Source organism: Nipponia nippon, unplaced genomic scaffold (assembly GCF_047370975.1).
Source record: "Nipponia nippon isolate SJK-2023a ecotype South Korea unplaced genomic scaffold, ASM4737097v1 scaffold_8, whole genome shotgun sequence".
Classification (NCBI taxonomy): domain Eukaryota; kingdom Metazoa; phylum Chordata; class Aves; order Pelecaniformes; family Threskiornithidae; genus Nipponia; species Nipponia nippon.
In genome coordinates, this window is record NW_028262402.1 from 9,841,014 (window position 1) to 10,129,371 (window position 288,358).

The window sequence follows — 288,358 nt, forward strand, 5'->3', positions numbered from 1 at the left end:
AATGAATCTATTATTTATGTTACATGAATGCCCAAAAAGAGTAACGTAAACTATAGCACCCAAAAAGCCCCTGAATCCCCCAACAAATAAAGGTCAGTCTAACAACTGCTTTCACAACACACATTCATACAAAGAACAGAGAGGTAAGAATAACATAATAGTAATGAGATTTCTTGCACAGGTTTTCATTTTAAATAATAAGATACAGAATGTGTGACAAGTTTACAAATTTCATCAGGAAACTAAACCCATGTTTCTTTTGATCCTTAAAATATAGCATCTTCTGCATTTGAGGGTTTAAGCCTCAGAACCTGACACAGGTAAAATGGGTGTCAAAAAAGCTTTACTAAGCTAAAAGCTAAGACAATGTTCTGGCTCTATATATGCAGAGCTAGTGAGCAGACACTGGTAATTAACTGCCCCAGAGAGTCAGAGACCACCACTAACTCCACAGCCGGGGCTTGCAGCAAGCATATATAATCCATGTGGGCTTGGCATGTTGCCACCATGAAGAGGCCCCTTGAATATTTTCCTCTTTTCATTTCATTAACGTTTAACAATAGATACACATGGACAGATTGCAGGATAAGAAAAATAGTGCAAACAAAAAACCACATTTTAAAAATTGGAATAATGATAGTGAATCTATTGAAATGCTTGCAGTTGAAGAAAACTGAAAAGTCTTTATTATTGTAATAACTTCACTATTACCAAAGGAAATAAGTATGTTATTTGGGGTTGTTTATTTAGATACATTGTCCAGTTTCTTAAATTATACCAGTTTTGCATTCTTCCAATTCCAATAAATAACCCAAAATAATTTATTGAAATTGAGTTGTAAGAGCATCTACTAGATGTCATGACCAGAATGATCATGATAGATACACATAAAATAATATAGATTTATAACAGTGAAGATGTACTCATAGAAATTGAAGAAAGAATGATGTTTTTCCTGCCAAGAGCACTAACTGCTGAATCCTTTAGTGTCTGTGAAGTCACCACCAGAACACTGGCAAATATAGAAATAGTTTTGTAGAGATTATAGTAGAAATTCATTCTTTTTAAACTTAAACAGGAAATGGGGCAACAGAGGCCAATGTGGTTAGAGGATATAAGAAGTTAGTATAAGCAATATGCAGAAGGCTTTTAAGTAACACAAACAATCTGGAAAGGAAAAACATGGGGAGTCATAAAAAAGTTAAAAGAGAGAAGACCAGAAGGAAGCAGTAAGTGTAGAATTACAGGGGATATTTCAATCACCTATAAAGATTTCTTTGAATAAAGCATATATGCAGTGGGCAGAAGGAAAGTAAAATAGGCAGGAAAGTAAAGAATTGACTGGTAAAATAGCTATGGAAAATCCAGCAGAAGAGACAAAGAAATGGCAGATTTTTAATGTCATCTTGTTTCACAAATAAGAAGATAAAGCAATTAGATGTATTTAAAATTAGGATTGCTTGATCAGTACAGTCAGTGAATTGGCAAAAGTGGATACCAAGGAAAACATTTTACAACTTTAAAACCTAAACAACAGAATTTTTATTATTGAAAAAAAATCTTCTCAAACCCCTGAATTAGATATTAGTGGACTTCTCTTTAGTCAGTGTTTATGGTATCCAAAACACTACCTGCCTCTGAAGATTGCGCCAGAAAGGATGGTAGACAGTTCCTGGCAAATCCTCTCACACTGGAGGAGCAGTAGGAACCATTCTCAGTACAGAGCAAGTCATTTTGCTGATCCTGCAAAATCAGGGAATGAAAGTATATATTTCTGGTTCTCATTTATTGGCCAATTTTTTGTTAAATACTTGCATATATACAAAGAGCCTACCTAAAGCAGAATATAACAAAAATCTTTTCGTCATGTGATCTGGCAATACTAGACTTACTAAATGTGCTATGCCATGCATGAGGACTTCTGGCAAAGCTAAACTTGCAGGCAGCTTGTGCTGTGTGACTTTCTCTTCCCCAGATTAAGTAATCTGTTAAAACAATTTGCATAATTTAATTTTGTGCCTGCAGAGTATACTCCAGAAATGTTATACACTCCAGCAGTTAATGAAGCTTTCTTAGGGAGACTACTTCAATTCTGGATACATTCCTCTTCAGAAACTATGCCGTTTACAAGTTTGTGTTTTCCAGATTTAATCTTCCCATGTTTTCAGTTCTCAAGTTTTTTTCAGTATGACTATCCCAGTATATTCTGACCACTCTCCTAATATGATTGAAATAATTGTTTACTCCTAAATGGTTTACTGTCAAATCCCAGAAGCTGAAAGTTGATTTTTTGTTTGTTTGTTTGTTTAACGACTCCCATGACCAGTGATACCGATGTACGTACCTTTCACATGTACCTTTCAGACCATATGCACGTGAGAGATATTATAATGTGCTTTGGAAAAACTCAGTGAATTCTAGACATTTTTATGGAAGCCAAACAGGTGTATGTTTACCTGCCAAACATCATTGTAGCTGACTGAGTTTTGGATTATGAAAGGAGGAAGCTGGTTATCATGTCATGTGTAATTATATGCAGAGCACCAAGCTTTTCAATTTCAACATTTTCTTACTATGACTAAAGACAAACTGTTACTTCATATCTGCACGTTGCCTTCTGTTAGACTTACAGGGGAAACTCTCTCTCCTTTCTTTCCCTGTAAACATCCTCCAGGAAGGCAAATAAAAGCTTTGATATGCAAGAATTGCAATCCTTTCAACTGTACTTGAACTTTTTCCAAACAAATAACCTTATAGACATTTCTTGTCTAAGTCTAGTAAACTCTGAGATACATTACATTATCTCCAGTAGAGACATTCACTTTAAGTCTGTCATCTTCTGATTTAAAAAGGACAATTAATTCCGTATAGTTTCATGGGCTGAGTCACATTTTACTTAAAAGATCCTTTTTGGAGTAACTACTAAATAAGTACAATTTTAATGTTTTCACAATCTGGATCTTCTGATAAAATGAAAAAAAAATCTAAAGTAATCTGATTGATAAGGAATTTGTATCTTCTTAAATCCCTCAAACACATCATTTTAAGTGGTGATCAATTGATATGCAGAGCAGAAGAATTATGTTTAACTGTGAGAAACATCTTTTTTTGCTTCTCACAGAGTGATTTAAAAGACTTTTGTATGAGGAGTAGAAGGCACAGATAATTCTCAAAATGCTTCAAAACTTTTTTTTTTCTCTGTTGTATTCCTGTGCTTGATCCCAAGGCTTAGCCAAGGTTGGTTTACATACATTTTGAAAAGCATAGCAATGGAGTTGTGTCCTGTCATGAAAAAGGGGCTTCATGTTCAGTGAATGTCCTAGAAACAAAGGCTCCCAGGATGCAGCTGAAGCTCACAGGGCAGGGACCAGCAGTGCAGCTCTGTGCCCTGGCCTAGAATTCTGCATTGTGCACTCCTTTCTCCTTTGCAGCCTAGCAGGGACATTAATAACATGGTGAGTGGAGTAGGTTATGAGCACTCACATGGTCTAATGTGCAGATGCTGTAAATCTCTGACTCCATTTTTGTGTAGGGTTCACAGAACTGGAGCCTTACTCAAAATCTGACTTGAAATGTTTAAAAGGAAAAATTAGCTTCCTGGCCCCAAGCCTGGCTCTGGTGCAGTGGCCTGTACTATAAGCTACTGCAAAGCAGGTGTCTGGAGTGTACATTTGCAGCATATTGACTTTTGCAAGGTTAAACATGATGTGTGAAGGGATGGATCTGAACTTATTAGATTACAACTGTTTAGATGCCTGCTTGATATAGCAGTTGATAATAAAGTGCATTTCCTGTGACGTGGATTCCTGTGACTTCTGCCAGGGATTAAATGAAACAAATTAGTTCCATCAAATATTATATACTAAAGTAACCACTGTAATTCTGTTGCTAACTGATACATTTATAAGTACAGCTGGCTTTCTATGCCTGTGATTCCCTGGTTTCTTGTGTTCAGATCTGTTAGGTCTGGGATGAATACCCACTGTGCTATTGTAAACACAACATTTGCACAGAAATACTTAAATTAGGGTAGAATATACTCAGAATACTTTAGAAATAGGGATTCTGACCAATCTGTCTTTGTGCTGAAAGATTTCTTTCTTGTGTCTTGGAGTGCAAGAACTTTGATAATGCCACTACATGTTTTCACCCACAGGATATAGCACAGTGTGTTCCCAGTCTTGACTCATATCTGTGTAGTTAAACTGGAACTATTGGTCACTAGCAGCTGAGATATTATGTCTTTGCTTTTCTTTGAATATCTTCATAGCCATGTGAAGACAAATGGCACGTCTGACCTGAGGGAAACTATCACAATGTCTTTCATCATCTCTTTATTAGCCTTCTCTCATGGAAGATTTGACTATCCCTAAAATCATGTATTTTAGGGCAAGTCAGGGGACTCCTCTGCCCTAGATGGTCAGTTACTAACCATTTGGCAGTGGCTTCATATAATCTCAGGAAAATAGTCATAGCATGTTTTTTTTCCAAAATGTGAACCAGTGTTGTTCCTGTCAAAAATATTATTTTCAACTAAGACAGCATTTTCCACCAGAAAAAAAACATTCACAGGAGATCTTCTGATGTTTTCTGGGAGACAGTGCCTGATGCTTTCTCTAATAGAGTATTGTAGTTTATGTAAAACCTTCATCAGCCTATTGGTTGGGATAACCTCTTTACCCTGTAACTGTTCGTTAGTTTTATCCAATCCTTCAAAGAAACATTTGTATGCTACTTGGTGCTGCTTACAGTAACTCAATCATAGAACTGAAATACATCATCAAAGTGATGAAAACAGGTGCTGGATATGATTCATAACCCTGATAAATCTTTTTTTAAACATTGCAGAGCCGTAATATTTCATATTTCCATAGCACTTTCCATGCTGTGGGTTGTGAAGGCTAAAATTTCCCATCCAGGAAGGCAGAAAACACAAACTAAATGAAGAATCAGAGGTGAAGTTTTCTTTAAAGCAGTTTCCTTTTAGTTTGGAGAAGACTGGTTACTTCTTTGCATATGTGTATGTAAAAAAAAAAAAAAAATCACCGGATGATAGCCTAATTACCATTTTTATCACTTTTAAATGTAAGTTTTCACTAGTCTTGTGGCAGTGGAGTCCAGATCATTATGTGTGGAAAGGTACAATTTCCTGTAAAATATTGCTTGATTTGAAAAGTGCCTAGAAAGCAGGTTTTTTGTATTCTTACATAAGACAACAAAATCTGGTTTACTTTTACAGCTTTTTTCTGCTTTCTGTTAATATGTGGAAAGAAGTCAATCATCCATGGAAGCTTAGAAAAAATGTTTTGAATTTCACTCTGTCCCAAACAGATTTAGCTCTCCCCAGTGTCTCCAGAAGGTTTTATTCTGGGTAGCTGTAGCTGTCTATCCAAAATGTCTTTCTTCCTAATCTACCCTCTCCATTTTTTCCCTTGTTCTCTCTGGAAACAAAATAGTTAACAAAAAGTATACACAAGCAAGAAGTAGCCTACTACCACGTCTGCTATAAGGTATTCATTCCTCTGCAGAATGTTTATTTGACCTAAAATTAATTTAGTGCTTTGTCTATTATTTTACTAATATGCTAAGTTGTTTTTTAGCTCAACACAGATGATCATAATGAATTGAGCTTGTTCTGTTCCCACGCTCAGTCAGAAGTGACTTGCAACTTATCATCCATTTCAGCAACAGGTGCCGAAGCACTCTTTCAGAGGAGCGGAGCTTCCTGGCTAAAAGCCAATGGTATATTCAAGTATTCTACAAGGGGAAAAAAAATGAAAAAAAAAAAAAAAAAAGACTTCAGAGCCCATTTTGAAAAGCTATAAAAAACCAGTACCATGACCTATCTCTGTAATTTCAATGTTTTGATACTTTTTTTTTCCAAAAAACCCCCCACTCCAAATACTATAAACAAAAGTCCCCCACTGACCTTTTCCTTTTTAAATGACTATTATTCTGCATTAAGATACATTTCCTAGTATATTTCAATGTATTTTTCAACAAGTCTAATAGCATTTAATAATAAAAGAACAGGATGTCTGATTACTGGGTCGACATGTTATTGCATAGTAACTTTAAAATATTCTTTTGCATTTGAGGTGGATAGAATCTATCCACATCTTTAAGTATTTCCATGTGACATCTCTGTCAAAATTAGAAAAGATTTTCTTTATTGATGTTAGTTTATTATTCAGCTAGGCAGACATCTGAAGTGTTAGTACCACATCATTTTTTCCACCTCTTTTTAACAACCCTGAATCTCAAAGACAGCATGTTACAGAAGGAGAAAGGACCAACATCTTTCAGATCAGTGAAGCCTCCTCTGTTTCATAGACCTGGCATTTGTTACACTGCTGAAGCTTACCTAGCTTATGGGCAAAGCCAGCATGCTAATATACTGTCTCTTAGATCAGCATCAACTAAAAAGTATCAGACTTTGGAAAGATCAAAATTTTCCCAGCCTAGTCAATATGTGCATATGATTCTGGGGCAATAGAATAGCCAGTTTATTCTCCAGCTGTACAAACAATCCTTATTACTTCAATTATTCACTAATTCTACCAGACTACTTGCTGACTAATCATTAGTGTCCTGCCAAAGGTTCACAAATTTGAAATGCACATTGAGCTGAGTATAAATATTTTCTCAGAAAAGTTCATTTTTTTTAAACTACACTGGTTGTTTTAAATAACACTGCTTGGAACACTTGCAGCAACATGAGTAGATGTGTTAAGAAAAATAATGATGGCAGACAGATTATACAACCTGCTGACACATAAACAACCTTATTTTTCTTCCTCATTCTATAAATTCCCTGCTACTCAGGCTCAAGAATAAATGACCACTGGTTTCCATTCGACATCATCTCTTCCCTAACAGATTGCTGCTGTTTGCCTTTTTCATACCCAGCAATTGAACAGGAGTTGTGTGTTTTCTACTCCAAAGCAGAAAAGGAGAAACAAATACTTCATTTGGAGTCACATAGATTCCTTAAAGACAAAAAATAGTCATTCTCTTGAAAGCACAGCTGCTTTTGAGAATTCAAACTTTATCCTGAAAATTGGTGGTGGTGGGTGGTTTGGGTTTTTTTGTTTGGTTTTTTTTTTTTTTTTTACATTGTAAGTATTTTTCTCCTGAGCCTCTTCCTTTTGGAGTAGATTTAATCTCACCAGTGCTCCCCATCACTTAAATTCTAATATAATTCCTTCTCACTCCAGAGGCTATAAAAATCAAGGTAACCTTCTAGCTTCAGAAAGACTTTTTTAATGGAATTTAAACTAAAAGGGAGAAGAAAGGAAGGAACAGTACAACAGTCTCTCCTCAGCACAGAAGTGTTTAATTCTAAAGACTGTGCTGATGGGAAAAAAGCCATACTACAGACTTCGTAACTGTAATTTCTGTTTGAGCAAAGACATATGTAACTAAGACAGAGACAAGAGCTCTCTATTTCACTCCATCTGTGATTCAAACTTACTGCTGATTCTGAGGACTATGCAAAAAACCTTCACATTTTTTTAGTCATTATCTATGGCAGTCAGGATCATAAAAGCTTTGGTTTCTGATAAAAAAGGAGGGGAGGGAGACTGATGCTCATGTAGGCTATTCTTTCCCTAATTTAATTTTTTTCTGTTTCCTTTCAAGTGTGTGGATTTTACTAATGACAATGATATATGTGGCTCCAGATTGTTGACTTTTGTATATTATTTTGTATTTTCACACTCAGGGAAAAATCAAATCAAAATATGGATTAAAATAATAATTTGTGTGATACAGAAAACGTGCAAAACCTAAAGTTAGGGGGTAAAATTAAGCTACATAAAGCCCCAAAACATTAAATTCCCCACCATTGAGGCATAAGGGAAGCAACTTGTATTTGAATGGGAATTTTCTGTCAATTTCTAGCCTGTCCCAAGAAAGCTTTCACTCTTTCTTCTTTTTCCATTTACAGGGGAAGGAGGGAAAACGTGTCTGGTAGGGAAGCATGGAGAATTTTATTCTTAGTGATAAGCAAATCTTTGCTTTCTTCCAGCTCTTAATCTGCCTACCTGACTAATTGGTGTGACACTGAAGAGGTCTTAAGACAAACAGATTTTGAACCTACTTCGAAGATACTAAAATTGGAAGGGGAAAAGGGGATGGAATCTGCTTTTAATTTCTGGTACTAAAGGAAGAGTTCAAGAAAATGACAAAGAAATTCATGGCTTTGAATTCTCTTGAGTTGCAGGGTATTTCTTTACAATGAAACTTCCAATGAGAAGAAATTTCCACTTTTTATTCATCTTTAGCATTGAAGTATTTATTGAGATTCTAAAAGATACTTACATTCTAACTTTCATTTCCTACAATGTTAATTAGTTTTCTTAACATATATGAGTATCTCCTGAGACATCAATTTGTTTTTAAATATCTAAATATCTTTTAAAACTGGCCAGTAATACGTGTTACTGTGTATTGTTCATTGATGTGTAAAATGCTTTGAGGTACATTCATAATTTGGACGCCTGTTCATCAGTGTCATTAAACTTCCATACTATGCTCAAAGTATTAGATTTCTGAAGAACACAAAGCACTGTGAAAACGAACACAAAAAATGTGATGCCGCTGAAGTGACAGCATGTTTGAAGGGATCAATGTTAACAGAAGCCAGTAACAATGGTCTGGGAAGGTGGGAGCTGCAACTGCTAAAAAATTATCTAGTGAAAGGTATCCCTCAGTCTGTGTAAAAGCAAGGAAAATATGAATGTATTTTTCTTGTTTGTACGTTGAGTCAAAAAATATTCATATTCTAGAGTTACTTTAAGAGAGGAGGGAGAGCTATAATGGAAGGTATAAATCTAAATGGATCTGTCTGAAGAAGCTGGCCTCTGTGGTGTGGCCAGATCAATGCTGATACTATGGAAAGTTACCTGAAACAGGAGCATATGAGATGAAGAATTTGAATAAAGGTTAGTGAGCTTGTGTGGAAAGAAAATTATGTCTGGCAAGCTTTTAAAATTCTTCACTAGGGGAGCTGTTGTCTAGTGAGGGATCTGAGTGCAGAGAGTCTGCAGGTCAGAGCCTGGATTCAAACAGGGCTGAAAGGAGAAATCTGCTCTGGGAACATCAGCAGAAGTCACAGTAAATTACTTTCATTCGAATTCCAGAAACTTTTCCTGAGCATCACTACGGAGGTTGTTATGGCATGATGTTTCCACCGACCTTCCTTCCATAATGTGTTAGAAGGACTTCTGAGGAACACTGTTGGCAACTAAAGCTCCAAGTGGAAAATCCTGTGGAGGAAAAGCCAAGGCAGTGGTTGTATGTTTTCCCTTTGTTCTGTGTGGTGCCACCGTGAGATATGTAGCATAGCTTAAACCAGATTTAGTAATTACGATTTACTGAGGACAAAATACTTTGCAGAAAACAAATTTGCAATTCTCCCCTTAAGAAAACATATATGTGTGTTCACACACAGGGATGTGTGACTGGAGTTGAGGGTGTTTTTTTTTCTGGAACTGTTAAACTCCTTCCGAATTTTAAAACACTTGCTCTCTTCCTTCTACTCCCAGTCCTTTCACTCCTTCTCTGACTTTTGTGGTCGCAATAATGCCATTATGCTAGTTTCCAGTGAGTATGACAAACTGTTCTAATTAAGTCATTTAAAACAACAGTTTTACTGCAAACATATGTGAAACCAAATGTGTTCTTAAATTAATTTTCTGCTGCTCTTTTGTGCAAATTAGATGGCTTCAACCATTGTAAGTGTGATTTAGGAAAGCTGGAGTTGTTGGAACCCACTGTTTTGTGACAAGAGGATGCATTCCTTGTTTACTGAAATATATGTGCTGGTAATATGTGTTTACAAGGAACATATTCAGTTTGTTGAAGTTTAATTCAACTAACATAAATATTTTACATGATACTGCTTAAAATATTTTAATCTAAGGAAGTGGATAACCTGTGACTTCCAAATGTAAAAGACTTTGCCTTGTTAATTAAAGAATTGAAAAGATTTATTCAATTGGCATCTATGGCATGACACAGATATTTAGGTATTACTGTAAAGACCTACTAATGCTTTCAGTATCATTTTTTTTATGTGTTTTAACTTTAACTGTTTAAATCTGCTTAGTAAGTGTTTCATTTCTGTAAGTACAGTGTTTGGTGATATAGCTGTCTGAAATCAAGATTCTAGACATAAAAAGCAAAGTTTTATCTAAACAAAAGCTTGTTTAAGTGGAAGTGGAAGCTCAGGAGTAGGTCTGCAAAAATGATTTAACCTCAGCATGGCAGAAATTAATGGAAGGCTCCTAACTCTTTTGTAGAAATGGTTGGTTTGAGTTCAGTGGTCAAACTTCCTATTCAATATTTAGGGACAGGTAAGCATTTGTGAGGCTGGTCCTCAACAGTTCATTTGCTAAATAATACTTTTCCCTAGAAATTCAGCAATTTGCGCCAGGCTACACTTCTCTCAAATAGGAAATCAAAATCTGAACTCTTTTGGAAGTAAGGCATACATGCGAGATGCTTATCGCACTTTCATTCACCCAGAGATATGAGGAGCCTCTTTCATTAAAACTGTCACTCTGCCTGAGGATACTTAAACCCAATCTGTGCTTCTGGGGCAGGTGTTGGAAGCCAGGTCTTTCAATTTCTTGAGTGAATGATCCTTGTGCTGGGTCTTAACAGAGTTTACAGCAGTTATGTTCTCAAATCCCTAGCTGAAATGGGTCTAATTTTGTATGGTATAAACAGAACAGGCAGAGTTCCTTGTCTAAAATCAGTACAATAATGAATGGAGGACATTAGTGACAGGAAAGAGGGAGCAACCTTATTTGCTATGTATTCTTACTTTAAAGTGATCCACAGCCCTATCACTTGCAGCTCCAGAAATGGCAGTACTTGCTTTCCCAAAGCTACTCTATCAGAGCTCATAAAAGAGTCTTTTTCCCTCCCCTCCTCAGCCTTCACATCAGAGCCTGTGGCATCCTCTCCTTCAAGCCCTGAAGTGCCAAAGTACCCTGACAGATCTCCAATGGAGGCCCCCAGGGCTTACCTGCAACCTTCCAGCTGTTGTTTGCAGAAACACAGAATGAGGATCCAGACAAAGATATGTCTAAAAAGAGAAATACATCATCTGAAGAAGAACTGTATGTTCTTGCACTTGTTTAAAATAAGAATGTCTTTAGAAAGGTTGAGAACCACTAGTAATTCAAGTGTATCTTCACTTCTGTCTTTTTGTAATACACGTCACTTTACTCAATGCACATAAGCTATACATAACGTGTTTGCAAAATAACCTTTAATTTACCTGTTAACTCACTTTTCTTAGTTTTTGTGTCTTTAAATCCTGGGTATGGCTTAAATATACTTGATTTAACATTTGCGTGTAACTTAACGGTGAGGACAATTAACTGTGTAAAAGGTGAGACCTGTGTTCAGGTCCTGGCTGGTTAAGAATAATATTTCTAAGATTAGAAATGAGTGGTGCAGGCTTCTCTGCAAATAAATGCTTTTATCATCATGCATGTGTGATTCTCAGTCCTGGATTTTCTCTCTAGATAACAAATATAATTATTCTAAGTGTTCACACAGTTTTAACAGAAAAGACTGAAAGCACAGTATGATTTCCAAAAGTTTCAAAGATCAGTGGTATGCATGTCCACCTGCACAATGGTACATACAATATGTTGTGCCATCCCTGTGTGGACGGGCACAAACCGCAGTTGGAAGAACTGCTTTGGCATCAGCAGCTTATGTACAGCTGTTTTCTCTCCTGGAGACTACGGGTCTCTCCCTCCACCCAGTGATGCAACTCACATCTTGTGACTGTTGTGCCTTGCCGGGGCATTGTTGGGCTTGCCCAAAACATCAACCAAATTAGGTACCGTAACACTGTGACTGATAGATCTCTTACAGAAGAATAGGCCAACAAAGTTAAGAGGATGGTACAAGGTCTGCAGTTCTGACAACAAGAGAGCAAGGGAGATTCAATTAATACCTGCTATTAATGCTTGCTTGTAAGAGAGTAGTAGTATGTGAACATCCATACTAAACTACAGGTACAATCTAACTGACAATATTACAATCATTAATAGCACACAACAATAAATTATTATGGGAAAGGATTCAAGAAACCTGAAACGAGATGGTAGATGAGAACAAGCTACCGGAAGCAAAACTTTTTCTCTGATTTGCAGCTTGTCTACAGCTCTTATCCATGAAAGGAGGAGACCAAGAATGGGCAGCCCTAGTTTTTCTATCTATACAAACCTGTTACTGAGAATCTTTACTGTGTGCATGGGTATACAAAAAGGAAGTAAATGCTTGTATCAGGTTGACTGAGAAGTGTTAAATATATTGCATGTGCAGTGCATAACTGATTCCTCATGTGCAGTACACTTGACCTGTATCCTTAAGGCATAAGTTTTATGGTCTGTTGGTCCCACAAATTTATCCATGAGAGATTTTGTGGCTTGAAATAGAAGAAAGCTTGAGGATCAAGCCACTGACATCCTTGATTAAGGAATTCTCCACAAAGATGAAGATTCAAGTCTCCTCAGACTTCAATATCATATCAGAAATTTCTGGGTATGCCCAACAGTGGAGTGTCTAATTAACTTTAACATTAGAAAGTCAGGCAAATGTGCAACAGCGACTCTTCTCTGAAGACCTTTTGATAATCTAGCAGCAGAACTGAAACTTGATCTGTGCATGACAGCCAACAGCTTATGTGATATATTTTAATATCTTAATGGGGTTTCACCTCTATGGACTTTAAGGCAACTTTGCTCCATCAAGGCAGATTCCAAAGACGCTCCTGATCTCTTCTCATCTGAGTACCCTTTGATATGGGTAGTGAGCAGAGCACACAGGTCAGAAAACTATTCTGGGAATGGTTGCTTGTCCTCATCTTCCATCTTTCTTGCTTGCAGCAGAACAGACCTGTCCAATGATGCTGCTAAACATATGTCTAACTCCTGAGCAAAATATGTAGAAACAAAAGTTTGAGTGTTGTGACATCAACTCCAAGGTACATGACCTGTGGAAGGGAGACCAGAAGTCACTGTGTTGCAGGGGGTCTCTTCTGTGTTTTACAGAGAAAAAGCACATAACCATGCTCCCAGAAGAATGGCTTATGTGTAGCACAAAAGGAAATACTAAGGACAGGGCTGTATCCCATGACAATAATCAACAGAAGCTCCCATCTGCTGGAGAACCACTTGAGAAGGTATGGCATTGTGTCCGTCTTTCCAATGCAGGACTACTATGATTTAGAACTTTGCTAGACATGGTGAGTTGTTGCACATTTTGGCTACAAGTGATCAGAGAATCCACTCAAAATGTTGAAGACCATAAAATCTTCCTGACTAAATTCAGATATACACCTTTTGCCACATATGGAAATGTCCTAAGGAATCAGAGAAGGAAGGTGTGACATTAAGCAGAAAAAACCTCAAGATTCATAAGGTCATAGGAAGGAGATAGTAGTATGATTTTAGAGCCTGAAGAGTAGGGCAATGACCTGCTCCTCATTGTCCAAGGACTGCTCTGTATATTATTCAATATTTGATAGAATACATTCATAGATTGCCATAATTTTGATTTAAAATATATGCTTTTATTCAGTAAAGCTGTTAAAGATTACAGCTTAGCCATTGTGGTTGTATGAATTCAATTTTTAGTGTAGATTAAAGTTTATACCTGTGATCAATCTTTTTTTTTTTTTCTTGATGTTTTATGTCATCTCCACTGAAGATAATGTGCAAAAAGTCTCAAAAAATGATTACAATATGGATGCACACAACCTCAATATTTATTATTTTCCTTAGGGAATGAAAATTCCATCTGAATGAGAATCAAGTCAAAAGGAACAAAACCAGATAAATAAAATAATTTTGGGAGACAGTAATACTGTGACTGTGTCTGATGCAAGAAAACTTTATACACTTACTGAGTAGACCTTTTCAGGTCTTGACTGTGGCAGGAGTATATTACATGCCAGCTGGAATAAAACATGAGTACTTTGGACATCTTCCAAAGAATTACATGCCAGGATATTGAAAGTTCCAAGTATCCCATCTTGCCACACAACTAAGCCAACACTCTTTCCCCTCAAGTCACTATTTTGTATCTAAGGGAAACAGAAGTGTAAGAATGGAAGTGAGTTTGATCTTAGCCAAAAGTGAATGAGTGATGTCTATTTGTTTAGGTCCTCATATGGTTCCTATCACTTAGTATTAAGAGTGTCAACCAAATATTTAAGAATACTAATTGGATTGACAGACTTTCTTCTCACTTTAGAGATGACTCCTGTCAACTTTTGAACCTATTAGAGTGTGTCAATAGTATCTGAAATGTTTGAAAAATTACACAAATACAGACTATCTGTTTAGTTTCATACAGCTCCATTTCTTATTGTAAAGTTTTAAGAATAATTTTTAAAATATGCTTCCTCCTTGCATGAATTTAAAAATAGCCAGGTCTCTAAAAGACAAATTCACCAAATGCTAGATTGTTCACCCACTAATAGGGAATGTGAGTTGGGTGAGACCATCATGAGTCAGGTTAGTATTACCCAACTGAGGATGTGTTGTTGCAAAACAAATTTTGACCTTTTGCATAGCTTGCAAATTTTAAATCCAACATTTCAGGCATTTCAACCACTGAAGCTAAGGGAAAAGAGATTAACAAGGATGTAAATACTCACTTCTACTCATTTCCACACTCAGACGTTTTGTCAGGCACCACCCAAACATGAGTTTGTTGACTCTCAAAGATCTGTACTTGCAAAAAGTAGGAATCTAAATATCTGTTCTTAAGGATGCTCAGCAGCCTCACTCCAGAAGGTGGAATCAGTATCATTAGGTTCCTACTTCCTGCTCAAGCCCTGCCTTCCAGTACAGCATGCCTCCTGGGGCTGGCACAGATGTAGCAATAGAGGACTATGTCCCTTCTCCTCTCTGGTGGCCTAAGACAGCCTTAGTGCTAGAACTGATCCTCTTTGTCTGTCTCAGTGGATCCAGTACGCTGAATTTTTGAGCTGTCTTGAAACTTTAGAAGTATCAGTGTCCAGTTTGTAAACATCAGTTAAATAAGCATTCAGAGCTTGTGTGAGTTTGATCCTATAAATCAGAATTTCTTGCTAGGAGTTCAAAATCTGGGCTCTAATCCCTCCTCTGGTGTCTAATTGCCACAGGAACATGGAGTAGCCCAACAGTTAAAACAGTTATGATAGTAAATATTTTAACAAGTACTAAGTAAAAGCAACAGTAAATATAAGAACTTAAAAGTCTGAATCTCATGGCTTATCATGTGTATCTTTTGCAAGATAAAAAGTAAACAGAAACTGAGTAACCGAGCCTTCTAATGCCTGATTTGGCAGTGCTGCAGAAAAACAAAGCTGAGTCACCTTACTCCAAATGATACTTAAGAGAGCCATGGCAGTTAATTCTGCACAGACCCTTTTTTGGTCCATGATTTGAGATTCTTGCTTTTGTATGTGTATGTGTATGAAGTCCTGTCAAAGGCAATGCCAAATCAAAGAGATGATTTTTTTTATATTCACCTCTGATTACTGTACAGCTTATACTCATCTTTTACTCCTTAGCTTGGTGAGTGCAAAGACTTAGAATCTGTGGCATGCAAAAAACATTTCAGCTGTAATAAACTGCTGCACCACAGGAACAGACCTTAAGTAATCAGAAAGTTTACTAGCTTCAAAAGGCATCACATAATAGCCGAGGTTTGATAAAAATTTCAACACTTTAGAATAAATGATCACTGGAGAGGATACTGGAAATGGGGGATGCATTTTTCCCCATTTCTTCAATAAACATCCACAATAATGACATCCTTCCTGTTGCAGAAAACAGAATTGAATGTCAAAAATCTTAAACAAGGCAAAAGTTACAAGTTCCGTTTCTCACTCTACTGTTTGAAATTATATAGATGAATTAACTCCCTTACGCAACCCGCACAACAGTAAAGTGACTTCTGTTTTGACTTGGGGGTGCTCTGTGAGAACAGAGTACTATCTAAGTACACCCCTTCTGTAAATCTGGAGAAAGGATGCTTCATCTGATAGACCTTGAGACCTCAGGTCACCCTTTGGCTCCTATACAAACAGAATTGAGCATATAAACCCAATCTTTTTAAAGGAATCTCTCTTTTGTACTTAGATTACTTGCTTTGTGCAGTAGCAAATGATTAAGAAACTACTAACTGTCTGGATCCCAAAATCATAAATGCAAGTAATCTGTCCAGCAATTTCTGTAAAACTTAGATTTACATGTGAATTTAAGAGAAGGCATAATTGCATGGAAATTTAGGAATGGGATTATAGATTCCAGTGTCTGTCACAGCAGAAAACAACTCCCTTGAACTTCACAGAGGAAGAAGAGATGGTCTCAGTAGTAGGCTAAGGCAGGCCAAACTAGCTGTAAACTGGGTAAACTGTTGGCTTGATCATCCATTTTATCAGATTACACAGGTTTAGGATTGTATTTGCTTTCAGTGCCTCTAGTTTAAGCAGCTTTCAAATCAGAAGGTCAGTGCTGTAAAATATTTATGGAAGCTTTAATCAACACTTCAGTCCAAACAATTTGCAAAATTGAGTGGAGTTTTAAGAAGTTTCTAGAATCCTTTGTAGTTCTTCCTTTGTTCTTTGTTTGTTTGTTTGATTGTTTTTTTAATTCAAATACTTACAAGGTTGTTGATGTCACAAATTTACAAAGGTAAATTATACTAAATGGGGCTTATTGGGTTTGTCAGGCACACTACTGATGCATTATTTTTCAAGTGCAGAAAAAAGAATGGAAATTATCAGAGACACACAAATGAACATGTTTATATTAAGCCTTCTGATCTTTACCATTTTATCTCTAGATGAAATCTGAGTTGGTGTAAGAAACTTCAAAATGGTGCTAATGACACAAATAAGGTATCTTCAAATGTTAAGTGCCTGAATAATAACAAAAGCTAAAGAAAATTCAGATTGTTCTTCGTTTACTAATCTCTGGATAACAGAGCAGCCTAGGATTGCTGTTCCTATACAAAATAGTTTATTTTAAAGCAAGGGACCAAAAAATAGGATTTTCCCCACGTTTCAGATGGTAAATGATACATGGGAATTTCTGTTCATTCGTTGTGCTAACACTTTAAAATTCTTTTCAGAGTACAGTTATTCTATGTAAGATCTTCTAAAGCATGTATATTCAATGCTAATTAAATTTAGCATTTTTCAATGCTAAAAAAATTCAATATAGGAGATTTATATGGCAATTTACTAAATATGGTACTTGACACCTGTGCCAAAATTAATTTAGGTATAGTTATTGGCTAGATAGAAATATTCAGCAATATAGTTTTAGAGTGGCTGTATGGATTGAGACCTCAGGAACAGAAGCGTATGTGTATTGAGTAAGACATAAGGTCCTTTTAGCCCAGTAAGCTGTGTCTGGTATTGAATTACTCCAGAAACAAATGACAGTAGCACAAAAACATAGCACATCCCAAAGAAACTAAGATACAGAGCCTTCTTGTGATCTGACTTTCTTTAGACAGAAGTTATATCTTTCTGCTAAAAGATAGGATTGGACATACAGAAGAGGTGTCACAAAACAATTTTACAGATGTTTAGACCAAACTCTCACTTTTTAAAGGAGGCTTGTAAACTGTAGGTCAGGCCTTCAGGTAATATAAGGCAAGCATGTTACTGACAACTTTAATTATGTTTTTTTTTCTGAAAGTAGAACTGGCCTGGTTTTCTCTCTACATGTTACCTACTAATCAAGTGTTTAATGGCTTGGCTTGTCAAGCAGCCAGCCTGTATTTGAATGGTAAAATTCAGTCTGATCTGGATTCTCTTCCTAAGTTTTTGCAACATTATATCCCGCTTAAAAAAAAAAAAAATAAAAAAGAGTAAGGTAGAACTGCCTTTTGCTGTCACCTAAGTGCTACTAATTTTTCCTGATGCTCGCCAAAGAGATCAGAAAGTATTCCACTGTTTTGAAAGAAAACAGATATTGAAGGTAAAGAAAAAGTTAAAGTTCTGTCACTGTGTTGGTTTTGTACCTTTCAGCTGGGATTACAATCCAGAGTGAATAGGCTCTAGAGCTCCTTTTTCTGAACCAGTAGCTAAAAATGGACCGGTGGTAATTACCAAGGAAGCAAATGGCACGCACTTGATTCTGAAGATTTCTGTTAGTAATAGTTCTTACCTAGGGAGAAGGGGACTTGTGAGTTTTCCCAGCACAGCTGCAGAGAATTGCAGATTCTCCGGAACAAATTCAAAGCTGAGGTAAGCAAGAACAGCCACTTTGTTTGAATGACTGGTGGATGAGACATTTGAATATCCACTGAAAATATTACTTCCTTGAAAATACCTGGCATCACTTCTCAAAGAAGCATTAGATAAAATGTACATACTGGTGTGCTTCACTGTGCAACTGACATTTTAAAGACAGGTCATAGGTCCTGAGAAACTGCTAGAAATGATGTGACTGATTCCAAGTAAATTGACTGTGGAAATTTACAAGGAGATTGTTTCATAGAAAATATTGTTTACCATAAAAAAGTATAGTGGAAAAGCATTAATGTACAAATTAATAAAAGACGACATTAACATTATATAATAATTAGTGAACACTGAATAATGGAAAGATCACATATTTTCAGTTACCACTATTTGAATTTAGGAGTGGAATATGGGAATATTTTTCTATAGTTTGGAAGATTCTGACTGGTGCCCCTGGGTGCTTGGGTCCGTAATGTTATGCGCTCAGTTCAGCGAGGCATGGACAGAACCAGCATGTTCTCACACCACCACTTGGAGAACAGTCAGTACCTCAAAGGACTACTTGGCACTCACACAATCCAGTCATATGATCGTCAGTGAGTAATGGATCCTTCCCATTTATGTTTCTGGCTTCTTTCTCTTAGTTTGTACCATGGCTTTTAGCATAATTCGAATCTGGGGAGTAGGGGAGGAAGTGGCACAGATTCATTGTCTGTCAATAGATAATTCATCAGTCTAAAATGAAAGCCTTGAATGTGTGAATGTTCACCTTTGCTTTATGGTGCATGACACAGAAAAAATAGTTTTTTAATTACAATAGCTGGAGTGGGCTTTGAAATAGAGGTTATATAAATCCACTGTAGGCCTGCAAGTTAAAGAATTGCAATTTTTACCTTTGTATTCTTGCTGCTGTACTCTAGTCCTTTTCCATATTTGGGTTACTCATTTAATCTGGCATTTCTCTTGCTCGGACTATTCTGATTCTGAGGTGCTTTAGGAAAGAATCCAGCCAGTGCTTTTCTTGTGTGCTCCAGATGTTTGCAATAACATACTACTGAAGTGAATGCCAGAGGTAAAGGGATATTCCTCCACAGGAAATACTTTGCATCTGACAGCAGCCAAGAGCTCTTCAGGGAAAAAAAGGCACCATTTTGTTAGATGACAGTTAACCAGTAAACAAAAAAGTAATCTCGGAAAAATTAGATTAAGTATATAACTTCCAGTAACTGAGTTTGAAAAACAAGCATACGAAATGACTAATATAAACTATTGCTTTAGGATTACTGCAGAAACATATTCAGCCACCATTCTCCTTTCAGTCTTCCCACTTGTTTGCTTTTCAATTTTGAAGAGAAAAAAAGAAAATTCTACTCCTTGCAAGCAATTATGCAGAAGGTATTCAACAGAGAAAAAAAAATATATTTTATCTCCCATTATTCCTATAGTTTAAAAACATTTTGATGGATATTTGCAAGAGAGATGCAATAATCACAGTATAATCACGTTTTTCCTTCCCTGACCCATTTCCTTTCTATTTTTTTTCATATATAGTATTCTATTGATTTGCATTAAGACAGCCATTTCTTTTAATTCTCTCCACCAAAAGAGTGGACATTGAACTGAGTGTTTACTGTGAGAGCAAATACATTTCTGCATCTTTCAAGGATGTGTATGCATATAGTTCATTTTTCTAATTCTCCCACATTAAATTAATAGATTTTTTTTTTTTTTGCTTGCCTATCCAGTGGGTCACTGTTGAGTCAAAGCATTGCACAGAGAATTATTTACACAATGTTAGAAGCCTTGCTGTAATATGAATGGACAAAGTTCATATAAGTTGGGCAAAGTTCATAATACATCACCTCTGGGTACTTGTATTCTGACTGAATCTGGTTTTATTATCCTGTCTTACTAAATCCATATGCTGTACTCTGTTGAATTTTACACTGAAAACAGAATCTTTGTTGAATTAAAATAAGTCACAGATATAACTGACACTCATATTTTTGGTAAGATACTCCATTTCTTTATCTAGGTGCTGAGGGACTAGTTTGCAGAAAATAAATAATTTAATTTCTTTCTCTTGTGTACTTTTCAGAGCTTTTGACATTTTTTGAGAAATATCATTAGTTAAAATTTGACAGAAAAAAAGGCCACTGCAATTTAGTGCCTGGGGAATACCCCAGACAGAGGATAGTTCACTTGCTATGGTTGTTTTACAGCTCACCAAGGAACCCTGACAGAACACAAGTGGTTCAAAGAGGACTTAGTTTCAGCAAGTTTATCTTCCAGCTGGGTAGTATTTCTTATTTCCCTGTGAAGCGGTAATAAATCTTGGGAGCTGGCATTCCAATACAGAGACATTAACAGATTTTCCTTTGAACTGTGTTAACTAATGTGACACTCCATCCCGAGCAGATTGATGGAATTGAACATGAGTTATGCATGGGAGACAATTTATTAATATTTAAATATATAAATTCTTGCATATATTTTTTAAGTTAGGCCAAAATAACTAAGTAATTTCTTTCCACAACATCACTCAACAAAGGATTTGCCAGATTAAGAAAAGTAACTTTTATTGCCACCCTGATTATACACATTACAAACATCTTGCAATGAAAATGGATTTGGATTCCATAAATCTCTGCTCTACTTTTACCTCCAAAGGAGAATAATATAGTCTAAGCTGTGTATTCAGTTTCTTAAAAGCTTAGCTCCATGCTTAGTTCTTCTCTACAAATAATCAGCCCTGTACCATGTTTACCAATATGTAAATCCTTATGAGAACTATGTGTGGATTGTGCACTTGACTGAAAGCATGATATGACTGATTTCATACTATACATACGGTCTGCCTGATTTTAAATCAATATCAAGGAGAAAAAGGTTGAAGAAATAAGACAAGAACTTGGTGTAAAGGGTGACTTTGCCTTAATCCTGACTTCCATTATGTTTGCTAGTTACTGTTTGGAAACAAGCCCTCTTAATTCGGAAGTATGTAGGTTTTGTGTGATCCTGAGTTTCTTTTTAAGGGAATAACTTGTTTTTTAAAAAGTGAAATAGCATCATGGGTCTTAATTATACAACACTTCAGAAAGTGCTTTTAATATTTTCCTTTAACTGAAGAGTCTTTCAGCCTCTGTCCAAATGAACTACCTCTCTGTAGTTTGGAGCGTAAGCAGCCAGTGTGACTTCCTCAGCATAACTGTTAAAGAACTGCTTAAGAATTAAGAAAAGGACACCATATTCAGTTAAATATGGGATCATTTTGGAAAGAGATTGTCCCACTGTTTTTTTTAGGACAGAAAAAAGATGAAAACCTGTGTTTAACAAGTACCTGGAATATAAGTTAGTGGCATTGTACTATAGCTTAACTCACCTTTTTTGATTTAACTTATGATTAATTTTGAAGATTTCAATGAATATTTTAATTAGCATGTGTCCAATATGCAAGCCTGCAGCAATTGAATTAAGCTTTCTTCCACAATTTCATTTGGGATGAAAAAGACAGGTTTGGTGTTTCAGTGCTTCCCTATCTTGTATGTGGAATATTTCCTTTAGGGACAAATTCAAAAGAGGGATAGAAAATAAATTAAGGTTTTATTTTATCATTCCCAAAATTAGTTAGCTCAGCTAGGTATCTTTTTGCTTTGTAAATTCTTTAATTTTGTTTGGAAAGTTTGAAAATGTTTAAAGTAAATCAGAACATTCAGATTAAAAATGTTTTGTTTGACCTAGAAGACTTTGTTCAACCTTTACCTTTGATAAATAGCACAAATCCCAAACAAAATGCCTTCAACAGGCAACAGCAAATTAATATTTAATTAATCTATCTGAAATACTAATGAATTGGGGAAAATGGGATGTAGTTCTACATACATAATTTGTAAAGGGCTCATTTGGTTTTTATTCTCATACAAGAATAAGTATGTAAGTTTTTACGGTGCTGTATCAGCCCCTCCCAAGTAGGTAAGCATTTGGAGCTTTTTTTTGAATTTTTTTTTTTTAGTAGGAGAGAAGTGACTAAATTTAAAAGTAATTACATTTCTGTATTTCTCATATGACTGGTCTGGCTGATTCTCATGAAAAATTATCTCTGTGATTCATGTACGTTTTATGATTACTCATGATTTCCTGCATAGTTTCCAACTCTCTTTGTGACTCCACACAAAAAATAAATAGCATAAATAAAACAGCATGATAAAATCTCTACTTTGTGTGTGTGTTCAGTTCATTCTATTTCTAACACTGGGCTGAGACAGAGGGTATTTTTTTCCAAAAGGAAAAGTGCCATCTACTGAATCACCAAGACAAAATTTTGCAGCATCTTGAGAGATTTTCCTGAGAAACGTCCTCTCCAATTACTGATGAGTCCAAGCCTTACTCAACTTGGGAGCTTTAATGAGATCACAGCTGACAATGGTATAGTTGAATGCCACATTACTTCACTATGTATTCATTTAATATGTGTTTTGTTTTTGTTTGGGTGCTTTTTTCTGGATTAAAAAGTGTCAGTGGAAGATCAGTGAACTGCACTTTGAAGGTCTTCAGCTTTTAATTCCAAAATACATTTCTCCCCCAAGATGTCTAGGGAGACTTCTTGTGCATCCTCTGCATCTCCTTAACGGCCTACAGAGGTCAGACTTCCAGTAAGGAGTTACTCCTCTTTTCCCTGATTAGCCACTTCAGGTTTGGTGAAGGTACAGACAGAAAGACTTCAAAAAGAATAAACTGATAACACCCTGATAAGTTACATTTACTTGCAGAGACAGAAGCAAAAGAAATGGAACAACTAGTAGATAACTTTGCTATGGGACACTACTTATTAGTTAACTGAGACATGGTTTAGCAAGGTATAGCACATTTTTTAAAGGCATAAAATTGCTTTCAACACAAATAGGACAATGAACTTTACTCAGGACTTAGAAAAGCTGTCAGTTTTTTCAGGGCTAAGCAGTAGATACTCGGAGGAATACAAAATATCAACCACTATATAATCCTGCACAGCTCTTAGAAGAATGCCACTGCAAAAGTGGAGGGATGGGTGAAGTGGACATGATTTATATCTTCAAAAGTTTGGGAAGTCTCCAAACGTGGTCACAGAATTAAGGAAATTTGATAATCACAGGATTATGAGTAAAGTCTTGTCATAACTTAAAACTTACTGATAAGATAGAACAGGAATCAATTTTCCCATCTTAAAGTAAAAATGTTTAGCAGTGAGAAGTGTCAAGACTTTATACAGAGACAATAATAAGGTAAGTAATTGTGTAGGAAAAATATGTCTAATCATGAATCCTCAATTAGGCTAGACAAAATTCAGAGGGTCTGTAGCAGATCTGGTATTAATTTTGTGACAATGTTTATGATTTCTAAAGAAACGTAGTAGAAACCATCCTTTACCTATTTAAGCCATGTTAGGTATAGGTATGTACAGTGTACCATTACAGAGTATCCTTAACTTGTGTCAGAAAATAGACTTTTTTCTCTAATTATACGCTGGATATGTGCTGGATTCTATATGGATAATTTCACTGATAGCTTTTCATAAATGTTTTCTTTTTTTCTGTTCATACAACACCTTTGAGGAATAGAGGAATAGTATTCAAACATATTAATTAAAACTTACTCAATAACTTGTGGGCTGCTTTTTTCCTAATTTAGTGGAGACTGCAGTTTGGTAATTCAGACTGTATTACTTAGCTAGCTTCAAAAATCATATGATATTGTTGCTCATACAGAAACAGCTGAGCAAAAATAACCAGCAGAAATGCTTTTAAAAGTCAGAGTTGGAAGAGCATTTGCTTTGGTGATATGAAAAAAATCTACCATGAGACTTGAGGAAAGCCAAGAGGAAAGACACGGGCTCTTCTTGAACATGGCCTCCTTGGAATTGTTTAAAAGGTCTGTGAGGCACTCAGGGAAAAAAAAAAAATCCAATATATGCCCACTAACAAATTATTTCGGCCAAACACCACAGGTTTTATAATGGTAAAAAGTGGAAAGATAATTACACCTAACCCAAGACAGTAAGAGGTGCTGTCAGCCCCTGTCTATCCATATCCCAGTCTCACACCCTTCCCAGAGACAAACCGTTCATCACCAAGCGAGATTTTTACCATGTGCAGACACACTGCTCTGGGCAAGGTTTCTGCTTTTCCTCTCCTGCTTTAGCTAGGTTAAAACATCTCAGGCTGCCAAAACTCTCAGAAGCATTTACAGCATCAAAGTCAGTTGCAACCATGCAGGGCGATCCTCGAAGTGGGGCTTGGCAGCATGCCCTCTATTCATAGCTAGTAGGAGGTAGAAATACCTAAAACAATTCCTTTTACCTGAACATGCCACCTTTTGCAGTAGGACGAAAAACCACCAGAGGTGAGTGATATCTAACAATCTCTTCCTTTTGCCCGACAGATTGATCTCTGAATAATGCTAAGGAAAGAATGTGTTCAAAAGCAGCACTGGCCTCTACTTCAGAGAAAGAGCCAGGTAGCATATTCATAAAAGCTATTCTGGCTTATGCGCATTTTTATTTCTAACTGCTGAGATGCACAACCTTTACTGCCCGGCTAGAATAGTGTATACTGATCACTGTGTGTTTGCAGGGCAGTATATAGGGGTGGGCAGAGACCCAGAAGTGCTTTACCGATTTGGTGGCATTTACAAAACACTGCACTTCCTATAGTCTCCTTACAACAGCAAAGTCCAAAACGAGCACGCTGCACCCCAGAGAAGCCAGAACGGTTACTTTACAGTGCAGAGGTGTTAGAGTGTCACCTCCCAATTATGACTTTTTTCACCAGAAACAGGCAGTATTGTTGTCTCCGACAAGAATTTTGCAATGAGCCAGCCACTGAATGTGTTTCTTTTTGGGGGGAGCTGTTTTGGCGGGTAAACATTTTTCTCCGGCAGAGCTCGCGCAACCAGCCCCCGCTCCCAGGGACCACCGGGGGGGGGCTCCGGGACGATCCAGCCCCGCGCACTCGGCCCCGCCGGCTACCGGGCAGAGCCAAGGCGGCTAGCGCGCCTCTTCCGGAGGGGCCGCCCTGCCTCCCCCGCCGCCCGGGGAGCGCGGGCGGGGGCGATGCTGCGGGCGGGGGGCTCTCCTCCCCCGGCCCCTCTCCCCGGCCGGAGCCGGAGCTGGAGCCGCAGCCGGAGCCGGAGCGGGCGGTGGCGCGGGCGGGGCGAGGCGCAGGCGCGGCGCACGGCGGGCTGCAGCCGGGCCCCCGCGCCGCTCCCGGGAGCCGATGGCAGCTGCACAGCGCGGCCGCCCGGCGGAGCGCGGCGCGGCTCGGCGCCCCCGGCGCGGGATGCGCGGGCGGGCAGGCGGCGGCGGCGGCGGCGGCAGCGGCTGCGGCAGCTCCGGGAGCCGGAGGGACGGGGCCGGGCGGCCGGCGGCCGCCGCGCTCGCCTGACCTGCGTGCCCCCCTGGCCGCACCGGGCTGCCCCGAAGGATGTCCGCCCAGTCCAAGGGGACCGCATCCTCCTCCTCGTCGCCGTCCGAGGGGCCGCCGGCAGCCTCCAAAGCTAAGGTGAAGGAGCAGATCAAGATCATCGTGGAGGATTTGGAATTAGTCCTGGGGGACCTGAAAGACGTGGCCAAGGAACTTAAAGAGGTGAGAAGCGGAGGGTTGCGCGGGCGCACCCCCAGTCTGCCCCGCGGCGGGGCGAGCATCCCTCGCCCCGGGGCCCTGCTGCCCCCGGGGCTCCGCTGCCGCCCCCAGGCTCCTTCCACCACTTCTTCACCGCAGATCGAGCAACTGGTGTCCGCGCTGGGCACGGAGCGGCCCCCGGCCGTTCTCCGGGACGGGCGGCTGTGCCTTGCCGCAGCACCCGGCGGTCCGGAACAGGACGGGGCGGCGCGGCTGGAGCCCCGTGTCCCGGGTGCAGTGGGCCCCCGGCGCCAGTCATGCTCCCCGCGGCTGCGAGGCGGCTCTTCCCTGGGACTTCCCACCTCGGTGCACCCCTTCGAGCTTTTATTCCAGGGAGGCCGGGAGTGCCTCTCCTGCGGGGACCCAGCTGGGCGAGGAGGGTGTTCGGGGGAGCTGCGGGACCTGCAGCCCTGCCCGATCCCGGGATACGCGGGCCGGCATCCCGACGATGGGAGAGGCGCCAGGAGCGGCTCCACTCCCGCTCCAGCGGGTTTAACTTTTCGGCTGCACGGTGCAGCCCCATGGCAGCAGCCTGGCTCGGATCTCCGGGCCGATGAGGCCTGAGGGGTCCCGGACCCCCCGCTCCCGCCGCCCTGGGCGAAGGGAGTCGCTGCCCAGCTCGGCAGTACCGGCGTGGCAAAGTCTGCCTCTGCAGGCTGCTTTACCGGGAGCTGAGCGCCCTGTTTATCTTGCCTATCTGGCAAGATCGCCTTTGCAATCTTCCTTTTGCCTGTGGCAAGTGTCATCTCCCCTAGGTTAATCTGCAAGTGGAGTGCGATTACCGCGGGCATGTTCATAAGCAGGGAAATGCTGTAGCTGAAGGAAGACAATTTGGCTGTCCTTTTGGAGATTTCCATGTTGTCTTGATTTTGCTACACAACTGGTCGACAGATGGTTGGATTATGCACCGAAATTCAAGTCCAGAATCTCTGTGCATTGCTTTATAATCCTGTATTTGACATTTATAACAGGCTGTGTTTTTTTGCTATCAAATATTAGTTTTCTATTTTAACAACATTGTCAACAAGTTTCATTCAACAGAATTTTGCCATCTGAGGCAGTCTGAAATTCACCCAGTGCTTTGTATAATGTTGAAAGATGTATAAACACACGGCTCACTAATCACAGCTGTTAGACTTCTTTCTCACCCACAATTCCAGATTTCTCCTTCTTTTTTGAAAATATATCTATAATTTCTCTTTTACTTAATGTGCTGCTGTCTGTGCTTTGTAATTTTTTGAGGTATTCTGAAGTGGAAATAAACACTGTTTGTGGGGCAGTTCTTACAACGTTTTGAAGACTGATAGAGGAAACTGGCTTCTGTTGCTGCAGAAGGACCTGGAGAGGATGTACTGTGATCTGTCCCATGAATGTAAATCATTCTCTGCATATAATCAGTCCTAGCTTTCCGCTAGTAAGCAAACAAGATCACTGTAGGTGGAGGTCGTATGTCATCATTTACTGTGGCATGTTTTATCTAAGCAAACTTGTCTGTTCTGGTTGACTGCATCTGTGAAAGAGAACTGGATTTAACTCTGCTTGGTGGAGAAATGGCTTGTGTGGAACTCCTTTTCCCAAGTAGAGTGAAATGTAAAAGGGAAGTTGTAGAGAAATGGTAATGTAACTCTCTTAGGTACTATGTACCTGTTGAAGGGTGGAAGTATTGCCAAGAGCATCTATTTTGAGAAAATAAAACTATTTTTATAAACAGGGTAGTTAAACCTTGTTCGTAACAACACATGAGTTTTTGGATAAGGCTTTTCTCTAAATATGTCTTACAAAGATGATAGGTGCGATAGTCTGACAAACAAGGGTTGCATATGCAATTATCTGCTTGCTTGCAATATTATCATTATGAGTATAAATACACTTTTTATGACATTAATTTTGAAAAGTCCACAGAAGTTTGCCATCTGAGTACCTCCAGCTGTCTGCCTTGTGTAGTATGGACTAAATCTGTACAAGATTGTACAGAGGCATCTTGATGCATCTGCAATGTATACCTTTTTATGTGAAAGTGAGCTAATTGATGATATTATAAGCTAATAATCAGTCTCTTTCATAGGTTGTTTGTAGGTGTTAGAAGGCATTGACAGATCTTTCCTTAAAGCTTATAGGAACTTGGTCTACAGTCAGTTTTGGAGTATTATACACAGAAGTATAACTGTGCTTCATTTGTGGTTCCTTGCTGTAGGACCAGGCAAAGTGATAAACTAAAGGATGTTAAGTTTGCACTTTCCATTTTCACTACAAATTGTGTTCTTCTGCAAATGTTTTGGCTACCATATTTTTTCACTGGGTTTTTGCTGCAGTCCAACTGTTGTGCTAGAAGCCTTTCTGTTCATTCCTTTTTTTTTTTTTTTTTAATTAGGAATATAGTATTCTGAAAGTAGCCTTTCCTTCTTTTTATTACTGTTAGGTTAGAAAAGACTTCAATTCTGCTGTAGTGGTAGGGTATGAGGGCTTTTTTTGTGCAGTTACAGTAATATTTAGTTGTGATATTGAAAATACGGCATTTGTAGAACCCCCTTTTTTTTTTTCCTATTTATGTCTACCTATTTGTTACCCTTAAATATAAATTATTGAATTATTTATTAGTTTATACTTAATGTAGCACTTTAGGTATTGGGGTAGACTGGATGTCCTCTCCTAGCGTCTTTCAGTCTTCTTTTGTAAGAGTTTATATTCAAAGTACTGTCAAATTGAAAGATAGCTTCATTGCTTCAAAGTGAACTGTTCCATAACAGTAGGGAGTATGGCTGTACAAGACTTCTATGTCTTGTTACATTTAGCTTGTTACAGTTTACTTACATTAGTGTATTTGCATCTGCCTTTTGTTCCAAAGCTTTTTCTAATTGATGCATTGGCATTTTTTGTTTTTAAAAGGGGGGAAGGAAGGAGTGGACAGAGTGTTAAATCCAGATGCACAAACCATGAAGCTTATAAATTTTCTGTAAAAACGCATGAGTAAATCATGTGGATTAAAACAAGTACATGTTAGGAGTTACTGTGTCTCAGAAGTGGAACATCTGTCTCTTTCCCTCCCCTTATTTATTGGTCTGATTTGCTTAGGCTAAGGTAACCACGAAAGACTAAGGATGAGAGGGGGGGTGACTGGGAGACATGTTAGGATGGAGTGGTGCTAAGGCCAGAGTCTGAGCTCATGTATGGCTAGGTCTCTCTAGGGTGCAGTTAACCAAGGAGAGACTTGGCCCCTTTTGTCTCCTTGCTAAAATGAAGCATAGGGTGGGTGTGTACCAACAGTGGCATGTGTTTTTGTGCTGGAAGAAATTAATGGATTTAAAATGAATTGAATGGCTGTTATTTGATGAATATTCCAAAGAAAAATCAAAGGGGTGCCAGAGGATTGAGTAACACTGACTATTCCTTTAGTCCAGGCTATTTCAAAATTAAGTTGGTGAAGACTTAAACATTGATTCTCCTCCAGAGGATTGGATAAAAGACCTTTTTCTCTGGAGTCTGTCTAGAACGATGGCTATTATTAAGTTTTGCTTTGCAGATGATATTTATCTGTCTGGTACCTAAATAATGACGTGATGAACACTACTGGAAACCAGAAGACATGTGCTAATTAAACTATTTTGAATGTAAAATGCATGATGTAGCTCTAATGCTCTGATGACTTCAGAAGGGATTGTAGGGGGTGTGCATGCACACCTGTGGACAGCAGGGCACAGAGATCTGTATCGTCTTAATACTGATATTATAATTTTTAAGACTTCTCTGCTTTCACATGTTACGGTAATGTTGCACATTTCTGTAGCCTTGCACTTGTTTACATTACGGAAATACTTAACTAAATCATTTGATAAATACTTTTTGTAGTAATAAGAATTCATCATGCAGAGCAAATTCCTGGAAGTTATGTGAAACATTTGCATAGCTTTTAATTGGCTAAATACGCTTCAACCTTTTATCGAAAGGAAGCAGCTGTGTAGCTATTGCCAATGTTTAGAATAATCCAAAATGGAGGTGCAGGAGAAACAGAAGTCCTCATAGGCATTGCATATGCATCAGTAAATTTCCAGTCTTTCCGAGTCTACCTCCTCTGCTTTAAATCCTCAAAAAATGTCTTGCTGACAGAACAAGTGAATAATCCTCCCTCATCTAACTGACGTGTTTATTTTCCATAAAGATGTGTTCTATAAAATTTGGGCATGACTTACCAAGTGATATTTTCTAAGTGATGATGGAACTAGCAGATGCCAACCCCCCTCCCCCCAAGCACCATGACAAAGTTTGTTATGGGGTACATGACCTGATTCCATAACCAGGCCAGTCATCGTTCTTTTAAGTGGAGGGTGGTCATATATTCTATGGTCTTCATTTCTGGATCAGGCCTGCAGGAGTGCATTACAATTTCGACACCAATGTTTTCCATTCTGTTTTTCTTTTTGTGTTCAGTTAACGATCCAGATGGCAAGAAGGGACTTCAGGTTCTTGCCTATTAATCCAGAAACTAGGAAGCTGCAGTTTGTATCCACCAAGAGGATTACAGCAGCAACAATCAATCATGTATCAGTATCTCTGATGTGCAGGCAGCAATACAAGCACCAATACAAAAAATGTTTTGTGTTCATATTGGTGCATGAAGGCGAAGGGGGGGAGGTATTACAGCATAAGTATAAAAGAGATTATATAGAAACTTAAGAGTAGGTAGAACAATAGCAAAACATGTTAATCCCTTCCTTCTTCTCCTGCTGATCCCTGCCTTGTCTTTGTTTTGGGTTCTCTCCAGATGTCAAGGACCTGCCGTTCCTTTTGCTAGGTAGTGGCAGTTGAAGGAAGAGGTTTTTGAGCATACTTGTTCCTACCATTGGAAATCCAATAAATGCAGATGCCCTTCTTACCTATGGATTCTGGATGCTGGCCTTCTTAACAGTGTTGCTTTCGGAGTCTTGCTTCAGTGGATACACTCTGTCTATGTAGATCTCGACAGTGCGATGTGAGAGGGACTGAAGCTTTCTTGTGATTTTTATTTCTGTAGTCCAGTTGTGGTCCAGGTCAGGCACCAGGACCAAGGTGTTGTATGACTAGTGTCATTGCCCATTCCAAAACCTGCTAATTTCTTCCGCAGCAGACTTTTTTTCTGATTTCTTATTGCAGTACTTAGTGATAAATGCAATCATGAACTGTACCTGGATGTTTATTGTAAGTGCAGAGTATGAGTCATTATGTAAGAGAAGCACTGCACAGCAACTTTATTGTGATCTGCCCAGGGGTCCAAACAGGGCCATAAACAGTCATTGCAGGTAAATGAATCATAATTTTCCTTTCCTTTTATTTCTTGGGATCTATGAAGCATTTATACAGTTATGCACAACAAAAAAGTGCAAATGTATTAAGATAAAATTCTTATGCTGGTAGTGTCAATAAAGCTAATAGAGCTAAAAGGTAACTGTGAACCTTAAAAAAACCCCATGTTTTAAGAACATTTTAAATGCTGATATATGACAAGGTAAGGTTGCTCCACATCTGATTTGCAACCAAAGCTACCAAGAGTTAGTAATTGTATTGTGTAACACAATGAAAAGAATAACTAGTGTACATGTAGAGCATTGCTTGTTAATATCGAGAGGCTTGACAGAGGGAAGCACACTGTCAATTTATGCTAGCTATTTTGTTTTTATAAACACTCATGTCAGCTACTTCATTCCTTTTATGCAATACTAAGCTCCCGATAGTAATGTGTGTTGTGCAACCATGAGCTAAATAGAGCATATATAAATACAGTTTTGAAGTAAAAACAGTACCACAGTGAAAATACGTATCTTTGTGCTAAAGTTTGAACTTCACACAGTCTGTGCACTACTGACTGTGATACAGAAAACAAAAGTACTGAAGCACAAACTTCAGTCTGTTGCAGTCAGATTTTGCCATTGACTTCAGTAGGAACAAAAGTAAGTTTAAAGGTGACAGAAGTTAGTTTTGGGCTGCTTCATTTTTATTAAAGCTTCAGAATTGAGAGGAATAATTTGCTGCCAAGTGTATATGTGGATGTGTCATACAAAAACAATGATTTGGTTGAGCACTGTGATTGAAATTTTGCAGATTTTTGCCAGTTTCCTCTGGAAATGAAACAATGCTTCTGTTCCCATTACTCGCATTGGACGAAGTTCTGGAATAGCCTTACCACTTCCAGTCAATAACTTCCAGCCAAATTGCTACTCACAGTCGATCTGGACACAACTAATTAATACTCCTCTTGGGGGAGATGCGAGGGAGGTGCAAATGTTGTCCCTGAGTTTAAAGAGTACTTTCCCATAGTGCCTATTTCACAGTACCTTTATGAAGAGCATCACTATGCTCTTCTAGTTTTCATTTCTTTTAGAGCTGCAAAGTATTGGTGGCTCATAGTCTTCACTGCATATTATACCTGTTCTTTGAAAGGCAGGTGAACTGAATGGTCAGTGACCTCACAGGTAGCTCATGTATATCCTGCTCGGGTGTCCCCATTTTTTTTCTTTAGTAGAGGTTATTGCTGTGAGGCAGACAGAGTGAAGGGGTCTATTTTGCATATGTACTGCTATGCTTGCCACATAACCTGTGGCTGGCATTTAGCCATGCAGGTTAACACTAGCTTAGTTACTTATACATAACTAGGGCTTTGTTTCATTCTGCTAGTAGTCAGGCTTTTTGTTTTGGTTTGGTGTTTTGGCTGTTTTATTGTTTGTGGTTTGTTTTTTTTTCTTTTAGTAGGTACAGTAAATAGCAGCTATTGTACATTGTTTTCTTAAGGTAAAGGTCTTGAGGTAGCATTTCACTCAAATGTCAATGTAGGATGTATGTTATGTGTTTTACTGAATCTTTAATATGTTAGCCATGAATGTATGATAAGGGCTACTTATGCTTCCTTCTCTCACAGCTCATGTCCAGCTCTGTACATCATTGACTCTGGTCATTCTTGCTGCAGCTACCTGCAATGATTCAAAATGCCCTTTCTTGTTGTACTCAGGGGAAGAAGAAAAGCAGAGCCTGCTTTCACCATGGAAGGGTTGAGAAAATCCTCTAGCAGATATCTCACTACAGCTTCCCTGTAGTGAGTGTGTGTTGAATGACTGGGATGGGAGGGCTTGGAGGCTGAGCTGCTAGCATTCTGGTTTCATTTAAAATTACTGTACTACGACTGATGGGACTAGTGAGGAGCAATTGCCTCCAAACAGGAGTAGTACTGTCATTTGTTGCTTTTGCAAAAATTTTAGTATGTTCATATGTCTTTAAAGGTTAACAAACTCATCCGTTGTTTCACGCAGCATGTGCCACATTGCATTATGAAGACTGAGAGCAGTGATGTTGAATCGTTTCCAGATTTCATTGTAGATTATTTCTTAGTAATCTGAAAAATCCTGCAATTTTAAAACACCTTTCAGTTTTTTCTCCTTAAATCTTTTTTGATAAATCTGCAGTAATTATTCTAGTCTTTCACCCATCATGGTATTATGTTCTTCTCTTTATTGTGGTCTGTTTACAGTTCTTTCAGTGAACAGCTTCAAGGTAGAAGCAGAGTAAGACATCCTTACTTGCAGTGTAATCATTTGTTTTGTAAGTAAGAGAGGAAGATAATTTAATACTTCTGAAAATAGTGTGAGAAGTTTATTATTTGTTTAAAGTGAGACCATCTGCATGGGGCTTCAGCACTTTGATGGGGAACCAAAAACTAGATTTGAGCTTTCCATTCAACTGCAGAAGGTGAGTTAAGTGCTTAAAATATTAAAAATTCTGGTGTCTAATAACATTTTTTACTTTACTGGAAATGGCACTGTGTTAAAACAGGTAACTTATGTGGCCTGAAAGATGCAGATTTAAAAAACAAACAAACAAACTGAAAACATTAACAAATGAACAGTTGGGTTTTGCTTCTCCATTATAATTTATTGATTTATACCCATGTAACTGTGTCCTTTCTGTATAAAATTAATGTGAAAATGTGAAAAATCAAGGTCAGTGTGTTTTTTCTTTACTGCGGTGTAAAAAAAACCAAGTTTAATGCTGTCTTTGCATGCGTTGTCATTGAGATTCTTTTTTTTTTTTGTGATATGCCTTCTGCTTTTTCTTGCCTTTTTGTTAAAACTGGGCAAAAAGACTTTTTCAGTGTTAGTTCTCTGAATTCTTGTAAGGGCATATGCTAGTGAGAGAGTAATTGTCCAGCTAAATTAACTACTGAAAGTTCAGTAGTTATGGGACAAATAATTGGAATAAATAATATTTATTTTTAAATGCAGAATCACAGACTGGTTGAGGTTGAAAGGAACACCTGGAAATTGTCCAACACATTCAAGAGCAGATTTCTTAGGATCTTGTTCTTGAATATCTTCAAGGATGGTGACTCCACAACCTTTTTGGACTACCTATCCCAATGTTAAATCACCCTTGCAGTAAAAATGTTTTGTCTTGTGTTTAAGTAGACTTTCCTGTATTCCAGTTTATGGCCATTGCCTGTTGTCCTCTCATTTAGCACCACTGACGAGTCTGACTTTGTCTTCTTACTCCTTCCAATCAAGTGTTTATACACATTGGGGTAACATTCCCCTGAGCCTTCTCTTCTTCAGGCTAAACAATCCCAGTTCTCAGCTGCTCCTCATATAACAGGTGCTCCAACCCCTTAGTCATCTTCCCAACCTTTTGCTGGACTAGCTCCAGTATGTTCATGTCTTGTCTTGTACTGGGGAGCCCAGAACTGCACACAATACTCTGGATGTGTTGTCGTATTTTCTGCTTTTTCATTAAAGTTGCAGTAATAAATGGTTATGGACTTCTCACTGCCTGTGATCTGAATCTGGATTTTTCTTACTTTCAGACAGAAGAATAAATAACAGATTTGCAGTATAACTCCCACTATGAATATAACAGGCGCATACACCAAGGGTTTCGAGCTGGTGTTAGCAAATGAGTGCAGCCACTGGAGCATGTACATGACATTAGACAGTGATGATGGGAAGGGAGGGCTGCAGCTTCTTCTGCTTTTACAGGAATGCCACTCCTCCATAACATCTCTCCATGAAACTATGATATATCCTTTTTCCCACCTCCAAATGAAATTGACAAACCCAATGTAATTACTCAAATTAACTTTGTGAACCATTCAGATTAATTTTGCCCTTCTGCTCCAGCCTCTGCAGATGTCAATTTTCACTTTGATTTCTCGTCTTCTGTTGCATCATATTAATCCCTCAATTTCTACGAAGCTTTTTGTTTTCTTTTCTTAGCAATTTTCGGCTTTTCCCTCATAACAGTTTCTGGTGCTTCTGCAACTTTATCTACGTCACTGTTAATGGCTCTCAAAACAACATCTGGCTTGTTAAACACAAGAGTGCTTGTCTCTTCATTTTTGAATGTTGACTCAGGAAAGTCAACATCAATGTTTTAAGATTGGTCTTAAGAATTTCAGGTGAATCTGGCATTCATCTTACTAACACAATTGTTCTCCTCATGCGTCTTTCGCAGGCTAATAGGAGAGTCTTCTGTGTAGGATCTGGAAGCATTGTTACTATTTTTTTCTACTTCAATTTCCAGTCTGGTATAGCAACTGAAAGCTGTGTTGTTTGGATTCCAGAGTTATCTGGATTGTTATTACAAGCAAAAGCTTTTCATTTAAAGTCCATGATAGGTTAAGTTAATATTGTTTTCCAGCTTTCCAGTTCAGCATCCAGAATATTTAAAATTCACTTGATCTTTTCTGAAAATACTACAGTGCTACTCTCTCAAATTATTTTCAGTTATTGACTAGAGTTTACTTTATTCTCTAGGTGTTTTTACTGATGATTGCAGAGACCATTTGAATGGGATAAATTTATGACAGCAGGTGGTGTCTGCTAGTGCTGCTGAATTTTATCTGTGATAACTGGAGTGGTACAGTCTAGGCTTATTTGACTTCCATTGCTTATAGGTAATTTTATGGGACAGTTTTAAGGTTCAGTAAAGCTGTGGCATTTGGATAAAGAAATGTCCTGTGTATGCATACAGTGTCTGGTAGTTTGCATAATTTATTGAGACTAGGAAACTGTACAAGCATATGTACCTCTGCTGAAGTAATAACTTTGGTTTCTTGAAATCAAAGTACAGATGGTAAAGTTAATCTATAAGGCTTCCAGAAAACTAGTGTTTGACAAAACTGGGAGGTTTATGTTGAGGCAAAATGAGGAGGTTGTGTTTGTTAGTTTTTGTTGTTACCTGCTGACAGGTGTTTTGCATGTGCTTGTTTTTCAGATGGTGGTTATTTGATTCTGTCTATTAAAAAAAAATCATGGAATTTGAATGGTTGGATTGTAAGCACTTTAAATCATGTGCAAACACTTTAGTTAATTATTTTCATTAGCTGTCTTAAATCTTAGCAAGCAGAGCCTTTGCCGATGTGATACAGTGTAACCACCAAGGTATTTGACTAAGGTGAGGCTTTAAATTAACTTTATGACTATCATGGAAAATATAGTGTGCTACAAAGATATATGTGACAATATAGCTGCACACAAAAACCCCAACCGCCAAGCCAGTATATTGCAACAGATAATAATCTTTAAAGTAGGGATGGATGGATGGATGAGTTGCACAAAAAAAAGTCATAATACTTCCAGTGCTGAGGATGCTGAACTAGAAAAAAACTCTTGTCCTGCTGCACAGGAGTGAGAACTTTTTATTTAGTACAGACATTACATAATCTGTTTCTTTCTTCAAATTAAAACGGCAAGAACAAGACAGAAAAAAATGATACATTGAAAATATTCAGGTTTGTCTTTGAGGAAGGTTTGAAGGATATAGTGAAACTGAGGACACTGTCATGCAATTAGAACAGTGGCTTGAATGGCTTTTTTCCCCCGATTTCTAAGGTGGTGTACACTGAATAAACTTAATTTGACTTTGATACATCTGTGCCATCTTATATTAACTGCCCTGTTGTCCTTAAGTGGTGCCAGTCATTCTGGAGATTTAATATGTGTGTGTGTGTGTGTGTGTGTGTGTGGGTGGGTGGGTGGGTGTGTGTGTGGGGGGGTGTGTGTGTGTGGGTGTGTGTGGGTGTGGGTGTGTGTGGGTGTGTGTGTGGGTGTGGGTGTGTGTGTGTGTGTGGGTGTGTGGGTGTGTGTGTGTGTGTGTGAGAAGCTGGTGTCTGATTCACATGATTCATGTCCTTCATTTTAGGAGAAATTAGAACCCCAGTACTTGTATAGGCAGTAACGTGTATGTATTGCAACGACGAGGTTCCAATTGTTTTATCTAAGGCTTAAGTTCATTGCATACCAAAGAATTACAGTCTAAGATTGATTAAAGCTAGCCATACATAGGAATTTTACGTTAAAATGTCTTTTAAAAATCACTAAAAATGACTTCTAAAATCTTAAAAGGACTTCTAAAATCTTCTATTCACTAGTGAATCTTTTCTGAGTGTTTGTTGCAAGATTGTAAGTATTACAGGTAGCAACCTAGTAGAAAACCTGGCTGTATCTTAATGAATGACTGCTGTATACTGTTTCTAGTAGATGAATGCTTGGCTAGCATCGTGAATCTCTACTTCAAATTTCTTACAAATTAAAAAAAAAATCAGCTCTATTAAGTTTATTCAGTATACACTACCTTAGAAACAGGAGCCATTTTTATAATACTTTCAACAGAATATTAACTGTACCTAGTGAGCTATTTCCTCCGTGATTTGGTAGTCTGCTGCAAACTTACATCTGCCTTAGAATATAAATTATTTCTGAAATTGAATGTTTAACAGATATTAGTCAACCAAGGGCATAAAGTAACATACTAAAAGAAAAAGTTAATAAATAACCCTCTGAATGAATTCTTTCTTTGGGAAAAATGTAAACAACCTTGACTTGTGCTTTGTATTACGGATGCAGCTGTAGTTAATCTATTATGAAAAGAAGGAAGGATCTATATTTCTGTAGATCTTGTGGATTATTTGCTAAATGTGAAGCATGCTTCTGTTTAGTTTTCACCACTTCTGACAGTGACATCTCATGATATAGCATTAATGTCCTGGTATTATGTGACAGCTTTTCAAATGATTTTTGTGTCTTTTATAGCTATCTTTTGAAAGAGTGGCAAGGCTCAGAGAGAATTTAGAACATTATTGAGTCTTAATTTTCTAAACATCAAGTTCTTGTTTTATAACAGCTTCTTTTGTACAGGCAGAGTACTTCTCCCATGTTCATCTATTATTTCTCAGCTTAATTTATTAATCAAGAATGAGGCATCATTGTTATCACCATGAATTACAGATATGATATATCTTCCTTCTATGCATGGTTTCTTGTACATAATGAAAAAAGTTGTCTGTTACTTAAGTGCTAATATACTGCAATTAAATCTTGATCAAGTGGATTTTATGGTAATTAAATGTCTATTTTGAACAGAATAAATTGTTCCCTTGTTTTTTGTACAGTAACTACAGTCTTGAAACACTTCAGTACAATTTTTCATTGAAGAACTTTGTGTTCGATTTTGGGAGCCTGTATGGCTAGAGGACAAGACATCAGCATCTTGCTTTCTTCTAACATAGAGCAGTAGCAAGTGTATGTGTCTTTAAGGTTTTCTTCCAATGAAGGAGATGGTCTTGGAGTCTTCATGTGCTTCCTACTGCAGAGTACCATGTAATACAGATATAGGAAGCACAATACAATGTTTTTGTGAATGTAAACTGTTTAATCTAGGCAAAAAGCCCCAACAGGCAAACAAACAATAACAACAAAATTTTGTTAAAATTTTAGTAATGGTACAGATTAGGAGGAGGTTTATCACAAAGTTTCTTCCCTTAGTAGTACCCTTGCCTTTGATTTCCTTCTGCTTCTGATTTTTGTATGGCATTTATTTGAGATGCAAAGTATATGAATGATAAATTAACTTACACAGAGCACTGTGGTGTTGTGGCTAGACTACTTGCAGAACTTGTTTCCTGTGACATAGACATGTGCTTTACATAATTTTCTCTGTTCATGCATGTATGTCCTCTAGTGGAAGTGGTTGCAGATAATACACAAGGCATCCTCCCTTTTTTTAGGAAGAACATCCTGTTTCTAGCTCTGTAGAAAGAGATTTCTCTGAAGGAATGATTTTCTTTAAGGACGTCAGAGGGGAAAAAATTACCTTAATGTTTTCTGAATCACATCTGAGAAATAATGAAACTATAAAAGCTCTGTAGAGACTTGCAAGCTAAGTAGAAGTATTTGCAGGATGAGATAGTGTGGCCCTCTGCAGTGTGTACATTATCAGGAAGGAAATCTTGAAAGTGAATAGTCTACTTTCCTAAATGAGAAGGCAAATGTTGCATTAAAATCAGCAAGAATTTAAGTTTCCTTTTTAGAAAGGTTCTGTGTTGTTAGTCTCCAAAGAATACATTCTGGACACAGTGTTATCATCTTGATTTGCAGACTGCTCTTGGGCCTCTGCTGCTCATCCTTGCCTTGTGTAACAAGATTGGTAATTTTCAGAACAGGTCTGAAGCAAATCATAACTATAAAAAGTAGGAATAAGAATTATTTGTGAAATTTTTTAACTCTTGGTAAAACCTGAGGATGTCACAGGTGCTGGAACTGTTGTCGTAGAATGAAGAACTTGGAGAAAATGAAGGACGAAAGAAAGGAAGAAAAAGGAGGGATGCTGATGGTGAAGGAAGGCAGATGGTGGAAAAAAAAGCTTTGTCTGACAGTTTTTCCAGTTAGAAAAGAAAGATGAAATTGGAGTAAAAGCCACTGAAGCCATAAACTCAGCTTATTATATTATCTGAAATGTCATGACTTTTCTGTGAGGTGGTCTATGTTTTATTTAAGAATAGATGACTGGAAAGAGCAAACTATGTCTCTGAATCCAGGACCCTTCTATTGGAGGCAGATCACATGTTTTTTTGTAAGTTTATCTAGCTCCATTGAAAATATATCCATTTCTTTTGTTGTTCTTTTCTTCCTACTGTTCCCATTGGAATATAACTTTATAACAATTGATGTAACAACTCGGAATCTTTTAATTTTTTTTTTTTTTAATTTTTTTTTTTTTCAACACCCAGGGTTTTTTTGCTAGTGTTGCCACTCAGCTTGGGTAGCTCTTGAATATTTCTTCCTCTACCTGTACTTGTTAGTTGGTACATTAGTAAATAAAGTCTTAATCCTTTTATTAATTTGATAGGCTCTCTCCATTTGATGAAACAGAGAACTGCTCTATCTATTTTGATTGAGTTAATCTTTGTAGAAATGTGTACAGTACTGTAGGTGAGGTCTAGCCAGAGCTTTGCACAGTGTTGCTTGTCTTTACTGGAACTGTCTCTTTTGCTACATCCTGAAGTTGCGTTTCCATTCTGGTGTCAGACTGGCATCTGACAGCCATGTGGTGATCATCTTGTACACAGAGAATCTTTTCCACGTGGGTCTATGAATTAGTGAATTTCCAGTCTGTAGCACAAAGCTATTCAGTTTATCCTCATGGTTATTACCTTGCATATTGCACAATGGGAATTTTATTCCATTTTTAAGCATCTATGAGATTGTCTTCGTCCCCTGCGTATTGTCTCCTAGCTCTGCTGGATCAGCAGATTTCCTCAGAGCATTTACAATATTTGTGACAGGGTAAGTAATAAAATTGTTGTATGACATCAGCTAAAGTCTCATTAAGGAGTTTCATTGCTGTTTCCTCCTGTCCCTAATCTACTGCTTTTTGCATATCTAGAAAACTAGTTAACTAGAAAGTAATCAGCAATCCACCTGGAGGTGGCTCTTCAAACAGTGTGTACTTAAGTTGTGGAACATGTTGCTACTATACATTATGAAGAATACTATTTTTCGGGCGTTGAAGATGACAGTGGACAAAATTAATGAGAGGGAGCTCTCTAAAGGCACAGAAAAGCCTAGAAGCAGACTAAATGTATAGAATGAAGCATATGTCTCAGGAAAACCCTGGGCCTCATGTGGTTGTAGCATGGGAGATTGCTTAAACTACTCATTATGCTCTTCAACATCTGGTTTTCATCACTGTTGGAGACAAGATGATAGGCTAAACAGAGGTTTGATCTCATCCAATATGGCCATTTTTATGTAGTTTGATTATCATAGTTTAACGAATTTTATTTACTGTCTTTATTTCTTTCTCACAGGCATGCCCAAAGTTAAGGGGTTTCATTTTAGGTTTATCAGCCTGTAGATGACATCCTTCCATTTAAATATAAATGTAGTATAATACTTTTTCTCCATCACCTGGTATCTTATTTGACTGTCAAGATTAAAAAATGTTGCTACTGGCTCTGGAGATAACTGTGTTGGCATTGATAGAGCAGCACAGCTGAGCTCGTCCCATGCTGCTCATCTCGGTACATTGAGTTTTTGGGCTTTCATTTCTGTCTCTGATGCTTGGAGTTTAATTTCCATTGTCCATCTTGCTGCTGGTTAGGCATAGCTGATATTCAATGTAGGAATAAAAGCCAAGTAGTTCAACCAGCACTCTTGAAAGCTAATACAAATTAAAATTTGAGGGCCACCTCTTTTTAAAGTATACTGGCAACCATATAGCTTACTTTTCTTCAGCAAATCTGAAGAATCTTTCACTACTTAATATCAGTTGCAAAGGCTAAATCAGGTTGTTAATTATCTCTTTAACAATATATTCCTCATTACTCTACAATCTTTATTTTCATGAAGTCTTGGTGGACTATTTATTTCTGTGTGCTCTTTGAGGTGGTTTCTCACCAAACTAGTTCCGGAAGTGAAAGGCTATGATACTTCTGGTTGGTTTTGTACTTTTACTTGAATAAATTGCAGTCCTTCTCTGTGTCCAGATTAATGAGCTTCTCAGTTAATCTTGTTAATCAGTCCCTTGTATTTTGTCAACATCTATCTTTTTTAAATTCAAGACTTATTTCTGTTCTTTTTTTTTTTTTAATTTTAAACTAAATGTCTTAATCTACTGTCATTTTATGCAGGGTTATTTCTATGGTTGCTCTTTCTACAGGGCCTGAAAGGTCTGAAATGGTATAATCTCTTACTGAAGCAGTGACTAGTTGAGAAGGATGTGTCTGGTTTCACCTCAGGAATACTTGTGTATTAGCATTAATGATAGCAACATTGCTTTTGTTATAGGACATACTTGAGTTAGGAGGAGATGGGAAGTGCAAATGACAGTGAATGAGTAGTTTACTGGACAATGAAGTAGATTCTGCAGGCTTAGTTGGTCTAATAGGTTCAAAGACTAATAGTTACCAAACATTTTTATGAAACAATGGTTACACCACTGTAGTGTTACTAAATTATTGTTACGATAATTTAAATGACAGAAGTTGAGCCTGCGAAGAGATGAGCTGAAAAAGGCAAGACACAAAGTGAAGGAAACTGATGTTGGCCTTCAGAATCTGAGTAATGTCTGTGTGGTCTGGCAGGGAAATCTGAAATGTCAGGAATACAGCTTCAGGAGGGATTTTCACTGAAATTTATCCTTGCTATTCTTTATCCTTGCTTGCACTTTTCCACAGTGGTAGTCTCTTATTGTTATTTATAGACTTATGCATGTTTCTATTGCTTTTGGGATTTTTGTTGTTAATATTTTGTTCTTTGGATGTTAGAACATCATAGTATTTTTGTGTTGTGCTTGATTACGAAAGCATGTGGTGTGGTTCTGATTTTTCTCTGCCTGTTTTCTCAGGCCATGATTATTTTTCAAAAGCATATTTCAAAATAGCTTTTCCTCTTCTCCACTATTATTATGTGTTACAGGAAATGAAGGCTATTTACATCGCTTAAATTCTGTTCTTCTTCTAAGACAAAGTGATACTTCTAAGTAACTACCATTAGGTGTCCTGGTTTGGTTTGTCTTGTGGCAGCCCCTTAATTCTTTTAGCAAGGGAGTGAACGTTCTCAATGTTTCCTGTCTTCCTTGAGGGTTAGGTTTTATCTGTTGCGAAACCATGGCCAAAGAATAACACCCTGTTGGAACTGGAGTGTCCTCTCTTAGCATATTTTTTTCCCTCCCCTCTCTCCAGTCAGTAGACTTCTGGTAAGGTTTTTCAGGCTCTGGAAAATGTTATATCAAGATACCCAGTTTAAAGCAAGAGTAATAGCAGCTGCAGACAGCAATTTAAGTGGTGTTCTTTTATGAGGGAGTGACATTAAGCATTTGTCTTTGCATGTTGTTATAAACCCACTCTATCAGTGAGGTAAAATAATGTCTGAAGGACAAATTTGCTATAGGTTGCTGTATATTAATGTCAAACGAGTACTGTCCAAAATGGCTGGGTACATTTTCAAGGGCATGAAATGCCATTCTGAAGCGTTTACTTGGTTTTCTTCATTTAATTTCACTTTCTTTTGCTTTGCAAACATAATGTTACAGATAGTGTAACACATCACTAGATTGCCAGGTGCTTCCCATTATAAAATACTATGTTCAGTTATTCGTAACTTTTTTGTTAAGGCTAAATAGTTCAGATGGAAATTTTCAATGCTGAGTTCTGCATCATGCTGGTATTATTTTTTAAACTTTTAGACTAAGTGGTTGTTCAATAAGCATGGGAAAATGTCATTGTTTTGATCATCCTTGCCATCTTCATGCTTGAAAGCTTTTTTTCCCCCTTCCTTTCTCTACTCTAGCAAAGGAGTCTAGCCTTTGCTAGAGTATAGGTTTTTTTTTCACTGAAGCCAGTATGACCTGACCAGGGGATGTAAATGCCCCCTCTGAGCTGCTGTAACAAGTCTGAGTCCAGGACTCCAACTTGTAAGTGAGGAGGATTTATTTTCTTTTCCTTCTCCCCTGAGTAAACCATGCCACTCTGCTGAGCTAACTTGGTGGAGAGATGCATACCTGAAATGAAAGGAGAAGGTTGAACAGCAAGTTAAGGGTAAACTAGGGTGAGGATGCTGCGATGCACATAAACTGCATGTACAATTTACCTTTGCATAAGGAAAGGTTGGCAGAGGGGAATGGGAAGATGACTGTAAATGAAAAACCAGTATAATAAGGCTGTGACCAGAAATGTGCATGTTTGAGGACTCTGGGAAGAAGATGTCAAGTTTAAGAGTTTTGAGCAGAATCTGTGTAATGAAGTCCCTTTTCTTCAGAATGCTGAGTGAAAAGGCTCCCAGGATCTCAGACACTCTCCCACCTTCATCTCTAAATGTGTGAAACCTTCTAGTAAAAAGTCCATTGCTCTCTCAGATCCTTCATATCATGCCTGTCAGTTATCTTGTTTCTTTGTGTACCAGGGGTCTTATAATGATCTACGTGACTCAGCTGTCAGTATAGTACCAAATGATGGACTTGATCTTTTCCCCTCTTTTGGTTTGCTTTCAAACTGGGAGATGCAACATAAACTTAGGGTGTGTATTGTTAAAATGGTTTCTTTATTGGTTTTGATGCATTTTTCAGTTGCGTTCTCGTAACTGTTTTATGTGAGGCTCTGCCTTACTTAGAGTATTTTGTGATGGTTCATGCTTGCTATGTAATTAGCTGAGTGATACTATGTTGTTATAATTATTTGGTGTGGTAGCCCATGCCTTATACATAGCATGATGTTCAGAGCTTTTCTGAATGGAGAATTGATTTCCTATTGGGCTTTTCTGTGATAAGTGTCATTATGGTCCTAGAAAGTCTCATAAATGTTTAATGAATTTATTTTCATAATACGTTTATGAGGTGAGGGGGTATTATCTCCAATTCACAGATACAAGGCTGAAGGGTACCACATGCAAAACCATTTGCAGTGTATTAAGCACTTTATAGCTCCACTGACTTCAGCTGTAATAGGTGTATCTTGGACAAATCAGGTGTGAGTATTTCAGGCAAGAAAATAAGCAATACACATCTGCAAGGCAGGTACAGTTTTGATGGCAGTGATTTCCTATGGTATCACCCAGCTGTGTGGCAGAGGCAGGGGTAGAATCAGGGTATTTTTGAAACTCATTTATTGAATTAGCTGCTGGATCATCTCTCCCTGCCCCACGCCTGTTTTTTTTTTTTTAAAGTCTTTGTTGCTTTTGTACCTTCCAACACAGCAGTCCAGGGCTCTTTTACCAAATGAGTAAAGTCTGGCCTGGTCTCAGGCCAGCTTGACTTTTTCCATTCAGTCAGGTGGGACTTATGTTGAAAGTACTGTGCAATCCAAGTCTGGACCATAACGTATATGTGCTAGGGCCTCCAACTAAAATTGTGGGGGCAATTTTGACCCAGTGACCCTAATTTTTAAGCTTTAGACTTTGGTAGAAATGACACTAAAGGGATGCGAAGTTTAAGTGGTCTAGGAAAACTGAATCATATATATTGAAATGAACATCTAAAAACGAATCCTTGACTGAAATGAGGCCACTAAAAATTGTAAGTTCTGAGATGGTTTATACAAAATGAAGCAACAGCTAGCTGAAATTACCTAACTGAATTATGAAGAAGTATTATAGTGTGTATATCCAGCTTAAGTGCTGTCACAATCTGTATGCATTGAAGGAGAAAATACTACCAAAAAGCTGTGTGTGTTTTTGGGAAGAGATTTCAGCCTTGTATTTTCATTATTCTGTGTTCTCAGAATCTGTTTTGCAGAACCTTTTGCAGAAGGATCTTCTAGTGCTCATGTGTCCTGGTTTCAGCTAGGACAGAGTGTATATATCAAAAGACAGGAAAAGTGGTGGTGATGAATGGGAATGTGTTGGAAAGGGCATACCTGGACATTACGTAGATGGAATGGAATAAGGGGTGGATACTGTCATGGTTTTGTCTGGCATAGAGTCAATTTTCTTCCTAGTAGCTGGTATAGTGCTGTTTTGGATTTAGGGTGAGAATGTTGATAACACACTGATGTTTTGGTTGTTACTAAGTAGTGCTTACAGTGGTCAAGGATTTTTCAGCTTCCTGTGCTCTGCCAGGTGAACAAGAAGCTGGGAGGGGGCACAGCCAGGGGGGCTGACCCAGACTGGCCTAAGGGCTATTCCATACCACATGACGTCATGCTTGGTATATAAACTGGAGGGAGTTTGCCAGGGGCAGCAATCACTGCTCAGGGACAGGCTGGGCATCAGTGAGTGGGTGGTGAGCAATTGCATTGTGCATCGCTCGTTTTGTATATTCTATTATTATTATTGTTATTGTTATTGTTTCCTCTTCCTCTGCTGTTCTATTAAACTGTCTTTATCTCAGCCCATGTTTTTTACTTTTTTCCCCAAATTCTCTCCCCCATCCCATGGTGGTGGGGGGAAGGGTGAGCAAGTGGCTGTGTGGTGCTTAGTTGCCAACTGGGGTTAAATCACAACATCATGTAATGCTCACTGATCACAAAGGCATCAGGTATAAGTAGCTAGCTATTTAAAAAGTATTTCAGGATCTGTGGAGTCTAATCAGTCTATGGAAATATTTTTACTTATGATTGATTAAAGTAACTGTAAACATTAATTTTAAATTATCTGAATTGCATAGTGTTATTAAATCAACATTTTGTACTACTGATATGAGAGCTTGTTTTCTCTTCTACCGTCTAAATTTATATAAATGTCCTGGTTTAAATTTCAGTCCTGTTTTATCTCATTGCTCAAAGATAATCTAAATTATTTGTGTTAAAAAATTAGTCACGCTCTTGAAGAAATGTGCACTCTTTTTACTATGTTAGCTTGATCAATAATCACCTTTAAGGATACTGTGACACTCAAAGAGAATCTTTTATTCCCCAATTGTGGATGATCTTGGTCACTTTCAGAAGAAAGTATTTAAAAAAAAAAAAAAGAAAGAAAAAAAGAAAGAGGAATTTGCTTGTTCTTCATTATAATATGTACCATGATAACAGACTGGTTACATTTTTTCACTGGAATTTTAATTAAGCAAAGCCATCAATGAACTAGGGTAGATGCTTTTTAAAATTGTAAATTGGAATCCATAAAAAACTAAGTATATTGCAAAAAGGAAATTCTTCCCATAGGTGAACTATGTAATACACTCTACTTTGTTTCCACAGCACATTTAACTTTCTTGTAGTGTATTGTTTATGTAGTAAAAGGACATTGAAAATGAAGATATGAATCTTTCACAGTACTCACTCTTTCTGTCTCTGGCGTTCCCTTATTTCTTTCACTGGATATTGTCAGCATTTTGTTTCTTATTATCAAGGCAATACAGCTTCCGGCATAATACGCTATTAGGGAAGACACTGTTTAGCTACTGCTCCAAAATGTTTTTCATTCCTGAATTGTGTTGCACCAAAAACCCGAAGTCAGTGATGTATTTCACATATGTTGAAAGGCTCATCACAGCTTGGAGAGATTGGAAAGGGGAATTTTTTGATATTTTTGTTATATTTAGAGGTGAAAGATCACTAGGTTACATGTAGCTAAAATTATATGTAAGTCAGCAGTTGAAACTGAAAAAAGTTGATCTTGGTCTTTTGTTAATTTTTATATAGCTTACCTGTTCTTAGGTTAGGGTTTTTAAGAAAAATAGAGTTTAGCACAGTTTTGATTTGAGTGTACTCTGGTCTGTTCTTTACGTACACCCATGCACAAGTACAGTCTCTGTCTTACCTGTTTTTTTAACGTGGTTTCTTTCACCTTTTCTAGTCACCTCTCTAGATGATCATTGAGCCGGTGTCAAGGTCTGGCATGTTCACAGCCCATTTGTCAGCTTTCTTGCTCAACTGTTGCTGTCTTTCCATTGAATGTGCATCTGTTCAGATGCTAGAAAGACCATCTTAGCAGTTTCAATAGCTGAATGAAAATTAGTTTTAAATTCAGTGTGAATTGGGGTTTGTTGTTGCAGCAAATATCCAAAACAAGCCTTGGTTCAGGCTTTAAACTTGAGCTGCAGTAAATTCTTTTTGAAAACCATTTTAACATCTGAAATTGATTTAATGTTTGAAATGAAAGCCTGAAGTTAATTATTTTTCCTTGGTTGACCTAGTTGTAGGTTTTATTACAAGTACAGTGCACCCAGAAATACTTCCTGACAAAGGATTTTGAAAATAAAATGCTGTGTAACATTATAGCCTAAACTCAGCTCCACATCTGTGCACTTGGTTTGACTATATTTCCCTGACCTCACCAGGGTGTTGTAAAAATAACTGCACTGAAGATTGTAAAATGCCTATATATTATGGTAATAGGGGCCATGTAAGTACCTAAGATAGATGAATAGACAGATAGCATTAGTGCATTAGATGGTTCCTTGAGAACACTAACCAGATTAAGTGCCAGTGTTCTCCTATGTAGCAATGTTAATTGCCAATTTTTGGCAGTTGCACAGGCACTAATTACTTTTTAATAGAACCAATGGAAGAAAATTTTCCACTAAGCTTTTATGGGTAATTATTGCAATTTTTTTTCCTTCCAGGAGCTTGAAAGTTTGCTCTTACAGCATCCATCAGATCTGTTTTCCAGATAAATGGTAGCATTACAGCACGTGCAAGATTGTATTCTGTAGCTTTATACCATCCGTGTCTGCTTTTTAAATGATATCATTTAGAACCTACTCTCTCACTGAACAGAGAGTTTATACAAATAACACATTAACACATTGCTTTGTCTTGTTCAAATGCATCGTGTTTCTACACAGTACGTTACATAACAGACACATCTGTAGGGACTGTCCACTGTACTCAGAGCTTTTGAAATGAAGCCTCATGACCATGCTGAATAAATATACAGGAGGGCTAGGATTTACTGCACTAAATTTACCAGTGTCTGTTTCTAAAAGTTTCCAGGGTTTACTCTTTCTGTGGTTCATTCTCTCATTATGTATTCATGTTGTGCTCAAAATAAAAAGAAAAAATTGCTCTACGAACGGTCTCAGAAAGACAAGATCCATGTAAGATGATAAACTTTAAATCATGTTAAAAGATGAGTGTGTCATTGCAGTTGGACTGAAAAGGTATTGGCATCATCTTACATCAGCCTTCTGTCAAGGGTTTGTTACAGTTCATTGGGATTTTAATGTAACACTCATCTTTCATAATGCTTCATAAACCAATATGCCATGTCTTCTCTGTGGTAATGAGTTAGGCTGAACACTAATGTTTTTGGCTGCAAACCCCACTGTGGGTTCAGTATTCCCCATTGACTACAGGGTAAAATATGAGGTCTTCAACTGTAAGAGATTCCTTGAAGGACAAGACCTACAGATTTAAAAGGGAATGAGGGTTTGTGTTGATCAAATGCTGGTAGTTTATCAGAAGGTCCTTAAGATAATAGGTATATGTAAAAACAAGAGTGTTTTGGTGGTCTGTGGGCAGGTAGGGACAGTGTGCCCCAAATCATCCCCTCTATGGGGACTGATGCAGAGTACACGTAGGTGTGTGTTGGCCCTACATTCACTCTTGTCCTGCCTTTGGTTCTAAATAAGATAAGCTTTGATAAACCTGGTCCTGTTTGAAAGATTACCAGAATTTGGACAAGACTTTTTTGTAGTTTTTTTCTTGAAGTGTTTACTGGAATAATTAGCTTAACACTGGCATAAAAAAGGGGGGAGTAAATGTTTATATTTGAAGTGTTATTCCTAAGGATTTTATTCTTAATGTTGTGTTATATGTAATAATTTCCACCTATACACCTAAATTTATGAATTACATCATGATATGAAATGATGACTACAGAGTAAGAAACCTGTGTTTTAATTTAAAAAATAAGTTAAACATTAGCAACTGCTAAACCTGGTTGAAACAGTGTTTGCTTAGAGACCCATTAAAAAGATCTTTTAAGTGTTTGTGTGTGTATAAGGATAATGTGTTTATAATGTAGTGTATGCTCATTCTCTTCTCTAGAGCCATTCACCTGATTTGCATTAATTGCTCCCCACTGCTTCTTTCTCCCTTTCTTTATGCTTGTCAATTAAAAAAAAAAAAAAAAATCACTCTTCCCCCCTCCCAAAATCACCTTTCCATTCCAAGCCATCCCTGCCCACTGTCCTTGCAACGTGATGATGGAATAGTCAGTATCACAAACCTTGCTTACAGTACTTCATATGGCATTCATTCACACATTTCAAGGGTTTTAAAACTGCAGCGCCTTATGGTTTTAATCATGATGAAAAATCTTGTTGTTCTCCTGAAACTTAAATGAATAAAACTGGAAGTTACAAGGTTTGTTGCACTTTCTGAACTCTTTTCCAGAATGATGATATTTTAATCAGCTTGTATTGAAGCATTTTATTTGTTTTGTAAGTAAGTTAGTAATTTATACAGGCACAGACAAATGAATAGATGAGAAGGGGCAGAAGCAGCACTGGGAGAAGAGGCTTCCAGGGAAAGGAGAATGCTCTTAGCAGTTGGAATAGATGGAGGATGGCAGAAACATCACCTGTGTGAAGTTACCCTCAGCGTTGGGTGTAACTAAGTTAAGTAGTTCCCTCATGTCCTAGTGGTAGAAACTACTACAGACATTTCAAGCACATGATGTGAATAACCTATGCAAGACTATTGGCAAGATGATTAAATCTAAAAAATGACATTTTTCAAGACTGGATAAACATGAAACATGGAGCAGGAAACAACCAACACCTATCTAAACAGGTAGGTGCAAGAAATCTGAGTAACATTGAGGACAAGGAATGATGCACCTTGTAAGTCACTCTACATCTTATAATGACTTAATGCAGAACTCCCATTAACATCTGGCTTTTAGGCTAAATGGCTAGCACAGGAAGCAATAATGGGATTGTCCTCAATGGCTGTCTTTTATCATAACTCGTAGTTTACTAATGGAATATTGCAGAATGCTGATACGTGTAGAAGTTCATTCATCAGAACAAAATCCTGACTGTGTGATCATTGTCTGCAGTTGGATGTAGTCCAAGGCACTCCCTTCACTTCCAGGCTCTCAAATCATGGACCTCATTAAATGTTAGACCCATCCTTCTGTACGTTATCAGATCTGCTGATGTCACTGTTGTGCCAGTTCTCCTGCAGAGTGTGTGGGGAGCAGGAATACACCAGGAAATTTGCTATATACACTTCCTTATTTGAGACTTTAGATGTTGATCTGCCAATAGTACACAAAGGATTTTGTGACAGGTGTTTGGAAAGTAGGATTCTCTTCTACGGTAAGAAACACTGTACGTGCAAAAGGGTCTTAATTCTCTACCATAGCCCTCACTGTTTCAGAAATGAGTTTGTCATTTATTTGAAGCTGGGTTCAAAGGCACTTCATTCTTAATTCAAATGAAGATATGAAACGGCTTATGGTTCTTAGCAGGAATGATTTCTTACAGTGGTAAAATACTGCAGTTTGTCACATATGGAATTTTAAGCGTATAGGTAAAATCAAAGTAGAGGACAGTGGATATGTTTCTGTAATTGACACAGTTTCCTAAACCTAAGTCTGTAAAAGCTGACTAGACTCCATCAGCATAGGAAAGTCTACACAGGTGGTGTTAAGTCTAAGGAAAGTCTAATGATGGTGCTAGAATTGGCTGGGTTTTTACTCATAGAGGGTCAACATCCTCCTTTTCTTTATTAGTGTAAATCTATTAGGTATAAATCTGCTTTATATTTTTTTAATTATAATTTCAAGTAATTTGGAGAGAAAACAATTAAAAGTGTAAAATCGTTTTACAGTCACAAGTCGTCTTTGATGGTTCAAAATCTGTATTTCTCTGTTTCATTTTGATGATAACCAGAAGTTTTGTAAAGGGGTATTTACTTGTGGACTGTTCTTTAAAAGATCCTTAATTAGATTTAATCTTCCTAATTTTATCTCATTAGGTGCTGAATAAGTTTGTCTCTAATGACTATTTAACTGGCTGTATGATTTAGGTTGTATTCTTACTCTTTTTTGGGTTTTGCCTGAAATAAGAGAATTGCAATGGCTTTAGACGTTCCTGATGTTTATAATGCCAATTCAATTTTAAAGAAATACTAAAATTACTTGAGCCTATGCTTTATAAAATATTTTCCGTTTGAAAGCAAAATAATTTATTCTATAAACCTTAACGTGCTAAGAAAGCTATTAAAATGTTTTTTTGTCGGGTTTCTTTCAGATGTAATTGTTATGATGAGAGCAAACCTACTTGGCAGCAAAAGAAAACAAGCTTTGGTGGATTGACCTTGGGTGGCTGCCAGACCCACCTAACTGCTCTATCACTCCCCGCTTCTCACCAGGACAGGGGAGAAAATAAGATGAAAAAGCTCGTGGGTCAAGATGAGGACAGGGAGATCACTGAACAATTACCGTCACGGGCAAAACAGACTTGACTTGGGGAAATGAATTTAATTTGTTTCCAGTTAAAAACAGAGTAAGATGGTGAGAAACAAAGGCAAAACCTAAAACACCTTCCCCTCACCTCTCCTTTCTTCCCAAGCTCAACTTCACTCCTGACTGTTCTACCTCATCCCCCTGAGTGGTGCAGGGGGATGGGGAATGGGGGTTGCAATCAATTCCTAATGCTTCGTCTCTGCTGCTCCTTCCTCCTCATGTTCTTCCCCTGCTCCAGCATAGGGTCCCTCCCATGGGCTGCAGTTCTTCGCAAACTGCTCCAGCTTGGGCCCTCGCCATGGGATGCAGTCCTTCAGAAACAGACTGCTTCAGCATGAGTCCCCCATGCATCACAGGTCCTGCCAGAAAACCTGTTCTTGGGTGGGCTCCTCTCCACAGGCTGCAGCTGCTGCCAGGAGCCTGCTCTGGCATGGACTCTCCATGAGCTGCAACTTCCTTTGGTCACATCCACCTGCTCCAGCATGAGGTCCTCCAGAAGCTGCAGAGCAGATATCTGCTCTGGTGTGGTCTCCATGGGCTGTAAGGGGACAATGTGCATCACCATGGTCTTCTCCAGGGGCTGCAGGGGAATCTCTGCTCTGGTGCCTGGAGCACCTCCTCCCCCACCTTCTTCACTGACCTTGGTGTCTGCAGGACTGTTTTTTTTCACACTCTTCTCTCCCAGCTGCTGTTGCACAGCATTTTTTACCCTTTTTGGAATATGTTCTCATAGAGTTGCCACCATCTTGTCTGCTGGGCTCAGCCATGCCCTGCGGTGGATCCATTGGAGCTGGCTGGAACAGCTGTGTCTGACACAGGGCAGCTCTGGCCTTTCCTCACAAAGGCCATTCTGCAGCCCCACTGCGACCACCTGGGCACCTGCACCCAACACAGAAGTCTTGTTCCAGGAAGTAAATGGAGTGTGCAACAGAAATGGAATGCACCTTTGATTAATAGGTGACTTTTTTAAATAGGAAACCTAGATGCTGAAGGCAAGATGTGGTGCAAAGTCCTTGTCATACCTCAGGAAACTTGTAACTCTATTCTAGACTTTAAGTTGCACTGATGACTTGGGAATAGGTAAAGCTGTATTTTCTTCTGTAACGATTCCCTCTTTATATGCAAAAAAAAAAAAAAAATTGGAATCATGTCTTATCAGTGGGATGTTTATTTGTTTGCATTATTATAGTGTATTTTGGACCTAATTCAAGGCCATAGGATCTTTCATTTGCTTTTGGTTTCTAATGGAAAGCTTGCTAGGTGAGTAGCTGAATAGGGCAAGTTTGATGTGTGATCAGCCTGCTAGGCTGGTACCTGGCAGGTTCCTTTTTGATGTGATTCAAGTTTTTTTTCCCTGCCCCCCTCAACTGTATTAGTCTTACAGCAAACTTGATCATTTTTCCACAAATAGTTTCCTTCTTGAAATTTGATATAGTGATAAATGGTTTGTTGATTAAAATGTTAATAACACTTTAACTTTTTTTTTTTTTTTTTAAATTCACAGTGCATTAGGCATCTTAAGTGTTATGCCAGTTTCAAGTCCAAGAGGGGATTTGCTTTTAGGTTGCCATAGGTAAGGGGTAGGTTTGGGTGAATGCTTTGTCTCAGCTTCAGAGGGACACTTCAAGTTTCCTTGCAGGAGCAATTTGGGTTTCTGACACTCAGTAAGAGCACTGAATTGTCAATGCATTGTGATGGCATTTACCCTGGGAGCTAAGAGACTTCGTTAGGGCATGAAGCTTATTCTAACTTTCCTGAAATGTAATCCAGTCTCCAGAGATAGAAGATTGTGGTTATTAGTAGAAAACTACTATTTTAACAGGTCTGATGATAGTAATCTGTTAAAATGAACATCCTGAACAATATCATATTCAAAGTCTTTATAAGAAAAGAGCTGACAGCTTACAATAAAGGAAGGAGAAGCAATATTAAATCAGTCATGCCACACTTGTTTCCAAGAATGTGATTTTTAAATTATTTTTGTGACCGAAAGTGAATTTGATTGATAATTGACGGATTTTAAAGACCCCTAATATCACCATTGTAAGGGACAAGTACCTGGGGCAGCAGAGGTGGGGAGAACCTGCAGCTAAGGCAAAGTCAAAAAAGTCCAATGCAGAAATTTCAGAAATAGACAAGAAATGGCAATTATAAACCTTTGTGTGTGACTCTCTGAGTCATTTCACTTGAGAAATATACACAAAGTATTTTATGTTGAAGAAATATGCTGGTTTTCTATTCATGGTATGTGTTTATCTTGTGAGCAGGTGGATGCTACAGCATGTCCTTGGGGGAAGTGCAGATCTGAAGTATTGAAGTATTGCAGGGACCGGGTGGGATGAGGAGAATAAAATGAAATAGACTTGGCCTTTTTAAGTTCTGTATGTGAAATATTGTAGTTCAGGAGGAAAAAGGAAAACTGAAAACAGCAGGTGAGAGAGTCTGTACACAGCTGTCTAATTTTGCTTCAGGGACAACCATAGCCTGCCACCAGGCTTCCTAGGTTTTGTGCAAGTATTTACAGTGCTGCTTAGAACAAAATACCTCAGGCTGGAAAGTGGAATAGACTCAGTAACTGGGTGGTGAAGGGAAAGAAATCCACAGGTTGCTTCCACAAGTACTTTGTGATTCAAAATGATTTATCTTATTCAATTATTTATCAAGACCATATTGTACCAGATACTGTAGAAGAATATCCCTAGTGGCTTGTGGTCTAAGGATAAGACAAAAATCAATGGGTGTATATTAACTGGAAGCACAGGAAAACAGTATTAATCAATACAATCGGTTAAGCTATGGCTTTCCACATATTTTGTAGGAGGAGACAGAAGGAAGATAATGTTTTTTTTCAGAAATATTCACCCTACCTCTGTGCGATATCATTGGAGAAAGCTCAGAAATTCTCATCTGAAAATGTAATGCTGTGGGTTAATCATGGATACTCTGCTATTGCTGTTCCTGCTGCAAAGCCGAGTGAGAGCATATGGTGGAGGATGGGGAAGAGAAAACAAAACAGGTAATGCTTGCAAAGGTGTTCCAGTAGAGAGGAACCTCTTTCAAAAGACTTGTTAGGTTAGTCATCTTTGCAACAACATTCTGGATAGTTCTGGATGAGGCAAGTTTATCTTTGTCAAGGCCTGGGAACAGGATTCTTCAATAATCTGTACAGTTGCTGGTGGTTACCCCCTCCCTCAGCAGTTGCTGATGTTTTTCATAAGACTTCTACCATCAGAGCATAACAATATTTTTTGGCCTGTAATGATTATGAAAACTGTTCAGCAGGGTGTATGAGTAAGAGTGCCCGGCACAATACACGGATGTTATAGATCATGGAATAACTGCCTTCTTGCACAGCTGCCCTTTCTGCATCAGTAATCACTCTGTCTTGAGGAATGGAAGTCTGTATTTGTTAGTGGCAGCAGAACCTTTCTCTTGAGAACAAGTGATTGCAACACAGCAAGAACTGCATGCTAGAAGTGGTATTGATGGCTCACCTGCTCCCAGTTAATTGCAGCCTTCTCTGGTGAAGCCAGAAATTCTAGTGAGCCGATGACATCACTGTGTCTTTCTTTTTTCCCCCACTATTTACCCACCACAAGAGTATAAACTACAGAAACTTGTTATAAATAGTTACTCCTCTCTCAAAGCCAGCCCTGCTCTGTTTTTGCAAAGCAGTGCCATGCCCAAACATGCCAGCTCCCTTTCAGCGTTGCTGGATTGTCAGATTCCCCCAGTTTACAAGCTCCTACTGCAATACCATATTTTGTGATTCCTGTTTGTCTGGTTTTCTTAAAATCTCCAAACCCCAAACCCTCTGTCAAATGCTGGCATTTCTGCCACCCCCTTCATGGTGGGTGAATTCTGAGGATTTCAAGATTTTGAGCTGTCGTCATTCCAGTAGTGCTTTTGCTGCGAAGACCTAAAGGGTTTAAAGAGCTGGGAGTAAATATATTCAAATGCACTGTTGGAAAAATCTGGTTTTTAAGCTATTGTTGTGAGTTTTGGGGGCCTGATTTCTGTGTTTGTTTGGTGGGGTTTTTTCAGCTCCTTATTCAGAGGTAAAGATATGTTAGGGCAACTAGCACAATTTTACACTGATCTTAGCAGTTCCTCTTCTAGTGTAGTGCCACACTCCAGGTTTTATGGCCACTGATCTCAGAAGCCCCCCTGCCTTGCCAATAAACAATTCCAATAGGCTGTGAAGAGTTTTCCTGGAGGAAGAGGAACTGAACATCTTCCGTCAGTATTGTTTTAAGAGTTTCAAAGCAGTGCCATTTGGATGAAGTTGTCAGAGTGGACCCGATCAGATGGGGCAAGATGAGAACATGCAGCTGTGATCATGTCATGTGCCGTGGTGTATTGGGTTTGTGTGGCAAGGTTTTGGTAGTGGGAGGGCTACAGGGGTGGCTTCTGTGAGAAGCTGCTAGATGCTTCTGCCATGTCCAATGCAGCCAATGCCAGCTGGCTCCAAGATGGACCCCCTGCTGGCCAAGGCTGAGCCCATCAGCAGTAGTGGTAGCGCCTCTGGGATAACATATTTAAGAAGGGGGAAAAACCGGTGCAACAGCAACTGCAACTGGAGAGAGGAGTGAGAATACGTGAGAGGAACAACTCTGCAGACACCAAAGTCAGTGAAGAAGGAGGGGGACGAGGTGCTCCAGGCACTGGAGCAGAGATTCCCTTGCAGACCCTGGTGAAGACCATGGTGAGGCAGGCTGTCCCCCTGCAGCCCATGGAGGTCCACAGTGGAGAAGATACCCACCTGCAGCCTGTGGAGGATCCCATGCTGGAGCAGGTGGATGCCCAAAGGAGGCTGTGACCCTGTGGGAAGCCCGTGCTGGAGCAGACTGTTCCTGAAGGACTGCACCCTGTGGAAGGGACACATGCTGGAGCAGTTTGTGAAGAACTGCAGCCCGTGGGAAGGACTCATGTCGGAGAAGTTCATGGAGGACTGTGTCCTGTGGGAGGCACCCCACGCTGGAGCAAGGGAAGAGCATGAGGAGTCCTCCCCCTGAGGAGGAAGGAGCGGCAGAAACCACGTGTGATGAACTGACTGCAACCCCCATTCCCTGTCCCCCTGCACTGCTGCAGGGAAGAAGTTAGAGAAAATCAGGAGTAAAGTCAAGCCCGAGAAGGGAGGGGTGGGTGGAAGGTATTTTTAAGATTTGGTTTTATTTCTGATTGTCCTACTCTGATTTGATTGGTAATAAATTAAACTGATTTCCCCAAGTCGAGTCTCTTTTGCCTATGATGGTAATTGGTGAGTGATCTCTCCCTCTCCTTATCTCCATCCACGAGCCTTTCATTATATTTTCACTCCCCTGTCCAACTGAGGAGGGAAGTGGTAGAGAGGCTTTGGTGGGCACCTGGCATCCAGCCAGGGTCAACCCACCACACATGGGAATGAGTATTGCATCATCTAAGCTTTCTGGAGGTGAAAGCAATCTTAATTCTCCTGCTTTCTTCCTTTCCGGGTGTGTATCAGGTTGTACAAAGTATCTATTTCAGGAAGACTATATTTTACTGATCCTAATTTTATAAAACTCTTCTAACACATCATGGCTGTCTTGCCTATATGAAGGCTGTTATTGTTTGATTATAGTTCTCCAAGTTCGAAAGTACCTTGTATATTAATTGCACTCATGGGTGTTTTTGAGGACCCTTTTACTAGCTAAGCTCTGAAAGCTCTACTTTGTGGCTGCAGTGGGATATTACTTTTAGTCAGCTAGCGGGAGGGATATTTTAAAGTATGTGATGTACACAACTGTACGTCTTCTGGGTTCACTTCTGCGTAGCGCAGATCTGTTGCTCAAATCTATTGCTTTTGCCTTTTGCAGATCGGTTTTGAGGCATCTCCTCCTTTTTATCTGAAGACTTTAAAAAAACGAAACCAAACCAAACAAACCAGACTGAAATTTCCTTCTTCGACAAGCATCAGAAATGAATTATACTCAGCTCCAGTGAATAACCAGAATTAACATAGGAATTAAATTGGCCATTAATGCTGTAGCTTGTTTTTTTCTAGACCATGCAGGCATGATTTTTTCCTGTGAAATTTCCTTTAAATTCTTTACTGCTGTAAGTATGGCTTTGAGGTGAAAAGTGTTTTTCAGCATTTTAGTGTATTTACTGCATGACTGATGCAGCCTGATATGACTTATCACGACATGACTTGTCATCTGAAAAAAGCTGAGAAAACAAAAGTGAGTTCCTGGAAGCTAATGCCAAGAAAACCAGTGTTAAGGGCAGAGCAAGAAAAATGCATGCTTTTAAGAATGGCTTCACTCTTCTCCTCTTATTCCCTTTCCACTTAAAGAAAAAAAGCTGGCTAATAGAAACTTGGCAAGTAGTAAACTTTTAAATAAGATCCTGGATTTGGAGGTTGTTTTCTAGTGATCAGTCAAAGGAAAAAAAAAAGAAAAAAGAGGATATTGCTTTCGCTCTTTTTGGAAGGAGGGGCAATAATCTCTTAATAGGGGAGGAAGGCTAATAATTAGCAAAATAACTGTGACAGTTGCAGACTTCAAATGTTGTTGTAGTCTTAGTGGTCACTTACAGTAATTCGAAGGTTGGAAGCATTCATTTGCAATAGCCTAGCCTGTCAAGACTGTTATTAGCATTCAAGTTTTACTTTCTTTTATAATTCATTTTCTAAGTTTCTGTTCATAAACTTTTTGGAAGTCAAAAATAAAGCACAAATCAGAATATGTTCTCTATAGTCAAACAGAAGTATTTGATCATTTTATACATATTTAAGCATGTAAATACACTGAGGAGCATAATTAGTTTACTGAGGTTGTACTGCTAAGCTCTTGTATGGCAAGATGAGAAGACAGTGATAAAAGGATTGCTAACTAGTTTCTATAATGAGTTGAATACTGTATTTAACTTGGTGAGTTTATCTGAATGCTAATTATACTGGAAACAAATTTTGAGCATTTTTGAAGTTATTTCAGGGCCTCAAAGTGTTTAACAAGAGAAACTTTAATGCAGTCACAACCTATAACATCTGTTTTCTTGTTTCAAAACATAGCTGTACCCTAGTCCTTAGTACTCAATATCATTTTTGCTGGCTTTCTGCTTTTAACGTCACAATCAAAAGCAGGAACTAAGGTAGGATACTAGTACAAGGGACCACTAATGGTAGACTGATACATAACAGCATGACTTCAAAGTGAGTGCTATATTGTTTTAGCAAGCTACTTTCAGTTCAGGATGGAAGAGAGAGTATGAGGAGAGACACAATGAGTCTCCAAGTCTACCAGCATAAAAAAAGCAAACTACTGGAAAGGAGCTCTAAAGATATGTAGCGTGAATTTGCTGACCAACACTATTATATGTCTAGCATATGATCTCATTTTGTGGATCATACAGTGTGAATATATATAATTTCTCTTCCTTCCAAGAGCAATTGGCACAGGGGACAAATGAGAAGGGGTTTTAGTCCAGATGACCTCTAGAGGCTCCTTCTAGCCTCAACCATTCTGTCATTCTGTGATTTCATTAACATTTGTTGTCATTGGATCCTAAGAGAAGTCAATATTTGAAATGAAATTTTGTTTGTTTTTTTGTTTTTTTAAAAATTCATGTGGTGAACTTTAACAGCATTAATTTAAAAAGAGAAATTATTTTTATTACATATAACTCACCAGCATTTTCTAATTATATATTTAACTGTAAAGTGTATAATTGTATATTTCTTAGTTGCCATTCAATAACAAAGGAAGAACAGCAGGAAACTTAAGACATATCTTAGCAAAAGAGTTCCTATGTTAGAAATATTTTTCAGTTCAATTTCCTTTCTGTGCTGTAATTTAAATGTGTTATTTACTAGTTAGGGGAATTAAAAGAAATTGCCTTAGTATTATTTTATAATCTTTTCTCAAATAATTCAAAGTGAGTTAATATCCTAAGAGGCATGTGACTCATTGGGAAAAATTAAGAGTCACCTCTTTCAATGGATGTGATTCTTGTTCTGTTATCATATCTTTTGTTTGTGAAAGCTGCCAGCCGCCTACCATTTTTTAAGGAGTTCTAGTGTATATTCGCTAATAATCGCCTTGAAGATTCAAATAGATTCAGAGTTATTAAGGATAAATCTCAGACTGATGTTACAGACGGGTCCTTTGACTTACATACTGCAAGTGCTGAATGTCAGCTCTAGAAATCTTATTGAACTGTATAAATAAAACAGGATGCACTTGGGCTAATGTTTAGCCAATCTTCTGTAAATGACATGGAAAATGTACCTAACTGAAATTTAGGTATAAGGTGCTATTGTCAATAACTTTTGAATTGGGAGGATGAAACAAATTGCATACCGATATCATGTGAGTGAATTTTTTCATTGCTTATTAGAAGCCTGAAGAGGAGTCTCCCAGTGTGGATGTATCAGAGCATGCTAAAAAAATCCCACTGATTTGTTTGTATTTCCAGTATTATAGTAAAGTTTTGGGTTGTTTTGCAGCTGGAAGATATGTTTTATTTTGGCTGTGTTGCTGCTTGTTTGGTAGTTGGCATCTCAGAAAGTTCAGGCAGTTACTCTTCACTCTTATGAATATGTTCCTTTCTGAGCTCTCTATGACTTCTCAGCATGGTTGCAGCCAGCTTAATTTGGTTCTGTGAAATAAGCATCAGCAACATGTCAAGCCAGTGACTCCTGAAGAAAAATACCTTTAAGAACCCTATTACAAAACATAAACCTATAAAAATGTGTCACCTAGAAATACTTATTTTTCAAGTATTTTGAAGTGTGATTGTTCTTTTTCAGATTGTAGTTTGGCTCTGTGCAGAATATATGTGTGGAAAATGGCTTTTTTTTTTTTTTTTTTCCCAAAGGTTTTCTTTAGCTTGAGGCGGGGATAGAAAAAGAAAGGGAAAATGGAAGAACATGACTAAAATGCAAACACAGCTTTGAAAACAACTTTAGTGGTTTTACTGGTACAAGTGTTTTTGCAGAGGTAAGCCTCCCTTTCCTTGTCCAGAGTTAATACATGTTGACACATGGCTGGCATCTCTTGTTTCCTCACTTACTCTTCCTCCCATCTTCCTTGCAAGTGGAGAAGAAACATTTGTTCAGGAAAGACTTTTCAGCTTGCTGGAGTGGTTTGACAATTTTAATATTGTACTAAGTAGTGTTTGAGAGCTTAGTTTAGGCACCATCTGCAAGTATATAATTTGTTTTCAGACAATGTAGATAAATACTCATAGAAGCTACCTATCTTACTCATTTAAACTACCATCTTAGGCTTATCACTTCCTTATTTCCATCCCTGTTTTCTTTCACATTTGTATATCAATTGGGCAAATTGGGAGATGTAAGATCTCTTGGGAGCACTTAACCAATTTCTTGAATGCAAGTTGTTTTTTTTTTTTGAACATGACTGACAATGCTGAGTAACATTAGTTTTTTCTTTATGGGATTGGGGAATCCACCTCAGGTATGTTCAGATGGTTGAGTCCTATCAGTTGCAAGTTCCTGTAACAAGATTATGGGAACCTATTGGTGATCACTGAGTTTCCTTTTTCTGTTAAAATGTAATTTTTTTTTTTTTTTCTGTGCTAAATTTCATTTAAAGACACTAAAAAATGGAAGTATGAAAACCTCTCTACTTCTTCGTTACTCAGAAAAAGCTAAATTATTGTGACAGTTAAAAGCATTTATCTTGAGGCACAGATCCTTATGCAAATGTCCTTAGCACTCCAGGAGCAAGATTTCCAAACACGCAATATACAAGGTGAGTAATTAGGCCTAAAGAAACAGAGTGTTATTTGAGAGGAAGAGAAAAAGGAGTCAGTTTGGAATACTTTATGTAATCCCCAAAGACAAAGCTGCTGTCTTCCAGAGAGCATTGAATATGAGTCCTGGCTATGTTTTCCTGCTCTCCTTGTGGGACTTGCTGAGGTAGGCAGTGGCACAGTGTATTTCTTTTGCATCGCATGTCTGTTATCTAAGCTTAACTGATGAACAACATGACCTGATGTTCATAAAAATGGTATTGAGTTTTTCCAGGAATTAAGTTGTCCCATCCATGGAGAACTGCCTGTCCACTATTGGAGAAGATGATGCTGTGTCAGGCTGGTGTTCCTGAGGCTGTCCTCTGCCTCTTAGCTGCCTGGCTTGGCAGTGCCCTTCAACAGCCCTAGTGGAGTTCGTTCATTTGGAAAGGGTGCGATGACATACCCAATCGGTAGGGAGTTGCATAGGGGACTTCGTATGTGGAATTACTGCCTTGCAAATCAGAGAAAAGAGCAGACAGACCTTGCACAACATATGTCCCGGTGGGTTCCCAGGTCTCCTGGGTTGCCTGCACTTTTCTCAACACAATTGAAAGCATTATGGTTTTGCATCTTCACAGTGTAAGTGGTTTTGGCAGAAATATTCCAAACATTACAAAACGTGCACGTAAGTAGGTTCTGCTTAGCCTTCAGTTTGCTCCCTGGGCCAGCCAGAGCACTTTGTTTGAGAGACAAAGTTTTTGTTTACCCAAAACTGCTGCTCTTCATAGAGTTCCTGGTTTGCTTGGAAGTCCTGGCAACCACTTCCTGCGCAGCTCTAATGAAGAGTTATAAACTAAGGAGTAGTGTGTTGCATTATCATTCATGGAGTGCTGTTTTGTTGTTTTTTTTTTTTTTTTGGTTCTGTTAGCAAATGAATTAGAATGAAAATGACAAGGATTCCAGATGATATCACTGATTCTTTAATTCATATGTTACAGAGTATGTGTGAGCAGGATGGTGGTGAAGGAAATGTGCTTACACATATATTTCTCTTTCAGAAATATGACTAGAGGCAGGTTAGCAGATACAAACTGAAACACATCTGTGTGCTATCCATATGTGCTCTGCTATTTAATTTCTTTGCCAAGTATTGCAGATGTTCAGTGCTTGTTTTAGAAGGTTAGAAAGTAAAACGATAGCAGCAATAATTAAAAAGGATTTATTTTCTGAACATTATTTTTATTTCTTCATTTCTTTTCCTTGACTTTATGTCAGGGATGCTGAATACTTTCAGTTTCCTATTAAGCAAAAGGGAAGCATCTTCCAGATCGTCCGTACTTCTCAAAGCTAGGTATGTGTGATCTGCCTTCCTTTTTTTTAATATATATGGTGGTGGTAGTTTCTGAGATACAAATGTTATTATTTGTTCTTAGGTTAATAAGCATTTTAGGGCTAGTGTCCTGGCCTATTTGACCAAAGGTATTGAGAAAAAAAAAGTTTTTTTAATGCCTGAATGCCTGGAGACTGGTTTTGTTTTGGGTTTTTTTTAAGGTTTGGGAAATTTGAGATGGCTTTCAGTGAGTTGCCTTTACATCATTGTCATTCTCATCATATTTTAGCAAAACCTGTTTGTTCTTTAAAAAAAAAAAACATAAACAAAATAAACTTGTTCATCTCACTTCAGAGAATGACCTTTACCTTAATTAGGCTTTAAAAGGTATAAAACTAGGAAACCTAGATAAAGTAACCTTTAACTCCCTCCCTTCCCTTTTCTCTTCTTTGACCATGAAAAATAAAAAGACTAATTTAACTTAAACTTTTAATTTTTAGGGCTTCACCTGTGCACTGAATACCTAACCTGTTCAAGTATGGGTCAATACAGTCTAAAATTCACAGATATTTAGAGTTCAGAAGTGTTCTGAAGTCTATATGGTCTGTGAGAAAATACTTCTTTCTGTAGAGTTCATGCTAGAGGGAAGAACTAGGGGGCTCCATTGGTCCAAAAGGCTGTCTGTGGGCCTGGGTGGTGGGAACGGCTTAATGTAGGGACTAATTTCCCACTCGTCCATTGGCTGCATGTTGAAGGTGAAACAAGAAGCATCTCAACAGAGGGCCTTCCTGAATCGAAAAGGCATTTTTAATTCCTGACTGTAGTGGGTTGACCTTAGCTGGCTGTTAGGTGCCCACCAAGTGGCTCTATCACTCCACCTTCTCAACAGGACAGGGGGAGAAAATACAACAAAAAATTTGTGGATCGAGATAAGGACAGGGGGATCACTCAGCAATTACTATCATGGGCAAAACAGGCTCGACTTTGGGAAAAAATTAATTTAATTTGTTGCCAGTTAATAACAGAATATGATAGCAAGTAATAAAACCAAAACTAAAACCACCTTCCACCTGCCCCTTCTTCCCAGGGTCAACTTCACGCCTGACTCTTCTACCTCCTGCCTGCGATCAGCACAGGGGGATGCAGAATGGGAGTTGGGGTCAGTTCATAACACATTGTCTCTGCTGCTTCTTTGTCCTCATGCTCTTCCTCTTCTCCAATGCAGTGTCCCTCCCATGGGATACAGTCCTTCACAAACTTTTCCAGTGTTGGGTCCTTCCCACGGGATGCAGTTCTTCAAGAACTGCTCCAGCATGGGTTCTTTCCATGGGGTGCAGTCCTTCAGGAATAGATTGCTCCACCGCAGGTCCCCCATGGTGTTGCAGGTCCTTCCAGAATACCTGCTTCTGTGTGGGCTCTCCATGGGGTCACAGTTTCCTTCAGGGCGCATCCACCTGCTCTAGCTTGGTGTCCTCCACTGGTTGCAGTGTGGATATCTGCTCTGGTGTGGTCCTCCATGGGCTGCAGAGGGACAACCTGCTTCACCATGGTCTTCTTGCACTACAGTAGAATCTCTGCTCTGGCGGCTGGAACACCTCCTCCCCCTCCTTCTTCACCAACCTTGGTGTCTGCAGGGCTGTTTCTCTCACATTTTCTTACTCTTCCCTCCCAGCTGCTGTTGTTCTATGTTTTTTACCCCTTCTTAAATATGTTATCACAGAGGTGCTACTAACCTCACTGATGGGCTCAGCTTTGGCCAGTTGTGCATCTGTCTTGGAGCTGACTGGAACTGGCTGTGTCCAACATGGGGACAGCTTCTGGTGTCTTCTCACAGAAGCCACCCTTACAGGTGCCCCGTTACCAAAACCTGGCCATGTAAACCCAATACACTGATAAAAGGCATCACAAAAGTAATGAAGCTTCGTTTTTGGTAGCAAGTCAGTTGTTTAGAGCATCCTTTACACTGTGACTCAGGAGGGAAATAGACATTTTGGTTCATGGTATGAGGGTAAAATTGTGCTTTGGAAAATACTATTATACATGCCAATCAGATACTAAAATTTTCCTTTGTCATTCTTTGTGTCTTATTTTAAAAGTTTATTCTAAAATTACTATTGTGTTAAAAAACCTCCATGATTTCAATTTTCTGTCTTACAAATGAAATAAATGAGGTGAAATTTGGTAGATTTTAGTCATTTGGCAGGGAGGACACTAGGGCTGTCAAATCTGGGAGCTTATTAAATCATTATTTGTAACAGTTTCAACACTGGGTAATATTTTGGTGGAGAAAAACTCTTCTGCAGACTAGTAAACTGTCAGCATATATGTGAATTCAAATTTAAAGCCATGACAATCCATGTGAATTCTAATACAGAAGAGGCTCTGTGAGAGGTTGATAGGTCTTCTTTCCACAACTTGTTCGTGGAGTGGATCTGCTGTATGCTAGTACATCATTGTACGGGTATGCCCAGGAATGGTCTGTGCACTCACCGTAAGTAAAGCAGTCATTTTGTCGTTTAGCAGAACTAATGAGATTTTTGGTGAGTGACCCCTTTTTCTCTTGTCATACAAAAATGCTAATATGGATAGTTTCCAGCAATTTTCAGATTTCAATTGCATCTAGCAACAACAAACTAGCTTAATACATAGCAAACCTACATCTGTGTTAAACAATGAAAAGTTAGTGCAAGTATAGGTAGGAAAGGTTACAGTGGATTTTTAAGGGAGGAGGAGACTAAAATGTTCTGAGAGAAAAGAGGAAACTATTTTGCTGTTTTATAGCACTGCACATTCTAGAGGATCCCACAAAGTCTTTCATGGAAAGCTTTTTGTGGGAAACCCTGGGACTTCTCTGTGGTGACAGTGTCATTCATTCTGCACCACCCATTGTAAGCAATGCAATATTTCCCCTTCATTTTTCTCTATTTCAGGATGGACAGTCAGGAGGGAGGAGGTTAGTATTCAAACTCCAGGTTATTAAAAGATATTTTTAGTAAGTGACAGCATTTTCTTTGATTTTTTTACTAACCTGCATATCCTTATTAGAAGGTAACCATAACTAGCATTCACTGTTGAAGCCTGCTTACCTCATGCTCTGCTTTACTTCTTCAGCCAGTGTTTTTCTCTCCTAGCTCTAAAACAGATATAAACTTCATAATTGTACTTTTTTTTTTTTTTTTTTTCCAATAGGAGATGACATCTGTAAATAAGTAAAGTACAACTTCTTTCTTCTGGAAAGGTAGTGTGGTTTCAGTTTAGTGGTTTGGTAGTATAAATGGGCAAACCAAAGTGCCATTTGCAAAATATTTTAAATTCTTTCTGTTTGGGGTTGATTTGACACCCATAATACAGATCCAACTTTGCAGATAGATTCCAGTACTTACCACCTCTATTACTCAGCAGACATATTTGTGAATTAATTTCATTACTATTTCTTACTTTTTATGTCTTGTTTGGCGTATTACATTCTTTAGAAAAATCTGTAAACAAAAACATTTTGTTGGAGTATTTGTGTGAAAAGATGCAGTATCAAGTCTTTTTAATGAAGTATTCAGTTCCATTTGTTTTTTATAAGGCAAGACAGTGGGAAGCTTGGCAAACAAGCATAACTTAATTTGCTTTCCAAGATGTGAATGCCTCTTGAAGTGAAAAGGCCCACTCTGTTGCAAATCTAAAATTAGATTACATATAATATATTCAAAGCTGACAAAATAAAATTGCTCCATGATGAGTGTTGTTTTGTTGATATGAAACTTATTTTTAAATCTTTTTATGTGGGCTTTTTTGTTTAAGCTAGGATTGAATATTTCAGACCTCAGAGTCCTATTTTCTGATGGATTTATATATCCTTTTATCTTAAAATGAAATAAAAGGGAAGGGAAGTGAGGAAGTGACTGGAAAACTTGATGCACATTCCAATATGTGCAAATTGCTGGATTCTTGACACAGCTTCCACAGCTTTAACCCATGAGGATATTCAAACCCAGCAATGGATGAAAGAAATTATGGAGAGAGAGTAGAGCTTCCTGCCTAAACTGGACTTTTCTGCGATGAATCTGCTCCGTGTCAAACTACATGGAAAATTTTTACGGGTACTTGTATTTTATTTTTCTCCCTCCTTTATTTCAGGTTGGCTCATGTGTCACTAGAGACTCAGAAAAGCTGAGTCTCTTAGGACATGTTAACTGTGATGCAGGTGCCACAGGAACAAGGTCAAACCAAGTCCAGGCTGAAGCAGGTATAGTTACGTGATGCTGCACTACTTAGCATGCCTTGTTGGCTTGCTTCTGAGCCTTCTGGGAATTTTCCAAACAAGATGTAGCAGCTCTGTGGGATGGATCTCTTTAACACCACTGAGTTAAGCAAAATGTTGCAGTCTTTGGTACAAGATAACCATATCTTGCATTCTCTGTACTGCACTGAAGCATAGTTTGCTGAGTCTGAAAGCACTCAACCCACTGAGTTTGGTAGGAGTTGAGAAAACGCTGCATCCGGTGGAAGTGCACCTTAATTCAGGCATGGCTGTATGATGCTTGCTCTAGGCTCACTCTGTGGCAACAGCAAATGAAATACAAACGTGCCATGTGGGCAATTTCACACCTGCCTGTACCATCTTTTTAGACATCTCTTCGACATTGTATTTCCTTCCTGTTCATTCATCTTCCTGAGAGTTAGTTTGCTGTTTCATAAAGATCCACATTGTGAGCATTATTCCACTTAGCAGTGGTAGAAGACAAAGAAATGAAAAATTAACCCTCACTTATTCTTTGTCTTCAGCAGATACTGGTTTTGCTCATGACCTTCCTGTTTACAATCTGATTTCCTTTAACCCTTACATCACTTATCTTAGTTTAAATCTGCCTTTGACAACTTGTCTTTCCCCAGATGGTTCCCTTTACACCTTTTTGCTGTGCCGAGGCAGATATCTGAATGGATTACCCATGTCACAGCTTGAGCCTGAGATTGATTTAGGGACAGAAAGTGGGTCATGTCAGGCTAGCCTGAAAAATATAGTAAGGGTTTAGATGACCTGCTTTACCCAGCATTTTGTTTCGATTGTGATTTACTAAAATAATTCTTAAAATAGATGCTTCTCAATTTCACCTTTTCTCTAAATGATACCTTTGCCAAGACAAGTATCAATTTAGATGAATATTAATGTATATCCCCCTCAATTTATTAAGGAGGTGAATCAGATATCTTTTCACATCTTAGAGTGATTCTCTTACTTTAAGGGCTTGTGTTCAATATGTGTATTGAAAGGTGGACTTTCAGTGGAAAAAAGTTCTTGTACACTTGCAAATGTATCTATTTGTATCTGGGACAGCAGTGGTGGCACACACAGTAGCACAGCTGGTAGACTTACATCTGTAGCTTGCAGAGCAGACATTCCTCATTTACCGGTAACAGAGTTCCTAAATTCTATCATTAGTTACTTTTCCATATTTTATCATTAGTTACTTTTCCATATTTATTCTAAATATAACAAAATATGGATTGCACTTATTACCCCAAAATAATCATAAACCAAGCCTCAGTGAACAGAATTGCCCATGTAATGTGTATGGAATATATAGTTTGTGTAATTACTCCATATATGTAGACGTGGTATTGACTTATAAATCAATTAGTACAGATTTGCAAGACTTTGTCTCAGATATGTTATACAAACAAAACAATTAGATAAATGCTTGGCCTGTGTTAGTCATTGATAAATTTTATATTTGTATAAAATCATCTACATAAAATTTATTCACGTAAAATCTTTATATCATGTTACATAATTATATGTGCACACATATGCATAAAGCACTAAGTTCTGCCTGATGTAATTGTATTTATTTCCATAGCTTGTTAGTTTTCTTGGTTTTGTCAGAAAGAAACTTGTGCAAATAATTTATTAGTAATTATATTCAGACACAAAACTAAGTTGACTGTGCACTACTTAAGCACCTAAAACCTACCAGGAAAAGGAGAGTATATTTATGCACCTTATGGGCTGTATACACAGGGTGTGAGGTTCAAAATACTAACACAAAATAACTATTAGAATGCATTGCCTGACTATAAAGCTTTGGCTTCTGAGAGTTGGATCAGTCAGGGAATTTCTGTCATGCAGGTTCATGCAAATGTCTCAGAAGAGTGAATAAAGTGCTTGCTCTGTCACTTGCTTTGCACTTCTTTGAAAAAAACTAGTTAACAAGAATGACAGAATTTTTTAAATATTGATTTCAGTTTAGGTGAAAGGCAGGAGGTCGCTGTCAACTTGTCTGTGCTTAAACTGGATATAAAAGAAGGTATTTGAAACTCAAATGTTTTGAGAATTAACAGCATATCAGGCTAGTTCCCTTATTTTTCTGCTCCGCAAAGTATAATATAAGTTGTATTTATATTTGATAATAGGGAGTTGTGACCTTTAGAAAATCTGACTCCAAGAAGGATGAAAGCTGGTATTAAAAGTGGAAGATTTGCTGCAAATACAGGAAGAAACGCATACACTTTGAAATCTGATGTTTACATGTCTGTTGTGGAGCAGATAATCTTGAGTGCCATCTCGCAACATATACAGGACAACCAGGGGATCAGGCCCACTCAGCATGGGTTGTCCTGCTTGACTAACCTGATCTTCTATGACAAGGTGACCCACTTAGTGGATGAGGAAAAGGCTGTGGCTGTTGTCTACTTGGACTTTAGTAAAGCCTTTGACACTGTTTCCCACAGTGTTCTTCTGCAGAAACTGGCTGCTCATGTCTTGGATGGGCATGTGCTTTGCTGGGTAAAAAACTTGCTGGTGGCTGGGCCCAAAGAGTTGTGGTGAATGGAGTCAAATCCAGTTGGCAGCCGGTCACAAGTGGTATTCCCCAGGGCTCAGTACTGGGGACAGTCCTGTTTAATATCTTTATCAATGATCTTGACGAGGGGATCGAGTGCACCCTCAGTAAGTTTGCAGATGACACCAAGTTGGGCAGGAGTGTTGATCTGCTGGAGGGTAGGAAGGCTCTACAGAGGGATCTGGACAGGCTGGATCGTTGGGCCGGGGCCAATTGTATGAAGTTCAACAAGGTTAAGTGCTGGGTCTTGCACTTGGGTCACGACAACCCCATGCAACACTACAAGTGGGGGAAGAGTGGCTGGAAAGCTGCCTGGCAGAAAAGGACCTGGGCGTGCTGGTCGACAGCCAACTGAATATGAGGCAGCAATGTGCCCAGGTGGCCAAGAAGGCCAATAGCATCCTGGGTTGTATCAGAAATATTGTGGCCAGCAGGACTAGAGAAGTCGCTGTCCCTTTGTACTTGGCACAGGTGAGGCTGCACCTCGAGTGCTGTGTTCAGTTTTGGGCCCCTCACTACAAGAAGGACATTGAGGTGCTGGAGTGTGTCCAAAGAAGGTCCATGAAGCTGGTGAAGAGTCTAGAGCACAAGTCTTATGAAGAGCAGCTGAGGGAACTGGGGTTGTTTAGTCTGGAGAAGAGGAGGCTGAGGGGAGACCTTATCGTTCTCTACAACTACCTGAAAGGAGGTTATGGTGAGGTGGGGGTCAGTCTCTTCTCCCAAGTAACAAGCAATAGGACAATAAGAAATGGCCTCAAGTTGCACCATGGGAGGTTTAGATTGGATAATAGGAAAAATTTCTTCACCAAAAGGGTAATCAGGCACGGGAACAGGCTGCCCAGGGAAGTGGTTGAGTCCCCATCCCTGGAGGTATTTAAAAGATGGGTAGATGTGGTGCTTAGGGACATGGTTAAGTGTTGGACTTGGCAGTGATAGGTTAATGGTTGGACTAGGTGATCTTCAAGGTCTTTTCCAACCTAAAAGATTCCACAATTGTATAAAAAAAGCAAAATGTTATGCTGATGTTTATATGATAATTAATTAACATCATGCCAGGGGTAATCGTAATTTAAATTACTTGTATGTCTCCTTTCTAACTGCTGTATTCTGTTCTTTTTAATACTTGATGACTTTCATCTAGCCAACAGCCTTTCTGAAGATATTTTTGGTGCAATACTTGATGAAAATAGATCAGTCTTTTTTGTAGAATTCCCTTTAGATTTGTATATTTTTTTCCTTTTCTGTACATCTACAAGGGCTTTCTATGAATTATCTCAAGACCAAGTCAATAGCATTGCAAGACTTTTTTTTTCTTTTATTTTTGAGCAAGTTGTGACATACTATATGTAATCTGAAGTGTATGTAAGTAGACCTGATTTGAGGAGAGCAATGGCATACAGTCAAGTCTTTCTTGGCATTAGCACATTGTTGTATTGAAAATGGAGTGCAGTGCAGAGATTTCTGAGGCAGTGGAAACTTCCATTAGTTATAAAAATCAGTTGAGTACCACAGGACAAATTTGAGCCTAGACAAATCTCTTCATGTAATCATAAAATGCATCTGATTTTTTTTTTTTTAATTTAAAATGGTGGGCTCATGCTTTCACAGGTGGCGTACTATTTGGAATGGTACTTCAGTGCCACAGTGATAAGCCCCCGGGCAGCCTGTGCCACCACTTACCTGTCCTCCTGGGGAAAGTTTTTCTTGCAGCCAGTCCTAGCCTGTTGTGTCCCTATTCCTGCTGGTTGTCTTATGTGGCCTATATTGTAAATGAAAAACATAGTCTGGCAGCAATAGTGAAAATCCAGTATTTATATTACCAAAACCAGGCTATTATTAACTGGACCTAATGCATTAAATGTATTGAACAAAGGCATTTCTTTCTGCATTGACATCCACTTTTACGCATGCATCATTCTCTGTGATGATACTGATGATATAATTGCAATACTTACAGGGTCACTGTTTCCTGCAGTGAAAACATCACAGCTTGATCTGAGCATTAACTACATGTAGCAACAGGAGTTGACAATGCAAGTAGGATTCTTAGATGTGTTAAAAGGAGGTTTGAAACTAAAAAATGTGAAAGTGGTACGTTAGAAATTATTCATTTGGGACACTGTGTCCAATTTTAGGCTGCTTTTCAAAAGGAAAAAAATAACAGACTTAATAGGATCAGGTAATATAGATTAGAATGGCTAGTGCATAGTGAGATTTACTGCATATGAAAGTCGAGATTACAAATAAATGAAAAAAAAATCAGGATTTGGGTAAAGGATTCAAACTGTAAATACCTATGAAAATGAATGGCTCCTTTTTCTTCTGTTCTATAAAGAAGTGAAATTATTATGTAATGGAATTATTTATCTGTGCTCTTGGTGTGTAACAGCCTCTGCAGCAGTGGGTCACTGAGAAGTGCTTTACAGATGGGTATTTTATTTTCAGTATTAACCCTAGTTAACTAGTTGCTGAAGTTTAAAACATCTAGGTTTATCATTTTCTATGATTCATGTCATCAGCTGAAGACACTGAGGTACTCCGAAAAGCTGAGGTGCTCTAAAGACAGGATTTTCCTCTTCTATGTGTTTGAAGTTCTTCAAAACTTGTGTCTGAGAGCAGAGTATCAGGTGAAATACTATGATCGAGTGTGGCAAGTGCAATGCACTGTAGAAAGGTAGTGTTATAAATATTAAATCTTTTTTGTATGTTTCAACAGTGAAAGCACAAATGTAGGTTTTAACTGTTATGCCAATGTTGAGCTAAGCGTCTCATGTTGGCCACTTGCTAGACTTGTCAGGGAATCTACTTCTGGGCTCCTGCATGTTTTTAAAACCTGTGAAGTCTGTGAAGCAGCTCTGGGTACTACCTCTCCCTGCTGCAGCCTCTGGCTCTGCCCAAGTGCCTCTGCCGCTCCCCTGCACACCTGTCTGGGTGCCTCTGGCAGGGTCATGGGATAACCTATGGGGAGGGAGCTTGGGAGGTGCTGGGTGCAAGGTGCTGCCCTTGCAGCAAGGATCAGCCATGGGGTCAGACCAGTGAGGGAGGGAGCTTGCACAGCCTCCGGGCAGCCTGTGCTACTGCTTACTTGTCCTCCTGGGGAAAGGTTTCTTTACAGCCAGTCCCAGCCTCTCGTGTCCCGTGCCCTCCTGGCACGCCCCACTGAGAAGAACCTGGCTCCCTGACAGCCCCTCATAGGCACTGGGGGCTGCTGTTAGGGGCCCCTGGATCTGACCCTTCTCCAGGCTGAACCAGCCCTGGTCTTCCAGCCTCTCCTCACAGGGTGACTGCTCCAGCTGTGACCATGTCGATGGCCCTCTCCTGAGCTTACTGTGGTTTATTGTCATTTTTCTCATGGTGGGTGGCCCAAAACTGGGCACAGTAGCTAGATGTGGTCTAATGAATGCTGAGTAGAGGCAGGGAAATCCCATCTTCTGACTTACTGGCCATCCTTCTGTTCATACATCTGAAGATGTGGCTAGCCTTCACTGTCCACTGATTCAAGCTTCATATCCAAGCCATTGCTGAAGAATAATAGTCTTTCCTAGAGATGCCCTGAATATTTACATTTCAAATGCTCAAAGCACTGGATTGAAGCAGTTGTACATCATTTACCAGCACAGCATTATCTCTGGCTGATAAGAAAAATTACCATAGTGAAAATCACATATCCTTTTGGATACAACTCCCTTATTCAAAATCACTGTTTCCATAAGAGAATCTGAAGTCTACTGGAGTTTTGGGAAGGTGTCACTAGAAAGCATCCCCACAGCCTGAGTTATTGAAAGTATCAACAGAAAATAAAGAACTCATATTTGGCAGTCTTACAACTTTCCAGCTGATTACCTGGGCAGCATCCACGGCATGTGAGGTAAACTTTTTGTGTACCTGTTCTGACTCCTGACAAACCAGTGCTTCTCTACCAGGAGCTAACCTCTCATCTAGAGTAAACTGTCATTCACTAGTAGTGAAAGGATAGTAACTGTTCACTACTAGGCGAAGGTATGCCTTTTGTTGAGATCTCAGATGTTGAGAACTGCATATCACCTTTTTTATCATGACAGTATTTATCACTTATGTGCTTTTATATAAAAGAAAATGCCTTTTCCCTGATACTATGAAAATGTGAATGAATTGGACTAGTTATTGAATTTGGCTTCTTACAGAATTTGTTATCTAGTCAAACAGCTAGCCTTAAAAAACAAACAAGCAAACAAACAAACAAAAAAAAACTCAACCCCAAAACTGAGAAATCTGTGGATTAGGGGCATTTTTGGGCTGATGTAAAAAATTTCTTGTTCTAGAAAACGTCAGTTAAATAGTGTGGAAATCAGTCATTTGTGCAACTTTTCTTCAACTTTTTGCTTTTGTGATTATTCAAGCCCCTCTGCTTACTGTAGCTGCGTTGTTTGTTTGTTTGTTTGTTTGTTTTTAAAGCAGAAAGTGATTTCTACTTTCAGTGCTCTGATTTACAGCTGGTTAATCAGAAAGGTGTAGTACCAGCATCAGAGAGCTTAGTGACAAAAAAAGAGTAGAAAAAACATGCAGAGTTGCTGTAGCAGAGATCTGATAGGGAGCCAGACCTGCTGATGGGCCAAACCCACTTTTTTTTTAACTCTCTGTCTAATGCCAAGAATCACTGAATAAAATATCTCAGTAAACTATGAAAACCCAGAGGAGCCAGTTAAGAAGTTACTATTTCTGTGCTTCTAAAAGCTAGCAATAAAAGTGCTAAGATCGCCTTTGCTGTGTTTGTTGTTCATCTAAATCCTTAAGATGTTTTGTTTGTTGTGGTGTTTTTTCTGAATATTAAGATCTTTCCTCCAAATATTAAATTCTATAGATTTAAATTGTTGAGGTGTTTATTCTGATGGAAGCTGGCTACCTTTTCTCTAGTTCTAGGAGGATAATAACACTCATTATTTACATTAGATTTTTTTATGTTCAAAGTTTTGTAGAGTCGTTAATTAAAGAAATAACAGAACCCTTGGTGGAGTTGGATTCAAATGATAAATTAAATGCAAAACTTAAAAATAAAAAATTGGAATGTAGTATTAGAGTATTGGCAGATTCTAATGGTTTCATTTTTCTTCTGTTGAATACAGGCTTTACAGCCATGACAGATTCACTAGTTTTGATTTAGTTTCTACAGGTAAAAATGAAATTTTGAACAATTTAGCATGCAGAGGATATTTCTAAATTTAGGCTGCCAGAACAACCATTGGAAACAACCTTTTGTTATTTCTTTTATTGACATTAAGATCAAAGTGGTGCACTATTCTGAATTTTACTGTAATTCACATTAAAGACACACAAATGTGTATTTTAATATAATTTTATATGTAACACAGTAGCCTGTCTCATCTTGTGTTAGCATTCCCAGATACTGTAGAAAATGGGATATTATTTAAATGCAGATTAGTGTGTCTGGTCTGCTTGACATTTGTTCAAAGGCAACGCACAACTGAGTTACATGTTTATAAACTAGTTTCAGTATTTCCATGTTCCATTTTCATATTCAATTCTATTTCAGTATTTCCATATTTTTAACTCAATTATGAAGTTTAAACCAGGAAGTGAAGTGTTGGGGTTTTTTTTTATGTAGTAAAAGATACATAATTCTTTTCTGTAAACTGGAGAAGGCTGCTCTTGAATAATTTTCAGGTAATTTTCATGTTTGTGACTGCTTTAAGTAAAACAAACAAACATATTGTATCTTAAAATTATTTAATATATGTATTTATAGCAAGAGGTGTTCATATGGATCATTTATACTCAGTTTAGAGGGGGACAGTGATGCATAAAGTGTGTTCATATCACATTGCAGTATTAGCATTTATGAAAATGTTTCATTTACAAAACAGAACATAATGGGTATTTTGAAGCTCTGATGTTTTTCCTGTGTTGGTAATCCTGATTAAAGCAATATAAGTAGGAATTGACACAAGCTGGTGTAGTCTGTTATGCCAGTAATCCATGGTTTAAGGGTCCCTAAGATCTTATGCACATTGGCATGAAGGAACTTAGTAGTTGAACCATCATGTTAGTGGTCTGCAGATAGATTTTATTTTGTCAGTTTCTGCTGAGCATATGTTATGTGTCCATGGGGGAAAAAGTTTTATAGGATGATTGAAAAATTTTTGTCTATAAGCAAAGCCTCTCTAAGTAACTGAAAAAAAACCACATAAATAATCTGTTAGGTATTTTGCAACCACTAAAAAAGTTATATGATCTGTTAAGAAATGTATTTTATTTTCCAATAAATAAAGCTTTTATATTGATTAATAGACTAATAAAAATAATTGGCAAACACCTATTAAGATTATCTCAAACTGTTGCAGCACCTAAGCACAGCAAAATGAGGCGAGGGCTGTGTGAAAGTTTATCTTAATTTATGTTAGAAATTGTAATCCCTGTAACTTTAGAGAAGCTAGGTGTTGAAGGCAAATGGTTTAAATGTAAACCATAGCACTTACTGCTGTAATGAGCAGATTGCACTTTTAAGTTAGATAATGTATCAACATATATGTAACCGATTATAGCTGCTGTTTGGAAAAAAAAAATCTAAGTGCTGCCATTTGTGCTCATCATCTCTTGCAGATAAAAAATTCAAAAGATATTTAAAATACTGATGGCACTAAGTGATGCAGTTGGAGACAGTTGCTGAGTTATTTGAAAATGTCAGGCTTGCATTAGCATACATAGCTTTTTTAAGGCAATGTTGTGACAATTTCAATCTTAAGACTTCAGTTCTTTGGGCAGTTTAAAAAAACACTTGGAAAAAAAATCAGATGGATTGATTAAATCTCTGTTTATGGACTTATCTTTATCACATACTTTGAGCAAAGTTTTGTGATCCTTATAAAACAAGGAACTTCATGACTGAAATCTGAAGAGCATCTGTCACAGACAGCAAAGCCTGAGAAATATTTTGGTATAGTAGACACAAAAATTTAGAGAAGATGTAGTGGGAGGTTTTGACTAAACCTCTGTAATATATATTCACTAGTTATGGGAAAGTAGGAAGCTGTTTGATATAAATGATGAGTTGGAGGTAGGCATTTCAGTGTTTTATATGCCACCATCTGAAGCCATAAAAGGCAAAACTGTGGTTTGCATGTTTTATGGGCATCTGCTGATTCTGGGGTTTTACATGACTTTCTAGTACCTGAGCATCTCAATAGCTTCAGTGGCTGAAAAAAAAAAATCTGTGAATTTTCAGATGTGGTGTCAGTGTTTTCTGTAGCTGGTCGAGCATGAATTTTGCTGTGGATTGGCACCTAGATCAGCGTCTGGATCAACATGTACATATGTATTTAAATAGTGTAATTCAGGAATACTTCTGGTTTTTGAGGTCATGATGAGCATGTTGGCTGTGTTTCAATTCCCCAGCGGAGTGGGAGCAGGGTGCACATTGCTCTCGGAGCGATTACCCCTGGGAAGGACCCCTATACATGTGGGACAGCCTGCTCTGGCTGTTAAGCGTATGTGGTAGGGAAGGAAAAAGAATCAGCATCTTCCAATTCCTTCATGAGTATCTGAACTGACAGAATATTGTTACACTTCCAAATATTTCTCATGAAAATCCCTGACTGCTGTTAAGATGATTTGTGTTGCTGAACACAATAATAAATTAATAAATTAAATTGCTACTTACGTCACCCCTCTATTGGTAAGAAAGTACTTACTGGTTTACTTATTTCCACAGCAACTTCTGTTGTATGAAATACGTACATGTATTTTGGTGTGGGAGAAATAAAGCTAAGGTGACTAATCTGAAGCTCAGTGAAGTCATTAGGCTTCTTGGGTTTTTGGTGACCTAGGCAAGACGACTCTTGCGAAGACAGGATTTAGCTAGATTTCACGTCTCAGTTCTGCTCTTAGCTGTTTCCTTCCCATGAAATAGACAAACTCCTCTAAATGGTGCAAATTCTGCTTTGAAGGGCAGACAGGCTTATTCATTTTTCCCCTCTATCGGGCTCCCAGCAATGAATAACAGCACTAGGTATTTGAGTGCAAGAGCTGAGAAATACATCCCTAGAAGCCAGCAATTCAAATATCTTGTTCAACTGAGAGTGTAGTGAAGTTATAACAAAGTTCCTGTGTCCACATAATATACAAGGGACTGGGAAAGCAGATATAAAAGTCTACAGTAATTTAATTCAACCTCTTTTTCCCTGATCAAGAACTTCATCATTTCACCATAGAGAATTTGGTTTTGGATAGGATAACTGACCCATTGCCCAGGAGAAGATGTAGAGCAACATAAATTCCTTTGAGAACCTTTTCAGCTTCCACATGCTTAGCTGACAGAGCCCTAGTATGAACAGATGCTCTAACAGATGTCATACTTCTCAGAAACAAGAAAGTTGATGATTTAAGGGTTTCTTGACTAGCAAATATCACTGGCAGGAGATGTAGAGCGTGTAATGCAATACTGTGTTAGCTGATTGCTGTTTATACTCATCTAGATTGCACTTTCAGATTGGTCATTGCCAGCAAATAGGTGATGGACATAATTAAAAGGAGGTTAACAGAAATGAAATACATGAACACTAAACACAGACTTATTCGTTTCCTGATTTCAAGAGTCTTGCTGTATGTGGGATATAAAACATCTCCAAAACAAAAACAAAATTAGGCCCAGGATATGGACTCTGAAATTCATACCTGCAGCCAGGCGTAGAGGTACTACGCTTCTTCCAAAAGCTTAGCATTCTCAGTGTGCAACCTAGGTAGTCATAGATCCTAATCTTAGCCTGCAGATGTGAATCTCGGTAGTGGTGAATGCCCTTCTCCTCTTAGGCTCCTCTTAGTATTATTTGTGATGCAGAGGCAATGGGAAAGGTGACCTGTTCTTTTTCATGTTACAACAGAGTATGGCCTTACGGACACACAGCATTACAGGCAAGGAGGAAACATAGTTTGTGGGAGGCAGGTTTTAAATAACTGATTTTCTTGCACTCGAGTTTGCAGAACTGGACTGAAGGCCAATAAGCAACTCTCCATCCTAATGAAACTTCAGAAGAGGGTGAAACTCACAAAGTAGGGTTGCCACTGAAGTTAGGGTCTGACTCCTTTTGACCAAATTGAAACCTATCTCAAGCATGATCAGTCTAAAATAAGCATTTTTTTTTTTTCCTAAAATGAGAAAGTAGATGTTTCTGCTTCATAACTTAAATAGATTGCAGGACTTAAAGAACCCATGTTATATGATAACTGTATCTGTCCTGGTGACTCACTTGGAGATCCTGCACAGCATAGACCATGGGGCTACCAGGCAGTCCTGCTCTGTTTTAACCAGTGGGGAAAGCTATTATTTTCTGTTCTCTCAGCTGGTGGACAAGAAACTGGAAAATGGACTGTCAGCACATGACAGCTAACATTGTAATGGGCTTTTGTTTAATTAAGAGTTTGTGGGGAGTTTGCTGCGATGGGGTAGGGTCTCAGGCTATTGTTTCACTCTGCAAACTTGCTGATAATGACAGTCAGTTCATCTGCTCTAGCAGATGTGGACAAAGGACAGATAGATCTTTGCAACTTCAGGGAGGCCTGACTGAAAGTCAGTGTAAGTGGTATGTATGTGAGACCATAGTGCCTGAAGGGAAAAATTCCTATTGAGAGATGCCTAAAAGGAACAGAAGTGGTGGATTTTATTTTGTATTTATTGAGGACAAATACACCAGCACAGTGAAACTATCACTCTGATTTACTGAAGAAAGTGCATTTTTCTTTGAGAAATAGCTAACTTTGTTGATAGCATTTAGGACTAATGATGTACATGTTCTAAAGCAAACAAACAAATAAAACCTCTTGATTTGTTTTTGCAAACTTGAATTCGTCGTAAAATGTGTAAAATTGTTATTTTAAAATAGTTAAAGCATAAACTGCTCTTTGACAAAAAGAACCAAGTGAGAGTGGAGAACCTTTTTTATTAGAATAAGTGAATGAGTATTTTGTACATGTCAGTGAACAAATGCAGTGAACATTTAAATAAATGTCACCATGTTGTATCTTTGCACCTTTAACTGATTTCTATGAGTTTAATATAGATTTTTTTTAATTGCTGCTTTCTCAAGGCAATTCTCAGTTTTAGTACAAGTACAGAGAGCATTAAAGTAGAACCAATACATTTATTTAATTCTACCAGTCTATTACTTGTGTTCCTAAGAGCCTGCAAATCAAAGGATTTTTTTTAAGAAATATTGTGGAATAAAAGAGTGACTTTACATATTTTCTGGTTGAAAATAATTTGGGATTTTAAAAATGATACACTGACATCACAACCAGGCCATGTGCTTGCTATATTTTAAGAACTGTAATTCATTTGGGAGACAACTGATAGGAATCCAGCTGCAGTGACTAGGCATTCATTGCTAACAATTGAGGTAATTTCTTCATGTTTTTCTTCTACAGGTACAGATACATCTATGTAAAAGTTTAAGTGTTTTTCAAAAAGAAATTGTGCATTGTATTTTACTAAGGAATTATGGATGTTGAACTAAGGTTAGCAATTAGAATGTCTAGTCTGATTCTTCAGCTAGTTAGAGACTCAAAGATAGATACATCTTCTAATCTTCATTGGAAAGATACAGTAATTTGGTCTGTTTGAGATCATTTCAGATCTGTTTCAGATAATTTCAGATCTGTTTCAGATCATTCCTAGGAAAAATTCATGTTGAAATTATAGTAAATTACAAGACATTTGTATGATGGTGATCGCATTTTTCAAAGAAACCTAACGAGAAACTGAGTGAGGATTTGGTATCACGTGACAACTTTAATATGGAATTGGAAAAGCGTATGTGGGAGAAATCTGTCAATGTGGGTAAGTTCCTATGCTCCCTGCAGGTATGAAATGCAGTTTTCTGTTAAAATTGTGAACTGCCCTTTCTATATAGCAGAACAAGGTGTTCTGTATAACAGGATTGAAAAGATCTTACAAAATTATGGGAGTCTTCACTCATTCAGAGTCTCTTCCCCATACAGGAGTGAAATATGAATAAAACCGGTATGTGAGTTGCTGCCCAAACCCAGGCCAATCCTGTATCCCTAGCAGAGAATCAGCTGAACTGCAGCTCCATCAGGTGATCACAGGCAGCAGGCATGGGTTTGAGAAGAACTGGGGCAAAACACAGTTCTATGAACAGACGCCAGAACAGGACACCGACAAAGGGCAGACAGAAATAATCATGACATGGAGGAGATGATATTAGTGTAAATCATAAATTGGATCAGCAAGTATGAAATATATTTTCTTGGGCTATTTTTTACATTTTTGCTAGGGTATCCTATTTAGTTTTGATTTTATCCTTAGAGATGTCACTTTTTCCAGCGAATGGCCAATATCTATAGGTAAATCAGGTCTGTGCTGGAAATTCAGGCCATCTGTTTCATATATGGAATTTTAACTTTATGACAAGTGAAACAAATGTGTTTCCATCATTTGTTTAACACTATTCACAAATTTCTCCCATGTTTTCGTACCTGTTTTCTCTGAGACACTCTCTCTTGGAAACCTTAATTTTCTTTATAATGCAAGGTCATTGAAATGGATATTTCTTTTTGCATTTGCTGAAAAGTCTAAATTTAATATAAACAACATTATTTTATCCTTCCTCTCCCTCCCTCCCCCCCAATCCTGGAAACCAAGCTAGCAACTTTCACAAAGTTAACGAAGGGAGGAAATTTCTAATCTTTATCAACTGCTGGAGTGTGATAATAGGCACGCCTTGTGGAATAAGTGATCTTATCCATGTTTCACAGTAATTTTCAAAAACCAGGGGTTTTTTGTATCCCTTCTTGCCAGCTTCCAGTCTGTGTGTTCGGGTGCAGAATACTTAAGAATATAAATGATGACAAATAAATACTAAAGGGAAAGGAGAATGTCAGTGTCAAGGCATTTGCTGGTGCTTCATTAAAGCACTTCCTAGTTCTAAAAGTGGAACATCTAGGAAAAAATGCATATAGTGCATGCCTGCATCTGAGGCGTGGCTTTAGCTGGAACAATATAGTTGCCCAGGTTAGTTACCTATACCAGCAGACATATTTACTCTTTCTGATAGGCTGGCTAAAGGAGATTGAAACAGCTGAAGGAAGCTTGGCTGAGAAAGGAAGAAAGCTGAGGAGAAAAGCTGCTTGCTCAAGCTGGGAGAGGAGGGGTTTGGCCCTTTATTTTTAGCACAGGAAGGAAAACTGCTGTCTGTCACTGCCTCACTTCAACCCGATTGAGCAAATTGTCCCTGATCAGTAAACCCTTAAACAGCTATGGGCATCCGAGTGGTCTGTATTGAATAAGATTTAAAGATGAGGAATCAAAAGTGTTTCATATCTTGGTCAAATTAACACCAATAGTCAAAACGAGTCAAATTCTATTCCAGTAAAGCTTACACGGAAAACATTATTTAGAACTTAGGCTTCTGTTTTCATAGACAGAAGATACTTAATATTTGGAAGATGGAAGATGCTTACTATTTGATTTCTACCTTTAAAAAGAAATAATTTGAGATTCTGAATTTGACATAAGGGAAAAGGGGAGAGATTTATGTGCACTAACCCATATTTCTCTCTGTATGCATGATGTCATGATTCACTTTTATTGTTATTTGGTGCTTTTGATTAACCTTTTGATTGACCTGGTTCTGTTCAAAGAGCATTGGTATTATCTGTCATTTGACTGATGACAGAAGGGAAAAAATGGCTTCACAGACTATGGTTTGAAAAGGCAGCTCAGTTACTTTTGACAATGAATTTGATATTGGCCATAAACGTCTCAATTTTTCTTTAGAAAATTGACTGATCTCTTTTCTACTTGATGGTATGCCCATCTAAACACATACCACTGTTCACAATTTTAAATAAAAATCTAAAGTTTTTTTTACATTTTGTTGTCTCTCAAGATGTTCTGCCTATGCATGTGAGCATTCATTTTCGCAGATGTGGCATAGATGCAATTTCAATGAGTAAGGATATAGCCACTAAAGATGTCACAGATGCAGAGACCTGCGCACACCATGGGTGCTGTATGAGGTCTGGAAACAATTTATTTGTGTTCATCTCATGGTTGCTGAAGTGTAAGCCTGGATCTCAGCTTTTGTGATGTGTGAAGAAGTAGGGCTTTTATGTGTGCAAGGAGCCTCAGGATCTCTGTGCTCTGTGCTGCTACACAGTGTAGATAGGAAGCAGCTGCAGCAGAAGAAACCACAGACCTGAGTGCTTAAGCTCCTTGTGTAATAATTCAAGAGATTTAGGTACATTTAACTAGGGATTGCAACAATCAACAGACAGGGCAGGGCAGCTGAACTGGTCAGGAGAAAATGCTTTTGAGCTGCGTGTGTTTTAATTTTGCCTCTGATCATAGGTTGGATGTCCAACTCCTTAGTGCAAGTGCTTCCTTTCATAAACAGCAGAGGCATCACTGTTATAGAAAATGTCAGGAAGTGTATGGGAGGTGGCATCTAAAAATAACAGTGATAATTGCTTTCTGCTGGTGGGAGGTTTTATTTTGGAAGACAGTGAAAGGAGGAAAGAATGGAAAGGCTGCAGCCAAGAGAAACTGCAGCAGGCTTTAGCCGCCATTTGGTGTTACCTCTCAGTAACTGCAGATATTTTCAATGCTGACTGCTTACGTTCATACTTGATGTAAAACTTCTTAGCACAGATAGCTGACCAGCCTCTGATGAGATGTTTGTGCCATTCTTTGTTTAAATCACCACTCTCCCTTGGCCATTGAGCTAGAGGCTAGATAGTGCTAGTTGGTGGGGAAGCAGCTTGCTGTCAGGTGCTGAGCAGCACTCAGTGCAAAAACCCCAAATGGTACTGGGGAATCAGGGCAGGTTTATTGGAAGTGTTGAGCGGGGAGAGCAGGTGGAAAACTGGTAGATCAGGAGATATGTGTCCCATTTTAGTCTGCAAGATTGCAGGACAAATGGTTCAGACTGATCTGCACTACTCCAGTGCTAGGAATAGAAGAGATTACCGCTATCTACCTATCCATCTACCTAGCCTATTGCATCTTTTATGCATTAGTGCCTGAAAGAATAAAACTGGAGAAAGCTTGAGAATTTTGGCTCAAGTGGTGATATGTGACAGTAATATATAATACTCCAGTGAGTTGCATGTCTGTTGATGTTTAAGGATCATTGAAACAGCAAAGCATTTCTTTTTGTATTGTTAAAGATAAATATCTGTTAATGTGCTTCTTTTTCTTAGTGGTTATTCTTAGTACCTGTAAGATGTTGCAAGTCTGCGTATTTATCAATATCGAGCTGTAGTTACCAAAACTAGGTGTGCTCAAGTTTGTGAGATACACTTGTTACAACATTTGCAGTACACACACATACCCACAAATTCTAAAATGCATAGCACAAGTAGTAAGAGGCAAAACTGTAGGCTTTTTGATTTTTTTTAAAGAACTTTTTGCTACTCTAAGCTGATTTTCTCAGATCCATTCTGCCCAAGAAATTAAATAATTTAGCTTTCCAATCCTGAAATCATAAGGGAAATTAAGAGATGATCCTTTCCACTTTCTATGCTCTAAGGCTGGATCAAAATCATGCCTTCTATGAATATCTCAAATGATGCAGATCACACAAAATTCCCAATTGATCTGGTACAGTGTTCCGTTGTCCTTACTGTTACAAAAGTTTTCTTAATGTAGTCCTCTTGCTGCACTTTAAGCTGATTACTTTTTCTCTACTTCTTTGATGTGTAGAGCACTTATTCACTCCAGTTTTCTTTGTAGGGACATCTTGCAGCAACTTTGGAAAACTGTTCTTGAATGGTCTGATCCCTTTTTCTGTTTTTCAGTGTACTGCACTGGGAGTATGCAAGACTGGTAGGAAAGAGAGTTGTAGAAAAGAAAAAAGAAAAGTATGCAGCAGAAAAGCATAAAGAAGATGGTGAGATAGAGATTACAATTTTACTGGGTTTAGTGACTGATGATTCATCATAAATGATTGGTAGTTGGGATGACATCTAGATTAATACTGACTGGAAATTGTTATCTAGTGCTTTAGTGAAACAGCCTAATGATTTTTTTTCGATTTATTGTGGACAGGTGGCTGTCCATTTGGTCCTTTTTTGGTACACATTTGTTCCCATTTTGGCAACTTTAATGAAGATAAAGAATTGCAGATTAAGACTAAATTGGCCTCTCCATAGGTAAGGATTGAAATACATTGGCAGTGAAATTTCTAGGGCACATCTTCTGTCTGTGTCAGACTTGTATTGGGCAGAAATACAATATGGTTTCTGGATCTGTCAGTCATGCACCTTGCAGAGTTAATGAAATGCAAGAGACATTCTTCTGAATTAGGTCCTGTTCTGACAGTCATCCCACCTTTGAAATTTTACTGCTGTGGCAAAAGTGCAGTATTTCTTTTCTAAGATGGAATAGTAAATTTTTCCTTCCTTTTTGCTATGTTAGACTACTGTTAGCTGTAGATGTTCTTACGTTTTTTAACATAATATGTAGTATGCAGACAGCCACACCAGAAGGGTGAATCTCCAGTACATGCTTCATTTTGACCTCTCCCAACTTGTGCTTGTTTTATTTTTCACTGATTCTAAAAAGCGTTTTCTTTAGCAGATTTATATAGCAAAATGATGGGAACTGACTGCAGTCTATGAAAGGATCAAGTCTCTTTTTATTGTTAAGTTTCCATGTGTTTTTCCCATCTTGTTAATTAAAAAAGGTCACAAATCAAGAAAAGACACAAATGAAGAATAGTGCTCCACATAAAACACAATTATTTGAAACAACATGCAGTTATTGATTGCATGGGATTTAGAAAAAGTAATCATATAGGTATTTTTAAAACTGTTTAAGCATGGTTTTAGTTTTTAAGTTTGATAGCTGTGCCTCTGTTCTGGGAACAACTCTTGTTCTCTCTAACAATCTCAGAAGTTACAGGGATTTGCGTTTTAAGGATGTCAGTCTTTCCTGGCTTTGAAAATGTGATATTCTGCTAATGTCATTGTGGAGGTTGTGTATACAGACATGCAAGGAAACGGTGTTCTGTTTGTGAGATGCTGACATAGAATGTGCTTTTCCATCCATTCACTTACTTTATTAAAACAAAATTATAGCTGATGCAAATGCCTAAGTAAAATTAGTTTCTTATCTACAAAATCTTGGGGTACCTCCTTTCCTGTCCTGGATTTGGGACAGGGACGGAGAGAAGTAGCAGCACCTAAAGCGTTATGCCCTGCTTCCTGCACAATTAGTAAGCACAACATCAGCATCAAGAACAGAAAGCTGAGTTTTAGATGTGGCCTCTGAAGCTCACTTTGATTTCTGGAAGGAGGAACCCACAACACAGGCCTGCTTCTGGTACATATTAATCAGTTCTGGCATCAGACCCCTTGTTTCTCTGGGTGCACGGGAGCGTTGGACAAACCATGGTGATTGCGCTCTGTGTGAGGCTACTCAGTGGCAAAAATTCTTCACTATGTCTGCTAAACTGTTGTCTCAACTGAGCATAATATGACTCAGGCAGTGGTTTTGACACTGTGGGAGTATGCCAGCTACAGAGCAGCTCATGGCACTCCCATGCTCGAAGGGAGGCTCCTGTCCTCTTCTGTTTCAAATTAAAACAAAGGCAGCCAAATGAAAAATAGGTTTCATTTTACTGTTTCATTTTGCGCAGCACGCTTCCGTCTTTTCATTGCGAACTCTTTCAGCTGTCCTGCTGTGATCCTGTACATCCTGTGACCCTCTAAATAAGCTCTTTCTACCCATCTGCCCTGCTTCACATCTGGGGCTCCATCTCTTACAGTCTCTGAATTTAGCCAAGAGTCTCCTGGATTGTTTTGAAATTATTTTTTTTCAGCAAATCTTCTAAAGCCCTCTGCATATAGACACTGTAAATCTGCACTTAACCAGGTCAGATAAGATAAAATGTTAATATTTCTCTTGGCTTGAAATCTGCAACAGGATTCAAGTGTCTGTGAGGTGATGTCAGGAAACAAGAATTTCCGAGGATTAATACAGAAATTGTCTTAACTCTTTAATCTGTCTGCCAGAGTAGGGTAATCTCAGAAAAAGACAGAATATCACAGTATCCTAGGGAACTATTTTAGTTAGTATGACTTATTAGGTATCAGAAATAGTGAATATACGGTGGAGAAAAATCTTTCTCTGATACAGTATGGCTATATGTCAAAATTTCTTTTATTATTTAATACTGTAATATCTTTAAGCATTGATGAAAGCTTACTGCACCTAAAAGTTGGTTAGGATGTGAGGTAGCTGAGGTTACTGTTTCTGTAAATATCTGAAGATTGCCAGATGCATCTTCTGTATCTTATTGTGGAAATAGAAATGAAAAAAAAAAAATACATATTTCTCATAGATAAAGAGGCACCATATTCCTACATAAATTTTCTAGTAGCGCTGTACTATATTCAGTCTTGGTTTTGGTCCAATGACACCTTCTGTGAAATTTAAATATTTATCCTTTTGCTAAATCTTGTGTCCACTTCAATGTATTATAATTGCTGAAGGCAATTTTTTTTGTGGGGGTTGGGTGCTTGTGGGGGGTGTCCTGTGAAGGTGGAGCTTCATTACATCAGGAACTCTTGACAATTGGCTTTTTATAGGCATTTGTAACCTGGCTAGCATTAGAAACTGGGAAAGAATTTTTTAAAAAGCTGAATCCATTGAGTTGCTGTAGCTTTGATGGTCTTTTGCATTGTTAGTGGAGACACTTATTGCAACCTCTTTCTGAGATGTTGGGGATTTTGGAGAGGTTTGGCGTTTTTTGGTTGTGGGTTGCTTGCTTGTTTGTTTTTGTAAAAAACTGCTTTCATGACTGGTATATGATTTACTGTGGATCCAAGATCCTTTCTTTGGATTTATCTGGTTCTTCGCCATCTTGTATTTGTCCAGCTGATTATATTCTTATCTAGAGGCAGCACATAGTTGGCTTGCATCCTATCTATTTCAGATCACATCTCAAGCTTGTGATTTGAATTCTAATCCTCTCTTACAAAATAACCAAGTTGCCAGTGTCTGCAGATTTAAAAAGGATACTCTCTCTAAGTTGCTAGTAAAAATGGTGAATGGCAGCAGACCTAAGCCACATGACTGAACAGTCTCATTTGGTCAATTTTTCCAGTTTCAAAATGGCCCATTGGCAGGTGCTATTTTGGTACTGTGTTCCAGTGAGTTTTGCTGGTGATGTAGTGGGATCCCTGTACAAGATGGTTTGGGGTCTGCAAATACCTGCAGACAAGCTTCCCCTTCGCAGCGTGGTTTGGGAGCGGTGGCAGGGTGCAAGGATCATTTTCCCAGGTCTGTCTGGTATTCAGGCTTATCCTATACTTCAGCTTGTGGGCAGCAGGGGTGAGTGGGAAGGATTTTGTAAGGCACGAGGATTGTGGCTGTATTTCTCTATGGAGAAACTTTCATGTCTTATAACTCTTACTTTGGGCTCCAGCCTCTGAAATGGGAGGCCTGCATTGAAGACCTAGAAAAATGGGGAGACGAGCATAGGCATAACTCAGGGACTTACAGGATCCGTATCAAATGGGTATTCATGCCCTTGATGCATTGTGCAGGAAAAGATCATACACAGATTCTGTACCACTTGGTGTATTTGCAACACATGTGGCAGAGTTATGCGATAGACATTATCTAGATTTTTCTTTTTCTGAGATATCCTAGTATCCCTCTTCCTTGGTTAATGAAAAGTTTATTTTTGAGTTCCTTTATTAGTCTAGTCCCAAATTGGCACATGGGGGGGGGGGGGGGGCGGGCAAAATTAACTGTATCTGTTGCAGATTGTGTTTTCCTAACTAGCTGAGGAGGATGACACATGAGGAAAAAGCCAAGAGTTATTGCCTCCTTGTGTCTTTCACATCCGTTATACCTGGTTCCCTGTCACAGAAGCAAATTAGATTTGTTTTGACATGATTTGTTCTTGACAAGCCAGTGTTGGCTGTTACTCATCTCCCTGTTGTTTTGTCTGTGTTTACAAGTAGTTGGTTTGACTGTTTCTTCCAGCAGTTTTTTAGGAATTGAAGTTTTTTCAGTAATTCCTTGGATTGCTGTTCTGTGCATTTTTAAAGGTAGGTATTCTTTTGTCCCCTTCTAGTCATCTTGGATCACAAGTTTTCAAAACAATTATTAAAGGGCTATATCATTAGTGCAGGCAATTCCTTAAATGTTCTAGAGTGATTTTTCATCAGGCTCAGGTAACTCAAAAACTTACAGTTCCGCTAAGTAGGCTTCAGAGTCTCTAGCTAGTCTAAATGGGATTCTTACTCTTTGTTTAATTCCACTTATTAAGAAAGAAGTATGTTAGCCTTCTCAGGGTCACATGTTTCTACTTTATTTTTGCTATTGACTAATAGATATACTATTTCCTTGTTCTTCTACATGTTAGTGTTCTCCAGGAATTATTTTTTCATTCTATTTACTGTATCCTATGTGGCAGTTGTGGATTTTTTTAAGTTTTTTTTTTTTAGTCTTTGACCTCTGTGATTTTACCCATACACCTCTATTGCTATAGCTTTCATACTTATTCATGATCATTTGATCTGTTGTTCACATTTTAATAGGGTTTTTTTGAGTTTCAGCTGAATAAAGGAATCATGTTCTAGTCCATTTGATTTCCCTTTATAATTTATTTCCTTGCATTGGGATAGATTGTACCTTTTATATTGTTTAAGAAATTAAGAATATTTTTTTCCTTAATCCATTCTTCCCATGGGATCTTGCTTATCAATTCTTTGAGTTTATAGAAGTTTGTTTGCTGAAGGTAATTGTCTTTATGCTTAACTCCACCCCCACCAAAAAAAAAAAAAAAAAAAAAAAAAAAGGTCTGAAAGGCCTGTGGAGGCCATTCAGTCTAACCTCCTGCTCTAAACAGACCTAGTTTCAAAGTTTTGTCAGATGTCTCAGATGAGATTAGTTCTTTTCCTAAGAATAACATGTTCCCTCTTGTGTGGGCTTCCATTTATGTTTTGACCAGATCCTCCCTTTTATTCAGAGTTAAATCTATCAAAGCAATTCTAACTTTTAGCTTCAGTCTTTTGTATCAAAAATTTCCAGGAAGATGCTGGATGCACTGCCATATTCTTTTTGAAAAGATGTCATTAAATGATTAAAACCAAGTCCCACAGTCCAGACAGTCCTATCTGTGGCTCAAGAAAAGCCTTTTCTGTGACAACTCCCCACTTCCTGGGCTGACTGCAAATCACTGCTGGATGGTGCTCTTTTTCTTCATAGAATCATATCGTAGAATGGTTTGGGTTGGAAGGGACCTTAAAGATCATCTAGTTCCAACCCCCCTGCCATGGGCAGAGACACCTTCCACTAGACCAGGTTGCTCAAAGCCCCATCCAGCCTGGCCTTGAACACTTCTCTGGGCAAGCTGTTCCAGTGCATCACCACCCTCATAGTAAAGAACTTCTTCCTTATATCTAATCTAAATCTACCCTCTTTCAGTTTAAAGCCATTACCCCTTGTCCTATCACTATGCTCCCTTGTAAAAAGTCCCTCTGCAGCTTTCTTGTAGGCCCCTTTTAGGTACTGGAAGGCTGCTGTAAGGTCTGCCCGGACCTTCAACAAGCCCAGCTCTCTCAGCCTGTCCTCATAGGAGAGGTGCTCTAGCCCTGTGATAATCTTTGTGTCCCTCCTCTGGACTCGCTCCAACAGGTCCATATTCTTCTTATGTTGGGGCCCCAGACTTGAACGCAGTACTCCAGGTAGGATCTCACGAGAGCAGAGTAGAGAGGGAGATTCACCTCCCTCCACCTGCTGGTCGTGCTTCTTTTGATGCAGCCCAGGATACAGTTGGCTTTCTGGCCTGCAAGCATACATTGCCGGGTCATGTTGAGCTTCTCATCAACCAACACCCCCACATCCTTCTCTTCAGGGCTGCTCTCAATCCTTTCTCTGCCCAGCATGTATTTCTGCTTGGGATTGCCCTGACCCATGTGCAGGACCTTGCTCTTGGCCTTGTTGAACTTCATGAGGTTCACGTGGGCTCCCCTCTGCAGCCTGCCAAGCTCCCTCTGGATGGCATTCCTTCCCTTCAGCATGTTGACAGCACCACACAGCTTGGTGTCATCAGCAAACTTGCTGAGGGTGCACTCAATCCCACTGTCCATGTTGCTGACAAAGATGTTAAACAGCGCCAGTCCCCATACCAAGCCCTGAGGATCACCACTTGTCATTGGTCTGCACTTGGACATCGAGCCATTGACTGCAATTCTTTGAGTGCAACTATCCAGCCAATTCCTTATCCACTGAGTGGTCCATCCATCAAATCCATGTCTCTCCAATGTAGAGACAGGCATGTCGTGCGGGACTGTGTCAAATGCGTTGCACAACTCCAGGTAGATAACGTCAGTTGCTCATCCCTTAACCACTAATGCTGTATCCCTGTTGTAGAAGGCCACCAAATTTGCCAGGCATGATTTGCCCTTAGTGAAGCCATGTTGGCTGTCACCAATCACCTCCTTATTTCCCATGTGCCTTAGCATAGTTTCCAGGGGGATTTGCTCCATGACCTTGCCAGGCACAGAGAGGAAACTGATGGACCTGTAGTTCCCCCGGTCTTCCTTTTTTCCCTTTTGTAAAAAAGGGTGTTATGTTTCCCCTTTTCCAGTCACTGGGAACTTCAATGGACTGCTACGACTTCTCGAACATGATGGATAGTGGTTTAGCCACTTCATCCACCAGTTCCCTCAGGACCTGCGAAACATCTTATCAGGTCCCATGGACTTGTGCACCTTCAGGTTCCTTAGATCATCTCGAATCTAATCTTCTCCTACAGTGGGTGGTTCTTCATTCTCCCAGTCCCTGCCTTTGCCTTCTGTGACTTGGGTGGTGTGGCTTGAGCACTTGCTGGTGAACAGGCAAAAAAGTCATTGAGTACCTCAGCCTTTTCCATATCCCGGATAACCAGGTCTTATGTTTCCTTCCAGAGAGGGGTCTTCCTTTTATCACCGATGTACCTATAGAAGCTTTTCTTGTTGCCTTTGACATCCCTGGCCAGATTTAATTCTATCAGGACTTTAGCTTTCCTAACCTGATCCCTGGCTGCTTGGACAATTTCTCTGTATTCCTCCCAGGCTACCTGACCTTGCTTCCACCCTGTGTAGGCTTCCTTTTTGAGTCTGAGTTTGTCCAGGAGCTCCTTGTTCATCCATGCAGGCCTCGTCGCGTTTTTGCCTGACTTCTTTTCTGTCCAGAGATTTGACTAGTGTCAGATGATGCCTTATTGCTTTTCCTTCTCGTTTCCTGTTTTTCCTTCTTGAACATGCTCTATCCTTCTGTATCAATTTTAGACATGCTAATAATCTCGTCTGTTACTGTCATGCTACCTAAATTACCCAGGTAACAAGTTTCTAGCATGCTATAAAACGCTACCCTGACCATACTGTAAGCTTCAACCAACTCAGCAGATCGAACATACTCACCTACAGTGATCTGGGAATTCACGTACTCCTGCTAGGAAATATAGTTCTTCATTCTTCCATGTTCCTTGGCTTCCTATTTACTTCCACTTGTTTGCTACTAACAGCATGTTTGCAGTGGCAGCCTTGCAGAAGGGGAACAAAAGAAAATCCAGCAAAGTGCAGTAGACAGCTGTATGTTGCCGTATTATTTAGTTCTAGTCAGGAAAGATTAAGTTATAATTCATGAGAGGCAAGACACTGGGGTCAGACTTTTCTCAGCAGAAATAAATTGTGTGTTATATATGGTTGTCTGCCATTTTTGGCAGTAACTACTACTTACCGAGCCAGCTGTTATATTCTTTATTTTGTCACTTCAGTTCATGCTGAGAATTTTTTGAAGGTGAAATTGCTAATGTTTTGTGTCAAGGATGAAAAAAAAAACCCAAACCAAACCAGAATAAGAAATTACAGGCCAGGCATCAAACACCTGAGAGTCCTTACACCCATAGAGAAGTCATGAATGCAACTGCATGATTACATGTATATTCAGATGCACAAGTCTGGTGTTTCATGGCTAATTGATCTTTTAAAGTAAGGATCCAGTTGGTTGTTATAATACTTAGTTTATATGCAACTGTTTCACCCTCGAGTTGAAAATATGACCATATAAATAGACTGTAGATTTTCCAGATGGAAAATAATTTTCTGTACAACCAGTATCCTTGTATCCAAACTGATACATAATGCTGCAGAAGTTATTTTAACACAAAGTGGAAGCTGGCACCAGTGTGTTTAGTGACTTGATGTTTATGGTGGTACCTGAGTAAGAGCTGTCTGATAACCTCTGCTGTAGCAGTTTGCATTCTTAGCCTGCGGACTGTTAGGATCAGACCAAAAAGCCTACAATTAAGCTGAAGAGTTTCTAGGCTCTCAGCCAGGTAGTTAAGAGGTCTGGCTCCAGTATTTCAGCTTCATGCCTTTACTCTGTCTCGTGATTGAACCGTTGCACTAAAATAGCTTGATATTCTTACAAAAATTCATAAATTAGTTTCCAAGAAACTAGAAGAAACTGTAGTTTTTCTGAGATGGACAGAAAACTTTTTCACAATTTTAATTTCAGAAAAAGGGAAAATTCCAAATTGCATTCAGCTCTGAAACCAAGCACTATTATTGACAACAAATCTTGCACATTAATTAATGAGTTCTGTTTATCATATAAAACAATGAGCATGCCTGCCTTCCTATAAAAAAAAGATGAGCAGATTTAGCTAGGCAGACAGTTGAGTTTTGAACATTGTTTTCATCCTCTTTTTTATATTCTCCAAACTTCCTTTGAAGAGATTAATCTGATTCTTATGTTGTACTTATCTAGAGTACAGTTAACTTGTCATGTATTAAATAACTAATATTCTGGGTATTTTTCCTCCAAAATCATAGTTTTCCATATAAAGGTGAGATGTGAAAGTTAAAATAATTTCAGATTAATGATTTTCTAAAGACCAGCTAACTGACAAGCTGTGGCTGTACCGATTGCTTTTAAATCTCTGTTCTTTTGCTGTAGGTTTCATTGTATTACCCTAAAAAAAAGTAACCATAATTGAAAGAAGGCATGAGGGGTAATAATGCTTAATGTAAATTTCCTTAAGAAATTGTGGAAGATTGAATTAATCTCATGAGTGTTTGAAGCAGATTGTACTGCTTTTGCTAGACAAGAAGGCAAGAAATGTAGCTCTTCAACGTAAAAAAAAAAAAGTCGGACAAGTAGCTTCTCCTTAGAAAGTTATATATGCTTTCTGTGACCCTCTGTTCATTCAGGTATGTACCATTTTTGAAGTGGGGGATGTTTCTTTGCATCTGCAGCACACACACTCTTCTGAGGGAAGCTAAACCAGTCTTTTTCAAGTGATATTTTCAGTATAACTGTTATCATTCTTATTTGGAAAATACTATGTTCTAAAGTGATTTTGGATGTTATGATTAAGCTGCTTGTTGCATAGAAATTAAGTAGCTCTTTTTACAAGAGGGTCTGTGTCTGTATGAAATATCATAAAACATTATTCTTTATTAGTAATACATTTAGATGCTTATCCAATGTACAGTACTTGCATTTTTTCCAGCTGATACGGGAGACTGATGTGTTGGCTCATGTGAGAAGCATGTGTGTTAAGCAGATGACACAATGAGAGAGGAACTGCAGTTACAGTGTGTCTGTGTCTGGAAAAATACATCGTTTGTCCACTGAGTGCAGCAAAGCTTCCAGGACAGTGAAGTTTCTTGCTTTTTCTGTGACATTATTCTCCAGATGAAGCTGAAGCTCACTGCTCAGGCCAGGCAATGGTTTCTGTTGTGTGAGGTGTTAGAGCGTAACAGGAAGGTTAGGAGAACTTGGAAATGCCCAAGATGTGGGAGGTGCAGCAGGGAACTGGATGGTCCGGTAGCATGTGAGACTACCACATCTGTGGCATCTGTTTACTGCATTTATGATACAAAGGAAAGATGTTTTAGCTGGAAGTGGCAGTTTGAATAACTTGAAGGCATATAGCTTAGACTGATTTCTGATAGAATCTGCAAGCAGTGGGAAAACACACAGTGGGACAAGACTTCATTCTGTCCCACAGCTTGTATTTGCAGCCTCACCAGTTTCATAGGACAGCAAAGCTTCATGGCATCACCAAAAAAAAAAAGAGTCATGCAAAAGTACGTTGACAAGTTGTTTCTTCATGGTTTAAAATGCGACATCATCTAAATTCTCCTGGTTTTATTCAAGTAAGTGTCTAAAATGCTTCTTGGCTTGCACTAGTTTTAGTTTGGGCTCTGCAAGCAGCATCGCCGTACCAGCACAGAGTAGTCAGAGTAGTGCAGGTGCAAAACCCACCCAAGTTTTATGTAACCGATTTATTAACCATGGAGATGGTTTGCAAAGGCTGAGCTGCGTGTTACCATGGAGACCTTGTTGGCAACTTTACTTTAAGCTGGATTGTGTACATCCATGTGAACTGCAGTTGCAGCAGTAACTGCAGGGAAGAATACCCTGAAGGAGAGATGATGGGATTTTTCATTTTCCTTAATCTTAAGTGCAGTTTTGTCCAGGTGTTAATGAACAGTGATAAAAATGTTTAGCTTCAGTACTCCCTGATGCTGGGGGGGAGTGTATTTTGTAACAGTGTTTGTGTCCCAATAAATTCTGGGGTTTCTCATGAACAGGTCGTTCTGCTCACAGTGACAAGCTGCTGCTGCTGCCTCACCTCTGTGTCTCTGTATTGCAACATGCTTTCTTGCACATGGCGGTCTACTACAGCTGTGCTGATGAAGAAGAATATTTGTTGCACCCTTTTTTAGCCCGCTGCCCAGTTTCATATGCCTGATTTCAAGACTGGCAGCAGTCAAACTGGTTTATGTTCACAGGCGTTATTCCTAGCTGCAGGAGCCTGCCCAAGAACCTCTCTGAATTATAGCCTAAGAAGTACATAAGGAAGAAAGTGACCTATTTTGACCCTCCAGAGAATACTCCCAGCCTTTTCACTAGGTCTGTTCTTTGCTTCTTAAAGAGAAAGTTGACTTAGACTGCCTGTTGTAGTATACGGAAGGTAAGTTTGCTTGCTTTGCACGTAGGTAGGTACTGTCTGCAAACTCTTGACCACCTTTTAGAGGCATTTGAAATGCACAGATATAAACCAATGTTCAAAAAATGCAGTTGCTGCCAGATTTGTATGGTGAGCGAGGGAGACCCTACTTCAACAGTTACTGTTTTTCTGTGTGTCCAAACAACTTTAGACCCATAAGTTGGTGGGGTGTGTGTCCTCAGGTATATTATATCCATCATCTAGTCTACTGATGGGACTGAATTGCTGGTTGTTCATGGGACTACTCATTTTGTATGGCTGTATAGGGTTTGGCTGGGTAGTAGCCATTCTGGGTGAGTCCCTTGTTTGTTAGAGATTCTTACTATGTCTTATACAGTAATAAAAGGGTACGTCTTGCTATTTTTTCTGGCAAGGATTTGTTCTGCCATCTTTTAGTTGTATTTTGAATAGGAGAATATCCCAGTCCCCCATGCTTTTTTGCATAATCTTTTCCATTCTGAAGGATCACACTTAGGTTTAGATTGTAACTGCAGGGTAGTTCTTAGCTGGCAAAGGGCCTCTTCCTTAGTTGTGCAGCTGTCAGATGATTAGCGAAAACCTTTTTACAAAATATAGCCTTAAACTTGGCATTGACAAGCTAGCATTTAGTATTGTGATTGACAGCCTCAAAATTAATTTTCAGCCAGTCCCTCTTTTGTTCCCCACACAATGCAACAATTTGGGGAGAGTTTTAGCAAGACTGGATAAGAGCAATAGTGTGTCTGCTCTAGCCTTTGCAATGGAGAACCTGAATTGTGGTTAAATTTTATGTGATAACTTACCAGTCCAGCTGACAGTTTTATTTAAAGCCTAACAAATTTACATCTTTCAAAAACAGTATGAAGTTCTACCCCAGTTTAAAGATTTTGGAACCAGATATCAAGAGAATGACTTCACACAAACTCTTCAAAAACAGTTGTCTTTGCACTTAGCTCATTCAAAATGAACAAAACTGAGTATGCAGTGCAGCAGGAGAAATAAACTTTGAGGTCTGTAGCAGGCCAGCGCACTTGACATATATTCTTCTTAACAATGCTGTTAAAATTCTTATAGATAGCTTTCCTCCTTTCTGCCCCTTTCCTTGGTGTTAAGCTCAGCTTTTGTCACCACAGGGTGGGTGGTCCCTAAGGTAATTGGCTTCAGTTTTGGGTGGGTAGTGATGGTATAAGCAAGATGTCAGGATGCTTCTCATATGCCAGGAGGGGTATGGTGTTGATAGTGCAGGTTTCTTCTTCCTCTTTGCCGAGGGAAGCATGATGTTGCTGGTATCTTCTTCCTGCCTCTGAAGTATGCGGGGGGCTTCCACCACACTTTACACCAGGCTCATTTTCATTCATCTGCAACTTCACTTTACTTCGGAATTTGATGTATGTGGTGGGTTTTCTGTATGTTGGGTAGTTGTTCCTTTTGCTGTCCCTAAAGAAAAATATATGCTTATAGCCATAGGATCTCCATTGTCATCCTCTACCCCCTCTTATCATATAGTGCCCATATCCCTCTGCACTTCCCCTTCATCCTATGTACCCGCTTTTGAGGCTGCTGTTGTCGCACCATGCTTTTTTTCTTCCACACATGACATCATTATGGCAGGGTCATAAGTATTTAATTCTGTACAGTCTAACTGCTTGTTACTACTAGCGGTATAAAAAAATACGGTGATACCATGTGATTATGCAAAGATAATGAAAACTAAATCAAAATAGACAGTAGGCATCTAGGCTTTTACAGCTAAACCAGCTAAAACAAATCTTTACTCAAGCCAAGACATACTCAGACAAAGCCTGACAAGTCCCAAGGGCTTTCAGAGTCAGTATGAAATCTATTACTAGCAATGGTGATACTGTAGTCACAAGGCTACAGAGCAACAATATAAAGCATATGCAATGCATATTTCATATGATGAGTAATTTGTTGTATAACAGTCTTAAAGAATTCTCAGCAGCGAGGAGATCTTTTAAAGTAGTATGAAAGCCAACTGTGAAGCAATTGATAAACATGATAGAGGTAGGGTAACAAGTGCTCAAAAACTCTCTCTGCCATTTTCCAGCTTGCAACCCAACTTCAAAGGCAATAGACAGAGGAGATATGCATCATCAAAGTTATGTTTTTATTAAACAGGAAGCATCCCCCCCATTTGATATAAAAAGAAGTAGATCTAAAAAATCTTATTAATATCACCTCTAAAGCTGGGCATCAAGACAAAAGCAGAGTAAAGAACAAAAAACTGAACACAGAGAGACTAGAAGTGCTTGAAGGTAGGACAGGAGAGCATGGGGAGCAGGTCACTAGCTTTCAGCTAGCTTTAGGACAAGATTCGGAAAAAGCTGGTAGTTATGCAGACAAAATCATAGATCTGGTGACCAGTCCATGTCTGCTGGACCTTAGATATGGAGAAAGTGGGGAGTCTTAATGCTACAAAAATGTAGGTGAAGATTGCATTTACATATTATTTTGTCACGCTGTTTCCATTCTTATAATTGAAGCTTAACCTTAGAACTTTGTGGAATTTCTGTGTTTTTACTCGTTAGTTTGTCTGAAACTGCAAATGGGTCCGAGTGGGATCATTATGGGCACTCTTCTTTAGAGAAAATGGATCCAGAGCAGAAGTGTTTCCTGCCGTGTTGAAAAGTTTAATATGTGATCAGTGTTTCTAGGATTTTGAGAAGAGTTATGTCCTGCAATAAGAGCCTTTTGTACTGTGTGCAGATGGCACAGAGAAAGCCCTGCAGTCGTAAGCAAACCGTCAAGTGTCATACTCATATTAGCCCTACATTTTCTAATCCTAAGTAGCCCTGTCTTTTTAATACCCTAGAGGGACTGAAATTATTGATGATGGGTTTATGTGTGTGTCTCCATTCTTGGTGACTTTCAGCATCTTAATCTTCCTTAGGGTTTTTTTTGTAACTTATTTTCAGCTGCAGTCTTTTCACAAGTGTGTTAAACCAAAATTAAATTACTACGTCTCTAGTGGAAGTAATCTTAAGTGTGTCACGTGTAACTATAGGCTTAATTGCTCTTTATGTACTGAAATATATAGATGCTGTTATGACTCTGTGGGGAAGGAGAACCAGAGGCCTTGGAAAGAAGAGATTAGAGGTGGCATAGGAATGAGCAGGAAGTTCCTGTTGAGTAGTTGGGAAGTCTTGTATGCTTCTTATGCTAAGTTAATTTGGTATAAAATAGCAAAAACATCTTTGTTGTAAGGATCCCTGAACTTCAGAGTAGATAATGGTATCACAGGAACAAAAGCAGTGCTTCACAGAATATGGTTTCCCATTTTTATATGCATGTGTACTCTTGAAATTGTAACTTTCTCAAGCAATAGATTTCATCAGTTTTCTTGATGCTGATTACAAACTCTCAGGATGTTGGGGTTTTTTTTGTACCTATCCTTCATAACCAGGGTTTCTACACATGTGATGAAACTTAGATCTTATTTCACCATCCACAACACACAGAAGTTCTGAATTGTTTTCCTCCTACTGTAACTCCTGCCCTATGTTTGATTCCCTCCTTTTTTTCATTGAGACGACCAGAATTTTCTTTCTCAAATGAATAAAGCCACTTAAAGATAGTCCTAGAGCAGATAAGGCATATTGTTAAAGTTGTCATTCTCTGAAAGCCTTCCAGTGGAACCATGCTTTCAGTAAAATAGGGCATGTCTGGATTGGGAGGAGCTCTGTTATTATAGGACAACTTTGCATTCAATAGTACATTAAACCTGTATTTACAGTGTAACAGTGGATCAACTAACAGATATTATGGGAAAGAGCTTATCACCATGAGTTAGGGGATGAAGGGAACCATGTGTTTCTTCTTTATGTACAGATGAGAATCAGCTAACCATACTGCTCTAAAGGAGTCACATTTTAGCCTAAGTGTAAATAGGGCAGATGTCCTTATACAAGACAGTTGGTACCACTTTAAAATAAAACTCACACCTCTCATATCTGAAAAATTCTAATGCAGAACCCTGAGTTTTGATGTGTCTGTATTCTTTAGGTTAGCTGATGTCCTGTGAATTGGCTTTTAGTTTGTTTCCCCAGACAAGTTAGACAATTATACACCAACGCAGTTATGAAACTGTCTTCTTTTGTCCAAATATATGGATTCTTTTGTGGGGACACAGGACATTTAGTATAGGTTTGAAAAATGTAATATAGAAAGCAAATTACATTAGTGAAATGCAGTAATATTGTTCTCCATTGGTGTTCTGCTGGTGGAGGGAAGCCTAAAGTCTCTCGACTCCTTCCTGTACCAATGGGATGAATTGTGAACGTCTTGCAGGTGATTCATCATGAGTTTCTACAGACTGAACTGCTTTGTTCTGATTTCTCCGTGCTTTTGAGACATCAGTGTTAAGGATTTTGCTGTTTTGACTCATGGTTTTCTTCAATCAAAACAGGAAACAGAATCAGAACACAACATTTATTTTAAAAGGGTTTATTTTATATATAAACACTTTCTTAAAATATTAATATGGGGACAATGATGGAGAATGTTAAAAAAAAGCAGAATAATACTGAAGCTAATATTTTCTGCATGATTAGATAAATAATTTTTAGGTTTTTGAGATGCTGGCTAGAAATATGCAATTTGTTTCATGGATTGCAGACAGTAATAGCATTTAATGGTTCCTTGTCTAAGTTCAGATCCTAAAAAGCCTTACTAGTCTTGCTATAAGACCAAATACTGCCTCTGAATTAAAGACTGGTAGCTGTTAGCTTTCCTAAGGAATTCCTGTGTATTCTGTTATCATTTTTCTGTCATTGTTAATTATCCAAAGTTTAAGATAAATGTGACAGAACTTGGTTATAAAGCTTTGGAAATCAGATATTAAATAAAAAATAGCTATTTAAATGCTGTGAGATCTGAGAATATGTGTAACAGTTTTCCTAAAGATCTTTAAATGTAATTTGAGCTTAAGTACCATTGTCTACAGACTGTTCTGAGTGTTAGGGTTAACTGAGAGTTCTCCAAATTAGGGATTGCTCGGTTAGAGGTTTAAGAGAATTCAGTGGAAATACCAGATCCCTCAATATCACTGAAATAAATTTGAAGAGTCTATCCTGCAGGTTTTATATGTTCATGACATAAGTCTTTTTTCTTGACTGTCTCAATATCAGTAAATTGGGAATGATACAAAATGATTAATCAGTGGTGCCAAAACATGAAGATGCTAAGGCAGTCATAAACTTTTTGCCCCCAAATCAGCAACTACCAAGGGAAGCTATGAAAGGCTAAAATGGGATAATATTCTAGTTGCCATGAAAAGCCAAAGAGTTTTGGAAGGCTAATTACCTTGAAAACTCTGCATTTTACATTTTGACTTATATCAGCTGAAAATTAAGCATGTGATTTTCAGGACAGAAGATACGGAATCAGCAAATCACATTGGCATGGGGGAACCTGACCTTTTATGAGAGGCTCTGACTAAAGAATGAAAGGATAGAGCGTATTTCTAGTGGAAAGCATAAGGGAAGAAGTATATTTCAACTGAAAATTCAAATTTTGTATCCTACCCCATTCAGAGTCATTTTATATTGCAGTATTTGCTTGAGTTTTATATGTAAAAATTCTTATTTTGAACACAGAAATTTTTCTTGCTGACCTGCTGCATTCTGCTTGTTACTGAAGTTACCCAATTTTGTGCTGTGTCCCAGCATCCTGTGAACATGTATTAATAGAATCTGTCTGAAAACCATATGCTGTGTTTCAAACTATCTTTTTTTCTGGGAATATAAATAAGGCCTAGAGACCTTATAAAATGTGTCTGACAATCACGAAAAAGAAATTCAGACTAAATCTCATGCGACATATTGAAGCTGGTCTGTTCAAAACCGTGTATTATTTGAACCATGAACACTAATACTTTTTCTTTTTTAACCATAAATATTAAATGTATTAAAGTGAAAGACGTGCGGGTAGTGAAATAAGAAACAGAAGTATCCCTTTTATTTTTTTGGAAAAATCACAAAGCTCACAAATGGAGGAGCTGTCAGTGACTTGCATGCATTCATACTTGAAATGTAAGGAAAATAATTTTCCACTGACTTTTTTTTGGGGGGGGTATGTCAACAATGCTAATAGTTTAAGATTGTAACTGATCAACAACAAAAGTTTAAAAATTTTCAACAATTGCTGCACCTAGCAAGCTTTGGTTTCTTGAAATAACAGATTTATTTCTGTCCTCAAGAACTTTTTTTAAGTGCAAAACCAAGAACAAATCAGTATTGCCATGCTGTTAGAAGTGCTTTGTCTATGACAGTACAAAATTGTACTTTGCAATTCTGATAATAAGTACCAACTTCTCAAAGACATTTTACTGTAAATTATAGAACATGAACCAGTGTTTGAGCAAGATATTTCATACGTTATTGATGTGAACTGTAGTTTAGTTTCAGAAAATCTCCAGAATGTACTGAAGCCAGAAAATCATACTATTGTAAAAACAAACACACAAAACCCAAGAAACACTTTTGAAAAATGAAACATAATCAAATAATATTTCTAAAAAATCATGAACAGAGTACCAGTGTACTGATGTGTCATTGCTATCCAGGAATTTCTCTTTGTGAAATCCTTTTGTGGCTCTGCTGCCCTTAGATTACTGCTTTGGGTTGTTGTCGCTATGCAGCAAAAGTTCATTCTTTGCTCTTGAGATTATTTGTTGTGTAGGTGAACCTCACTGTATGTCTTTGCAAGCTGCACTATTTCTTAAAACATCACCTGTACTCCACCTGTTGTTACGATATTGTGATGTGCTCAAAGGTACTGAGCACGTGACAATTAAAGAATTGTTGCTTAGTTGTACAACATTTGAATCATATATCCCAAACGCTGGCAAAACACGTTACAAACAATATCTAGTAAAACCATGAAAGCTGCTGAGCATTTGAAACGATTTTTGGCTTCATAATACGTCTAAAGGTCTTCTGTTTGGTCAGCAGTGCTCTCAGAGGTCTCTGCTCCCGAAAGCAATTCGAAGCCATAGGAATTCTGCACTCGCAATCACATCTCTCGTACCCGAGGGAGGCTAAAGCTGACTGCCTCTGTAAATCACATTGGTTCTCCTGCATTTGGTGTTTACTGTTGTTCTTTTTTTCCTTGACAAATGCTGCTTTGATAAATTCAGTTTGGCAGGCATGCTTGAGGAAGAGTCTTTCTATTTATCACTCCTTTATATACATGATTTATTTTTCTCAAAATCAACCTCTGATGTCATTCCCAGTCTCCTCTCTCACTCTATCAAGTTACTCCTGGTAATATACATCAGTTGTAACTTTTTTAAACTTAATGCTGGGTTCCAATCATAGCCAGCTATCTGAAGGGAAGCTGGTTTTTCAACAGTATCAAAGAGTACTGTTGAAGCTAGATGTGGTTAGTAGTGCTGCAGTGTGTGTCAGAGCACATCTGGGCTTCTTATGTCCAGCTTCAGGTTCCCCAATATGAGAAAGACATTGACAAGCTGAACAGAGCCCAGATGGCTTTCCAGGTGATTGCATGGGGTGTGAGGAGGGACTGGGGGAACTGTGCTTCTTTGTCCTGCATAGGAGAAAGCTAAGGGTGGGCAGGGGGTGCCTAGTGAGTGTCTTCCACTACCTAATGGGAGTTTTTGAAGAACGGAGCCAGACTCTTCTCAGACATGCATAACAAAAGGATCAGGGGCAACAGGCAAATTGCAAGAAGAGGAGTTCTGATCAAGTGTTAGGAAAAGAAATATTCAAGCAAAGATGGTGAGACACTAAAGCAGGGACCCAGAAGGCAGGGGATACTTACAGATTTTTAAACACTCATTTATTAGAATGAAAAACACATAAGGAATATTGTAATCAACCTCAAACAATTAGTAACTTTAAATTAAAATTTAGTTTGCTTAGAATTTATTTTTAACTGATCCTTGATGAGGATCTTTAACAAAGGTAGTTGGACAACTTCTAATAAAATTTTGCAGTACCTATAGTAGTATACTTAGGGACTAAAACTGCTTATAGGTTCTGTGATTGGTAGGCCCTTTGCATTTTTTCATGAGGAAATAGTCTTGGTGAGGCTTTTTAATTCAGCCTGTGGAATCCATGTTCCTTCGTTAACAAGTTAACGGTTTTTTTTTATTAAACTGGACTAGTAACTCTGAAACAGAATGGATTTTTTTCTATGGCTGTTGATTTTCAGTTAGAGTTATTAAGGTAGACTTCAAAAAAAACTGTGTCATAGGAATTGAGTTGAATGCTTTCTGATAAGGACAAAATTACACCATACTCAAAGGAAGAGAGTAAGTCTGAAAGATGTTTTTATATTATCTACTAATAAGGATATTGGTCATGTGTTAAAAACTTGTGGATATATTCCAGGCATGCGGGAGTTCCCGTGCTGTTGAAATAAAATGGTAAAGAATTAAATTTCAATATTGAAAGAATGTGATCATTTTGAGGAGTAGCATTAGAAGCACACAGTTAAAGAAGATGCTTTAATCATTTTAAAATGTGAGTCTACAATTACACTCCCAGACTCACAGAGATTTTTTCTCTTTAATCCTGAACACATATATGGACTTTCAATCCACAGGACTGAGAGATAATTTATGTTGTTTGTATTAATGGTTAATTATACTTAGAGGCTACATTACGTTTCTGTGCCAGACCACAGAAAACAAATAAGTAAAATTAAAAAAAGACACATCAAGTCTCATCTCCAGTTGCTGCGTATAGTGTCTTGTCATTAAGCTAAATGAAACACCATTGATATTAGAGAAAATTTGGGATTTTTTGTTTTTGTTTTTACTTCATTCATCAGGTGGAAAGGAATGTTGGAGTCAGATTTAGACCCTTTCTGGCATTTCTGGACCCCACTATGGGCTGATTGATTGTCTCTTGGATTCTGCATAGTGGTCTTAAATGAAACTAGAGGTTTTTTTGTAATGAAGATGAACCTAGCAATCATTTAAAAAATAAAGAAACAAAGTCAGAAATTGGGTTAGGTCCACAAAATGTATAGTCCAATATCAAAAACTTTCTAGGCAATGCAAGCCTGCAAAACAAAAAAGCTCCTTCCAGTCCATCAGAATGAGTTTTGTCAGTTTGGGTTGGTTAAAGAATGATTAGGTTTGTGACTGACTTTAGGTGCTGAGTTCTTCAGCACTCCAAAGATGCCTTTCAGATTAACTTGAAACACCTTTTGAATCTAGAGCGTGTGATATGTAGTGGAAGAAGGTGGGTTCTTGTTACGGTAATCTGGCAATGAGTGCATTTTTATCCAAAATTGTAACCCAAATTTTATCCAATTTGATGCATTCTAAATTGATATGTAACAGCTGTGCTGGGTAAGGCTATATGCAGCTCAAGAACCTGCCTCAAATGGCAGCCACAGCGAATGTCTAGAAAAGTGACATTTTAATAAAAATAGGTGAGATTCATCCATTTTTGTTATGAGATTAAAGATCTTTAAGGTATTGTCTAGTTGTACAACATGCTGTCAGTGTGTTCCTCTCAATTGCTCAGAGAGGAAGCCACTGCCATAATATCATATTTGTCTGATTTGTTTCTGTAGCAAGACTCAGCCAGCCATGCCTTAAACTCACCAGCCTTTCTGCTGGTAACTCTGTCTCTTCTCACGACAGTATGAATGAAACCTAGGCTTGTCCCCTGCTGTCTTTACTGAGCTCTCCTCCTGTGAGTATCAGAGCTGGTTAGGATCACGTGTGAAATCGCACACTGGATCTAGGTCACTTCCACCCTACTGCAATGTATGTAAAGGAAGGATGTATATATAATGCCATGGGACATGTTGCTTCTAGCAATATTGTAGCACAATACCATCAATCAAAACTTACATGGAAACCCTTACATTTACCAGCATTGTTTCTTGAACATTTACTGTTCATAATAATATTAAAACTTGATTTAGAAGACTAAAGCATTTAACAGAATTATTTTTTAACAATCTTCCATTCTTACAGCTGAAACACTTAGAATGTCATCATTTGCCACATTACTGTTCAACAAGGCAGCATCTCCTGCCATGTTGATGTGAATCCTTTGCAATAACAGTTAAGCAAAACAAAACAAAAACCCACAGCAAGACCCACTGTCTTGTACTGGGAGCCCAGCACTGGGCCCTAAATTCCAGATGTATATCTCACCAGTGCTGAGTATAGGGGAAGGATCACCTCCCAGGAGGCTGCTGGCTTTCTTTGCTGTAAGGGCACACTACTTGGTCACGGTCATGGTCAGCTTGGTGTCCACCAAGACCCCCAAGTCCTTTTCTGCAAAGCTGCTTTCCAGCCTCTTAGCCACCTGGCACCAGAAGTCATGAGCTTCCAACCCCCTTCCTCATGGGACTCCCACCTGGATAATCTTGGACTTTACCTGCTCCTCCTTTGGTACCTCTGGAGGTTCAGGCCTGTGAAGCCACAGGGGCTTGGAGGAGATACATTCCATCTCTTTCTTGTCACCTCTGATGCTGTCCAGGCTGCTGACTTCCTCTGTGACACAGCTGGTCCACCAGGGCCTACCTCCTGAAGGCGCTCTGAAGATAAAACTTCCCTGTTGTCTTCGCCTCCTAGGAGGCTGGAACCGATAACGGTATTTCAGTTTGAAGAAAGGTGAAGGATGTCTCTAAGACCCTGCAACTGAAATTTCAAGTGTTCTTCCATCTGCTTACACTTGCTTTTTGGCTGCATGTTTAACCTTGTGTTTTGTCATGAGCAATAATTGTGAATGCATCCATGCAAAATTTGACTTCTCTGTGATTTCGGGACTTTCCCCATTTGTCAGTCTGTGAACTTGCTTAAATGCATTGGTTCTTCGTTTTCTATCTTTGACTGAAATGTCACAGATTTCACAAAAAGCTGCTAAGTTTTAGTCATCTTCTGTGCAACTAGAAGCATTGTTGGTCACAATGTTGGCTACTGTGCAGGCCAAGGAGGGTTTTGAATTTAAAGACTCCTTTCTCAGAAGGGTAACTTAAGTAACAGGTTGCTGGATGAGAGGAAATGTCAGTTATTCCGCAACAGTATGGAAGCCCAGTGGCTATGAGCTGAGGAGAGATCTACTATGGCTTAAAAATAAGCTTCCCCATTCATGCAAAATTAAACATCAGCAAATAGTAAATAATCTGAATTTATATTGCAGCCTGTTTTCCTGTGGCATCTGGCTGAAATTAGGTTCTACTCTTCTAAATCCATTTGTCAGGGTAGCCTGCAGCTATAAGGAGAAATTAAAGTTCTTTAATGTTATTTGATGAGAAGTTCATGCTTTTAATTCCAGAAACTGCAATAGGTGACCTCTCTGTAGAGGTCAAATAATACATAATGCCAAATAATAAATCATATCAAGGATGATAATTGCTATCAGCTCCCATTTATAAATATATGTGCTCGCTAACTTCACTAGAAATTTTAAAATTAGAAATGCCTTTTCAGTAAACAGATTCATGGGGCATTTTATTTCCATGCATGAGAAATTAATTGGGTAATTTTACAATGGCATATAAAGATGGTTGGTTCTAATGTAAGCTAAGAATTCTTGGGTTTTGTAGTTCAGTTGTAGTGTTTAATATACTCAAAATTCCAACTACCTGTTTTTGCACTCCTGTTTAGTCTGATAGCCCTTTACAGGGATATCCACATTCCTGAATGCACAGCCAGCTTCTGAGAAGAGGCTGAACTCCTGAGAGGCTCTTTAGCCTACTTTTCAATCAGTATTATGTTGGAAACCTGAGTTCAAGTACATTCTTTTTAAAAGATTTATCAAAAAAATAAATAAATCTTGCCTTCTTACACAATGATATAAGGAAAGCAATGCTTCAGGCAAACTAGGACAATAGGGAAAGACCAGCTCTTTCTTGGGAGGTTTCAGCCATGCAGACATCACATTTGTTATTTTACAATCAACATGATGTGAATAAGGATGCTTATAAATTCAGTCAGTCCATCTAAGCAACAATTGTACTGTTTGAAGTTATCTGGTCTGTCTGTTTGAATGCTTTATATTATAGAACATGTCACGTTTTTCCTACTACAGAGCACAATGGTCAAAATACCAGTCTCCAAGTGTATTAAATGCTGTGTTTCTTTTCATCAAGCTATTGCAGTATTTGCTTTCAGGCATAGTTTGGGTATCACAAATACTCATTGTATGTTTCCCAAATGTGAAGGAAAGTACATGTTAAAGAAACACTAAAATGCAGTATTTTAAAGTTTCTTCTTCCATATGAGAGGCAGAGGGACTTCATAGTTAAAATCTAAATGTTTTTTATTTGATTACCTTGTAATCGGAATAATCTTTAGGGATAATTCCTGTACATTGGGGCCAAGGCACCCTGTTCTTCCTTGCATGGAGAAGTTTCCCAGAACACAGTATTACTCAATTATGGCATTTAAAATGGAGATGAATGATTTTTTTCTTAGAAGCTAGTTTGCAAATTGTTTACTAATTCGGAACAAGTTAGGCAAGAAAAGGCATGGTACACAATTGTAAAAAGAATCTTTAGGCTTAGCAGATGCAAATTCAGGGTAAAAGGAAATGACAATCAAGATCACTAATTTTCTTTTTTTCCTCTTGCCAAAGGTACATAGATAAAGTTTCAGGAGGAACACTTTTTTTTCCCTTCTGCTGCATAAAGGGGAAGTGGAAGAAGCACATAAATTGTGTTTATAGAACTGCTGTTCTGTGGAAAGGGTAGTTTGAAACTTGCCACCTGTAAGATGACATCTAGGAAATTATCGAGCTCTCAGCAAATGTAGAAGTCACCTGGGGGAGAAAATTAAATGTACTTGATGCTTACAGTGTCTTTATCTCCTCATGTCATCAACTCATGTTCCATCAAGTTTTATAAAATAGCAGTTTCAAGTAGTGTTTCAAAAGTCTCACCACATGATCCCAGGTCACATTATGATTTCTGTAAATTGTTCCTTAGTCCTTGTATCCTCAACCTGTAAGACCCCCAGCATTTAAAAATGCCTACAATGAAAAATATAGATGAGTAAACTGGGGTGGATGCTCCCTTGATCTTACCTAGGCACCTGATCATTACTATTCAGCTTTGCAATTTTTACTTTTTCATTTAGATGCATTAGGAAATAGCCAATTAGAGCACTGACATCCTTTCTGTCACAAAATCTAATAAGGAAAGAGTTATGATAAATTTTTCCTGTTCTCTGAAACTGTTCTGTAAGTTCCAGTGTGGCAAGTGTGGTGTTAAATCCAGTAAATCCAGTCTGGTTCATAAGTTTGAGATGGCAGAAGATGCCGCTGACTTGTCAGCCTTCTCTTGCACAGCTGAAACTGGCTCTGGTTTGTAGTTACCCTTGGTTAAATGGGAAGCCACATAGATTTCTGCAAATATCTTACACAATATATATGTAAGAACGTATTTTCAGTAACACTTCTGGAGCTTGATGTGCATGGCTTTTGCATGTGAGTTAAAATCCCAAGATATTTACTCAAGGTTATGCATGCTGTATTTCAGTGTATATTTTTAGATACAGGAAATACCTGATCACAAAGGGTGAACATTCAAAGAAGTGATTTTGTATATGATGCCTTCCTGTGTTTTCTTTTTAAAATCATTCCTAGTACAATATTGCCTTTCAATATTTCTAAGTAAATTTTTTTCCTCATTTCAACTGTTAACACCCTGACATTGGTTTCAAGCAAAGCTAAAAGGCCTCTTCCTTATTGCTTTACACACATGAGCTCCATCAAAAATACTATTATTACTAGGGGAATAGTGCCAGTTGATTGTTTCTTGGAATTGAATCCGCAAGGGAACTGGCACACTGCTTTTGCCCACCCTCGCAAAAGCAGTGGTTGTTAATGCACTTGGAGGTATTGTTTTAGTTTCTTTATGGAAGAAGAAAATGTAATTTTGTATTGCTTTGAAAGAAACAAGTAAACAGCTGATACTTTAAGATTAACATGATGGGATGGGTTTGTCTAATTATGAGATATCCACAGAGATGAGAGTTTTCAGTGGTGGAGGGTTCTATGTTTGTGTTGCCTTGGAGTAAAGGATAACATTGCATAAAATAATCTCTGGATTGTTGTTGTCTGAAGTCTGTTTGAATTTCAGGCAAAAGGTATATTATGCAGAGTTAAAGGGTCTCAAATTGGACTTCATTTGTCTTCATTGTCTTCATTCAACCAGGACATTTTATTTTTAAATATTTCCCTTCATTAAGTAAGAGCTGTCTGAGTGCAATGGGCACAGTGCCTTGGATTTAGATTTCCAGTGTTCAATTGCCCTGAGACCCATTTTTGTATTTAAAGTCTTCCCCGAGAGACATGAAAAATTAGAAACCTGAAAGGAAAGTGCATAGAGATTTAAGTAAATTAGCAAATACCTTCTGAAAGCAGCATGTACAAAAGTATGTATATCTTAAATTTTGGTATTCAGTATTTAACAACTTGCTTGATTTTTAAGTAAAACACTTCTCTCACTATTTTATTCTTTCCATTTCCTCCTTTCCATTAAAGAAAAAAAAAGCAAGAAAAGTAGTATGTTTTGTGCTAGAAAGGCACTTATTCTGAAGGCAGCCAATTCAAAGTGTGTGAAAAATAAAAACATATGTTCACCTCTCAGTGTTAACCCAGGATAATTGTATTCCCTTCAGACATGACTTAATTTATATGAGTGAACATTACAATAAATAAAGTAAATGTACTATAAGTACTGCTTTTCTTGTGTCTGAACGGCATTTTTTTTAGTATCTTTATATTAAGGTGTTTTTCTGAATGTGCTGGTATTGCAGATGAACTGAAATGGCACATAACTTCATCATGATGAGCTGCTTGTACCTCATCATATCTGAATAAAAGTAGAATATCAGTTGGTAGTTTTTATTTTCATGCAAATATATTTGATTCTTCAATTTTAACATCTGAAATGTATAGCCAAATCTGTTCTTCTGTTTATCCTGATGGATGTCTGTCTCTAGGCTGCATGTGCTCAAGGAGAGTTGCTGATAGAGGCTGCTGGACACATCAGTTAACTCAGTGAGTGTCCTAACATCGTCTTACCTTGACAATGCAGTTTATTTTTTCTTTCTATGGAAAATGCCAAAAAGATGTAATCTCGAAAAGACACTCATCTGTAATTCATCCTAGTTATCTGCAGCTATGTTCCTGCTCATGTTTCATTAATCCCTCCTGTTGCATGTTTTTACATTTTTTTGTATAGGAGGACAGTGTGGCTCTCCCACGCTTAGATCAAGCTTTGGCTTATGTGTCCTTAATTATATGTCCCTAATTACTTCAAATACCCAGCTTTATTCAGTAACTCATGGTTCTTCCTTTTTGGGGGAAGGGGACAGGGGATGGTGCATGGTTGGAAGTAAACAGGAAAACCTAGGAGTTTCCTTAAATCATAATACTATATGTGTCTTTTTTTTCCCTAAAAACTATTTACTGGAGGGGAACATGTAATCTATTGAAAACATTCAAGTTCTAGTTCAACTTTCTTAAAGGATTTTCTGAACTGAAGAAGAGTGCAGGAAGTATAAAAGAATGACTGATTTTAGCTAAGATAAGAATTCCAGTTATGCTGTGTCTTGAAATTGCATCTTGATAGTTTCATTTAATGCTCCTTATGTTCTGCATTATGAGAGTGAGTGACTAATCTTTACCTTGGTAGTGTTGAATAGGAAAAAGATTAGTCACTCGTACTAAGGTGTTGGTGAATAGCAGTTTATGATTTGATTATATCTTCCTTCAGCTGTTGCTTCTCCCATCTAAAAAATCTTAGTCTATTTAGGGTTTTTCTTTTTTTTTCTCTGCAAAAGCTATTTCATTGCCTTCATTGCCCTTCTAGCTACCTTTTCTAGTTCCACTGTGTCATCTTTGGGATGAGGGACCAGAACTGAGCACATCAGTCCAAATACAGTATGTTTTGGATTGATTCACTGGCCTCCTGCTGCCAGTAACTAAATTCTTGATGCAGCTACATTTCTTTACTTTGTTAGCTCACTTGGTTTGGGGATTTGCTCATCCTGTTCTGGGAGCCTTGCCACTGCATTTCTAACATCTCCTCTTCAGTGACAGAGGAGGGAGAAGAAAGGAAAGGAGAAAAGGGGTAAATGTGCGCATTTCAGCTTCGTGCAGTTGTACTAAAACATTCAGGGAGTTTAATGTTCTCTGTACCATGCACGGTTAGAGTTTATTTGGAAAACAGCTACTGTGATAGTGAGCTTATTAATCTCAAAAAAAAAGAAGTGGTAGGGGGTGTTCCTTTGATTCTAATTTTTAAATCTTACTCAAGGAAAAAATAGAAGCAGAGTGGTTCCTTTTATCACATAACAACTGTTGAAATTTTAGTTATCTTTTTCTTTACCTGTTCTGGGAAGATTCCAGGCATTGTTGAATTTTCCTAGGGGTAAAAAAAAATTAAAAAAAGAAAAAAAAAAAAGAGACAATTTATAAGGGAAGATTCGACCCTCAGCAGGTTTCTTCCAGGAAGACCTGCCACACTATGCTGAGCAGTTTTGTGTGGAGGTCTGTCTTAGTGTAAACCTTAGGTATTTTCTAACAAACTGGTGTTGCAGCCTGTCATTCTAGCTGGAAAGTGTCAATAAAAAGCACCAAGAGTAAATATAAGATTAGTCTAAGTTGTCTTTCTTATGGTAGGCAATAATCTATCATTGATTCTGAGCAACGAAGGTTTTATTCTGGGTTTGCAAGATGAATGTTTATAGGAAAATTTATCTACTGATATTCTTAGTATTTCTAGAGATGAGCTCATAGGAATTTCTTTGCATAAACTTTCATGAGTAAATAGGTCATTTATAATCACAAGCATTTATGAATGAATAAATGCCTGTTTGTGAATTCAGTGTACTGATCTAAACATGGAATTGCAGTAATTTATGATGTTACCATAAAAGTAGTCATATAATAATCAACACTGAACTCTGACCTCAGCCTATGGAAATAAAGCTTATTAAGTCATTTGTGATGTTCCTGCATAAAATTTTACTGCATAAGATCTTGTTAATGCTTTGTCAAGCTTATTTTTTAAATGCCCCATTCTGCTGTGCTTTTTATAAGCATTCTCCTTAGCTGACCTCGCTGCATACACTTTTAATGTTTTCTGTATGATGAGATGCACAGAGAGAAACACAGAAAACTTTCTAATTTTTTTAGCTCTTCTCCAGAGCAGGGGACTTTCATGCCTGTTTTCTTGTTTCATGGGCTGTGACTGTCCACATGACTCTCATCTCTTTGTTGTCCCAAAAAGCAGAGTTCTTTTACCTGGTGTGCAAAAAGCCGAATAACACAGAGTTGAGGTATTTGTTTATTTCATGTCTGTGCAGAGATAGGTACTAGGTGGTAACTCCACAAAGCTAGCACACCTTGGTTATCATGCAGTGACATTTTATACATTCTGAGTAGCTGTTATCAGTGTTTTTACCATTCCGCTTATTCATCCTTGCTTCTATTGGTTCTCACAAGCCTCGTCTCTGCTTAAAAGTACAGTGTGTTTTAAATTTACAGAGCATGCTCAGTGGGTAGGGGTCTTTGCTTGGGCTGGGGGCTTTATTGCTGGAGGTGTGGTTTTTACTATGTTAATTAGGATAGTTTGGTCATGGCTCAAGTGATTCTCACTTAGGCTTTATCAGCGGCCTTGTTTTCTCATGCTTATCTTGGTATTTCCTTGCTTGACTGTTTTATGGTGTCCTCCTCTTTCTTCTTTCAGGCCAGGTCTTGTTAATTGTTTACAGAGGCTGATTAACTTCTTCTGCCTTAACATGTTTAGTCTTATTTCTCGAATATCTCCATCATCTTCACAGTACCTGATTCCTCCCACCTCAGTCCCTCCCTTTCTGGTAAAATTTGAAAGGGACAATGGGGGTTTTTGCTTTCTGGTGGTTATTTAGGTTTATGGTGGTGTCTGCCTTGGCATATGCTTGGGGAACCTCTGCAGCTGGTACAGGTAGCATGTGTGAAAGCCTGGGTGTCTTCCCCAGAGCAGCTGCTGCTCCAACAACTTCAATATCCCCTCACCACTTTGTTCTCTCCAAATCTGCTGATTCTTTCTTTGGGCTCGTTCAGCTGCCTGAGTCCTTACAGATGAGATCTGGGAATCAGACCTGGGGTGCCTTATATAAGGGGATTCTTAAATCTATTTGGTGCTTTAATAATTTAAAGACTTTTTAGAAGCTGTTAATTTCTAAAAACAATTTAGGCGATCTCAAATGATTTAATATGCTGCCTCATTGAGCACATTATATGTGTACTATACACTGAAAAAAGTGTGCATCGTCAAAAGAGGGGGTTTTATTTTATTTTTCATTAATGATGTAAAATAATTTCTGGGAGATAATATGTTCCCCACCACTACCACCAACTAAATTTTTCCTTATGTTTCATTCTTTGTTAGTTGTCATAGTTATATGCATTTTATGATTCTATAGGCTATTATTTTGCAAGTAGTTGCATGAAATTAACAGAATACTAGATGTGTTTGTATGTCTGTGTGAATGTCCATAATAAACTATATATACATATATATGTAAAATATGCATATAAATTGAAAAATAAGCCTGTTTTAAGATAAAGTGCATTTGTCATGCACGGGAGAAATATGGTACAGGTTAATGTTTTTGAGGTGAGGCAGTGCATTCAGTAAGGATGAAATATTCTAAATGGCATGTTCCCACTTTTGTTGAATTTGGAAGCAGTTAAAATTACTGGGATTTGACCATATCCCTGGACATGCACAGCCAGTCAGCACTTCCTCAGCCATGGGGCCTTTTTGGTGAAACAGGCTTTGAGCCCTGTACCAGCACCCTGATGCTCCTGTGAATTGCCTGGATAACCACTTTCATTTTCAGTCACCTCACAAATGCCATTTGACCAAAAAGTTAACTTAAGTTCGGCTATATCTCCTTCTCAAAGGAAATAGTAATCACTGTTCTGAGTACTCTTTAGTCTTATTCACGTAAATCTTCTCTGATGCATAAGAAGCTTTGCAGAGAAATAAACGCATATCATAGTATTTTCCAATATAGTACTAGGCCATCATTTCTAGGAGTAGAACTACAATATTCTGTTGATCATTTTTCTCTCATTCTCTAAGAAAAGTACCTAGCCAAACACTTACATTGACAAAAGAAATATTTTCACTGGTGTGTGAACTTGCATAATTCTCTGACTTCTTTATGGAGAGTTACTCACTCCTTGAAGGTGAATAAAAATAATCCAAGTAATGTGTTATATAAAACCTTTTATATAGCCCAGCCGACTTTCTAGAGCCATCTTTTCTAACTAGAGAAAATCTTCCTAAAATGTATTCACTAGTTTGCTTTCTGTAACATAGTATCACTCCCAACACACCATATTCTCATTAAACTTAGTATAAACTTAAAAAACAAAGGTATGCAGCAGTAGGAAGAATTACAAGCAATTACAAGGAACAAGAGACATTTTGTCGGGGTTTTTTTGTGAAGTTCATGTAGTCAGTCAATAAATTAATATCTTATCAGAAATAGTACTTGTGCAAATATATCTGATGAAGAGAAATCAGAAACCGTATTGAATTTGAGCCTAGTAAACCAAGATAATGGAAATACAATTAGTCTCCAGGAAAGTAAGAAAAGTTATTTTGTACCTTAAACACAATAAACTGTAATTATTCAAAGTCTTTGATGACTATTCATCAAGCCTATTTACCTATATTTTGATACAATGGGATTTTTAGGGCATTCAAAAAAATCAAGTTAGAAGACATTATTTTTCACTGCTGACCACATTTTTCAAGTTTTTCTTGCCCTTAAATAGACAGTTCTGTCATTAGAGGTGGCCAAATTCTTTTCTACACGTTAAGATTCAGAAGTTAGTAAAAACCATGTTCACAAAATCCTCTCTCAGAACAACTCCTCAGCTTGAGCTATGGGGTTGTGAGAGGCAAAGTAACTTCTTACTGTTCTGTCGCCAAACCTGATAGACCAATGATGCAAGAGAAGCTGCAGTGTTGTTCCTCAGTAGGGTATCGGTTGATAAGGTATATCAGTTCCACCTTCTGGGTATCTCAGGAGAACTAATGGAAAACGCAGGATGGTTGCCAGAGCTGGGGTTTCCAGGGTTGGGGGCAAAAGTCTGCAAACATTATGTTACTCTTGCTGATCCAGCATGAACCCTGGAGACTGGAGATTTTGCCTACTTACATTTCAGTTCATGCAAATGACTTTTTGATATCTGAAGTTCTTCCAAAGCTACAGTAAAGTATCCTGCCTTCTTTATGCCTTCCTGATGGCAGCAGAGACTTTTCTAGTGCAGCCACAGCACAGACCAACAGAGTAGACTTTTCTGCAGGCACAGCTGCGCACCCTGTGCAGCAGAGACCACAAGGCAACAAGAGCTCCCATTCGTTGGCACAGAGCTGCTTGATCCATGCCTTTATAGACAGAACAGGTCAGGGAGGAGGAGACTTGTCCTCAAGATCTAACTAATGTGGTTAGGCTGGCAAAACTTCATAGCACGTAGCTGGTCTGAAACGTGATGCCTAACGTTACACCGTTGGCCACAGGGTGGGCAGCACAGGGAGAGTGCTTGGGCATGGCTGTTGCACAAGTCGTGGTGCCACCTGACAGATGTAAGTAGTGCTGGTACAGGAGCAGTGAATAAGGTAAGGTGGAGGTTTGGGTCTGTGAGGGCTGCATAGTATGTTTCACAGCCACTTTGCATTGAGGTGGTGAACAGTTTTTTCTATTTCTAACAAACAGTAATGGATTCCTAAAATCCTCAGGACAGTTTTTGTTAAGTTATTAAAGATTTACATGTCTTGTAGAAGTTTTGCTCTTCAAAGTCTTCCTTCCGTCATCTTGTTGGTAATGTACTGGCAAAAGTGAGAAAGACGTTATATGGGTATATTGTTAACTGGCTGATTTGTATAGTATCATTACCTTTGTATGGCTGTAATCACTGTATGACAGTTTTCTCCCTTCAATCATTCTGTGTATTTCAGTGTTTCTAGGTATCAGACATCCAAGAGAAGCAGGCATGTTACACTCTCATGCAAACATGCGTTCTTGCATATTCTTCTTACTGTCTGTTAGAAAGCAAGACTATTATCTATCATTCAGTGCTACACTCGCTACTTTGAAGGTTATAACTTGTGTAGCTTTGAAGCATGGAGCAGTATTAGGACAGTCAGCATATTTGTCCTTAGAGTTAGGTACTACTAATGATTGCTAAGCACTGAGGAATCTGAAGTGTTCTTACACATTTACTTGATATGTGGATGTTGCACATGCATGGTACTATTGAATATGAAAATTTGAATGGCTAGTTTAATATTACCAGTGCAATTACTTTGGTACCTCACAGTGGTGCAATCTGGAATACTGATGTCTTGGCAACTGTAGCAATTAGCAAATTTCCATGTTCAGATTTTATGAACATGAACATAGCTTGTGCCAGCGTCCAGAACGCGAGCTCAATGGAAAAATAATTAATTTTCTTTTATTGCTGCATATTAATGAAGTTATTTTTATTCAGTTTAGCTATAGCTGCTTTAAAAGTTGACCAATGTAAATGTCAGTTACGCTTTGAACTAACATGGTTTTATTTTTGCTTTGGCTTCAATGTTAAATATTTTGTCCTGGATCCATGACTACAGGAAAGTTGTTTGGCAAAAGATAACAATGAAAGATCTGAAGAGCAAATAGGTGTCTGAAATGTCAGATACTGAGATCATGAAAACTGTGTTTAATTTTGTTCACGTTTCATCAAAACAAGGTGGAGGATTAAAAATAGTGTGATAGAAGTGGACAGTGTAATGGACAGTTGCAAAATCTGCAAATGATAGATTTCAAAAGATTTGACAAGGCAATGTAAGTCAACAGAAAATAGAATTTAATTTTATTTTCATTGAATGTTGCTTCTTTGATCAAAATATTTCATAAGTCATGGATTGAAGACAGCTATGTCATCATTTTTCATAATGAAAAGAAATTATTTCTCCCCTGACTTCTGAGATCACAAGAACTAATTTTCACCTCTTTTTTGATAGAATGCACAAAATGAAAAGATGGAGCATAGTGTCTGGTTTTAGTAAAGAATGTGGATGAGCCAATCTGTGTTTTTTCCTCTTTCTTTTTCAAAGTTTTCATTTTATTGCAGCCTGCCTTAAATATGTATTCTTCAGAAGATTAATTCCCACAGCCTGGATTTATTTATTTATTTGTTCCTGAATTCTCTTATCTAAACTCTGCCCTTAGAGAGAAGGATTAAAGACAACTCTACTGCCGTTAGTAGCAATGGAAAGAACTGTATTATTGGGTTTTTTTTCCAATTAGGATTCACCCTGTACTACATCCCAGCGAGAAAAAACACAGATTCTTATGCTCTGCAGTTCTCTCTTCCACTCCATCAGTAAAAACTGTCAGCATGAATGAACATGTTCTGTATCTCCACAACATCTTGGCTTATGGATTCCCCTTGTTATTGCCTCCTTTATATCATCATGATGTTTTCTTTATTCTCTTTCTCTTTTTTTAGATAACAGTGCTACCATTTCAGATTATACTTGTTGGTTGTGAGGAACCTAATTTTATCTGTGGAATCAGAATCTGATGTCAGTGAATAGAACCACATTGATTTGATTAAGAAGGAAACTAAGTCCTTATTTCATTATCTGTAATGGGGGTGTGCATTTTTACAAAAATCATACTATAGTCACAATGCTTCATTCAAGGACTCAGTCTTTTAGCTGTCAGGACTCTATTCTGCCTATTAACTCCATTTATCCTAATAATTCTAGGAAGCCTATAAACTGCAACTAGATACTCTAAACATAACTGTGCTTTGTCCTTGCTAAGCTGAAAGACCTGAGTATTGGCTGCCTCGCTAGAGAAGGAACATCCTTACTGCTTACCTCAATCACTTTTATTATTAAAAAAAAAAAGAAGAAAAAACCTTAAAACTCTGTCTTATGCTCACTGCTTATTTGATGCTACCATACCTACCTAGCTCTGCAGGCTGTCCTTTTTAAGTCTCAGACTGATGCATACATTAGTGTCATGTCATTAGGTGTCCCTGAAGTAGTGAGTCCATCAGTAGGACACTTTCCATTTTTTTTCCCATCACTTTCATCTCAGGCATGTAAAGTTAATTTTTTCCAGTTTGCATAGTGAAACTGGCCTACTTAAAGGTCTAAGTGAAAAATCCCACAGCTAATGCTTCTTGGCGCCCAGTTTTCAATTGCTTTTTTATATTTATTTTTAATACAAACAGAAAATGTTTTGCTCGTTTTGGAAGTAGCTCTCCAGCATTTTTCTTTTATGGTACATTAAACTATCTTGGTTCTGGAATTTGTATTTTTGTATGTCAGAGGTGCTAGAAATTTTGAATTCTTTATATACCTGTGCATAAGGCAGCCCACACAATGCAAGCTTATGAATAAACTGAGCAATATTTATGCTTCCTTTACTTCTTTAACTTTCTGCTGTGACTGCTTGTATATATGGATGCAACATATGTATATTTTTTTATAATATTCAATGTAATATCCACTTTGAAATGAATGCATGTTTGTGCAGCATATCATTGTTTCTGCTAGTCACTGAGACACCATACTGGTGTTTATTTTTGTTCATTGGAAAAAATGCTCAGTACAAATTCTGATAGTCCTTTGTGCGAAAAAGTAGTATATTCTATAATGACTTAAAAACAGCTAATTAAGTTAGAGCTGCATCATCTGTGTGCTGTGTAACCAATGACTGCATGGGTCTCAGTGGATCTTGGAACTCAGTGCCAGAAGCTGAATGATGTCTGAGAAGAGATGTGCATGCTTGGATGGGTAAGGTTGTGTTGGTTAGCATGTAAGGAAAAGCTTACTTGATGGAGAATTTGTGAACAATTTTATGTCAACAGATATTTATGTTTTTATTACTCCTAGTTTATTAACGGTTACAGATACCAGATATCATTCACAGTTTTCTGAGATCTAGGAACAAGCAGGGCCAGAGAATTCATAGTGTATAATTTAGGTAACCTCACAGATGAACAATGAAGTGGGTATAGAAACATGATAGTTTCAGAAAGTCTGAGTGATTTTGACACAAATTCTGTATCCTTTTATTAACTTGCTGTATAACTTGCTTGTACTGCATGGAAGCTTGGAGCACCAAGCCAGACAATAATGAAGCAGAAGTAGCCTGGGAGATCAATAGAAAATATGAAAAGTGTGGTGATGGGGACTTCTATTGTCTGATACATATTGTTGTCCTCTTCCCTCAAAGCATGGTGATTTTGAAATGGAAAGCTGAAGCCTGAAATTCTTCTGAAACTTGATCAGAAAATTTTATCTTTCAATACCAAAGATAATATGGCTCAGCTACTAAGAAAGGTCACTCTGCTGCTTTGCTGTTACTTCATTTAGCTTCTTCTCACCCTATGTCTGTCTTTTGTAACAGGTTTTATAGGTTCTGTTCCTGTGTGAACTTCAACTCTTAACTCATGCATGAGAGTATTTAGTCTTTCATTTAATGATTATATTTACTTTCGTTTTTAAAAAAAAAATGGTATTGCCTTCTATTTGGAATTTGGGTTCTGGGACAAGTGTTTTAAATCAATTCTTAATAAATTAGGCAGATTTGAGTAGTATGTGAATGGGAGCAAGGTCTATGACCTCAAGTGCTATGAGTGTACTGATCAGTGTCTGTGAGAACATGGCTTTGTGGTCAGGGATGGTTTGATGTGTTCAGAATTGCCATGGGGACACTTAGTCTTATGTAGCCTAATATGTCATATACTTACACCTTGCTCTTGAAAATACGTAATTTCCACAACTACTTAAAATAGCTGTATCTAAAACATAATTTCCACAATATATAGTTAGATGAAGTGAATTTTGAGTGTTTTTTTTCAATAAATGCTCTAGTGCATATGTTGCAAGGAAATGTTAATGAAAGGCATATTTGAATTTTGAGCCACATGCACTTGAAACTTGACTATAAGTGTTTTATTTATCCTGCTGGAGAGAGAACCTATAAGCCAACAAATTTAGCCAACAACGTTCTGCTCTGAAATAGTGTTGAAGAATAATAGTAAACAAGTAGCATGTATTTTGTGGGGAGGGTTGCACACAAGAAAAATGTAACTCTTGTTTCAGAGTGTACAGTGTAAATGGATGAGAGCTAAAGAGTAAGGAGGAAAATGGTGCCACATAAAGATGGAGCTTCTTTCTTGAGGTAACACAACAGTTATGTCAATAGCAAGAGCTCGGAATTGGAAACCACTGGGCATTCATCTATTTCCTGTCATCTCTTTTAAGATAATCTGTAGATTACGTATTATTTGAATAGGTAACAACTACATTCAAAGCAATTGAGATTTTATTTTTCTGTCACAAACAAAGGAAGAGGTTAAATATATGCTATGAATTAGTTCTTCTGCTGCAATACCTGTGATTTGATAGGCGTGTGTCCAATGACTTAATGACGTTGGTTTTTTGCGGTATCATTATGTTGTTTTTACACTTCCTGATCTGGAGGAGGTGGAAATTTTTGGCCTTAAAAATACTTAAGGAGGTAAAATCAAAAGCAGCAAAACTACCTGCTGTACTCATGGGGAGAGGAATCTTCAGTGGACACCTTTTTTTGTAATGGTTTTATCAATGCAAAAAGGCCACTATCGTAACTATTAGGCTAAAAATGTAATTCAGTAAACCTAGTGAAAAAAACCAAGATCACCAGGTTAACCAGATATATTATAAATATTTGATAGCAGGTGTAAAATATGCGTATAACATTGCATATATACATTTAACAATACTTGTATAATAATGCATATAGGAGAAGAGAGAAGGGGAAAACTTAAACACTTAACAATGTTTGTGATGTTTTGCAGAGCTGCTTTTGTCTTAACTGTTCTGACATTAAGAATAGTAGAAATAACTGTGATCCTTGTTTGTATGTTGAAGTTGTGGTTTTTTATCTCCTGACACTTTCTCTAGTACTTTCTGTCAAGAAGGTAGCTGGGGTGTGTCACAATCACGGTATACAGAAATAAATGGTGAAAGTAGACACAGATATTGAATAGTAGTATTTAGTATGTAGTACTAATGTCATATTCATAAAGTATTAACTAGTAGTAATTTAAGTGTACAAAATTATAGTCTCTAAAAGATAATTTAAGTTAAATTTAAATGTTATTTAATGTTCAGTTTTTCTTACCCCTGAATTCTCATCTTTAATATGTTTTATCTAACCCAAAAGAAACATCTTAAGTCCTACCAGGAAGATACAACCTATCTAGCTGTGAATAGAGAGTTCTGTCTTTTTGAGCTGCCTAACGTGTCAGATCTTATGCTTTTAACTTAAATAAATATAATTGTTTTTACTAAAACTGATAACCTCTCTTAAGCCTTTTAAAAAACTAAATGCAAGTCCATAGGGTTTTCAATAATTTTCATTTAAAACTTTAAAATAATTTGCAGCACTTTTCATTTAGGCATTTCAGGATTGCTTTATTTTTCAAGTACAGATGATATTTTTCACAGAGTTTGCAGCACTTTCTTGTATTAGAGGTATATACTCTTTACCTTAGTATACAGTCCTGTTTTATGGGTCTGAACCCCAAGTATCTACATTTGCAGCTTACATTTACTTTGCTAAAAAGGCAAATCTTGGCTCTAAAATTCTAGGTCTCAGTATTAAAATATGAATTATAGCTATAAAGCTTACTTATATAATTTTCTTTTCACTAATAGCCCAGAATATAAAATGATTATTTGTTTGGTGCTATCTGATTATGTTGTATACAGCAATAGCAGATGAGGTTTATGGTAAAATATCAGTGCATACACCAAAGCTCTGTTGTATGTAACGTCTTCTTCTCTCATCAGCTGTGTTCTGTTGGATAGTAGGACTGCATTTTTATTTGAAATAAAGCAAATCAAGATGACCTCCATAAGATAGCAACAGAAGCAGGCACTTGATCTGTCTTCCTAGTGCTTCTCTGTGCATCCTGCCAGCAGCACTGGAAAAATTCCACTCTTTACATCTAAAGACCACTTCAACATAATAGGTACAAAACATTTCATTCCTGCTGCCACAAGTACTGCAATTATCAGAAAGGGATTGGGAATTATAAGGACTGGATGTGAGGACTCTTCAAAGTGGATTAGTAATGTGGGTGGCAATCAAAGAAATTATTTAGTACTTGAGGGATTGAGTAATTAACCTGAGCAGAAATTGTGTTGCTTGCATATTATAGATTTTTTAAAAAAAAAGAGAGAGAGAGAGGAAAAAGTATTCATGTCTTGTAAATTCCAGAAGACAATGTGAAAGGAAGGTCCAGCAAACAGAAAACTGCTTTTTTTCTCTTCTCTCCATGAGGTTTGGATCAGATTCTCCTCCTATTGTCGTAGTTACTGTGGTGATAATTATGAATATACATAACTTTAAAATAAATATTCCATAGCTTTTTTATCAACATGCTAACTCAACTGAAAATGCTTTGCAGGGAAGCCAAAAACCAGAACACAGCTTCAAAGGCTAAGTATCAACAATCCGTTTCAAGGAGTGAATCATTTTGACTTTATCTTTGGTTGGAAATTTGCAGTAGGTGTGCTGAATCTTGACTGTAGTTTGCTACCCTGCATGACCAGGGAAGGGGGCTGCTCCTCTGCCCTGCAAACCACTGTGTTTTGCAAATCTGTTTGGAAATGGTTTTCTACTCTCTTCATCAATGTAGTCAACTACTGCAGTTTCCTGCTGTAATGCAACTATTCATTTACTGAGGGAAACAGACCTCTTGAATTTCTCCTTCAGCCTTTAATTAATACTTCTGATAAGTCATGCCTCTCTCTTACATTAAAAATAGCAAAAGTAACTACAGCCAAGGGAGACCCATGCCACAGATGCAGATGCACCTGAACTGAATACACAGGAGAGGGACTGGACCGCAAGCAATAAAAATACCGTGTCATGGTACTGAGTACACCACCATGTACCATGTGAGATGGCCAAATTCTCTTTTAATAGTTCTGTAGTGTTGGGAGTGAAAGTACGTTACAGGCATAACAAGCCCAGCTTCTTTGCACATTATGCAAAAGCAAAGAAAAACTTCTGTTTTCTTACATTACAACCTACCTGATGTGTAACCCAAAATAGAATTGGAACAGCAGGTAATGGAGCCAAAAACATGACCTAATGGTCTTATAAGGACAAAAATTTATTAGTCATTGCTTGAAAAAACGTCCACGGTATTGTGTTTTGGCACACTCTGAAACAATTACCTCCTTCAAAAGCGCTGGAAATGCCTGAGTTACAGATTTCCTGATTTTTTCTGTTGCAGCAATTAATATTATAAATACTACATTTGAAAACAGAAGGCTTCCTAAATCTTAAAGACATCTTAAAGATATGAAATAAGCATTTTTAAGGCTCACCAGATAGATTGTGTATCTCACTGCAGCCACTGGCTATAAACTCTGCTCCTTCACCTCTGGTCCCATGCATCTTTAATTTATGGTATTTGTTTTTTCTTTTTTTTTGTCTGGAAGGCAGATAGAAAGCTTTCTTCAAGCTCTGAAATAAGTGATTTTGATTAAATTCAGCTTTAACTATAAAATAAGCAACCATCTATGTAAACGTGTAACATCAGATTATGTTATTTACTTTGAATTTTTTTAAGCTGTCTTGGCAAGGTTCATATTATGCTAATGTGAAAATGTAATTATTGCTAAATCATTTAATTATATTATTTATAAAAAAAAAAATCCTTAGCTACAGTTTGCTCTTATTCACTGGTTCAAATACATATAAAGCTGTACTAATGACTTGAAGAGATCAGATTTAGATATCTGCCTAAGGGAACAAAAGTTTTGACTAGATTATATTGTTGTTAGTTTTCTTCAGATAATTAGCATATTGAATCAAAAATGTGGTTCAGGCCAAAGCCATGGAGAGCTGAGACTCAATAAACTTTTATAGTATTTTGACATGTATAAGGTATATAGAATCAAGAATGAGACAAAACTCCTTATTTTTATATTTCCATTGTGCACATGTAGCATTTTATTTAAGGGAATCTGAAAAAAATGTTATCCGTAAGTATTAAGATAGAATATTGTGTGACTTTTAATTAAATTCCTTAAATACGTTGTGATGCAGTGTGAGCAGAAGTCATTTAACTTGGAGCAACTAATAATTAAAAGGCAACCAAGTATTCATTTCAAACCCTCATGGTTCATAGCAATTACTTTCTCTAGTAGCAGGGTTTGGCTGATTCATTACTATTATTTATTAGTGGTATAAGCTCACCATGGGCTATCTCCTGTTATTTATTCTGCCTTGTACATCCAGATGGAAAAAGTCAAATTGAGTCCCAAGAAGCTTTCAGTAGGGTCAATATTACAACATCCTTTTCGTTCTCTCATTCTTGGGACAATGCCTACACCACACTTCCAGATGTCGCCAGCAGCTCACTGGGAGAGCAAGGGGGAGAAGGCAGCTTGCCCATTTTAAGACCTCTCAGCTGAAAAAGTTATACAACTTTTTAACAATAATCATCATTATCAATAATGTTATTTTTATCCAGGCAGATATTTCAACTTACTGTATAAACAGAAGCTTGCTTTTCCAGCAAAACCATGTCAACAGAAAGAGTATTGCAAGTGTATCTGAAGAAAAAAAGCTTACTGCTTTAGTATTTTTTCACTGTAAAATCAGATTATGCTGTCGTTTAATCTAAAATTTGCTTTGAACTTTGAATTTGTTCAAACTTTTAATTACAATGAAACTTAATGGATTGTGCAATTTCGGGTCATGTTTTGAAGCCAAAAGGAATGGTTAGAAATGTATTTGCTAAGCTAAATACTCCAGTTCTGTTCAGCTCTATTGAAACTGTATTTTAATAAGTGTCCAAAAGGCTTGGAATTAGTGCTTCCAGATTAATGTAAATTCATTGCACATTTCATTTGGGCTTAAATGTGGCTTTGGAGCTCTAACAGAAATGGTGCTGAAATATTAAAATATGGAGGTCATCCAGACTCAGAGTAGTGTTTCACTAATAAAATCCTTTCAGGCAAAAAATCCACCAGCTGAACATGTGGTCTCCAAAAAGATATATTGTCCATTCTTGGGGAACGTCTTTTGATTTTAGAACAAAAGGGTGTTAAACATTTGTTTCTGGAGTCTCTTTTAAACTGTCAGAGGAAAAGGAAGGATGCTGATTAATACTCTGCCTAGTGAGGTGGTTTATTTAAAATCAGTGCTTAAGACTGGAGTTAACACAAAAGAATTGCAATAGTTGTCTACCAACTTCTCAGAAAATTCTTTTGGGTGTGCTAAATATTTTAAATTCTTTTTCAGAGCTGTAATGTTACGATGGCTTTTTTTTCACAATGACTGTTTTTAATGTATCTGAAGAGTGTACCTAGGAAACTATTTATGTGATCAATGGCACATTTTTTTCTAATCTTACAGAGGAACTTTCAGTCTCCATGGTGAGCATTAATAGCTTGGGGATGCACATACTTTAAGGAACTTCTGTAATTCTGTACACATTAATAGTTAAGAGCTTAGGCAAATATTCAGCATTCATTTAAATTAATATGATATCTGATTAGGCAAATCACTGTATTTGTCGTCATGATGAACCAATGTTTATAGCAAAGGTTGTTATGTAGGGACTAAAATCTGTAGCATTTTATGGTACTGCATTTTCAGCTGTTTTACAACATTTCTATTCAGAAAACACTAGAAATAATGAGAATGCACAGACTAACCATTCCTTTGTTTTTATCAACATGCAGCCATTTTCAATTTTGTTAGCTGTTTTGAGAGAGAAAAGCAGTAGTAAGCCATAGCTTCTAAAATGTTGATTTAGAAAAATACATTTGATTCAGAAAACACACCAAAGTCTCACAGCTCTGGTATTCTCTGGCCTCTTTATATTAAACAAAAGAGGTCCACAGTCAGATAGTATTACTGAAACATGTACACAAGGGTTCCACATTAATCCTCATGATTTTTTTACAGGGAAGTCTTTTTATTTGTATTTACAGATGCGTTTAAGCATCGAATGCTGATTAGCAATTTTGTCTTTTAAATTTCCTGATTTGTGCCAATGAATTAAAAAATTACATATGCAGAAATAGTTGATCAAATGCATATTTACCATGTCCAACTTCATCATTTTCAATGTTTTTTCTTTTCTTATCTAATAGCATAAAAACAGGTCTGCAGTCTTTGTGTTTCCAAAAATGTAACTTATAATTCCACAAATTTAGGAGAAAATGTATGAAAACCAAATAAAGTAGTTGTACACTCTCATTATGATAGTCTTACATTAGGCATTTTGAGAGTTAGAATGAAGAGTAGATTTCAGTGTCCCCAAAAAGAAAATGAGCATTGTTCCATTACTTGCATGAGCTTAAATAGTCACAGAGGGTATATCTACTGTGAAACCTAAACTCGAAGAGTACAAAAATTAAAAGAAGTATAATTGACATCAGTATAACAATAAAGGAAAAATTGCTGATTTCCCGTTAAGTTGCAGTTTTCTTTGTCAGTCACATGAAATTAAACTTTCTTTATATTTTATTATGTAGTCTTCATTCATTTCTTCAGTAATTAAAAGCCCTTTTTTCTAGTTGTGAGCCTTTTGTTGATGTTCAGAACAAGCTGTGCCAGATTCACTTGCTGCTCTTGGAATCTGTTCTTGAACAACTCTCAGTTAACACTGCGGCCCATAGAGATGTGCATGGTAGTGGTTATTTCAAATATGTGGATTGATTTGCTATGCTTACACAGTTTTGGTGACTGCATCATTATGGGCAAGAGAGGGGAACAAAGGAAAGGCATGACTGATATAACTCAGGGTGAGACTTCGTTTTTGGAGTTGAGTCAGAGTTGCAGTTTGTCTTTCAGTCTGGGTAATGAGCTATGTGTGAAATCCTTGCACTCCCTTACCAGAGTTAAGACAACTGTCATCTCTCCGTGTCTCTAGATGTGGCATAAAACCAGATTTAATCCCCGTTACTTTTGCGAAATTAATTACTTTCCTATATTGCCAAATATAAGATGATGTATCTCACTGGAAGTGTGAAATTCTGTTACCATTCATAAGGAATGCTGACTTATTTCAGATAATGTTTTAGAACAGCTATTTTTTTGTTACAAATATTCTTTGAACTTGCTTTCTAGAAAGAGATTTTGTTTGTTTGTTTGTTTTTTACTTTATTTTCTCAGAGTTTCTTTTTGTCATAATTTTATCAGGGTTCTTTTGTGTGTGACAGGAACTATAATTGTACTATTCTTCATGCCATGAATACTTGCCACGTAACTGCCTTTGTCTTTCCCTCTGATCTTGCAAGCAGCACCTAGCAGACTTTGTCCAAAAGGGTACACAGAGGAATTACCATGGCTATGTTAAGTTCTTAAAGGGGAACACAGAGAGCAGCCTACTGCTTTTTATATTTCTTTTTTTATTCCTTCAAGGAAAAGAAGCCTTTTTCTTCTAAGATTTTGCAGATGGGCTTCCCACTTTGCTGTCCCTGAAATGCTAAATCAGGATGATGATATTGAGATTTCATGCCCTTGTCAGATTCCTGTGTCCAGAATATTCTTAAATTTCCATTTATACATTTATGTCCAGCTTAACTTGGTGTTCAGCCTGCTTCCAAATGTCAGAGTACAGTTTAGTAAAGTGATGTATTTCTGAATTAATTTATATACAGAGGGTAAGGTTGAATCAATGCCCGTATAATGTACTTCAAAGGGTGATACTAATTTGCGGAACTTACTAACCTATTCTTTAGCAAAAACTTTCAGTGGCAACAACAACTGCATGTGGGTTTTTTTTCTGTTATTTGTTGAGGTGGGATGTGTGTAAGTTTGCTTAGGATGGTGTTGAACTTTTAGATACCTTAACACTGACAGGTCTCACAGTAACCTTGCCCTTTGCTGGTGCTGCAGAGTGGGTGATGGAGCTGTCTGAGATGCTACTGTAAGAGTCGTCTCCTGAAAGCTGAACTTTGAATCTGCCTGGAAGTGTGTATTAACTCAAATATCAGACTCATCCCTGGTGCTATGCTAGAATATCATAGCATAAACAGACATGATTATTTATTAATACAGCTTCAGGTATGACAATGCTCCTGGATTCACTGTAAAACTTTTAGTATAACTTCTTACTGGTGGCAGAAGGACTGTTGGGTGTAGCCAGCTATTTGAGTCTTTGTTTCCTTTTCTAAGGTTATTACTCTTTGTTCTACAGACATTTATCATGTATTTGATTATAAAAAAAAAAAAAAAAAAAAACAACAGCCAAATTCCAAGACTGAGAGGGCTTGCAGAGCTGTGGTTTTACAAAACAGCTACAGCTTAAGTATTATGCAAGTCCATGAAGCACTTTTTGTCTATAAAAGCTTCTGTGTTTTTTCTCAAGCAGAAAGAGGAGTAGGTGGTACAACCGTAGAACAAAGGTGGGAAACTGCAGGATATTGTGGATGCTAAAAGCTTATACGAGTTCAAGCAGAAACAGGCATGTTCATGGCAGATAAATACGTCAAAATCTACTTAATGCAAAATCTGTTAAGAGGTCCTTGAGTTAGAAATTGTTTGAGACTGGGATAAGATTCTACAGAAATATTTCTGTGTTGTAATTTTTCCCAATATTGTACTAAGTAGGCCACTTGTCTCTCCTAGTACAGCTCTTCTTTTCATTTCTTTTTGTAATTTTTTGGCTTACGCAACTTTATAAACATGTTTCTAGTCTAAATTTGGTTCCATTTCTCCTTGACCTGGAAGCTGTATTCACTGGCGATGGGGAGGAGCAGTGTAGAGAAGTTAGCTGTGGCAAATGCAAAAGGTATGACCATGGATGACTGATGCGGGAATATAAGCACCTGAGAACAGGGTCTTATTCTGATGTTGTGCACCTTAAACTGTAGAGGGAAATACTGTCTCTCTCACTGTTAATAGGGACCTCACTTTCATTTGTTTTTACCTCTGTGGTGGTTCAGGATTTACAGGCAAAGACTTGGTGGGGAAAAAGCTTCATTTGTGTCCTTAGTTATATTGAACATTCATTTTTGTCAACAAAGGACTAGTAACTCTACAAGAAACGATGAGCTAAGATGACAGAAAGGTAAATGGTTTGACAGCTTGTCTTAAAGATTCCTGTAGTAACTATAGCAAGCAAACAATTTCTTGTACGATTAGAGATGCAATCATAAGATATTAGAACTACTGACATAGCATGTTTGCCAGTTCCTTGCTTGAAGGCAAGAGTAGCCTCTTTGTGATACAGCTGATTGCTGTTTTGTTGTTAATTACATGTTTCTTCTTCTGGCTTGTCACGTAGTTAATTTTTGCATGTACAGAGCAAAATTTATCCATGTCAAACTTTGCAAGTTTATGGAATTTCTTCAAAAATAATGAAATTAAGACGTTTTGATTACACTTATTTGTAATTAAAGAATGCCACCTAATTTTGTTCCTTTCCCCAGTAATTTTTTTAGTTCAAAGTCAGAAAGCAAAAACTTATGCTAGTCTCACGACCTGACTTGATTTCGGTTGATTTAAAATCAAGATCAGTATCTGTCTGTAACTATTCATTTTCTAGAAAACTTCCAGCAAACCGTTAAATCAAATCTCATAGCTGCACACTGCTGTGGTGTAGTACTAGACAGTAATATATGGATTGTAACTATTCCATCTCAGAACTAATATCACAGCTAAGTATCATTTCCATTTTGCTTATGCAGCTTTTTTGAGAGGTACTACCCTGTACAGAAGCAAGTCATTTTAAAAAAGAACTCTTACTCATAAATCCACATGAAACTTTGAAGAACATGTGAAACAGTGAAAATGGCATCTTAGGAAAAATTGTAATTTTGAAGTTCTCTGAACTTAAAAGTTTATGAAACTTAGGGAGTATATTACTTTTCTTTCTGAAAAGCAGTTTTCTTCTTTATTCAAGAGTTGAAAAAAAGCACAGTTGTCTGTGGTGGACTGAGTGCAGCTAGTGGTTTATATATTCATTGAACATCAGTACCTTACTGCCTTGTTTTCTGCTTCCTTTAAACAGGAGGAAAAACAAACCTGGTGAAACATTTATTGTAAGGATATAATAAAACTCTCAATAGATTACATATGCATCTGTGGATGTGTGTCGTATAATCACACAAAGAGAAGCACTGCAAAAAGTGTTTGTGACTAATTGTAGATACTCTTTCAGAGAAGTTTAGGGATACAATTAAGAATTAAAAGAAACTGTTACTTTCTGTGTCATGTTTTAGTCTTATTATTGCCAAGTTAGATTCTTATAATGAGATCCTGGCATCCAGTAAGAAATACAGAGTTTTGAGTATTGGTCTAGCTAAGTTAGGATATTTATCCACAGAAGTGCCTTAGCAGAGGAGGTAAAAACCAGACAAAACTTACAAGTACAACTCAAACAATGGAAATATTAGGCCAGCGCAGGCTGCTTTTGATAATAACAAGACATTTTCTTGGACAAGATTCTCAGTTACTTTAAACAGACTGCAGTTTGACCTCAATGGAAAAGCAATACTTCATGCTAGCTCTACATTTTTAAGCAATTTAACATAAGAGTTTGATAACATTGAGGGATGGGGTTAATTGTAGGATATCTTTGCATTGCAAATTGTTTGCAACTTCAATGTCTTCCTTTGTTTTTCCAATTTTTTTTCTTTTTTATTGGGGGTGGTTAGTATTTATGTCCTTTTGACCTCCTTACTTTGATAGTACCGATTCATTCTCCATACACTGGTGGCTGCAGCACAGAATTTCAGAGTCTAAATGCACATTAGTAAGGGTTTTTTTCAGTAGTACATAACTTAATCTTACCTCTGTCTACAACAAGGAGCTTTACATTTTCTCTTGTATGGTTAATATGTTAATATTCATTATTAATATTAATAGTTCTATTATATGTTTAATATGCTGTACGCACCCAGAGGGAGACAACAGCGGGGAAAGTTGTCCCCAAATAGTAATCTTTAGTCTCAGTTCACTTATAGTTCTATCTTAAAAATGTCACACAAACCATATTCATGTTTAATCTTAGTGAAATGGGAATAAAAACTCATGTACTGTTACTATAGACGTTACATATTGTATAAATTTAAAAGTTAGGTGTATGAACTTTTGCATGCAGTCTTTCTCACAAATGCTCCTAGAACTTTAGCCATTAACTCAAATGTTTTGTCAGCTCCTTGTGAGATGTACTCTTGCATGGCTGCCTTTTCTTTCCTAGCTTTCTTTACACTATTCTTTTGCTCTTAGGAATAATGTTTACAACATTCATGCACTGATTCACTTTGGCTTCGTCAACTTCTATGCTGTGTTGCTCAAGTGTATCCAGAGTGCAATCACTGTTTTATTTTGCTCTCCCATCTTAAAATCTAGTGATCTTGCCTCATTGCCTACTCTTAGTAATCACTACCTGACAAGTTGTCAGCATGAAGCAATCCTCGGTTGTTTCATATTTGTTTTCGTCCTTCCCAGTTGCTGTTTGTCAGCTCCTGCACAGGTACTTTATTTCATTTGTGTCCTCTCTGGAGTGTGGAGTTTTCATTTCCACACATCCTCTTTGATGAGCTTCTATCCATTTTTTTTTTTTTATTCATTTGTACTTCTTTGGTGGATATTATTCATAGCATTTATTTAGCAGAAAATTAACATTAAAATTATCTAACAAAATTAAGAACAAATTTCAGATGTAACCACAGATCTGTCATTTCTCTTTTGACTTCATGTTATTCTCATTCTTTAGTTTTCTGTGTCTAATCCAAACCTGAAAGCTCTTGAAGCAGAGAGAAATGTGTTATTTTGCTTGTCTGTAAAATGTCTCAAGCATCTATGGCATTCTCTAAAGATTTGGATTTTGGTGGTATGAGGAGAGTATCCCTGATTACTTCCTACCATCTTTTCAATTATATATTTCTACACTCTTTTAATACTCAAGTTATTAGTTTAGATATCCTGAGAAAACCTTTTGAAATAGATGTTTAAAAAGAAAAATGTTTAAAAGATGTATTTAAAAGTATTAAAAGTTACTACATTGACAAGCAAGAACTCAACAGCAGTAGTTTTCATTTGCTTTAGCAAAAACCTATGATCTTCCTCCAGTCATACAACACTGATTTTTCCTTGAAACTGTTCTTGTAGTTAGGTACTCAACAAGGAGGCAGCTTGCAAGGTGACTTAGTCAGCCCCTCTGGGTTAAGTGGTTTAGGAGCACTTGTGCATTTGAGCGCTTGACTGTTTCCTAATGTGAATGTTCATAATTAACATTTTTTCCCCAAATCTACTGAAAGACTTGAGTGTCTACATAAAAATTTAAAAGAACAAGAAAAAGCAAAATAATTGTGAATCATAACTCTAATTCTACTTTTGATTATTATTTTTTTTTAATATGGTAAATTGCTGTTAGCTAGTGTTGGTTTTTAAACATACCCCTGCTATTTTGAGTTTAGGTAGAGACATTCAATTCACATCAATTGATTGCTGGTTCTAAATGATGATTATAAATTCTTATGTACATGTTTTACAGATGCTGTTGTTGATCTTCTGTCTAGTTTGAGCATTGCTGGAAAGAAAGGCTTGAGTGTCTACATAAAAAATTAAAAGGACAAGAAAATGCAAAATAATTTTCAATCAGTTAACTGGAGGTGAAGGATAAACATAATAACTATATTAAATTTGCTTTATCCAAACAATTGTTTTTTCTGATCATTGTGTGGAAAAGATACCCAGTTGTTGTCAAAATAAAAAAAAAAAAGGCAAAACAAAAAAACCAAACCCTGTCCAAAAGCTCCACACATATTTCTAGGGATAAAGTGATGCTATAAGCAGAGATTTGACTTACTGAACAATTTAGATTTCAGGATAAAATATTTTAGGTCTGTACATGTGTTAACAGACTTTGATTAATTTCTTGGGCTCAGCTATAGAAATCCAACTCTGTCCCCTCTGGGCACATAATATTGCTGTCCAGTAACAACCCAGAAAAGGGGTAGGAATGAGCTGATGTCCTGGTTCCATTCAAGAGTGTCACACCAGATACTACAGAGCTTAAAGCCTCAGGATATTGCTGGCAAGGGAGAAGTGGGCATCTCTGCAGAGCACAAATCCGGTAAATAGCTAAGGATCTCCTCAGGCAATAAAAGGATGTCTCCCCCATTCTTGTATATGTGAATCAAATCCTGTTTTATTCCATAACTGAAAAATGGACAGATTCTGCACAACTAGAGCAGCTTTTTTGTGTCTAAATATTCTCTCTCTTACTTCCATAGGAAGTGCGTTGTGAAATGGAGGGTATTTTTTCAACCCACTTTTTCTCTTTTTTTAACTATATCAGTTTCACTGTGTTAGTCACTGGTTCTCTGTTACTTGTTCATCTTCTTTGAATTTTTCCTTCTGGGACAAAAAAAAAGCAGAACAAAATAGCAGTAAACAGAATCACAACTTGTGTTGGGAATGAATCTGGACAGATAAACTGTGTTGTTATGTCAGCGCCATTTCCTGCTGGTTTTATGTTTTACAAATTGATAGTTGACAAAAGAAATTCCTATGTGTACTACACATTTGCCCAGAGGGCAAGAGGGAAACTGTAGTCATTTAAATTCAAGCTCAGTTCATAACAGACGTTCCTGTTACTCTTGAGAAAATTTTTGCCCTGTCAGAATGGCTGTTTGAATGGATGCACATTTTCTCATCACCAGGGTCTGCCATTTTATGACACACATGTGCTGCGTAATTACAGCTATATCCTCACAGCACCAGTGGAATATCACCTTTAATGTGTCCATCTCAAAATAATAAACACTAAGTTTTGTTTCTCCAGAATTATATTGCATGGAGTACGTTTGTTTTGTACAGTGTGGAACAGAGATGATCTTTGTTGCACACGAGGCCTAAAGCAAAGAAGCCATCATTTGTGATTGATTCCGCAGAAAAAAAAATACATAAAATGATTAGAATTTTGTGTATGTCTTAAAATGTAAAGGATAAAGATCAGTTTTTAAATGTGTGTTTACTTCCTGTGATGTTACCTGTAGGTTATTACTACAGTTGTTCAACTAGGTACTGAGTGAAATGTAGTTTTCAGGAAGGGCTTTTCATTGTCATATGACAAATTTTCATTACCTAGTAAAGGTACCATCAGTTGCATGTCCTATTAAAAATTGAGTAGAAAAAGTCTGGAAGACTAGAAGAGATCTAACATTGTAGAAACTACAAACAGAAATATGGGAGGTAGAGAAAACCTTGGAATAAAGTGCATGAATTAATAAATGGTTGTAACTTTGGAAACCAAGCTACTTTTCCTCTTTTCTTGCAGCAAATGCTATTTCAGGATTGCTTCAGAGGATCTCAGATCTTAAGGAAAATATTCATAAAGGGAGATAATGCAGTCTAATACAAGAGGGAAGTTGCTTCTCAGTACCTTATTTATGTTAAAAAATTGGCAAGAAAGAGTGTACCAAACTTATGATTGTGGGTGTATAATATCACTTATACAGAGATGCATATTTAAATCTAGACTATGTGAAAGGTCAGAGCGAAAAGATACTTTGCAGAAGATTTGGATTCAAAAGCTGTCATGTAGAACCTAAAGTTAAATAATTCAGTCTCCTCCATCAGTGGAAGGCAAAGCATAATATTGAAGGATTATAGTTCACTTACTTACAATGATATTGCCAAGTAAACCCTAGAGGAAAAGAAGCAGAATCTCATTCCAGAGTGTTTCAAATTATATTTCTTTTGTATTCAGGTGATGAGGTAGGAAACTGGCCATCCTTATTATAATTATAATTATATTATTATTGTTGTTGTTATTATTAATTATTATTATTATTTTGTTATGTTGGCAAGAAAAAAGAAATAATGGTCAAAAAAATTTGGATGCTTCAGTTCTGGGAAGGACAAAACTGATAGCGGACAGTGCTTTTGTTTTTCTACGCCTTCACTGGGGCAAGCTTTTCTCATTGTTTTCACTCTGGCTGTTGTGCAGGTGGTTGACCAGATTGACACGCTGACATCCGACCTGCAGCTGGAGGATGAGATGACAGACAGTTCCAAAACGGACACGCTCAACAGCAGCTCCAGCAGCACAACAGCTTCCAGCTTGGAGAAAGTCAAGGTGCGGGGCAGCACACCACTCATCAAGCCGCCTGCACACCCCTCAGCTATCCTCACCGTGCTGCGGAAGCCAAACCCACCCCCACCTCCACCGCGACTGACACCCGTCAAGTGCGACGAGCCTCCAAGGCTGCCTCCTTCGGCCAATCCTGTCAAGACTAATGGGACCCTGCTGCGAAACGGGGGCTTGCCAGTTGGGCCCAACCGCATCCCAAACGGAGATATATGCTGTATACCAAACAGTAATTTGGAGAAAGTTGCAATGCAGCCTCTGATGCACAGACCTGAGAAAGAGCGGTGTCCCCAGCCAGGAGCAAGGGAACGGGTACGATTTAGTGAAAAAGTGCAGTACCATGGCTGTTGCCCCGACTGTGATGGTCGGTATAACATTAAAAACAGGGAGGTCCACTTGCACAGTGAGCCTGCCCGTGTTGTGGGAAAGCTGCCGCAGCAGTGCCCTCCTCTGCCGCCTCCACCACCTCCGCTGCCTCCATTTCCTCTGGAAAATGGAGGGCTGGGGATAAGTCCCAGTAACAGCTTTCCTCCTCCGAGATCCGTGACTGTGCCTCCACAGACTGCACCAAAACCCCAGAAGACCATCCTGAGGAAATCAACCACTACGACAGTGTGATGTATGCCACTTGAAATAACTCTTTGTTTTTTTCCTATATATAAACATAAATAGGTAATGAGCACTTTCTACTTGAGCAATAAAAAGACCCAATGTATTACTCCCTGTGTCCAGTGAAGTGGCATAAAAATCACATGGTAAGTACAAAGAGGAATGCCTGTTGATCTTACTTGCACTCACCAAAAATATCATTATGGCAAAGGATGCTGAAAAATATTCATGTTTTAGCTCATAGGTTGTAAAGTCTATTGCAGTTTCATATCTGTAGCGTGATTTAAAAGACAGTGAAAAGAAATTTCAGTTTGAAAATAATGGAGTGGTGATTCGTGATAGATTTCGGTCTGTCTGACATAAGGGAATAACCATTGCTCCTGGGTTTTGGGAAACTTGCTGCTTCTAGCAAGTACATTTTAAAATGTCATTTGACAAAGCAAAGTGGAGTACCAGATAACAGCTTTTGACTGAATTCTAACAAATGCATTTTTCCCTGCCTGACTGCTTCAGTGAAGGCATGGTGTGTGGAGCAGTGCAATAGGAGATAATCACTGGACTTCCAGGCAGCTTGATCTTTGGTGGGGAAGTAAAGAAATAATTGAAAGGTATGTTGACATGGTTTTGGAAAACTGAATTATCTCACATTTTGTTTCTCACTTACTCAATGTGCTGCAGCCAAGGTGAAGTACAGAGTTTTCAGATGAGTAGGGATAGTCCCGTTCAGTTCCCCTCTATTTCCACTGCTCCATCTGCCAAATGGTAGTAACATTTTAACTCAACATGTGATGGCAGTAGATTAAAACAGCAAAGTGCAGTGCTGCATTTTTCACAAAGCTTTTGTCTGGTGCAAATCTCTTTTTGAAGGCAAAGAAAATGTTGCCTAAGGCCTTCAGGGATATCCACTTAATTCATGTAAAGAGCTTTGAAGTTGAAAAGCTCTGTGCAATTACGAAGCATTAACATGCAAAACAAGATATTTTACATGTTATCACATTTTGTTGGTGAACCCAATTAATATTCTTACTAGTTGAAAAAAGTCCTCAGTGTTTTTAATTATTTTATGAAAGAACAGTCTTTTATTCTCACAAAGAATTATTGTGACCTAGAGTTAAAAAACATCTGATCAGTAAAGAAAATCTGATAATATGTCTGTTATTTACAAAAGTTGTGCCAAATTAATCTCAAATAGCCAAACAGTAGTTGCTCTATAAAAGCAGTATACTTTTTTCAGCTGAAATGTAAAACACATTCTATGGAAAAACAGAAAAAACTAGACAAAACAGATTTTTAATTTAAATTTCCATTTCCATGCAGTAATAGGTATTAAACTGAAAACCAATCTTCAAGCAGTTTCCCTGTATACGCATTATAGTGCATTTATAGTATTTAAACCAAAATAATAAGAATAATGATAACAAAAATTCTAATAGATAACTACCCTTTGAAAATCTCTGCAATAAACAATGATTGTATTTTGTGCAAATACACATTTAGTGTCTAAAGCTTCGTGTTGTCTTCCCTGCATAAAAGTGGCAAAGGAAGGAAATAATCTTAAATGTTTAATCACGCTTTCCCCAAATGCTCCCCACGTGCTTTTCATGATGCACTTTACATTTTATATTTTTTGACTATACTCAATTTCACGAGTGCTGTTGCCAAGTGAAGTCCTAGTGCTTGCAGCAGGAGGCAGTAACTCGTTCTGCATGCATGCAAGATCTTTGCTGCCCAAATGAAGTTTCTGGCAAGTGGATTCTGCTCACGCCCTGGGACTCCACAGCGCCTCCCTTGCTTACACTGAAAATTACATTTGAAATCGCTGGAACAATATGTGGACATTTCCACATTGCGTATCTACAGGTTTTTCTTTTAAAAAGAAAACTTTTGCTGTCTGTTTGACTTTATCACTACTGTGGAGATCACATACCAACTGTTATAATCTAGTTGGGTTTTTTTTTCCTTCTTAAAAGAACTACTGTGTACAAGAAATTATAGGATAATGCAAATCAAACATTGAATGTTTTATATAAAGTATTTCTGTTTCATCTTAAATTAGAGAAACTAACACTGAATAATTTTAGGGGGGAGGGTCTGCTGCACATGTCTTACCTCACTTGGCTCAATTTTTCCAGTATAAACTCATCTGTGATAGCAGAGCATAGTATTTCTCCTCTGAATTCTGTTCCTGGGCTTGTCAGAGTCTCACGAACATGTTAGCACCTCCGAAGTAGATGCTGTATTCTATGGATGTGCATTGGTATACATGTAAATTTAAGTTTTGTTGCAGTGTTAAGTTTACAGTTGTCAGCTCTGGAAAGTTTAAGTGGTATCTCCCTTTCAGCATTTCACGTTCCGTTTTGGTATCCAACATCTTCCATCTTGCATTTTGTCCTGTCTTTTAGAGGTGCTTTTTTGTCTCTTTCCCTATGACTCCTGAGTACTCTTTCACAAACTACTGCCCTTCTTTGTGCATTCTTCTTTGTGCATTTTCGGGGGGGGGGGGGGGGGGGGGAGGAGGGGGGTGCTGTGCTATGAAAACAAGAGATGCAGCTTTTCAAATGCAATGCTGGTTTTGGCCAGAAATGCAGTTTCCAAATGTGAAGGAAATACATTGTTTTTCTGCAAAGTTTGCCAACCCAGGCTTTGTTTAATGCAGTAAAATGTTCCAAGGTCTGTTTTAAATCATGCTATGAACGTTGAATCAATTCTTCTGTTTTAATGAGAATGTCTCTGGCCTGTGCCCTATTGTAAGGTATTTTTATCAGTATAACAATTTCACATTATTAACATGACAGAATAGAATTCAGGTTAAAACAGGTAAGCTTGCAAAGCATGGGATACAATTAACTTTAAGCTTTGCAGCACTGTCTGGAAACTTCTAATAAAAATGGCATTAGAAAAAATGCAGTGCTATATTCAGCCAGCAGTGGTTTTCACATTTATATTAGGAATGTAATCTCTTTGAAGCACTTTTGAACACCTATAATGTAATGTGTTTCACACCTTACTAAGGAAAACACAATAAACTAACCAGAACCAGACAGGAATTTCCTGTCTTTGAAACATAAATTTAGTATCTTTGAGATTATATTTAGTGTTTTGCAAAGATGTTAATACCTGGAAAGCTGAAAGACCAATAACTATACTCAGAGCTTTAATTCAACATTTGCCATCATTTCAGACTGCTTCTCAGTTTTTGTTCCCCAAAGGTATTTTGAAGTCTGAATTATCCAGATCCAGATTTTTCAAATGCAAATAGAAGGAGAAGGTGGTTTCTATCAACTGAATGAAGGGGACAAGCTTGGGAAATGGAAATAAGCAATGAAAATTGCTTAACTTGTAATAATGGCACTGATTAATAAAAGCTAGCATGTAGATGCTTTGTAAGAAAGGAACACTAGGAGAGTGAAATCCAATACAATCCTTTTTAACGACATAAGGTAAGAATCTTCAAAAAGTCTATGGGTCTTTTTATCACCCAGTAAAAGTGACTGTTCTTCCTTCTCTCTTGTTTTCTGGAGTTGTTATACCTTTCGTCACATCATCCATTGTTCATAAAAACAAGAAAAGATTCAAAATTTTCATCCTCCTTTTTTATTATTAAATCAATATTTTATTTAAAATGTTACGTGAAGTAAGTGAAGTAGACTACAGCTCTTGTTAACTTCCTTCATATAACTTGATTATTGGTTTTGAAGCAAACAGAGTGCAGTGTGAATTCTTTAATTACTGAAGCAGTTTGTGCATGCTCTCTGGACCTGCTCAGATCTCTTTCATTCCATGTTCTAATTATGGCTTTCCTTTCAGTGATACCATGAACAGTAATGTTACATGTGGAGATAAAATCATGCTATGGTTCCTGTGTCACTCATCTGATTTACTCTTAAAGTAGGCATGAGTATTGGGTACATAATTTTACAGAGGCAGCATTTCTCCTTCCCAGTTTGTATATATGCTGTGATCCGTGCTTTTTCAGAGAGGGGGGGTGTAGAAGCAAAATACTTATCCACTATTCAAACTAATAATAACAATGAAAACCTCAGAGCTCTAGTAAGGTCTTGTAAGTGAGATATGTGCAAAGGCATGCTGTAGAAGAAATGTCTATGGTAAACCATGGTAAGCACAATGTTTAGAATACTTAATCTGAAAAATACTTGGCACCTATTGAATAACCACATTGTATTTTGTAGGGCAATGTGTGATATATAGCATGCAATAGTTACATGCTGCAGCCTAGCATTTCTGAATCTATTCGCACTGACCACGCAGTTCATAACTGAAGCAGCAGTGGCAGTGCTGGTGTTACCAGCTCAGCGTGCTGCAGTGCAGTGCATACAAACTGCAGTTCAGCCTCATCTTTGCTAGCAGTTACATGGTAATGGTTTTTAAATGGGAAAACCTAGCAGGGGTTTTTGCTCACTGGCCTGTTTTGTGGCGGAGAAGAGCCCAAGAGAGCAAGTTTCTCCCTCAGTCATAATTTTGACAAGGTATCTGTAGTAGTCCATCTTTTGATAACTCTGGGGAGCACGTGCAAGTTAACTTTCATTCCTGATATTAAACGATTTGACATCTGGCTACCTCATGTTGGTCAAAGAGCTCTCTTGTTAGCTGAAACTGGAGCTGCTGGGATAAATGGACTTGATCAGGTATCCTGCTGCAAGAGAACAGCCCGTGATCTTGTCAACCTGTGCAAGTCTGTTACTGTTCTGTTTTTTCACCTTTGTTCATGCATGGCAAAGTCCCCATGTTACTACGTTGTTGGACAGTTTTGTTAAGAAATTGCACTATGCACTGTATTCATCAACTGGGCTGCATTATTTCAGTGGTGTAAGCAGGTGGGACCATGGCTGTGTTTAGGTTGCCCAGTCTTTTGAGATGCTGAATCTTTGGAAATTTTGAGGCAGAGTTTTCTGACTGTTGAGATAATCAGTCTCCTGTCAGGTTATAAAAATAAGGTGAGAATCTTTCATGCAGGTATGACCAAGAGGGACTAGAACCTTTCATATTTTGCAGGACTGGTTTTGCTACTGCAGGACTATGTATCTTTTGTGGTGTGAAAATGTTTTTTATAGATAGATGAGGAAAAATGTCAGGTCTCATCCAGTAGAAGAAGTAGAACATAAATTGCACCTGATAGCCAGCCAACAGGGGTGCTTCAAACAGTAAGACCAGGACCATTCCACTGCCTTGTTTGGGGAAGATAAAGAGTGGAGTTCCAGAAATTCCTGTATCTTCTCCTCAAGAGAAGATTTTTTTGCTTTTATCCTGAAAAATTTGATGTATATACTGAGACTCTTTAAGGAGCTCAGCACAGTCTGCTTCACTGTTGGTTGTAAATTATGTTCACAATAAGAAATTATATTTTTATAAGAGTTTTCTGATCTCAGATCTGTCCCTTTCTGTTGTTTGCCTGATCTTTTGACTGACTTCTTTTGCAATCTTGCAAGCAATAATGGAAAAAATAATTTACATAAGAAGGGAAAAGTAATAGGTAAATTACGAAAAAACCAAACTTTGAACGAATATGTTTAAGTATATTCATTAACAGTGCTTGCGTGATGATGACTACATCAATCTCAGAGTTTGTGTTTTCTTTAAGTGACGTTATTATCATTACTTTAAACTTAATCTTGAATCACTTTAAGCATAAGAGAGCAAGAAAAAATCCAGTGAGTGGCAGAATTTTTCATAGAAGTGTTTATTTCCTTTCCAGTTCAATGTTGACTTGGCTAAATAAAAGTCATTAATGCATGTCAGTCTCCTTCTTGGATAAATTAGCATGTGAAAAACAGAACATGATGATAATATATTTTGTATCAATCTCTAATGCCTACAGAATATTTTGTTTTTCATTTTTTGCAAATACAGTGATGATTGTGTACTGGAGCTACAAATTACATTATCTTCTGTCACCGAGGAGTAACTGACATACTGTAATTTTAATGGGTGACTGTTTTCCTTCAGTTTCACAATTTCAAAATGATTACATGGTTCAACTTTGTAACATTAATTTTGGGCTTCAGACCCATGTGAGACAAAACATTGTATTTAGCAGTCATTAAGATGAACTACAGCCAACACCAGTGGAAGCTGACTTTTGAAACAAAGCCAGTGTACTTTCCTCACACCCACTGCAAAAGGTTTGGTTCCAGAATCTTTCTGGTACTACATAAAAAGCTGTTTGTATGTCTGTATGTTCCAGTTTCTTCCTTGTTTATAAAAAACGTTCTACAGTGACATCTACTTTGGTAAATGTTAGATTTGCAAATATTTGATATTAGGAAATACTGTTTAATTGAATATAATACAAAGCAAAAGAAAAACCTCACTGATTCTCACAATATCATATATTTACTCTTATGAGTAAACTATATAGCAGTTATTTCTCAATAGTGTATAAGAAGGCATGTATGAAGAAAGGCACTTATCCTACTACGTAGCAATTTTTACAGATGAAAATGCATTTCTTTTTCATTGGACAGCAATACATCTCTCTGTATTGATGAAATGTATGAAGGAAATGGACTGGAGACAACTGCTAAGTTTATCCATATCTGTGTGGACCAGCTTCCTCATAGTGTGTTGTTAAATCAGTCCAGTTGAATCAGTACCAAAAAATGAACAGATAAAGGGATTTTTGTTTTGCTTGCTTTCCTTCTTTTATTTTGGGTTATAAGACAGCATGGGCCTTTCTGTATCTGTAAGAAACAGAGGCTTATTTTTTTATTTATTTAAAGCATGGGACATGCATATGCTTGTGAAATGAGTCTAGCACAGTGGGAGAAGTGGGTATAGTGCAGGAAGAATCAGAAATAATAGAGCCAGGCTATTCTGTCCATGCTGGAAACAGCAAATTTCACCTGTGTTTGAAAGCTGCCTCCATTTTATCCAGAAGTTTTAAAGTACAGAGGTTTTGAAGAATGTTCATAAATAAATCTGCTGATACCTTAACTTACCTAGACAGGAAAGTATCTGAAATGCTTCTCTCTTTTTAGGTCACTGACTAAATAAAGGAATAAAATTCACTTTCGCTGTTTAGGATATAACTGAAAAATAAGGGTGATATCCTCATCAAAAGTGAATTCTTGTGCTAGAATTGAAGACAGAGAAATAATACAGAAAGCTAACTGGTGTTCAGTAGGACTTTTATAATTGGCCGTCAAGGGGACTTTTATTATTAGCTGTCAAGTGAATGTAGAACCTATTAATGAATGCATAGAAAACATGAGATTTAATAATATACAGTAAATAAAGAAAAATGTGGTTAAGTGCTTTAAATCCTGTCCAGTGGGACAGGAAAATGATAACTTTAAAAGGAGATTCTAATAAGTTATTAAGACTTTAATAGCTCTGGGACTTGTCCTTTAGATACAGCGTGAAAGAAAGTAAGATGCATAGCTGAACTGCCCAGGAGGAGCACTGGGAGGCAATGACAAACTTCTTCCTGGAGGGACTGTGTTCCTAGCACTGCAGCATTTCTAGATCTGATGCTAAATCAGAACTCAGAAACCCTTGCATAGCCAGACACGTCTGCGGGTCAGTGTAGCAAGAAGGCAGTGCTTCAGCGCACTACAGAAAATACAAACCACACAATTTGCTCAGCCTAGGGTTTAATTTTTCCAGAATTACATAGTATTTGGGTAGGTTGAAAGTTTGGCTTTTTGTACCCTTCATTGTCCTTCCCTACTCCTCCCTTTCTTTCTCCACAAATGCACAGTAGCATAAGAATGGAATAAAGTTTGCCTCTAAGTGTTTAGCTTTATTTAATGTGGCTCAATATTATTAAAATTTATTAGATGTGACAATAAAAATGCTTATAAAGGATATCCAGATACTCCCAGCTCACTTTTAACTGGAAAAATGCCAATCATCAACAGTCAGTGCTAGGAATTGAACAAGAGAGAAAACAATTTACCTTCTCTGCCTTAGCATGCATTGACTGATACCGGACAGCCAGTTTGACTCCCCATGCTGCCACTGAGTTTACTTTTAAGCAGGTGGTTGAAACTAAGGTGTCTGTGGTTGTCAGAGACTAAAGGTGGTGTATTTCACAGATTGAAGGGCTCTTTGATGTGTCTGTCACAGATGAAAATACTCACAGAATTATGGTCAGTGCTTTTCATCCTAAATAATCAGAATAAAGATTCTGACACCACCCTTCATGCTTGAATATTGAAGAAGAGAATAGAGTGGTCATTTTTTATCATCTTTTTAAGCAACATCGAAAGCTTTCCATCAGAAACCTATGTAGTTTCTTGTCAGAACTGGCCTGGCCTTCTAGACTAGATTTGAGCCTGAAGACTAAAAGGCTAAGGTTCCCTGGGGCTCTCAACTTCCTACCAAAGTATTGGTAGCTCAGGAGGTCTGTTTTTGTAGATCATAGTAGTAAATCTATCAAAAGACTGAAATAAAACACTTCTTTCCTGAAACAATTTTAATGGTATATTTGTTTCCATGAATTTTTTAATAACTCTTTATTGTTCTGAAGTGAAATAAAACTTCTATCAAAATGCTATAATTCCTGACTAATACAAATACTCCTAGCTTGTGTCCAGTAAAGTCTTTAAGGCAGCATACGTCATAGATGAGAAAATCTTACAGAATGACTGCTGCAAATGTAAGAACTGTCTTGTGTGTTTGTTTAGTGGAGCATAAGATTGCTTGCTGCTCTCATATCAGCCCTTATTTCCCCAATGGGTGTTAACAGGACATTGTGTACAAATTTGGAATTACAATTTTCTTTTTGTATTGGAAATCAAACCCTTATTTTTTTTCATCTGTTTCAAAAGAGCTGTAATATTCAATATGTGGCTCGTGCCAAGCAGTAAAATGTAGGAAAGCAAGCTTTACATGCTCCAAATGTCCAAATACATGATTAACAAATATCTCCTAAAATATATGTACTGATAGGGCTTAAACATGCTTAGAACTTCCCTTGAATGGAAACTAGGAGTCAGGTATTTAAAATATCCTAACTCTGCTATTGTAAAATGCAAGGAAAAAAATACTGAGTTTCTTTCATTCAGCAAGGTTTCCACTTGTCAAAGTTTTAACCTCTAGGTGTGCAATACTCCTGATAGAAATGGGTAATGACAGTCTCTGCCTCTAGAGAATTTACTAGTCTAGATTCAGAAAATATCTGATGCCATCAAGCTAATTTTATACTAGCTGACTTAGGAACAAGAAAGTATTAAAACTGGATGGACTGTATACAGTGCAGTCCTCCAACAGAATACATTTTTAGTTTAGAGTGACCTACAGGAATAAAAGGATACCAAAGAGATAAATTACAGACTTCTCACATTTAGCTATGTATACAAGGATTTTAAAGCTCAGTTTTCATTGGTATTGAGGCAAAATCTAGTTGTTGGGAGGACAAACAGATTAATGAATGATGCTGAATAGGTGTCAAAAGTGGAAAGAAAAAGTAAAAGCAACATAACATTCTAGCAACTGGCCAAAATACACATTTTTTTTTAGCTTTGCAACAGTAATGTGTTAAAAATACAAAGGTTTGTGTTCTGCTGCAAGATAGATGGTAGAGGTAGACATACATACTGGAGTCAACCCTGTGCAACAGAACTAGACAGAGGAGCTGAAAGTGGATGGTACGTCTTAACTTCCCTGGGTTTTTCCATTGGAATAGGTGTTGTTCCGTGATCATTTATAGTTGATGTTCATCTACCAGGCAGCTTTGCAGCTGTACAGCCTTAGTCTGGTGTAGGTGTGAAGGCCTGGTGACATTTCAGTTAAATTAGTCTGTTTCTTGGTGTCTATGTCAGGTTGCCTTTGCCGGGTACACCAGGTGCTACCCACTGCCTGTTCTTCCCCAGGTAAACTAGCAGGTGTTGGAAGTGCATTCCAGGCACTGCCAGATCCTATCTATCTGCTGTTTTCATGTCTCGGCTTGAACACAACCAAGCTTCTCATAGAAGGAACAAGACTTCTTAGGAGTCCATTATTAACCCTGGTCTTGCTGTAGGCCTACTTCACAGTTTTTCCTCTATCCTTCCAGTTGCGAGCAGTGATATTGGAAGAAACTGACAGACCCAGGCTATTAATACATGGCTCCATGGCTGGTGTCACCACCAGAATTTTGAGTTTTTCAATAATGGGGTGGTCTACACAGCACCAGGCGTGCTGGTGTCAGATGGGATTCATCTTTCTCAAAGGGGAAAGAGGGTCTTTGCTCCCGAGCTAGCAGGGCTAGACAGAGCTTTAAACTAGACTTGAAGGCGGGGGGGGGGGGGGGGGGGGGGGGGGGGTAAAATCAAACTTGCTTGTGAGAAGCCGTGGGATGGCATGCCAAGGTTAGAGGGACAGGATGCTAGTCAGGGCCCTCAGCCTGTTGCTCTGAGTCTTGCTGGGTACACTGGAGCACACTTGAAGTTTTACGGAGGTGAGCCAGGTGCTCCTGAGGTAATAAGAGCCGACAAGGAATGCCAGCGAAATACCTCAAAGGAATTAAGGTGTGTTCCTCCAAAAATGTAACATGGCCGACAGCCCAGCTGAAGTGCTTGGTGAGACGAATCCCATGACTGGACTGCAGCTATCAATAGCTACAAGCTGTTCAGAAAGTACAGGCGAGGAAGGAGGGACAGAGGCGTTGCCCTCTATGTCAAGAATTGGATAAATTGTGAAGAGCTGTCTCTGAAGAATAGCCACAAGCAGGTTGAAAGCTTATGGGTAAGAATTAGAGGCTGAAGCAACAAAGGGAACCTTGTGGTTGATGTTTCCTAGAGGCTGCCCAATCAAGGGGAGCCTACTGATGAAGCCTTCTTACTCCAGCTACAGGGGGCATCATGCTCACAGGCTCTCCTCCTGCTGGGAGACGTCAACCACCCTGACATCTACTGGAAAAGTAGCATGGTGAGCTGTAGGCAATCCAGGAGACTCCTGGAGTGTATTGAGCATAACTTCTTAAGCAAGGTAATAAACAGCCCTACCAGAGGGGATGCATTACTGGACCTGTTGGTCACCACTGCAAGTGAGCTAATTGGTGACATCAAGATTGGAGGCAGCCTGGGCTGTAGTGATCATGCAATGGTGGAGTTCACAGTCCTGAGGAATATGGGTCAGGAGAAGAGTAAAGTCAGGACACTGAATTTTAGGACAGCAAACTTCCAGCTGTTCAAGGAGTTAGTCAATGGGACCCCCTGGGAAACTGCCCTCAGGGACAAGGGAGCAGAACAGAGCTGGCAGATGTTTAAGGTCTCCTTCCATAGAGCGCAAGAGCTCTCGATCCCCATGTGTAAGAAATCAGGAAAGGAAGGCAAGACCTGCTGGTCAAACTAAAGGGCAAGAAGGAAACACACACAGGCAGTGGAAGCAAGCACAGGTATCCTGGGGAGAGTATGGGGAGGTTGTCCAGTTGTATGGAGATGGGGTCAGGAAGGCCAAGGTGCAGCTGGAGCTGAACTTGGAAAGGGATGCAAAGAATAATAAGAAAGGCTTTTGTAGGTATGTCAGCCAGAAAAGGAAGGTCAAAGAAAATGTACCCCCCTGATGTACATGACTGGCAAACTGGTAACAACAGATGAGGAGAAGGCTGAAGTACTCAACAACTTTTTTGCCTCAGTCTTCACTGGCAATCTCTCTTCCCACACCTCTCGAGTGGATGAACCTCAAGGCAGGGACTGGGGGAGCAAAGTCCCTCCCACTGTAATAAAAATTCAGGTTCAAGACCACCTGAGGAACCTGAACATACATAAGTCTGTGGGACCTGACAAGATGCATCCCAGAGTCCTGAAGGAATTGGCTGATGAAGTAGTCAAGCCAGTCTCCATGATATTTGAAAAGACATGGCAGTCAGGTGAAGTCCCCGGTGACTGGAAAAAAGGAAATATTGCACCCATTTTTAAAAAAGGTAGAAAGGAGCACCCTGGGAACTACAAACCTGTCATCCTCACCTCTGTGCCTGGGAAGATCATGGAACAGATCCTCCTAGAAGCTGTGTTAAGGCACATGGAGGACAAGGAGGTGATTCGAGACAGCCAGCATGGCTTTACCAAGGGCAAGTCTTGTTGGAACAACCTAGTGGCCTTCTATAATGGACTGACTACATCAGTGGACAAGGGAGGGGCTATGGATGTCATCTATCTGGACTTCTTTAAGGCCTTTGACATGGTCTCTCACAACATCCTTCGCTCTAAATTACAGAGATGTGCATTTGGTGGATGGACTATTCAGTGGATAAGGAATTGGCTGGGTGGTCGTATCCAGAGAGTAGTGGTCAACAGCTCGATGTCCAGATGGAGATCAGTGGTGAGTGGTGTCCCTCAGGGGTCTGTACAGGGGCCAGTGCTGCTCAATATCTTCATCAATGACATAGCAGCATCAAATGTACCCTCAGCAAGTTTGCAGGCAATACCAAGCTGAGTGATACGGTTAACACACCTGAGGGACGGGATGCTATCCAGAGGGACCTGGACAAGCTCGAGAAATGGGCCCTTGTGAATTTCATGAGGTTCAACGAGGCCAAGTGCAAGGTCCTGCACCTGGGTTGGGGCAACCCCCAGTGTCAATACAGGCTGGGGGATGAAGGGATTGAGAATAGCTCTGTGGAGAAGGACTTGGGGGTACCAGTGGATGAAAAGCTAGATGTGAGCCGCAAATGTATGCTTGCAGCCCAGAAAGCCAACCGTATCCTGGGCTGCATCAAAAGAAGCATGGCCAGAAGATTGAAGGAGGTGATTCTGCCCCATTACTCCATGCTGGTGAGACCCCACCTGGAGTACTGCACCCAGCTCTGGAGTACAAGAAAGGCATGGACCTGTTGGAGCAGGTCCAGAGGAGGGCCACAAAAATGATCAGAGGGATGGAACACCTCTTGTATGAGGAAAGGCTGAGAAAGTTGGGCTTGTTCAGCCTGGAGAAGAAAAGGTTTTGGGGAGACCTTATTGCAGCCTTTCAATAGTTAAAGGGGGCTCATGAGAAAGAAGGGGACAGACTTTTTAGTAGGGCCTGTAGGGGTAGGACAAGGGGTAAAGGTTTTAAACTAAAGGAGGGTAGCTTCAGACTAGATATAAGGAAGAAATTTTTTATGATGAGGGTGGTGAAACACTGAAGCAGGTTGCCCTGAGAGGTGGTAGATGCCCCATCCTTGGAAACATTCAAGGTCAGGTTGGATGGGGCTCTGAGGAACCTGCCCTAGTTGTGGATGTCCCTGCCAATTGCAGGGGGGATGGACAAGATGACCTTTAAATGTCCCTTCCAACTCAAATCATTCTATGATTCTGTGATTCTGTGATTGTGTCTTCTTGGCCTGTGCATGTCCCTAAGGGTGGAGTTTATAATTCTCATGCTTCAGAAAGCAGGGACTTGATTAGATGCAGCTAAAAGTATTTAGTCACATCAGCACTTTTACTTGATGTGTGTTGACAGGAGAGGCAGTTAAATTGTGATTAAGAACTTTGAAAAACAGTAGAGTGCAGGGAGGATCAGTTTGACGCAGAGGCATGAAGAAATGAGCTGCAGGGGGCATAGTATAAATGTTGCTCTGGCTCATGTCCCTGAACAAGTGTGCATGGTTCCTCTTCAGCGTCTTTTAGATGATCACCCAAAGATATGTTGGTGCCATCTTACACGAGTCATGGTATAGCCACAGTGATATCTTTGTATAGCCGTAGTATGGTAGCTGGTTAGTATAACTAACAGATACTTCTTCCAGTGAGAGAACATCTCCAATCTTTTACCATCTTTACTAGTTCGCCGCACATCTTTCTAGGAGAAAGTTATTAATAAGTTACAGCCATCACAATACCAAAGTGTCGCAGTTTAACCCCAGCCAGCAACTAAGCACCACACAGCTGCTCGCTCACTCCTCCCATCCCAGTGGGATGGGGCAGAGAATTGGAAGGGTGAAAGTGAGAAAACTCATGGGTTGAGATAAGAACAGTTTAATAATTGAAGTAAAATGAAATAGAATAGTAGTAATAGTAATAATAATAATAATATAATAATATAATAATAAGATACAAAGCAAGTGATACACTACACAATTGCTCACTACCCACCGATCAATGCCCAGCACGTCCCCAAGCAGCAATTGCTGCCCTGCAGCCAACTCTCCCCAGTTTATATACTGAGCATGACGTCATACGGTATGGAATAGCCCTTTGGCCAGTCTGGGTCAGCTGTCCTGGCTGTGCCCCCTCCCAGCTTCTTATACACCAGGCCGAGCATGGGAAGCTGAAAAGTCCTTGACTGGTGTAAGTACTACTTAGCAACAACTAAAACGTAGTGTGTTATCAACATCATTCTCATACTAAATCCAAAACACAGCACTATACCAGCTACTAGGAAGAAAAATCAATGCTATCCCAGCTGAAATCAGGACAATATCCACCCCTTATTCCATACCATATACGTCATGCCCAGGTCTTACACTTTCCAATGCATTCCAATTAATCACCACCACTTTTCCAGTCTTTTGAGATAGATATAGATTGATATAGATATAAATATACACACACACATAGATATAATTTCCTTAGTCTATAAACTATCCCTCTAAAGCATTTGTTGAGTTCATTTAGTCCATGACTTTGGGCTTCATCCATCATAACAGTCTTTCAGAGCAGGAGAGATGGTGTGTGGTGTTGGATTGTTGCCCACTGAAGTCAGTTTTGGGTCCATCACCACTGCACTTTGTTCAGTTTCCTCAAAGTTCGTTCTTCATTAATTTTGGTGATTCTTACTGTATACTGCTGATGTGGCACATAGTAATCATTGAAATAATGACATCCAGTATTATGTAGCAATTAACATCATACAATTCAGTTCATTGGCTATTTTCACCCAAAATCAAATCCCCTTGAGGTACACATCGGACTTCCCCATTGTCCTGCATCGCCCACCAAGTGCACCCTGGTCCTTGAACAAAAGCAATCCCACGAATGGGTTTACCTCTGCCTGAGGCAAAAGTAACCCAAACTGCCTTCTCCGTCATATTTTTTAGGTGCACTACAGGGACTTTATCCGCCTCTACTGAACGTAAAAGTCTTGATTGGGCAGGGCCAGCTCGACTGGCAGATCCCCTGGTGTTGACTAACCAAGTGGCCTTTGCTAAATGTGTATCCCAGTGTTTGAATGTCCCACTACCCATTGCTTTCAGTGTAGTCTTTAACAGTCCATTGCATTGTTCGATTTTCCCAGAGGCTGGTGTGTGATAGGGGATGTGATACACCCACTCAATGCCATGCTCTTTGGCCCAGGTGTCTATGAGATTGTTTTGGAAATGAGTCTGGTTGTCTGACTCAATTCTTTCTGGGGTGCCATGTCACCATAGGACTTGCTTTTCAAGGCCCAGGATAGTGTTCCAGGCGGTGGCATGGGTCACGGGATATGTTTCCAGCCATCCGATGGTTGCTTCCACCATTGTAAGCACATGGCGCTTGCCTTGGCGGGTTTGTGGGAGTGTGATATAATCAATCTGCCAGGCCTCACCATATTTATATTTCAGCCACCGTCCTCCATACCAGAGAGGATTGAACCGCTTGTCTTGCTTGATTGCAGCGCATGTTTCGCATTTGTGGATAACCTGTGCAATAGTGTCCATGGTCAAATCCACCCCTCAATCACGAGCCCATCTATATGTTGCATCTCTTCCTTGATGGCCTGAAGTGTCATGGGCCCACCGAGCTAGAAATAATTCACCCTTATGTTGCCAGTTCAGATCCACTTGAGCCACTGCAGTCTTAGCAGCCTGATCCACCTGCTGGTTGTTTTGGTGTTCTTCAGTGGCCCAACTCTTGGGTATGTGAGCATCTACGTGACATACTTTTACAGCCAGGTTCTCTATCCGGGCAGCAATATCTTGCCACAATGTGGCAGCCGAGATGGGTTTACCTCTGCACTGCCAGTTGCTCTGCTTCCATTGCTGTAACCACCCCCACAGGGCATTTGCCACCATCCATGAGTCAGTATAGAGATAGAGCATTGGCCACTTTTCTCGTTCAGCAATATCTAAAGCCAGCTGGATGGCTTTCACCTCTGCAAACTGACTCAATTCACCTTCTCCTTCAGCAGTTTCTGCAACTTGTCGTACAGGACTCCATACAGCAGCTTTCCACCTCCAGTGCTTCCCCACAACACAACAGGACCCGTCAGTGAACAGGGTATATTGCTTCTCACTTTCTGGTAGTTTGTTATACAGTAAGGTCTCTTCAGCATGCTTCACCTCCTCCTCTGGTGATATTCTGAAATCTTTGCCTTCTGGCCAGTCCATGATCACTTCCAAGATTCCTGGGTGACTGGGGTTTCCTATTCGGGCCCATTGTGTGATCAGTGCGACCCACTTCATGTAGCATCAGTTGCATGATGTGTAGAGGGGACCCTCCCTTTGAACATCCAGCCCAGCACTGGCAGTTGGGCTGCCAGGAGGAGCTGTGCTTCAGTACCAATCACTTCTGAAGTGGCTCGAACCCCTTTGTATGCTGTCAATATCTGTTTTTCAGTTGGAGTATAGCCAGCCTCGGATCCTCTGTATTCCCGACTCCAAAACCTTAGGGGACCTGGAGTCTCCCCCAGTGCTTTCTGCCAAAGGCTCCAGGCAGGGCCGTTCTCCCCGGCTGCAGTGTAGAGCACATTTTTACATCTTGTCGTACCCAGATTGGCCCAAGGGCTACTGCATGAACTATCTCCTGCTTAATTTGTTCAACGGCTTGTCGTTGCTCAGGGCCCCATTTGAAATCGTTCTTCTTCCGGGTCACTTGATAGAGAGGACTTATGATGAGACTGTAATTTGGAATATGCATGCTCCAAAAACCCACAACGCCCAAAAAAGCTTGTGTTTCCTTTTTGCTGGTTGGTGGAGACATGGCTGTTATTTTGTTGATTACATCCATTGGGATCTGATGACGTCCATCTTGCCATTTTATTCCTAAAAACTGGATCTCCTGTGCAAGTCCCTTGACCTTACTTTGTTTTATGGCTAAGCCAGCCTCCAGAAAGATTTGGACTGTTTTCTTCTCTTTCTCAAAAACTTCTTCTGCTGCGTTGCCCCACACGATGATGTCATCAATGTATTGCAGGTGTTCTGGAGCCCCACCCTGTTCCAATGCAGTCTGGATCAGTCCATGGCAAATGGTGGGGCTGTGTTTCCACCCCTGGGGCAGTCGATTCCAGGTATACTGAATGCCCCTCCAAGTGAAAGCAAACTGTGGCCTGCACTCTGCCGCCAAAGGGATTGAGAAAAATGCATTAGCGGTGTCATTTGTGGTATACCACTTGGCTGCCTTTGACTCCAATTCATATTGAAGTTCTAGCATGTCTGGCATGGCAGCGTTCAGTGGTGGCGTGACTTCATTCAGGCCCCGATAGTCTACTGTTAGTCTCCACTCTCTACTAGACTTTCGCACTGGCCATATGGGACTGTTAAAAGGTGAGCGAGTCTTGCTGATCACTCCTTGGCTCTCCAGTCAACGAATCAATTTATGGATGGGAATCAGGGAGTCTCTGTTGGTGCAATATTGTTGCCGGTGCACTGTTGTGGTAGCAATTGGTACCTGTTGTTCTTTGACCTTCAGCAACGCCACAATAGAAGGGTCCTTTGAGAGACCGGGCAGGGTACACAGCTGTTTAATTTCCTCCATCTCCAAGGCAGCTATAACAAAAGCCCACCGGTACCCTTTTGGGTTCCTGAAATACCCTCTCTTGAGGTAGTCTATGCCAAGGATGCATGGAGCCTCTGGGCCAGTCACAATGGGGTACTTCTGCCACTCATTCCCGGTTAGGCTCACTTCAGCCTCCAATACAGTCAGCTCTTGGGATCCCCCTGCCACTCCAGAAATACAGATAGGTTCTGCCCCTTTATAGCTTGATGGCATTAAGGTACACTGTGCACTGGTATCTACTAAAGCCTTATGTTCCTGTGGGTCTAATGTGCCAGGCCATAGAATCCACACAGTCCAGTACACCCGATTGTCCCTTTCCTCCACCTGCCTGGAGGCAAGGCCCCTCTAGTCCTGGTCATAGCATTTGTTACTCACTTCTTGTAAATGCAAATTAAAAATCCCTTTATTAAGATAGGAAACAAAATAAGCCATTCTGCTCTGTCTGGGGAACTGCTCACTGGAAACTGGAGCAGCAATTTTCCTGGAAGAACCACCTTTTGTAGTTGTTTTTCCTTGCAACTCATGTACCCATGCCTCTAGGGTTGAGGTAATTTTCCATCCCACTTCCTCACGTCCTCTCCGTGGTCATGTGGGTAAAACCACAGGGTGGCCCATGGTGTGTATCCACCATATCTTCTCTCTTGAGCAGAGGGACGCTTACTCCTAATGGCTGAGATACTGGTGAGGAGTAGGATATATCCTCTTTGAGTTGCTGGACCTTCTGGGACAGTTTCTCCACAGCCGAGACACAGGCCCGTAGGGAGGAAGAGAGACTTTCCTCATATTGTCGGAGTTGGCTAGCCATTTCATCCATCGTTGGTCCCTCTTCATCTTTACAGGTCATTATTGCCAATGAATTTGCGTGCGATGTTGGTGCACTCCGTACAAACTTCCGCCACGTGGGTTGTGTGCACTGGACTTCATCTGGATCTTTGGGTAACTGCTATTTGTCCAGGTCATTATAAATCACTTCCAGCACAACTAATTCCCTCAGGTACTGGATACCTCTCTCCATCGTGGCCCACTTGCCTGGCTGACATAAAAAATCTTCCTTGAAAGGATACCTTTCCTTCACACCTGACAGGAGTCGCTTCCAAAGGCTGAGGGCTTTTACCCCTCTTCCAATCGCTTTGTCAATGCCTTCTTCCCTAGAAAGGGATCCCAGCTGCTTGTCTTCCCTACCCTCTAATTCGAGGCTACTGGCCCCATTACCCCAGCATCGGAGCAGCCAGGTGATGATGTGCTCACCTGGACGACGACTGAAATCTTTCCACATATCTCGCAGCTCACTCAGGGATAGGGATTGGGTGGTTATCATCTCATTTATGGGTTCTGCCTCTTCCTTCTCCTACTCTCTTGATGGCCCTAGCTCATCATCAGCCCTTACTAAACGAGTTGATTTTCTTGTGTATTTTTTCTTCTGTATAGGGGCAACTGATACTGGCATGAGTTGGTTCTCTGGATCTGCCGCAGTGCCTGTCATGGGGGCTGGTGCAGCCACAGTGCCTGTTGCAGGGGTTGGCACAGACACAGTGCCTGTCGCAGGGGCTGGCGCAGCTGCGGGGGCTGTCATTTTGTGTCTCTCTGGAGTTGCCAGGGTGACAACATACTTTTTCTAAATACTTTACTAGTTTTTCAGGATTCTGCACTTGTTCAGGGGTGAAGTTCCAAAACATTGGAGATGCCCACTGTCCTAGGCACTTACCCATGCTCTCCCACACACCCTGCCACTCATAACTATCCAGCGTTGGAGCAGATCTCTGCATTATATTCTTAAACTGCTTATTAACCTTAGACAAAACTGAAACAATATTCCCAAGAACTAGCAATAGATATATCTTAACTACCCAAGGGTGTTCAAGATACTGAAAAGTTATTGTAATGAAGGAGGAAACATCATAGAAGAAAACAACAAAGGTGCCATTCTGTATTTCCTCCATAAAAAACCTCTCAGAGGAAGAGGTATAATTGCTAATTGTCTCCATGAGGTGGTACCCAAAGCACAGTAATGCTTCACTACAGAACCCAGATACCAGATAGCACTCAAGGTCAGTGTTTTAATAACAAACCTCCCAGGCAAAACATCACTAATCACTGCAGAGCACAGCAAACTGCAAAACCCAACACCAATCTTTAACATGTACTGCAAAAACAAGAGAATGGTGCAAATCAGGTAGACTAATACCAAGAACAGATGAATCAATATTATGACCAGCAACTGTTAACAGATACAAATTCCTTAATACACTCTGGTTAATCTGTTATTATCTCAAACCCTTCGTGCCCCACATTGGGTGCCAAAAAGGACTGTCGTGGTTTAACCCCAGCCAGCAACTAAGCACCACACAGCCGCTCGCTCACTCCTCCCATCCCAGTGGGATGGGGCAGAGAATTGGAAGGGTGAAAGTGAGAAAACTCATGGGTTGAGATAAGAACAGTTTAATAATTGAAGTAAAATGAAATAGAATAGTAGTAATAGTAATAATAATAATAATATAATAATATAATAATAAGATACAAAGCAAGTGATACACTACACAATTGCTCACTACCCACCAATCAATGCCCAGCACGTCCCCAAGCAGCAATTGCTGCCCTGCAGCCAACTCTCCCCAGTTTATATACTGAGCATGACGTCATACGGTATGGAATAGACTTTTGGCCAGTCCAGGTCAGCTGTCCTGGCTGTGCCCCCTCCCAGCTTCTTGTACACCGGGCCAAGCATGGGAAGCTGAAAAGTCCTTGACTGGTGTAAGTACTACTTAGCAACAACTAAAACGTAGTGTGTTATCAACATCATTCTCATACTAAATCCAAAACACAGCACTATACCAGCTACTAGGAAGAAAAATCAATGCTATCCCAGCTGAAACCAGGACACAAAGTTAATAGATTAAAATAAGGACAGGAATGTTTTAGCTATCATGCAAAAAACTCTGTAAGCTTTGGAGCAAAGATAAGTAGTACTAGGAAAATTAGGAAAAGTTTCTTCACTGAGAGGGTGATCGATCACTGGAACAGGCTCTCCAGGGAAGTGGTCATGGCCCCAAGCCTGTCAGAATTCATGGAGTGTCTGGATGATGCTCTTAGTCATATGATTTAGTTTTAGGTAGTCCTGTGAGCAGCAGGGAGTTGGACATGATGATCTTTATGGGTACCTTCCAACTTGAGGTATTCTATGATTCTATGAAAAATGTATGCTGAGTGGCTACTACAGCAGGCAGTAATCCACACTATGAAGTTTTTAAGTTAAAATCGTATGTCCCTTAAAAAAGAGACACACCAAGTCTGAGGAAATCACTTTGAAGAGCTAAAGCGGTAAGCAGGAGGGCAAAGTAATTTATCCTAATGCTCCCTGTTAGCCATTAAAAGAACTGATACACCTTTCATTAAAAGACAGATGAAAAATAATACCTTTCTGATGTTTCCAGCAGGTGCAATTTTGTACTTGACACAGAAGAGAGATGAAAAAAAGCAGTTGAGCATGCCAGAAGCAATGGAAAATTAAAATGTCAAACTTTGTTTTTTATAAACAGGCACAACTCAGTACAAATTGTGCAGAGTGTTAATGAATTGCTTCTACTTGTACAGTGACTTGAAATGAAGGGGTTGGATGCCTTTTATGGATATATATGGAAGTGCCTCTCTACCTTTTAGAATTATTATTTCAGAACAAACCATCTTCCTGTATCTGTATGTAAAATCTACAGCAGAATGGCATACTTCAGATCAACTGTAGTGACAAATCCTTTGGCAGCTGAAGTGCTAGTTGGCTGTGCAGGAATCAGCCTCAGAATCAGTCTGTGGATGCGTCCATAGGCAAATGCCCTTCAGTTCCGAGTGCTGATGTGGCTTAGTATATATTTAACCCTGCACTGGTTTTCTGGAAAACCATCTAACCCACCTTTGCTGCTCATTCTTGTGTCATCCTACAGTAAGTCAACTGCAGACATTTTTGCAGTGAAGCAGTGAACAAGACGGGTCACCCAAGCTGTCTGAAAAAATGTTTATCCCCCAAATTGGTAAGTCATTCAAAGAGACAGTCTATGAAAGAGGAGAGAGTGGATTTTTTTTTTTTTTTGGTGACACCTAATGCTTACATGTCTTTACTTTTTGGCACTTAGATTATGTCCATGTGAAGTTAAGCAAAGACCTAATGAACCCTTCAAATAAAAATAGATGTCTAAGCCTGTGTGCTTCTATTTGATTTTACCATTAAATGAAGGAAAAGAATCAGCTTTGTCACATGGATGCAGGTTTTTGTCTTGGCTTGACTAGTACCTAAAAAGCATGTAAGGATGCAGGAGAAATATTTCCTTATATACATAACACGATATACCTCAAATAGGTGGTTGGGCTTCACCAGTGTAACTGAGGAGAAAATACAACAAAAACAGGAATTTGAGTTGTGTTGTGTTTTGATGTGATTTCAGTAATCCTTCTACTAAAATATGCCTTTTCATAAGAATTAAGGTAAACCAGTGTCCTACTTCTAAGAAATTTATAACTTATATTTCTACATCAAGTTGTCATAATACCAGTAAAGTAATGAATACATAAGGAAGAGCTTCTAATGGATGTTTATTTTCTAAAACATAATCCCTGCATGTATGCATGAAACACAAATGGATTTTTAGCAACACAAATAGCACCACTCATATTTGCATTAATAAGATAGTAGTCAAGCTTTTTTCTGCTAGGGACTTTTTGGGAGATTTTTTTCTTTTTGTCTTACCAAATATAAGGAGGAAGTTGTGGTTTGGTTTGGTTTTGGGTTTTTTTTAGTCTTTCATTTTGGGTTCTTTCCATCTAAAACCAACCAGGGGATAAAAGAAAAAAAAAAGAAAGAAAAGAGAGGGAGAGAAAAAAATTATCTGCTATATTTTTTGTTTCTTTATTTATATATATATATAACATTGCACAGCATGTTAAGGCATTTTTAAATACATCAGTAATTCTCACATTGCCTCCTCCTGAGAAACTGACAGTGGAAATACTAGTGAAAAAATGACCTACAAAAAAGAAGAGAGTAGCAATCAACAGAACAATAAATTCACTGAAATTTTGATAAACATATATAATATCAGTGATTACTGAACAGGCTGGGCAAGAGAATCATCTGATAAAGATTCAGTGCTCCCATGTTTTTTTACAAAAAAGGTCATGGTTCACAAAAGGAAGTTGTAAGACTCCTCAAACAGCTTATGTGGAATGTTTTGTGCTTTTATCTGCATTGAGATAGTAACTGATTGATAACATTGATTATGGGTCTCTATGGGAAAGCTTGTGTAGGCCAATAGGCCAAATTTTGATGATGCATTTGTTTTCATAATTCATAATAAATGTTCATAATAAATCCATTTTCATGATAAATTTATTAATAATAATTTTTGCAACCTCACTCATAATATGTTACTGAGAAATTAAAGTATATCTCTGTCACAGATTTCTTTAAAACTTTTTACTCATCACACCTCCTGAACAATAAATGAAAAAATACAGCTATGATGATTCATAAATTGTAATTTATGTATTTGAAATCTGTTCTAATTATAAAAATCTTTTATTACAATATGTTCAGTAAATTATTATGTACCTGCATGAAAAGGATATCGTGGCTTAGAGGCAGGAAGAGACCAGAAACTCGTGGTAGAAAAAGAAGAATGCGGTGTCTTCATCTGAAGGCCAGTAGTTCACGTTGACTTCATCTTGTTAGGGATCTTAAAATGCATATATTTATATTTTATTTTATTGTCATTTAGGTTTGAACTTGTCACAGTGGTATGCAGGCCAATTATGCCAGTGTTCAATACAAAAGTACAGAAAATGAAAGACTCTGTTCTAAGTAGTTTATAATTTGGTATAATCTGAGGTCAATTCTGATCACATTCATACTGGAGAGTAAGCCTACTAAACCTCTTTGCTCTTCTTCCACATGGGAAACAGCTTTTAGAGCCTGAATTGCATTGCTGAGGCAGAAGAAGCATTAAATAAGGGAAAAGTTGAAGCAGAACAGTAAATACGATAAGCAAAACTTCATATAAACTTAAGGATCAACATGCAAATTTTGTAGTATTAATGCATTTTACATGCATTGTTCATTTTCTGCCTCTTCTTTTTCCTGACACTCAGCTCCAACCTTACAAAGACATGCTGTTCAGTCACTTCTTTTAAGGCTAGGGGAAAAAGAAATAAGATTGTAAATAAATTGGAACTGACTCATTGATTTCTAGAAAGAAGACTGCCAATATAACAAGCTTCAGTGATGATCTTATAGTTTGAATTCACAGGCTGAGGCAGGAAAACTATTAGACAAGCATTTGTGTATACTAGTGTCTCTTTTAACAAGTTTGTTTCGCTATCACTCATTAACCATATATGCAGGAGATTAATTACTTCTCTCAGGCATGTAATGAATCTTTTAAATTGTGTCCAAGTGAATACTTCATGAGCTTTCAGCAACTGTCTTTTGTGTGGTGTGTTTTCAAGGAAAATTTGATCTATGTGTGGAAGCCTTAAATGTCTGCAATACCAAGCAGAGAGCTTTATCATAGTACTGTAAGATTCTAGGACACAAGATAAATATTATAAAATACTATGGATAGGAAGGTATTGTACTGGTTTTCTATTTCACAGGAAATTGCCTGTTTGATAAACCAACCTTGCACCACTCTGTTTCATCTATATTGACTGGAAAAACTATGAACTGTAGATCTGATCCCACTGCTTATACTTGTAAGTAGTCTCATCACTTGTCTAATTTGACCTGTGGGTTTGTGCCTTGGTGTGGAAGAAGATGGTCTCCCAGTTGTGTTGATAAGACCACACGTGGTCAACTGCAACCTACACAGCCTACGTTTTCATTGTGTAGAAACTGGTACATGAGAATAGGAGGCAGAGGAGGGGCACTGCTGCACTCTTGGCTTTTGCCAGGTAGTGATTTGGTGTTGGAGTGCTCCTAGGATCCCAAATTTAGATAGGCTGAATAACCACATGTATTGGATTCACGTGGCAAGGTTTTGGTAGTGGGGGAGGGCTGCAGAGGTGGCTTCAGTGAGGAGATGTTAGAAGCTGTCCCCATGTTGGACAGAGCCATTTCCAGCTGCCTCCAAGACGGATCCACCACTGGCCAAAGCTGAACCTGTCAGCAATGTTGGTAGTGCTCTGTGATAATATATGGTCCTTATTTCCCATTATCCTAATCTGATTTGGATTGGCAATAAATTAAATTAATTTCCCCAAGTCGAGTCTGTTTTGCACATGACAATAATTTCTGAGTGATCTCCCTGTCCTTATCTCAATCCATGAGCCTTTTGTCATATTTTCTCCCCTTGTCCAGTTGAGGAGGGGCAGTGATAGAGCGGCTTGGTGGGCAGCTGGTGGCCAGCCAAGGCCAATCCACTGCAACACTCATGCTCATGGGCCTGGCAGTGCCCTGGCAGAGCTGGGAGGGTTGATCAGTTGCCGAGGCCTAGCCTGGGTGAAAGTGTTTCAGCAGCTGAAGTGCAAGGCATGTTCAGCCGCTGTCTCCTGGCCAGTCAAGCTCAGCCTCAGGGATGCATTAAGAGCTGCCTCCATCATGTGGTGCTCCACATGCCCATGTTTCTTCCCATCCAGGTCTGATTAGAGACCAGCATGGTGCACCAGGGGTGGGGGCAAAGCCCTGCTCCACATCACATACTCACCCCCCTTTCTGCTCCACACACCCAGCTCTGCCCTGAGATGCTCCCCTCCTGTGCCACTCACAGCTTGCGAGGGAGTAGAGAGGGAAACAAGAAGGAGGCATCTCCCCAGCTTCTCCATCCTGGAGCACTCAAGCTGGTGTTTTTGCAATGGAGACGAGGAGAAGCCCCCATGAACACGAGCCTGATGGCATCTTTACAGCTCAATGCAAAGTTGCAATTGACAGAGAGGCTGGACTACCTTCTCAGGCTGGCTTTTCTTCTCAAGGACCAAGGTCTCAGCTGCATCCACAGCATGAAGGTTTAATGCAGTGACATGTCCTGTGGTCTGTTGCTTGAAGGGTTTTTTTTTCCTTCCGCTGCAGCATTGAGCAGAGCCCCTTGCCAGGGCTCCTCTGGGCCATTTTTCGTAAGTTTGTGCTTGCTGCTTTTGCAGCAATTAGATGATTCTTTTTCAGTACGAAGATGCCTCTGGTGCCCTGGATCTATGGTCAGGAAGGAATATTTCCCCCCAGGGAGATTGGCACTGGTCCCCGGGGAGGTTTTGCCTTACTTGGCTGCATTGAGCACAGCCCCTTGCCAAGGCTTCTCTGGGCCATTTTGGCTAAATGCCTGCTCACTGTTATTGCAGCATGAAGATGCCATGGGTAACGTGGATTCCTCAGGAACGGCCACTTTTCAGCTGTACCTGCATTCAATAAAATTGCTGTTTTATCCTTGATCTGCTGTTGTTGTGTGTGCTGGTCTTGGCCTGGGAACCTCATCCTGCAGCTGTGCTATCAGCAATGGCATGTACACTGTATTTGGTTTACGTGGCAAGTTTTGGTGGCAGTGGGCTGCAGGGGTGCCTTCTGTGAGAAGACACCAGAAGCTGTCCCCGTGTTGGACAAAGCCATTTCCAGCTGCCTCCAAGACAGAACCGCCACTGGCCAAAGTTGAGCCTGTCAGCGATGTTGGTAGTGCCTCTGTGATAACATATTTAAGAAGGGGGAAAAAAAGCTGCACAACACCAGCTGGGAGAGTGGAGTGAGAATATGTGAGACGAACAACTCTGCAGGCATCAAGGTCAGTGAAGAAGGAGGGGGAGCAGGTGCTCCAGGCATCAGAGCAGAGATTCCCCCGCAGCCCTTGGTGAAGACCATGGTGAAGCAGGTTGTCCCCCTGCAGCCAATGGATGTCCACAGTGGAGCAGATATCCACCGTGCAGCCCACAGAGGACCCCATACCAGCTGCTGGCAGGACCTGTGGCCCTGTGGAGAGGAGCCCACACTGAAGCAGGATTTCCGGCAGGACCTGTGGCCCTGTGGGGACCCATGCTGGAGCAGTCTGTTCCTGAAGGACTGCACCCCATGGAAAGGACCCACGATGCAGAAGTGAAGAACTGCAGTCCATGGGAAGGACCCACCTTGGAGAAGTTCATGAATGACTATCTCCCGTGGGTGGGACCCCACGCTGGAGAAAGGGAAGAGTGTGAGGAGGAAGGAACACTAGAGACACCACATGATAAACTGACTGTAACACCGATTCCTCGTCCTCCTGTGCTGCTCTGGGGGAGGAGGTAGTGAAATTGGGAGTGAAATTGAGCCTGGGAAGAAGGGAGGGGTGGGGGGAAGGTGTTTTTAGAGTTGACCTTCTTTCTCGTTATCCTACTCTGATCCTTGATTGGCAATAAATTAAATTAATTTCCCCAAATTGAGTCTGTTTTGCACGTGACGGTAAGTTGTGAATGATCTCTCCCTGTCCTTATCTTGACCCACAAGCCTTTCATCGTATTTTCTCTCCCTTTTCCAGTTGAGGAGGGGAGTGATAGAGCAGCTTGTTGGGCACCTGGCAACCAGCCAAGGTCAACACCATAGTGGAACCAAGCCTAGCGTTTGCTGTTCTTGCGCTGTGTAACGTTATTTTTTCAGTATCACTGAATCTAAGGTAAAGAAGGGTTTCTGAGTCTGTTCCAAGAAATATAAGTTGAATGTTAGTTAAGAAAAAACTGATACAAAGTAGAAACATGAGTCAAATCTCATATGCACTCATAATGATCAAAATGTAAATTATGTAGTGTTCTGGCAGTCTAGATTCCATGCTTAATAGTTTTGTTAAAGCACTTCTGATTTTTTGTAAATCCTGTATGCTTCCATCAGTAATGAGGGAGAAATTATTAAAATCAAGCCATAATATTGACAGCCATTTTCTGATTATCAGAGAAACAGTTTATACTGGATCTGTTTTGAAAATATATTACATGAACAAAATCAAAAAGGCATTTTGTTCACATTTTAGTTTCACATAGTTATGCTTTTAAATTTATTTTATCTTATATTAAAAGAACTAAGAAGGAACACAGCACAGGAAACAAATGGTTTTTCAGGAAACTTTCAGTATATATATGGCTTGATTATAAAATTATATGCTGCATAATCTCTTATTTCTGGTGCAATAACAAAGGCTTTTCAAAATTAGAGCCGCCTCTTCCTTTTCTAAATAAGGGATCTGAAGTCAAATTTGCTTTAAAATTTTTCAGCATAGGACTGACTGACCATCACCAGGTGATACATGAGGTGAGCAAGTAGTTTGGGGTTTTTTACATCTGCAGAGGAACCTCACAATTGCACTGAATATAAGGAAATAAAACATGTGATTTTTGGTTGCAATCAAGTGTAGTTGCTATTTGATGGAGCAGATACTACAGTACAAACTAAGTTTGTAAACAGTACTGTATTGCTGCTGTAGTTAACCATTGTAGACTGATATGTGGGTGTAGAGATTAATAGTGAATACTCTCCCTCATGCCTTTTTTTTTGAAGACTGGTAGAAAATGGCAGCATGAGCCCTGGAGAATTCATTCCTGAGTCAATATGGATCCACCTAAAAGCAAGTAGCAGTGAGACGCAAAGAGATTATGAGGAAGATTGCAGGGAAGGGGTGATGAAAAGCACATTTTCCCTGCCTTATTTCCCAAGGAGAAACTGAAAAGGAGAGAAACACAGCTATTGAGTGAACAGAGCAGCTCATGTGCCACAGGCACATGGGATTTAGTGGTTCACTTTACTCCTTAGTTTCTTGGTTTGGATCCAATTTATTGAGGTAACTTGTTTATCACTTACCATCTGTTTTGTGTGATGTACAACAGTGAAAAGTTTGTTTGGCCTCTTTTCTTTGGAGGACTTTTTGGTTATTTCTCATTATTTATTCATGCCTTTCTGAACCCAAGAGCTTAAAGTAACTTGAGTTATCAAAAAATAAGAATTCTGGCCTACTCACTGTTCATCATTTTTGCTTACTGTCAGAGAGCTTTTTGGCTGCCCAAACTGTACAGGTGCCACATTCATTTTACATTAGAAGCTTTTTCAACATGTTCAGTAGCAAGTATTTTGGCATAGTGTTGAAATTTTAAATGTGTTTTGTTTCCCCCAGCTATTGTGGCATGCCCGTGTTTATATGCAAGCAAATATTTAAATGTAGCTAACAAAATATTAGAAAAACTAGGAAAAAAATCTTCTTTGGTCAAGGTTTCAAAATATAAGACTTCTTTCCTGTACATAATTTTAGAATGCTGCTTTAGTAATTTAATTATAAAAGCCAAAGCTTTGACTTGAATGGAAGATCTTGCTACTGTTTCAAACATGAAAAGTTTAAAAACATTTACAGGCATTTCTGTGTGTGCATATCTATACATAACAGTGTTATAGCAAATAACTGCAAGCTTATGCTGTTATTTCTTGCCCTTATTAAGACATAACATTTTATTGGGCAGTTATGATTTGAGTCTCTTTAATACCTGTCAAAGGTTATTAAGCATCAGTTGTCTGGACCTGGGGCATTGCTGAGGGTTACATTTGTTGAGGGGCTGCTGACTGCAGCAAGTACTGCACAGAACAACGGGAAGTTGTCTCCTAGTCTCCCCTCCAAAGGTCCAAACCTTAATTTACAGCACAGAAACAATGTGGAAGAAACAGACATTATGCTGGCCAAATGACTATTGTCAAAGTCATGCCATGACATTGCAGGGCTGAAAAGGGGAGAGCTTTGGAGAGGATGAATAGGCAAGGTTAAGAGGCAATGAAAGAAAAGACCCCACTGAAGTGGAAAGCGGAGGGTGAAGTAAGTAGAGGTGAAGAAAAAAGGGTGAAAGAAGGATGCAAGAACAGCAAGCCCACCTAGAAAATATTCTGACTGCTTCACCACTGTCTGACATCCCAGCTTAGATTAGTTTTAGAGGTAATGTCTAAGTGGGTTCTTCACAAAATTTCTTTCCTGAAGGCCATATGGCATGAGATGACATTTAACATTTGGGTTTTTTCTATTGAAAGTGTAAGGAGTGGGCAGGGAACATTTGCTTTAGTTTCACATCTTCATGTGTGTGGTACTTCTTTTTTTTTTTTTTTTTTTTTTTTTTAATTCATATAATGCCTGGAAGTCCTTGTGGCTGAACAGGACGTTTTTCTTTTGAACTTTTCTGACTAACATAACCACAGGAAACCTAAGAGCATTGCTGAGATTTCAAATAAAAGAAGTGCAGCATGAAATAGGTAACATTTCATAAAAGCCATAGAGGTGGTCCTGGGAGTAAATGGAAATTATAGAAGTACAGATGCATCTTATTGAACATGACAGTTAAGAGAGAATTGCATTGAAATGTCATTTTAAATAGCTTAGACAGAAATTAACCCTCTGAACAGACAAGACCAAAACCATCCCTAGAGCTAGTGGCTACATTAGTTACATCAGGGGTGAATTGGGCCCACTGTACTGATGATAGAATATGGACCTTGAAAAGGGCATGAAAAAAGATGAATTGGAAACAGACGTCAGAAAGAATTTTTAGAATCATGCATTTATGAAGTAGCTACTGGGCAAAGCAGTTGATGAAAAACACAAGGGGACAAGAAGAGAGGGAGAGAAACACAGGGAGGGAGAGAGAGATTAACATCCCTTAGTAGCTGCTTCAGATAGAAAAGATCTGTGCAGGTGAAGTCTGATGTCCCTAACAGTTCTTTCTATTCACTGCCACATTGAGTGTAAACTGGCAATATTGAAATAAGTTTAATACTTATTCTTAAAATCTTGCTTTGTATACCAGTCAAATTACAGAATCATAGAATAATGGAATACTTTGAGTTGAAAGGGACCTTTAAAGGTCATCTATTCTGCCCCCCCTGCAATAAACAGGGACATCTTCAACTAGATCAGGTTGCTCAGGGTCCCATCCAACCTGACCTTAAATGTTGCCAGGGATGGGGCATCTACCACCTCTCAGGGCAACCTGCTCCAGTGTTTCACCACGCTCATCATAAAAAATTTCTTCCTTATATCTAGTCTGAAGCTACCCTCCTTTAGTTTAAAACCTTTACCCCTTGTCCTACCCCTACAGGCCCTACTAAAAAGTCTGTCCCCTTCTTTCTCATGAGCCCCCTTTAACTATTGAAAGGCCGCAATAAGGTCTCCCCAAAACCTTTTCTTCTCCAGGCTGAACAAGCCCAACTTTCTCAGCCTTTCCTCATACAAGAGGTGTTCCATCCCTCTGATCATTTTTGTGGCCCTCCTCTGGACCTGCTCCAACAGGTCCATGTCTTTCTTGTACTCCAGAGCTGGATGCAGTACTCCAGGTGGGGTCTCACCAGCATGAAGTAATGGGGCAGAATCACCTCCTTCAACCTGCTGGCCATGCTTCTTTTGATGCAGCCCAGGATACGGTTGGCTTTCTGGGCTGCAAGCATACATTTGCGGCTCACATCTAGCTTTTCATCCACTGGTACCCCCAAGTCCTTCTCCACAGAGCTATTCTCAATCCCTTCATCCCCCAGCCTGTATTGACACTGGGGGTTGCCCCAACCCAGGTGCAGGACCTTGCACTTGGCCTCGTTGAACCTCATGAGGTTCACATGGGCCCTCTTCACAGCAATTACTTAGAACATTCAGCATGTTCCAGGTTATTAAGATTATGGAAGTCATTTCATAGCCACTATTCATAACTCCAGCTTGAAAAAGACTGTGCTCACAGAACTTCAGGGAAGCTAACTGCTTACACAGCTTACTGAGCCAAAGCAAGCTTCCAGTGCTGGGAGACTTGTTACAGGATTACTTCTAAGGGGTACTTACCAATGACTATAGTAAATAATGTATCTAATACTGATGCTTGCTAACACAGGTCATCAGATGGCCATCAGATGAATGGCACAAATGGGAGTCCAGCTTGTGTGTCCTTAGTGTGAATAAAAAGTTTGGCCTTGGTAGTGTGGAATGTCCCTCAGGCAAACTGTGAAAGACCACGGGGGATGGGAGCCTCGCCAGGTCCAGGGGCTCATCTCCTTTCATGGAAGACACTGTGTATATATAAAACATGTACCTTCCTGAGTGCATGCATCTGTAAAATACATACATTTGGGTGTGCATAAAGACGTTGTATTGCTGAGAAAATTACAGATGTGGAAATAGTGGGGTTTAGCCTACATATAAATACATATAAAGTATATATAGAGTATAGTATATACTTTAAAAGACAAATGAAGGGGTTTAAGTTGGAATCTATGCACCATGTGTTCCGATACTGCAGTGATACATAGCAGTTTCTGAAGAATGGATGCATAAGTTTTATACCAGTATTTCTAAAGATCTCCTAAAACCAAAGTTAGGTAACCTTAGTATCAGATCAAATACCATTGTATTTTGAGGGTCTGAGGGTAAGACACAGGAACTTATTTGTACAGTTATTTCTCTTCTTCACATTGGTTTGAGTGCTTTGTTTCATACTAGCCTTCATATAAAGTATACGTTCCGTAATCGTGATATTCCTCCACTTCTAGAAATGTTTTCCCCTTTTGTAGGGAGAACAATATAGAGAGATGCCACGGTCGCCAATAGCTCTTCATTATTTGTGACCAAACACAAATTAGCAACTACTGGTCACCCAATAGAAATTCCCTCTCTTGTCCTATTTTTTTCCCCTCGTCTTTTTTTTTTCCCTCTTTTTTTTTTCCTTTTTTTTTTAAAAAATGACTTTGTTCTCTACCTTTCAATTTTGGGTCATTCTGGGCAAATCATCACAATTCCAAAATGACCCAGATTGTCCAAAATGGGACTAAGACTTTCAAATATATTGGAGGCTATGTGCCCAACTGCCTATGGTGAGAATGTGTGTGATGTTTTTTCCTAGATAATGTTTCTGATTAGACTTAAAACAATGTTTGCTGTATCCAAATCTTTTGCCATTTAAACCACATTGTAATAATCTAGTAAAAGGATAAGCACTCACAAAAATGTCAGATATTTTCTGTAGGGACAGAAACTTCAGCATGAGGTATTGATTCAAGCGTTCCTTACAGTGGCAACGACCGGTTATATAAAAGTATCATAAGGATTCTGAGGTTCGTACTTAGTGACAGATCTGTCTGTGTATAGGTTAGGAGCACAAATCCCTAATAAGTCAAAACTTGAACAGTTCCATGGTACTTCAAGTAACTCTTTGGTAGCAGGAGAACTTTATATGAATTTCACAGGAGCTGCTTGCCTGCTTAGCTCGTTAGACTTGAACCATTTGAAAGCTACTTCCAGGACTGATCTAAGCACTAAACCACATACCAGATAACCACAAATGTAATTTAGCTGAACTTTCTGCTTTCCATTAGACAAGAAAAATTGCATTTTGATCACTAAAAGAGCACAACTTACAACATTCAGTGAAATAGCATGTGATTTGAATTTTTCAAAGCTATGAATATGCTGGGAGTAAAATCCTGCTGCTTTTTGCACTTTCAGAGGAAATAAAGGCAAAAATGCCAGATATTCAATGTATGTGTATCAACTTATCACTTCCCAACTTGCTATCCTGTCTCTGATGATACTGAAGAAAAGGGTCCCACTCACCTTGGGGAGGTGATCCTCACCTGGTCTTCCTCACCTATGAAACTTCTGAAGGCCCTGAAGACTTTGAATAGTTAATTTTCAGTTGTTATTCCATCCCTTTATGGTTTAATTGTTTAAAAAATTATATCCATTTATTTTATCTTTGAGAACAGGACTTTTAAAAATTAGAAGCATTTTCTACATAAAATTCTTTATGGTATATTTTGACTGGATATATCAAATTTCATTCAACATAGGCACCTCCTGTTACTATTGTTTGGTTCAAAGATAATAAAAGTATCATTCTGTTTTTCCAGAAAGAGAAACTTTTATTATGGAAATTTATTATTGGGGTACCATTCATTGCTTTATTTGTTTTCCCCAAAATTACCTCTTGAAAGAAAGGAATATGAAGTGTTAATGTTTCCTTTTGTTCTTTGGATTTATGGTTGCAAAGTGCAAATACTCATGGGGAGCGACAGATTCTATATTTTAAATGTATTTGAAACCTACTTGAAACCAGTTGAAAATATTACAAAGATAATATTATTATTTGCTTTGAGGTTTGGGGTGGGGTTTTTTTTCTGTTGTTGTTTTTAATTTAAATGATTGAAGGAGAGTTGTTTGCTTTGTTTTGTGCTCTTGTGCTGGAAATCATTATATAGCAATGTGTAAAAGCAGTGGGCCAAGTTGGAGGCTGATAAACGAATCCATAGTTTCATGTGTTTTTTCCAAAATATTGCATGGTTCAGTTAAATGTCCGACAAAGTCTAATTGCAATTGACCCACCATGAACCATACTAAAAATATAATTTAATTTTATAATAATTGCAACTTCAAATCCACATGCTAGTCTGTGCCAGAATAGTTCAGTTTTATATTCACTTTGCTCTGCTGTAAATGTTGTTCAAGGTTTAAAGCCACAAGTAACTGTGCCCTGCTATTTTGTAATCACACCCTGCATTTTGAACAGAGAAGTTAATGACTGTCTTTCACTGTGAAAATCCTTTCCACTGTAGAGCCTGCAGTAAGTTTCAGCCTGTTGCCTTTACATGTTAAATAGCTTATGGCTGTAGCTCAGGGAAACTGCTTGATTATACACCTGTAGCCAAATTCAGGACTGGCAGAAGCTGAATTTCAAATTTCAGCGGTGTAAGCATAACCATTTATAGAAATAGTGGTTTTGGTCCATTAAAACCATGAGACCTATACTCAACTTTCCCACAAATTAAGTGTTCCTTAGCTGTCTTATAATACAATGAGAAAGTCTCTTTGAGCTCTTGAAGGTTAATTACTGCAGTTTTCCTCAGTAACTGATAGGTATCTCCTATCAGTTGTTCACTTGGACTGGTTTAAAAGGACATTGCTTTTAAATATTTTTTATGCCTGCTTTTTCTGACATTTTAAAGGCTTAACTAAAACAGTTTCCTCTGCCATCTCTAGGAACAATAAGTCCTATTTGAAATGCTGCTGTTAAGCAAAATTTCACATTCAGTAGAGCAAAATAATGCAAAATTCCATTTCTAGAGTTAAGGTGAAGATGAACGACATTAGTTAGATGCCTACTCACAAAAATTAAAGAAACTGCTTCTTTAAAAAACATAAAAATGTTAGTGTCTTTAAAAAGGTTAATTCACAGGAGAACATAAATAAACTGTTTATTCTACTCTTTTTGTGACAGAAATATTAGTTCTGTGCACAGTTATAAAAGCATTGCTTCTTAAGAACTATTATTATATTAAATTATCTTTTGAAAATAAGGCATTCATGTTACAGGCTCCGCCTGGAACAGCTTATGTAATAATTAGGAAAGGGGGCTAAATTTTGTAGTTAAGGAACGGGGTGGTAAGGTTGTAAATGACTTAAGTAATAAATTAAGTATTTATTGAAACTAGCTACATTCAAATGCCTCATATTTCCAAATATTTGAGACAACACATTTGAAATCTGCATAATAAAATTTCAACTATGTTGTCTGTTTAAACAGAAAGATTTCCTAAACAGAGCTGTCAGAGTAAATCACCTTTTCCTGTTTAAAGAAAACTCTTCAAGCCTGCAGCATAGTTCCTAAGTTTGAAACATGGAAGTTTACAAGCATCTTGTAGAATCACAGAAAGGTGCTACACATCTGTATTCTACCACAGAGTCATTGGGAAGTGGAGGAGAGCTCCTCCTAGGGTCTGGCCTCTGACAGCAATTGCATAAGGTGCCCTGCTGCTCTTTCCTGACAAAATATGTTCTGGCAAGTCTGTAAGAAATTATTCTCCAGAATTAAGCCAGCTTTTCAGGTGTGAGTACACACAGATTTGTAGTGCTCAAGTGGATAGACTTATGCCACAGAAAATTCTAAGATTAATCCCAAGGATAAATTAATAAAACTTAGTATCTGTTCCAGCCCACCTGGAAACATAATGACATTTTTGACAAATTCATAAACTTTATTATACTGCTTTGTCAAAATACTCTTTCTTCCAAAGTCAATTTGCAGTGATTGACATATGCTGTTCTGGACCATACTGATTTTTGTCAGATATACAATTTCCAGGGTTGTAAGCAATGTATTGCTGATCTAAATCTCATGCAAATTTGTAAATTACCAAGGCTTGTACTATTTTGCATAGAAACAATTCAATTCCAGCAGTAGGATTTATTCTTCATATTCATAGTTTCTCTGTGTATTTTATTGTTGTTTGTGTTTGGGATTTTTTTGTTTGTTTTTTATATTTACCTACCATATAAAAAGAAACAGTAAAGGAGATACCATATAATTGGTATTGCTTTGTAATGCAGACTGGTAGATATCTCTTAGCTGTTTTCATTTTAGAGATGGAATTCCTATACACTCTGGAAAATTTCAGGGATACAGGCATATTTTGAAAAATACACTGAAGTGTTTATTCTCAGAACACAGATCTGTTTACAAAGGCACACAGCAAAAATGAAAGATATGTTGGGTATTACAAAACTGTATACATTTCAGGGATGTAACTCCACTTGATACCTATATTTTGCAAAGACAGCCTGAAATTGGACTTGCTACAGTACCTAGAATCCTTTCTGTGCCAAATACCTGTTTTTAAAAGACACAGGAATGATTTTGTGTTTCACAGAGTTATTATATTTTTCTTTCTGTAATTTACTAACATCTCCAAAGGGATGTTGCTATAGACAATTTTTCTTCTTGTATTCTCATGTGAATTCTGCAGAGATCTGTGTTTCTCCTGAAAATTATATTTAACTTGCTAGAAGATAATATTGTAAAGAAAACATATTTGTACCATGATAGATGTTTATGCTTGTGAAGTTTATTTCTGCTTGAGCTTCCTCCCCACCCCCAAACCCAAATTATGTTGAAATTCATAATCTGAGGGAGGAGAAAATTTAAGTAAAGGGGAAGGAACAGCAAAATAGCATAGTGAGCTGTGGGTAGAGAAACCATGGAGGGTGGGAAGAAAACAAGCATGATTAAAAGGAAAGGCTACAATTTTGTCTCTTTCAGTTATGTGTACTCACAGGTACATAGTCCATAAGTTCAATCAAGAGTCATACAAACATTTTTGCATAGACGGTGAAGGAACCAAATAGGCAGGCTACTTATTATCATAGATGAAGAGTAGAAGAGTAGGGGTTTTTTAAGAGTAGAAGAAAATGAGCATGTCATAAAAGCGTTCAGCATTTTTTCATAGCAATAAATTAAGAATTCTGTTGTGAATAATATTCAGTTCTGAAAAGGCTTCCTCTTATTGTGTATCCTTCAACAGCAAATAACACTGAAATCATATTACTCTAAAAAAGTATTTTTTACAAGAAAACAGCAGGTTCACATATGGAGAAACTCTTGACTGTTTGGTTGACTGTAGGCATTTGTACTGTGGAGACCTTCAAAGAAACAGTAAATATGGAATCCCTGTCATACTATGTTCAAATTCCCTTTTCAGGAGACAGTGGACATACATAGTCTTAGTTTCAGATTCCCTTTTAGATTAATTATTTTAATTTATAACTACTGACTTAATGATATCTAAATATCATAGAATCATAGAATGGTTTGGGTTGGAAGGGACCTTAAAAATCATCTACTTCCTAACCTCCTGCCATGGGCAGGGATACCTTCCACTAGATCAGCTTGCTCAAAGCCCCATCCAACCTGGCCTTGAACACTTCCCGAATTTGACAATTTTGGACAGTTATGTGTTCAAGCATCAGAAAACAGAGGCGTTTATGGATATTTCTTATGCTGAGAGCAGGTAAGCACTGGACGCAGATGCTCAGAGTGCTGCATTGTATCCATCCCTGGAAACATTCAGATTTCTTTGGGACCAGGCCTAGAGCAACCTTGTCTAACTGTAAAGTCTTCTCTGCTTTGCATTGGATTCCACCTATTTTGGTCACAACAACCCCAGGCAATGCTACAGGCAGGGGGAGGAGTGGATGGAGAGCTGCCTGGCTGAAAAGGACCTGGGGGTGCTGGTTGACAGCCAGCTGAATATGAGCCAGCAGTGTGCTCAGGTGGCCAAGAAGGCCAATGGCATCCTGGCTTGTATCAGGAATAGTGTGGGCAGCAGGACCAAGGAGGTGATAGTGCCCTTGTACTCGGCACCAGTGAGGCCGCGCCTCAAGTACTGTGTTCAGTTTTGGGCCCCTCACTACAAGAAGGACATCGAGGTACTAGAGCGTGTCCAAAGAAGGGCAACAAAGCTGGTGGAGGGTCTGGAGTACAAGTATTATGAGGAGTGACTGAGGGAGTAAGGATTGTTTAGTTTGGAGAAGAGGAGGCTGAGGGGAGACCTTATCGCCTTCTACAACTACCTGAAAGGAGGTTGTAGTGAGGTGGGGGTTGGTCTCTTCTCCCAAGTAATAAGTGATAGGACAACAGGAAATGTCCTCAAGTTCTGCCAGGGAAGATTTAGATTAGATATTAGGAAAAATTTCTTCATAAAGAGAGTGGTTAGGCATTGGAACAGACTGCCCAGGGAAGTGGTACAATCACAGACCCTGGAAGTATTCAAAAAACATGTGGATGTAGTGCTTAGGGACATGGTTTAGAGGTGGACCAGGCAGTTAGGTTAACAGGTTGGACTCGATGATCTCAGAGGTCCTTTCCAGCCTTAAAGATTCTATGATTCTATGATTCTATTCCTTCCAGCTTCACTTTTTCTCTGATTTTGTGATCTCAATGAGCTGGTTGGAGGTAACTAAAATGATCTGAAGAAATTGGCTTAGAAAGTTGCTGCCTATTACAGCATCCATCAACATGTGGAGTTACACTGATGGACAGATACTAATAATAATGTCTAGTTTAATCATGAAATTCTCTCCAGAAGATATGTTTGAGATTGTTAATGTATATTTTCTAAACCATGTATTAAGCCTGGTTTTGCTCAGAGATTAATGTACCGTGAAAGGTAGGTATTGATGCATGTGTATGCTATGGGCTATTTCAGATTTAGCAATCTGGAGGAAGCTGTATTAGAATTCTCTCATGTATACAGTGGTTCTGCATGGTTTGGTCTTAATTTTCTCAAATTAGTTGAAAAGTGGCAAGAAGATAAAGTGTGTATTTCTGTGAGTCTGAATTTCCGTCATAAATTTGCAGACTGTTTCAGTCTTTCTGTGTTAACACTGAGTATTTTCTGAAGTCATGTTTAGCACCATTCTTTTTCCTGCTCTAAGGATATCTCCTCTAAATATATGAGTCTGTCCCTTCAGGCTGTTCACTGAATGCTTTCCACAATTGATTCAGGCTTCCCAGCACTACATACATTCTTCATTTTGTTGCTTTGTGAATTGAAATGAAAACACCGTCTTGCTATATCATTTGTACCATATGTCACCGGTGTTTATAGTTGGAGCAGAGAGTGTAAGCATCAGAATTTTCATTAGTTGTAGTTAATGACACTATCAGAAATATTATAATTAAACACTCACTTGCTTAATTGAATTATGACATAATAATATCTTTGAACATAATCATGCCTTTCTTTCCCTTCCTTAACACAGAAGTGTACGAATATGCCCTGTGTCGCTTCAGTATTCGTTGATATTGTCAGTGCACTGTCTGTAGGTGCTCTGACCCATTGAATTCATTTAGTAGTGTGCCCAGTTAGTGACCAGATGTGGTTTTTGAGAGACTGATGCTATGTAGGAAGTAACTTGGTCAAAAAGAGACGCTTTTTTTCTGAGTTATTTTTTGCTGATAAGAAATATTTGCTTTTTTACTTTACTAATAAAAGTTGCATAGAATATAATATTGTCATATTAGTATACAAGATTTTAGCAAAGTATCATGCATCCATTAAAAAAAAAAATCAAAAAAACCCCCAAAAAACAGCTTTGTCTCTGCCTATATTGGAAACTTGTGGAACATGTGAAATTACGTATCAGTTAGTCACCTATGAGTCCATTTGTTTCAATAGCAATTCAACATTTTTCAAAAGTGTTGGACACTTAGAATTACTTTGCAAATATTACCACTGTATTCCAGTAGCACCGGCAGGCATTGTTGTCTTGAATACCACAGTGGATAAAGCAACCCGGTGATGCAGTGTGTTCTTTTTACAGATCAAAGTTGTTCTAATTTCTGAAGTAATAGCAGATCTTGTAGGATAATTTTTCATTAAAGTATTCATTTACTTTTCACTCTCATTTGCCTTCCAGAAAGAGAAAATCACAAGATAATCCCAAAGCCAGCTCATAAAATGTTCAGGCTAGATGAAAGGTTTTGAATTGTGGTGATTAAATGACTATAGACAGCAGCTCAGGCTCTTTACATGTACAGATGAATGCAAATAGGTGGAAATTATGTGAAATCTCAACACTCGATTGCTTCCCAACTCTTGTACTGCAGTAACTTGATTGACATGAAACCTAGTTTCTGATTGCTTCCCTAATCTAGACTCTTTTTTCAGGGGTTCAGTTACCTGGAAAACTTATGCAGAGAAACACCTGAGGAAAAGCTTATCTGGCATTTTCTATTGTTCCCATCTATAGGAGTATGTTTCTTTTATCTATCTATCTATTTAGTTATTTATTAGTGGTCAGTAGATCTTGGAAGAGTATCTAACTAGGAAATACTACTTGCTGTCATATATTTCTATATACCAAAAAATCAGGCATTTACAAGGAATACTAATCTTCCTAGTGTCTTGAAAATGCTCAAGAAATTACCAGTTGAAGCAGTCAAGAAGAATACCAAATGAGGAGGCAATGACATGGATGATTTGGGCTTGACTCTATAATGAGGCTGCGGTTTTGGCCTGTTTAGTTTCATGGGGTAAATTGCAGTGACTGTATTAGGACACCTTATGTGTCTGTGTGACAGCTGGTATAACTGTTCTGTCTGTCCTTTTTTTCATTTTAGTTTTTGGGCACTGTGTAGGTACTGCAGGTACAGCGGGTAATGAGGGTAGACTATACCTCCTGGGAGAAGAGCAAAGAGTGCTGCGGAGAAAGATGTTTGGGCATGTGGGATGGAAATTTTGGAATGGGCAGAGAACATTTAGCACTGTTGCACTGGCAAACTCCAAGGAACACACATTTATAAAAAAGTGATTTTTTTAAGATTATTGACTTGTAGGAAGCTACCAAAAATGCTGAATGTAGAGCAAGCCTGGAGAGACATCCTGGCCAACAGGACATTTGTTCAAAACCATTGCATTTTGATCCAGTCTCACACAACAGATCTGAAATGCCTTTTCCAAATATTACCTTATTCCAGGGGCCCTACTGAAACCTATCATTAAAAATTGAAAGACCTTTTGGTGTTTGAAGCGTATTCAGCTTAAGGAAGATGCTGGCAGATCCACCTGAAAACTGTATCCCATTTTGGGTCCTGAGAGAGCATTTCTGCTTATAAGTTCTTTGCTTAGTGCCCTAGGGTAGATATCAAAATCCTTTTGGGTAGCACAGTATTAGGATAGAAATGAGGAGGGATCAAGTCTGGTTTTAGTATAAGATGTGTTTCTTTGTTTATAATCCTCTTTCATCAGAATCCTTCCATCACCTGTAGTGAGTTATTAACTGCAGTCATGCTCTCTCTTGCTCAATAACTCATGCATTATTTTCTGCAAAAGTTGCATAGTTTCACCAAAAGCAATAGGGGAAAATCCCATACTCAGAGTAGTTTGTAACTGGAAATCATGGTTGTCTTCTAAACAGAAGACTGGGGTTAAAATCCAGTCACAGGAGGGAAATGAACATTGCTTTTCTCACTACTAGAAGGATATTTTAACATTTAAAATCTGGTTCCATCTCTTCCTTCCTCTCTTCTCTCCCTTCCCTCTCTTTTCTATATGCCTTCTATATGCCTTCTCTGGATGCATTTCAAAAGGAAAAAAGGACAATCACTTCATTTTGAGTGGACCTGATCTCATCAGTTTTTACTAGGAAAATCTATGTTCACAGGGAAATTAGGTAAAAGAATGCTTGTTTCTGAATCCCAGTCAACCGTGAATATCAGCTCGGCTCAGCCCTGCAAAGCACTGTTGCGTATCTACAAAACTCAAAATATGTGTGGCTGCAAGATGCAGCTTTTATTAAGTAAAGGCATCTGCAGGATTCAGTAGTCACTAAACACAGGCATTTGAAGATAGTAATTTTGAATTTTGTACTTGCGTTGTTTTCTGGGCATCTGTGCCATGAGGTTTAACTTGTGGCATGTTAGATAGGACCAGATGAACTTCAGACGACCCTTCTAAGATAAACTAGTGTTTTTTTACTGCATCACTATCTGAAATCCTAATAACCTTTGGAAAACTTCAGATATGTCTAGGAACAAAACTCAAATTAAATATTTCTTTTTTCTTTTTTCCATTCTTCACTTTAACAGAGCAGTGTTCTCGCTGCTCAGTTTTACTGGGAGCGATTGCTTTTTCTTGAATATTTGGCATAGTCTAGCTGAAATTACTTTGCATGGAACATACATTGCAGAGATTATACTTTCAGTTGGCTGATACCTTACACCTGCCTATAAAAGCAAAACTGAAGTCACGTTGTGACATTTTATTTTCATATACTATCTTGTGTCTTGGGAATTTTAGTTGAGAATGTGTAAACAATTTGTTTTCATTCTAGAAATATTCAGCAATAAGAATTGTTGTTCTGCATATTAACTTTAGATTCCCTGAAAACTGTTTTGATTGGCTTGCATCCGTATTTTTACATGTACAATCAGTATAACTTCTGTCGTAAAGACTTCTGATGAAAATCAAAATACAGTTTGACCCAAGCAGACTTTTTCTCCTTCTGTCTTCTGATATATTTTAGTTTTCCAACAGTTACAAATTGCCCCACCTCAGCATAATGCCACTTTGCTGTGTGCTTTTGAGTGTGCAAAGATTCCACTTTGCCGTGGACAGCTTTCTTTTTTGCGTCTTGGCGGTGATATTATATACAATTCTGATATCATGCATATGATTCAAAGGTAATAGGTCTATTCTGGTCACCTCATTGCATCTCTTTCCTGCCTGGGCTCATCGGAACTGAAGGCCGGGGTTTGGGAAAGATGGTGCTCAGATAAGCATCACTACCTTCAATTGATGTCATAGCCAAATGATGGCTTCATTCTCTTTACAAATTCTGCTCCCAGAGGGTCCTCCAGCAAAGGTGTCTGCCCAGTGCTGCTTATGTGGCACCACCACAGACAGATGGGATAAATGGGTGCTGTTGGGGCTGGTTCTGCAGCTCATGCCTGCAAGTGAATACTCTTAAAGTCTAAAAGGTACCCAAGATTTCTCTCAACAGGAAGTTGGCAAATTCAACAGAGAATTTTGCCTTGAAATACTTTGTATTAGAATAGCACATAGGGTTTCTTTCCCTTGGGAACCAGACAGGTCAGGCAGAAAACTCTGTAAGTAGTAGTTTGGAGTGTTAATGAAGATGGATTTAAGAGCAAGTCTGGTCACAGGACTGAATTAATTCCATAGCAGAGATGAACTTCAGATAGTCCGCATTTCTAAGTTCTTACGGATGAGGCTCTGAAGGGAAAAACTTCCAGAATTTTAATTACTAAGAAAATAGTTTAAAATAAAGTATTTCTTTTCAGCTGAGAGCTAGTTACATGTGACACACTACCTGGCCTCCATGTGTCTCTAACACAGACAGAGAAACATGTGGTTCGTAACCCAGAACATTTTTAAAACAGAGGTGAGGTGTAATGTGTAATATGACACCAGCTGTATAAAATGTAAGCATTTGGGGTAAGTACAAACCAATTTCAGCCCTGTGGCCATGATCAGAATTGTATAATTAAAAAATAATAATAAAACAAAATTATCTTTTAAGAAAATGCCTGTTATGAAAATGTGAATGATTGGAGGTCAAATATAAGAAAACATAATTTTTTTTCTGTTGTTGTACTGATGGTTACAAATGATAACATTTACACAAGACTGTAGACATGCTACTATGCCCATGTATTCTTTCTGATAGTACAAATCGTGTGATCTACAAATTCTTATCTTCAGACATATTGCTGGCACTTCAACTAGTTGAAATGTATCTTTATCAGAAATCTCATCAGTAAAGTAAAAAGCACAGTGTCTAAACAGAAATATAATTACTGTAAAGTTTCAAGGTAACTAGTGGCTCTTTTGATATTCAATCCAGGTAAAGGGCTTAAGCAAATGTAATCATTTTAATATTTTTTTTGAAAAGTCTTATGTTATCTTCATATTATCTTTAAAATGCATAAATTGTTAGTTGTGCATTCAACAGGTTTTATTGAAATCAAGTAGTGGATAAAGAAAATATACCTGTGAAACTTGTTATAATTCATCTCTGTAGGTTACTTGAAGCTATAGAAAGTAAGTTTAAAACACTGCAATTTTAAGTAACCTAAGCATTTCTCAACTAAATCCTGGCTTAAATATCAGAACATGTATTTCAATCCTTTGCAGTTATTTGCAATTAGATATTCTACAAATAAATTATTAAATACATTATTTAGCAAGTTCTGGCCCTCTAGTTGATTTGTACAGTGGGTACAAAATGTGATGGCTTTATGAGTTTGAAATACACCTTAAAGTGGTTAATGATGTATAGTCATTAAAATCTCATCTTATTTTCTATGCTGAACCTAGGATTCCTTGCTATAACTTTCTTAAAATTAATGGCTAACTCTCCTGTGCATTAGGATTTGAGTATCACTGGTTTATGTATTTTCTGTAATATTTAATGCTGTGCCATCTGACACCAAGGCAGAATTGCGTTGTTACAGCTAATTAACTTTACACTTTAGAAAAGAAACAGATTTCTGTCCATGTCCCAGAATTAAAAAAAAAAAAAGAAAAAAAACCCCAAAACTTAGAAATAATATTTTCAAATATTATTAGAAGAGCAAAATATATATGAATTCCATGATCTGCAGGACTGTTACTTGGACATAATGGTATCTCTTCTTATTTTCATTACTTAAATTGCAGCAGGGCATGTATTTTAAAAAAGAAGAAAACAGAATATTCCACTAATTTTCTTCCACAAATCTTTATTGCTTTGAGACAGAACCGAGCCATGAGAAACACTGTAAGATCATTATATTGTAATGATTGTTCTATAGAAAACTGTAATGTTTTCAGCAACTGTAATAGATCTTACATGCTTAAATGAAACAAGTTGCAGAGTGCAAATCAGCTTTGACTACAGAACTCTTCAGGAGCTTCAGGAGGAAGCTAAAGAGTCTAAATGGCATTTCAAGAGATCCTTCAGAGTCCATAAGCAACAGGAAGGATATGACAGAAAATAGAGAAGGTGAATTATTGGCTGTGTAACTGGGGAATATTTTAATTTTGCAAGTCATTAGTGAATAGAACTGTAGGAAGAAGGTATGGGTATGTAATAGATAGGGAGCATGCTTTTCTCTGTGAAGCTTCATTGGAACAGTCAATGGGCATTGAACAGTGGAAGAGCAGAAGACTGAGCAGGCATGTAGAAAACACAATTAGTATGATTAAAAAATTGAAGTGAGGACAGTTGAGTGACTATTATAAGTGCTAGAAATCTGGATAACTAGTGAAATAAAAAGGAAAATACCCAATTGTTGAAAGAAATTTAGTATATTTTTAGCATTACCTAAATTTGCTGTTTGCATAACTGGAACAGTATGTTCTGAGGTTATCATCTCCCTAATGAGTGACAAGTTCACACATATTATGTGTCAATAAAGACTCTGGGTTTAGTGTAAGTTATTCTAAGGCATTAGGATTTAGAGTAAGTCATTCTAAGGCATTAAGATCATAAATGCCTCTGAAAATATTAAAGTCCAGAGAGATTAAAAGAATAGAGGTGAAAAAAATGTTATAGGCCTATCTGTACATGAATCTTTTTTAACAGTGTGTGCATCACTCTTTCTTTAGGAAGAGATCAGAAATATTGGAGTGCCTCCTGGTCACTCAAAGCAGTCACGGAACAGTAGCAGAAAAGATCAATAGATTGGCAGGGTTTTAAGAATATCAACGTACATTTCCATGGCGACAAAATTTGCATTTTTCACAAAACAAAATAGGAAGCATCACATGGCAACAATATATTTCACCTCTGTTAAACAATGCCTTGTTGGAAGTATTTCAGTAAATACCAGAAGAAATAAAATGACAAAGCACTACTCATTGTTATATGCTGGGGATGATTATTTTCACAAATAAAAGCATGTACTGTGGTTAAAATGCTCCACCTTGGCTGTGAGTCTGCCTGCCCTCGCAGGAGCGCAGGATGTTGTTGGGGCGGGAACACTGTAACCCAACCAGCTGTTGTGTGTGTACCCAGCGGTGGTGGGAGTAGACACACTCTTGGGTGTCTGCTAAGAGACAGTACAAGTCATCACTGTCTTTACCATGGGGTTATGTCTGCAACTTGCATGTAGCTTCATTTCTTGCTGATGTAGATATCCCGTTTGTGGTCCAGGCTATACTGCCAGACAAGTTGCAGGGCTCATGTAGGTGGGTAGATGTCCACCTAGTGTAAGACATCACCATAAGTAATAGAGTGGAACAAACAAAAGATAGGTGCAGTGGCCTTTCATGTAGTCACTGTATGACAGTCTTGTTTGAAAGACGCAAGTGAACCTGAAATTCACCACGTGGAGCATAACTGATTCAGCGGTAAGAGAGATTAAATTATATGATTAATACATACTTTTCTTCTGTATCATCCATCAAAACCCATCAATTTAGCACTAGTAAGGTACCACAGAAGAAATTAAATGAAAAGTCTACTAAGAGCATTAAATCAAGCTGTAATTATTTCAGTGGATTTTTGTTTGGAAATAGTTTTTTTAAGTACCCAGGTATTTTTGTAAGTCCTGAAAGTAGCCAATATCTGTATGAATAAGTGTGATTTCTGAATATAAGCTAGATTTTACTATATATAAGCTAGATTTATAATATAAATATATTTATAATATACTTATATATATTTATATATTATATGCATTTATATATATTTTTTTATATAATATAAATATATTTATAATATAAGCTAGATTTTTTTTTTTTTTACTAAAAACTTGTCACGTTAGGGGACTTTTAAACATAGTTTTCTCAATTGCTGAAAAATTAAATGGGAAATTTAAATATTATTAATCATGATCATTGTACTGTCTATTTCTTATAGGATCCAACATTAGGAATTACATTTTACTTAATACAGATAACACAAATAACCTCCTTGGATTTTCCTTCTAATTCCATCTCGGTTAACAGGCCATTATTTCAAAATCCTATTAAACAAAGTGTTTTTATCTGTTGAATCTTGTAATTTTCTGAGGGAGAACTTTGTGGTATTGTCTTAATCAAGATCAAGACCATATTGATCCTCCTCCAAGAGCTTTTATGTAACTTTTTACTAATTGCCTATTTTTTAGAGGAAAAAAAAATCCAAGACACCGTGATCCCACTTAGTTTTTGTATTGCTACTATTTGACAGCTGCAATAAAATAAAATTATTACTAATTACTTCTACACGTAGATTTATTAAAGAATTATTATCTGAACAGCAGACGACTTGTATTTCAATTAATATCTCTAAAGCAGAAACCACATTTCAGTTACTGCTGGTGCATTCTTATCAGTTACTAGAGTGTTCAGCTAACTCTTAATCAGTTCTCACTTTTTGAACTTTCTTATTTATGGGAGCTATTCATGGGGCAAAGGAGGGAGGATGACACATGGAAAGAATTATTCACCTTCTAATCTCTACTGTAGAAAATCTTGCATACAAAATAATTCCCTTTTTTAACTAGTGTGTAGTTTGACTTCAGCCCACAGGCGAGATAGAAGGTTCACTTTTTTGGTTGCTGCCTGTAGCTCTACTGCTATATTTCTGTTAACATTAGAAACATGAGAAATATAGCTAACACAGTACTGGTCTTAGAGTCCAAGTCATCAAAAAGAAAAGGAAAGGTAGCAGTTTTACTTTTCCACTATCACCACCATCTGAGGTGACCACTAGGCTGCATTATTTCCAACAATGCAAGCCAGCAAGGCCCAAAGTGTTCATTTGCATACATCCTGCTTAATTGTAACTCTGGAAGGAAAACCAGTGTATTTTGACTCACACTGAAAGTAAAACATGGACTGTGTTTTTGTATGGCCAAAATGAAAAACTAAAATATGTCATTCCTTTCAGCATTTAGATATTCTAGCTGACACAAATCCAATTGTTTTCCATTCACTCATAAATAAAGCATGGGACAGATGTGCTAGATTTACAAATTGCTGAAGAAGGAGATGGTGTTTGTAGGCTGCCTTTCTTTTGTCCTCTGTTCCTAGAGATAAGAGAAATCCAAATTGAGTTGCTTCCTCTGCCTGAGGCATTTTGAACTCATAGCTTCCCTGTGTCTGAAGCATGCTCTGTTTATGGAGCAATATGGCTTCAGCTGCTCATGGCTGCACCTTTAGCTTCTTTGAGATTTTGGTAGAGGAAGGTGCCACAAGAGAGGAGAGAATGAGGGCTGGGATGGTTGTTGTGCTTTGGAAAAGCAATAAGCACCACACTGAGAGGACAGAGTATCTCTTTTTCATCTACTGTATCCTATGCCTGAAGGATGGATTGAACTCCTCTCCTGCAACCTCCACAAACACGTACCCCCTTCTGTTTGTCTGACAGTTACGGATGCAATACCAAGGGCACTCTCTGTTTTGGGGCACCACATCTAAAGCCTCCCCATTGCCTGCAGTTCCCCATCAGGGCTCCTCCAGGCTCTGAGCTGCTGTTTCTGTAAGACTGACCACCAGCCAGGTCATGCTTTGTGCCAATTTTCCCCCTTTCTCAACAGCCACAGATACCAAAAACAGCAAGAAAAAACCTCACCGAATTCTGTCACCCTGTCCTTCCTTCTCAGGTCCCACACCAAAACCTGACTTTTCCCAAGCCATAAAGAGGGAGTGAAGTCTTCTGACTCTTTTTAACGTCCCCCCTCTTATGTCCCCATCCCTTTAAGGAAAGCCATACTCTCTTGATGACTCGGTTACCTGATGCTCATTGCAGCAATAAAGGCAGCTGAGTGTCTTTTCACTTGCTCTCTGCTGGAATATGTTTAGACGTTCCCTAAAATAGTCTAGAATTTGGTTCTCAAAGAAAAATAAGTTCACAGTTATACTGAGACTTTTAATAGAAGATTGCAGGAAGATGCAGCTAGCAATTTACCGTTCAGCACATACTCTGTGTTGGTGGGAGGAGTGGTAAGACTCCGCTCAAAATGGAGGCTGGTGTTGTGGAAAAAGGCTTTTCAGAAGTGAGCTGTCAGCTTGTCATTTGTCCATTATATACTTTGCAGGTTTGACATGGTACGTGAAGATTTTGTGACATCAACAATGAACTTTCAGCTGATTGCTGACTTACAGTTGCGATCAGTGCAGTCATTTATATATTCACATGCTAAAAGCTTGTTATATTTCTTCCTGTTTTTTTCTTTGCTTGTTTTCTTATTGGAAAATCACTATGACACAGGTAAAACAGTTTACAAAGGTAAATTTGACATCTTTATTTTAGTGATGCCTACACATTGATGCCTTTTTTTTAATAAAATGTATTTTGAAAGTATTTCTTTGTAAGCAGTAAGCATGTATTTCTAATTATTGATATGGATGATTCAGTGTATTATCCCACTTTATTGTCCCAGGACACATTTGTGGCTATGAACTGTAAGTACCGGAAATAAAAGCAAGCTGTTCCAGTTTTCTTCACTTAGAAGTTTTTGTACTGCTCTTGATTAGAGGATCTTTTAGGCATTAAGAACTAAGAGGCTCTTAGATAACTTTAAAAAGGAGAAGTCATAATAAGGATTAATACATTTTTCAATATTAACTGTGGAAGAAAGTTTCATCAGACCAAAGTTCCAGCTTCTCTTGTTTGGTTTGCAAGGCAAATACAAAGCCATTTTATTTTTCATTGTTATTTTAATCAGCTAAGAATTTCCAATAAGTACTTCACCTTTCCATTGTGCTGTCCAAAGCACAATTCTTTGCACAAAAAACCAACCAACCAACCAAACAACAAACCCAAAACACACCAAAACACAACAGGGTGCATTATGACTGAAGCAGAGCTGACTTTCAACTATTTGCAAGGGAATGATCCAAATTATGGATTCAGCAGGCTTTCCTTCCTTTTTTGTTTCTGGGTACATTGCTTTGTCACACAATGCTTAACACGAGGTGCATGCTGTCTTTATCAGGCTCTGCTCACTGATGTCTAAAATCATGTCTGGTGTATACAAAAAAATTCAAGAAAGTTCATAAAAAATGAATTTATGTTTTGATGACTTAATTTACTTAAATTTTATGGTATTGCATTTTTTGTTTTCTTGCATCTGGCTTATTGCACCATCAGGGCAACTGAGAACCCACTGTGTAAATTTCTTTATCTAGTTTTGTTGTAGTGACCAAATTGCTGCTTTTCACCAAATACATTTAGTTTGTCCCATTGTCATATTTGATACAACAATGTCGTATGTGTTGGGCAATTCTCCGTTTCCTGAAAGTTGCCCCACCTTAAGTAAGTTGGTCTTTTGAACTGCTGATACGTGGTCAGTGCCTTAGATGGACAGTATTATCTGTCTAAACTAACACGAGCCCTTCTATTTGGAGGTTTTAGGACTAAAAGGAAAGAAGGAACACAGGAAAAGAGTATAATTATGAGAAATCAAAGATGATCTACTTGTCAGGGCTATTTTTTTTTTTATTATTATTATTCTTTCTGATAAATAGGTGGCAGTTTATTGTCCTCCAGACTCTTCCAGGCTCTGACAGAGATGGCCCACAGAGCCTCTGGGGCCTCATGTCTTTTTCAGTTTTATTTCTCGTATTGCTACTCACTCTTATACTCTCTGTTCCATGGAAAGGAAAGAGGGACACTGGAGAAGTCACTGGGACATGCAGACACCTCTCAGAGCATCTGCAGAAGCTTCAAAACAGCGATGATTTCCCGTGACTTCAAGAGAAGAGATCAGCTTTCCATGCAAGGTCACAGCAGCAAACATAGGTTTGTGTTAGGCATTGGGATTACATGTAAGTGAGAATTTACTTGGTTTCAAACACCAGAAACTAAAAGTTAAGAAACTATACGGAAGGATTTAAAGAACAACGGTGTACAAAATAGTACATTCAGAAAATCTGAAATTCGTGCATATAACTTTAACTGTAACCATAGATTTTGTAAGATTTGGGAATCTTTGTTCAAGATTAAGTACTTTTTAATAATTTTGTCCAGTTCAGCAAGAGCAAACCATTTCCAGATGCATTGATTACAGAAAACGAAGCCAAGTGTCTTTGCTGTATATCATGACAGATAGAAAGTCCATCCTACTTGAAAAAGAATTAACAGTGATTTTGGCCTTCTGTCCTGTGCAGAGGAGGAAATGCTTGAAGAGATGTTTCAAATATGCAGAGAACCATCTGTGACTTATCTGAAGAGCTGCAAACTCTCTTAGTTTGAACAGTGGCTTGGAAAAGAACATTGGAGATGACCTTAGCCAACTCAGTGGGCACACAGTAGATTCAGTGCTTCAAACATAATTCCAATCCACATAACCCAGAGCATGTATTGCCGCTCTCATTGGAATCAAGATTTTGCAGCAGGCTTCCTTATATATCTGACTAAGTGATTTAGATAAATAGATCCAGAGGTTTTATTCTTGTTTTCAACTTCAAGGCAGTCCATCAAAATGACTAACCCCTTTGGTGAACAGCTCACAGAATTGCTGGTCCAATAGTTTGTGGTATTTTGTTGGCCAGACAAACACTGTATTTGAGGCCTGTTCTTAATGTGCAAAGCACTGGCTTGCACATTTTGCTAGTAACGTTTTCCTGAATAGGATTAGCAGGAGAGTTTAATGGGCTGTATTTGAATTCTGAGCTGCTTTTGTTGGCCTGAGTATCTTTTTTGTTAAGCAAATCAGTCCAAAACCAGATGATCATGGATACTTGTGTTGAAGCAGGGATGGCCATCGATTTTCAGTTAACAAGCCAGTCTGCGCTGGCAAAGGTCTGGAGGACTGCAAATGTTGATACTGAAAAAACCTCAAAAACCCCAACCAACCAACCAACCAACCAGCCAACCAAAAAAAAACCCAACTGATTTTATGTTCACTGTGAGGCAAGCCTTTAAGCATATTTGATGGGCATTATGAAAGGCCTAAGTCAGAGGTGCTTTATGGCTTTGAATTTTTCCTGTAATGAGGAAAGACATCTGAAACAAGGATAGATCGTTTCCTGTGTAATCGTCCCCTTTTCCTGCTGGAGCTCACCAGATGCTGCTACCTATGCACTTGAAGTAGTTCTTTACTACATTTTTCACATGTATAGATTTTGATAGGGATGTCTGTCCTAATAACTGAGTGAAATTAAGTTCCTTAAAGGCTAAGTGGAGGTAAGATTTGTTGCTGAGGCTGTGTTTGACTGTCCCATCCAGTTGTATATACCATTATACATCATCAGAGCTGGGTGGAGAAAAACAGCGATCACTAAATTTGTGAAAAAAATATTGTTTCATTCAAGTCTAGACTTCTGGGCATTTGGCTTAAAACGGTTAAACAGGCTACAGAAGTAAAGTAACCTATGGCAGATCTGCAAAATGAGAAGCTGAAATGTTGTTCTTTGTTTTCTTTGCCTTTTTCCAGAGATATTCCAAAATTATGTGTTTGTTTCAAATATAGTGTTATATCACACCAACATAACAGAATTCTGGAAGCTCATTTTTAGGATTACTCAAAATAAATTAAAAGGCATCATTCTAAATGCCTAAGAAAAAGATTAATACTAATATTTCTGATAAACTGGTATTTCTGCCTTTTAAACATCGGTTGCATATGTTTTTTATGTTTGGAGTGGTGGGTAAGTGGGAATAAGAAAGCTAATAAGCAGGTTTTAAGAGAGGATGCACAGAAGCATCTCTCGTTTTATATACAGGTATTTGAAGAAGCTGTTGAAACAGAAGCTGACATCACTTAAAATCAAAAGTTTGGATTGAATTGTTGTATATTTGCAAAAGTTTTAGCTTCCTGTGTCTATTTTTATAATCTAGAAAGCAAGTACATTCTAGTAGAGTATGTACCACTTCACAAATCAGAGCTCTTTACCAAGGTTTACATTAATTGCATTTGAACATTCCCAGAACATATGTAGTGCTTTCCATAAGGAGATTCTTTCATACATCTTCAATGTAAATGTCGTGTCAGGTTGATCTCTTTCATGCATATTGTTTCTGAAAGCACAAGGCATATGAAGATGCTAGGTAATTTACTGATGCTTAGCTGTGGGGTTTTTTTTTCACCTTCCAATCTAAGAATATATTCAGTTACATTTTTAGAATATGTTTTGCTGTTTCCATTCAATGTCTTCCTGATATCGTGATTTCCTTGGGAGCTCAAGAAAGTAGCTGGTTAAGTCTTGGTAAATGAATGTGTAGAAGTTTCAGTATTTTTCTTTTACAATGTATGAATTCTCAAGCAATAGGTGCAACCCTTTTTATTGTGCCTTGTGATGGAAAAGGACTGCAGCTGGTGGTCAGGAAGTCTTCCAGTAGGCTGCTGAAGTGTGGAGACTTGTAGTAAACATTGTCCTATTGCTGCATGGCCTCAGGGCCTCTCTTGTACCTATAGGCTTCTGCCCAAGATTCATCTGTGAGCTACTCAATAATTTCTAGCAGCTAAAAATTCCTAGCTACAAAGACAGAAGCTCCCAGTGTCCAGAAGCATCACAGAAAACCCTTTTCTTTTGTAAAGAAAAGATCTGAATTTGAGTATGTTGACTAAACAGAATAGCAATGAATCATTGTGAGCCTTTAGTCACATTGGTGTGTTTAGGGAGAACAGGATAATGTAGTTTCAGTAATGTCCATGTCTCTATTAGCAGTGAAATTAATTTTTTTTTTCTTGTGTGGCAAAATACTTGTGCCAAATGATAAAGGAAAAAGTAAATCCTGTGAAACACTTGTTAACAAACAGCATGTTGTCAGCTAGAATCATAAATTATTTCATCCCTCAATAGGCAAACCTGCTGAAAGGCTACGCCAAAGTATTTACAGATACGTTCTGATGTCTTTTAAGTCATTTTGGCTTGCAAAATAGGCCTAATCCTGCAAGGCTGCTGGATTGCTTGAGTAATTGGAAATAGGTGAAAGATCAGTAAATGTCAAAAAAAGCAGAAATATGGATAGTTACATTGCCTTCTACATGGCTCCTTTCACCCATACAATTTTTTTTTTTTTAAATAAGCAAATGGAGGGCTGCCAGCTTACCATCTATCCTTCCAAGCTCCAGGCTAAATGAGAAAAGGTTACACCTGTCAACTGGAAGATGTACTCTGGGGAGAATGATTTTCAAACCATTCACATGTCACTTTAAGACATGTAATTACATAAAACCCTCTAAACTCTAAAAATTGAAACATAAAACTAAATTTTTTTAAGTAACAGCAGATGCAAGTCCTTTAAAGTATTTAACTGTTCTGTATGAACTTTCATGTGGCCTTACACTAATGTCACTTTCACTGACTAATAAAAGGTTTTTTCCATTGGCATGTAGGTTATGCCATGTACTCAAAGAAATTATTTTTATTCAGTGAGTGTAAGTTCACAGGGATTTGTATTATCATCCTATTTTCTGTTATATAGTCAGCTTCAGGGACTGACTGATTTAAAAGTAAACCACATGAAATCTGAATTTTTACAGAAAAAACACTGACACATATGGGGTATGGGGTAGTAGTGTCTTTACTAATCTGTCAGACCGTCCATCTCTTTTAGATTCTGCCAACCACTGGAACGTAAGAAGGCGGTGATGGCAAGGTCCTTAGATTAAGCAAAGAAGTAACAGGTACAGCATTGATAGGAAGCTTCCCGGCACTAGATACTGGATGTGACAGTCTTTGGCAAGTCATTGCAAATGCAAAGCTACTTCACACTTAATATTTTTGTTTAATTATTTGCTTGCTATGGCATTGCCTGTGTTAAACTAGGTAGATAAAATTTGTAACCAACTCCCCAAGTGTGTTACTAACTAATTTTTCACTAATCATTAGAAATAGAAAGTTACTTCTGTTAGGGACTTAGCTGTCTTTTGCATCTCTTTCTTTTCCTAATCTTTGTTCTGCCTCCATTTGACACAGATGTGCATTCAAGCTAATTAAAGAAATTTGCTTTAACTCAGCATGAAAAGGGGGGTAAAAATAAGGACAGAAGGATTGAAATAATATCGCATATTGTCTAGCTCTTACATTTAAAAACCTATTTTTAGGCCAAAAAAATGAAGTAAGAATGAATAGGTGGGTTCCCTGGGCCATATTGTTTTCCATATCACTATAGAAGATTCTCTTTGCGCATCTCAAATACAGAGCCTCAATTTGGGAATGCGGGAGTAGGTCTCAGATTTACCTAGCCATGCATCCCCACCCCTCAGATATCCAGCAGAAGGATGCTGAAAGAAGCAAGTTTTTGTTTACCGCTAGCAATATAGGGTTTATTTGTTTCTGTTGTTTCAAGAGTATAGAGAGCCCTCAACAAGCATCAACACTCTCTTGTTTTAGTGTTTGGGCTTATAGGTTCAGTGTTTCAGAGTATTTACATTCTGAAAAGTTGAAGCAGAAATCTGTAGAGAGTGAAAAGGTCAGAGTTAAATAAAATGCTGTTAACTTGCAACACGTAGATTAAAAATATTGCTTGGATCTCAAAGGAAATCTGCAGCCAACCCAAAAACTGGACCCAAATTTCCTTTTATATAGATAAGTGCCTCATATGCAAGGCTAGCTTTATGGTTTAATTATTGTCCACTGAACACCTGGTATAATTTCAGTAATCCCTTATAAAGTAATACTCAAATACTTTCTGTATTAAAAGACCTTATAGCTAAACAGTTGGTATCTACTGTTCAAGAAACATCATCAGACATTACTGATGGCTGTCAGTACATCAAATTCACTTCTATGGTATCATCAGCACATCTCTTCTAGGGATGTAACTAAGCTGAAGTGTGACTACTTCTGTATAGACAGACCCAATCTAGTTTGCACATTGGTTTCTTAGCTACTGCTGTTGGTACAACTGCTATGGCCACTTGAACCGTGGCTTTGGATGTGACCTTGCAGTCTAACTGGTTGCAGTCTTGTGGATATTGTCCAAGATCTGTCCTGTAGTTAACCTAACTCAGTAGAAGAAAAACAGAATTAATATATATATACATACATTATATGTATACACATACATAGGATATATAAATAATGCATAAATATATATATATGTTTATATTTAAATATATGTATATATATTCTATTACAGCCATTGATAAGCAAGCATTTAAGTGTACTTGGCCTTGCTTTTTAAGCGTGTATGTCAGAAGCCTAACTGTAAATGAAAATTAAGAAGATCCATGCCTTGTTCCTTTGAAATGAAAGATAGCTAGAATATTATATCATACTCTAGCACAAAAAAAGCTGATTTCCTCTTTTTGATCATTTCTTGCTTTTTCTGTGCATGTTTGTCAACTACAAGATAAAATGTAGTCCAAAGCTAATTTTTGAGAAAATAGCTTTTCTGGGAGCTAGTAAACATGTATCCTAGAGACAAAATGAAGAAAAAACACCCTGCCAGAAATATTTTGTGAATATTTGTCTCATGAAAGATGTATCGTAACATATCCAAAAGCCAATGAAAGAAGAAATAGGCTTCCTAGGAATGTATTCACACTTGACATAACCAATTCTATCTTAAGACATGCTTTAGGATATTGCCAAAAGAGTTTTCCAACATCTGAGTGGATGAGTGACCAAAAAGGCAAATGAAAAGAAAGTAAGTCAAGAAAAATGACCTGATAAAAATGTTTCATTTCATTCAATGGTTGAAAATGGTGAACAGAAATGTATTGTCTCAGCCAAAAATACGTCTGAGGAATTTTAAAAATGCTTATTTATATATCCTTTCTGTACATGCCGAGGAAGTAAGATCTTACTTTTCTAGTTAAATTTATGTATACTTCTCTTACCAGACAAGGTGACTGTGACCAGTGAACAAGGCTGCCAGAGTTTCCCAGGCTACATTTTCAGGACTTTTTCCAGTGCCATTCTTTCCCCTTTTAGCATTTTTTAGTCAGAGTTTGACATTTTTGGTATTCATCATGGTAACCCCTAATGTAGGCTATTGACTTCCATGGTGTCAAGATATCACCGGGTTGCCTAGATTTCAGCTGTGTTGGAAACTAGTGGTATCAAGAAAAAAGGCTTAATTTGATGTTGCCAGTCAGTCCCACAAATTGCTTCTCTCAAATCTAAAGCGTTTGAGACATTATTGAGGCAAGCACCACAGCAATTTGGCAAGCAGTTCATAAGTAACAAACAGGAAATGTTATGAGTTGCATATATTGACAAGCATGATGCTCCTGACATTCATTGCATGCTTCTGATACCATTAATTTTTCATTACAAAAAAATCATTCTAGAGTAGCTCTCAGAGCCAATATTCTGATGGTCTTCATTTTGTTGTGCAAACACAAAGACAGCAAACTTCTGCAAATACATTATTTGAGCAGGGTGAGTTCAGTTGGAAAAGTGTATTTAGTCATACATAGTTCATCATATACTCCCTGACATCATTCACAGATTTCTATTTAGGATTATCTTTACAAAACTATACATAGAACTGATTTTAGAGAAAGCTCTGAGGATATCAAAGCTGGAACAACAGTGGACTTGATAAACACATTAAGGAAGTGTTGTTAGGAGAGGTTAGCAAGACCATAAGAATAATACTACTGTAGAAGCTAATACATGCTGTCAACATATAAATGAATTATAGTGTGTAAAGGAAAAAATTGAAAATGTATAAATTTAGATATTTTGATTTTTCATGCCATTTACAATCTCTTTCAAAGCTTTGAAATAAAAGGAAAAACTTCCAATAAGCAATTGGCAATTCTTGCTTGCTCATTGGCACATAAATTATTTACAGACTGAAACAGTAGGATGAGGCAATCACAAATAAGTATACTGAAGCTTCTGAGTAAAAAATTAGGAAGAATTACAAAGAAGTGTGGTGGTGGATTTGTTAACATTCTGTGTTGTTTATATTTGGTTATTTTAGTTTTTACAGAGAAAGATGTCTCAACAATGCTATACCACAGAACACAAAAATGCTAACATTGGCTTATATTGTTAAAATGTTGGTGGAGAAATAAAACGCTGGGTAAAAACATTGTTTCTGTATTCAGTAGAATTCCTCTAATCGTAAAATATATAAAATTCTATCTGAAATGTTCTGGCTTCTGACTGAATCTGTGTATCTTCTGAAATCTGTTATTTAAATTTATGCCTAAAAAGAAAATACACCAGGGGTCATGATGGCGATTTCTTGGACAATAGCAACAAGCAAAAATCTCTGCAAAAGCATTCCCTTCCCTTTCAATAATTCTTTCTTCTACTGATGGAATTAGCATAGTAATGCATCTTAACTGGAAGGAGTAAAAAACCTAAGGTAATATAGATAAAATAGTCTGTATCTGAATCTAAATATTTCTGTACCTTTCAGATATATGTGGACTATGTTCAGGAGGACCATGTTTAGGAGGATTTATTACTATGGGATTTTTTTTTTCCTTAGAAACATTTGTTGTACTCTTAAATATGTGAGTACAACTAATAGCTTGGCATGTGCTCTGACTGCTAGTGTGCTTATGACAGGTAACAACATATGTCCAAATTATGCTGTCTGTGCTAAAATAACCCAAATAATGGAAATTTTAATTAGGCTAATTTGTCAGGTGCTTTTATCAGACTCTTAAAATGATGTCAAAATTATATACCTGAGTATTAATCAAGTAAATCTCTCTTTCTCAATTGATGTGAAGTGTATTTCCTAGTTGTTTTCTCCTTTTTCTTGATAAAAGGCTCTAGATCCAGCATAGAAAGTTGCATTTAAAGTATCCTTTTCTGTGATCATTGGCAGTCACCACTGCACTCATCATCTCAAAGCTGATAAACGTCTTTTATGTAATTTGCTTGATGTCTTCCTACCATGACACTATAATACCAAAATGCATTTATTATTCTTTAAATACTGTAAGTTGAACCTGAGTATCTCTGTATCCGAGTATCTTTAAAACAATATTTATTGTTTATTCAGCTAAGCTTGGATAAATGTCCTCTCCTATCATTTTCTTGTTTTGTACCAAACCTGTAAATCATTATTCAATTTATGCTAACCAGTGTATGCATAGCCATCCCATAGGTCTGAGGTGAAAGGGTGGTTCCCTTTAGTAGCATTTTCCCATAATATTTTCCATCTGCAGTGTTCTGCATAGTGCTCTGTGCAGTGACACTATTTATGACACTATGGTCATTGCCATGATAAGGAGGATGTCATGATAGATTGGACTGGACTCACTTTCAGTTTTTAAGAAAACTGTGACAAACAGAAGGAAACAGAAGGGAGTAGATGTTTTTTGGGTAATACTAGCAGAGAAGTAAAAAATATATTTTTTTTATTATAGAAGAGTAGTTATCTGGTTTTGAATAGGGAAAACAATGACTTTTTTTTCTCTGAGGCTCTGATTTTTGGAACTAAATACTGATGCTGTAGAAGGAAAATGACCTGATGCTGCTGCCAAAGTAATGAAAAGGAGGAGAAGGGATGTGAGTGAACAAAACAATCTCCCATAAATTGTCTGAACTCTAGCTCCCTAGTAAGGTCAGGTTTTTTTTCACAATGAGGATATTGACAAGGTATGGTGTAATGAAGGGATTTTGTAATAATGAGCTAAATGTAGTGATTTGAATGTAAAGCCTCACTGTCAAAATAGTAAAAACTATAGAATTAAGAACTAGACACTTCAGGATAGGAATCTGTAATTAGTAGACATATTTTTTTTTCAATGACTGGCCTCTCTATGCCTCACTTCTTCATGTGTACAATGACAATTTGTAATTATGGATCGGTTTTGGAGGTGGCAAGAGGAACTGCTTCTTCTACTTTTAAGGCAGGCATTGCCACCTTCTGAATTTTTCACTGAGCAAGTTTAACCATAGTCTTTTAATTTGAACAAATCCTTTTTTAATGTGGAGAGGTGCATCACATTTTTCACAGTGGTGCAGTTTGTGCTTTTTAGAGAAATCATAAAGAAACAAAAGGCAGGCTTTTCTTCTTTGGTAGAATGTTGACGAAATGAAGGTGGATGTCATGTGGTTGTATGACTGGGAATGAATCAAATTGTGTGGGTTGATGACTGAATTAGAGAAATGCTAGAGGAATCCAGGTATACCTGATCTACCACTTACCAGTTTTGTGGGCGTGATATTGAATATGTTTATGAATTGCAACCCAGAGGAAAAGAAAAAAAAATATATTGCTTTTCATGCCTACAGCTGCTCAGCGTTGTATTGTACTGTATTCAGAATAAGTTTGAGGAACAACTGTTTTCTGACAGAACAAATACTATTTGTATTACTTCTTTTTTATTATTATTATTACTTTTACATATGTTTGTTGTACCATATTCATCCTGTTTCATGAGCATTAAGCTGAGTTCAACTGTTTTTTGTGATTTTTATGGTGTATTCACATACACGAATCACTAGCCCAAATGTAATTGAAGCCAGAAACTGTGACAGCTGAAAAAGGGTTGTGTGTTTCTAGTGATATGAAGACTGTCCTCAGTTAAAAAATAAGCTGCTAACAGATGTTTAGGATTCTCTTCTTGTTCATTACTGATGTGAGCCAAACCCTAAATAGTTGACTAAGAAAAAAAAATTCCTTCCAGGCCAATTTTATCATAAATTTATTATACTGTGTTTGCTAGACTATTGGGTTACATTGCACCACGGTTACAATCCTGAATGTTAATGGTTTCCCTTAATAATTGATTTTTTGTTTTAGTTGTGGGGAAAAAAATAAAAAGGGTTCACAGCACACCAACTTCAGATTCTTTTTTTTCCTTGCCAAAGTGAAATTCTGTCCTACCCTTTGACAATCTTTATCAAATTGAAGCATTCCAGTCAATGTGAAATAAGAGGAAGTGTGAATGAAGGGCTAGATTCATAAAACTAATGGCAAAAAAGTAATTTTCCTCCCTCTTGCCGTATGTATCTCTGGGTGTAAATCACCAGCACTGGAAGAGGAAGTTCTCATTCTTTTCCTCAGGAGGTGTGAATTTAATCATTTAACCCAAGTTAGTGCCCTAGCTACCAACAGGTAGGTATCCCAAATTCTCTCTTTTTGATGCTACTTTATCTTGTCTAATAAATACAGTAAGGAAATTTCAGTAAGTCAGTGAACCTCAGCACTAGATAGGAGCATTATTCTCTTTCACTGACTCTAGGGCTATTTTAGTGTTTTATACAAATTAAAGCAGTTTCACAAAAGGGAATGTGAAAGACTGAAACCAAATTTTATATAGTGTTTTAGTGATTAGGAAACTTACCTGTCAGGTGAGAAAATTCTTCTGAATTCACTTGAATTCTTAGAGGCTTTTTCAAATGCTTAATGTGTAGCTCTTTATTTTTAAGATCTCAGGAGTTTTTGTTTCATTTTGTGCCCTAAGGCATATTGTTAAGCTGAATTATTATGTTAGGTAGGTTAAGCAGGGTAATCTTAAAAAGAATAATTAAAAAAATTATTAAAAAACCATAATTTCAATATCCCCGTATACTCCGAGACCTAGGATAGTAACGATCAGTTTCTCAGGTGGTGTATTATAATGTGATTCCAAAGACACCATTGAAGTTAAACCCATTTACTCCAGCAGAAAACCACAGCTTGTATCAATAATAAAGTACAACTATAAAAGGTCAAGTTTCAAAATATCATAATACTTTGAATTCTTGCTTACATGAAAAATGGAATGATCATTCAAAATTCTGTTTTGTTTACTGTTATCTTTGTCTATTTAATGTAAAATTTTTATAACTTTCTCGTCTTTTTTTCTTTTTAACAGCACCTTCAGGCTTGAAGGAATATCTATATCTGGAGGCACGTCAGTTATTTCTTGCATATCAGATTCGTCATTGTGACTTCTTGCAGGCCAGATCTGAGAAGTAATCAGGAACCTGACCCTCCATGGAGAATGGAAAAGCCCTTCAAGTCGGAGCACAACTGAATACAAGTGTAATCTGCATTGAATCATCTTTCTCAGATCTGACAGCTACAAGCTGAGTCCTGGCAAAAGCCACAGCCTTAAATTCCATTCAGTGGGAAAGAAGAATAAAGAGGACTAAATGTCTTGCCCCATGGCAGAAACTGCTCTCTCCAAGCCTGACACTTGAGTTTTGTGCTGAGCAACCAGAGTAACAAACAATGAGGTTTTCATGGGTCCAGCCAGCATCCAAAAATATCTCAATATGTAGCCAAAAGGAGAAATGAAGCACTTAGGTGACAGCAGAAAATGAATGCATTCACTGTAACAGAGGAATGTTACTGTCTGTGGGGAAAGAAAACCTCTGTCATCCCTTGTACATATTCAAAGCCATACAGGAACAGGGCATTGGTTATGTTAAATTGCTTAAAAGGATGCTGTCTCCTGTCCTCCACCCAACTTTGAAGAAGTTCAGCTGTTAGAGATTGCATCTCAATGCACTTCTAGTATTTGCACTGTCACTTCCATTCAGGGTAATGATGTGCACCACCATTTGCACAGATGGCCCCAGGAGATTTTTGACCACAACAAGCTATATTTTGCTGGGGCTGCAAAAGGAATTAAAAAGTTAGAAATGAAGAAAAACATTTGCGCTCTCTTTCACTATGGGGATCTCTTCACAGAAAGGACTATGGTCCTTTCTTAGGTTTAAATAAATACATGCATATACATACATATATATATGTATATATATGAAAAAGCATCAACATGATAAGGTGTATTTAAAAAGGGGATATAATCTTTTTTAATAGCATCCATTTTTTATCATATTAGCAGCCAAGAAATTTAGTCTATTGAATTATATATCCAAAATGTTCCTATTGGACCCTGACATTATAGTCCCAGTTACTGTTAAAAAAGTCATTTGTAATATGTATTTGACATAAAGTTTTTCTAGCCATTTGTCTATAATTCATGGAGAAATCTAAGAGACAAGCAGCATTTTCAGTTTATTTTTCTAAATAAATGTGTTGTTTATATTATTTGCAGTCACTCATTTTGGCTGGTTTTCATTATCTCCAAAAATGATTTAAAGACAGAACCAAAACACAGGAACTGTTTGTTTGTGTTAAGCTGTAATGATTTGCTGACCAAAAGCTTTAATATAAATACTGTAATTTGTAAAATGATGAAGTATATTTATACAGGCAAATACATATGGAAAACAAGAGGAGGTATTTTAACTCTTAATTTCAGAACATAGTTTATTTTAATATCCACACAAAGAAATCTAAATATGTAATGGGATAGATTTTTTATTATCAGTGAGTTTTAGCAAGGAAAGATTTGGACAATTAAGAATGAAAAGAATGTAGTCTAATAATGGTGATTTCCAAAATTATACAGAGACCTTTTGTCAGTGGTCTAGCTTTATTCAAAAACTGCTTTAGTTTTTTGGGGTTTGGTTTTTTTTTTTGGGGGGGGGTAGGGCTTTTTGTTTGTTTTTTGTTTGTTTTAGCATACTGACAAGGCCATGAAGTTGACACTATTTTATCACAAACAATTTGAGAAGCTACAGAATAAGAGGTTGTTCCTTAGAACAATCTACAGTTTACAGTTAAGAACAGTTGTTGTTATCCATCTACTGCAGTGTTTTGTTATTGATTTATTGAACATTTCAATGCTAGAGCTGTTTGAATAAAAATATATTTTTTCCTTTTTTCTTAGTCCATTAGCCTGTGTGTAATTTTAAGAGAAAAGTAAAGCATCTGATTCCCAGTTCACTTAAAACATTCATCTTAAATCCAGTCATATGTATCTGATTTATAAAGCTGAGTAAGTTTTTGTTTATTTTCATTGCTTTATGGAAGCTATTAAGTGCCCACTAACAGAAGAATGATCTTTTAATAACAGAAAATGGAAAATTCAAGCCTTTTTTAATCTGTGGGTTAACGTTGTAAAGGGCAGATATCTTAAAAATGTGTTTCTCTGCTCTAATGTACTAACTAGTGTATGTGTGTGTGTTTGTGTGTGTGTGCATGCATGCGCACCCTTACCTGCTGATGAATGAAATGCCAGCTCTGCTGAAGTAAGTGCCACAAGTCCTGTTACTACAGAAGATGCTCATGTTATTGTATTTTTTGGAGAAAGACCTGAGCTCTGTCTTTGCTTGTGACTCTGAAGCCATAAATAGCTTTTACAGTGTGTCAGAAAATCACAAAATGAAATAATTAAGTGAATGTTAACCTCCCTCATTTGGGAAAACTTGGGATCATCTCATGATTTAACTCTTTTTTTAAAGAAAGTTAGTGGTCAATTTCCATTGGTGCAATGGATAAATGAAACGTTTGTATTTGTTAAAGAGTGATGGCTGTGTTTTGTTCCCACACATTTTACCTTATGGTTGGCTTACAGTCTTTTAACTGTGATTTCGTTTCTGTGTCATTAGAATAACATATTTGGACACACAGCTTGCATGGGCTGGGTTTTGCTCCCTCTTTGGATAAGCTGTATTTTAAAATTGGAGAGCTTACTCTTTGAGACTAATATTCAGAGTTGTTTAAAGAAGGGACAACATTATCGAAACAATAACAAAATTTCAGAATGATAATTTGAGCACTTCCATTATTATCTAATAATAATATTTGGAAAAGCTCTTATTTTTGTGAGCAGAATGCATTCATCTATATTTGAAAGGAGCCCAATAAAAATCTAGTGAAATAATTCGTTACTACTTGCAAATACTTTTCTGCTATGCTGAGTTCTAGATCAGCTTGTGTGTGAAATTTTTATTGTACAAAAACCACCTGAAACAATGCACAATTTTCTTCAGAAAAATACAGCAAATATGAAAAATAATGACCTGGTCCCAGAAGTGGTTTTACGCAATGTGTGTAATGCAAAAATAGTAAACATATACCAACATGTAGGCCTAATTTAAATAACAAATGTAGTTGGAAGAGGACACTGCAAATCATAGTTCTCATCAATCATATGCTGTTGTTTACAGATCTGCATTAACTGGGGTTTCATGCTGGAAAGTAAATTTCAGTGCATGTGCACACACGTGCACTCACATGTATCATGTCTTATTATACTGCCAGTGACACAGGTAAATCCAGATTTCTTGATTTTTGTAGATGTAAATAGTTAAACCTTTAGGTAAGTATTTAATATTGTCATATAAATGGAGCTGATGTCTGTATACTATGCAGCTACTCTCCTGAGATAACAATCAACACAGGATAATAAAACTCTACTGGAATTTCAGAAATTGTTGGCAAATAATTAGCACTGAAATAATTTTTCATAAAGTTTAAAACCAAATGAGACAATTTGATTATCTCATTAAACAACAAAAATTTTGCATTTTTTCCATTGTGTTAGACTAAACATTTTGACAAGACCAGCAGAATTTTTTCAACCAGGGTGACATTATGGTGACTGATGCGTCCTTTTGTGGGTTTATGGGAGTTATCTATATAGGAAGTCACTGCAGAAGTCGTTCTAGAATCATGCAGTGTTTCATTATCTGGCATCTGAAAAGCTACCTGAAGCAAACAATATGCTTGAAATGATGAGGTGTGCAAAAAAAAGTTGACAGTTTTGGATATGTCTACAAGGCATACTTTGGGCACTTGAATTTTTTTAAAGACAAGGACCACTATCATTCATGAGGAAAAATAGGGATATGTTAAAATAGACATTTTGTAAAGTGGAAGCAAAAATTGCAAAAATATGGTGATCACCATGATGTTATAAAAGTGCCTCTCTCCTGATGCAAACAATTGCCTGAAGTGTCACATAGCATGAATATCCCCAAGGGACAGATTTTTTTCCCTGATAGGATACATGCTCGGTCCATAGCAAGGCTCTCCAGTGACGCTGTAAATAAAACCTGTCCGCAAGATAACCATGCCAGTTTTAGTATGAGAGCGTATTGCCTGGGGAGGGATGGGAGGAGGGTTGCCATGGCCCTGCCGTGGGTTTCCCGCTGAAGGCAGGAGGCTGTTACTCAGGCATCTGGCAGAACTAGAGCCCATCATGGGGCAGTTGCACGGGAATCTGCCTGCTGAATAGTAGCACATATCATCCAGTATCAGGGCCATCTGCTAGCCAACAGGGAGGATGAGTCAGGGGACATAGACCTTCTGGGTGCCTGTGGCAGAAGAAAAGGAGACAGGAGATTCAATGGCAAAATTTAAAGGATATTGGGATAGAAGCTGTAGGCTTAACACGATCTAAATCCCAGGAACACCCTGGGAACTACCGACCTGTCAGCCTCAGCTCTGTGCCTGGGAAGATCATGGAACAGATCCTCCTAGAAGCTGTGTTAAGGCAGATGGAGGACAAGGAGGTGATTCGAGACAGCCAGCATGGCTTTACCAAGGGTATGGAACAACCTAGTGGCCTTCTATGATGGACTGACTACATCAGTGGACAAGGGAGGGGCTATGGATGTCATCTATCTGGACTTCTTTAAGGCCTTTGACATGGTCTCCCACAACATCCTTCTCTCTAAATTGCAGAGATGTGCATTTGGTGGATGGACTATTCAGTGGATAAGGAATTGGCTGGGTGGTCGTATCCAGAGAGTAGTGGTCAACAGCTCGATGTCCGGATGGAGATCAGTGGTGAGTGGTGTCCCTCAGGGGTCCGTACTGGGACCAGTACTATTTAATATCTTCATCAATGACATAGCAGCATCAAACCTACCCTCAGCAAGTTTGCAGGCAATACCAAGCTGAGTGATACGGTTAACACACCTGAGGGACGGGATGCCATCCAGAGGGACCTGGACAAGCTTGAGAAGTGAGCCCTTGTGAACCTCATGAGGTTCAACGAGGCCAAGTGCAAGGTCCTGCACCTGGGTTGGGGCAACCCCCAGTGTCAATACAGGCTGGGGGATGAAGGGATTGAGAAGGACTGTGGAGAAGGACTTGGGGGTACTGGTGGATGAAAAGCTAGATGTGAGCTGCAAATGTATGCTTGCAGCCCAGAAAGCCAACCGTATCCTGGGCTGCATCAAAGAAGCATGGCCAGCAGGTTGAAGGAGGTGATTCTGCCCCATTAGTCCATGCTGGTGAGACCCCACCTGGAGTACTGCATCCAGCTCTGGAGTACAAGAAAGACATGGACCTGTTGGAGCAGGTCCAGAGGAGGGCCACAAAAATGATCAGAGGGATGGAACACCTCTCGTATGAGGAAAGGCTGAGAAAGTTGGGCTTGTTCAGCCTGGAGAAGAAAAGGTTTTGGGGAGACCTTATTGCAGCCTTTCAATAGTTAAAGGGGGCTCATAAGAAAGAAGGGGACAGACTTTTTAGTAGGGCCTGTAGGGGTAGGACAAGGGGTAAAGGTTTTAAACTAAAGGAGGGTAGCTTCAGACTAGATATAAGGAAGAAATTTTTTATGATGAGGGTGGTGAAACACTGGAGCAGGTTGCCCTGAGAGGTGGTAGATGCCCCATCCCTGGCAACATTTAAGGTCAGGTTGGATGGGACCCTGAGCAACCTGATCTAGTTGAAGATGTCCCTGCTTATTGCAGGGGGGGCAGAATAGATGACCTTTAAAGGTCCCTTCCAACCCAAAATATTCTATGATTCTACGATAAATTATGGAGTGGCTGGGAGGGAAAGGTCAGTTTATGTTGACTGCTTTTAAGTACCATTATCTTTTTGTGGGTTTAAGATTATTTAACAAGTGTCCACAGCAGGGGACAGTGTTCGACAGCATTGGCGCAGCAGACCAGGATCCCTGAAGTGACCTTCCCTGAGTTACGGAGCAGTTGAAAGGGAATATTTTCATGTATAACTGCAAAAACGGTGTAAGGAGAAGGTTCATCCTTAAGAAGAACCAAGGAGACATTTTGAATACAGGAGACTGTAAAGAAGGGTTGACACTTAAATTGAGATAATAAGTAAGTCTAGCGAAAGAATGGGGAAAAGGCAATAGGTGGAGTTGAGCATGTGGTTTGAGATGACATGCTTACCCAGGGAAAACCGTAGGAATGAGTTGGAAGGACAAGACTGAGTCTTACAGAGAAAATTAGATTGAACAGAGTGACACTAACATGCATTACTGTAAGTATCCTTAGAGGGCTGCTAAGACTGATTTTCATGGAGTGGATAGTTGAAGATCCCGTGACAGAAGAAGCAAAAGCCAGGTGAATGTGGTTAAAAATACTTCAGCTGAATCTCTCCCTAGATTCTATATCCTTGCAGGGCTTCAGAAGCCAAGAAATCTCGCCACAGTTGTGCTCAGCTTCAGAAAGGACAATTATAAACAAGTATTCCTGTAAGGAAAAATCTGGAAGGAATCACTAAGAGAGTTAAGCCATGGCAGATGGCACAGAGACTATTTAAGATACTGTATTGAAGGCAGAGAGCAAATACATCCTGCTTAGCAAGAAAGGCTTGAGAAAGGGCAAAAGGGAGCCTGCATGCTAAGCAGCAGGATATCAGAGACTGCTGACATCCTTCAGAGAGGTGAAAACTTTTAAAGAAAATGTAAGGACTGTAAACTTCTTAAGATTAAATATAAATTAAAAAAAAAAAAAATCCACAGCAAGGCAAATCAAAACAATTGCAAGATACATAAGAGATTTGTAAACCAAAATAGTTGCAGGAAACATAAGGGTTAAGAAATTCTATTCCTACAATAACAGCAGCAGGAAGTCTGGCAGAGAGTGTGTAGTGCCAAAAGACAATCAAGGAAAACAGAAGCACTTAGAAGAAGTTATAGGAACAAAATTGTCTTAACATTTTAATTCCACTTTTGCTGTAGAAGGGCTTTGGTAGATTCTCATACATGGATTTTACTTTAAGGGGGCACTCATCTGAAGTAATTCTTTATCTGTATAAGGTGGTACGAAACAAAATGAGGAAAATATCAAGACCAGATGGCATACACCTAAGATTTTTAAAGGCAGTCAGGGATGAAATAGACAAAATGGTAACTGTGGTGTGAAATTCATTGTTTAAAACTATTTTGATAGCTTTTAAGATGTGAGGTTGCAAACATTGCCAATTTTCAAGTGAATTTGATAGAGGTTGAAAGAAGAGTATAGACTATTAAGTAAGTACTGGGTAAATCAGTTGGAACTATAGTAATACTTTTTTTTTTTAAAAGAACTAGAAGATATTTAACAGTGTCAATGTCATCAAACACTGCAGGACACAGCACAGCTGGCTAAGAGGAAACACACAGAAAACAGTGCAGCTGGCTACGAGGAAAGTTCTTGCATTCATTAAAAAAAGCTAAAATATGGGAGAAAACGGTGATTTTTTTATGGTCATTTTTCACAGTGGGAAGAGGCCACAAGTGAGTTCCATGGGACATGTATTGGGATTCATACTTCCCAAAATATATGCGAACATGTGAATATGCTGGAAAAGTAGTGAATAGTTATTTGGTAAATTTGCGGACCATACTAAGTTATTAAAGGTATTAAATATGAGTGGCCTGAATGACTGGTTATTATAATGGCAGATGAAATTGAGTGAAGATAAATGTAGACTGATATATATGAAAACCAATTTTTATTTCACATATTTCACTTAGCTTGATATTTGGTGGTTAAATATTTCTATGAAAAAGGCAGTCCCGTGCTTAGGAGGTCACAAAAACGCAAGTATGCAGTTAAGAATTATTAGGAAAGCAACAGAGAAAATAAGTGAGTATCATTGTATCACTCAACAGATGTGTCGTAGGCCATGATATTTATCTTTTTAAATACTATGTGCAGTTCTGATACTCATCTGGAAAAAAAAAAAAGGGTGTAATCGAACTGGAAAAGCTTCAGAAAATGAATGAGAAAGGTAGTGAAATGGTAGCAGCAGGCAATGATTCTTCTGCTCAGAAGAGTGGTGTGAAAAGAAAGTACAATAGAGAGCAATAAAATCATAAGTGGCATCAAGTGTGCAGTGGTAGGGGACATCAAACAAAGTCAGCTGTTTGCAAGCTCAAAACCATCAAGAAAGTGGTTATTTAAGCAATGTGGGGGCAAACTGTGGAAGTCTTTCACTCAATGCGTTCCATATGCTGAAAATTTATGGGACTCAACAGAGGCTGTGAGAAGCAAAGAGAAAATAGTCATTGGGAGCTACTAAATGAAATTATCCCAGTTTTGGCTCAACCATGACTCATTGGTGTCAGGGAGGGTATCATGAAGATGAATTTCTACGTGCACGTTTTTCATCACTGCCAGCTGCTTTTATGGCCCAGCTATGCCATTTATATAAGCTGAAACCCTTGGTCAGAAAATTCTGGTTTTGTAATGTTTACTGTGTACTTTATAGAGGCACTTTTATTACTCCAAACAAATTGACAAAACTATCCAAGAGTGTTCATATGGAAAGCACAACAGAAAAGTCTTAAGACAGGCAAGGGATGGTGTTCGGAAAGTTATGTCATGATTAAAAACTCACATATACATTGGTTCCTTAACCTGTTGCATTGATGTTTAGGTACTGAGGTCTAAATAGGCATGTATAGTAATTAAAAATAATAATACCAAGCAGAGAGATGCATGCTTCAGTAAGTAAAATATTTCCTTATTAACATAACTTACAATCTATTGATTAGTGCTCATTATACATTTCTTTAAAGTAAATGTGTGTGTTATTTATTTCCTTAATTTTATCACTGGAACAAATATACTCTACTGCTAAATGCAGTTGCATTGTAAGTTGTGAATGGAAACGATCTCAATAATCAGAATGAGGAGCTTATAATTTATTTCAGAGACCCACGCTGATTGGAAAAACTTCCTTTGAATTACCTTCATTTGAATAACTAGAGAGTTTTTATACACTTACACCACACTGACACCAGTTGGGCATATGACAAACCTATTATTTATAGTGAAAACTTTACTTAGGCACTTTATTTTGTTAGAGCTATTCACAATTAAAATGCATCTTACCAAAGACCTAGTCAACAGAATATAAAACTTTTGAAACCAGTTTTGAATGGCTAGACTAGATAAGATTCTAAAATGAACCAAAATCTATGTGTAATGTGGAATGTAAAAGAATTTATTTGATTTGGTCTATTATGTGTTTCGATTTAAAGAGATTTTGCAATAGCAATGAATAGGTTGTTCAAAAATAATTATATAATGAGATTTTTTTCATAGAGAAAAGTGTATGTAAAATGTTGTAGCTGGGAAAGTCAGTAAAGAATTTTTATTTATTATAATTTAGTAAGTACAATATTGACTCTTCTTGTGTGTATCACTGTTACACTTGTGGTGCTATTGCTGAAATAAGACAATATATTTGGTTTTAAAACTGTTTTTCATCTATCTATTTTTAGAACAAATGCTTCCTTTTTCTTTCCAGTTCCTCTATAAGGCTATCTGCTTTCAAATTGCTAACAGAGGCCTCTGTTTTGTTCATTCCTCTGTTTTCAAACTACAATTGTCATTTGTGACATTATAAAACTAACTTAATTCTTCTGTTGGAAATTTGTTGCCTGTTGATCATATGCCCTGTCCTTTTTTCTGAGAAGCAGATATTGCACATTGGTCTTGTGTTAACAGACTTAATTTAAGGTAGCTGATTTTATCTTGTGGAAAAGTAAATACTTGATATTTGTGTGGAAAACCTAACTAAAGGCACTGTCTTTGCTGTAGGCTGTTTAAACAGACTTTTCTAAGAAAAAGCTAATTTAGAATATCTTGGGAATGGATGAGAAGTGTTTCCATATACCTGGTTATGGCTCTGTTGCATTTGAACTAACAGTGTGGTGTTTCAAATGGAATGAATTGAACTGAATGAAATCAACACCATATAATTGATCTGTTTCTAGTTTGCAAAATTTTTACTTTGCTGGCCGTGTAGAGGATCTTAGTTCACATTAAAACAAGGTTCTAATTAAGATTTTAAATTTCTTCATCTTTTTTCATTGTGTGCAGAGAAGAGAGTAAACAAAAAATGATAAAATGTAGAGTGGCAAAAGGGTCATCTTTATAAAAGTAAGAAGAAAAGAAAAAAGTAGGAAAATTCCATTTATTTTGGAAAGACGCAGTCACAAATGAACTGAAAATTCATTGTAAGACCCATAGCTATAAGAACTAAATTGTGACATGGAGACAAGTAACAGGAAAGGTCACACTGAATATTAGGTTCCTGGAATTGAGGCCTGCAAAATGTAAATTAATAAATGGTTAAAACATAAAACGTATATCACTCTGCCTTCAAACTTGCAAACTTTTGCAGTTAGGGTAGCTGTGTCCGCAGAGAATCCAAGGAACGATAAAAATGTTAGTTAGAAGGGATTTCTGGATATAATGAGTTCCAGTTTCCTTTTGGAGGTGGTCAACGAAAGCTTTGTCTTCATAACCTTTTCTGATGGTGGGTCCACACTTTCTATGGATATCCTGGTGTAGTGCTGCACTGTGAAGAAATTTTTCCATATATACCACCTGATCTGCCCAGCTCACACTTCAAGGCCACTATCCCTTTTGTAGTCCCTTTTATATTGTCTGCTACTGATGCAAAGAGTTTAGCTCTGCTATTTTTGCAACTGTACTTCAAGTATGGCCCTTAGCTTTAACTTTGCCAGAGTAAAAACAACTCAGCTCACTCAACCTCTCCATGTCAGTCATGTGGTTTAGGCCCCTTGTAGTCTTCTGCTGAGCATTCTGCAAAGATCATCTAGCCCAGGGCAAGAGCATGTTGTTGGCCTTGTGGTCAACCATCACCCTCAAGTTTTTTAAGCCTGGCTGCTGCTCAGCTAGTCAGTCCCCATCAGCCACAGCTATTCCGCCCCAGGTGCAGAGCTTGGTCCTTCTGCCTGTTAAAGTTCATGAGGCTTCTCTTGGTGTAATCCATAAGTTTCCCTGCTGGCTTGAATTTTTGCCATTCATTATGTGAGTCACTCCTTGTAACAGAACATCATCCAGAAATTTGTCAAGTTTGCATTCTGTATCATCATTCAGGTCCCTGATGAAGGAACACCTGTACTGATCCCATGTGTCATCATGGAAGTCATTAAGGCTGGTAGAGCATGATTTGCCATTGGTATATCTGTGTGTATTGTTCCTGATGACTGGCTTATCTTCCATGTGTTTGGAAATTAATTCCAAACATATGGTATCTGTGATCTTTCCAGTGTCTAAGATGAGGCTGCCCTGATCTCCCTTCCTTCTTAAGATGAATGTAATGTTTGCCTTTTTCCAGTTGTTGAGGACCTTTCTTGATTACTGTGATTTTAATAGATGACAGTAGACTTGTGCTCATGTCAGCCAGCCCCTTCCAACATCTATCTGGTATCCTGTACTTGAGTAAGTCCAGCTTCTTTAAGTTGTCCTTAACTTGTCGATCTTCTTTCTGCGTCCTTCCAAAACCAGGCTGATACATGCAGAAGTTAAAAAGTAGGCTTTCCCTGCAAAGACTAAGGTGAAAAAGGCATTAAATGATTCAGCTTTTTCCATATAATCTGTTAGTCAATAGCCTCTCCCATTCATCCGCATTTATATTTTGTGAACTTCCTTCTAATACTAGCATACTTGTAAGAACCCTTCTTGTTACCTTTTATGTCCCTAACTAGTTTTAGTTCTAATCAGGTTTTGGTCTTTGTGATTTTTATCCTTAACAGCATGAGCAATGCTTTTGTAGTCTTCCTTTCTTTCCTGTCCTTGTTTTCACTTCCTATATGATTTCTTCTAGCATTTATTTAAGAAGATCTCTGCCAGCCATTCTAGCCTTTGGTTTAAAATCCTGGTCTTCCTGCATGAATGGGTGGTTTGCTCCTGAGCGTCAACTAAGTTTTCTTTAAAAGTCAGCTAGCTAGAAGGGTGCCCCTTGTACAAGATTCCAAGGGGATTACCCCAGCAATATTCTAAATAAGCCAAAATCTGTAGTCCTGAAGTCTAGAGTCAAAGTCCATGGCTTACCTTCTCAGACTTTCTCCAAATCTCGATCTCAGTCTTCTCCCAGTCACTGCAACCCAAACTGCCATCTGTGATCACGTTCACAACCATTTCTTCCTCATTGAGCAGTAGGTCAAATAGAGTATTTCTCTGGTTGGCTCCCCTAGCCTTTGCATTAGGAAATCATAAGCAGTGCCCTCTACACAATTGTAGGGTGACTTTGAGAATTGTATCGCCTGTTCAGCAGATGTCCAGATGGTCAAAATCCTCCATATGGATGAAAGGCTGTGATCAGGGGATTTCTGCTGTCTCTAGACAGCCTCAGAGACATCATCTTAGTCAGGTAGGCTGTAACAGACCTCCATCACACCACCATCAGTGTTGCATCCTCTTTGTCCTAGACCCAGAGAGTCTCCAGACACCTCTTTGGTTTCACACCAGGTCTCTGCTCAGTCTAAGGTCTCCTTTACATAACACACATCTCCTCTGCTTCTTCTTTACTGCCTACCTTCCCTCAGCGGTCTTTAACCATGTACTTTGTGAAGACAATCAGTTCAGTCTACTGGAAGCAGCAGCCCTGTGGAACTGAAATGGACAACAAGTAATTGCCAAATGGCATGAAGACCTGTTCAAGCTGGGTATGAGGAGAAAGCTTAGGATAGAAAAGCATTGGAATATTCCTCACAGTCTTCATCTTTACTGGTCTTGAAGCATACAATAATCTGACAAGAAACATTTACGCATGGTTGTTCAAGCACAGAGGCAGAAGAGTGACCTAGATGACCTTTCCATAAAGAGAAGAGAAGCTGTCAAATGGGATATGAGGCTGAGAATTTGAATATTACTAACTTAATAATCAACTGGGAGCAAGTCACATGGTAAATGAAGGTGGGTGAGAGCTCAAGAGTAAATGTGAAAGTTACACTTTCAGTGTATTTGTCAGGGTTTCAAAGAGCTGTGTCGTGTTCATTATGGCACACATGAATATTACCAAAGAGGCTACCTGAGACAGCAGGATGACTCAAGCAGAAAGTATTTGGTTGTCAGATTTTATAAAATATATAGAAGTTAGAATCAAAACACTGTAGAAAAGCTTAAAAGAATGTGAAATTTGCAAACATTGAGTATTGCCTGTTCTGCTGAATGACAATTTGAGACCAAAAAAGTCTGCAGGCAAGCACAGAAACCCTTTGAACACATTACCTGAATTTGCTTTTAATTCATTTGTGCTCAGCCCATACGCATATGAAAGTAGATGATTATCTGTGTGGACAAAATCATCACGAAAGGCAGAAAAAATTAAATTGCTAGGGATTTGGTTATGACTTCCACTTAATCTGGATGTTTAGCAGGGTGAAAATATGTATGTCCTGCATAGGTATAAAGATAATTTGTTCTCACTTTAAGTCTACTTTCTGTTGACAGCATAATGCAAAAGGATTCACTTAAATGAAAATAAGACCTTCTCTCCTCACTAGTATTGTTTTATCCTAGTCAACAGTGAATTGAGTAATTAATGTCTGTTTGGCTACTTGTAGAACAGCTCCTGAATTAAAGAAGAACCAGGATCATTGGTTCCTGGGAGGATCTCAGTGAGATGTGAGTGGGAAAAGGGCTGAGAACAAATAATATTTCTTTCTCATTATTTGAGATGTATTATGTGAGGATTAGAATTATCTTGTGGATATACACCCTTCCACTGGCACAAAGCATGAGCAGATGGGAAGCTGATTTAGATTAGACACTTAACCTTAAGCTAACTGAAGCTACGTAAGATGAATCCTTCTTTATTCAAGAAGATCACTGAAATAAGTTTTGAACAATGATTCCTGTTCATATTGAAAAATAATTTAGTAACTTATGGACAGATGCACTGAGCATAAACAGTAAAGGTAATAGATAAGATGGCTTTTACCAGGACTTTTGTAAGACATAGTGGAAAAATTAATTTATTGTTATGGTCTTGTCATATTTGCCATAATCAGAAACCACACTGATGCTATAAAGAAAAAGTTTACTTTACCCAGATAAACAGAAGATAACAACTTCATAGCTTCTTGTAATCATTAGATTCCAACAAATATTAGTAGTTTATCATCTCTACTTGCCTGTATTAATATTTAATAGGACTTCTTTCCAGAACCTACCCTAGCAACAAGTATATTTTTCTTTTGGGGGGTTCATATTGACAAAGCAGAGACACAGACAGATGTATTTACACACAATATGTAATTTAAGTGTAAACATTTCTAAGCAAAAAGATGTCTTCAATATCTTTTCAGAGCCCCATTAGTATGAAATGGGCATCAGTATAATCCTTGAGGGATGATATTTTAATTTTGATTGAAATAGGAAATGCAATTTTATGATGTCTCTAAGGACAGAAAGATTGGTGCTCCAGGAAGAAACATAAAGAACATAGAGAGTTTCAAATGCATGAATTGCAGAGGTAATACATTCTGTTCTTGTACCCTCTGGACTCATGTCTTTGATAAAAGCCTACTTATTACATAGATGTAGAAGGATAAATACTATAGACATCACCTACTGTTGTCCTGCTGTATGTTCATGTACTACTTTGTCTTCATAGAAACAATCAGTTTACCACAGGGATGTCTTTTTTTTTTTTTTTTTTAATTATCAGTTTTGAAATTTTTCCTACTAGGGATTTAGATATTATGATTTTTTAAACTATTATTTATTCTGATATCTGTAATCTTTAATTCTCTGGTACAAATATATTGTAAGTGTTTTATTTTGCTGAAATCTTAAGTTCTCAGGTACAAAGAACACTTGGACCAGCTAATATGAGTGGCCAGTTTTACCCACATAAATTCTTGTATATTATTTTTGGTTTGGTATTAATTAGATCTCAGGTTCTTTTTTGCATTTATCCATTTTTTATTTAATTTTATTTTTAAACCAAAATAAGCTTTATCTACTCAACCATTTTGAATCGTCTACTTCCCCATTAAGAGCTGGCCACCAAGATAGCATAATGCCAGTTTTTGTTACATTGGTATTTAATCTTTTTATATAGATGTATATTTATATGAACATATTTTGTGCTGGAGTAGAAGTCACAAACAAATACAATTCTAAAGTTTGAAATTTTTAGATAATGTATTATTTAGAGCCACAAAGATTGCAAACACAGAGCTTGCGTGTTTAGATACTTTTTTTAGTTTTGGATGAAGCAGTTTTGACATTTATCTTCATTGTCATTCTGCCAAGGGCAATTCATTTTGTTTAATATCTTGCTGAAGAATAGAATGACAACAAGTATTGGAATCAAGTATGAGACATGATACATACTGTAGTAAGGAGTATTCCTCAGGCAACGTTAATGAACCAATAATGTTGTAGAGTACAAGATTTAGGATGACTTTCCTTTAGAATAGATAATGAATTTTTTTTTATCCATTTCCAATATCCAATCTAGAAATGATTCTAAGGGTTTTTATTGAGCCTTCATGAGACTGCAGTTCCAGAAATAAATACTTCTCAGAGAGTGCTTGTATATAAATCATGATCATCTGAAGACAGAATGTGCTCAGTATCAGTTAGAACTGAAAGTCTTAGTATAACTGTGAACTGCTGAATCCCTGGACATTTACTCCTTGGAATCCATAACAGTTATTTTTTTGATAAGGATGCTTTTGTGGACAAATGTGGTTAGAGAGCTAATGACATATGCAAACCACTCAGAAAGAGGCATTTTTTAGCACTGCTAAAGCACTGCTAAAACATTGTAAGTAGCAAATGAAATAAATATGAAAATTTATTTTTTGAACACATAAAGTAAATTTTACTGTCACTGTAAATGGCAAAATATTAGTCTCATGTAAGTACTATAACATCATTTAAAGCAAGAACAGGGACTGACAACTTATTTACTTGACTGGCCTTTACTCAATTTTTCCCCCCTCCCCCCACAGATCAGTGTTCTGCTGCTTGGAAGTCTGTGCTATTATATACTAGTGAATAGCTATGGTAACAGGCCCCTATTTTGCTGAGTGCCTTAGGATCTGACAGAAAGAATAGTGGCTGCTGAATCAGACTAGAGTTCCTTAGAAGATCCCCCCCTTTTTTTTTCCCCCAGACTCTCACAGCCCTGGTTTCTAAACTGTGTCCAAAGGTCTCCCCTGAGCCTTCAAAAAGCCCAGGAGAATAATAGCAGCTGAGTCTCAAAGTACCAGCACTGTTTCTTAGATCCTTCATTAAAACTATCACTGATTTTTGTCTTCCCAAAAGAAAAGTTCCTTTGGAGCTTCTGAGAAGTAACAGCAAAACAGCTAGTTTAAGTCCACGGCAAGTGCACTAGTTTCCATCCTACTCTTTGTAAAAAATGATCCTTTGGAGTACCTGCCTCATATAATACTGGTGTCACCACAGGCACGTCACTACTACTCATTTCTTCTCCTGCAGAAACCATGTGGGTGATTCTGACCAGATATTCACAGAATGTTGTGATGCTATTAAAGTATAAAAGAAGAAAGGGAAAAAAAAATTAAAAAGAGAGAGAGAGAAAAGCAGAGAGCCTCTATTTGGACAAATATTGTGCCCTTAACAATTAAACACAACTCTAACATAATTCCTGCAGCATCTGGACTAAAATTGGAGACTGAATGTGTTGCCAAGCATCACTTTCATGCACTTTCAAGATAAAGAATCAGTCCAGAAAGTATAACTTTCTGATAGCTAGCAATTATGCATACAGGAAGGACATGTCTTAAACACGACTTTCAGTAACTTTTCAAAGTCTAATAGAAGTTCAAATACAAAAATAGACCTCATATTCCATATACAAAAGATTCCTGTGCCTCCAAATCCACATGCAGTTTGTCCAGAGCATGTTTTCGTATGTCTCACGGGCTGGAATCCAAGAACCTCAGGGAAACCCATAAACCATTTGGGAGAAACAAAACTCTAGGCAAAGGCAAATTATTTAACAGTATTTCAGAACGATAAATATGAGGACGTTATTGAAAATGACATATATAGTAACTAGGGTCTTCCACAGACATAGAGAGAAACCTCTCTGGTTGAGTCTGAGAAATAATGTGTATCTTAATGGATGAATGCAGATATAGAAGGTGGCTGTTTCAGAATGGGACCACAGAAACCAGAATACACAATGAGGTGCAATCTAACAGAAATACTCCACTCAGGAGCATGCCTTATATAGGAGTGGCAGTATATGAACTTCAGGTACATATGGAGTTTTGATCACTGCTGTTTTCACTCCAAGGTCTCTCCCTATGGTTAGGTATCTTCTTGCTTGTTTTCAGGTTGATTCCTTCTTCATGTCTAAAGTCGCTAATTACCTCCTTACTGTTTAATTCAGCTGATGGTTATTCTGCCATTTAACATGTTCAGTTTCTTGTATTCAATCCACATGCACACATGCTCACCTTCTTCTCTTTAACAGATTAAGGTGGTATTATCCAGATTATTTGCCACGGGTGGGCCCTGCAGGTGCCCCTACAACATAGCAGTGGAAAGAGTGTCTTGCCAATGTCCAAAAATTTTCCTGAAAATAGAGACACTTTCCTGAAGGCTGCTTTCTTGTAAGAACTAAACAGTGAGTATTTCTTGCAAAGAAAATCCTTCTGTGGCTATGTCCAGGATGTAGAAAACTTGGTTTCAACTTTTTTCCTTGCCTTCTGAGAAGAGTGACCAGGCAGCAGGGATTTGTTTATTTCTTAAGAGATGTGGGATCTTTAAGACCACTTCACTTTGCACAAAACAAACCTTTCTGAAAGAAAAAGAGATTACACAGAATTTCCTGCCCAGCAACACCTGCTCTGAGGAGGCAGACTTTTATACTAAACAGTCCTTTGGGTGTGTCTCGTGCAGTAAATTTTGGCTACATTTTTGAAACATGGTCCTTATTTAAGTCACAGCAGTCTGCTCTCCTGATGAAGATAGGTCAACACATAAAGCATATGTATCACACATACCTACAATGAGCTGGGTATTATAAGCACCTGCCAGTAGAATGGGCTGACTGTCCAGAATATGGGAGTCTCAAAGAACACATGCAAATAACTGTTACATCTCTGGTTCCCTTGGTTCAAAGTCCCTTCCTGAAATGAGTACTCTAAGTGGTAACTATGAAGGCTCAGTGCTGCCACTAAGCATTCACTCAGTAAAATGTGGGTTTTATTTTAGTTTGGAGTAACATTGTTGAGTGGGTCAGTTTGCTAACAGCCTTCATTTAGGGCAGATCTAAAAGAAAAAATAAGTCTAAAATGAAGCCAAATATGAAAGCATTTATGGCTTCAGATACTTTGGATATAAAGGCTTTGACTCCATGCACACCAGTGTGTATATGGAAGAAACTAAATGGAAGAGCAGTAGCAGCATCCAGGAACAGAATAGGAAGACTGCCTTAGGCAGCACTGATGTATGGCCAAGTGGGAAAAGTAATTAAATTAATAAATTTCATTTAGAATGCTAATGAAGAAGCAGGAGGGGAAGGCAAGACTGTTTACACAAACACAACTTTTCTTGAATCTCAGTTCCACCAGAAAAAACCCTGATGGCACTGTCACATTTATTTCTTATTTAAAAGCTCTTTGAGACCCCTGTGTTTGTTTACAGACTTGGGTTCTTTTTCTAACTTAATAATTATTGCTCAGTTTAGTTTGTTATTGGGCCTAAATATACACATCTGATTTCACAATGTGTGTACCATATAGGAACTGGACTGCTGGTTTCAACTCAATAAGGCTACATACATATTGAAGGCAAAATACATTGAATTTTATTTATGAAGCTGGCTGTGCCATTATTGTTTGGAAATAAATCAGTACTAATTGCTTTCTTATATTCAGCTTTCCTACAATGACAGCTAGATGCCAGATTTTATTATTCTTGTGATTTATTATTCTTGTAATATAACTCTAAAGCTGTATTTTTACATGCCAAATGAGAGGGAGGCGTATCAGAGGAACAGTAATCAGCACCACTGATTTTGTAAAACATTTGTACTGATCACTACTACTTTCTTAACGTGCAAAAAAAAACCCCAACAACATTTTGAACTATCCTGCAACACAGGAGATGGCTATTCAGGAAGTACTGACTCCACCTGTCTTAATTATAGAAGCTTAAATAAGATTAACTCTGAATTTCTGGTACCTAGATATAAAAAGAGGGTAAGGAAATACTGGGTCGAAGAAAAACACTTCTGGCTTTAGCCCTGTTGTATTTATCCCATTGAATGTTCCTTTACTTTATTCTTTAAAAAATGCTCAATATTTTATCACAGCTGTAAAAGTAATTTGACTTCAGGTCTTCCAAATGCACACAAAAGCCTCCCAACAATATAGCACCACTAAGCAGCATGTCAGTCTATAAGTATCATCTTCAAGAAATCATATACATTTGGGTTTAAGGGTAACAGTTTAAATTTGACAGAACCCTGTACTCTGGTTTGTTGAACATCAGGCCCTTGATGTAAATAAGAACAAATTCTCATTGTTCCAGAGCTTGTTGTCATCTACCATCAAAATAACTTCATGGTACATGAAAATTGTTGGAGACTTATTTTTTATTTTAATTTTATTGTCATATTGGAATGTGGATTAAAATACCAAGATCATTGTCTGATGTAGGTCTTGACAATTGTAAAGTATGTAATTGTTGCTATCAGTTATTTTGCAAATTCACTTTATTGTAAGAATTCAGAATTTTTGCATATTTACAAATTACCCACCAAGAAAGTAATTATTTTCATCTATTCCCTTTGATTCTATCTAATCAGTTCCTTGTAAGGAAAAGTCTTTTATTTTTCCAGGTCCTGTTGGGTAAAATATGTCTCCAAAGTAATAAAATTTGAGCCCTGGGTTATTGCTGAACTTTATCGAGTGTAAAGCTTTTAATCAAGAATGCATTCTGCTCAGCTTCATCAAGATAGCAGCAACGTACTAGCTGCAAACTTACAGCATGTAGTATACCTACTACACATCTGGGCATGTGAGTCGGTTGGGAATTTAATTTACAACCTATGTAGAAATAAGTTCTTATCTGTCTGTCCATTCACTTGAATGAATGTTGGCTGTCTGGTAAATCTGGTTTTACCTCTGGAAGACTTTCAGAGTCACCCCAATTTTGCCTTTTTAAAAATTAACACATCCTGTCAGTAACACACAGCTAGAAAACCATGTGTAAGTTGAGCGTGAGAGAAAAGAACATTTCCTCTTTTGGATCAGTGACATTTACACAGTCATTGGGAGACCTGGAAGCAGGAGTCACTCCACTAAAGCCCTAAAGAATGCACCATCTTAATGGTCAAGGACATGCATGTTCTACTTTGCCAAATTGTTACACGTGCCTTCAACAATTCTCAACAGCATAAATCCCAGATGGGTATTCTTGCTGACTATAGGAAGCAAAAAGACTGTAATCAAAATGGCTTCATTGACCTGAATGTCAGTGATATTTTGATGACAGTGGATACCAAAACACCTTGCACCTATACTGAATAAATTAGGTAAGAAAAGACTACTTCAAGCAAGAATCTGTACTGACTACCTGTAAGCCACAGGCAGCTATTAACAAAAGGCTCCAAAAGGCTCACACACGTCTTGTGTCAGTCAAATGCATGCTTTACAGATTGTTTAAAGGGTGTTTTTCTTTTTTTTTTCTCTTTTTTTTTTTTAGCAAAGTGTTTTTAAGCAGTCTGACAGTGCCATTAATATTGAAATTATATTGTGTGCACTTGCAAGGTATTTCTTAAATGCACTACTCCACTAACCTAGGACATCATCATCTTTCTGTTAAAAAGTTTATATTTCATGTTAAAAACCCATTATGTTCCTTCGTAAATCTTTTGGTGTAATAACAATAGTTATCTTTTCTTTGGCTTTGAGCCCTTAATTTCTCTAACAGATTATTAATAGAACTGCAAAATCATATTCCTCTACAGAGAGAAAAATTGAAAGCATAATATATTGGTGACTTTGCAGTAAGTGTACAATGGAGCTATAATAAAATCTGTCATCTCAGTCTGCAGCCAAGATACTTTGTATTACCACTGTAATAAGAAAAGAGGTAGAGACAATTGCTATGGTGTGAGAGCATGAAAATAAGTCTGTGTTTTCAGACAGTGTACTGTTTTTAAAATATCATCTCAAAGAAGCAATCCATAGAGTATTTTCTGGTGTTTTGTGCAATGTTATCTCATTATAAGATGCTGGTATGCTTCCTGGATTTCAGCTGTTGAACTGCATTTTAAGATATCTTAAGCAACATAGAATACTTGCTTAATAGGCCTTTTCATGTTAAAAGTTGCTTAGTCACTTTGAAGATGCAAATAGGAAAAGGAGTTTCTATCAAGTAGTCTCCCTTTTGGGATATGAACTGTCAAAAAAAGCCTTTGCAGTTTGCCACTATAGTATTTATAGTACATGAACTTTTTCTCTCTTATTTAAAAAAAAATGTTCAGCACATACATTTTGGTGTGTTCTTTATGAAATGGTCTATTCCACCAAAATGAAAGTGTTTAAAATGCTTTTTTTCTCCCTGAGTAGAGAAGCTTCAGAAGAGGTTATTGGCAAAATGCTTAAAGAAATAAATTATGTTCACTATGTAATAGCCATCAGACTTGTTAAAAGGATGAATGATTCATCCCAATACATACCACTTCTGTCAGGTTATAAGTATGCTTTGGAAAGAGTTCTTATTGACTTCTAATTCTGCACTTTTTAAAGTAGAGGTTTTCCCAGATACAGCATCAACTATTACTCCTGGGAGGAAGGAACTTCTGCACCCCAATTTTAGCTCTGCTAGTGTTTACGCTGTTTATTTTGAACGTCAACATGTAACATCTTAGCTGGCAATATATAATATGACTGCAGCTTTTCAGCTTTTTGGCCACTGAGCACTGATCACAGTATATTTTCAGTCCAAACAGTTTTGTCTCTGTATTCTGTATGGGCACTATGTCTCCTGAAGTAAAGTTCATCCCAAAGTTCAAGTATCTGTAGAATGCAATTATTCCTTATGGCAAGGAGTTGGAACACTGCAGCTAAATTCAATTTTCCCCAATGTTCTGGTGCTTTCAGGCCTGGACAAAGTACAACTTCATCCACTTACAAGGAGACTGAACCAAAATCTTGGAAGTTATCTGTTCCGGTTCTTTCTGGTAAAAGAGTGAATGAACGTCATAATGATACCATGGGTTTTAAAATAATGTTAAGAGCTAGAAAGAGAATTTGTTTTCCTTTCTGATTTATTAGTGAGTGTGTTTCAGCGAAGAATATTGCTTTTGAGACTATTCTATATCTTAATATAACCTAAACCATATCATTCTGGAATTTAATATTTAACAGGAATGAAATAAAAGCAATGCCATTGTATCTGTCTTGCTTGAGGACAAAGCCTATTGCTTGTAAATCAATTAAATGAGGCTAGTCATCCAATTGAGAGCTCTGAATAGCTTTCTTATTGTACTAGATGATATGCTATATGCCAGGAAGGGAGGGGATGTGGCAGAAGCTTGGCTTCCAGATGTTATCACAGTGAATCAGGTAGCTTCATCGTGACTTTGTAATCAAAGACCCTTCATTCCCACTATTTTTATGCTTTTCAGCAAACCAAGCACAACAGGCATTAGTTCAGATTATTTTACTTAATGCTTGATCTTTTTAATCCAGATGTGGTTTTGGGTTGTTTTCAATGTAGCAGCCAGCCATGACAGCTTAGATAACATCCAAACCATCTGTTAAATCTCTGTCTAAAACACCATAGATTAAAAAGCAACTAGCAGTAATTCAGAAAAATACAGGTCTGGCCCTCTAAATGACGTGCTAATCTATGTAGGCTTAAATGAGTATAGTTTTTATTTTTGTATTGAAACCTTGAGAGAAAAAAACTCATATTGTTCATGTTCTTCGTCTGTTGTTTAAAGTCTGTCTCCACTGAATCAGCTTTCACATACAGCTTCTATGATTCCACAGGTTATTTTATTTTAGTTGAATTTTATGCTCTTCATTTGGTTTCCTGCCTAGTTCCCTGAGGAAACAAGGCCTATGAAATTGTGTTATCTGCCTCCATGTCTCATTTTTTGAACTCTTAGCCACCATCAGCCAAATCTGACAAAAGGCAAGGGGCTCAAAGACCTGAAATTTCCAAGGCCCATGGAGAGGGAAATGCAACATTTGTGTTACTGCCCAAAGGCATAGCTCAGCTCAGTCCTGGGATACAGCTGAGGCATGGTGTGTGCTGCAGCCACCTTGCCAGGCAGGTAGGGAAGGAGGTAGGAGTAAGGAGGAAAAGGACAAGCATCTTTTGGAAACTACTCTTTGCTGGTTTCTCTACCTAGGAATCAACCTGTTTCTTAGCATACCAAATTTTGAAGATTGTGGTGTGACTATGGTTCAAAAGGTGCATCCCAAAGGAAATTAAGCTGGCAGAATACCAGTATGTTTTTGTCAATACAAATTAACCTATGCCACATATTTTAATTAATTTAATTAAATTTAAGTCATTTAATTAATTAAATACAGTATCTAGCCTCTTTTTATTCACTGAAGTTACTACAGTTTCAACATTAATATTAGAGAAAATACTGGCACGCAAGTCAAATTCTTTTGTCCCATAAGCAAACAAAACAATTGCCAAAATTGTGTGATACTACTGAATACTTTTTAAACTTCCATATCAGAACACTGCAGTGCTCAGATGGAAATGAAGGCAGATTTGATTCTTCAGTAAGAACATCCTTACCAACCTATTTCATTACGTTTTTCTATTCTTTTAGCCAAGTTGCATAAAATCAGTTCACATAAAAATAATAATAAAATGTATTTAAGTTTCATATGATTTCTTGTATGAAAATATCATAAGAAAAAGCCTAGGTGGCTATGAAACAGGAAGGGGAACATTGACTGGAATTTACTTATATGGTAATTTTCCTTTATCTGAAGTATATTTTAATGTAACGAACATTTGTAAACAGTGACTTGAGATCAGTACAGAGATATTGAATTATACAAAAGATCATGCCCCGAATTATCCTAAATTATACTTGGAGTAGCACTGAAGACCACAGAGATAAACCGATATGTTTTTGTGTAACTTAGGGCACAATTTAATCTATTTTGCTCTAGCAGGACTATTCATTATAAAAACAATTTTCCATAAATCATGTTGGACTTGCAGGCTACATTTATCTGATAGATAGATACATAATCCTGAAGAAAATGGGCTATATTCTCTGAATTACAACTGAGCTACAGTGGTGTGGCAAAATAAAATATACCACATTCTGCAAGAGCTTTTCACACAGTGACAGCAATGTATGAGGCATAAAAAAAGCATTCTGACCAAACAGACAGGGTCATACAGCCCCTAGACTTCAAGTAGCAACCAATGCAAGATTCAGGGTTACAGATAACACAGTTAGCTCCAAGGGGGGAGAGAAAAAGGGAGATGATGAATGCTGCCTTGTCACATCCTTATGCTGTATTAAATATTTGAAGGCATTTAACCACGACGTTGGAATACCAATGTACTGAGGAATCATTTGCCATCTCAGACTCTTTGCAGCTCTAGGAAACTGTGTCAGATATCAGAAATGTTTCCCACGTGTTGAAGTCAGAGTGTCACTGGTTTGTATCAAATTAGATGCCAACAGCGTTCTAGAGGAAACTTGTGCCTGAGTTAATTTGCTGCTGAAACTTAAGTTTAACTGAAAATCCTTTGACCAATTTTATTGAACTAACTAGGCACCTGAGATTAATGCTTTGTATCTTTCAGTGGTCTATGAGAAAATAAAATTGTGCAGCATGAAACAGAAGTGCCAGAAGAAAACTGTACCTTGTAGCGTCACTTCCAGCAGTACAAGTAGTACAATATAAATACAGAAGTGCATTTCTCCACAGTGTTAAACAGAGAGCTTGGGCTCTCAAAATGCAGCTGAGCTTCAGCTTATTAAGAATTGCTTGTCCTGTACAGCCACAACTGGCAAGTCTGTATTTACCAGTACCCACAAGGAATGTTGTTGCCTTAGGAGGCCAACATGATGCTGTTACATGGGTAGTTTATGTCTTTCTGTCATGACTGATGTCTGCATCAGCTTCCCTCAGTGAGAAAGGTGGAAAAATAGAAAAAATGCCTCTGGGTCCTTAAACGATGAGGGCTCTTTACCATAAATGTGGATTAACTTGATCAATGGGAAGGCATCATGATGACAGTAGTAAATTTGTATGATGACAGACAGAGGAATATCAGTTTTGTTTTAATGAACACGATGCCTTCTTCTGTGTGCATATTTGTTTTGGTGGGTTAGTTGCTACTCAGATAGTCATTAAAGGAGATATACGGGCAAGGGATAGAAAAAAAGAAACTAATCTTAAATTAGCAGAAATGAGTAAATTGTGATTTGGCTACAGGACAGGTAAAGAGATTTTTTTTTCTGATTTTAAATCTAGGATCTATGTTAGATCATTGCAAGTACTCTAACCTAGAATATGGGAGGAAGATTTATGAAGTCTAGAGAAAATGACAAACAGTCATTGAGGGCTTGTGTGGGGTATGGACTTCATCTGTCCTAACCATAGCCTGGAAAGTACATGGCAACATAAAGCAGAAACACTGAGCTGTCAGGTGTAATCTAGGTTAAGTCCAGACATGGTGCAGAGATGTTACAGTTCAGGAGCCCTGTTGAGACTTGGGGATTATTAGTTAAGATGTAATTTTTGAGTTAACGGGATTTCCTGAGTCTAGATCTGATCTGACATGGCATTGTTTTGATCTATGTGTATTTGCTAGTTTGGGGTTCTGCAAGATCAAGCACTGAATCTGCAGCAAGTGGTCCATCACTTGGCTTGCAGAATAGTCAAGAGCATAAATACCTATGCATGGTTGCATAAAGAATGGAATAAAAGAGCAAGCACAGGTAAGAGTTTACATGTAAGATTCACTTATTAAAAATCTTTTCTTGGAGGATTGTGCACCTTTTGGTCAATACTCAGTCTTTTAATTTTAAAAAGCTGTTACTGTGCTTCCACATTCCAACTGCTGTTCACAGCATTTTCAGGGAAAACTTTTGGAAATGCCACGTCCCTGGTGACTGCAAGGTATTACAGCTAAAAATCAGGTAAAAATAATCCAGAGACACCAATGAAGACAATCCTGGAAGAGAGTCACGAATTGCTTTCTCAAGAAGAAACTGAAAAACAGATCTGCCATTTCAAAGGTGTGTACTCTCAAGTGTGGAAGGAAGAGTCTCAGAAGGGTCATCCTACTTTTTAGGCAGAGAGATACCCAGGATCCGATCATTTTATTGGATTATTAGGAGATAATATTCATTAACACATGACAGTTTTATTTACTGACACCATTATAAGCAGAACAAGGTGCTTGGGGAAAAAATTGAACCAGGGAATAGGAACAACATTCCAAAATATACACCTACATTTTTCAATAGCTACATTTAAAACTTTCATGTTCATTTTCTATTATAAAGATATGCATTTCTTAGTTCTGAGTAGAATTCTCATCTTGTGGATTATTTACAGGTCTTGATGCAACCATGCAGCTCTGAAGAAATTACCAATTACAAATTGTGACACAAATTAGCAAAGAAAGACAAAGCTTTGTCTGCTTACAAAGCTTAGAAAAGAAGTTTAATTTCTTCTGCAAACTGTTTAAAAATGGCTACCTTCTACAAAAGCCTGTAAGAAATATTTACCACTTCAGCAGATGTTGTTTCATAATTTTAACTAATCAAACTGGGAATAAAGTTCCTTTAAATTCTATTTCAATAATTCCAAATTGACAAGAAGGAAACTAAGATATACATGAAGAACTGTCTCCTTCAAATGGAAGAACTACTTTTGCATGACAACCATTACTGAAAAATAATACTGAACAAAAATGGTTTACAATTAGAAAAAATATTTGTTTATCCTTGTTCTATGATACATTTACAATCCCAAGTTGACTGGGAACACCAAAACAATGCTTCAAATCATTCATCAAATTGAGCAAATTACAAAATATTTTAAATAAATCCTGAAAAAGTAACTAAAATAATCTCCTTTTTGGTTCTGCCTTTCATCTTGCTCCATGTGGTTTATACCTCCCATTTCCAGTTTTCCAGCAATGAGGGTTTTGCCTTTGTCCCTGTAGCAGCTTGACCTCTGTTCATAGCAGTCAGCAGAATCCCTCTGACCTCTCTGACTCAGATCAGTGCTCCAGTCAGTCAAGGACACTGTTGGATTTAATTGTGGTTTTAGTCTAAGTAAACACAAGCGGCGTGACTTACTAGCTAAGACTGGTCTGAGAATGCCTTAAGTAAAGCTAGTCCAGGAAGAGCTCCAGAGTTTGTAAAGGCTGATAGTAGAAGATGCCTCTTCAGAGAAAAGAGCACACATCCATCTGTCACATAGATTCTGGCTTCAGGTCTGAACCTGTTATTAAAATATTCTGAACCAGTTTGCCAGCTCCTGGTAAGTACTATATTAATGTGTAAAAGAAGTAGTGATATTTGCAAGGTCTTTAAAATTATCAGTGGTGTATTTTTATTTGCAGCAATCTTTGGTAACATATACAAATGGCTGTGTTCCACTTGAAGGACAAAAATGCTCATAGAAAACTGTGTAGTAGCTAGTTCTGTATTTTTCTGTCACAGATTGTCTTCAGAAGACTGTTTTACCACTAGCAAAAGAAAGAAGCTGTAGAATATAAAATTCTGCAATTTTTAGAAATTGCAAATTCAAGCACAGAAATGTTTGTGCAAATCCTGCCCTTCCTTGGTCTAGGCATGTCAGAAGTAGACTGGCTTTTCTGTGAGGAGGTTTTGTAAGCAAATCCCTGATGGTATATTTTCAGAAGACTTGTGCTAAATTAACAGCTCTTCTCCACTGAAAGATGCATGACCTCTTTCCTTCTCTCCAACCTGCCCACCTTACTTTACCCTGTCTGTGGAACTTATCTGATCACATAGTAATTTGATTCAGCTCCCCAAAAGAGCAGAAAACTAACTTGGCAAGCATGCAAGAAAATGAAACATTCTCTGTTGGGCTGGTTATTTTAGCTCACTGTGTGATTGGAAGAGTAGCAGAGGCAATCTCCTCCCATGACCCCCCCAACTCAGTTGAGACCCCATCAGCTTTCTTCTGGTGAAGACCAGCTGTGTTCTCATATTTACCATTGCACATATCATCAGTTCTTGTCCTTTACTTATATCAGCACTGAATGAGTTTTCTCTACTTTCCCAGCTGGTATTGTGACACATAATTCTTCTCTCACACTTTGCTCTTTATTTATTTAACATACTCCTGTCTCAGCAATTCCTTGTGCAGTGCTTTCCTTATGTTTGGTATATCTTGTTATTATTTAAAACATTAATATTTAGTCTGAAGAGATGGTAAAATGTGTCTGAGCATATATTATGAATAAATCCATTGAAGGTTTATACAATTTCTGGCTACAACACAGGTTTAGATTAAAATTAAATAAATCAAAGGCTGATTCATTTTCAAAACAGATAACTGCTGAACTGACAGAAGAGCTTGTGTTAGAAGTTTTGCAAAGCTTTTTGAAAAAAAAAAAAAAAGCAAAATATAATACAACTTGCTTTTATAATACTGTCCAGCCAATAACATCTGATTTCTTTTACGACTTTGAACGCTTTTTTTTCACTTTTGATACAGAAGTAGAGTCTCTTTGAAAGCCAGGCTTCAGTTGTTTGTGCCAGACAGAGGTGAACAGGGATTCCCAGCTGCACAGTGAGTGATGCTGTGGATGGTGCAGGCCAGCAAGCAGCAATGAGATAATGCCATCTGGGCCCCAGTACATCCTCAATTTTCTGTTTGCCAGGACACAGGTCAGCCGGGGTACCACAACCTGCAGTCCACCATCCCATCCCCATCCCCACGGGGCCCTGTTGGCCCTGGGAGGGTGGCACACAGCCAGGCCCTATCATGGTGGGGAGAAAAAGGCTTTCCTTGGCCCTCACAGTGAGGGGGCACATTTTTGGGCCTCGTAATCTACAACTGTTTGCCAGTCAGCTGTTTAGAGTCCCCTCGTGTTGCCTGGGTTGCAGGCACAGCCAGATTTGTCTTTCTTCATGTCTCTCTTTCCATGGGCTGGGACCACCAAAACGGTGCCATGGTGTTTTGGAGAGCTGATTTCAAGGGGATAATACTGGCAGATCTCCTAGCTGCTGGGATTTCTGGTATACAATCTTTCTCAGAAACCTCCCTCATTTTTCATTTTTGTGGTGAGAGGGGAAGTAACTGATTAAAAAATAACATGTAGGTAAAAACCAGGAAACCACATACCTATGTATGTATCCCCTTATTCATCAATATGTGATACTACAGAGTAACCAAAGCTGTGAAATCTACCAGGCTTCATTTGTTTAAAATCCCACATGTGAAAGAAAATCTCACATATTATTTTTAGGATCAACATTTCTATTTATTTTAAGAAAGACTTTATATCTTGAGATTCATATCTTCAAGAAATGCAAGAATGGCTAAACTGGTGGGCTTTGCAACACGAAAAAACAGTACTCGGGCCACAAACTAAAGTTATTCTTTCAGAAATACCTCCAATTTTAACACTTTGGGGAACACATCTGTTTTTGCTTTAGCCATTTAAATATACAGCACTTTTTAACAGAGTTGCACAGATGTGTTGTGCTTGTTGGTGAAAAAGCAGAGGCAGAAAAAATTTCTTCTTGGGGTTAAAAATACTGAAAGCAGCTGTGTATTCAGTTTTCCTAGAAGAAATCTAAGTTCTCATCACACGTAGGAAATGGAGAGCGACTCCACTGTAGAAAACTGCATTGTGTCAAACTAAAAGCAATTCTTTGGGTAGGTGGATTGACTGAACATGTTTCTTGGAGCTTTGTGAATAACTAAGTTTTCAGCTCATTAGTCAAACCAAGCAATAGTTCTAAAATGTATTTCTCATTGACTTAAATTTGGTCAATATATTTGAGATCAAGTAAAATATTTACAGATAATCAGAATTAAAAAAAGCTCAACTGCAAGGATTATTGCAGTGTATGTTATAGGTTATATACATATACTCAAGAAGCTAAGTCGAAATTGAATTTGCAATTTAAGTTTTTGCATATTTTAACTCTTCAACATTATCTTAGTAGTATTATTTATCATGGTTGGGTTTTGTGTGTAAACTTCTTATGACTGTTCATCCTTGAACCATATTTCTGCTGGTTCTACCCGTGTTGGCACTCTCTTGCTTGTATGGTGAGAAATTAGTATCTTAAATATTTTTTTAAATGAGCTTTTCTCATATCTAGAGCTCTTCTCTTCTCTCCTTTCAATTCAGCAATAAATTTTTATGCACCAAACCATTCAGATCCTCACATTAATACAGCAGGTTAAACAGTGGCAATGACTTATTAAAACAGAACTGCATGGAGTATTAATTTGGGGTTTAAGTTACATTGAGCTCCTTTGGTTTCATGCTTCTACAAAAATGTCTCTAATTTTCTGTCTACACACTACCTTCAGAGAATCCTTTTCCATGTCCCTCTTATTGACTACCAGCTATAAGAATTCAGAATGAAAGAATATGATGTATAAAAAGCTGGAACAGCCTGGGACAGTGTGTTAGTATAGCAAGATAATGGATAACATTCATTAAGTAGATTATATGTATCAATTCAATATCACAGGACTGATTCTGATGGCCCAGAAACCTATCTTCCCTTTTATATCCTAACACTTTTTCAACCTTCTGCCTGTAGTTTTCCTTTCTGCTAATTTCTTTGTGGGTGGGTGGGTGTGTTGTTTTGGGTTTTCTTTGTTCTCCTTGATATTTACAAGTCTGCTCAGTTTAGACTCATCTACAGATTTGATTGAAACAGCTTTCTGCATCCATGTTTATTTAGTGTCTTCATTAATGCTCTGCAAGGGGATTAAGTTCTTTCAATCAAATCTGTGACACTCAGCATTCCGGCTTTAGTCTTTGTCCTTGTTTATCATTTTTTCTGGCTGCCACAGATGTTACAAAGAAGTAAACATTTTCTGCAGTCAGAACAATTGAATAGAAAGCACAGCCTAATTCTCCCATGGCTGAATAAATTATATGAGAATTAAAACTTTTTTTTTTTTTTTTTAACTACTTGTTTGAAAACCCACCATGGAGGTGGCGGCAGGGGGAAGCTTGAATAGCAGAGTTAGTTGTAGAAAAATATCTCTTCCCCCTCATATGCCACCACTGTAACCTCCTGAAACTTCTTTTTTTGGTTGTCTTAGGGTGGATATCACTGTAAATCATCATGGTATCTAAGCAAACGTAACAATCTCAGCACTGTCATATATGTTTGTAGAGCTACAAGCACTGTGAACTACAATATTCATGACAGTCTACTGGGAGAGGGTCGACAAAATCTATTGCAACATAATTGTGATGTCAGCCAATCTATCAAAAAAGTCCTACCAAAATCAACAATCCCCCTTAAACAGCTTATCTAGTCTACCATGCTATGACATAGTGATTAAGAATATGGTATTGCCTCCTAACTTCTAAAAAGTTATTATTAAGGTGAGTAAAATTCTCATAAGTTGAACCTGAGAAAAATATATTCATTTTCGCATGCTCATGTTCACATAACTATATGGGGCAGTTTTATTCAAGTAAATAAAAAGGATAATGCCCGTAGTAATTTCATCTTTCCTCACGCTGAACTCTTTAGTGGCATGGAAAAGGAGACTGCTTTGTGCAAGGTAAATGAACAAGTCACAAGATACTCATTCAAAGGTTTTCAATGATGACACTTACTTAAGTGAAATAATATTTCTGATGATGGGCCTTACACAGAAGCATTTTTCTGGTGAATCTCAAGTATATTAGTGGCTTGTGTCATATCTTGTATTCTATAGAAATACTAAAATACTCTGAAAGCAGTGGATTAAAGTGTATATGTCTGTAAATGAACTTAGTTGTAAGAAGATTTCTTTGGCTTTAAACAACAGAAATTTGAAAGAAATCAGACCACTAAGAGTGTTTTCTGAGTTTGTTAAGAAGAGATGCAATCTTTTCAAATTCTGTCTGAACAGCAGCTAAAGGTAAATGAATCTTGGTTTCATATGTCTTCTGAAGCCGTACACACTTAATAGTGCAAAGAACTCTTTTTCTTTCCCCCCATCTACTACAGCAACATCAGCAGATTAAAGACAAATTAAAATCTTGGAGTGCAATTAAACTAAGCTGAAAAACTAACCTTGATACTTGGCCATACTGTTTGCTCTGCTAGCAAATCATCTCCCAAGCATTTATCCTAGGGAAATTGGCATTGAAAACTGGTAATTTTGGAAAAAAAAATAGGGACTTTTACAGTTCTACAGAATATAGAACAGGAACCGAGTCACTGAATTACCTGGTGGTAATGATTCATGTGATGAAGGGAAAGATTAGCCTACCCTACTTCGGCCTATTTCCCTTCCTCTCCCTCTCACACACGCATATACATAAGTCTTGGGTATGGCATATGAAGACTCCTCTGCACATTTGGTTTGCACTCCTTGCAAGGGCATATGTTCACTTTGTCTGTTCCATTATCTTATTAGCTGTGAACAGCTGAACTGTATTAAATTCACAGTTTGATGGCCTCTTCATGACCTTGTATGGCAGAAGGGGATTTAATTTTAGGTCTATGTCCTCAAAAGAAAGAAGGAAAAAAAAAAGGGGGGGGAGGGGGCAAGTATTTTAGGTATTAAGGCCTAGATTCTCAAATCTTCATTTGTGGCTAATTTTCACTGAAATATTTAAATTAAAGTGTATTGTAAGACTTAAAAAAAATCTGGATGTAAACAGCGCATCTGCAAAAGAATTACACTGTAATCTAATTTTCTTATGCTGTAGTGCATACTTACTGTGAAAATTACACACTGGCGCAACAGTGGCTAGGAGATGGTGGGCTAAAAATTCCCAATTATTTTGTCCTTTTTTCTTTTTTTTTTTAAAATTAACTACTTCACAGCCTGGTATACAGAAATATGTTTTCAAGTAGGTTATCTTGACAATTTGTGTGTGTATAGGATCTTCTAACACAATTAGAGCCATTGCATACTGTACAGATTGTACATAGTTTTTGCTTTATGGCAGCCACTTGTAATTCCAGAATTATAGTCATGCTTGTTTTTTCTTTTCTTCCCCCCCACTGCCCCAGAAAAGAGATAACCCCTATTTGGGTAAAATAATGTGCTGTCCTCTTCAAGAAAAGTTACCTAAAGTCCACATGGTATATCTTCTGTGAGTGCCAAACTGAGGCTTGTTTAATCATAAAGGTAGTATCTAAAACTCAGTTTGTCCCTGCGTATATGTCTTTTGATTTTTTTCACTGTACTTGATACCTGCACTATACCTTCAACCTGCAGAGGCTAAAATTTTCTTGTAAAGAGTTTGCATAACACAAGCAAGAGTGTTGAGAACATCCATTCATGGCACTACCAAAGCTTCAGCTGTATCAGCAGTAGAAATGAAAATGCCACAAACTCAATCCTTGACCCCTTTGTTATTCTGTAAAACTTTCCATTTCATTTATTCTTGTGAAGTGGTTAGAAGTATTTGAAAGCTTTAAATGGATCCCTTTTCCTGTTTATAATGAGTTGGGAAACTCAGTTGTTAGCCCAGAGTAGTTAATTCTGGAAGTTTACTTGCAAGATTGTGCTTCAGAGAGAAGGAAAGGAAGCTCTGATGAAACCTCAATAGTTGTGAAGAAATTTCTAATGCACATATGCCATCCTTTATTGTGAACTTGCAAAACTGGGTGTGAGGTTCTCCTTTGCAAAAATAACTCAGGCAATTGGAGAATTTTTTATGTTGGTCATCAGTATGAGACATAAATTGAGTCTGCTAAAGAGCCAAACAGCCTGCATTCTGCCTTTAGTCTTCTTGTCCATTCATACAAGCCAGAAGCTCATATAAATAAATTGGTAAAAAGACTTGACTCCAAATATGACACAGCTGTATGTATTTTTACACATTCTGTTTTAGGTAGATAGGAAGAAAAGGAACTGCTTGTATTTTCAGGGTCAGTTAAAAAGTAAAGCTTCCTAAGAGAAAATCTAGTGTATTCTAGTCCATTTATTGTGATTTAGCTTTTTGTATAAGGGAAGATAACATAATATTTTCAATAGATTTAACACATTAATTCAGAATCTTTGCTTAATCTCCTGAAATGTGGCCTGGCCTTTTCTGGACATTCATCTTTTTGGTAAGGAAAAAAGGACTGTTCCTCAGACTGCAAAGCAGACAGAAGAAATCCCCTTGTTTCAGTGTGAGACTGTAAGGTACATGTTAATAATAATGAGAAAAAGGATGTGAACTGATCAGTTCTCCACAGTACTATTTATGTAGCAAAATAAAAGTTAACACAGCACAGTTCACTCATCAGATCAGAAATAGTAAAATACAGAACATTGAGTTTCATTAGGTTCATAGCAGATGTGAAAACTCCAATGTTAATGTAAGTAAAAGTAAAAATACAAAAAGTGAAAATAGCTTCACAGGGTGCAGTTTGTGTTGCTTAATGCCAGTGTTCATAGTAACGAAGGTAGATGGGAAAACTTTAGTAAATAAGTACAATGGAAAAAACATATGAATTCTCCTCTTATTACTGTGTGATTTCACTGGGGTTGAGGTACTTTGTTAGATAAGGGTGCAATTGTAGTGCAGCCCCGTATATATAGGTGTGGAACGGCTTGAGCAGAGAAGGGAAAAAGACATGGGTTTCCGAGTTAAGTCACGTAGCTGTTCAGGCATCTCGGCTGCTGAGTGAGTAAAGAGCCCTGGTGATATCTGTGTTCTGATTAATCAGGCCATGTTTATCCTCTTGGAGGAAACAGGTCGAATGCTCCCATCATAAGAAGCTTAACAGAAAAACATATTAACTGAACCACATAGGGGAAATCAAGACTCCCAATGCCAATCGGTTCAAATAAATCAGTGTTTGCAAACTGAAGTAAAGAGAAGTGGGCCACTGTTGTTTGCATTTCAGTAAAACACCTATTCCATTCCACAATCCTGGAGGCTGAATAAAAGCTGTTTACTCAGAGAGGCCCTGAGGCTGACTCTACTCGTTTACAGTTGCAGAGCTACATGGAAAAGGCCAGTGGTTCCTTAGAGGCACATTTCAAAGAAATTTGGGATTTATGCACACAAACCTTATTATTTAAAGTGCAACTTCTGCCCTGAAAGTCATTGCATAAGAACAGCACAGAGTAAGAGGACTTCATATTTATTATTTCAAAGCATACTGCATATTGAATATCAGCTGTGTCTAAGTATTCAAAATATCTTCCTACGACCAGTTATCTAAGCTGCTATATTTCCTGCCTTCCTTGGTAAGAAATGTGCTGCTGGAACTAATTAAAAATTATACTGATGAAATGTATTCCAAGAAAATACTCTATCAAGCTCTTCCTATATTTCATAGACATTGCTGAACAAAAAGACTGAAAGGTAGCAACATCTTTCTATTTCTCCTCCCCAAGAAAAAAAGCAAGTAAGAACCTGAATATTTATCAAGAACAAATGAATGCAACATGTTTTTTTTATACCTGTCTTATTTATTTGCATTTTCTCCCTTTTGTATACAGCGCTATGATCAATAGGCTGAACAGTCCCTGAACTCTTAACATCCCTAGGGAGTTCACACAAAGCAAAATGAGTGCAAAGATTGGTTTAGGGTATTGAACTCACCAAAATGCTTCAGAATCTGTGGATACCAAACTTGGGGTAGCTGGACTTCAGTTATCAAACTGTACTGGGTGTTCAAGATGCCTAGTAAGGACTTCACTGTGTACTTGCAGTGGTGACAGGTTAACAAATAACTTTCACAGCTGGACATTAAGTACTGATTATGCTCTAGAAACCTCATGCCTGCAGCTTTTTGAAAGGAGATATCTAAAAAACAGAAGTGAAATAATTTGATTTTATTATGCTTTGGGCACACATGAGACCACACTGGAATGTTAAATCTGTTGACTGGAACTTTGTGCTAACTGACATAGATCTTCCAGTTCAGACCATTTGTTTGTAGAGAGAAGCTAAGATTTTTTTTTTGGTCAAGAATGTACCAAACAAAAGTGTGAGACACAAATACTCATGTATAAATGTATAGGTGGGATTCAAGGAAAATGAAAAGGAAGCAAGGAGGACAGTTAGAACATGGGTGTAGCTGTAAACTTGTTTTATCTCCTCTGTAAAAACTGATGATGAGACTAGCCTAATTTGAACCACCATTAGAATGTAATATCATCTGTCATGAGATTTACACTAACACTATAATGCCTTGTCTTCCTGGAGACATTGTTTCCCCTAGCTTATTCTGCTTTCAGCTAGTATTATGTAAAAAAGAATTACAAAGAGTAATTTTGCAGTTTAAAAGCTCACAAAGCTGTTGTGTGAAAATACAGCTGCCCCATGCAATCTGACATCTTTGGCTAGCTTATATCAATTGCAAGCATCTTTTTCCATAAAAAAGTGAAAACATACATGTACGTTGGTAAATACAGAAATGGCTGATGGAAGGGACAACAGTTCCCAGGCAAATTACCACAATGCACAGCGAGTGGTGCTGGCATTTTAGAGAAGGTGACAAAATCCAATTAGACAAGGTCTCATTGCATTTTGACATGGCTGATTCAAAGTAGCAAGGGGCAACACTGGCTGCCAATTTTTATTTCATTAGTTTTCTCAAAAAATTCTTAGAAGCATAATTGTGTATATCATCAAAACAATAAAAAAAATCCTGTCTCTGATTTTCTGCCTTTTTTTATTTATTTATTTACTTATGTCTTTCCCGCTAGCATCATGCTTTACAAAGTTAACAATCTGGCTGTAGAAGTTGGGTGTTTTGTTTGCTTAAATTTGGCAGAGGTAACTTGTAGTTCACTAGTTTTATGTGAAACAAATACCTCTTTTACTCTCTAGCTGCTTGTGTACTGTGCTGCACTGATCAAAGACTAGTTAGTAGTGGACACAATTAATCATCAGAGTTCTTTTGACATAAGGTAGGTGCATGTGTCTGTATCACAATTACAAGTAAATAAAACTTGATCCACAACCCAATTAAGTTGATTGAAACATTCTCACGGAATACAATGAACTCCACCTGATGTATTACAACTTCTGAATAACCTTTGTCTGTGTAGACTCTGCATATCAGTGAAAAAAAACGGTAAAGAAGAGTTATTGAAGTATCTTTGTCTGAGTGTGAATCCTGCAAAAGCACAAGTGTAGCAAAAAAGGAGGCATGATTATCCTGAAATCCACAACCACTGCATAAGTGGTAATGAACGCACTATGAAATTTACCTGGAATAAATCTCATGTGTTCTTCTAGGTTAGAATATAATATATATCTTCATAAAGATCTGAAACGAATTCTGAAACTAAGCAATGTGAAAAAGCTATTCATTCAAGTAACTAAAAGAATTTTATTTGTGGTACAAATATGGTTTTCTATCATAAATGCATAATAGCATATTACATATAAAATAATACTTTATATCAACTCTGTAAATAAACCATAAAATTAAATTCAGAGGTAGTTTGAGATGACAATTTTTTGGTTTTTTGCTTCTTCTTATACAAAAAAAGTCTATGGAATGTAAAAACTATTATTATTTAGTGAAACTACCCATTATTAAGCCCCCCAAATTTTTACACATAACTTGATTAGCACAGTTTAGCAATTTTGGGTTTGCAATCTTTTTGAAACTGAATTTGTTTATAATTTGCTGTGAAGTGGTTTCATGCAGAAGATCTTTGAGAATTTTACTCCATTCTATTTTAAAAGTTGTATGCTTCCCAGTAATCATTATCCTTATAAACACTCACATCATAACCACTCTGAGAAACACAGTATTTTTTACATCATAAAGGAGTTCTCCATACTATACATATGCATATATATGGCTGGCAAATGACAAGGAAGGAAAATTATCCATTTCTGCTATTCTGACTATAGAGGAAAATGCCTTTACCCATTCATGAGATGCATAAGGTTTCTTTGGGAGGTAGGAAATTCTTTCCTGGTTCCTGCAATCATCTAGCAGAAACCCAGAAAGCGTGTTAGTATGACATGAATAAAAACAGTCACAGAAAGTTGAGAGAGAGAAAATGGGAACTTGTGAATGTGTAGATAAAATGAGAGGAAAAATATGAAAGTGATAGCAGAACAAAAGTAAAACAATGTAAATTTCAAAGAAAATTATTCCTGTTGGGTTTGAAATTCCACATGGGCTCACATGATGGGATGGTAAAGAGAAGATCAGCAACGCAGCAAAAGAAATTTTATAAAAGTTAAACCCTGGCCATGTTATTAGTAAGAATACTGAAACCTTCCCTTAAATTTTATTACATTTTATTAAAGCAATTGATATGTCTCCAATCAATTCCTGGGTTCTTTCTCTTTCCAGCAACAGCTCTAGTTGTTAAGGGACAACACATGGATCACAAAATATGTCACACATCAAGATATGCTACATAAGCACATAATCTATGGCTTATGGAGCAATTAACTATCTTTTTACGTTCATTTACTTATTTTTCCTTAGTAAGTGGCAGAGATAATGAAGATAAATAACATTTTTCTTTTAGACATGGGAACTCAACAATTTTTTACTTAGTTTTAGTAGGTGACAGATAAAGGTGGAGTTCAGTCAAGATCTACCATACTTGAGTTCAAAGAGACTGGGCTAATTATCTTATGGACCCTATTTTATTAAATATTTGCTACCTCTAATCAAAAGTTGAAGACCAGAATTACACACACAAAAAAAAAGAAAAATAATATGGATGGTTATATATTGTTTGGAACTTGGCTCTCACCTTGGAATTAATCTGTTTGCACTGACCTTATGCCTAACATTATCATTTGTTCACAGGAAACAGGGAAACTTGCTATACTCATGTCAAGCTCGAGCTGCTCACTATCATGTTTAAAATTAGACACAACCCTGAAGCAGGCCTACTGATTAGGCAATTGGAGTTCAGTCAAGTCTGGAACCTCATTTTTAATTCCTTGAAACAATGGAGACATTTTAACTTAGACTAGTTGCACTTCACTTCTAATTAACCTGTTTAAAAATTGCAACCATGGAATGTTTTAATAGAATTTTTTGCATTCATTTGCATGCATCATCAGACAGTAAAGGATTTATGTTAGGTAATAAGCAAAACATGTGACTTGCAGAACACATAAACATTTATTTTGAAAAGAATACTTACAAGGTTAGAAATTTGTTTTCTTTCAACAGTCTTGTTTCTTGGATTACTTAACACATTGCAGGATTAATTCTCATTATACTAATTGTTTCATAAGTATATTAGATTCCTTTGAGCTTGCTTTTACTTTTGAATTCTTATTAATTTTTATACTCTGTTATTATTTCCCAAATTCATTCTAATGTTAGAAATAATCTGTGAGAGCTTAGATAGAAATTTGTACCATGAAGCGCAGAACAATTACACATTGTTTTTGACTGTGGAATGCATGTTTTCAACTCCCTTTCAATTAAAAAAAAAAAAAAAAGATAATGACAATTAATTCAGGCCAGGAAGTCTAATAAAATATTTTCTGGCATTGGTTCATAGAATCACAATACATCCCAAGTGGGGAGGGACCTCAAAAGATCTTCCAGTCCAGCCTTTTGTGGGAAAGGGTGCTTAGATGAGATTATCTACCACCCTGTCTAGTTGTATCTTGAAAATCTTCAGCAATGAGGACTTCACTATGTCCCTGGGGGGGTTGTTCCAGTGAATAATCATTCTCATTGTAAAAAAAAAAAAATCTTTCTTCTGTCAAGATGAAACGTCTCCCACTGCAACTTGTACCCATTTCCCCTTGTCCTCCTCATGTGGCTCCTTGTGAAGAGAGAGCCTCCATCCTCTTTGTAGCTGCCCTTTAATTACTGGAATACTGTGATGAGGTTCCCCGGAGCCATCTCTTCTCCATGCAGAAGAGATGTCACTGCTTCAGTCTCTGCAGGTTCTGCAGCCCTTTGATCATCTTCATAGCTCTCCTTTGGACGCTCTCCAGTCTGCCCATGTCTTTTTTTGAACTGTGGGGACCAGAACCGGACACAGTACTCCAGGTGCGTCCTGACAAACACTGAGTAGAGTGGCATAATCATGTCTCTATCTCTGCTAGTAGTGCCCCTGTGGATGCAGCCCAGGATCCGGTTTGCCTTTATTGCTGCAGCAGTGCACTGCTGACTCATATTCAGCTTGTTGTGCACCAGGGTCCCTTAAAGCAAGGTTGCTTCCCAGCCATACTGACTGTAATGAATGACGAAAAACATCAGTTGGTGCTGGAATCTGGCAGTTATTAAGGGTTTCTTCCATAGAATCATAGAATCATTTAGGTTGGAAAAGACCTTTAAAGTCATCAAGTTCAATCATTAACCTAGCACTGCCAAGTCCACCACTAAACAATGTCCCTAAGCACTACATCTGCACGTCTTTTAAATACCTGCAGGGATGGGGATTCAACCACTTCCCTGGGCAGCCTGCAGAAGAAATTTTTCCTAATATCCAACCTAAACTTCCCCTGGCACAACTTGAGGCCATTTCCTCTTGTCCTATCACTTGTTACTTGGGAGAAGAGACTGACCCCCACCTTGCTAAAACCTCCTTTCAGGTAGTTGTAGAGAGCAATGAGGTCTCCCCTCAGCCTCCTCTTCTCCAGACTAAACAACCCCAGCTCCCTCAGCCGCTCCTCGTAAGACTTGTGCTCTAGACCCTTCACCAACTTTGTTGCCCTTCTTTGGACACGCTCTATTACCTTGATGTCGTTCATAATGCAGCCAAACTTCATGAGTCACAAAGAGGGATGGAATGGAGGCCAGTGCCAATTATTACTCTCCCAGTCTCCAGTGATTTTTGACTCAAGAACTTTTTGAAGTCCTGGAACTTTTTTACTTCATTTTACTAGAACCTAAAGGGATTTTTGAACCCATGTAAAATTTTAATTCCCACGGCCTGCTGTAGGAAAGACTTCTACAGCTGATCTATGTATTGTGTGACTTTTTAAATTTGCTTTGAACTTTGTATCTGTTAGCTTAATTTAATGTCCTTCTATCTTGTATCAGAAGAATCAGAAAACAATCATTACCTATTATTTTTGTGCCATATTCCCCTCCGTTGTCTTTTGGGGGGTGGGCTGCAGTGTCTTAGGTTGCTTAAAGCTTTTCATCTAGAAGTTGCTCAACAAATTTAATCACCCTTATTGCCTTCTGAACCTTTTCTTGTTCTTCTATATGTTTTTTGAAGTAAGGAGAATGATACTCAAGATATGCCTATGTAGTAACATGATTTTTTTTCAATTGTATTTCTTTGCAGAAACAACCCTAATATTCTGTTTTCCTTTTTGGTTGTTCATGAGAAAATCTTAAAATTAAAAGATGTATCTTTTAGTTGATTGAGCTCTTCTAAGCCGCATGTTCATTACTACATGCAGAAAAAAACAGCTGTTGTCTCTGGCCACACTTAGACCGTATTCAATTAAGCTTTCTTCCATTGCTTCCCATGGCATTTCTGGCATAACTTCATGCATAGTTCTTTTTCTTTCACTTCTTCACAGAGGCATACTCTGTTGAGCTCACTGCTTTGAGTCCTCAAATTCCTCTGCGGTGTAAACTCATCCTCTCCTACCTCTGCAAGTTTGGGGAATTTTGGGGTATTCCAGGTACCCCAATTTTAATTCAAAGATATGGGAAAGCCTTTTGGAGAGTGTGAGATGTAATTGAATTTTACCTTGACTGGCACAATAAAGACAAGTGGTGGACAATTTGGGCTAAAGGACAGTTTATATAAACACCTTGCCATTTCCAGAACCTCTGTTCCCTGATTTTCATCATTAAATTTATTTCTTGAAATGTTTTTGGCTTTGATATTTTTTTCCAGTTTATCTTTGTAAATCTTCATCTGATATTTCAGACATTTCTCTGAAATACTCGTATAACCTGTGTAATTAATCTCATAACCATGACAAACTTAGTTTCTGTAACACCTGCTTTAGTGGTGAGTGTTCTCTTTAGTGGTGGAGACTACATCCTGGTGCTCTGTTTACTTCCCTTAATTAACAGTAGCATGTTCTCCTAGCTCCAAAAAATATGTTTTCACAACTTGCTCTCCAAAATGACACACTGTAATCTTGTGTTTGTATTATTTTTAATTGAAGGTTCTAAGGCATTTAGAAACCATTTTGAGCACATTGTGACTCTACTCATGATTTAGAAATGACTCAAGGTTCAGTTAAAATTCAGGATCTTCAGCAGTCGTGGTGTTCTGGAGGATATTGGAAATAGTTTTTCAGAAAAACTTTTATTTGTTTGTAAAACGTTGTAGGCAAACACCTATTAATACGTTGAAAAAGTAAAAAGCGTGGTTTCTATTTTACTGATCACTCCAAATTATTTCTTTCTTGATCAGCAAATAAAAATTTAGGAGGGACTTAGACGATAGATTGGAATTTTTAAAAATTCTGTTGTTTCTCACTTTCTGTATATTACGATGAGAAAGAATTACATTATTAAGTAAAAGCTTCCCTTCTCCCTCGAGTCGTCTGTTGTTAGATCTGACTATAGACTGTGAACAAATAACGTAACAATGACATAATTCATCTTCACATATGAACTAGTAGAAAATCTTCAAGATTCAATGATACTATATGAAAAGTTTTGTCTTTGCCATCTTCCTTTTGTCTTTGTTTGCTAATTAGAGCTATTTAAAATTTTGTGGTTTTTTGAAATTAAAAAAAATGTTTTGGTTTTGCCTGGGATAGAGTTAATTTTCTTCAGAGTAGCTTGTATGGGGCTATGTTTTGAATTTATGCTGAAAACTGTGTTGATAATACAGGGATATTTCAGTTACTACTGAGCAGTGCTTACACACACTCAAGGCCTTTTCTGCTGGGGGTGCACAAGAAACTGGGAGGGGACACAGCTGGGACAGCTGACCCCAACTGACCAAAGGGCTATTCCATACCATATGACGTCATGCTCAGTATATAAGCTGGGGGAAGAAGAAGGAAGGGGGGGATGTTTGAAGTGATGGCATTTGTCTTCCCAAGTAACTGTTACGCATGATGGAGCCCTGCTTTTCTGGAGATGGCTGAACACCTGCCTGCTGATGGGAAGTAGTGAATGAATTCCTTGTTTTGCTTTGCTTGTGTGTGCAGCTTTTGCTTTACCTATTAAATTGTCTTTATCTCAACCCATGAGTTTTCTCACTTTTATTCTTCTGATTGTGTTCCCCTTCCTACCGGGGGGGGGCAGTGAGCGAGTGGCTTTGTGGTGCTTAGTTGCCAGGTGGGGTTAAACCACAACAGTTGTACTTAGTATTCTCTTCTGTTTGTGTGTACCAAGATTTAATTACGTGACAGCTTTCTACATGGTAATCTGAATTTTTTAGTGTTGTTAAGAGGACCATTGATTTTTTTCTAGTCTGTTGAGTGAAATATTAAAAAAGCAGTGACTCAGCTACTTCGTACAGCAGAGCTTCAGAATAAATTGCTGTAAGGTGGTCAAAGATTTCTTTTCAGAATCTTTTTACCTGTTGAGTGGTCTCTAAATATTAAAATGAATATAGGAGTCAGTATTTGCACTCACAAGCATTTTTTTGTCAGTGAGCATGATTTCAGTGTTTTTAATTTAAATAGCAAAAATCCTTAAAGATTTTTTTGTAATATGAATGATCAGGAGAAATCAGTCCCTGTGGCCTAGATATTCTTTTTATTACGAATAATTCTAGACAGGCATGAATTTGATGTGAGAAGTGCTTGAAGATGCTTTCCTTTGATCATTTTTAAGCAACCAAGTGTTTGTTAAATATTTCTAAACTATGAAGGGAGTTTCCTCTATTTTAACTACTTCATAAAAGTTTGCAGTTTTGCTAGTGAGAAAGCATTCTGTTTTTTTTCCAGTTCTGCTAGTTTTCCAACCTGGGATAGCTTCCTTTTCATAACTGCCTTCTATAAAATTGCTGTTGTGCTTTACAGCCCTCTCAGGATGATTTTCAGTAAGTTCACTGCTTAAAGGATGCAAAATGTATGAAACTAGCATTTAAGACAAATAATTTCCATAACATTTCTCTTCTTTTTCTTCAAGATTTTTTTTCCAATATTTTTGTGGATGCAATGCAGTTATCATGGGTCAGAACTCTACAATATAAAGGTGATTCCATCTTTCTGGTGAAGTTAGAGGACCATAGAGAAAAAATCCCTGCAAACTACTAAGGAGATTATAGTTGTTTATTATTATAAACTGAAGTCAATAATGAAGTTCAATGTATGACAAATTCCCTGAAATTAAATGTATTTTCATTTTTCTTTATCTTTCTGTACTCTGAAAAACAACCATAACATGAGTGTCTTACGTTCTTCCTGTAACTTCAGAATTTTTCTCTGTCTAGTTGTCAGCCTGAACTTATAAGAGGAAGACTCTTAAAATTAAGAGACAGATTTTATTAATTCTGTTTGACAATCTTGCAAGGGTGTAACGAGAAATGACAGCTACTAGAGTAGTCAATAAATACAGACTGCAGTCAGTGGCAAGCTCATTAGTCTTTGGTAACATGTCATTATGTTAAGAGACTGGGATCTTTGTGCCTGTTGCTTATTCTCTTGCAAGTGAATCTCAAATGCTTCCTGCAAATCATCTTCCTTTCCTTATACACTGTATGTTTCAATATCTTCTGTTAATCTCAGCGTAATCTGCTTTAAAAATTCCAGTGTCCTCAGACTTATATTTAGAAAAATAACTTGGAACACACTTAATTAAGACAACAACAGGCAACCAAAGCAGTAATCAAGCACCTGGAGGCTGTGAGCTTGTCATTCAGACCCACAGGAGGATCACAGCATACACTCCCTTGTAATTCTTTTTCAGACATGCAAAGACTAACAGCGTAATTAGAAACAATCTGCACGGCTTTACGAAGACCATATTTGACCAGCCTGATTGTCTCCTGTGACTGGTTACATAGGCAGGAGGACAGTAAATGTAAGATAACTTTAGTCAGGCTTTTGACACTATCTTCCACAGCATTCTTATTTGAAAACTGAGAAAGTAGAGGCTGGAGGAATGGACTGTTGGTAGGTTGAAATATAGCTGGCCCACTAGGCTCAAAGGGTTGTTATTGGCTTAGTAATTACTTAACTGGTTGACAGCCAGTTGCAAGTGGGAGCAAGAGGTCCATGATAGAGCCTGTACTATTCAATATCTTCAATAATGACCTGGGCCATGAGGCAGAAGGCACTCCCAGAAAATTTATGGACAGCATCATATTAGGGATAGTGCGGTGCTGGACCAGGTAACTCAGAGAGGCTGTGGGCTCTCCCTTATTGGAAGTTATAAAAACTCATCTCGACAAAACCATGGCTTATTTAATCTGGTGTTGGCTGTTACTCTCCTTCGGGTAGGATGTTGGACTAAATGACATCCAAAAGTCCCAAGGAGCATTTTTATGATCCTGACATTCTATTGCCTATGGACACTACAAGGTGGAGTTTTCAGTATTATGAGTCAGATGAACCTTCTCTATTAATCTGTTCCTGTAATCAATATAAAATACAATCTCAAAATCACCACCTTCAAATAGCAGTATGCTGCTTGTGAAATATTGCAAAACACCTTTCATTTCTTCTTTGTGAAAAAAGATGAAGGGACAGACCAGAAAAATGAGGATATAATTTTGTCGCTTGTTATCATGAAGTAATTGCAAAAAAATTTCATGCCATAAATCAATTTCATTCATCCTAAAACCCCAGATCTACCGTATACTATTTACTTTATTGCAAGGTTTATTTTTGGCCACTTCATCTTTTAACTAGTTTTAAAAAAGAACAGATATAAAGACCTATTAGTCAAGCTGAATAACTGCCCCCCTCTCCCCGCCCCCCCCTCCCCCGCCCAAAAAGCAGCAGCCTGTCTGATAAGGAGCAGAATGTCGTGAGGGAGAAATGCAGGCTAAATCACTAGAGGATTTCTTATCCACATTGAGTAGTAACTTACCTCTGACAATAAGTTCAAATGAGAATCCTTACAAAATGAAATACTGCTTATAATGGGTAATAATGGCAAGATCTGATCTAGAGTTTGCAGAGAGTTTCCATTGGGTTTGTGTTTGGGTTTTGTTTTTTTTTTCCAGAAACAAAAGTGTTTATAAGAAGTGTCAGACTACATTGCCTAGAATACACGGTACAAATAAAAAGGGTAATTTTTCACCAACCCTCCCTTCTTAACTTTCCGATGATTTTGTTTCTTTTACCTAACCGAAAATAATGATCCAGAGTGATTTTTTCAGAGAGTAATTTTCAAGGATAGACTCAGAGTCTCAAGCAATGAAAACATTAGGTATGTGGCTTGGTAACACACTATATTATTTCAAGTAAAATAACACTTACTAGTAGACTCAAAACCGCTGTCTCTTATTTTTCAGTTTAGCTCTGCTACTGAATAAATAGCAGAGGCGTCTATCCTTTGCTCCAGCTATAAAATGATACTCTGCGTTGTCCCTTAGGCATCTGCATTTATGGAGAAGAGCAAAAGAAAGTCTAAAAAGAAAACCTTCAACAGCTTGAAGATTAAACTGAGATTTGCTATTCAAGATACCAATAAACCATATTGCAGGATGGAAATGAATATGCATTAAACAGAGGACATTCTCTGTCCTCATGGAAATACTGACTGCTTCAGCAGCGGGTAATCTAATTATGTTTCATATCTCATGCACTTATAAAAGAAGAAATAAATGGAAAAAGATGGCAATGCTTTCATAAAAGTATGCAATTCTGCTTATTAAGGAGGAGACTTTTACAGCTAATTAGTGTTTATCAGAATAAACAAGTGCAGGTGTTGACATAAGCATCATGAATTTTACAATTATTCCATAATTATGTTTGGAAGCAAATGTAATACTTTATTACATTCATTTATTGTTTTATTAATTTTTTGACAGAACAAGGTCATGAATGCATTTTCTCATTTTCTATTCTTTTCTGCTTGTATTACTGCCTCTGTATTAATAGAAATCCCTTTACCTTAACAGGGCAAGTGTGCTGTCTAGAATACATTAACTGAGCATTAGGTTGTATTTCAACCTAACGGTTGAAATGGAGGGAAGTTTTCTATAACTGTGTCAAATTTATCTTGTCAAAAATCTTCTCATTTTTTACCTTTTAGTTCTATGATATTATTATTATTGTTGTTCTTGTTGTTGTCGTTGTTATTATTATCATTATTATTTAACATGGGCAGTGACTGGACTGTGAAAGACAAACCATAGTGGAAATCAGGATCTTATGGTGCGTGGTCTTTGTTACAAGAATAATACAGTAGTAACTGAAATTTTGAAACAATATATTAAGATGAAGGATCTGTTAAGTCTAGATCAGGAGTAACTGGAAATAACATTTGTCTTTACCATTTGATTAACAGTTGATTTTGTCAGGCTTTAGATTTAAAACCAGTGAGTAAGTAATAAAGCAAGAAGTGACAGAGCTGAAGTATTAGTTTCGGCCCTGCAAAACTATTGACTTTCAGCAGCCTCTTTCTGAAAAACCCTTATAACACTGCTAGCACCTATCCCAAATCCTCCTCAGCTGATCTCCTACATACTACCTCCTGTGAAAATTCACAGGTACAGATGACTTCAGCACTTATTGCATTTACCTAGAAAAATCCCTGCTCCTGAATTATTTCATACTTTAAAATAATACAGGTTGTTTTTCTTTTTTATTGTTGTTTTTGGGTTTGTTTGTTTGGGGGAGGGGGGTGGGTTGGTTTGGGTTTTTTGTTTGGGTTTTTTGTTTGTTTGGTTTTTTGTGTCTTTTTTCTTTGTGGAATGATTTTAATATCAAAAGGCAGGAAAAAGCAGACTTGTGTGATTTTGCTCAGTGTTATTCTTGCCATAATGGACTATGGTACAAAAAAGAGTGACACCCTCTTCCAATCTGTATTACAAGGTACTTCTGACTTGTTTCTACTATTATGACTACAATTATTACTACTGCCACTACTGACTTGCTAGTATTGAAAGTCACTAAGAAGTAAATAACAGTTCCTATCTCTCTCCCACAAATAGTATTTTGAATTTACAAGACTTTGAACTGACAGACCAGGATCTACCTGAAGCCTTTTCTTTTCCTCCATTATTAAAATATATACAAAGCATATGCTTTGAGGAAATGACAATTGTAATTTCAGTGCTTTTATTCCTTTTAATTAAGTGTAGGTATTAATGCCAACAAGTAAATATGGGTAATATTAGTTGCAAACTGTTTTGTTGACTATTTCTTTTCTTCATCCATGCTAATATGATAACTAAATGTCAATATCACTATGTAATCAGAAAAACCACCTAGAGAATTTGGCAATGCACACTCACAGAAATAATGGTGTGTTTGTCTCCTCACAGTAAGAATATCAAACTCTCCTGAGCTACCTGAGAAATCGGCACTGGTAACCGTACACACCATTAAATACCCACATTATGGGACATTTCAAAAATTTTATTTAGAAGGGCATAGAATAAGTCAAAAGTCTAGATGATTTTATGACAGTTGGTTTTGTCACCAAAAGTAAGAAAGCAGTAAATATGGGAAAGAATTGATGGCACAGCTTGAGTCACACTGAGAATTGGTTTTATAGAACATTGGAATTCATGTTATGAGAATTGGCATCCTCACAGGTGGAGGGAGGAAGGGACTTAACACTAACTTTAAAGAGGGAGTTAAATCAACATGTTTTATGCAGATGTGTGCATGTATGTGTACATAGAAGTGTATATATACATACATGTAAGTTTAAGCTTTAAAAGCTGTAGATGCTTAGGGTGTTGCAAACCCATCAAGCTAATGTGGTAAGAAAGTTTAAGGGAAGAACTTATTTTCTGTCCAATGCTTGGAGTGTCAGTAAGCTAGCAATTGGGTGTTCTCATCATTGAGAATAAATGTGGTATAACTGACAATTTAAAAAGTTGATCGAATCTCACTTGTATATTAGAATATCTACTCATATCTCTATTTGGATAGAATAAGGTGACTGCAGACAGCAGTAATTCAGTCATGTTAGAAACTCCTATTTTTTAACTGTGTTGATAATTTTAGCATCAAAGAACCTTGAATATGTGTGTGTTCAAGTGAGTGGCAGCAAGGTCAAGTGCTTCATTTAAAGCATTCTGCCACTTAGAATGTTGATTGAATATTTCACTCCAGACCTGCTCTTTAACATTTTAAGAGAACTTTATTGTTACAAGAAAGTTCAGCTTAAAGAGAAGTACGTTGTAGGTTTCACGTAGGCAATAGGAAACCATTATTAAAGATGCTAAAAGTTTCTACATTGTATCTAAGAAGAACTTACTGTATGCAATAGTATATTAACAATTATAACAATGCAGAAAGATTACTTATTCACCAAAGTGAAAGTTGGTCGTTGGTTAGAGATCAGGAATCATGATGCCTTTATATTCAAGATGGGCAAAATATACACAAAGGAAAACATGTATTTGACATTACACAAGAACTAATTCAAATAAAGGATTAATATTACATGAAAACATAAATAGGATTTGTCAGTAGGGAAAGAAGAGCAGAAAATTACAGATGACAACTGGGAAATCTTCAATTTTTTGCATGGACAGGTAGCCATGATTCAACAAATAAAATTTAATAATAATAATAATTTAATATAATATAATTCTGCTTCACTAATAATTTTCATGAAGTCAGAAAAAGTATATGTAACTAATTGAAAAAAAAAAGATGAAATATATAGTGATGTTGTAAAAGTCATGCTGTTGAGAAATTTCATAAGCTATTGGAAAGATGTCAGAGAATAGTTGACAGTAGTTGTTGCTATGTTGCTATTAAGGTTATTTTAAGTTATATTGTGGTAAAAAACTAATCATACCACTGGCATACACATGTTTTTGATAAAGATGACAACATTGAAACGAAAAAATTTGAAATTGTTCAATAAGTATTTATGTCCTATATCTGGAAATAAACGTACTACTGTGAGAATGAAAAAGTAATTTGGAGATTTTTATTAAATAAGAAGGATGTAAGCATTGTCTACAAACAGAAAATCTGAATAAATGGCCTCTGAAAGAGATGGCTGACAAAGTCTATGATTAACTTTCTCTAATCCTGGAACATTTAGGAAATACATGAAGTCTAGATGAAAATTAATGCTGTATTACCGTTCAAAAGATGCAAGCTGACCGTGATAACTGCCAGCCAACTTTTATCCTAAAGGCTGGTGAATCATTTATGCATTTGGCAAGGTTAAACAGTTGGCACACTTGGGTAGACAAAAAAAAGTAAAGTTGAAAATGTTCTGATCCATGACTAGGTACATAGGAATAGAATTGAAAGGCAATGCTTTTCTAATTATTTGTCATAATACTTGTGAAAATAGATATAATAGCTGTTGAAAAAGACACTGGATTTAGAAAAGCTAGTGAAACAATCAAATGCGAAGAAATTAACCACTTCTAGATACTGTGTAGTTTTGTGCCTCCAATACAGTAAAGGCATTAATAACTGAAGCGATGGCCACTGATGTGGTCGGGGCTGGAGCATTCGTCATGTGAGGAGAGGCTGTACAAAAAGATCAGCTTGTAGACCTGATCTGAAAAATTGTCAACCCATAGGAGCTCTATGTTTTAAAGGTATATTGGATCTGGCTGGGATGGAGTTAACTTTCTCCATAGCAATATGTGCATTGTATTTGTAGCAAGAACCGTGTTGATAATACACCAATGTTTTGGCAACTGCTGAGCAGTGCTTGCACAGCATCAATTCTGTCTCTCCGACCCCTCAAAGGCCAGTAGGCTGGGGGTGGGCAAAAGATTGGAAGGGGATGTAACCAGAACAGCCGACCCAAGGTGACCAAAGGGATATTTCATACCATATGGTGTTGAGCTCACAAACAAAAGTTAAGAGAAAGGGGGGGGAAGGGACCATTTGTTAAGGCAACTGTCTTCTGAAGCAACCACTACATGTATTGGGGCCCTGCTGCCTAGGAAGTGGCTCAACATCACCTGCTGATGGGAAGTAGAGAATAAATCTTGTTGCTTTGCTTTACTTCCATGAGCAGTGTTTGCTTTTCTTCATCAAACTGCCCTCATCTTGATCCATGGTTTTTTCACCTTATTTTCTTTGCCCTGTCCTGCTGAGGATGGGGGAACGAGAGAGCAGCTTGGTGGGCAACCTGGTGGCCTGCCAAGGTCAACCCACCACAGTCCTTTTTTGGCACCCAACGTGAGGCTCGAGACAATGGAAGTTTTGAACTGAGTGTGCTATAGCTATAGTAGTTATTAATTGGCAGGCTTCTGGGCAGGTCACGGAGTTTATTTGCTGCACTGCTCAGTTCTTTATTTTCCTGAGCTTGGAAACACGTTAATACAAACAATGGCTATGCACTTTGCCCTGGCATTAATGCCCTTACTGTGCTGGGGTAATACATGTTGTGGAGAGGATGAGAGAATACACTTCCTTCTTCTCATCCAGGGTTGATGTGGGTAGTTTTGTTGCGCAGGCTCCCGAGGTCCTGGTTCACTTTATGTGAGCTGTTTAATACTACTAACACTGTCAGCTTATTGTCAGGTTTGTGCAATTTGAGATATTTTTAGGAAGTAGATTTCATTTCATAAATTAACCAGAACGTGTGTGGTAGATCATAGAATTACTTTTTATTCTCTTCCTGTTCCTTTGGGCTGGGATTTCCAAAGGTCTAAATGAATTAGGCTTCCAACTCTCATTGCCCTTTAATGGAATATGGTCACATTAAAGACAAGTCTGGAGCACTTTCTTTGTCTAGCAGTTGGCTATTGTCCAAAATGAGAGGTATGCTCAAATTATTCATTCAAACTGTATGATGGATGAGTGGTTAGGCCGCTTAAAAATCACTGTCAAAGATATTTGCAAATAGTGATTTTAACAGAAATCTATAAAAGTGTGATTTAACAGAGTTTGATGGCAAGCTTCACTCTATTACTTATTAAATGAATGGAATATGTATCCATATGAAGAGAAAGGAAGAGAAAATTGAGCCCAAAGAAAATACAAGGAGGAAAAGGGGAGCCCCTCTGTTGAATCACGAGGTTCAGAATGGACCCCCTTGCTTTCTAAACTACTTCTCAGAGAGGATCCTATGTGCAGCTGGATCCAATCCTAGTCTCAGACTTGGTCAACAGTTTATGTCTAAGGATTATATATGTTTAGCAGCAGTTTAAGGTTTGTTTGCAGCAAGGAGAGAATCATAAAAATTTAGCAATAACTAATCATTATTTAATCTAGCATCTACAAAGTGATTAAATGAGGTTTACTATAATATTTGAATTGATTCACACACACACACACACACACACACACTAGGCCTAAATACTTACTATATGCGCCATTAAAGGTACCTATTGAAATATGCGCAGTTAAAGGCCCCAGTAAAAACTCCCTGCCGGGTTTAGTGAAATACTCTCTTTAAACGACTGTCTCAACAGGCAAAAGTTGAACCTCAAGGAGCAAGGAGTGCTGGAGATTGGGCAAAAGTCAAACCTCAAGGAGCAAGGAGTGCCAGAGATCAGCTCATGCAAACTTAAGAGTTCGCAGCTTTGAGAGACATCCCACTCAGAGGGAGATTGTGGTGCAGCCTACTGCGGTCCAGGAGAGCTCAAAGGGTCTCACTTGGTACTGGTGTTTATAGAGTCACGAGATGATTAACTTTAGGCATCAGTAAATTTCCATCCTACCTTCACAACCCATGTTGAAAATTACTGAAGTTCTCAACAATTCCAGTGATGCTGGTACAGATCCTCCTGAGTTACAGCATAGATAAGATAGACCCCAAGGCTGCCAGATGGTGACTAGTACAGATGAAAAATATATTCCAAGGTTGTTAGGGCTGCCTCCCTGGTACAGACAGGGCTGCTCCCACCTTAGACATGTAAAAGTTTTGATACGGTCAAGGGACGCTTAACTGCCAAACTCATTACACAAAGGCCAAGTTTTCACGGGAGTTACTGAGATTGTAAAGCAGCTTCACTTCCCATGCTCTGCCAGGTACACAAGAAGAACAGGGCAGGCGGAATGTACCACCACAAACTGTGTTGAAGACCCATCCTTAAGTTGCTGTCATGGTTTAACCCCAGCCAGCAACTAAGCACCACACAGCTGCTCGCTCACTCCCCCCTGGTGGGATGGGGGAGAGAATTGGAAGAGTAAAAGTGAGAAAACTCATGGGTTGAGATAAAGACAGTTCAATAGGTAAAGCAAAAGCTGCGCGTGCAAGCAAAGCAAAGCAAGGAATTCATTCACTACTTGCAATTGGCAGGCAGGTGTTCAGCCATCCCCAGGAAAGCAGGGCTCCATCACGCGTAACGGTTACTTGGGAAGACAAACGCCATCACTCCAAACGTCCCCCCCCTTCCTTCTTCTTCTCCCAGCTTATATACTGAGCATGACGTCATATGGTATGGAATAGCCCTTTGGCCAGTCTGGGTCAGCTGTCCTAGCTATGGTCCCCCCAGCTTCTTATGCACCTGGCAGAGCACAAGAAGCTGAAAAGTCCTTGACTAGTGTAAACTCTGCTAAGCAAGAACCAAAATATCAGTGTGTTATCAAGATTTTTCTCATCCTAAATCCAAAACACAGCACTATACCAGCTACTAAGAAGAAAATTAACTAAGTTCCTTTCAAGGGCAGTAAAGAAAACATGACGTTTTGTTGGTGTGGTTGGTTGTTTCTAAATAAAAGAGTCAAAACAGCTGAAGAAAAAAAAACACCTGCGTTAATCAGTTTATAAATCTTTTGCTGTCACTTCTTTATGATATGGCTTCAAAAATGTCATAGACTTTGGCAGCATCTTAAAACCTGCTACCTGCTATCAGTTTATCCAAAAAGCTTAATTTTTTTTTTTTTTGGAAACTAATTTCTGTGCCATGATGTAAATGAGAATATTATATTAGGTTGTTGCACCGGTTTTGGCTGGGATAGAGTTAATTTTCTTCAGAGTAGCTTGTATGGGGCTCTGTTTTGGACTTGTGCTTAAAACTGTGTTGATAATAGGGGGACATTTCAGTTACTGCTGAGCAGTGCTTACACACACTCAAGGCCTTTTCTGCTTCTCACACCACCCTGACAGTGAGTAGGCTGGGTGTGCACAAGAAATTGGGAGGGGACACAGCTGGGACAACTGACCCCAACTGACCAAAGGGATATCCCATACCATATGACGTCATGCTCAGCAATAAAAAGCTGGAGGAAGAAGAAAGAAGGGGCAGATGTTCAGAGCGATGGTGTTTGTCTTCCCAAGTTACCATTACGTGCGATGGAGCCTTGCTTTCCTGGAGATGGCTGAACACCTGCCTGCCGATGGGAAGTAGTGAATTAATTCCTTGTTTTGCTTTGCTTGTGTGTGCAGCTTTACCTATTAAATTATCTTTATCTCAACCCATGAGTTTTCTCACTTTTACTCTTCTGATTGTGTTCCCCTTTCTACCCGGAGGGGAGTGAGCGAGCAGCTGTGCGGTGCTTAGCTGCCGGCTGGGGTTAAAACACGACAGATGTACCTACAGAAAAGCATAGCAGCATGTGGAGAAGCAGACACATGAATCTGGGCATGGTGGTTATGCTGCTTCCATAGCCTGAGATAGCAAAATTGTTTTTTCACAGCACTTCTTCACAAAGTAGATATAGCCCTAATGAATAATCCAATAGTGTGGGTTTCAGTTATGTCTCTTTCTTCCTTTATTGTCAGTAATCTTAGTTGTTATAAATGTGTTGGCACATATTGGCACTGATTATACAAACTAAGCTATGGCAGATACAAGAATGAGCAATTCTAGAGAGCTGGGGAGCAATTTTGTATGTGTACAAACAACGCATCAGGTGAAGTTATGCAGTTTAAAATAATAATTGAACATACAAGAACAGACCAAAAATTATACGTGTAAAAGTAAATATCTTTTTATGTTACTTTTCCTAGACCTAAGTTTTGATCTTTTCTAGAAGCAGATGCTTCTAGCTACTCTGTGAAACAATACTATTTTAAGTCTGGTAGGCAATGAATGAGATTTATTTCAAAATATACTATTTTATGATCCCATTATTCATGTATGTCTGGAGCTCAAAGAGCCCAGGAGAGCATCTATTAGCCATTCTTTATTGGGTAAACAGAAACCTGTGATTCTTTTTGTTGTACTGATGTGGGATGTTGAACAGAGGAGTACCCGGCCACCCTCACAGGGGTTTCTTCTTTATTGGAACATAAAGCTATTACAGAGATATTTGTGGAATACAGGAGGAAAAATTACAAAAGACCAATGTATACTAAGAATCAATAAAAAAATATTCTATTTTCTTGGTGTCAGTCGCCCCGTAAAGTACCTATCTTTGTATTCAGAAAATCCACATAAAAATTGTGGCTATTCAATGTATCTGGCCATCAACTGTTTATCATGATTGTAGGGGTGGCATTACGCTGAAGTAGAAGAGGTACTGCCTTGGACTGTTCATTCAACATTTGGGGGTTTTGGGGTTTTTTTTTGACATTCACTCCAAATTTAAAATTGACTCATATGCTTACAAATGTAAATATTAGTCAGAATCTGTCATTATTGTATGACTGAAATAACAGTTTGGCATGTTATAGCATTGGAAAGGATGAAATTGTAATGTATGCATTACTTCTCTTGAAGCAGCGTTTTAGGACTTCTTTGATAAACATATATTTAGGAATTTCTTTTTTGTGTATTTGTTAGTGGATTTCTTTGCAGTCCTAGAGACTTTGGCACATGGGAGGTGGTGGATTTTCAAGGTAACTGCTTCCTGGAAAAAAAAGTAATGTATTACTAAGGCTGAGAGCTGAGCAGCCAGCTCAGCATGTTAGCTAGGGTTCGGCGAGACTTGGAATTACATTTAGTGGGTTTGCTTGGAGAGGGTGAGTACCTTGGATAACTGATGGAACAAAGAAGGGCCTTGGGACCCAGCCGAAAGTTGTAAATAAAATTGCATTCACAAATTGTAATCACTGTAATGCCACATTTGCATGAAAAATTGTTTCTTATTATAACAAAATAAGTCATTTATGTCACATTCATAAACTTTGAAATAAGTAAAGAAAGCCTGCCTCAATCTAATTTGTCTCTGGGATTCTAGCTCATTAGCTTTCCAACTACATCTTTTGAAATGATGACCCAGAGATATAATGATAATATCAATCTCAGTTTCTTGAAACAAGAGAGTGAAGCAGTTCTTTCTGTGAACAGATTTAATTCAATGACTATGCTTTTCCTTTGGGAGTTCTCCTTTTACTTAAGCATTCTATTGCTATAAACTGCTTTGTGCCTGACAAGGAATAAGTGTGCAATTTAGACATATGCAAGCAATAACTAATAAAAAGCACTTAGCAGCCATGAAATAATGCAATTTGAGAGTATAATGAATTAATGCATCCAGAAATTACTGGATAAAATGGTTTAAAAAGTTTTATAGAACAAAATAAGTGAACAGAATGCCATGAAATACTGGATGATTTCTCCAGACACACATAAACATTTTATTCCTGCTCATAGCCAAGCATGATTCATAGTAAAAGCCTTCATCAGAATTTCCAGGGAGTGGTTATTTAATCTATTATCTAATAAACAAAAAAAATACAATGTGAAAAAGCAGTAAGAAATAATTCAAAGTGCTCAAAAAGAGCTTCGGTTCATATTACAATCTTATTATTTACGCCTATATTTTACTATATTCAGGTGGTTTATAAAAATATACATTTTGGGGGAGCAAGGCACACACAGTCTGAAACCTTATTAAGATATCTTCTTAAGAGCTGGAACACTAAATAGCATGCAAATTCAAAATTTTTTTGATCCTATACGTGCATTGTTTCCATGTTCCAGGAGATCAGTAACTCACATGCCGAAGAGTTGGTACAATGCCTGCCCTCTTCTACGCAGTCGTTTTTTCTGTCAATGTAAAACATAACTCATTGGCTGTAACTTTTTAGGGTAGACATAAAGGTATCCAAATTATTCTTTTTCACTAAGCTTTCATACAGTTTTAATCAATGAGAAAGGGGAACTTCAAACTGAAGAAAGAAATGAGCAATGAGAAAGAAAGAAGAAAATAAAATATCTTGTTTTAATATAACTATGTCTTCCACAATTTTGATTAAAAAATTCAGGTATCTTAAGTGGTAAAGTGATGAATATCTAAAATAAAATTTATGACCAGAAAATGATTATTTGGTAATTAGAATCTTTGAGAAACAGATTCCTAAACAGAAGCTTCACTTACTGAGAAGGTTTAATCTTACATTGTGTGACAGGTACACTCCGTGTTGTGCCCCCCCCCCCCCCCCGAGTTTTTGACATGAAAATCACCAGCTTTTCGTGCCTCATTTTCACTCCTTTTGTGCTCTACCGAGCCCCCAGGCACGTGCACCCCTCAGCAAGGGAAGCAGGAGGAGCGGGGCCTCTCGGTCACCAGGCAGGACCCACAGCCAATGCGGCACCTGGGCTTGGAGAAGCTTCTGGATCATGGTCAACGATGCCCACAGCTCAGATCCGACCCAGAGTATAAATGGGGCACCACCGGAGACCCCCTTGGAGTGGTCTTCTCAGAGCAGTGGGTCTGTGTTCGAAACCTCTCGGGCTGGGATGCTGCCTGAGGAAACTTCCCAGGACTGAGTGCCCTCACCTCTTGGTGAGCGATTTCTTCTGGATATCCTTAAATGAGCCCTCACCCCGCCGCAGGTGAGGGATTACATCCTCTGGGTACCCACGGGAGGGAGAGAGTTTCCCCCCTTTGTGAATGAGAGTGTGTGCGCACTTTGGGTTGTTGTTCTCTTGTGTGTTGATGTGTAGTAACCATACCTCAACTGAGACCTCGGACCTGTTATGTGTTAAATGTTATCGGAGTGTTGATTGATTTCAGTTTACCCCTGTTTTTCATTGGTTTCTGTTGTGTGGTTTTGGTTGTTTTGTTCAATAAGGTTGTTTGAGTTTGTCCTTCGTTTCGGTTAGTTGTAGTGTACCTCCGTGACACATCGTTATTTACTGAGCTTATACATCTTAGTTCAATTGATGATAACAATATTAAATATTGTTCTAGAGGATTTCCCAGCAAATTAAGAAGTACCAAAATCAGCAAGTTTTGGATACTTGTATTTGCTCTCACATTTTGAATCTCTGATCATTTCTCACTGGAACGAATACAGTGGGTTTTTTTTCCCCAAGTGCAAATAAACTGACTGGAGTACTATATGCAATGGAGAACACTTAAAGTGGATTTCTTTTACTGTTTCTGAAAAGAGTTAGAAATGCCAGTAGTATTATTTTTTTTGATGTATTGCCTTCCAAGGCTCGTTTCCAAACTTAACTGCAGGGCATGGTAAACGACTCTCTACCTCTGATAACCCAACTTAAAACGGAAATTTTTATACAGTGTGTAGCTTTTCTAGAGAAGACTCTGTTGCTTCACAGCGCTTGAAACATTAATAAGGACTAACCTGTAAATATGGGGGAAAAAGGTTAAAAATCCCTAGGTAGGTACATTTAGTGATATTAATAAGGAAAGATGGTCTAAATGGAAAATGAAACAGCACCTTGAAAAACAACAGTATATGAGATCTAGGCATTCAGGATTACTGAAAGAGTACTTAACATTTAAGGATTACAATTTACATTACACATTGCTTTACATTAGATTACACATACACGTTTATTCTATTTTGAGCAGTGAGATATATCTGTCTTTAAAATAAAAAGACATTGGAAGGACCAGGCTGACCAGACTGCTCAGGCAAAAGATGCCTCTTCTTCAGTATTTCTCATGCTTCCTGAAAGGAGTCATTCTTCTGAAGACTTCTAGGTCAGCAGCTGAAGATACTATTCGTGTCTTCTAGATGACTGAAGAAAAGCAAGCCACCTAGCAGACAAAACAAAGAAATTTGAAAAGTTTTATAATACAGGAAGAAAGACTCTTCTACCCTTGTACAAGAACTTAATGGCTTTTGGGGAATGTTAGTTTTAACATTTAAAAAAGTCCCAAACACAAAACCCCCCAACAAACACAAAAAGAACAAACAATTGAAGGTTTTGTAAAAGGTTTGAAGCTTGTGAGTCAGAAATGTAATTGTGCAGTGCTTGTGAATCTGTAATGTGGCATCAGAGTTGAATCTCAAAGCTGAAAAAGGAACATTTTGAGAATTCTGTGATGAGAGAGCCCAAGGGCAATGTATGTGGCTCTGGAACAGAAATTGGACTTACTGAAAATGGTAGAAGAAAAGCAAAACAATAATAAGGCAAGCTGATTTACCCAACCACAAATCCACACAAATCTGCCAAGTAAGAAAATTAAATAAGTAAAAATAGAGACTCCATAGAGAAATCTGCTGAATTAATTGTTTTGAAGATGTGATGTAAAACACTTCACTGTCATAGAAGAAACCACAAACCAATTTGTTTGGACAGATCTGCTATTTTGCAAAAATCAAAATTTAAGACCATTTATCAAAAAACTGCCTGACTTCAAGCACCTAAAGTAATTCTAAGCTATTTACCTTAAAAGTTCTCTATAGCAAATACAGAGAAACAGCCATTTTAAGCAATAGAATTCTGCCTTATGGTGAGATGGATATTGCCCTACAAGGTCTCTTCAGTTTACATTAATGATAGGGAGAGATTATAGGTAGCCTGGAGGAACTTGCTCAGATGTAGGCATCTCTGCTGTAAACTAGGTTTATGGATAGACAGACAGACAGATGAATCAGATAGGACAAATGCTCAGATGATAGACAAATGAATCCAACAGCTAATGACTGAAATATCACATTGAATGTAATATCTCTCTTACTACCCATAAATGGGATTCTGGTGCAAAGATGAATGAGATATCTGAAAACACAATGCAGTATTTGCAGAGAAAAATTTAATCCAGACAGAAAACATAGCATTCTGCTAGGCAATAATGAATTCTGCCAGTTAGATGTAATTCTAAAGGAAACCTAAAAAAGAAAAAAAAAAAAAAAAAGGAATATCTATTCTGAGGCTGAAAACAAGACAGATATGAGTAATAGTTCTTACTGAGGAAAGTTGTGCTAAGGCCAGAGCCATACAAACTAAAAGAAAATATACAGACTAAAAAAAACTAACGCAAAACTAAATTAAATTGTAAAAATAACAAAGGAAAATCAAAAGTGGTTATGACAGATGGTAACAAACATGATTTGTTTGCTACAAATATTAAATACCATAACTGTGGCACACTCCTACATGCATTAATGCATTGACAATGCTGCAGTTAATATAACTTTAAGGAGGGCAGAGAAAGGTGTGCATAAATGGCTTAAGAAAACATTCTGCTTTGAGCTAGAAGCTATTAGCATCAGCTAGAGAAAATAACTTGACACACATCCCTTCACTTATAAATATTTTTACCACTGCTTCCTTAACTTATGTTTTGTCTCTTGAAAACAGACCCCAGATTCTAAATTCTGTCCCAGAATCCTTCTTTATAAACACCTAAGATATGATCTAGTATCTATGTCACAAAATACTCCACCATTTCATATAACAAATGAAAATTTATAAGAATGTTTACCTGAAAGGGCATCGTAGAGAGATGCATTCTTCCACATCTACAGCTTTTTCAATTTGAGCTAAAGAATCTTAAAGGAGCATGGCTAAAATATTTATGATGAAGAAAAAGGCAGTATTGGGTAAACTGGGAGGATTAGGAGTCCTTTGGATGTCAAGCTGCTGTGCTTGGGAACCCATTTCCTTTTTTATTTTTTTTACGACCAGTACATACACTTAACTCAGGCTAATCAGTCCTTTAAGCAAACTTCATTCTGTCAAATTAGAAAAAAAAGAAAAAGCTTTGCTCGTTATGATTCTTGCAAAGGTTTGATACCATGTATATATAGTAGGAGAGCTCTTTGGTTGCAAATGGTTTTGTTTGGATTTTATTATTTTTTTCTAATATATTTTTCAAGTCCACTGATTATCTGAGATAAAAAGCTTTTTTTAGCTAGTGAAAACGTACTAGACAAAGGTTGCACATTGTATTGTTTTTTTTTTACTTTGAGCCATGTTTTCATAGTGTCTTGCTTGTGTGAAGCAAACTACTACCTTTTGCATACCAGAGCAATCTCCAGTCTTCTAACTCCACACTCACTCCATTTTTTTAATACAGGTAAATTAAGGACAACAAGACTTCTAATTACAACAAAGTGCAAAATGCCATGGTATTGTGACAGTGACTGGAGTTAATGATATTTGACTTGCTACTTATTCAGCTAATAATCCATTCATCATTTTATACTTGATCTTTAGTTTATCTCCAGAAAATCACTAAAGCCTTGAGGTTTTCTTTGGTAAAACGTGGGGGGGAAAAAAGGAGAATTGATTATTCTGCAAACTATATAATTGCAAATCATATCTTAAATAGTATTTCTTTAAATATATTAAGGAATAAGGCTTATTCTGTCAGTTTTTTGCAATGGATAAAATATGTCATATATGCATATGTACTATGTTCCAGGTGTTTTTCTTTAAAGTCCCATGCTTCTATTCATGATGTGGTTCTTTACCACCAGAATCACTGTGTGCACGTGATTAGTCTTTGTATGTATCTTCACTTGTTAGTCTCTTGAGAACTTGTGTAATACTAAAATTCCATGTGATAAATCTTGGAAATAGGAATCATTGTGTATATGGGTATTTGGTTGCTAACTTTATGCAACTTCTGACTTTTTTTCCTTTATTATGGGTATGCAGGTTCACACATTCAGTCTATTATTATTGCCATTCAACTTTCTCGTTTTCATTTTTTCTAACAAAATTATGATTCTGAATAGATTTTGCCTACAGGGCATGACATTTTACTGTACACTTCCTTTTTAGCTCTATTTCATTTTTTTTCCTCCTCATTGCCCTAATAAGTTTGATTTTCCTATTTTAAAATGTTAGGTTTTCTCAAAAGAAGCAAGTATGTTATAGTAATTGTAAATGTCATTACAATATATGAACAAGTTGGCACCCTAATCAAGCCTTTTTCTTTTCAGTTTTATGCAGCCCTGCTTCAAGTAAGGAGGAGAAGAAAGGTCAAACTAAATGTTTGGGCTCAGCAACAAGGTGAAAGGTTGTAGGGCAGCATTACCATTTGTGATGGTAATGTAACAGGCAGGTTAGAAAATTAAAAGTAGCTGCTGTTCACAACATATTCTATAAATGGCTTTTCTGACTGGACGACTTATCAGTTTTGTGCACTCGCTGCATAGTTCTTTCCCCATAGTCAGGTTAATATCCTCATCCAGACTCCTTTTTCATCTAGACCATCCTGTATAGACAGTGTTTAATGACTCAGATGATTTTGAAACAGCTTCTTCTAGTGACCTGTGAGAATAATCAGGGCTGAACTGAAAATTTGGGGGTGGAGGGGAGTTTCTTTCAGTCCAAACTTTCATGAATCAGTCTCCATTTCTCTGGCAGAAAAAAAAAAAAAGTTTTAAGAACTCCTCCCTGAAAGTGAAATTTTCAGTTATTATGAATAAAATACTTTATTTCTAGTCAGAACATTTTAACAAATGCAAAACCAGGAAAACAAAGTAAAAAGGAAAGAGGAATGACAGGCCAGGTTTAAGCATTAGTCAGAAAAACATTCAAGGAGAAGGAAGAGCTACTTTGCCTATGGATGAAGACAGCTGCTTATTGTACAGGAGACCTGTATTACCCTATATCTATGTCCACTCAGAAAAAAGAGCTGTCGTCATCAGACTAGGTGGTATTTTGGGATGAATTACTCAGTCTATTTTGTTAACAGTGTTGAATTCTGGATACTACTCCACTTTGTATATAGTACTTAAATACTAATTGGACCAGAGACTTGCACACAAGTGTCTCACCTCTCAGCTGACATTCCAGGAAAAGGCAGAGCCTTTTTTATTGGGCTTTTGCATTTTGTTTTGTTTTCCATCATATTTATACATCAAATTCAATGTCTTAAAAAAGAAGCAGCAGAAGTGACAGCAAGTCACAAGCTGTAGGCTACTTTCTCGATGTCACTGAAGCATGCTAATCTCAGTGAACAATCTGTGTTGGAATGCCAACACCTCCCAAGAGATTTTGGCATACCAGGGTTGATTCTGGAAGGTGCTGAACAAAAACCTCAAAAGGTCACGTGATTTGAGAGACGCTTAATAGGAAGCCCAGGATGATGCATACTGTTAAAAGTAGTACACAGAATAAAGATAGAGTGCCCGATAAGCAGAATCTTATTCCATTACATTCCCTTTTTTTCAGTGTTTTATGCCTTCTAGTGACTAGTTTTAAATTCTAATTTATTTTAAATCAGTATCTCACTCTTATCCTGCCAGGACAGAGAAACTAATTCTAGCTAGGTGAAACTGAGAAGGCTGCAAGTATATGGTTACTGCCACTAGGCTCTACATTCTGTGTTAACTTCTATCGCTTTCCAAATGACTAGAATTTCTCTGTTGATTCCTGATCCTGGTTCTTTCTGCTATCTTCCCTACTAGAAGGATAGGTATGGAAAAGCTGTTATGACTGTGTGGTTTAGCTTCCTTCTGTTTCTGTGCAAGAATGTTTAGTCTGCATTCAATACCAGCATAATTTGTTTCTTCTCTCCTTTTGCAGAGTCTCAACTCCCAATGAACCCTTCAATGAGGCAGTAAGGGGTGAATAATACCAGTGTGGTTAGTCATTCACCAGAGCCCAAATATCAGATTTCTCTCATTTTCTTTTATCTTAACTGGATGTGGTTACTGCATATTAGTAAGAAACATTCTGAGGTCTGCCAATAGATGGGGCTACAGATTCTACGTTTTTAATGGTATTTTCAGTTTTGCTTCTTCTCTTTTTCCCCAAGCTTGATAAAAATGCTGATTATTTACCTTCAAATTCTATCAGATATATTTCCTTCTGACTAGTGAGTATTAGTTCAAGGACTTCATTTGTCTGGCATTTTTTTTATAATAAGACAATCTAATAATATATTAAAGTCTATTTTTACATTTAATCTCCTTTACCAGATTGGCACCTTAGACTAAAACTGATAGCTGAAATCACCCACAATAATCTTCTTTTACTTGTTGTTCTCATATCTTTCTACTATGAACTTTATGCACCCCAGACTCCTTTTTGTCACTTTGTAAATATATCCCATCACACATGTGATACAGAAAGAAAAGTCATTTTTCCAGCTGCTACTTCAGTATTTATGATAAATGTATTCTCCTGCGCAAAGCATCCCAAGCTTTCACTGCTTTCTCCAGTTAGCACAGAAGTCCACATTATTTTTTCTGATACTGAAGTTATGAAGCTCATGGTCCCTTTTTGTGTCTCAACCATGAACATGTAACCTGTGACAGCATATCAGTTGTAACTAAATAAATGGCTGTACATTGTAAAGCAAATTTTGCCATCTTATGGTTATCTTACATATAGGGAAAAAAAAAAAATTAAAATCCGAGAATCATTTGGAGTCACTTACCTGTAGTTTCATATCACCTGTGGCAGATGATTGCAAATGGTTTTTCCTCTCTTAAAATGAAAGAATTATGTAATTAAAGGTCGCATAGTGGTTTTATGTAAGGTGTTTTTTCGGTTTGTTTGTTTGTTTTTGTGTTTGTTTGGTTTTTTTTTTTGTTAGCTGACCTGCTTAAAATACTCCTCACATGAATTTATGCATCTGAAATTTTCAGTCTTGAAAGTCTGTATGCTAGAGAGTTCTCTGAGTTAATACGAAGAAACAATGTTATACAATTTCCATACAGAAGTTGCAGAAGTTACAAAATTCAAATAACTACTAACTTTGCCCTCTTTTTGGATCAGCTATTTTATATAACTAATACTAATTTCTGGTTAAGACTACTTAAACTTATTTTTAACAGTTCTCTAGATTTTCTGATATTTGATAAAAGTCTTTAGTCTCTAATCTAGATTTCATTCTTCTACCCAGTTACTTTTCATGGAAATTGTTGGAATACAATGTCTTTGATTTTACAGCTCTATAAAACTGGGCTGAAATTGAGTAATGGATTTGAAAATAACTCGTAGGAATCAAAGAGACATGGAGTTAGACACCTGCAGATACACACAGTGCATGTATGCCACTACTTCTTACAAAAGTTGTTTAAAATGAAGTTATAAGTAAGAATACTCAACTGAATATAAAAATCTCAAGCATGTATTAAACAGATGTTACCCAATCAAGTAACAGAAGAATACAAGTTTTTTAACCAAGTATTAGTTGCTGAAAAAATTGCAAATAAATTCAATATGAGAAATAGTTTTGAGAATCATTTGTTTACTGAATTTTGTTGTAAAATGAGTTACAACAAATAATTCATCTCTGTCTGTTTCACTATGAGACATAGAATAACATTAAAACCATTGCATTGGAGCTGGTACTACAAATGCCTTAAAAAATCAAAGAAGCATTTAAATAATTTACATGCCACATTCACACAATTACACACAAAAAAATCTTTTGTCTCTCAGGGAAACATTTACATTGTTAGTAAATACAAGATATATGATTCATCACATTTTCCTCAAAGTGTGCTTAACCATATTTGTTACCCAAATGGGTACTCCATTCGTTGCCCATCGTGTAAGACTACGTTTATTAAGCATAAAAAGAGTAGAATTAAATCTTAGGTGTTGTGACCTACTGCCAGACTTTTTTGTGTTTATCCTCACAAGCATACTATAATGAACTTTGTTGTTTCCCAAAAACTTGAGATGAAGATTGAAAATTGCAAAGATACTACACTTCCAAAATTACAGTTTCTTTTCTGTCTTTTACTAAGGGCTCCATAGACCTTTCTACATCTGTTTGGAAGCACTTTAGGCAACAATTAGGGAAACTTGCATGTATTCTGTCTCCACTACAAAACTGGTAAGATTTCAGCATAAAAGCAGTAATAATAAAATATAAATGAGCAGATCAAGCCCCTGGAGGATAAACAGAACATTTACCCTGAAGATGCTTAACCACTGAATAAATGAGGAAAGCAGAAATATCAACTAAACACCCTGCTACTGAATCATGTTGATATTTTTTGTGACACTTTACTTTATAATTTGAAAATGTACATACAAATAAGCAGGAAGACTCTTGGAAGTAGTTTGGAGAAGTTTTACAACTCCTCTCTCTTCTTTATGAAACTGCATATCCAAATTCTCTTTTATACAACCTGAAGAAAAAAAGTCTGTGGAATGTGGAAGTACTAGAAATGTATGTGGTGAGAAGACGGCAGAAATGGGTATGTTTTATGGTTCCCTTCATGACTTGTCATTTCAAAATTACCTCATATATACGCTAGAATATTCACTAAAGAAACACATTCTAGGAAAATAAATTCTCCCCCAAAATTCAGAACTCTCAAATAGTTACTCCACCCATTGTTGTGTGAAGCTCTTAGGAAGAATTTATCGAAACACAAATTTCCACACTATGACTTTCTGGGAGGAAAGGAGGAAATCTTGAGCAACTTGAAAATTATATCAGGGTATGTAAAAAATGTAAGGGGTAAAGTTGAAGTCATTGTACTGAATGTGCAGTAGCTACCATCCTCATCTGTATAACAGTGTTGATAAACTTTTTTAAGAACATGATTTCGGCAGCTAATTCTCCAAATTTAAAAAGACAGAAAAAGGAGAAGTTGAAGGCTGTGCTCAAGTTGCTTATTTCACTGCACCTTCCAAAACACTTAACATTACAGCACAATTATCTTTGGCCTAGAAGTAGCTGTTATTTTCAGATACTTCTTTCAAGTACTGCTAGTTCATTATTCCTACAATAGGTATGTCAAACAGCCAATGGTATTTTGCATAGAGCTGTGGATGAGCATCAGTGTATCAGCTCTGCCTCATCCTTACTGTAAAGATCATCCTTCGATATGTGGCTATCATGAAAACTGTGTATTTCTAGGCTTTCTTCATTAAGAGTATTAGAACATATCTTGTTCTTGTTCCAGACAAACACTACCAATTGTTACAAAGAAATATCACAGAGGCTGTTTTATTCACTGTGACACCAGTACAACTGAGTCATTTCTGACTATCAGAAAAAGAAACAAGATCCGCTTTACTCTACCTGCATCATGTAAGATGACTTGGAGAACAAATTCACTACAAGCAGCATTCTTAGCCCCAGAAAATTAAAAACCGTCTGAGCTGTTTGAAAGACAGAAGGCTGGTAATTGTAGTATACTTGCTGCTTTCTTTCTAGCACTTCAAAGACCTGACAGTCAGATTTTGAGACAAAAATACTATAAAGGAAGAAATACTTTTCTTATTCAAAACTGTAAGATGGACTCATGGGATCAGCTTAATAGGAGTTTACTTCCATTATGTATACCATGTTGGAAACAATCATAATTGAGTAAAAAGCAAAGGCTGACTGAACCAGTGAGATCAGATCCTGGAAAGGAACAGGAATATCATCCACATTATATTCTGTAATCTCATTCCAGTACAAGAACTAGGAAAAGTGGCAAGGTGCTTCTTGATTTTAATATATAAAGTGTTTCTTCTGAATATTTAAGAAATATAGGATCATATCTTAAATTGAAGGCACTGTTCAAGATCTAGGAGTAACCAAAACTCCTTCTTAAAATTAGTAACTCTAAAATAAGTCACTTTAAACCATTTCCATGATAAAACTTGTACTTTTGTCTGCTAGATATTTTGTATTTCTGACAGAGAAGTCACTTAAGAAGGGGAAGTTTTGCTTAGTTTTGGTTATTCTATTAAGATGCCTAAAAAGTAAACCTTCAATTGGGAGCTACATTGAAGTTATATGCTATGAAGTTTACTGCTGCCTGCAGTGTTTTACACAGATAGCAATAGTAAGAAACAACGTAGACTGTAATTATTTATGTATCTAGAGTTTTAGCAAACTATATTAAACCCTGTATATATATATAAAACATATAACGTCTATATATACACAGGGTATATATAACCATGTACAGAGCTGAACAATGGAACAGTTTATTTCCAACTGATGGTTAATCCATCTTTCTAAAAATAAATGCTGTTAATTCTGCAAAAGTACAATTTATATAGTCGTATCAATGTTTTATAGGATAAAGCCTAGCATAACATAATAGATGCAACCTTCTATTTGTTTCACAAGAGCAGTAAAACCAAAGGGGTATATAGCTTACGCTCTAAGAATAAAGGTACTTTACTGCCAAAATACAAAAGAATAAATTTTACCAAAACTTTAGTCTCCATTCTTCAGGCAACTCCTTTAGAGAAAAAATGTTTCAAAAGAGAAAAAAAAAAATCTCTAAGTTTCCTTTAGAAAGTTTATAAGAAATAGCCAAAACATGTTTTTCTGAAAAGAAAAAGTAACTATAAGGCAGATGAGTTGGGATCCCTGGGTTAGGAGGTGAGATTGGCTGGAAGCTTCACAACCTTGCGACCTGTTGGTCAAGTCAGACTTCTTGGAGATCCTGGAAAAAAGGTAGGAAATTTTGTGTCATCTGCCTTCTGGAAGTGTACACCATGAGTTTACTTGCAAGGTTTCAAGGTCTTGAAAGGCTGAGAGAGTTGGCTTTGGTTACAGGCTCCCCTCTTTCTCCCAAGGAGCCTTAAAAGTTGCTACCTTAACTCTTAGCAGTTCATAAAGTCATGACTGCAGGTACCCGTCTCCTGAGCAGATAAGGGGGCAGGAAATGCATTTTCTGTTATACCTTCATTTTTGCATTATTATTCTTCATATCAGGGTGGGGAAATTGCAATCTCTTTTAAACTACTGATTCTGGATTTTTTTTTTCTTTTTTTTATCATTAAGTACTAAGAGAGCTTTACTATTATTAATGTTTCAGAATAAAAACACTATTTACCAGACACATGATGAGTACCATACCACAGCTGCATATTTTTCACAAGCTTTTCCTTAAACAAATCCTGCATTATTGCAAGGGAATATAGTAAGGAAAAATATGGGGAAAAGTTCCTAACAGTCAACCAAAGTGCTCTTAAAGATTGGTGGTTAAATTCTAAATGGTGCACATGGAATTGCTATAACAGAATCAGCCGCTGCACAGTTACAGAACAAAATTACTTATTTATAATGTTTTCATGGCGCTCTTCCCTGTAGCACTTGAGCAAACCAAAAACAGTAGTGGATTTATCCTATCCGCCAAGGACTGCTGTGAACCTGGATAATATTTTATTCCCATAAGGTGTGAAATGATTTACTTGTAGTTGCAACAGAGGTGCATCTGAAGTCCCATTTTATGAATTTCTGTTTATTAATTCCCTATTAAGACTATGTATGTTGGGCCTGAATTAAAACTTAATGCTAGCAGACACTGCAAAATCCATAGGATCTTATGTTTGAGTTTAGTGGGGATTTTCTTTTGATTGGGATCTGAATAGGAAATGAAGCAAATTTTGTTGCTTTAGTGCCTCTTCTGCCACCACTGATCAGTATCAGCAGCTTGTGCTGCTTGCCATGCAGTGGAGAAACAGGTAATGATCATAGTCCAGGATATGTGTTGACTGTTACTTGATTTGTCCAATACATATTATTCCATGATGAAAAGAAAGGTTCACATATTCTTCTAGAAATCTCCTGCCTAACACCAATGCTTAGTTTCCAGAGAGATAGCTGTCCTCCAAAAAAAAAAAAAAAAAAAAGCAGGCAAACAAAATAATCTTTACTCAAAGAACAATTAAAAAACTAACTTTCCTTCTGTTTGCTCAGGTCTTTCATTCAAAATTAAAGCTGGAGGGTTTTTTGTTTTTTATCCTTCTTTTTATTTCTTTTTTTCCTGAAAATTTGGTCTGACTTCTGGAAAGTAAAGTGAGAAGGCTACTGTGAAAATGTGCAAATTCAAGTGAAGTTTGGTAAACATTTTCAGTTGAAAAAAGACCCATAACAAAACAGAATGAAAAGGCTAGGAAGAGCTAATAGTGATTATTTTTTTTCAACATGGTGAAAACAGGAAGAGAAAGGTCAATAAGTGTGCAGGGGAAGGAGAGACTGTGCTCTGGAGACTGGAGAGCTTTTGAGATAAAGGATTGGAGAGGCTCAGGATTGCCTGAGGAATACTGTTACACACTGACTACTTCAGTCATATGTACACCCAATACTTGGGTTTCTGGGGCTTCTAAATATTACAGAAGTTTGATATTCTAATTTTATACAATAAATATTTTAATATGCATGTATGATTTTCAGTCTGTAAAACTGAAAAGTGTAATACTGTAATGTATCTTAAAATTATATACCTCAAAAGTGACCACCTGTTTTTTGCAGATGGGAAGGTTTTCCCTTCTTTGTAAGTATCAAGATTGCACTGTTATTCAGGATGTAATCTATGCAATCACAATATGAATATCACAATCCTTTATCCTTCTTCAAAAGGCTTTTCATCCATTACTATTACTATTACTATTATAATCCATAGCTAAGCACTCTTCTGCTGTTTTTTTACTGTTTTTTTTTTTCTAAACTTAACAAGCATGTAACATCAGGTGTGGATGCAAAAACTCATCACATTGAGTTCCAGTAATTCCTATATATATTTATGTACCTCAGTCATGTTTTCTGTAGTTCTTAATCTTGTTTTTTTCTTAACATAGGTTTGAATTTTTTAATTTGTTTTTTAAAATCAAATTAAATTAATTTTTAATAATTTTTTTCCATGTATGTTTTTAATGCCGGAGCTCCTTTGGTACTTCCCAGTGAATGACAAGCCAGAAAACACCTCCCAGGCCAAAACTCAACAAAGACAACAATATTTGGTAAGTAGAGTGTTGTGGTTTAACTACAGCCAGCAACTAAGCACCACGCAGTTACTCGCTCACTCCCTCTTCCCTGGTGGGATGGGGGAGAGAATCGAAAGAGTAAAAGTGAGAAAACTCATCGGTTGAGATAAGAACAGTTTAATAATTTAAATAAAATAAAGTAAAATAGTAGTTGTTGTAGTAGTAGTAGTAGTAGTAATAATAATAATATACAAAGCAAGTGATGCATGATACAATTGCTCACCACCCACTGACCGATGCCCATCCCATCCCCGAGCAGTGGTCCCCCCCTCCTGGCCAACTCCCCCCAGCTTATATACTAAGCATGACATCACACGGTATGGAACACCCCTTTGGCTGGTTTGGGTCAGCTGTCCTGGCTCTGCTCCCTCCCAGCTTTTTGTGCACCTGGCAGAGTGTGGGAAGCTGAAAAGTCCTTGATTAGTGTAAGCACTACTCGGCATCAGCTAAAACATTAATGTGTATCAGCATTATTCTCATACTAAATCCAAACCACAGCACTATACCAGCTACTAAGAAGAAAATTAACTCTATCCCAAGCAAAACCAGGACATAGAGTGAGAATTGTTACCTGTTTTGACAAAGAATAAAAGAAGCCAATTTTTTTATCTTAATCTCAGAAGCCATTTTATTATAGATGTTTTTGAACTTTTGTTTGAAGTTTGGTTGAAGACAGAAAAAGTAATTCCTTTTGTTGGAAAAAGAAAAATAACTTTACTCAACCAGGTAAAGTTCTGAAGTACAGATGACTATAAAATTATTTTGAAATTATTGAAGGAAAAAGTGTCTTCTGAAAACACATTTATTCCAAGGTTCTTTTTAGATACACATTTCAATGCCTAAAGATAGGACTGAAAACTGATTCAGTGTTCTCAAATATCATCAAAAGTCCAGTTAATGTCCTATAACTGCCATGATTTTAGGACAAAAAATAGAAGATCAGAAATAACATGCACATTTCATAGAATCATAAAATACCAGGTCGGAAGGGACCTTGAGGATCATCTGGTCCAAACTTTCTAGCACAATCTAGACAAGATGGCCCAGCACCATGTCCAGCTGAGTCTTAAATGTGTTCAGTGTAGCAGAGTCAACCACTTCCCTGGGGAGATTATTCCAATGATTGACTGTCCTCATTGTGAAAAATTTACCTCTCGTGTCCAGTCGGAATCTCCCTGGGAGCAACTTGTACCCATAACTTTAAACTTTAACTTTCAACATTTATCAAAGACGACACTCTTCATAATTAATTGTGAATAAAATATGATAACAAATGAACTGGTGAGCATCTACCGCAAGATCCTCCGAAGTGTTTGAACCCCCAGAGAGGATTATCACATCACAACCCTAAAGAATGAGTAGATTAGAGTGGCTGGTTTCTAGGCGAGTTTTCTAGAGAGGAGAGAGAGCAGGTAAATGGAACTGACCATAAAACACCCAAACTACATCAACATTATAGAAAGACAGCTTTTATTACAGAAGAAAAAGTGTGTCAGTTAAATGGTGATAACAAGATAAGCACTCTAAGTTAGTTTGGAGAAGATCTTCATAGAGACTGCAATCTCTCTCTTCATAAATATAATTTATTTCGAGAATCATACTGCTAGCCTATTTCAAGATTTTATTTCCTGTAAGAATGACAACTGCCTAATGAATACGTTCATATATATTATATATCTAGAGTCTTGACTACAAGCACAGCGAATGAATGAGAAGGGCACTGATGTGCAATAGATTACTATTTTTAATTGCAGACATGTAGGTATATGCCCTTGCATCGCATTTTATTTCTAGGATCAAAGTGTAAACTTAACTATTGTAAACTTAGTCCCCTTCTCCAGTTTTTTTCACACAGGGTTAAGCATGACTAAAAACCAAGGTGAAAGCTGGGTCCATGTAAAGGAGGTATCTGCCTGCTTTCTTCACCTCCCAGTGTTAATACTGCATGTCAGTTTTTGTTCACAGGTTTTGGAGCAGCATTCTATTACCTTTTGCTCTCCATTTAAAAATCAATTTTGGCTAGCTGGCTGATGGTGCATAGCCATTAGGTAAGGCATTTACAGCCCAGTCACATAAATGACACACCTCTGAATCGAATCTTCTAACTTCCTCTGACTAATACCAGACCTAGTTTTCTGATAAATGATCATTGTTGTCATCGACCATGAATTGCTCTGCCCTTATGCATGGTTTATCACTTCATTTTCTATTTCAGCTTCCTTTTTGTGAACTGGCTGTTGCCAGTTGCTGAATTTCCTAAATGTTTTGAAAATACTTTCCTTTCTGGCAGAGAAATGTGCCAACTGTCTGAGCAGCATCACAAAAGACAAGATGAGAATTAAGTGAGGTGCGTAAGATTGACATAACTTACTTTCTGTATTTTCTCTCAGCTCTAACAATATTTCAAAACAAATTTTCTCTAAATATATAATTAGGAAGTCAGGCAGCTGGCACTGACTGACAAGGAATGCAGTAGTGACATCCGTTGACTCCAAACTATGCCATGGCCTTCCTGTTGCTGTAGTATATACCCTTTCATTTGAGTGACCATACTCAGTTCCTCCAGTCTCTTCTCAGCTCTCTTGTGAGTCCAATGTCCAATTTGTTGACTGAAGGATTTGCAGAATGTTGCCTGCAGGAGGAAGAAGGAAAATGCATTAAAAAATTTAGTAAGGAAAATTATGTGAACAACTCTGGAGAAGAGAAATTAGTTATAAATTAGGCTCCAACCGAAGTACTGGTATGTCAGGTTCTACTGCTAATATAAAGGAATGAATACAAATCTAATTGAAATTCAAACTAAATTGGCTCAAAGAGCTTCTTACCATTACTGCTGGCTTACATTCTGCCATTTCTATGGTAGATGATTATTCTGATTCTCAGTTTCTAAAAATGCCCTGGTTCATACAGTAAAGAGAAATGCGTATGTCAGCCAACCAAACCATGACTTGAGAGAAGATGAGTAGGGTCAAGCTAGTCACTGTCCTGCTTCAGACACTGGCCAACAGCAAATGTCTAAGGAAGATTGTAACGGTAAGGTACACCCCTTTCCTTTCTGATTTGTCTTGAAACCAAGACTTTCCAAGGAGCATTTCCAGTTCTCCTTGTAAGCTTTGTACATTTGATAATCTACTGGCTCTGTCTGATACTGTCAGTGACAATAATGGAACAAACTTACTCATCCTGACTGGTCCAAAAAACATCATTGTCAAGTGTGTGATACCGAATCAATTCCTCATTTGAACTGGAAATACTGGGGAAAACTTCCAGCCTTCAGACTGACATATCACTTCTTACTGGTTAGCTTCTGCTGTTCGTAAGAGAAGAACAGGTCTTTGAGTAGTTTCCAGAAGCTATAATTTAGACAACCTCTCAGTCTTCATGGCCAGTGGATTTACTACAGTGGAAGCAGCCAGAAAGCTTGCAAATAATGCTACACTTACCTGGCTAGCAGCCAACAATAAGGGGGTCTTCCATGCTGAAATTTCTGCTGCTTCCCAAGCTGCAGGAATTAGTAAAAGCTGTACAATATAAATCTGAAAACCTGTGAAACTGCCCTGTGCACCAATACAAACTATATCCAGATGAATTCCCTGTATCAGCAGGAATCTTCTTCCGTTCTTTGCTATTCCCAAGGGCAAGGTTTGTGAATCACCCTCCGAACAAGACCTACACCTTCTTGTATCATCATTCCATTTTGGCAACATAGTTCCAAAAGCTACATTAGAAAATGGATAACAAAATATTAAAATCTTTATTAATTTAAGGACCTTGGAAATTAAGTTTTCCACCTATTGACTATATATGCATATGTATAAAACAACCCTGCTTGATTTCTTGATTGACTCCTATCAAGATGGTTAAGTTCCAGTTGGACTACAGGTAAAACGGTCTCTTGCACTTACTTCTGTGTCATCAAATGCACTATTTGAAATTCTCATCCTAACATGGGAAAAAGGAATTATATTAGCTTATTTGATAGATGATCTTGTTTCATTTTTCATCCTTGTTTATTCAAAACCCTTTCCTGAAAACCACTATTGTCTGCTTTCTCAGGGATAACTACTTAAAAAAAAAAAAAAAAAAAAAAAAGGTGATATCCATCTTCTTTATTTAATTTTCCTGAGACAAAACAGAGGATTCTGTATTTATCAGAAGAAAGAAAGGATGAATAGTTAAGAAAATCTGAAGGGCAAACCTGGAGATACCTTTAAGGTTTGAATTCTGAAACTAGAAATAAAATAAAGGAAACATTACAGTTCATTGTCAGGAAGGACAGTGAGAAGAAGGTTGTCTGTTCTTTCTGCGAAAAATGTTTGTATGCGAGTTTGGAGCTTCACTAGATTCTTTGCATTAAGTTTAGTGTTAACTGTTCCTTTAGCAATACAAGCATGTTCAAACTGACAAAGGAAAAGAACAAAATTATCATGATGTGAATTCTCAAGGAGAGAAAAGTCTAGATGTTAAATCGTTGCTCTTTTTGCTTTTTTCTTTCACACTTAGTATGATTGAATCATGAACCATGTCTATGATTTGAAACATTACCTACAAATGGCATAATAAGAGGTACAAGAAGATGAAATTTATAACATTTCTTCACCTACCTGCCTGATTTCCAAACTCATCTATTTGAAATGACAGTGTATCTTTCTCGAATTTGGATCTGTTCAATTTATTTATTCAGTATTCAGATAACATGAAGCTCTTTTAAAAATTTTACAGAGACGCTTTTGTCCTCTCTGAACAACATGGATAAAATGCTCTTGCCCACTACTTTTCTATATGCCAGGCTCAGTCCAAAGCTTCCTTTCACTCTGTGGGTGCTCTGAAATTAGTGAAAGTAATTTTTAAACAGAACTAATTAGTTTCCAATAGAAGGTGGTATCACCAACATTTGTGCTGTAAAATAACAGAGTCAATGGATGTTTGGCATCACTAACAACCAGTCTAAAACCTAACAGAAAACAAAAAGAAAACACATGAAACCCAAGTACTTTTTAAAAAAATTGCATAGTTATTGTGGCTTGTTCTGCTATTACGTTTAGGAATTCAGATATTTCTTGTAGCTTTTATTATCATAAAGGCTACCAAAAGACAGTGAGGTTGAAGAAAAACAGCTGTTTTATCATTTAATATAGTGCTCTTCAGACTAGGATGACAGACTGATAGAAGAAGCTGGAAAAAAACCTTAATTGTGTATGTCCTACTACATACACGTAGCATGTAGAAAAATTGTTGGAATTAACAATGTAATATTGTAATATAACTAACACAAATATGATTTAGTAAATCTTGTTTACACATGCAGATGTTTTTGGTAATTGTATTTTTAATACAGTTCATTTGGGTCAATGTTACTGACTACAAACTACAGGAAAAAGTATGTACAGTGTGCTTTAGACCATTTGTTGGGCTGCTAGGCAAACATTCCCTTAATTATGGTCTAAATAATATTAGTAAACCATGAATGAGAATATAGGACTCTATAACATTATGTATCAACTATGTATTCAACTATATAATACACCAGTGGTAATCAAACTATTCAGATTATAATATATTTTACAGTATAAAATAGTTACTTTCAAGATTTCTTCTCTTTATGTTTTCTATGGTTTCCTTCACTCCTTCCACATTTCTAGTACAGTTAAGTCTTGTTATTATTACCATCATTATTTTCCTCCTCCTGCTGTTGAAATAGTTTCTCTGAGCTTCTTTCTTTCCTGTTGTCTCCTTTATTGTGCTGAGGGTTATGCCCTAACACTATTATAAAGCCACTAATGGTAGATTAGCTTTGTGTGATCTCCTTTTTAACAGCTGGAGACTATTGTGCTACACTGATATGTAGGTGAAGAAGCTTTCAAATCTAGCAATAATTATGTAGCACCAAGTTATTAAGATGCACATCCAACTGAAGACTTGCAGTATTTTTATATGCATGCACCATTGTGAGAGTTGAGAAAACAGCAAAAGAAATAAGGCTCTCCACAATAAGACAGAAAGCACCCACATGGCAATTACCTGTAAGGGGTACCTGACAGCCTAACCCCTCCCTTTGCACTGGCTCAGCAGACAGCTGGAAGTAATTTGCTGCCTGTGACCAGGTGCCTTACAAGCAGCAGCTGGTGGCATTTCAGAGGGGCAGGCAGGTGTGAGGAGTACAGCAGGGAGAAGATTGTGACAAGGTATGAACAACAAAGGTAAGAAATAGTGAGAAAGTTTAATGGAGGGTTATTGGGGTGAGGGTCAGGGAAGATAAGAGGCTTGGTCTTTTTTCTTTCTTTGTTTGGAGTTAAATGGATAAATAGACTATATTATTTTAAGTGAGGCCAACCACTGAGTGTGCAAGTTGTTGGGCTTCAGTGGTTCTTCTTTTTAGATAACTGTCTTAAAATGTCATAGGGACAAGAAGAGATCTGATCTGATGAGGTATTCTGTAGATGTTAACATTATCCTTTGATGTCACTTAGTTAGGAACATGCTGGTATACTCTGAAATACAGTAGGAGAGGCTATTAGCATAGCAGCAGCATATGTCTTGTCTGTAATGGAAATGCATTTTTTTTGTCTTTGAAGGACAGTGGCTGTAGCTCTAAGGAGCTCTGGAAAACACTTGAACACCTGTTCTCAGTGAAACAGGGGGACAGCAATTAGCAACAGCTGTGCAAGAAACACGCTTACATTGAAATGTAAAAAAAATAAACACTTCTCATGAAAAGAATATTGAAAAGCTGTCTCTGCTAGTGTAGATAATGTATAGCCACAGGGAAAAGTATTTTTTATATAAGGGTTATTTCTAAACAGTTTTTTGTCAGAAAAAAAAGTCCTAAGCAACATGGCCTGGAATTTGAACTTGAAAACTTTCAAATTCAGCAGTATAGATCCCAATGTTTACATATTTTGCTCGAAAGGCATAATAACTTCCCATACCCAAGCCTGGAACAAGCTGAGGTGAGAGCTGCATGAAGAGTGACTGCTAAGCTGGTGAGCAGAATTTCAATGTAAATCTACTCATCTCTAGGCCCTGGGTCCCTGATTAAGGATTCTTGGAAGGTGTTTCTATGTCTGTGCGATTCTGAGCATGAGTTTCCTCTCCAAGTCCGTAACTCCTGTTGTTCCAAGGAACCAAGCAGGGGCTGGGTCTCTCATTTTAAATATAGATATGGAAATACCTAGTGGTAGATCTAAGATATCAACCTGGATAACACCCATGGTTAAAATCATGTTTCGGGCTTAGCATTCTCCTTAAGCTGAAAAGTGTCCTAACCATTAAACTGTAGGTTCAGGTTGAATGAAGGTAACTTCAGTGCTCTGTATTGTGCCACTGCACAGAAATTGCCAGTGATTTAAGACTCATGCGGTTTCTCCTTGACTTTCTACACTGGTAATAAGGACATTTGGGCAGTATGGAGAGTTTATTTGCTCTAGTAACTGCTCTCAGGATTGTTTATATCCTAATTTAAATTCTCATTATACTAATTTCAGGAGCAAACAAGCTTAGAGATAGTTTTGGGAGCAGATAATTCAGAACTCCCTTGCTACCAGTTAAGTGCCTAAACTACTCAGCTGCTTTTTCTGTGTGTTCTCACTGTATCTCTCTCTGGTCCTAAATATCTTGAGTAATTTATTGTATAATGGCTTCCTCCCCCACCATCGTGATGATGAGGGAATGAGATGGGGTTAAATTCTTCTGCTGACAGATACAACTTCATTATTCGTATTAGTTTCTGCCAAACACTTACTTATGTTGTCATGTCCAAAGTACACTTGACATCATTTTTAAAAAATCGTCTCTTTGTTTTGACAGAGATATATAATCCAATTTAGGCAATACGTAAGAAATATAATAAACACTGTAAAGCTATAGATGGGATGGAAAAACATCACATATTTTCTGTGTTGAGCTCCCTAAAAGAGTTTAAATGATACTTCACAAAACCAGTGACCCTGCCTTCATTAGCAGAGGGATTAATGGGGGAAAAGTAGAACAGACTCCAGAGGAATGTCAAATCTCCATATAAAATCATTCCTACCACTTGTTCTGTGCTGTGTTGCGCTTCAGATTTCATGGCAGAAGGCTGTACTTGTCCTTCACTCCTGTGTTTCTCCTGTAAATTTTTTTTTTCTTCTTTTATGCAGTGCAAAACACACAGGAAGAGAAGTGTGTGTATTTGGATGCCAGCTCGTATAAAAAACAAAATGTAAAATTAGCACTTTTGGGAGAAAACTTCCCTTAACAGACTGCTTTACCTCTCATCATTTCCATAGTACTGCCATTCACTGTGATATTTGCTGTCATTTTCATGATCAGCAGTGACTTGAAACTGATGGGAGACATAACTGGCAATGATGTGGATCTCTCCTTTCCTTTTGTGTGTGTGTGCATCTGGGTTTTGTAATTTTTCTCCCTTGACAGAACTTTTCTCTGCAGAAAGCAGAGCTAAATATTATTTTGAACCTGATGAATCTTATTCAAGTTCATTCTGGTATGAAGTCGTCAGTCATGTAGGGTAAAATTTCTCACAGATTATTTTAAATTTATTAGAATTTGTGTAATAAAGGTGCATAATTAATTATTGGATGTTAATATCAGAGCACTGTGAATACCCTATCTTTAATCCTATTATTATGTGAAACAGATTTTCTTTGCCTTAAAACCAAAATTTTAATGTTTGACCTGACACTAATTCTCAAAAAAAAAAAAAAAAAAAAAAAAGATTACTTTTAAGAAAAGCAGAAAAAATAGGGGAACTGTTGTTGCCCCATTTTTCATATTTTTTATCTTTTTTGTTTGAGATGCTCCAACTTAAGATGAGGGAGGTTTAAAACTGTAATTGAACTTATAAATAAGCTCACATGGAAGTCATCATCGTTTTGCTTTCTTTAAGATAGCATTGCTTTCAGAAGACTCATTATAGTCTCTTAATGCAACAGGGCAACTTAATACAACAGAACTGAAGTAAAGTACTTTAATCAGAAACCTGCCATGTAGTATTACTATAGAAGTGGGGAGGGGGGCAGAGCAGCAGTGATTATACCGTTCTTCTTTATATTAGTGATAGTTCAGAGCCTGAAATAGCACCCTCCTTGTGAAGGATGCACGCATTAAACACAAGAAAAAAGGTGATATCCTGTAATGTCTTTGTGAATAACAGGTTTGCTTACAAATTGACCTAAAAAATTTGAATAAGAGACAATTTCTCTGTGTTGTGTGTTTTCCTTTTTTTTCCCTTAAAAACATATTTCAAAAAATTAATCCTACATATTAAAGGAAGGCTGAATTGTAACAGAACTTGCTTCCTCCTAACCTAAGATATACATGTCTGGATATTTTCACGACCTTTTTGTGCTTCAGTGAGGCATGGGCTTTGCTTGAGAAGATGACTTATAAAGTGCAAAATACCTTAATTGATCCCACATGTGTTGCAATCTCCTGAGCAACAGTTTTGCTCAGGGTACAGGTTTGTATGGCAGCTAAAGGAAGGGCTGTTTCCCCCTGAAGGGAGCTGTACTTTCCTAATTCTTTCCTTATGCAGCTGGTGGTGCTCAACCAAGAAATATCAAGAAGCGAAACCAGCATTGAGTGAGTCACTGGTTTTGATGCAGTTAGTTTTCTTCTAGTTTAGCTCCTTAGCTAACTTCCCTGCAGGGTCAGATGAGCATGGTGATGGCAGAAGGAAGGTGGAGAAAGTTTCTTCACAGGGGCGGAGACTGAGGATTGAGCCCACTCTGGGGAGGGGATGGAATGGAGTCGCTGTCATTGGACTGTCTTCAGTGTAAAAGTGTCTGCGTCCTCAGTTCTGCCACAAAAGCTGTCCAGGCATTGCACTGGACTGCAGACAGGATGTGTCTGAGCATCCTGGGGATGGAAGCAGAAATTGAGAAGCCATCAAGATGATGCATGTAGTTCAAGCTATATGTGAGTATGCATGTGAATTAAGCTTGGCTTCAAGAACTCACATCTATTCCAATTCTTCTGAGCCAAGTGTGAAAATAGCAGATCATGGAAGTATCTGTTAAGCTGAACAGAAAGAAAATAAATTTTTAAAAATTTAGAATAATTATTTTGGAATTCGCATGTTGGAATTATGAAAAGAGATAATGTATTCTTTTGATTCTTTCATTGTGCTTTCATTACCCCGAAGTATACACTTCTTTTAGTTAACATTTGATGCTGACATAGGTGGTTTTCTTCTCTATGAACCCTGTAGAGTCTTTATCTGAAAATGAGCAATTATTTTAAATTCCTTGTTAAATTAATTTGAAGGTCTTATAATTTGTTCTGTATATATTGCCTATTTGTGAATTTACCCACTGCAAATAAGAACTTTCCTTCTCTCCTTTCCTTCCTTTCTGACCCTGATTATAGGCCAATGTTCACTTTTATGCTTGCACTCAGTGTTACTATGTTCTCTCTAATTCCCAGAGTGCTCACACAGCTGCTACTCAGGTAGCACTGAATGCTGTAACTTTAAGCAAAATACTATAAGAATCAGATACATCAACAAGTATAAAATTTTAGGGATGAATCAAGTCTATTATTATTTTTAAATGTTATTAACAAATAGAATTGTCAAGTACGGTATTCTGTAGCATAACAGTGGAACGAATCTGATTTTAACAACAAGGTAAAGAAAGTAACAACTTGGACTAGAGATCTTTAAATTAGGAGAAATCACGAGAACTTTTATTCCCCTCCTTGTCTAAGCTTACATCTAAAAAAAAGAATTGTAGGAGAGCCCAGTTTGGAAATCTTTGAATACAATGATAGCACAGAATGGACTATATCCTTTTCCATATATCATAATATATGGACTATATCCTTTTCTCTAAAGACATTTTTTTTCTTCTAAACTTTGAGTTTGTAGCAGTTAAGCAACCAGTGACACTAGTTTTCTGAAAACCTCTGAGGCAGTACATGTATTTTAAATCAGGACATTTGGACTTCTTGTGACTAGAAAGAAACACATGCAACAATTTAAAAGAGGAATTTAACCTCACAGTAATTGTGACAAAATAGATAGGGACTGAAGCAAATATTTTCAAACAGGCAACCTCCTTCATCATTTATATACAGTTTCTGTGGTGGTATATGTTCTAGCCTTAACTTTTGCACTTCACTTATCTCTTCTTAGATAAGAGAGTTAGATAAATCTCATATTATGACTCTGTGGACTTGATGGTTCCAGCTGAGGGGGCAGGAATAACCTGTTTCCTTTAGAAGTTTTTGCATCTTCAGGGGCACCAGTCCAGATGTTCCAAATATGCTCTAAAAGGGTCTTGAGGAGATTGATACTCCAGTTAGTTTTCTTGGAAGCTATTTTTTGAGATCTTTGTTCCATTTGCAGGTATACCTACATTTAAATCACAAAGAGTTGATTTGTTGCAATAAGGTGCTAACTGGAAAGGAAGAATTTCTCACCTGGGTCTGAAGCCAAAAGACAGTTAATGCAGAGTTGTGCCTTTAACTGGTCTTGGCTTGTTTGGAAAATATTGGAAGAAGGGCTAACGTGCATTATGCATCCACTTACCAATGTTTAAATAGCTTTACTGACTTGAAAGATGCCTAAGCTAGTAAAAGTGGCATTACTTGAGCTCCTTAAATACAAGTTGCATTTTTTTGTCAATTGCGTGAAATGCTATTAAAAGTTAATGGTTTTAGAAAGGTAATAACAAAACCAAGTTTGAATAAGGCAGTAAAAGATTGCTCAATTGAGTAGCTACCTTGTGATACAGTGCAAAGAAGCTGCATAGCAAGCATGCTCTAATCTCAAGTTGGATAACTTGTTGAAACAATTTTTTATACAAATACAGAAAGAATTAAGTTGGAGCAAGACTCTAGAACTACGGTCTTGCTAGGCGCTCCAATAAACTGACAAAAGAGGTGGATAACTTCAAGTACGTTAGAGCCCTATGAGGAAATGTATTGGCGTTTCTTATTTAACTGTGAACTTTTGGTTGTTTGCTCTTATGCTACATTTCACATGGTGTTCCTGTTTTAGAGCTCAGTTAATATATGGCAGTGATAAAGAAAACTTACAGGGGTTTGAATACATCTAGAAAACGATCCTGTCAGAACAATTGCTAGTAGGTGTGCTGCTGGAGAATGTGTTGAAAGTAGAAGATTGTGATGTTAACTACCCCACTTATTCTTAAACCAGATATTAACTCTGACCTGTTTCAGCAAGCACATGGGCAAAACAACAGAACAGTGTATGGGTAAGTAATAAAATAAGAAAAACTGGGTGAGTGAAAGGAAGCAGATTTAAAGAAAAAACGTTTCTGCTTTTAGTTTAACAGTTTGAAGTTTAATTTTTTTATAACCAATGAAGAAACTTACTAAAATTAATGCCATAATAGTGAGAAGTAGATCTCATGTGCAGTTCCTCCTATTTTGTCCTTGGTTATTAACCAGTAAAACTTTCTATTTTAAGTAATGTAGACGTTTCTAAAAGATAATGTATTAAAATGCTTTCCCTATTTCCATTCTTTTTTGTACATGGCCTTTATGTGTTTTGTTTGAACTCATTTGTATCTGAGAAATATCAGAGGATAGGAGAAATAGGTTTGTATCAATGAACAGAGGCAAGATTGTAAGTGGCAAAGGATATAAATCCTTAGAAAACACTTCTGCAAGCTTTGTTGTATTAGTTTGACTAACAACACATCTTTCAAAATTACTGTTCCCCAACTTTTTTCCTGTAAGATGGGAGTGGTAGGAATATTGCATTTAAACACCCACGGACATGTGGTAAGAGTCACGTGTTCTAAAATCCTGCAGGCACTATGGAACTGCTTCTGAAAAGAGAAACTTCTGAATTTCTGCTCATACTTTAGTTCTAATATCCTCACTAGCAAGAATGCCTGTAAGCAGCTGTGGAAGATGAAGATCCCTACTGTTGCTCAGATGGATCCAGTACTTCACTTTAAGCACTACTTATCATGATCCAGAGTAGCTTATGTAAACTCTTAAACTTTCTAAAATGTAAATATTACGGCCTTATTTCTGAATGGTATTAGATAGCTTATATTAGCAGAATTGTGTAATTTTTGCCTGGTCTCTGCCATACATGGCAAATAGGTAGCTACACTTTGTATGTATGTGTCTTGTGTAACCAAAGAGGATGAACACAGACAAGAAAATACCTGTTTTAATGCAAACTCTCGTTATGTAGCCAGCTGTGGAATGAGAGAAAGAGGAAATATCTTCTTGATGCTTCTTCATCCAAGATTTAGAAACTGCTATCACTAACTTGTCCATTAGGTTATCCAGTTGATTGGTGTTCTGTTGTGCTTTCTGAGGTACTTTATATCCATTCAGAAGAAGAAAGAAACGTTCATGTTTGCAACGAATTCACTTGGGAGTTACGACTTTGGGGTTATGTTGCTTTGCTCGCTGTCTTTGTAGAGACTCGGCTACTATCAATCTTGGTGTCACGGGTGGCCAACATGGTAGCTAGGGAAACCATTGTTTAGTGTCAGAAGAAACAACCCTTAATTAAAGGGAAGGGAACCTAGAAAACTAACATAAGATTTGAGCTGATAGAAACCAGTAATTGGAAAGACAGTCATACACTGCCTTTCTTAATCAACTGTTTAAGAGTGATACTTCCTTAACAAAGTGAGTTCTATGCAGTTCTAGTGACAAGTGCTTCATATACATAGCAGTACAGGAATAAATATACTTTCAAATTTGTACTTTCCAGGAGAATTGTTGCTTTAAATTCCAGGTTGTGTTTTGTTGTCTTCTGCCTGTAAAACTTTGCAGTGCATGCTGTTTGGTATATCTAGTGGATACCAAGTTAGTCCAGAAAGCTAATACAAAGAAAGTATTTCTACAATGAAGAAATTTTTGCTCCTTAAACAATAACTAGCACGTATATAAAGATCTTGAATTACGTTTTGTAGTGACAAATAAGGAAGTCAGTGTTTCCAGGAGACCATCAATCAATATTTTACTGCTTTTCCATGACACCTAATGTCACCAGTTGTCAATGAACCATCATTACTGACTCTCTCAGGGGAATCAATGAGGTTACTTTATGTGCAATAACAGTGATTGTGTGGTGTATTTTGTAAATATGCCCTTATTTAATATCCTTTTCAGCACAGATCGCAGGCTTACTAAGCGTTGAGACCAGTGATGATGATAAATATGTGCACGGACTACAGTTCTATACATTCTGCATGGTTCTGTTCTTGTAGTTTAGTAATTGTTAATTATATGTTGAATATGCTGATATGGTTCTGATCTTCCATTACATATTTTAAAATCAATATACATTTTGCCACCAGTTGCAGAGGGGTTGGTGGCAAAATATTCTTGGTTTGTTTCTTTTGACAGTGGGCTTTTGATTGATAATTTTTTCTGCTTAAAACATTATTTTCCCAATCCTTGTTTAAATGAGTTGGTGCATCTTTATGATGCTTTATTATCCACTATAATCAATTCAGACAAATTGCTACTCAGACAAGACTGAGCATGTAACTACTTATTTCTGCTTGCAAGGTCAGTGCAGAATTTTTGAATGGAAAATGATAATTTCTTTCTTTTTGGGAGGTAAGCCTCTGCTTGCAAGAGATACCTTTCTTCAGTCAAAATCTTCCTACTTTTTTTTAAAAGTCTTGTTTCACCTAGAAGTCACTTACAAAAAGTGAAAAGTTATTTTAAAATCTTCTGAACTTGCTGAAGATTGCTGCTTAATAAAATAAGTTTTTCCTGTCCTCTGTTGGCTTCCATGTCATTCTCTCGATCTTCATTGGAATTCTGTAGTTGTTATAAATATTAACTATCATTAGTAGTCTTTTTTCATTAAAGGGAAGTAAGATTTGTCTGCCAATAGACATGGCTTTGGATAAAATTGAATTCATGATTCTCATGAAGTGGTTGCAAGGGTAGCGTTGGCGTCAAAACCAGCATCTAAAATGGTGATTAAGCTAGGGTTGGATAGAGAGGAAAAGTATTTGCCCCAACTGCAGCTAAAGCATGAGTAATGAGGAAGAAATTTCCTCAACTGTGGTGTGTATTAGTTGTATTTACCTATGACAATGACAATCCTAGCAGTTCTAAGCATAGTTTGGTATGTCTTGTTAAAATAATTTTCAAATGAACTTTTAGAATTTTTCAACTCCCCACCCCCCGCCTCCACCCAGATCTGCGTGCTGAACTAAAGAAGAAAAAAACAAAACACTTTAATATATGCTTCCTTCTAGGAGTGTGAATAAACTCTATGATTACTGCTTAAATAATAGACCTTGAATAGTCACAGAATGTGAGATTACTCTCATCTCTCATATTTCCAGTTTCTTAGCTAATTGATGTAGTTGTCTTTAATGTGGCTTTTAACTGGAGTATTTGCAGTTAGTACTTTATTTTTCTCTTTTGGCAACTGAACTTCAAAAATAGAGATTTTTTTTGTTTTCTTTTTTTGCTTTAAGCGTAATTGAGCCAACACATACAGCTCTTCCTATGAACAATACTATTAATTGAATTGAAGTTCTCTTCTTAATTCTTATGGCTTTTCTTGGTGTATGTTTTGTGAATATTACAGCTCTGGTTCTATTCTTTAATCCTGTTTTGTTACAAAACAGTGTTTTGTTTACTGGGTTTGCTCTCGTACAAAAGGAAACAAGGTGGTGGCCACATCTTAAAGGTATGTGAAGCTAGGAAAATTTAGATAACGTTAGACAACAATTAGATACCTTTACATAATAAGACAGTGTAAATGTATATATCTGTACTGGGATATTTACAGATTTTGTCTAATAAGCCATGCTTTAGGTCTTGACACCAGAAAATGGGTCAAAATAGCATTTCTCCAATATGGGAAGTAAGAAAAGTTTCACTTTGATCATTTAGGGTGAAAAGAAAAATAGAGAAAAGAAAAGTTCTCATCACTTTTGTGTTTTAAAATGCAGTACTTGATATACAGATAAAAGCGGTTATTTGCTAGCCATCTCCATTGCTTACAGTAATTTTGTATTGTATTGATACAATAACAAACATTCTCTTATTTATTTTGGTTCTCTTTGCTTGCTACAAAGCCTCTTCACTAAACACAAATCACTAATTGGGGAGATAATGACGTGAAGGTTTTGCAGTTCTTAAAATTATGTAATTCCTAAACTAAAATGCTAATGTAAACTTATACGTTGTGCATTTTTTCATGTGCATAGCCTTTGTAATTATCTCAAGCTCTTGAAAAGACATTTCATGACTTGTTCAGGGTTTCATTGTATTAGACAGCCCTTTCTTATTGTACTTCTGTTATCAAAGATGGCTTTGAAAACCTGAGGGTTTTTGTTGATCTAGAACAGGATGCCACGCTTTTCCATTGCCATACTTGTTGAGATGTTTCTAATGCTTTTGTTTTCACACATTGGATTTCTGGATGCAACAGGTGCGTATAGACAGTGCTTAATGCATCCATTGCATATGCTTGGCTTTTTGTGCTCATCCTAAAGCCAGGTGGTCCTCCTCACAGCTCAGTTTACCTTTCAATGGGAGAGTTCACAAATTCTACTTCACCCTTTAGTATAAGATAGTGATTTGAAATTAGTGTTTCCTAGTATTTTTCTGAGGATCTGGGTTTAACAAGATGTCAGGAGAGAGAATTATCTTAATACCAAAACTAGTAACCAGTAAATAGGAGAATTAGTGTTTATTTTGTTTTAACTAGAGTCTGGACAAGAATTGTAATGTTCAGATGAAATATTAAAGTCTCCTCCTTCAACATTCTGCTAGGGTATTTTTATTCCCTGTGAAATTATACATGTTGAATTGTTATTTTATTCTGTGAATCTGCATTTTTACTTCATTTTTAAGCAGTTTCTAACACACAGTTAAGATCAGCACTATAATCACTGTGCAGTATGGGGGGGGTTCTACACACAACATCTCACAGGAAGAGCAGTGAAACTCTCAATACAGGTAAGAGTGTGAAGTACTGTGGTAGAGGAGAATTGTTTCCTCACTTATTAAGGTTTCAAGTAAATACACTCTTGAAGGAACTGAAACTGCTTCTGTACTTGTGCTGTGGTGGAGAGGAAAAAAAGATAATGAACAAATAGGTGGTGGTATGGAAATGGGGAAAATCTGGGAAGTGTTGACAGAATGTGGAATATGTTTTACTTTGCCAAGAAAAGTCTGTTCCACACTGGAAGCCTGCCATCATCTATACTGTGATAAAGGGGGGAGAAAAAAAAGAATCAAACCAAACTAGCATGGTCAGCAAAATTAACAGCCGGATTTTTGTATGAAGTGATAACAGTAGTTTCAACATGAAATGTCTATGGTGTATGCTTCCAACTTAAGTGCTTCAGTTGTTATGCTATTATTAAGATGAGGAGTTTTTTTGAGAATTGTTTTGTCAGCCCCAAATTGCAATGTGAGAAGCGGAGTATATGCTTAAAATGGTCTTCTACGCAACCTTTTTTTTCCCATGCAACTTTTTTTTTCCATGTAACTTTGGAAATAAGCTTCAGTATGCACTGACAGACTGTAACCTACTGTATTGACCCTAACCAGCAAAGAAAACAGATGGTAAATGCATGGCTTGCTAACTGATTATGCAGTGAGGACACAACAGCAGGGAGTTGTTTTCCTTCAATTTTCATTGTAGGTGAAAAAATTTAAATCTTTAATAAGGAACCCTAATTCATCAGTACCTGATGTTTCAGTAAACTAACAAAACTGATTTAATTACAGATCACTTTCCCTATCCCTAAAGCAAAGCTCTATTAGCCTCCTTTTGGGGTTTTCTTGAGTAACCCTTTTTTCCCTACCATTGAAATGAAAGAGAGAAATCTTCTCTGGATTGATTAAAGGATCTAAAATTCTTGCAGTGTGATAAATCACCTGCAGTTAAATTCTCTTACACGAAGTTGTGTAAGGCAATAACCTCATGTGTTCCACATTTTTAATAAAATCATGATTTGATCTTGTAAGAAGTCAGATATTTTACTGAGAGGTGGTTTGCAAGCCACTGCACATTATTCTGTGTTAAAAGTATGAATGTTTTTGGAATCTTTTTTGACTTGAATGCCAACCTCCGAACTGCTTTAAAAGCAATCCTATATAACAATGGAGAAGAATGTTTGGAAGGGGAGAAAATTACTTGTCTGGTGACAAGTATTTTCATATGGGGAAATGTGCCATGATGTCTCCTGGGTTCAGGTACCTTTCCAGTTAGTATTAACCTATGTGCAGTTACCTACTTTCAGTACAACAGTTAATTTTTTTTCTCTCAGAGTCTGATAAAAGCACTACTCTTCTAATTTTTGTAATGATTAACAAAGTCATCTTGAGAATAAAATGCTCTTTTCTTTCCCCCCTAAGGTTTGTATTCCTCTGAGTGTTAGAAAGAGCCGAGGAGTGTCCACGTGTGACATGGTGGTGTCTTTAGTTCATTGATGCATGAAGCTCTGGTTATGCTCTTGTCTCTCTGCTAATATTCTTGCTCTTAAGGGTTCAAAAACTTTTCTGTTAAGTGTCTACCTGATTCACTTAATGAAGTTGGAGCAGCCACTTGGCCCAACATTTGTTGTTTCACCTGCAGGCTTAAGAATGTGTTTCCAAGGAACATCTTCCCTCAAGTTTTCCCTGGGTTTTCATTAGTCAGTGAGTTTGCTACAGGAGAAATCCCAGCAATAGGTTCCATAAAGGGGATAAGAATATGAAGGAAATATCACCATTAAAATTGGCCAAAAAATGGATAAAATTGGAATGAAAACAAATAATAATAGACAGGGTAATAATATGAAAACAGCATGCAGACTTGACTTTCATAAAGAAGGACTTGAGAATTCTCTCTTTATTCTACTCTTTTTTGTGAGACCTGCTAGGTTGTGCCCATGATAAGTCATTGGGATACTTTTACTATTGCAGATTAAATACTATTAACCTTTCATTTTGAACAGTGATGGTCATGGACTATTATGGATAAAGGATAGAGAAGCAAAAATAGTGGGTTCTTAAGAATACAGAAAGTGAATATTCGGCTTATCCTTCTGTTAGTTGACTAAAAGGCAGATCGGGTATCGGGGCCTACATTTATCTTGACAACTTGAACTTTGACAAGAGATACTAAAAAAATTTACTTGATTAACTGAACTTTAAATTACTCAAAAGCTAAAATTATCAGTGCCTCTTGTGTATTGTTTTTAAAATGACAGTATTTTAAAAGAATGTGTACTTTACTTAACCAAAGCCTTTACAAGAAAATTTTGTTGAGTAAATAATCCTCAAAAATCTTCACC

The 288,358-nt window shown here is 37.7% G+C and overlaps 1 protein-coding gene across 3 annotated transcripts; it reads left to right on the top strand.

Moving 5' to 3' along the window:
• Nucleotides 1-25,640: 25,640 nt before the first annotated feature.
• PRR16 (proline rich 16) lies at nt 25,641-201,234 on the top strand. Of its 3 annotated transcripts, XM_087742030.1 has the most exons (4): nt 25,641-25,896; nt 135,973-136,868; nt 158,273-158,359; nt 198,264-201,234. In XM_087742030.1, exons 1-2 carry the CDS (start codon nt 25,735-25,737, stop codon nt 136,729-136,731), a joined length of 921 nt encoding a protein of 306 aa, XP_087598156.1. In that variant the 5' UTR covers nt 25,641-25,734; the 3' UTR covers nt 136,732-136,868; nt 158,273-158,359; nt 198,264-201,234. The 3 variants fall into 3 exon arrangements, with proteins under 3 accessions (XP_087598156.1, XP_087598155.1, XP_087598157.1); XM_087742029.1 differs by lacking the exon at nt 158,273-158,359; XM_087742031.1 differs by lacking the exons at nt 25,641-25,896; nt 158,273-158,359 and adding an exon at nt 67,344-67,363.
• Nucleotides 201,235-288,358: the final 87,124 nt, after the last annotated feature.

Coding starts and splice junctions, on each gene's coding strand:
- PRR16 (XM_087742030.1), top strand. CDS start 25,735: ATGTCCGCCCAGTCCAAGGGGACCGCATCCTCCTCCTCGTCGCCGTCC. Junction 25,897..135,972: donor TGGCCAAGGAACTTAAAGAG/GTGAGAAGCGGA, acceptor GCTGTTGTGCAG/GTGGTTGACCAGATTGACAC.